The sequence below is a fragment of the Hemiscyllium ocellatum genome, chromosome 20 (assembly GCF_020745735.1).
Source record: "Hemiscyllium ocellatum isolate sHemOce1 chromosome 20, sHemOce1.pat.X.cur, whole genome shotgun sequence".
Lineage (NCBI taxonomy): Eukaryota > Metazoa > Chordata > Chondrichthyes > Orectolobiformes > Hemiscylliidae > Hemiscyllium > Hemiscyllium ocellatum.
In genome coordinates, this window is record NC_083420.1 from 10261095 (window position 1) to 10549452 (window position 288358).

The window sequence follows — 288358 nt, forward strand, 5'->3', positions numbered from 1 at the left end:
ACCGCACAAAGCAATTGAGTGAAATAGACTTGGGTTAGTTTACAATTATATCTTTGAGCTGAGTGAGGTCACCTCTCCAGGCTCCTAATTACCCAATCTCTCTTACTAGGCTATACAACTGCCCATCTTCTCTCCACCCTTGTTCCTTCCACTTCCCCATGTTGGCAACCTTCCTCCCTGTTAGTGCTGACATTCTCATTATTTTGTAGTACATCAAGATATAGTTTAACATTTTGTATCAATACTGCTGGTACATTCCATTCTCTGTACACTTCATCAATTTTGTATAATTTTTGTACAGCTCAGGCATTTTAGTTATCTCAGTTTTTTTGCAAATATATTTTAAAAGAATTAACTTGCTTATATTATATTCCAGAATTAGTATTTAATTAACCATAATTAAAAGTAAAGGTACACTTCCCTAAGTATCTGCAGAGTTAATAGTTTTTCTGCTGGACCCCTTTTCTTCATGCTTTTTTTATATTTGCAAAAACAACACTTCTTTTCATTTCTAACATTATGCATCAATCTTATAAGATTGGTGTGTTGCTATAGCAAGTTATGAGGAAATCTAACAAAATGTTTTGATTCATCATGAGGGAAATTGAATACAAAAGCAGGGAGGTTATGCTTCAGTTATACAGGACACTGGTGAGACATGATTATTTAAGGAAGATGTAAATGCATTGGAGGCAGTTCAGAGGAGACTTACCAGACTAATATCTGGAATAAGTGGCTTGACTCGTGAGGAAAGGTCAGGTAAGTTGGCATTTTATCCAGTGGAGTTTAAAAGAGGGCATTTGATTGAAACATATAAGACCTCGAGGTCTTGACAGAGTAAATTGTGAAGCGGATGTTTCCTCTTATGGGAGAATCTAGAATTAGAATGTAATCATTGTTTAAAAATAAAGGATCACCTTCTTAAAACATAGTCAACATGAGTTTTGTTCTTTGAGTGTTGTGAATCCTTGGAACTCTCTTCCTGAAATAGGGAGGTAAGTTGAGTCCTTGAATATTTTGAAGGCAGAGATAGATATATTCTTGTTAAACAAGAAGATAAAATGTTATCAGGGCAGATAGGAACGTGGATTTGAGGTTACAATCAAATCAGACATGTTTTTGTGTCACAGTGGAGCAGGCCAGAGGGGGTGAATTGCCTTTTCCTGCTCCTAATTCATATGTTCATTTGTTTGAGACTGGGAGAACAGCAGAATTTTGGATGAGTTGACATTTATGCAAGATGGAAGTGAGGAGGAAGACCAGAAGAACATTGCAAGTCAAATGTGGATGCGACAAAGGCATGGATGAGAACTTTAGCAGCAAAGGTGCTGAAGTAAATAGGAGATGGGCAATACTATGTCATTTGATATCTTTAAGAACAGAAAGAACTGATGTTGGGAGTTCAGACTGATACCAAACAGCACTCCAAGGTTGCAAATAATCAGAGAGAGTTAATATGGAGAGGGATGGAATTGGAGGCATTTGGAGTTTGTGACAGTGACCAAAAATAATAGTCCTGCTTTTATTAATGTTTAATCTGACAAGCTTGTGGTTCATCCAGCACATGATGTCAGCTAAGCAAACATAGAGGCAGTGGTAGTATACAAAGAAGCAGTGGAGACTAAACACTGAGGGTCACTGCAGGTTCCGTGTCTTCAGAAGCTGTCAATGAAGGACAGCAAGGAGCAGTATGTAGGTAAGGATGAAGAGAGGGCCAACTAGGATAAAGCCTTGGAGACGTTCAGACCAAGAAATGGACAATTTGCTGTTGAAGATGCTGTGACTATGACTGGATAGGTAGTGATGGTGTATTCCACACCTGAACAACAGAGGAAGAAGTTGCTGAAACCTGAGAAGAGTACAAATTGTCAAAGGAAGGATAATGTATCATGGCTACAATTACAGAAGTCTGCAACATTTTTGACTTCGGTTAGAACTTTTTTCAGTGGTGTGGCAGGGGCAGAAAATTAAGTGATTTAAATGTAAATTGCAGAAAATATTTTTGGTAATTGTAGGTGATAATATGTCACATTGACTGGATTATTCTATGCAATAACTATAATAATAATTTTCCTTTTCTAACTGCATCTTCATCATGAAACAAGATTCTTGTTTGCTGTTTCAGTATGAATTACCCTATTTATCCACATAAAGAACGATCTGCTGTGTTTTTTTAGGAACCTATTTGCTCCAGATATTTCCAAATCCCATTAACCCCTTTTGTAACATACTCCCAGCACATTGTTTCGTATTATTAGCAGATCTGACTAGTCAAATGTTATCATTTGAGAAACAGTCTTAACTATCTCAATGTAAAGTCCAAATTAAGACAACTGGCAAAAAGTGGGAGTTAAAAAAAAAACACACAGCGAGCTGTTATGATTTTAAGGTGAAGATAAAGTCACCATTGTCTGAAAGGATCAAAGTGCTACTCTTTAATTAGAGAGCGATGACTGGTGGTAATTTAATCTAAAGGTCACACTGAGGTTGAGAATCTGGGACCTTCTTGGTAACCTCATGATTTTAAACATACTGACTGAAAGGATGGTATAAGTAGAATGGGAACGATAATCTTCCAAAAGGGAGGATGGCTCAGCAGGTCTAGCAGCATCAAAGGAGAGAAAGAAGATGTCTCCTCTCCACAGATATGACCAGACCTGCTGAGTTTTCCTAGCAATTTTTGTTCTTGTTTCTGATTTCCAGTATCTGCAGTTAATTGTCTTTTTTACCTTTCAAATGGGGTTGGATCAATACGTGGAGTGGGTAGAATCATAGAATCCCTTCAGTATGGAAGCAGGCCATTCAGCCCATCAAGTCCACACCGACAGTCCAAAGAACATCCCTCCCAAACCCAACCACCCACCATATCCCCGAACCTTACATCTACCTTCTTGGTAACCTCATGATTTTAAACATACTGACTGAAAGGATGGTATAAGTAGAATGGGAACGATAATCTTCCAAAAGGGAGGATGGCTCAGCAGGTCTAGCAGCATCAAAGGAGAGAAAGAAGATGTCTCCTCTCCACAGATATGACCAGACCTGCTGAGTTTTCCTAGCAATTTTTGTTCTTGTTTCTGATTTCCAGTATCTGCAGTTAATTGTCTTTTTTACCTTTCAAATGGGGTTGGATCAATACGTGGAGTGGGTAGAATCATAGAATCCCTTCAGTATGGAAGCAGGCCATTCAGCCCATCAAGTCCACACCGACAGTCCAAAGAACATCCCTCCCAAACCCAACCACCCACCATATCCCCGAACCTTACATCTACTATGGCTAGTCCACTTTGCCTACTCACCCCAGAACTCTATGACAATTTCAGCATGGACAGTCCACCTAACTTGGAAATCGGACTGTAGGAGGAAACTGGAGCACCTGGAGGAAACCATGCAGAGTCAAAGAGTGATGCAGCATGGAAACAGATCCTCAGTCCAACAAGTCTACATCGATCAAAATTCCAAATAATCTAGTCCCACCTGCTTGCTCCTGGTCCATATCTCTCCAATCCTTTCCTATTCATATACTTATTCAAATATCTTTTAAACATTGTAGTTGTACCCACATCCACTACTTCCTTTGGAAGTTCATGCCACATCACCCATTGTCTAAAAAAAAGCCTCCTATGTCTTTTAAAAATCTCTTTCCTCTCACCTTAAAAATGTGCCCCCGAGTCTTGAAGTCCCCCATCCTAGGGAAAAGGCAACTACCATGAACTGCGTCTATATCTCTCATTACTCAGCAAACTCTGCACAGACAGTCACCCAGAGGCTGGAATCGAACCCGGCTCCCTGGCACTGTGAGGCAGCAGCGCTGACCAACCATCTGCAGGGTTTGGGATGGGTTGGATGGGAATGGGGGGGCACGATGGGCAGAATGGCCAGCTCTCTCGGTGATAACAGTTCACTGGATTGCTGTGTTTTTCAGTGATGAGGAGGCAGGGCGGGGAATGCTGTGCTGGGGTCGATGTGAATGATAGATGTTGCTGCCCGTGAGTTACGGTGAACGCTGCTCGTGCCCTCCCTCCCTGGGCTGCGCTCGCGCCGGAGCCGTTTAACTGCCGTACAGGCCCCTTGGCAACCGGCCCCCCCTCCGCAAACGGTCTCCCTTGGCAACCGGCCCCCTCCCTTGACAACTGGTTCCCCCTTCGCAAACGGTCTTCCTTGACAACCGGCCATTGCTGTGACAGGAGGCGGAGGAAGTTCCGGCTCCGACACCGGGGATCATGAGGCAGGTGAGCAAGGCCCGGCATCTTTCTTTCTTCCTTCTCCTCGTCGTCGTCGTCACCGCGACCCCGGCTCCTTCCAGATCCCACCCGGCCCTCTCTCCGTGTTTTTATTAATTAACCCCCCCCCCCCTTTCTTAATTGTCTCCAGGCTCTTGTCGACGACACCGAGGACGTGTCCCTGGATTTCGGTACCGAGGAAGAGGAGGAGCTGGCGCTGAGGAAAAACAGGATCAGGTAAACGTGGCGCCGGGGGTAACACTAACCACTCCCCATGGGCTACAGGTGAGCTCTGGGTAACACTGACAGCCCCCAGGGCTACAGGTGAGCTCTGGGTAACATTGACCGTCCCTAGGGCTACAGGTGAGCTCTAGGTAACACTGACCGTCCCTAGGGCTACAGATGTGTCTGGAGTAACGCTGACAGCCCCCTGGGCTACAGGTGCATTCGGAGTAACACTGACTGCCCACTGGGTTATAAGTGAGCTCAGGGTAACACTGATCACCCCTGGGCTCCATGTGTGCCTGGGATAACATTGACCGCCCCCTGGGCTACAGGTGTGCCCAGCATAACACTGACCACTCCCTGGGCTACAGGTAAGTCCGGGGTAACACTGACCGCTCCCCGGGCTACAGGTGTGCCTGAGTAACACTGACCAACCCCTGGGCTACAGGTGTGTCCGCGGTAACACTACCTTCCGGGCTACAGATGTGTCTGGAGTAACACTGACCACTCCCTGGGCTACAGGTGCGTGCGGGCTAACACTGACAGCCCCCTGGACTACAGGTGTGTCTGGAGTAAGACTGACTGCCCACTGGGCTACAGGTGAGCTCAAGGTAACACTGACTGCTCCCTGGGCTACAGGTGTGCTCAGGGTAACACTAACCACCTCCTGGACTCAGGTGTGCCTGGGTTAACACTGATCACCCCCTAGGCTACAGGTGTCACCGGGGTAACACTGACTGCCCCCTGGGCTACAGCTGTACCTGGAGAAACATTGACTGCTCCCTGGGCTACAGGTGTGTGCGGGGTAACACTGACTGCCCCCTGGGCTACAGGTATATCTAGAGTAACACTGACAACTCCCTGGGCTACAGGTGTGCCTGGAGAAACACTGACTGCCCCCTGGGCTACAGGTGTGTCCAGGTAACACTGACTGCCCCCGGTGTGCCCAGTAACATCCTGGTTCTGGAAAGTTAGTCCAGTGATAATTTTCCTAACCCCTTATATTAGAAAAACTGAATGAGAAGTACTGCACTGAATTCATCTTTTACTTGGTATAAGGGCCAAGAGTTTCCAGGCCAAAAGTACCCTGACTGAGTGTTGTCATCCTGGCCAAACCTGGCTCAGGCAGCCAATGTCATGCAGGCATACCCAAGGCTGTTTAATCCAATGGTCAATTTATGTATTTTTTAAACTATGGGTCTTTTATGTTATTGGACTTCTGAATTTTTGTCATTTACATTTAAACAGCGCAGCAATGAAGCATGTCATGTGCGTGTTTCCCAATTTTAAATGTGTCTTGAAGAAATAACTGCAATTAGAAGGTACTATTGTTATATCCTTCGACTTGACTCAGGAACTGTTCTGGATAACTTATAGATCGTATTTTACAGCTGAGAGAGGGACCTTTTAGTGCTTGTGTTGATATTCTGGAAGACGTTTTAAACTAAACCCAGTCTACCTTGATAATATTTTGCTAATGTCAACTCTTTAAGAAGTAATCAAGAGGTCTATATTGTGGGTATATTTTTCAATAGGAAAGGAACAAATGCAGGTAAACAGAGCTGAGTTGCACATCAGGCATGAATTTGAATGGCTTGCTCATATTTGGCTAGTTCCCATGTTGTCCTTTCACTCATGATTAGATTACTTACAGTGTGGAAACAGGCCCTTCGGCCCAACAAGTCCACACCGACCCGCCGAAGCGCAACCCACCCATACCCCTACATTTACCCCTTACCTAACACTACGGGCAATTTAGCATGGCCAATTCACCTGACCCGCACATCTTTGGACTGTGGGAGGAAACCGGAGCACCCGGAGGAAACCCACGCAGACACGGGGAGAACGTGCAAACTCCACACAGTCAGTCGCCTGAGGCGGGAATTGAACCCAGGTCCCTGGCGCTGTGAGGCAGCAGTGCTAACCACTGTACCACCGTGCCGCCCTCATGTATTTGGACTCCTGAGTTGCTCTGCTACTTTCTTTTTGATAGTTAGACATTTAGTCTAGAAGTCAAAATGAGTGAAATTATTGGCTTAGAGATAGATATATTAGTTAACTAAAGGTGGTTGGGAAGGATTTTTAAAAAGTAAATAAAGTGAGAAAAATTTATTGGAGCAGTATTGCCAACAGATTTGCAGTGCAAATTAACTTTCAAATTTGATATGGTGGATAGAGTCACACAGCGCAGAAACAGAAACTGATCCACACTGACCAGACACCCCAATCTGACCTAGTCCTGTTTGTCAGCATTTGGCCCATATCCCTCTAAACCCTTCTTATTCATAAACCTATCAGATGCTTTTTAAATGTTGTAATTGTACTTGCCTACACCATCTCCTCTGGTAAAAAGTGAGGTCTGCAAATGCTGGAGATCAGAGCTGAAAATGTGTTGCTGGTTAAAGCACAGCAGGTTAGGCAGCATCCAAGGAACAGGAAATTCGACGTTTTGGGCCAGAGCCCTTCATCCTGATGAAGGGCTCTGGCCTGAAACGTCGAATTTCCTGTTCCTTGGATGCTGCCTAACCTGCTGTGCTTTAACCAGCAACACATTTTCAGCTCTACACCATCTCCTCTGGCAACATATTCCATAAAGCACCACTCTTTGTGTGAAAATGTTACCCTTCAGATCCTTTTTAAATCTTTCCTCTCTCACCATAAATCTATGCAGTCTAGTTTTGACTTCCCACACTGGGAAAAAGTCCTTAGCTATTCACCCTAAAAATGCCGTCTCATGATTTTATAATGTCACTTCTCAGCCTCCGATGCTCCAAGGCAAGTGACCCCAGTCTATTCAGCCTCTCCCGATAACATAAACTCTCCAGTCCTGGCAGCAGCCTTTTCTGCACTCTTTCAAGTTTAACAATATCCATGTTACTGAATTCAAGGTGTACGATAAAGGGAATGTAACAGAATGGAGAAAAGATTGACTATAGACTAAGAGTAATTGTTAATGAATGTATTAGGCTAGAGGACTGTAAGAATCAAATTTTGAACCATTTCTTTTTTTTAAATAGTTTATGCTTTTAAAACAATACAAAAATAAAAAAAAAATCAAATGATAGAAATATTCAAAAGAGTAAGCATATTGTGGATGGAGAATATTAACTTTTTTAGTGAACATTTCAGGTTTTGTCAGAACAGTGGCTGCATGTGGGCATTGTGGTAATTGTGAATATGTTTTAAAATAATTTTACAAGAGGGTCACAGGGTATAAGGAGTAGACAGGAAATGAAAAGCTACAATCACATTAGCTACAATAAGCTAAATAGGTGATATACCTTATTCGAATGTTTAGACGATTGTCGTCAAACATTTTGTGTAAATATTGATCAAAATCACTTGACATCTTTCAGCTTCCATGCCAAAGTATTATAATTAACTTTAAGGTACATGGATTACGGAAGGGGCTCAATCAGAGTTCTTTGTCTTTCAGGTGATGGCAGAGGGAGTGGGGTGGCAAGGTGGGGAACCTCTGCATGAAGGTGATCATTGGGTCAGAATGTAATCAGATTTGGCTGTATATAATTCTTTCTTCCCACCGTATCCATGAATTAGCCTGATTATTATCATTGTCCACCTCAATACAGCATACTAAAGGCTAACTATTGCTGACAGTTTCACCTTGAATCACTGCCCTAGGAAGAGGAGAAATCTGAGTAATACAGTCATTAATCTCATAGTATCTCTTATGTTTTAAGACGGATAACTAGAATGCCTTCTTGGTGTGATTTTTGATTCTTGAACATTTATGTTAACTAAAATTCTTGTTTGTAATTTTATTTTGTTTTTTGAGTATTTATAATGATGGAAATTCTTGTCTCTTTGGTGTATGCTTGCTCAGCCTCTAATATTCATAAGGGTACTACCAACATTTTCTCTCATATCTGATTTCAAACAGACAGCTGCAGCATAACAACAGCTGCTGAAAATTCTCTATTCTACTAAATCTGTAGGCGATTTAAAAGAAAAGTCAGCGTTTTATCTGATGCTGATTTGAATAAACTAATTGAATTAGGTTGTAAGTCACTTAGCAGAAAATGTAATGTCTGTAAATTGTACTTTATGAATGCATTTCAGCCTCTATTTCCAGCATAACTCTGTGGGGAAGCATACTAAAAATGGAAAAGGCAATATTTGTCTGTCTTGTAAAAGATTAAAATGCATGGAAACTATTGTCTTCTGAAAATATTTGCATTATATTTTCTCAAAAAAAATACTTCCTTATGGTTGAGTGATGGAATAACTATGCACAAGTATCATTTAATTAATAAATTTCTGTGTGGAATGTAAAAGGACACAGCTATTTTTAATGGGCTAGTTATTTTCAATACAAGTGTGATTGTAGAATGACAGAAAAATGAACATCACCCCTCACCATCTGATGTAATTTAGCACCTTGGAATTTCCCACATTTGTTTAAAACTAGCAAAATGTGGATGTATCTTTACCATTTGATCTTTTCCATAATGGTCTCTTAAATGGTTATGGAACATAGAACAGTACTGCACAGTACTGTTGTGCCAATCTTTTATCCGATTCTCAGATCAAACTAAGCTACATACCCTTCATTTTACTATCATCCATATGCCTACTCAAGAGTTGCTTAAAAACCGCTAATGTAGTTGACTCTACTACCACTGTTGGCAGTGCATTCTACGCACCCATCACTCTCTATGTAAACAATCTACCTCTGACATCTCTCTAAACCTTCCTCCAATCACCTTAAAATTATGCCTCTTCATGAGAGCCATTTCTGTCCTAGGTAAAAAAGCGCTGACTATCCATTCTACCTATGCCTCTCATCACCTTGTACACCTCTATCAAGTCACCTCTCATACTTCTTTGCACCACTGAGAAAAATCTGAGCTCCCTCAACCTTTCTTCATAAGACATGCCCTTCAGTCCAGGCAGCGTCCTAGTAAATCTCCTCTGCACCCTGTCGAAAGCTTCCACATCCTTCCTATAATGAGGTGACTGGAACTGAGCACAATATTCCAACCAGGGCTTTATAGAGCTGCTGCATAACCTTGTAGCTCTTAAACTCTATCCCCCTGCTAATGAAAGCAAACACATCATATGCCTTCTTAACAACCCTATCAACTTGGATGGAAACTTTGAGGGGTCTGTGGATGTGGACCCCAAGATCCCTCGGTTGATCCACACTGCCACGGATTCTGCCTTTAACTCTGTAATCTGCATTCAAATTTGACCTTCAAAAATCAATCACTTCACACTTTTCCAGGTTGAACTCCATCTCAGCCCAGCTCTGCATCTTATCAATGTCCCATGGCAACCTACAACAGCCCTCCACACTATCCACAACTCCACCAACCTTTGTGTCACTGACAAACCTACCACCCTACCTTTCACTTCATCATCCAAGTTATTTATAAAAATCGCAAAAAGCAAAGGTCCCAGAACAGATCCCTGTGGAACAGTACTGTCAACAAGTTCCAGTCTGAATACTTTCCATCTACTACCACACTCTTGTCTTCTATCGGCCAGCCAAGTCTGAATCCAAACAGCCAAATTTCCTGTATTCCATGCCTCCTTACTTTCTGAATAAGCCCACCATGGGGAACCTCAACAAACGCTTTGCTAAAATCCATATAACTACATCCACTGCTCTCCCTTCATCAATGTGTTTTGACACATCCTCAAATAATTTAATTAGGCTTGTGAGGCATGACCTGCCCCACACAAAACTATGCTGGATATCTCTAATCAAACTATCCTTTTCCAACTAATAATAAATCCTGTCTCTCAGAATCCTCTCCAGTAATTTGCCCAATATAGTAGAGTGCTTATCAATATAATTAATGTGTTTTAGAGACTTAACATGCAAGGACTTAGGAGTCTGCATCTGTCCCATTATAAAAATAAGTTATTTCATATTTCTATTCCTTGGAAAGACTTGAGACTAACTGGTATGTGAATGTACACCTGGGATGTCACATTTATGGCTGTGCTACCAATGTGTCAAATGAGGAGAACTGTATGAAATATACTCTGTGAAGCTGTAGTGTTTTGAGGGTAAAGGTGTATTTATTATGAACTTGTAAGGCCTAGAGAGGTAACAATATATAGTTCTTGTATTCAATGGATAAGAATTGTTCTCTGGTCATTTCTTTATCTTACTATGTCAAACACTCTTGTGAATGAGTGACCTGCTTCCAGTCCACCATTGATATTACGCATTAGCTAGCTTCTAAAGGGGTTGCACAAAGCTGACTTTCCATTGAAACCTTTGCCAATTTGCTCTCACTCCATTAAGATTGTGAGCAGGAACTCAGCAGAAAGAGGAGTAAACTTTTACATTTTTACCCACTGCTGCTGTACATTGCTTTTGTAAAGAGCTGTAAAACTGCCTTGTGAAAGTGCTCACCTTCCTCTCAATGTAGAATGATTAACAAGAAATGATTGGCATGAGGAAGTTAAATTCATAGATGTTTTATCATACAGCCACGCAGTAATTAGCAATACATTTATATTGTGGCGTTGCAACTCAGGTGTGGCACCTTTGGTTTTAATAATCAACTATGTAAATTGACCTGGGAACTGGTCCAGCAATGTTTTATTTTCAGTGCCAACTTCCGCAATGCCATAGTACAGTGAGTGGCATATGTGGAAATATACCTGAAAACTGCTTAATACAGCTTGGATGACACCTTGGAAGATAATGCTGGGCTGCTCCATTATGTCTGTGATTGCTGCAATGTAATTTGGAGAACTAAATATTAATTTTTAAGAAGGAAAAAGATGTAATAAGTTGTCAATGAAAAACAAGGTAGCTGGCCATCTTGCAATTTGACTCAAGCTGGTTTTAATCTTACTAAATCTCATACAGAAGCATTATATAAAATGCTGAAGTAACATTATTTATGTTGGCTAATGGTTTATGATTCCACTTCTTTAAAAATGCTCAGAATATCCATATGCACTACCTGTTTCTGCATTTTGTGAAATTGTGATAACCATCGTATATCAGTAGAAATTCCCCCTTTTGCTTGCACAGATGGCACAGGAACATAACATTCCGACCAACATTTTTAAGCTGGTGTTTTTGGTCTGCATGAGCCTCTTACAACCTTGCATCCTCTTGCTTTATCACTATTACCTTCTATTTTGTTTCTCTTATGTACTTATCCAGTTTTTCATTAAATGCACCTCTGCTATTAACCGCAAACATGCCATGTTTTATTGTACACCCAGAGTAAAGAAATTTCTCCTCAATTCCTTTATTGAACTTATTAATAACTATATTGTATTTATTGATTTAAATATTAGGTTCCCCTATCAGTGGAAGCATCTCCATGTCCACTCTATTGAACCCATTTATGGATTTAAAGACTTAAATTAGGTCATTTCAGCCTTTCTTTTGTGGAGGAAAGAGCCTCAGCCTGTTTAGTTTATTCTAAGTTGCACTCTGTCAGTTCTTGTGTCAATTTTTTGTATATCATGTTTACACATTCTCCTTTGTTCCCATAACCTTTTGTAATATGGAGACCAGAACTAAATGCGCTAAGTGTGGTCTAACCACAGTTCTACACCTGTTTAATATAATTTTCAAACTCTTATCTTCTAGAAGTGAAATCCCAGAAGAAAAGTTGCATTCTTTCAGTTCTTGTGTCATCTTTTGTACATCTTGTTTATGTCCTCTTCATTGTTTCCTTGATGTTTTGTAATATGGAGACCAGAACTATACTCACTAAGTCTGGCCTAACCACAATTCTACACCTGTTTAACATAACTTTCAAATTCTTATTCTTTAGGAATACAATCTCAGAAGAAAGGTTAATTGTGTAGTGCTGCTTCAGACAGTACTACAGAGAGTAGATGATTTGACAGGTGGAGACAAAGCTCTCAGCCACTAGCTGTGTGACTAACACATGTTTCTTTAATTATATAAATGAAGAAATCCACTAGGGCCCACAGGTAGCATGTATCTCTCAGGAATGGGTGCTTGAAGTGGTACTTTGCAATCAAGATTGTCCTTTGCAGTGCTTTATTTGCACTCTCTCTGACTTTACTAACCTACATTGCTATTTGTAATGATTTCTGAATCTGTACCCTGAATCACTTTGCATCTCTATTGCAATTAAATTCTTATTTTTCATTCAGTGAAGTGCAAGAAAAGTGCTGCTTCACCTAGAAGGTATGTTTGGGCCCTTGGATACTGAAGAAGTAGGTAAATGGGCAGGTGTGTTTACTTCTGATTCCCAAGCCCAAATCATTTATGTCACTAGCAAACAACTGTGATCCAATCACCTCATCCCACCTTCTAACAAAGTAATTTTTGTTACAATTACATTTTTGCTGGTTATTTTATTATTTTGATGTATTCTACTTTTAAATGAATGGAACAATGAATCTTGAAAGTAATATCAAGTAGCTTGCTTTCCTTTCCAGAATTTTTCTTTAAAAAATGAAAAACTTGGGACTGAACCCAGAAATAAAATTAATTTCTGTGAGTAGCTAAATGATTTAGCGCGGAGTAATTATTTGCCAAATAATCAACCATAGAAAGCTGATGGTTTTGTCCAGTTCAGGTGGTAGATTAGCTCAGTGGTAACTCAGGGAAATCAATATTGATGTTTTCAAAACAGTTCACATTACAAAAAAGGAAGTGTCGAAAGTCTTAGAAAACATAAAGGTAGATAAATCTCCTGGGCCTGATCCTAGGACGTTGTGGGAAGTTATGGGGGAAATTGTAGAGACCAGCAGAAATATTTGTATCATTTATAAACATGAGTGAAGCGCCAGGGTACGGAGGATGGCTAATATTGTGCCGTCGTTTAAGGAAGGTTGTAAGGAGAAGCCTGGGGACTAAAGACCTGTGAGTCTGACATCGGTGGTGGGTAAGTTGCTGGAGGTGATTCTGAAAGGTAGTATTTACATGCATTTGGAGAGGTAGGATTGACTAAAAAGAGTCGAGAGGAGCAAAGGACTTCCGGGAAGGTGAGTCTAACGGTTTAAAAACCTTAGTGCAGGCGTCGGGGCCTCCATTTGTCGAGAGGTGAGAGGGAGGAGCGAAGGACTTCTGGGGAGTTTTTAAGTGGGTGAGATCTTGCAGAATGTGGCAGGTGAGAGACATTTCACATGTCTCTGTCAACTACATCTGCAGGAAGTGCACCCAACTCCAGCTCCTCGAAAACTGAGTTAGGGATCTGGAGCTGAAGCTGGATGAACAATGGATCATCCGGGAGGCTGAGGGGGGAATTGAGAGGATGTACAGGAGGATGATCACTCCCCAGACACAGGATAAGAATAGCTGGGTTACTGTCGGGGGAGGAAAGGGGATGTTGGGGGATGGTCAGAGCAGGGATCCCCTGTAGCCGTTCCCCTCAACAATAAGTATATCATTTTGGATACTGCTAGTGGGGACAGCCTACTGGGGAAAGCCATAGTTGTCAGTCTCTGGCACTGAGCCTGGCACTGTGGCTCAGAAGGGAAGGGGGGTGGAATAGAAAAGTGGTAGTGGTAGGGGACATGATAGTTAGATGGATTGACAGGAGATTTTGTGGGACTCCCGGAGGGTATGTTGCCTCCCTGGTGCCAGGGTTCAGTATGTCGCCGATCGGGTTTACAAGATTCGGAAGCGGGAGGGGGAGGGGGAGCAGCCAGAAATCGTGGTACATATTGGCACCAATGATATAGCCAGGAAAGGGATTGAGGATCTGAAAAGTGACTACAGAGAGTTAGGATGGAAGCTGAAGAGCAGAACGAATAGAGTAGTGATCTCGGGTTTGCTACCGGTGCCCTGAGATTGTGAGATGAGGAACAGTCAGTGAATGCAACTTAACACATTGCTGTGAGGCTGATGCAGGAGGGAGGGTTTTGGATACCTTGACCATTGGGATATCTTCTGGAGAAGTTGGGATCTGTAAATGAAGGACGGGTTGCACCTGAACTGGAGGGTATCAAATGTCCTGGGTGGGAGATTTGCTCATGCAATTTGGGAGGGTTTAAACTAGTTTGGCGGGCGGAGGGGGGGTGTGTGGGAATCGGAGGCACATTTCTGAGAGGGGGTCAGTTGCAGACAGAACAGTGACAGGATATATTGAATCTATTAGGAAGGTTTCTCACGTGATGAAACAAAGGGATCAGTTAAAGTGTGTCTTTAATGCAAGGAGTGTCCAGAATAAGAGTGGTGAAATTAGATCTTGGATCAGTACTTGGGGCTACGGTGTTGTGGCCATAATGGAGACGTGGGTTTCACAGGGTCAGGGATGGTTGCTTGATGTTCCAGGGTTTAGAACATTTAAAAAGAACAGGGAGGGTGGAAAACGAGGAGGAGGTGTAGCATTGTTAATCAGAGAGTGCATCACAGCTACAGAAACGAATGTTGTTGAGGAAGGTTTGTCTACTGAGTCAATATGGGTGGAAGTTAGGAACAGAAAGGGAACAGCCACCACATTGGGGGCTTACTACAGACCACCTAATAGCAGTAGAGAGATTGAAGATCTCATAGGCGGGCAGGTTCTGGAAAAATGCAAAAGTAGCAGGGTTGTTGTTATGGGTATTTTCAACTTTCCTAATATCAACTGAACCTCCTAAGTGCAGATGGTTTGGATAGAGCCGTTTTTGTCAGGTGTGTTCAGGAGGATTTCCTTACTCATTATGTAAAAAGACAGATGAGGAGAAGAGGCCATTTCGGATTTGGTGCTCAGCAACGAGCCAGGACAGGTGTCATATCTTGTGGTGGGAGAGCACTTTGGTGAAAGTGATCACAACTGCCTCACATTCAGCATAGCCTTGGAGTGTGAAATGTGCAGTTACCGAGGAAAGATATTTAATTGGGGAAAAGGAAATGATGACGCTATCAGACAGGAGTTGGGAAGTACAGACTGGGATCAATTGTTCCACAGAAAGGGCACAACAGACGTGGAGATTATTTAAGGAGCAGTTGTTGTGAGTGATGCACAAATTTGTTCGTCTGAGACAGGTAAGAAGGGGTAAGATTAAGGAACCTTGGATGATGAGAATAGAGGAGCTTCTCGTCAAAAGGAAGAAGGTAGCTTACGTAAGGTGGAGGAAGCAAGAATCTAGCACAGCTTTAAAGGATTACAGACTTGCTAGAAAGGAGCTCAGAAATGGACTGAGGAGAGCCAGGAGAGGTCACGAAAAAGGTTTGGCAAGAAATATTAGGAAGAATCCAAAGGCCTTTTACTCACACGTGAGGAATAAGAGAATGATCAGGGAGAAGGTAGGGCCGATCAGGGATAGCGGAGGGAACTTGTGCGTGGAGTATGAGAAGATGGGGGAAGCCCTAAATGAGTTGTTTGCTTTGGTTTTCACCAAGGAAAGTGAACTTGTTGTAAATGAAAACTTAGAGGAGCTAGGATACAGTTTTGACCAGATCAAGATTGATGAAGATGATGTGCTAGAAAGTTTGGAAAACATTAAGATTGATAAGTCCCCAGGGCCAGACCAGATTTATCCTAGGCTGCTCTGGGTAGCGAGAAAGGTTGCTAAGCCGCTGATGAGGATCTTTGCCTCCTCACTCCATGGGAGTCGTACCGGAGGATTGGAAGGAGGCGAGTGTTGTTCCACTTTTCAAAAAGGTTAATAGGGAAATCCCTGGCAATTACAGACCAATCAATCTCATGTCTGTGGTCAGCAAAGTTGTGGAAAGAATTCTGAGGGATAGGATTTATGACTATTTGGCAAAGCATAGTGTGATTAAAGGCAGCTGAAAATGTGTTGCTGGTCAAAGCACAGCAGGTCAGGCCTGATGAAGGGCTCTGGCCTGAAACGTCGAATTTCCTGTTCCTCGGATGCTGCCTGACCTGCTGTGCTTTGACCAGCAACACATTTTCAGCTGTGATCTCCAGCATCTGCAGTCCTCACTTTTTACACTGTGATTAAAGGCAGTCAGCATGGCTTTGTGAGGGACAGGTCATGCCTCACAAATCTTATTGAGTTCTTTCAGGAGGTGTCAAGACAGGTTGATGATGGTTGAGCAGTGGATGTGGTGTATATAGATTTCAGCAAGGCATTTGATGGGGTTCCCTATGGTAGACTCATTCATAAAGTCAGGAAGTATGGGATACAGGGAGATGTGGCTATCTGGATTCCGAATTGGCTGTCTGACAGAAGGCAGAGAGTAGTTGTAGATGGAAAGTATTCTGCCTGGAATGCAGTGTTGAGTGGGGTCCCGCAGGGCTCTGTTCTTGGGCCTCTGTTCTTTGTCGTTTTTATAAATGGGGTGGGTTAGTAAATTTGCAGATGACACAAAGGTTGGAGGTGCCATTGATAGTATAGAGGGCTGCTGCAGGCTGCAACGTGACATAGACAGGATGCAGAGCTGAGCTGAGAAACGGCAGATGGAATTAAACCTGGATAAATGTGAAGTGATGCATTTTGGAAGGTCGAACTCGAATGGTGAATATAGAATTAAAGACAGGATTATTGGCAGTGTGGAGGAACAGAGGGATCTGGGTGTGCAAGTACATAGATCCCTCAAAGTTGCCACCCAAGTGGTTAGGGTTGTTAAGAAAGCATATGGTGTTTTGGCTTTCATTGACAGAGGTATCGAGTTTAAGAGCCGCGAGGTTTTGCTGCTGCTCTACAAGTCCCTGGTGAGACCACACTTGGAATATTGTGTCGAGTTCTGGTCGCCCTACTATAGGAAAAATACAGAGGCTTTGGAGAGGATAAGAAGTTTTACCAGGATGCTGCCTGGACTGGAGGGTTTGCCTTATGAAAGGTTGAATAAGCTCAGGCTTTTCTCTCTGGAGAGAAGAAGAAAGAGAGGAGACCTGATCGAGGTATACAAAATAATGAGTGGAATAGATAGAGTCAATAGCCAGAGGCTTTTTTCCCCAGGGCAGGATTGACTGGTACGAGGAGTCATTAGGAGGAAGGTATAAAGAGATATCAGAGGTAGGTTATTTATGCAAAGAGTTGTGAATGCATGGAATGCGTTGCCAGCTGAGGTGGTGGAAGCGAAGTCATTGGGCCAATTAAGCGGCTGCTGGACATGCATATAGATAGCAGTGAGTTGAGGGGTGCGTAGGTTAAGTTACTATATTTTACATTAGGATTAAGTCTCGTCACAACATCGTGGGCCTAAGGGCCTGTTCTGTGCTGTACTTTTCCATGTTCTATGTTCTAAGAGTCAGTATGGTTTTGTGTAAGGAAAATCGTGTCTCACAAACTTGATTGAGTTTTTTAATGAAGTAACCAAAAGATGGATGAAGGCAGAGTGGTAGACGTTGTTTACTTGGACCTTAAGGAACAAAGAACAAAGAAAATTTACAGTCCAGGAACAGACCCTTCGGCCATCCTGATGAAGGGCTTTTGCCTGAAACATCAATTTTACTGCTCCTCGGATGCTGCCTGAACTGCTGTGCTTTTCCAGCACCACTCTAATCTAGACTCTGGTTTCCAGCGTCTGCAGTCATTATTTTTACCCTTCGGCCCTCCAAGTCTGAGCCAATCTAAATTCACTGTCTAAACCTGTTGCCCAGTTCTTAAGCTCCCCACCTACTCATACATCTGTCCAGATGCATCTTAAATGATGCCTGCCTCTACCACCTCTGCTGGCAATGTATTCCAGGCACCTACCACCCTCTGTGTAAAGTAATTGCCACATATGTCCCCCTTAAGCTTTTCACCTCTCACCTTGAAAGTGTGATCTGCTGATATTGAATCCTTCACCCTGGGAAAAGGCTTATCTCTATCTACCTTGTCCCTACCCTTCATGATTTTGTAGACCTCAATCAGGTCCCTCCTCAATCTCCTTTCCTTGAATGAAAACAATCCTAACCTACTCAACCCCTCTTCATAACTGGCATCTTCCATACCAGGCAACATCCTCATAAACCTTCTCTGCAAGCTCTCCAAAGCGTCCACATCCTTTTGGTAATGTGGCGACCAGAACTGGACACAATATTCTAAATATGGCCAAACCAGTGTCTCATACAATTTAACATGACCTAACAGCTCTTATACTCAATACCCTGTCCGATGAAGGCAAGCATACCATATGCTTACCTGACCACTCTGTCCACATGTGCAGCAACCTTTAGGGTACAATGGACCTGAACTCCCAGATCTCTCTGTAAGTAGCTGCAAATGTGTTGCTGGTCAAAGCACAGCAGGCCAGGCAGCATCTCAGGAATAGAGAATTCGATGTTTCGAGCATAAGCCCTTCATCAGGAATAAGAGAGAGAGAGCCAAGCAGGCTAAGATAAAAGGTAGGGAGGAGGGACTAGGGGGAGGGGCGATGGAGGTGGGATAGGTGGAAGGAGGTCAAGGTGAGGGTGATAGGCCGGAGTGGGGTGGGGGCGGAGAGGTCAGGAAGAGGATTGCAGGTTAGGAGGGCGGTGCTGAGTTGAGGGAACCGACTGAGACAAGGTGGGGGGAGGGGAAATGAGGAAACTGGAGAAATCTGAATTCATACCTTGTGGTTGGAGGGTTCCCAGGCGGAAGATGAGGCGCTCCTCCTCCAGCCGTCATGTAGTTGTGTTCTGCCGGTGGAGGAGTCCAAGGACCTGCATGTCCTCGGTGGAGTGGGAGGGAGAGTTAAAGTGTTGAGCCACGGGGTGATTGGGTTGGTTGGTTCGGGCGGCCCGGAGGTGTTCTCTGAAGCGTTCCGCAAGTAAGCGGCCTGTCTCACCAATATAGAGGAGGCCACATCGGGTGCAGCGGATGCAATAGATCTCTGAAGCGTTCCGCAAGTAAGCGGCCTGTCCTCTGAAGTCCCAAGGCTTTTCCATTTACTGTATAATTTACTCTAGAATTAGACTTCCCAGAATGCATCACCTCACATTTGCCTGCATTGAACTCCATCTGCTACTTCTCTGCCCAACTCACAAGTCTATCTATATTCTCCTGTATTCTTTGATAGTCCCCTCTGCTTTCTGTTACTCCACCAATCTTCGTGTCATCTGCAAACTTGCTGATCAGATCAACAGAGCCCTCTTCCTGATCATTTATGTATATCACAAACAACAGTGGCCCTAGCACTAATCCCTGTGGAACACCACTGGTCACCTTTCTCCATTTCGAGAAGCCTCTTCAACTACTACACTCTGTCTCCTGTTGCTCAACTAGTTCTTTATCCACCTAGCTCGAACACCCTGCACACCATGTGACTTCACTATCTCCATTAGTTTACCATAGGGAATCTTATCAAACGCCTTACTAAAGTCCATGCATATGTTTAAGACCATAAGACATAGGAGCAGAAATTAGGCCATCCAGCCCATTGAGTCTGCTCTGTCATTCAATCATGGCTAAGTTTCTCAACTCTATTCTCCTGCATTCCACCCATAGCCTTTGATACCCTTGATACTCAGGAACCTACCTGTCTCCGTCTTAAATGTACTCAATGACCTGGCCTTATAGAGCCTCAGAAATACATCCTCGCGAAATAAATGCCATCATAGCATTTGCCTTCCCAACTTCTGACTCAACCTGAAAATTTGTCTTGAGAGAATTCTGGACTAGAATGTCCAAATCTCTTTGCATTTCAGACTCTGAATTTTCTACCCATTTAAAAAGTAGTCCATGCCTCTATTCTTCCTACTAAAATGCATGATCTCACACTTTCCATTTGACTCCATCTGCACTTCTTTGCCCATTCTCCTAACCTGTCCAAATCCTTCCGCAGCCTCCCCACCTCCTCAATGCTACCTGTCCCACTACCTATAGTTGTACTGTCTGTAAACCAAGCCAGAATACCCTTAGTATCTTCATCTAGATCACTTAGTGAAGCTTTCGACAAGGTTCCACATGGTAAACTAATAGTAAAGTTAGATCACATGGGACTCAGGGTCAACTTGCAAATTGAATACAAAATTGGCTTTAAGGTAGAAGTCAGAAGTTGGTGGTGGAGGGTTGTTTTTCAGGCTGGAGGCCTGTGACCAACGGTGTTCCTCAGGGACTGGTATTGATTGTATTTGTTATTTATATAATGATTTGAATGAGAATAGGGGAGGCATGGTTAGTAAGTTTGGTGATATAGTGGACAGTGAAGAAGGTTATCTAAGATTGCAAAGAGGTCTTGATCAATTAGGTCAATAGGCTGAGGAGTGGCAGATGGAGTTTAATTTGGATAAATGTGAGATATTGCATCTTAATAATACACACAAGGACAAGATTTACACAATTAATGGTAGGGCCCTGGGTAGTCATAGTCATCAAATCATATAATCATACAACACAGAAACAGTAATGATGTTTAAAAGACATTTCAGAAGTTCATAAGATATTAGAGCAGAATTAGGCCATTCGGCCCAGCAGGTCTGCTCCTCTATTCGATCATGGCTGATATGCTCCTCACTCCCATTTTCCTGCATTCCCCCTTAACCCTTCAACCTATTACCAACTAAAAATCTTTCTAACTCCTCCTTATATTTACTCACTGTCCCAGCATCCACGACACTTTGGGGCTGCGAATTCCACAGATTCAGATTCCTTTGGGGGAAGTAGCTTCGCAACTCTTTTAAATTTGCTAGCCCTTATCCTAAGACTATGACTGCTCGTCTACTAATCCCCACAAGCATTCGTTTGATTAGATTAGATTAGATTCCCTACAGTGTGGAAACAGGCCCTTTGGCCCAAACAGTCCACACCGACCTTCCGAAGAGTAACCCACCCAGACCCATTTCCCTCTGACTAATGCACCTAACACTATGGGAAATTTAGCACGGCTAGTTCACCTGTCCTGCACATCTTTGGACTGTGGGAGGAAACTGGAGCACCTGGAGGAAACCCGCGCAGACACAAGGAGAATAGACAAACTCCACACAGTCACCTGAGGTTGGAATCAAACCTGGGACCCTGGTGCTGTGAGTGCTAGCCACTGAACCACCGTGCTGCCCCTTCAACCAACTCCCCTGTCATACAAGTTTAAATCCATCCCCACTAAAGTATTTACTCTCAGCCTTAGGTCTCTTTTATATCGTTCCCCTCACCCAAAACCTCTGCTGTCAAGTTGTGGATTCCCCCCCCCCCCCCCAGGGAAAAGACTTTATTTGTTTATCCTATCCATGGTCATCATGATTTTATAAACCTCTATAAGGTCACTTGTCACCTTCCGACGCTCAAGGGAAAATAGCCCCAGCCTATTCAGCCTCTCCCTATAGCTCAAACCTCCCAAACCTGGCAACATCCTTATGAATCTTTTCTGAACCCTTTCAAGTTTCACAACGTCCTTCCTATAGGAGGGAGACCAGAATTGCACATAATATTTCAGAAGTGGTTTAAGTAATGTCCTGTACAGCCACAAAATGACCTCCCAATTCCTATAATAAATTTAGGGCCTAATTGCCTTCTCGTACGTCCTTACCCCAACCCCCAAACAGCAGACTTTGTCATCAAATAGGCTACTACCACAAATAACCCATTGTCAGCCACTAGTGGTGCCCAGTAGCGGCTATTCATTCTCCCAGGTTGACCTCTGTCCTTTCTTTAGTAAGCACAACTGTTTTTCCCTCTCTCTGGGTTTCATCTCCACCTATTGTCTAATTCTCCCCGCTCCTACCACTGCACCTTTAGCATATATACCATGTTTTCCTAATTAAATTCAATTTTGAAGAAGGAACTCTGCTTTCCTCACCCCCCCCCCCCCCCCCCAACACCCCACAGATACAACCACATCTGCTGAGTTTTTCCATGAATTTTAGGTTTTGTTTCTGATTTTCAGCATCTGAAGTTCTTCAAATTTTTTTTGACCAAATTAAGAGGCTTGTTGTAAACATGTTTGAGACTAAGTCATTGATATTACACAAATGAAACATTGTTCATTGAAACAGAATTCTGCACTTTGTTTTGTGAAATCCAATTTCCTTCTGGGCTGAAGTCCTTACAAGCAGTTAAAAATAATTTCCAAAGCCTCCCTGTATTTCCCTCATTAGTCCAGAAAGCACTGAAGCTGATTGAAGCTTGTTGAGATTAGGTGTCAAGCATGGGTTCTTTCCTTTATGAATCATTTATTGACCAACTGAATCGTCAAGGAAACATAACTTATTGCTTAAGAAGGGAAATGTATTGTCTTCGTATTCCTTGAGACATCAAGGTGATTGGAACATCTAAGCAAGATCCTTTTATGAAACCCTCAGGAGTGCTATGAAATAGTGAATGTCTTAATCTTTTCTCAGCCAGTGCTATTTCGCAATGTGTGTTGTATTGTAGCCAACTATCTTAACCTCCTTCCCTTTCATGGTTAACTAAGTTTTGTCATCTCCAAACTTCTCATGAGAAGTAGAAATTAAAAGTCCCTGGTGTGTTCTTTAGTTCACTGAAATTGAATGTAAAGCAAATTGAGTGGAAATATGAGAGAAAACAATGAATGAAAAGATGTGGAACCAAACTTTCCCAATGGAAATAACCTTGATTTTGGTTCATATTGGGGGTTATGGAGACTGGATTAGCAAGGTGTAAGGTAGACGCAAATAGTTCAACTAAACTGGTAATTCCCTAATGAACTTTCAGCCATTGTCGTAAGAGCAAAAATAGCCAGAATGTTGCAACATTCTTCTGAATTGTTTTTACAAATCCTTATCATTTGGTAGAAGAATAGTTCAATAAGTAAGTAATTGTTGAGAATAGAGAGTTTTGAGAAGATTTGTAGCTCAGGTTGAGGTTCTGGATGTAGGTTTGCTTGCTGAGCTGGAAGGTTCTATGAGAAACTAAGCTCATACACTTCAATAATTTCAGTCCAAGACAAGATCTGAATCAGTAGTGTCATTTATTTTACTCTTGCAAGAGGGTATGATGTCCACTGTCTGTCTACAAGGCAAGGGACTCACACACCGAATTCAACAAATACTCGATATTTATATCATTTGGCTTCTATTTTTTTATTTCATTGCTCCTCCCCTGTTTACATCTTCCACTTCTCTAAGAACGGCACCCATTACTCCTGTTTATCTCTTGCCTTATCCGGCCTGATCTGTGACAAAATGCTTATTTCTGGCCTCACAAGGCCGTTTGACCTCATCCTGCTGTGGATCATTGTTAGGCATATCCTTTCTTTACCATTATCAACTCCCTTCATCGTGCCGCCCCTCTCATACAGATATTTAAGACTCTTTTAATTGGGGTTTGTTCCTGTGTTTCTGTAAAAGTGGGAAACAGATGATTATACCTATTGTTTGTACAGGCGTATCTAACTTAACTGCCTCTCCTCACAGCATCTTATCTATTCGCCTGTAATATCTACCATTGTTTTGCAGTCCTGTTTCTTTCTTGCATACACTTTTATTGTTGTGGTTCTGTTCGCCGAGCTGGAAGTTTTTGCTGCAAACGTTTCGTTCCCTGGCTAGGGAACATTATCAGTGCTATTGGAGCCTCCTGTGAAGCGCTGCTTTGATGTTTCTTCCGGTATTTATAGTGGTTTGTTCTTGCCGCTTCCGGGTGTCAGTTTCAGCTGTAGTAGTTTGTATGTGGGGTCCAGGTTGATGTGTCTGTTGATGGATGTTCTTGCCGCTTCCGGGTGTCAGTTTCAGCTGTAGTGGTTTGTATATTGGGTCCAGGTCCATGTGTCTGTTAATGGAGTTTGTGGATGAATGCCATGCCTCTAGGAATTCCCTGGCTGTTCTCTGTCTGGCTTGTCCTATGATGGTAGTGTTTTCCCAGTCAAATTCATGTTCCTGGTTGCCTGAGTGTATGGCTACTAGGGATAGCTGGTCGTGTCGGATCAGATACGTAGATGACACCTTTTGTAATCATCAAAAACACAGAAATAGAAAAAACACACCGAATCATCAACGCCACACTCACAGGAATACGATTCACGAGAGAAGAGGAAAAGGATAGCCAACTCCCATTCCTAGACGTGTTAGTAGAGAGAACACCCAACGGAGAATTCACCACAAGGGTACACAGGAAACCAACACACACAGACCAAGTCCTAAACTATGAAAGTAACCACCCCAACACACACAAACGAAGCTGCATCAGGACACTATTCAAAAGAGCCACAACACACTGCAGTACACCAGAACTGCGAAAAGAGGAAGAGGAACACCTATACAAGGTATTCGCCAAAAATGGATACCCACGCAACTTTATCACCAGATGTCTAAGAGATAGACCACGGAACGAGGACATGCCACAACCAAAAGGACTAGCCACACTACCATATGTCAGGAGCGTCTCAGAACTGACAGCCAGACTACTGCGACCCTTAGGACTCATAACAGCACACAAGCCAACTTCCACGCTCAGACAACAACTCACTAGAACAAAGGACCCAATAGCCAGCACAAGCCAAACTAATGTAGTTTATAAAATACCATGCAAGGACTGCACAAAACACTATATAGGACAAACAGGAAGACAGCTAACAATCCGCATCCATGAACATCAGCTAGCCACAAAACGACACGACCAGCTATCCCTAGTAGCCATACACTCAGACAACCAGGAACATGAATTTGACTGGGAAAACACTACCATCATAGGACAAGCCAGACAGAGAACAGCCAGGGAATTCCTAGAGGCATGGCATTCATCCACAAACTCCATTAACAGACACATGGACCTGGACCCAATATACAAACCACTACAGCTGAAACTGACACCCGGAAGCGGCAAGAACATCCATCAACAGACACATCAACCTGGACCCCACATACAAACTACTACAGCTGAAACTGACACCCGGAAGCGGCAAGAACAAACCACTATAAATACCGGAAGAAACATCAAAGCAGTGCTTCACAGGAGGCTCCAATAGCACTGATGATGTTCCCTAGCCAGGGAACGAAACGTTTGCAGCAAAAACTTCCAGCTCGGCGAACAGAACCACAACAACGGACACCCGAGCTACAAATCTTCAACCAGACTTTATACACTTTTAGCTAATACAAACAAACAATTATGCGTTTTCATTCTTGTTGACTCAGCTCTTGGCTGAAACAATTACACGCTGATGTGAGTTCATTTACTTTGTATAAGTAATTATAATTTCAGAAGTAACACTACTTTACCTGTATCCCACAGTTCATTTCCAGATGTTTCATAACCCTACTAGGTAACATTTTCAGTGGGCCTCCAGGCGAAGCACTGATGATGTTTCCTGCTTTCTATTTATATGTCTAACTCGATCTACCACCCCCTGAGAAAAAGAACAGGAAATGATATCACAGGAAATGAGATCACCAACCCAAAGAAAGCAGAAATCATCAACAGTTTGTAACACTCTTTTTGTTCTCTCAGAGAGCACTTTGGAACTATTGAATTATCTTTGAAATGTAGTTCACACTTGGTTAGCAAATGCAGAATTGAATTGAATTGAATTGAATTTATTGTGTACTGAGGCACAGTGAAAAGCCTTGTCTTGCGAGCTATACAGGCAGATCACATAGTTAAATAGCATAGATAAGTAAATAATAGGTAAACAGCAGCAAAAACGAAGACACAGGTACAGGTGAATGCTAAGACTTTGTGAGTCTATTCAGTGTTCTAACAATAGTAGGGTAGAAACTGTTTTGAAAACGGCTGATGCGTGTGTTTAGGCTTCTGCACCTTCTCCCCAATGATAGAGGTTGTAGAAAAGCATTGCCAGGGTGAGATGGATCTTTGAGAGTGCTGGCGGCCTTTCCTACCAGCGGGCCTGGTAGATGGATTCGATAGACGGGAGATTGGCCTTTGTGATTGTCCGGATCAAGTTCACCACTCTCTGTAACCGTCTCTGATCTTGAATAGTACAGTTGCCATAAGTTAACGTCTGCATCTAACAGAGGCCACTGATCAACCATCAAGGGATTATTGTTAAGATTTGTCCCAAGCAACTTTGTGACACAGGACTCTGTGCTCTATGGGATTTTCCCAGAACACACACTGTGACAAACAGAGTTCACCTGGTGTACCATCAATTCAGCGAAACACGCTCTTCTGTCTGCCTAAAACTTGTTGGCCTTTCAGTGTAAAGAGTTGACCTCAATCAAATGTGACAGACTGGCACATTCCAAGGTCCAGGGTTACCTGTGGAGGGATGTGCTAAAGCTCGGGGAAAGACTGCTGTCTAGGATCTTTCTACCAAAGTGTAATGGAGGTCTGTTCAGTTGACAACCTCTGTTGGTGCCTCAAGATGATCATAAATAGTTACATACATAAGTAGGAAATGCCTATTTGTTTTCAACTGTAAAGAAACTTTGGAGCAGCACGATTGCGCAGTGGTTAGCACTGTTGCCTCACAACGCCAGGAACCTGTGTTCAATTCGGGTGACTGTCTGTGTGGAGTTTGCACATTCTCCCCGTACCTGTGTGGGTTTCCACGGGGTGCTCTAGTTTCCTTGCACAGTCCAAAGATGCGCAGGTTAGGTGAATTGGCCATGCTAAATTCCCTAGTGTCCAAGGATGTGTAGTTTAGGTGCGTTAGTGTAAATGTAAAATAGTAGGGGAATGGGTCTGGGGGGGTTACTCTTCGGAGCATCGGTGTGGACTTGTTGGGCCAAAGGGCCTGCTTCCACGCTGTAGGGATTCTATTAAAAAAAAACTCTGAGAAATGGGAACATTCCAGTGTTTTTTTTTCTCTCTGCAAAGACTGTCCAGATATAATTTAAAATCTTTGCATGTACGTATAGATATTTTTATGAATAAAGTATACATTTGAAATAAAAGTGTTTTCTGTAGTTTAGCTGATAATTCACACACACTCTTGTTAATGCTCCTACTGCCACCCTGACAGAAATCATGTAAATTAGCACAATCTTGGTCTGCATGGGTTAGTTCAGCACTGACTTAAACATCTGCAAAAGTATGCCTTGTATATAATTCTTATTTAAAGGAGTTTTGAATAGTCCTTTCAATATCTGGAGAATTCCCAACTGAGTTTATGGAACATGAGCAAACTTCTTGAATGTGCTAATTCAATTAATTACCTTGAGGCTTAGTGCTACTTTAATTCAAGCCATCAGCATTCATCATTTTAAACAATTTTGACCATATTCTTAATGAAAATGGCAATTTTAAAATCAGTACACTGTTCCTTGTGATTCTTCATGATTTGAGTCACTTCTGTCTATTACTTCCCCTTATAAGAGGAAGCTAGTATTCTCTGGAATATTTATAGGTAGTTCTAGCAGCTCACTTTGCCTCTCTTCAATTGGAATCCAGCTACCTATTTAGGAATATTTAGGATGAAGGGACTGGGGGCATTCTAGCGAAGTTTGCCGATGATATGAAGTTAGGTTGACAGGCAGGTAGTACTGAGGAAATGGGGAGGCTACAGAAGGATCTAGACAGTTTGGGAGAGTGGTCCAGGAAATGGCTGATGGAATTCAATGTGAGCAAATGCGAGGTCTTGCACTTTGGGAAAAAAAGAATACAAGCATGGACTTCTTTCTGAACGGTGAGAAAATTCATAAAGCCAAAGTACAAAGGGATCTGGGAGTGCTAGTCGAGGATTCTCTAAAGATAAACATGCAGGTTGAGTCTGTGATTAAGGAAGCGAATGCAATGTTGTCATTTATCTCAAAAGGGTTAGAATATAAAAGCACTATTGTGCTACTGAGACTTTATAAAGCTCTGGTTAGGCCCCATTTGGAGTAGTGTGTCCAGTTTTGGTCCCCACACCTCAGGAAGGACATACTGGCACTGGAGCGTGTCCAGCGGAGATTCACATGGATGATACCTGGAATGGTAGGTCTAACATATGAGGAACGGCTGAAGATCTTGGGATTGTATTCATTGGAGTTTAGAAGATTAAGGAGAGATCTAATAAAAACTTACAAGATAATATATGGCTTGGAAAGGATGGACGCTAGGAAATTGTTTCCGTTAGATGAGGAGACTAGGACCCGTGGACACATCCTTAGAATTAGAGGGGGTAAATTCAGAACAGAAATGCGGACAGCCAGAGAGTGGTGGACCTGTGGAATTTATTGCCGCAGAGAGTGCAGTGGAGGCCGAGACGCTAAATGTCTTCAAGGCAGAGATTGATAAATTCTTGATATCACAAGGAATTAAGGGCTATGGGGAGAATGCGGGTAAGTGGAGTTGAAATGTCCCTCAGCCATGATTGAATGGCGGAGTGGACTCGATGGGCCGAATGGCCTTACTTCCACTCCTATATCTTATGGAATATAATTTTCTCTGAATACACCTAACCTGTGAGAGTGTGTGTAACCACAGCAACTTGGCCCCTCAAAGTTATCTGCAGCACTACCATAACAACCGGCTTCTGCAAAATTGTTTGTGCACTATTGTAGAATAATAATCAATTTACTAATAAAATAGCAGACAAAAGTATTTTATATTATTATCATCTCATATAGTACTTGACCAAGCATTAAACTTTTCACTGTCTCATCAACAATAGAGGATCCAATGTTGCTTATGACCTTGCACTTGTGTGCACAAAACATATGCTTGACAAACAAATCACATTTGTTCTTGTAATTAACCAGCTCAGAATAATTTTGGCTGACTCTCCTGTTTCTTCAGTTTTACCATGATAATCAGCATTTATCTGGGACCTTATTAGGCGTAATCATTATATTTGCTCTGCAATGTTATTAAATTCGTCACCATCTAACCATTCAAATGAATGTTTCAGGTGAGCAGTACTTAATTGTTTCAAAAGGGTAATGAAGAGTGTTTACAGAAAAAAATCTGCTACTGCTGAAATATTGTAATAGCAAAATATACCAGGGAGTGTTGCTGTCAGCACTTCATTGATTTTAACTTGGCTCTAGTAGTGTATCAAATTTATAACAGCTATGAAACATCTATTTCCTTGTCTAACTTCACATTTCCTTAACAAAAATGGACACAAACAATCTCGAAGCACTGTGGATACAGAATCTAGCAACTGATGAGACTTAAAAGAAGCAACAAACATGAGAAAACTCAAATTGAAAATAAGAAATGTTGAAATTTTGCAGACACTTGGTTACTAATTCCAAACAGAAAGAATTTTGATAAAAAATTACCTGAAACGTTAATTATTTTCTTTCTCCACAAATGCTGCTGAACCTGTTGCAAAATTTCTGTTTTTATTATAATTATTGGAGTTTTGTGTGACTCTTCCATTATTCTTCAATTTTGATGATAATGTAGACACCAAAATGTAAACAACTAGTCTTTCCTCTCTACAACGCTGGCTGATGAGCTCTATGATACTGGTACTATCTAATTTAGTTCAGTTATTGTGGACATTTTTTACATTCATGTTTATAATACTTAGGTTGGAAAGTGGCAACAAAATTAAAAACCTTGCTCTGCATCATAACATTGTAGATACTCTTCATAAATTTTGTATGTTATAAATTATAACAAGTAGTACATAACATAATTTAGAATAATAGTCCTCACTATTATACTAAATGATTGTGGGAATAGATATCCAAAGATTGAAATATAGAAATACATTTTGAATATATTTCTTTATTCTTTGAATCCCTGCTGTAATATTTTAATATCTTGAACCTTTTTCAGACATCCACTAGCAACATTTTTCCACCTGTTTTTCCGTGTAAGTGCCATCATTACTTATCTCTTCTGTGACTGGTTCAGCAGAAGCTTTGTTGCCTGTTTTGTGATGATACTGCTCCTCTTGTCCTTTGACTTCTGGTCAGTAAAGGTAAGAAATATGGATCTGATGACTACATGCTTATGTACTTATGTTAAATGTGAACTGCAGCTGTGGTGGTCTTTGGTAAGCTGGTTTAAATAAGAATTCCTCTGTTACTAGCCAAAAAGAGAAATGTAAAGTTACATACTCTAACACGGCAGTAAAGTACCTTGCTGAGATTTTTATTTTTCTTAATGGGATATAGGCATCACTAAATTGGTCAGTTTTTGCTTTGAACTGAGTAGCTTGCTAGGTCATCACAGAGGGTAGTTAAGGGTCAACCATGTTGCTCATGTAACATAGATGCCAAAGTAGATGAGGGCAATAGTTTTCTCTTATGAACCAGATAGGCATTAGTAACAGTTGACAATGGTTGTATAGTAACCATTGGACTATCCTTTAATCCAGATTTATGCTGAATTCAACTGCCATGTCCCCAGAATGTTATTCTGAAATTCTGGATCACCAGTTTTGATTACAAGCCCAGTGTTCCCTCCCCTTCCCCACTCTATTTCTTTGTGTGATGGGGCCTCTGTCAGAAATATTTTGAATTAAAGGTATCCAAGATGAGCCCCCAGCATTGCCTTTCCAAAACTCTACCCTTGGGACAATGGGGACACGGACTATAACCATGGGTACTGCTGAACTGGAATATGGTCATCTTGGCTTTGTGATTGAGCATGCTAGGCAAGACGTTCCTTTTATTTTGTAACTTTACCTTAGTTTTGCTGCTAATGACATTCATGAAAATATGCCAGATGATCTTTTCTCATTGTTGCTGCATAATTAGCTCTCACTGTCCATACATGGGTTGAAATATTCGACATCTGCCTTAATTTCTGGTAGGAAGTTCCGTAAGTAATAACACTATTCCAGGGACAACTGTTCCTTGGCAGCCAGAAGCCACACCCAAAACATTATCCATACAGAAGAAAACACTGACCTCTGGTTTCTGGGTTCAAATACTGGCAGTTTGTTTGTGCTGACTTTGTTTTTGCCATGGTGAGGGGCCTGCTATTACTTATCCAGTTAGTAGTTTTTTTTTATTCCTCGATAAGCTGATATTTTTTGATAGGTGCAAAACTGAAAAATTCTCCATTGTACAACAAGCCTACCACCTATTGGCTAAGCAGTAGATGACATGACTCAGTGATGAAAATAGACTGCACCCACAAACAATTTTATCATGTTATTAATTATACAGTAAACGGGCAAATGGATTGTAAAATTCTTGCCTTAATAACAATTTTAAAAAATCCATATTTTCAAATATTTAATTCAAAACTAATAATTCTCTCATAACTTTAGATTAGATTCCCTACATTATGGAAACAACTCCACACCGACCCTCTGAAGAGCAACCCACCCAGACCCATTCCCTAACCCTATATTTATCTCTGACTAGTGCACCTAACACTATGGGCAATTAAGCATGGCAAATTCATCTGACCTGCACATCTTTTGGATTGTGGAAGGAAATGGGAACACCTGGAGGAAACTCATGTAGACACAGGGGGAATGTGCAAACTCCACACAGTGGAGTTCAGTGGAGTCAAATCTGGGTCCCTGGCACTGTGGGGTAGCAGTGCAAACCACTGAGCCACCTGTTCTGCCCATTTGCTCATGGACTATTCATTGGGAGAAAAATGCAGTTTTGTGTTCTTTGAAAAATAACTTTTTATTTATATATTTCCTCTAGACAACATAACGGAATTCAAATATGTTTGTGATAACTTGTGGTAATTATTTCTAATTCACAAAACTTTACCATAATCACATCTTTTAAATCTATCCTGTTGGTGAATCTATGGATTTAAAGTTTCTTATATCTTTGCTATAAGAAATACAAAACTTAGAATGCACTTTGTCAAAATTCTACAAAAATTTTTAAAGTGCTTTGCATACTTCAAATGCTGAGCCTATGTAACACTTGAAAGCTTTTTGTGCACAGTAAGATTCCACAAAGAATAATGAGGACGATTACTAGGTTATCTACTTTGGTTGAATTGGTTGCCTCAACTGCAATCTTTATGCCTTACCCAAATGTGACCCCCACAAAATCTTCCATTTACCTTGACTTGATCCTTCAGTTTTATGCCCACACTCTAATCTCTCTAAGCATATCTCTTCTGTAAACACAACTGGTTGTTCTCTTGATATCCCACTCAAATCTTGACGAAGTAGCCAGTTTTCCTGACCTTCATACTTGCAAAGACTAAATGATTTACTGGTGCTATTCCTATTTCTTTCCAAACCACTGTGATCAATTTGCATCTCAAAAACCTCAATTCAGGTATCCTATATCCTGAATGTGAATAATTTTCTGCAGTCTTTGACGTGCTGGAATTTCCAAATCCCAAAGGAAGCTAAGGGGGGATTTTGATCCAAGCCGACAAGATATTGACAAGACCAGTTAAGATCAACAGTTTCTACTTGTACTGGTTGGCAGCTTATGACTCAAAAACATTGTTTAAAAATTAAATTTCAGACATTACAGCATTGAAATTGGATTCTACTTCTATACATGAGGACAGGTGATTAATTTTAAAATAAATGGCTGAGTCTTTGTAAACATACTATTAAGAGGTGTGTAGCAAAGGTGGAATACCCGAATTTGCATCACAGATCAGCCATGATCTCGCTGAATCATAGAACAGGCTCATAGGAGCAGGAATTAGCCATTTAACTTTTCAAGCTGCTCTGCCATTCTAGATCATGGCTGATCATCTATCTACCTCGACACCATTTTCCCAAGAGTACACTGTGATGTCATTAGTTTCCAGAAATCTATGGATCTTTGTCTTGAATATATTCAATACTGAAACTTCCACAACCCCCTCAGATTTGAGAATGCATCATGCTTTGAAGAATTTCCTGCTCATCTTAGTCTTTAATGGCTACAAGAACAGGTCAGCATCTAGGAATTCTGTGACTAATAACTCACCTCCTGACTCCCCAGACCGTGTACATCGTCCACAGCTCATGTGAGGAGTGTGGTGGAATACTTGTCATTGGCCAGGATGGGCACCTGGCAGCTCTGATAATGCTCAAGCTCAACATTGTGTAGGACAAAGTATCCTGCTTGATTAACATCCCATCCTTGGACATTGGACATTTATTCCACCACCTTAGTCATGCATCATCTTCACCATCAACACACTTTGGCAGGAGTGTGTAACATTTACAAGGTGCACTGCAGAAGCTCCCCAAGGCTCCTTTAATAGCATCATTCAGATCCATGACTTTGACAATCTAGAAGGTTGAGAGCAGCAGATGTATTGGTACACCACTAACTAAATTCCCCTCCAAGTCAGCCACCAGGCTGACACTGCATGGACCACAACTAAGAAGTAGGAGCAGGAGTAAATAGTTCAGTCCCTTGAACCTACTCCGCCATTTTGATACAATCATGGCTGATCTTATCTTGGCCTCAACTTGACTTCCCTGCCCACTTTCAACCCTTTACTAATTAAAAATCTGTCTTATCTAATCTTTGGTGACCGTTCAAGAAAGCAGCTCAGCACCACTTTTTCCAGGGCAATTAGGAATGGGCAATGGCCAGTGACAGTCACATGCGATGAACGAGAAAACGTGCAATGGTTCTCTCGAGCCGAAATAGAAACTGAATTTTAAGAGCCTCCTTGAACTTCAACAGCCGAATGCAATTAATGGAAACGCGCAATAGTGATTCATCTGATCTTACGTTTGACAGAGCTGGCTTTTAGCAAATGTTTTTAAACTAGTGCAAAAGATTGCAGAAGCTCAATTTGTGTGTAACTTGTACCTGTAAATTTGTTGGTATTTGCACTGTTTTTGCACTGATATGGTTAAGTTAATGCTAAAATATACTGAACAAATTATACAACCTAATGGAAACTACTGCTTTAAAATATTTAATATTACTTTGTGTTTTGAAAATAAAATTGTTTCTCTGCTGTTATCAGTGTGTTAATATTTTGATTGTTGTTGTGCAACTTAATAAAGTTAAGCCTGGAACCTCATGGCCAGTATGGAAAACCTGTAGAATTATTCACTAGACTACAAGTTACTTGAATTAAGTTAATGTTTCTCTGCCAACTGCCAGATACAGAGCTACTTGTGGGAGTGAACAAATAATTTCTAAATACATTTACTGTTTATAGATACAAACCCTTTTCCTGCATTACTAACTGAACGAATCCTTCTGGCTGCTCCTCCATGTAAGATTAAGGGATCATAATGAAAAAAGGGATGAGTTTCTGTGAATTTATAATGTGTTGTTTCTGTAGAATATAACTGGAAGGCTCTTGGTTGGTTTACGCTGGTGGAACCAGATTGATGAAGATGGAAAAAGCCACTGGCTTTTTGAAGCCAAAAAGGTATATAGCTTCATCATAATCCTATTGTGTAAGTAAGGATTCAAAGAATTACAGGATAATGTGAAATCCCAGCCCAGTACATTTACAATTGTGCTATTCTCTGGCACGCCAGGTAATTAACTCTAGCCAAATTGAAAATTAGGTTCTATTCAAGGATCTCTTTGTCAGCAATAAAATTGATGCTTTATGAAAAGATGATGGTGCTGTCGTTTTCTTGCATAGAAGAGAATCATTATAAGTAAAAAGGAGCCTTCCACATCCATCAAAGTTTTACCTGCACATCCACTAATATCATTTATTGTATCCGTTGCTCTCGATGCGGTCTCCTCTACATTGGGGAGACTGGACGCCTCCTAGCAGAGCGCTTTAGGGAACATCTCCGAGACACCCGCACCAATCAACCACACCACCCCGTGGCCCAACAGTTCAACTCCCCCTCCCACTCTGCCGAGGACATGGAGGTCCTGGGCCTCCTTCACCACCGCTCCCTCACCACCAGACGCCTGGAGGAAGAACGCCTCATCTTCCGCCTCAGAACACTTCAACCCCAGGGCATCAATGTGGACTTCAACAGTTTCATCGTTTCCCCTTCCCCCACCTCATCCTAGTTTCAAACCTCCAGCTCAGCACTGTCACCATGACTTGTCCGGACTTGTCCGGACTTGTCCGACCTGCCTAGCTCCTTTTCCACCTATCCACTCCACCCTTTCCTCCCTGACCTATCACCTTCATCTCCTCTCCCACTCACCCATTGTACTCTATGCTACTCTCTCCCAACTCCCAACCCCCCCAAGCTTATCTCTCCACGCTTCAGTCTCTCTGCCTTTATTCCTGATGAAGAGCTTTTGCCCGAAATGTCGATTTTGCTGCTCGTTGGATGCTGCCTGAACTGCTGTGCTCTTCCAGCACCACTGATCCAGAATTTGGTTTCCAGCATCTGCAGTCATTGTTTTTACCTTGTAAAAAGAACTATCCCTAGTCTTTTCTCCTTTGAATTATTTTCTGAAGAAACCCAATGGGCTTAGCAAGTATGCATTGTGATCTCTCGTACCACCCACCCATGATCAACCGAGCCCTTTCTCTCCATCTTATTAGAGCTGAAAATGTGTTGCTGGAAAAGCGCAGCAGGTCAGGCAGCATCCAAGGAACAGGAAATTCGACGTTTCGGGCATCTCCATCTTACTACACATTCTTGATATCTCTTTTCATGTCAACCCTCGCCTTGGGATAGTCTGTTAATGTCACTTGACCCCACCCTGCTCTCTCATCCCTCTTGCTTGATCTTTCTTCACTTCCTTGTGCTTGATCTCTCCAAACCCATGCTGTCCATTTCTTCTTCCCTCTCCTTGGCTCTCCTCTCCTCTTTTCCATTTCTGTATATGCTCCTTCTCTGTCTCTTTGCCTCCCTCAGGTATTCATTCTGTCATTTTTAAATTTGGGATGAGAAACAATAGTCAATATACTAAACTCTTCTGTTTCTTCACAGACTACCCCTAAAAATAGAGCATCATCGACTGAAGCAGAAGCTCAGATCTTCTGGCTTGGCCTAATTGTCTGTCCCCTAATATGGACCGTGTTTCTTTTCAGTACTTTGTTCTCCCTGAAGCTGAAGTGGCTGGTAAGACATTCTAAAAGAAATGCTGGAGGAAGATGAACCAAATTATTTGTTATTTTTTTCTTGTTCTTTTAAGAATGCAATTACCTTCTCTAATCTCTACTGGATAGACCCTACCTCTGTGTGGTCTGGCAGACAAATGAATAAGATCACCTCCCATTTTTCTGAACTCCAGTGAGGACATGTCCAATCTTCTCAACCTTTCCTTATTAAATAACATCTTTTAACTCAGGAATCAGCCTGGTAAATCTTCCCTGAATAGCTTCCAAAGCAAGTATTGCCCTCCTTAATGAAAAAGACCAAATCTGTGCAGAGTATTATTTCAGGTGCAATTGCCCCAAAAGCTCTCTATTCTTGAAGTAAGACTTCCCTACTGCAATAAAAAGGCTTCAGTTCCATTTGTCTTCCTCATTACTTGTTATTTCTCTATGCTAACCTTTTGTGATTCATGTTTAAGGACACCTATATCTCTTTGTATTGTAGCATTATGAGGATTATCTCCGTTTAAATAATCTTTTTTTAAAATTTTATTGTTTAAGTGAACAGCGTCATATTTTCCCATATTATTCTCCATCTGCCAATATATCACTCCAAAACTATGAGCTCTTGCCTTGTGCAATAATCGTTGTTGTGGTTCTGTTCGCCGAGCTGGGAGTTTGTGTTGCAAACGTTTCGTCTCCTGTCTAGGTGACATCCTCAGTGCTTGGGAACCTCCTGTGAAGCGTTTCTGTGATGTTTCCTCTGGCATTTATAGTGGCTTGTCTCTGCCGCTTCCGGTTGTCAGTTCTTGCTGTCCGCTGCAGTGGGCGGTATATTGGGTCCAGGTCGATGTGTTTGTTGATAGAATCTGTGGATGAGTGCCATGCCTCTAGGAATTCCCTGGCTGTTCTCTGGTTGGCTTGCCCTATAAATAGTAGTGTTGTCCCAGTTGAATTCATGTTGCTTGTCATCTGCGTGTGTAACCAATGTAGTGTACAAAATCCCGTGCAAGGACTGCACAAAACACTACATAGGACAAACAGGAAGGCAGCTAACGACCCGCATCCATGAAAACCAACTAGCCATGAAACGACACGACCAGCTATCCTTAGTAGCCACACACATAGATGACAAGCAACATGAATTTGACTGGGACAACACTACTATTATAGGGCAAGCCAAACAGAGAACAGCCAGGGAATTCCTGAATTCATCTACAGATTCTATCAACAAACACATCGACCCTGACCCAATATACCGGCCACTGCAGCGGACAGCATGAACTGACAACTGGAAGCGGCAGAGACAAGCCACTATAAATGCCGGAGGAAACATCACAGAAGCGCTTCACAGGAGGCTCCCAAGCACTGAGGATGTCACCTAGACAGGGGACGAAATGTTTGCAACACAAACTCCCAGCTCGGCGAACAGAACCACAACAACGAGCACCCGAGCTACAAATCTTCTCCCAAACTTTGTGCAATAATCTTTTATGTGGCACATTATCAGATTTCAATTTAATTAGAGAGAATATGAAATATAATTGTCTAATAGTGGTAACAATGAAAATACTTGGTATTCATAAAAAAACGAGTTCATTGATGTTCTTTAGGGAAGCAAATCTGCTATCCAGATTTAGTCTGGTTCACATTCTTAGAAAGGAGACAGCTGGACCTGCAGGAGACACCTCTACTTGGGGCGATTGGGCAGCTGGTCTGATTGTGAACCGAAAACCAAGAGTAACATCATAGGAAAAATGTAGGTGTATCATTGCCGAGAAGTTGCTGTTGAGGACAGAGTTAAATTGTTTAAAGCTAGAACAATGTATAATTTAGAAATATGTAGCTGCTACTTGGGATTTCAGTAAGGAGCAGCACCAAAAGGGAAGCAAAGTTAAATCACGTCAAAACAAAATAATAAAGTAGACTGAATGAAAATTGAGCAAATGTAGGTGGAGTTTTTTTTAATTTACCATAAGAGTAGCCAACAGTGTTTTAGAGTTATGGGATGGCAGGTCAGCTGAGCCAAGTTGTGAATATACCTTGTGTCCTAGGCAGACACGTCTGCACAAAATGTCACTGGCTGCACAAGATTGAGCTTCAGGTTTTGAAACTTGAGCAGTGGCTAGAATCTCTGTTGCACATCCATAAGGCAGAGGCCTATGTGGTTTGCAGGTATACAGAGCTGGTCACACTACAAGTCAGACCTATGCACGTAGAGATGAAATGGGTGCCAAGCAGTCTCAGAGAAACAGACAGGTAGTGCAGGCGTCCCCTGAGTCTGTTCTGCTTGCTAACTCGTTATTTCAGTTTGGTTACTGTTCAGGGAATGGATATCTCAACTATATGGAGAAGTTGGGGGAGGAATGTACAAGGAAGAATGGATGGACTGTAGTGCTAAGGGATTCCACTGCCAGGGAATCATTGAAATGCTTTATGTGGCACATGACTCGAGGATAGTGTGTTGCCTTCCCTGGTACCAGGGTCAAGGTTGTCATGGAACAGCTACAGGATATCCTTCTTGGGAGAGGGAAGTCAGCCAGAGGTTGTGACCTTGACACAGGGAGACAGGGGGATAAGGTCCTGAAAACAGATTTTAAGGATTTAGGAAGAAAATTTTAAAAGCAGGACCTGAAGAGCAGTAGTCTCAGGATTTCTTGCAGTGTCATATGTTAATTTGCATACTAGCAGGCGGATTGGTTGATTGAACACATGGCTGGAGACTGTTGTAGAAGAATGGCATCAGATTTCGGGACAGCATCGGGACCATCTTTGGGACAGGTGAGGCTTGTACATTATAACAGGACTGGGATAGATATCATATTCTTGCAAAGAAATTTGTTAGTTTAAACCCATCTCAATAGCACTATCTTGTCAGAGGGATGGGAATCTGAGCAATAACTCTGAGGAAATAAAGTTGGTAACAGGAAATATAAAAGCTGCCATAGAGACTAGAACACAGGAGAAATAAAACTAAGCAGTGAGTATGCTTCGAAAGCAGAATGAAATCAAAAAGACATAGTTGAGGGCATTTGAATGCACACAACATTTATGACAAGGTAAATGATCTAGAGGCTGATATAAAGGTGGATCTGATCTAATTGCTATTACAGAAACATGGCTGCATGGTGACTAGGAACTGAATAATTAAGATATTTAATGTTTATGAAGGAAACAATGTGTCAATCCCGTTTGGGTAGAAATAAGAAACAGCAAGGGCCAAGCAGACACTGCTTGGAGTTATTTGTAGGCCACTAATTAGTAGTGAAGTTGTGGGAATGGTAGTTATCAGAAGATGAGAGATGTATATAGCATAGGCAACACGGTAATCATGGGTAACATCAATCTTCAAATAGAATAGGTAAACCAATTGAACAATAAAGCTATGGAGGATGCGTTAATGGAATGTGTTAGGGATGGTTTTCTAGAGCATGATGTTGAGGGATTGACTAGGGGACAACTATTTTGGATTTACTATTATGTAATGTAAAAGGGCTAATTAACAATTTTGTTGTAGAAGAGTCTGATGTGTACAATGACCTCCTGCTGGGCATTCTTCCCCCTTGAGAACATTTTGCACCCTCTCTGAGACATCCTTGATCCTGGCACCACAGAGGCAACACACCATTCTGATTTTTCACTGCTGGCCACAGAAACGTCTGTCTGTGCCTTGCTGTAGAGAGTCCCCTAACACAATCAATCTCTTGGAACCGATGTACCCCTCATTGCATTAGAGCCAGTCTCAATACCAGAAACTTGGGCGTTTGTGCTTCCCCTCAGAATCCATCATTCCCTGCATTTTCCAAAACAGCATACTTATTGTAGAATATTCCTGTACTACTTGCCTACCTCTCTCAAATTTCTGGAACAACCATTATTCTATTAGTTTTAAAATAGTGATGGAAAAGGATAGACCAGATCTAAAAGTTGAAGTTCTAAATTGGAGGAAGGGTAATTTTGATGGTATTAGGCAAGAGCTTTCAAAAACTGATTGGGGGCAAATATTCGCAGGTAAAGGGACGGCTGGAAAATAGGAAGCCTTCAGAAATGAGATATTGAGAATCCAGAGACCATGTATTCCTGTTAGGGTGAAAGGAAAGGCTGGTAGATGTAGGGAATGCTGGATGACTAGAGAAATTGAGGGTTTGGTTAAGAAAAAGAAGGAAGCGTATGTCAGGGTAGATTGAGTGAATCCTTAGAGTATAAAGGCAGGAGGAGTATACTTAAGAGGGGAATCAGGAGGGCAAAAAGGGGACATAAGATCATTTGGCAAATAGGGTGAAGAAGAATCCAAAGGGTTTTTACATATACATTATGGACAAATGAGTAATTAGGGAGCGAATAGGGCCCTCAAAGATCAGCAAGGCAGTCTTTGTGTGGAGTAGCAGGAAATGGAGAAAAACTAAACAAGTATTTTGCATCAGTTTTTACTGTGGAGAAGGACATGGAAAATATAAAATGTGGAGAAATAGATGGTGACATCTTAAAAAATATCCATGTTACAGAGAAGGAAGTGCTGGATGTTATGAAACGCATAAAAGTGGATAAATCCCCAGGACCTGGTCAGGTGTACCTGAGAACTCTGTGGGAAGCTAGGAAAATGATTGCTGGGCCCCTTGCTGAGATACTTGTATCATCGATAGTACAGGTGAGGTGCTAGAAGACTGGAGGTTGGCTAACGCAGTGCCACTATTTAAGAAAGATGGTAAGGACATGCCAGGGAACTATAGACCGGTGAGCCTGATGTTGGTGGTGGGCAAGTTGTTGGAGGGAATCCGGAGGGACAGGCTGTACATGTATTTGGAAAAGCAAGAACTGATTAGGGATAGTCAACATTGCTTTCTATTTGGGAAATCATGTCTCACAAATTTGGTTGAGCTTTTTGAGGAAATAACAAAGACGATTGATGAGGGCAGATGGGATCTATATGGACTTCTGTAAGGTGTTGGATAAGGTTCCGCACGGGAGACTGGTCAGCAATGTTAGATCTCATGGAATACAGGGAGAACTAGCCATTTGGACACAGAACTGGCTTTAAGGTCGAAGACAGAGAGTAGTGGTGGAAGGTTTTTTTTATCAGACTGGAGGCCTGTGACCAGTGGAGTGCCACAAGAATCGGTGCTGAGTCCACTACTTTTTGTCATTCATATAAATGATTTAGATGTGAGCATAAGAGATATAGTTAGTAAGTTTGCAGATGACACCAAAATTGGAGGTGTAGTGGACAGCAAAGAAGGTTACCTCAGATTACAGTGGGATCTTGACCAGATGGGCCAATGGGCTGAGGAGTTGGAGATGGAGTTTATTCCATTTGTGGAATATTGTGTGCATTTCTGGTCTCCTTCCTATCGGAAAGATGTTGTAAAACTTGAAAGGGTTCAGAAAAGATTTACAAGGATGTTGCCAGAGTTGGAGGATTTGAGCTATAAGGAGAGGTTGAATAGGCTGGGGCTGTTTTCCCTAGAGCGTTGGAGGCTGAGAGGACCTTATAGGGGTTTATAAAATCATGGGTGGGCATGGATAGGATCGTTGTTGTGGTTCTGTTCGCCGAGCTGGAAGTTTTTGTTGCAAACATTTCGTCCCCTGGCTAGGCGACATCATCAGTGCTTTGGAGCCTCCTGCGAAGCGCTTCTTTGATGTGTCTTCCGGTATTTATAGTGGTCTGTCCTTGCCGCTTCCGGATGTCAGTTTCAGCTGTCCGCTGTAGTGGTTGGTATATTGGGTCCAGGTCGATGTGTTTGTTGATGGAGTTTGTGGATGAATGCCATGCCTCTAGGAATTCCCTGGCTGTTCTCTGTCTGGCTTGCCCTATGATAGTAGTGTTTTCCCAGTCGAATTCATGTTGCTTGTTGTCTGCGTGTGTGGCTACTAGGGATAGCTGGTCGTGTCGTTTCGTGGCTAGTTGATGTTCATGTATGCGGATTGTTAGCTGTCTTCCTGTTTGTTCTATATAGTGTTTTGTGCAGTCCTTGCATGGTATTTTGTAAACTACATTAGTTTTGCTCATGTTGGGTATTGGGTCCTTTGTTCTAGTGAGTTGTTGTCTGAGCGTGGCTGTTGGTTTGTGTGCCGTTATGAGTCCTAAGGGTCGCAGTAGTCTGGCTGTCAGTTCTGAAATGCTCCTGATGTATGGTAGTGTGGCTAGTCCTTTTGGTTGTGGCATGTCCTCGTTCCGTGGTCTGTCTCTTAGGCATCTGTTGATAAAGTTGCGCTGGTATCCGTTTTTGGCAAATACCTTGTATAAGTGTTTCTCTTCCTCTTTTTGCAGTTCTGGTGTACTGCAGTGTGTTGTGGCCCTTTTGAATAGTGTCCTGATGCAACTGCGTTTGTGTGTGTTGGGGTGGTTACTTTCATAGTTTAGGACTTGGTCTGTGTGTGTTGTTATACCAATATACCAACCACTACAGCGGACAGCTGAAACTGACACCCGGAAGCGGCAAGGACAGACCACTATAAATACCGGAAGACACATCAAAGAAGCGCTTCGCAGGAGGCTCCAAAGCACTGATGATGTCGCCTAGCCAGGGGACGAAACGTTTGCAACAAAAACTTCCAGCTCGGCGAACAGAACCACAACAACGAGCACCCGAGCTACAAATCTTCGCACAAACCTTGAATGGATAGGATCAATTGACAAAGTCTTTTCCTTGGAATGGGGGACTCCAAAACTAGATGGCATTGGTTTAGGGTGAGAGGGGAAAGACATAAAAGAGACCTAAGGGACAACTTTTTCACGCAGAGGTTGATATGTATATGGAATGAGCTGCCAGCGGAAGTTGAGGCTAGTACATTTGCAACATTTAAAAGGCATCTAGATGGGTATATGAATAGGAAGGGTTTGGAGGGATATGGACTGGGTGCTAGCAATGGGACTAGATTAGGATAGGATATTTCTGATTGGCATGGAAAGTTGGACTGAAGGGTCTATTTCTGTGCTGTACATCTCTATGACTCTGACTCTCAGAAGATTGTAAATCTTTGGAATTCTTTATCACAGAGAGCTGTGGAAGCTCAGTCTTCAAATATGTTTAAAATAGAGATTGATAGATTTTTCATTACCGATGGTATAAAAGGCTATGGGGATAATGTAGGTAAAAGGAGTTGGGTCAGCCATAATTGTATTTAAAGGTGGAGAAGGCTCAATGAGTTGAATGATCAATGTTCTTGTTCCTATGGCCTACGTGTGACTGCAGCAAAATGGTTGATTCTTAACAGTTTTGTGAAGTAGCCTAGCAGGCCACATGGGCAATTAGAAATGAGCAGTAAATACTAGCCTTTTGAGCAATGCCCATACTCCATCAAAGAATTTTAAAAAAGTACAGTAGCTGGTAATTTGCCTTTTTTTTAATCCATTCTCCCATCACCAACCTTCAGTCATTGGCTGGCCATAGATGGTGTAAAATTGTGAAATTGTTGTGTTCACCTTTTAAGCTACATTGTGTCATTTAATGCTTATCACGTTAGTCTGACCTTTTATCTCTTAGTAATCATCATTTGAAGTGTACTTGAGATATACTGTCCTGGGCCTCAAAGTAATTATCTTATTCAGCAAAGTGTAACTATGCCAAATGTTTTGTACTGGCATTCATGGATTTTAAAAAGTTAAAAACATTGAACAGCTTTCCAAATGAGCACAGAAGAACTCAGGTGTTTGACCATCTATTCTTATTGAAACAATTTCTAGAGGCCTCTTTATGAGTACTTGACTGGTCTCTAAAATATTCAGATAGATTTGCTAAGCAAGGATTCTGTTTAATTGTATTGCTGCATGTGATCTTCATATATTCAGAGGAAGACATTACATTGACTTTAATTAATGAAAGGAGGAATGAACTATTGTGTCCATTTGATCTTATTTAACATTTAATATGTTGCTATTTTGTTTGACTTCTATATCTTTCATTAATTAATGTGCTTTTATCTTGTAGGCCTTGGTGATAGCAGGACTTTCCTTACAAGCTGCTAATCTATATGGATATATCCGTTGCAAGCTTGGGGGAAACAAGAACGTTACAAAAGCAGCTTCAATATATCTAGGCCAACAACTCTTCCAAAGGGTAAGGTTAAAATTATTAATTTTAATTAGCATTGATGGATATTTTTAAAGGGTTTTGTGCTCTCAGCAGAATTGCCTATTAAATTAGAAAAAGTGTATCATATTGAAAGACAAAATATTCGAAGCCAGTAAGTTGAGAGTTAGAAATTATCTTAAACTGGTGAACAAAAGCTTAAGCTCCAACTTCCAAGTGAGTTCCATTTTTTGGATATTTTATTATGTCAAGAGCATGACATAAGTTGTTTGTTTTCAAACAGTTACTTTTTGAGTTAAAGTGATTCTTTGAAAACAAAAAGTCAAGTCTTTTTCTCTCTTGAAGTATTTCTCCAGCTGTCTGTGATCTGAATAATGCTAACAGTGAGTGCTGAGACATGCATGGATCAAACTAATCTTTCCTTCCAACTAAATAAGTACTAGCCAAATACAGAGTTTAGTATTCCAGCCTTGCAATTGGGACTAGATCATTTCAGAGTATCTGGTAGTAAGGACAAATTGGACCAAAGAGTCTGTTTCCATGCTGTATGACTCTATGCAGTGTTTAAGGTTCAACTTAGCATAATAACTGCTGGTTAGGTTAATAAGATCATTAAAAACATAGCTAAATATAAAGCTGATTAAATAATTAAGGATTAAAACACATTAGGTTGGCAGGACAGGTGATGTATCTCAATTGCCTCATGTTGGAGTTCTGGCATTCCAATTTGTTTCAGAGCAGAGTATACAATATGTTCACTGTATTTTGTAACAAAATGCACATGACAATGAATAAATCAAATTGAAGAGCATGCAAATCTGCAGCAAGTGATTAAAGTTTGATCAGATTCAGCTCACATCTTGTGAACTTGAGACTGAACTACAGACATTGTGACATGTCGAGGAGGGGAAGGAATTACTTGGATTCTTGAAGCAGAGACAATCACACAATTAAGGAATGGATCCTTCGAGTTGGTCAGTATTCAGGGACAGGAGAGTGTGAGGCAAGTAAAGGGACCCAGAGGGTAGGGGCACAGAAGCCTCAGTCTTTGAAATTGTTCCACAGGTTTAAGGTTCTTTCAGCTTGTCTGGATGACAGTTGGGACTACAATGGGGATGAGCTAACTTTCCATGGGATTGTGGTACAGCAAGCCCCTTGAGGGGGGAGTAAGAAAGAATGCAGTGATAGTGGACAGTATAGTGTGGGGTAGTGACATTGTTCTCTGCAGTAAGGAATGTGAATGAAAAACCAAAAGAAAAAGCAAATGCTGGAATTCGGAAACCAAAGCAAAAACAGAAATTACTGGAAAAACTCAGCAGGTCTGGCAGCATTTGTGAAGAGAAATCAGAGTTAATGTTTCGGTGACCCTTCTTCATAATGGAGTCCAGATGGTTGTTATGCCTGCCCAGTACCAGGGTTTAGGACACATACTTAAGTATGGAGAGGAACTTGCAAGAGAAGGGGTAGGATCCTTTATGATCCATATAAGTACCAATAAAAGAGGTTCTACATAGTCCAGATGAGGAACAAAGCAATAAATTAAGCAGCACAATCTTAAAGTCTTAGTCTCTGTGGTACTCCTTGATCCAAGAGCAAATTAGGATAGGGTAAATCAGATTAGAGAGATGTCTGCATGACTCAAAGTTTGGTGCATGAGAATTGGTTTCTGTTTGGAATCTAAGAGGCAACCACCAGGTAAGTCTAGAATTTACAAAGAGCAAGAGGAAAAACTAGGGGCTCCATATCTGAATGCACATGGCATTTCAAAACAAAACAGCTAAACAGAAGTGAATAAGTGCAATCTGGTAGCCATTATAGAAACATAGCTGCAGGATGAAATGGATTAGAACTTGAATAGAAGGGTGCAGGACATTTAGGAGTGATAGGAAACTATGAACAAGTGGCTCTGTGAATTAATGATGGCATTAGCTCAATGAAGAGAAATGACTAAGTTCAGGAAACCAATGTGTGGGAACAGTTTAAGTAGAAATGTGAATTGATAAGGATAAGAGTCACTTGTAGGAGGTGTACAGGCCTCCTAACAGTAACCACACATTAGGATAGAGCATAAAGAAATAATGAAAGCTTGTCAGAAAGGCATATGAAAATCAAGGGAGAATTTACTCTGAGTAGACTATAAAAGTTAGGTAATGGTAGCCTAGATGAGGAATTCATAGGATTTTTTCAAGATAGTTTCTTAGAATAGCATGTTCTGGAACCACCTAGAGAACAGGCTACTCTAGACCTGTACAGTGAGAAAGCACTAATTAATATTCCATGGTGAAAGTGCCCATAGGTAGCAGTGAGCCTAATTTGATAGCATTTTACATTCAGTTTGAGAGAGAGGTGAGCCTGAGACTTTTTTTTAAAGTTTAAATAAGGGGAATTATGAAGGCATTAAAACAGAGCTAATTAAAGCGAATTGGCAAATTAAGTTAAAGAATAGGTGATTCAAGCTGCAGCAGTGGACATTTAAGGGAATTCAGTATGAAGGAATAGATACATTTCAACAAGTAAGAAAAATTCCAAGGGACTGACTTACTGTCCATGGCTAAATAGGAATGTTAAAGGTAGTATCTAACTAAAAGAAAAAGCTTAAACAGGCGGCAGTACAGAATATAAACACAGAAAAGAATGACCAGAAGATTTAATAAAGAGGGAAAAATTAGTGTTTAAGAGAAAGCTAGATAGAAATATAATTGCTAGCTAGCAGGAAGCAAAGAATAGGCATCAGGTGCTGGGGCTGCATGTGATTTCAATTTACAAATGACTTTGATGAAGGGGTGGGCCCTTTTGTGGCACAGCAGTAGTGTTCCTACCCTGGACCAGGAGCCCAGATTCAAGCTCCAGTTGCTCCAGAAATGTGTAATGACATCTCTGGACAAGTTGATTAGAAGAATAGGTTAAAAAGAACACATTTTAGATGAAGGAATAGAAGGTACGGTTGCTAAATCCCAAAGTGATTGCAAGTGCAGCATGTAATTAAGAAAGCTTATAGAAGGCAATCATTGGGTGACGGTGGCCTGGGTTGGACGCTGCAGCAGGACATAGTGAGCAGGGCAGTGGTGGACGTCCAGTCCGTGGCCACTGCCATTTGATGCCTTAAAATGACAGTGCTTGGACCTGAGGTAGTGCATCAGTTGGCTGATGCTCATGTGTGTGGTGGAATCCCGTTTGCGCACACCCCTGCCCGGACGGAATTTCACATTGGCCCAAAGGTCCCATACTTCCCCCGGAAACCTGTGCCCCACAACCTGAGCCACCTCCGGAATTTTAGTTTTGTCCCTTTTTAAGGGCATAAAATGGCGGGCCATGTACAGACTGCTGTTGCACACAGATCACATCTTTTCCCTGATCCACCGCCCAGACATGCCTTGGCATGCCCATTTACCACTGGCGGTGGGGATCCCCAGTGGAGGGCTCTCTATGTGGGAGTCCTCCCCCTTTCTCTTGGAGATATGGGGTGGAGAGTACTGCATGTGGCAGTCCCCTGCAACCGCAGATTGCAGTGGTTCACAGACTCCCAGTCCAACTGCTTGTTCTGTGGTGTTGTGGAGTCTGTGAACCATGTATATATTGGGAGTGGGCACTTGCAGTCCCTTTTAGATTTTCTTAAAAACCTCCTCTGTTTTTGGTTGCACTTCAGTCCCACGCTCCTGATCTTCGGGCACCCGGTACAGAGGGGGGACGGCAGGTCTGAGGACCTTCTTGTGGGTCTGCTCCTGGGCCTGGTCAAACTGGCCATACACCTCCTCCCTCACCTCCATCCAAGGCCCTAAAGGAGCCTTCCACATCCATCAAAGTTTTACCTGCATATCCACCAATATCATTTATTGTATCCGTTGCTCCCGATGTGGTCTCCTCTACATTGGGGAGACTGGACGTCTCCTAGCAGAGCGCTTTAGGGAACACCTCTGGGATACCCGCACCAATCAACCACATCGCCCTGTGGCCCAACATTACAACTCCCCCTCCCACTCAACCGAGGACATGAAGGTCCTAGGCCTCCTTCACCGCCGTTCCCTCACAACCAGACGCCTGGAGGAAGAACACCTCATCTTCTGTCTCAGAATACTTCAACCCCAGGGGCATCAATGTGGACTTCACCATTTCCTCATTTCTCCTCCCCCCACCTCCAAACTTCCAGCTCAGTAATGTCCCCATGACTTGTCCTACCTGCCTATCTTCCTTTCCACCTATCCACTCCACTCTCCTCTCTGACCTATCATCTTCATCCCACCCCCATCCACCCATTATACTCTTCGCTACCTTCCCCCACCCCCCTCCCTGACCTATCAACTTCATCCCCACCCCCATTCACCTATTGTACTCTATGCTACTTTCTCCCCACCCCCACCCTCCTCTCATTTATCTCTCCACCCTTCAGGCACTCTGTCTGTATTCCTGATGAAGGGCTTTTGCCCGAAATGTCGATTTTCCTGCTCCTTGGATGGTGCCTGAACTGCTGTGCTTTTCCAGCACTACTCTAATCCAGAATCTGGTTTCCAGCATCTGCAGTCATTGTTTTTACCTACCAAACTGGCCATAAACAGGTCCAAAGAGGGGGTCGTTCGGGCTGATTGCCTGCCCCCTCTTCTGCGGTTACATTAGAGTCTGGGTGTCTCTGGAAAAGGAGCATGCGGTGTCCACCAACACCCTTGAGCTGTTCAGGGAGGGGTGGGTGTCGCAGCGCGTGGAGTGTATTATTTCCCCATCCAATTCTATTTTGATTTAATCCCTGCCCTCCCCTTCACTGTTCGATCACACAGCATTGCTCTTTGATGTGGAGGGCACTGCTTGTCACTGGCCACTTGGGTGTTTCTTTTCTTCCTGGTGGTGAAAATTGATTCGTGCACCTTGTGTCTTCCACTGTGTCGTGCACTAGCACATACACAACATGGGTGTGGGGAAAAAATAAGCACGAGCGCAGTTAGGCGGTAATGTGGGGGTAATAGAAACAGAAAGGGAAAAAAAATTAACTTGGGATTTAGAATCTCCTCGTTTCAGAGAAATGACTCTGCGCTGGCTGATCATAGCCAGTACACTGCACAAGTAAATAGAGGATGACTTGGTGGTTGTATGCTGGCTTCTGTTATTTCAGCAGGGGAAATGTACCTGTATAGGTGGCACTTGCATCTGCAGGAGAAAGAGAAAAGCAAAAATAGAAAAAGAAAAAAAATAGAATGCTATCATTTACTACAAGTAAAATTGAATATAAGAGTAGGGATGTTATCTGTCAATTTTACAGAACACTGGTGAGACTGCATCTGGGATATTGTGCATTGTATTGGTTATCTTATTTGAGGAAACATGTAACTGTGTGGAGGCAGTTCAGAGAAGATTTACTTGAGTAATACTTGGCATGAGGAGGCTATTTTATGTGGAAATGTTGGACAGCTTAGGCTTGTATTTGCTGGGCTTTAGAATATTAAGGTGATATGATTGAAGAGTCTTGACAGGGTAAATGTGGAGAGAATGTTTGCTCTTGTGGGAAAATCTAGAACTAGGGATTACTGTTTAAAAATCAGGGGTAGCTCATTTAATGCAGAAATGAAACAAAATGTTTTTCTCTTGGAGGGTTGAGTATCTTTAGAACATGTTTCCTGAAAAGGAAGCTTAGTCCATGAAACATTTTTAAGGCAGAGGTGGATTGGCTACTGTTAAGCAAGGAATCAGAAAGTTATCATGGGTAGGTGGGAATGTGGACTTACAATCAAATCAGCTATGATCAAGGGGCTGTTCGTCCCACTCCTGCTCCGAGTTCGTGTTTTTGTATTTTCTAATATGATGAGAAGCCAAGTTATGCTTGATGTATATCAAAAGCATCTAAGATGGAATACTGTACTTCTAAAACTTCTCATAATTGATTGAACTGATCATTTTCCTGTACTACCTATTCACTTACTCAAATAGCATGCTCTGATTAACATTATAAATACATGTTTGTTGGTGTTAGTGCAAGTTTCAAACGATTCAGGGACATTTGCAGAAAGACTTTGTACTTAGGTAAGTAGCAAATTTGAGCTGAAAATGTGTTGCTGGAAAAGCGCAGCAGGTCAGGCAGCATCCAAGGAACAGGAAATTCGACGTTTCGGGCATAAGCCTTTCATCAAGATCAAGCCCTATGTAGCAAATTTGTCAGGAAGACTAAGTGTTCATACCCATAGTGAGTTTAAAGATCGTTTCAGTTCAATTATTTAGTCATCTACCATGCCTGAATGTGATTTTACAACAGCACCTCAGGATTTCTAACACTCTGCCTACCTGTTTTGAGTATTTGGAAATCACATTATGATTGTACTTATGTATCCTGCGAAGGTTGCTTTATTTGTGGGGATGTTGTTTATTTGTAGCATCTTGATCAACATACAGTAGAGATGTTCAAGAGAGCCCCAGGGTCAGATGCACATATGTCCTGCATTGATCTACCCATACTCCTCCTCGTTTATTCCTTTCTTCTTTACACACTTCGAGCAAGGATGCTTTCAACTTAACTTCAAAAGATGGCACACAAGAACCTGAAAAGAGCAACAGAGTTAATGCAGGTGAAAAGTTGTGCTACCCTTAATATAACTAACACCTGTCTGATTGTGCTTAGGAAGACTACAAGTACTGGTTGCCATTAAAAGAATCATAAAGGGTTGTCACTAAAGAGGCAAATTTGTAGAATAGATTTCCTTGGAGGAGAGTGATTAATGTCTTTGTCAGCTTTGTATTGATGTCTGCATTGTATTCTGAGTATCTTTCATAATATGTAATCCTATGACAAAGGAAAGTTCCAGAAGAGTGTTAACTAAATTCTTGTATCTGAACAGCCCATGTCACTAATTCTGATCATTTTTTTCAGTCGGACATCATATTTGGAGAGCTGTAAACTACAGGTAATGCACCAGTTAGTGTTGACATCGCACTTTTCTCTTAGGTGAAGCAAAGAATCAACTATTTTTAAAATAAAAATTTGGTTCAACTGATTTAAATTCAGTTAACGTGGCATGATTTTGTCAAATGACTGATTACCTTTTAATGGGTAGCATTGTCCAGAACTCAAACGTGTATTTTATATTAAGCAGTGAGGATCATTTTTAGGTTAGTGTTGGTTTACACAATATTGCTTCAGTGAAATCAATCACATTGAACAAGTGAAAGATCTATTTTTCGGGAGAGCTTACTATATTTTCCAGTGTTTATGATAGCTTGAAAGAGCGAAATTTAAAATTTGCATTAATCTATACACCATCTTTCTGTGCTGTTCTCAACTTTGAACATTCCTTGCCTACAGAGAAAAATTACAGAAAACAGAGGGGCTTTTATTTCCTGAATAAGATTCTTAATTCATATCACTTTCTCACAATCTTAATTCAGAGCTTGCTTTTCAATTGTAATTTATAATTAATAAAAGATTGCGTCCAAAATACTTCACAATAAATGACATTCATGGGTTAACAAAAAAAAACAAGGAGAGCTTGCTATTGCTAAACACTTTATTTTTGAGATTCTTCCTTACTGATATGAAAAACACAAAAGACTATTTGACTTATAGGAGCAACAAATGAATGGAAATTAGAAAAACAAGAGAACTCAAAAACTAATCAGAAGGGAAAGGGAGCTGCGGAGACTCACCGGGAAAGTGAAAAACCAGAAAGAACTCAAAGATATGAGTACTAGCCACAGTGCAACAACTACTTGCATTTTCATAGTATCCCAACAGTGTGGAAACAGGTCATTTGGTCTAACAAGTCCACACCGCCCCTCCGAAAAGTAACCCACCCAGATGCATTCTCCTACATAATAAATCTACATTTCCCTGATTAATGCACCTACCTACACATCCCTGAACACTATTGTGGGAGGAAACTGGAGCACCTGGAGTAAACCCACCAGACACAGGGAGAATGTGAAAACTGTACATAGACAGTCGCCTGAGGCTGGAATCAAATTCGGCTCCTTGGTATTGTGAGGCAGCAGTGCTAACCACTGAGCCACCATGCTGCCCATAAACAAAGGCTAGCGCTGTCAGGAAATGCTCTTTTTGCCAAAATCCAGGATTTAACCAGGGACCTTTTACATCTTCAGTCGTCTTGGTGGATTATCCAAAGGTGCTTGATAGGAGAATAATTAGACAGCAACTTAATAAAACCAAAGAAAGAGATATTACAAGTCTATTTTAAAGAACATCTAAAACAAGCAGTGAAAGAGAGGGGTTTACAGATGGAATTTCAAAGCTTTGAGCTCTATTGAGTTTGTTTGGGGGAGAAACAGACCAGTATTAATGCAGAATTGGACAAGGTACCAGTTTGGGTTGGCATTGGTCATGGAGGAATAAATACTTTGAAAAATGTCAAGTTTAAATCAGCAAGTCCAGGTGAGTGAGTGAGCAGTCCTCGGTGAGAATTATTGTACTGGTTGAAGAGTCAGTTGGATTAGTTCCATCTTATAGAGGATGGAATATGTGGTACTGATCAGGGCAGTATTAAGATAGTTGACCATGGACAAGGCTGTCAACAGTAGATGTGTTGAGGCGGGGGTTATATGGAAATAGTAATGAGGAAATAAAACAGAAATTGCTGGAAAAGCTAAGCAGCCTAACAGCATCTGTGGAGAGAAATTAAAGTTGACATTTCAGGTCAAGTAACCCTTCCCCCAAGGGGTCACTTCCTGGTGATAAGGATGTTGGATTCAATTAAATATGATATTGAGTTTAAAAATAACCTACTGTAGATCAACCTGAGATAGTGGCTAGGTCACAGAGTAGCACAGGGTTGAAGATTATAACTTGAGTCTTCCCAGTATTTAATTGGAAGATATTTGAATTTCTATTTAGAATTCTATCACTGGCACAGATGAGTTGAGCAAATGGTCTGTTTCTCTGTTGTAGCTTTTGAGATCAGACAAATCTGAGACAGTGTAGTAGCTGAGAGAGATAGGTGATGAAACAGAACAGGATGTTACTAGCACACATGTAAACTTGGTCTGTTTTCTGATTGAAGGGCAGCATTAGATAAGTAGCAAGGACAGGGTGGGGGGAAGCAAGGATAGATCTTTGGGTGACTTGGAAAAAGTGAGGACTGCAGATGCTAGAAAGTCAGAGTCAATAAAATGTGAAGCTCATAAAAGCACAGCAGGTCAAGCAGTATTAGAGGAGCAGGAGAGTCGACATATTTGGCAGTACAGGAAAAAGTGATACCAAAGGCAATTCTATTCAGCTGGATGTGGGGGATTTTGGTGTGAACAACAGTGTCAAATTCTGCAAAATAATGGCAAGGATTTGGAGGGATAACATACTGTAACTAGTTGCAGAGGATGTCATTTCTGACTTTGGTCAGGGCCACGTCAGTGCAATGGGAGTGGTGGAAAGTAAACTGGAGAGATTTAGGTATGAGATGGCATAGATTTTGAAGCTGACAACACATTTAACACTTTGGAAAGGAATGGGAGGTTGGTGATAAGGGTGATAGTTGGCAAGACTAGAGAAGTCAAGGATGATTTGTAAGAAGGGTGATAATTTAAATTGGAATCTGTACATGAATCATGAACTTTGAATGGTTAAAACTATTTTCATAATTGTCGATAGAAAACAAGAGCCTGAATGATTATTGTGGTTTTACAGAGCTAATGAAGTGTAAGTTCTTAATCACAGAAGTAATGGTATTTTCCAACTATGTACAATAATGTATAAACATTTTTATCGAAAGTATCCCGATTGTAGGATAATTAGGTATAGAACCTAAGACCCATTAGTTATCAAGTGCACCAGTTATTTTTGTTGTCTAATGTATATTTTTCATTTTAACTAATGCTATCAGTGATGTTAAGGTAAGAATTAATGTTTTCAAAAATTATAGTCTAAGTCAAATACATGACTTAAAAATGTGAACCAAACCATTGAGTGCTTACCTTGGAATTCCCAGCAAGCTTAAATATCATATTTATGTTCACTGCAGTCTTTAAGTAATAGATAATGATCTAATCTAATTGATTAATGATACATGATTCATTAAAATTAAATTACTGCATAGCTGGAGATCTGAAATAAAACAAAATGCTGGAGAAACTCAGCAAGATTAGGGTCAGCTATGGCGAGAGAAGCATTTCTGTTCTCAGCTACTGCAGTGTTCCACTGAAGTGTAACACAAGCTGGAAGAATATAGCCTCATTTTCCTTTTAAGCATTTTATATCCTCAGAACTCAACATTTATTTCAGACCATGAACTCTGTGCTCAATTTTGATTACCACCCCCGCTCCCCACCTTAGTGTTTTGATTGTATGGAAACAAAAGCAGAAACTGTTGGAAAAACTCAGCAGGTCTGGCAGCATCTGAGGAGAGAAATCAGAATTAAACTTTTAGGGTTCAGTGACCCTTCCTCAGAAGTGATGGTATCTAGGAAAATGTTGGTTTTATGCATAAGATAGGATGGGGGAGATAGAGCTCCAAGAGAGAGAAGAACAGTTGGACAAAGGAGTGGGTAATGGTCAACCTTGGAGAATGAATAGCTACTAATGAGGACAATTAGTGGCTAACAATGGGTTATGTGTAACAGCAGGCCATGTAATAATAAGGCCTGGTGTGTGGGAAGTAGGGTAAGGACATGGGAGAAGGTGCCTCATGCCCGAATATAGTTGAACTTGATATTGAGTCCAGAAGGCTGTCGAGTTCTCAAGCAGAAAACTGTTCTTCTCTGCTTGAGCTATATCTCCACTTAGTGGTTACTTCTTACCGCTCCCCCCAACCTATCATCTGCATAAAAATTAACTTTTTCTTTGCTACCATCAGTTCTGAAGAAGGATCACTGAATCCAAAACATTAACTCTTAATTTCTTCCCATAGATGCTGCCAAACGTGCTGAGCTTTTCCAGCAACTTGTTTTTGTTTCTGATTTTCAGCACCTGCAGTTCTTTTGGTTTTTTTTTTAAGATTCCCTTAGGGAAGACTCCCTACAGTGTGGAAACAGACCCTTCGGCCCAACAAGTCCACGCTGACCCGTCGAAGTGCAACCCACCTGGACCCAATCCCCTACATTTACCCCTTCACCTAATACTATGGACAATTTAGCGTGGCCAATTTACCTAACCTGCACATATTTGGACTGTGGGAGGAAACTGGAGCACCAGGAGGAAACCCACGCAGACACTGGGAGAATATGCAAACTCCACACAGTCATTTGCCTGAGGTGGGAATTGAACCAGAGTCTCTGGTACTGTGAGGCAGCAGTGCTGAGCACTGTGCCACCGTGATTATATGGGTTTGCACTTGGCAAAACTGAGTCACTTTTAATTATTAACACTGACTCTTCATCCATATATATTTATTACTAATCTCACTCCCTTGGCCTTTTGGTCTGGCATCTCACCACTTGGTCTTCCTGCCAACTATCCAACAGCATAAAAAGAAACTTTCAGCCTCGTCCAGTTCTGAACAAGAAATAGCAGACTAAATTTTCATTGTTTCTCTCTCTACAGATGCATCCAGGTTTGTGGAATATTTCCAGTATTTTCTTTCCAATCATGAAATAGCTGTGAATATCTGTTATGTACTCAGTGACTTCAGCATGTGTGGAAACAGAAATAACAAGAATGAGAGAATCATTTTTTAATGTGTATGGAAACTATTTTATTCTCCATCAAAAGCACCAGTATCAAAGTACAATAATCCATTAGCCTAAATTAACCCTAGCTTCACTATTTATTCTTTTGTAAAATCATAATTCTTTTAAAAAATCTGTTTATTTTGCAGATAGTTTTCAAATAATATAGATTCTGGGATTGCTTTGTGTCACAATAGAAACTTAGTATAAAATTCTGTTCTGTCACTCCAAAGGTATTTGGCAGCTAAGCGTTTTGGTTAATGTTTTCCACATAGTTTTGTATTAGGAATTTTTTATTATGTGACTTGAGATGGTTCTCATACAGTTAAATAACAGAAAAAGACCAGAATGCAAGAGAGTATCATCCATTGATTGATATATTATCCTTGAGAAAACCCCAATAATAAATTATGTGGGGGAAAAAGTGCTGGTGAGAATAGATAAACAAAAGGGACGAAGTTCATGTTTCATTCATTAGTGGAGACCTAGGAAAATCAGCTAAATCAAAAAGATGTAAATCAAATAGAATTGTGTGCATACATCAATGCATTTATATCCCACCTAGACAGAACAATCGCATTATTGTTTTAACACTTTTTTTCTAACAAGTTTGGGGTTTAGTAGTAGCGCATTCAGCATTAAGAAAGTTGTGGCGTCAAGTAACATTCCAGAGACTTGAACGCAGTCTAAGTGGACATACAGCTGACGTTTTAAGGAATTCTGCACTGTCAAGTGTAATGTGCTTCAGATGAGCCATTAAACTGTCTGAAGTTTCATGTAAAAGATCCTAGGAGATTTAAAGAGCAGAGAGATTTTCCTGTATTTCTGGCCATTATTTATCTACACCTCTGAACAGGTTGATGAAAGTATTTTGTTTTCAATCTCATAACCACTGATTAAAACTGATTAACTAGCTGTCATCAGATTTCGGTTTTTGGGACCCCACTATACACAAACAAGCTACTACTTACAACAGTGACTAAGTCAGGTCCTTTAGGCTACTGTAAAATTCTTGGAATCTTCTCTGGCTGAGAAAAATGCTATAACAGTACCTTTGATATTTTCATAAGTTTCCCCATCAAAACCCCTGTGCTTTCTACTTCCTTAAGAATGTGCAAAGAGACCTTTGTTCTTCTATGCTATGCGTGGTGTTACCTTTGGTTTTATTGATGGGTGAAGCGCTTCTCCGGTGACGGAGAAATAATTTTGCATCGAGTATTTAAATATTTTGGTTTGGTCCAAAGCTACAGAGGTTGCCGTGACTTTTGGGACTAAAAGAAGTGGTGAAGGAGATAGTGGATTCATTGGTTACAATATTCCAAAAATTCCTTGAACACTGAAAAGGTTCCAATAGATTGGAAAAATGCTAATGTAATGTCCTTATTCAAAAAGGAAGGCAGGCAAAATGTGGGAAATTACAGACCAGTTTGTTTAACATTTTGATGGGAAGTGTTAAATCAATTATCAAGATAGCAATATCAGGACATTTGGAAAGTCAACGCTATCTTCAGAGTCAGCATGGTTTTATGAAGGACAAATCATACTTGACTAATTTGCTTGAGTTCTTTGAAGATGTTATAAGCAAAGTGGATAATGGGGATCCTGTAGATGTAATATATCTGGTCTTTCAGATGGCATTTGATAAGGTACCACACAAAAGGTTAATTCACAAAGTTGCATCATATGAGATTGGGGTAATTTATTACCTTGGATAGATGACTGGCTGATGGACAGATGACAGAGAGTTGGGATAAATGGATTTTTTTCTGGATGGTAAGATATAACCAGTGGGGTGCTACAGGGTTCAGTCCTTGGACCCAAAGTGAATAGAATGTTTACTTTTATAGCTAAAGGAATAGAATATAAAGGTAAGTATTGTTGCAAGTATACAGGCATTGGTGAGACCACACCTGGAACACTGTGCATAGCTTTGGTCCCCTTATTTGAGGAAAGATGTAGTGGCATTGGAGGCACTTCAGACAAGCTTCACGAGATTGAGCTGAAAAACATGTTGCTGGAAAAGTGCAGCAGGTCAGGAAGCATCCAAGGAGCATGAGAATCGACGTTTCGGGCATAAGCCCTTCTTCCTGAAGAAGGGCTTATGCCCGAAACGTCGATTCTCCTGCTCCTTGGATGCTACCTGAGCTGCTGCGCTTTTCCAGCAATACATTTTTCAGCTCTGATCTCCAGCATCTGCAGTCCTCACTTTCTCCTAGTTCACTAGATTGATCCCAAATATGAGGGGTTTGTCATATGAAGAGAGATTAAACAATTTAGGCTGATACTCTGGAATTTAGAAGAATGAGGGGAGATCAAATTGAAGTATTCAAGATGATAAAAGGCATGGATAAAATAGACATGAAGTGGATGCTTCCTCTTGTGGGACATTATAGAGCAAGAGGTCATAGACTTAGGATAAGGTGGAGCAAATTTGAACCAGAGTTGAAGAGAACCTACTTCTCCCAAAGATTTGGGAATCTATGAATTTTGCTATCCCAAAGTGCGGTGGATGCTGGGCTAGAGAGTAAATTTAAGGAGGAGTTGACAGATTTTTAATTGGTAATGGGTTGAAGGTATTTGGGGAGAAGGCAGGAAAACGGGGGTGAGGAGCATATCAATCATGATCAAATAGCGGAGCTAACTCAACTCAACTAATTCTGCTCCTATATCTTATGACTTTTGGTTTTACCATAGTGTTCACTGCACTTGTGATGCCCACACCTACAAGGTTATGGACGTGTTGAGAAATAGAATTAAAATAATTATGTGGTTGTTGTGGTTCTGTTCGCCAAGATGGGAATTTGTGTTGCAAACGTCTCGTCCTCTGTCTAGGTGACATCCTCAGTGTTTTGTAGTGGTTTGAATCTGCCGCTTCCGATTGTCAGTTCCAGCTGTCCGCTGCAGTGGTTGATATATTGGAAAGATTACAGAAGCGCTTCACAGGAGGTTCCCAAGCACTGAGGATGTCACCTAGACAGGGGACGATACGTTTGCAAACCCAATATACCAACCACTGCAGCGGACAGCTGGAACTGATAACCGGAAGTGGCAGATTCAAACCACTACAAATGCTGGAGGAAAGATCACAGAAGCGCTTCACAGGAGGCTCCCAAGCATTGAAGATGTCACCTAGACAGGGGATGAAATGTTTGCAACACAAATCCCCAGCTCGGCGAACAGAACCACAACAATGAGCACCCAAGCTACAAATCTTCTCCCAAATTTTGAATTATGTGGTTGTTTTTTCCATAGTGAATATGATGGACTGAAGGGCCTTTTTCTGTGCTGTAGACCTCTATAAAGTGCATGCTGAGGATAAGTAAATATTGCATAAAATTACCTTTACTGTAGAATCTGAATTGTTAGTTTGGCATCTGATGGAATATAGGAGAAGCAGTTCTAAGTGATTTGCCTGTAGAAACAATAAACTTCATTTTGAGGTCAACTCCAAATCAGTTTTACCCTCAATTTAAAACTTGTTTTTTTTACAACATTGCTTATATAATCAAAACATTCGTGCAAAAGAATGTTAATCACATTTGGATCAAATCCAGTTCTTCTCTGGTTGCAAAGATATTGCATGGACAATGTGCAATTGATGACTGGTGTCTGATAATAACACTAAAGCACGATAAATTTATTTCTGAATTCATTAATTAATGAAATGTTAACATTCAGAAAAAGAAATGAAGCAAAATAAGTTGAGGAAGAGAAACAATATCCAACCTTAATCTGCATAATTTTCCTTTCTCACCTTTCAAACACCAGAGGATTTATAAACGAGAAAGATTATTGGTAGACTGGAAACATTTTGCATTGGGTACCAACTGCTTGTGTCTTGAAGCACTGGAAAGTTTTAAAGTTTTGTAATTCAAAGTAAGACAAAGTAATGATCGTGAATGCAAAACCCCCACACCAAATATAGCTGTAATTAATTCTATAAATGGAGCAAATACTTCCTATAAAAATACATTTATCGGTTATTCGTTCTCATGAAATATCTGTATAATACTTTAAGAATGACTTAAATATCTAAGAGTTTCCTTCTATAATTGGTCATTAGCTGACTTTCACATTTTCTCATCCTTAGATGTCAGCAGGGAAATTTAAGCTGCTCATGCCTAAAAATTAAATAACAATTAATAGAACATTTGTTATTGAGTTCTAACCTATAGGTAAATTATTAAAACAAAAATTGACCTTCGATGTTTACACAAAGTACTAACTCAGCTTATGCTTCCTGCTGATCGTTAATTGAATTGATTTATAACTTAAAAATTTGTTCAATACAAGTAAATTGTTAATGTCAGTTCAGCATCTCTCTCCTGGATCCCAATACTCAATCCAGCAAACTGGCCTCTGTTTGAGAGCTTCAAGAGTTGTTTTTTTACAGCTAGTCACAGGTAGGAGTTCTGAAGAAATATGCAGAATTAGCATAGATATTTCTAATCAACCTGTTCAGACACGTTATGACACAGATCTGGAGCAGGTAGGACTTGACCCAAGAATACAAAGTTAATGTGCATGTTTAGAAAGCTATTAAGAGGGCAACTAGCATGTAACCTTATTGCAAGGGGATAGGTGGACATTAATAAGGACGTTGTGCCGCAATCGTGTCGAGTTTTAGATTTCTCCACCTGAAGTACCATAATTTTGCTGCTGTTATTTAAGGAAGGTTACACTTACCTTGGAATTGATAAAGCAGAGTCTTCACCAAATTGTTTCATAGGATGAGAGGGTTGTTCTAGGAGGAGAAACTGAACAAATTGGGCTTTTGCTCTGGAGTGTAATAGAATGAAAGGTAATCATCCTCATTAAATTATACAGGATTCTGAAGGGGCTTTTACATGGAGGGTTGTTTCCCCTAGCTGGGATATTTAGAACACTGAGCACAGTCTTAGGATGATGTGTTGATTATTTAGGAGGGAGCAGAGAGATTTCTTTGCTAAATGTTGTGAATCAATGAAATTCCTTGCCTTGGAGACAGGGTTATAGATACCCTATATTCAATACTGAGAATTTTGGGGCCTCAGGAAGTCAAATGTAGGGAAAGTGAGGTGGGACACAGGAAAATGGCATTGAGGCATAAGATCAGCTACAGTCATAATGAATGACTGAGCAGGTTTATGAATTCTTATGTGACCAGGATTGAGTGAGAAGAGGGCAACACACTGCAGGGCTATTTCTGTTGGCAGAAAGGAAGTAATGGCAAAGATAACAATTCACTTGAAGAAATCCATTATTGTTCGTGGAAAATGGTTTATTTAACATTTATTTCTATTAAGCTACCCCAGTTCCTTAAATGATCTAGGTCTTTCCTTCTTGCCCTCCATGATGTCACCTTAAAGTCTATGTATGTGATAACTATGTATCATTGATAAAGATTGATTTCCACTTGCTACCCCTGTTCAGAGCCTGTTTTTGATCATTCATCCAATTTTAAATTCATCTTAGTACATTGCCAGCACTAGCAGCAGCATGGGTTTGCCATACTGATTTTTTGAACAGTCTGTCTTACTAAAATTCAGGCATTGATGTTTGACTAAATGATAATTAACCAGACTGCCCTAATTTTATTTTAGATGAGATAGTGTACTTGCTATTTTCTTAAAACATCTCTGCCACCACTGTACTAGTTTGTCCGAAGCTGCTACCAGTAGGATATATACCCCAATCCCACTAGTGGCGTTATTTACTTAGCTGGATATTTGAACAAGATCCATCAATTCAGTACTAAGGTTGATTTTATTCACTATCTTGAAATAACCGTATGTATTTTTCAATTGTAATCTGGATTAATGTTCTAGACCACCCCATTTAGTAGCCAAGGGAATTTCAATTTAATTAAATAAATAAATCTGGAACAAAAAGCTGTCAGATTGTCATAAACACTTGTCTGGGCCCCGTCAGGGAAGGAAACTGATTCCCCTTACCCAGTATGGCCTATGGGGCCATACAGGACCCTGTGTACAAAGATCTGTAGAGAAATTGATTTAATCTCTTCATGAATTCCACTATATATTGGTTCTTTTCAAATAGTATAGCTGTAGTGTTGAGACCAAATCAGTTCTCCAACCAGTAGAAAAATGTTTCAAGAACTCTTACTCCAGTGGAAGCATTCTGTTGAACATTCTGTATTTTAAAAACTATCTAGTTTGACACAGGTTTTCATTACAACATCAGCACTAATTCCATGGTCTGTTCTGATCAGAACAATGAGTCAATTAAAACTTCATCACAAAGGATCTAATCATTTTTGCTATTTCTTTCCACACCAGACACATTGGAACAGCAATGACAAGAAACAGAAGTCCTTCAAATAAGTTTTGTTTGGTACCATGAAGATTAATCTACTGCATCAACCAGATGGATTTGTTTCTAAATCGTCCGTAGTAGCCACAATGAATATGTTCTGAATGGGACTGCAAGTGATAATTATGCCAATGCCAAGAGTAGATATGTAAGCTAAAGTTATTTTATTTATGTTGTAAATTTTGAAAAACACTTTGTTCTGAAAGTACAGTGCCTTTCTCACTTCTGAGGTTTATTAAAATGTCAACATACAAGTTCAACATATATTACATTAATTTACACGATTACTATTATGATCTTACAACATTTTAACAAACTCAGAATCCAACTTTGTCGTGTATCTTGCAGGATGGAGCACAGATTTTGGGATCCACTTAATCTGTCAGATTGCAGACTGGCTAATCATCTAATCTAAACACAAACAGTACACAAAATCAAAGATTTGGGCTTTAGCCTAATTGACTCAACATTTGGACAAAGTGAAAGTAACTGAAAATAGCGAGGACAGCGATAAAAGTGAAGTTTGTAATCATTATTAACACAATTATTTCCACATGATACTAACACAGATTTATCACGTGGAACTGCTTTGACTTGAGGTATCAAAATTGCATTAATCAAATAAACAGTATTTAACATTGACACCTGAAGAAAACTCCAAATAGTATTAACAATTTTCTAAAAGGATGTTGTCAGTTTGGAAACAAAAAGCCACTACAATAATCCAAATGAGTAATTTGGCTTTTATTGGAGGAGATTGAAGGAGACCAGAGTCTTCCTTTGGGATTCACATTAGTTCTTGAGTTGTTGTTTAAATATATAATTCATAATCAGAGACTCAGCAGCAATATCAAAAATTACTGGTGACGGGGAGGTGAAATGCAGACTTAAATGTGAAGATAATACATTGTAGCTAGAAGGTAGCTATCATGTAACCTTTTTCTCTCAACACATAGTCACAAAACCCAGCAGAAAGCAGAGAAGTAAAATTCTGTGTTGTATTTGAGTATAGAGTTCCTGCTCGCTGAGTCAAAGGCTTGGTATGGTGATTCTATTGCTGTTTCCTGAAAGGGCATTATGTCTTGGCAGCCATGAGTACAATTTGCTTTTTCCTTCACTGGTTCCCCCCACCAAACACTAGGTTATGGCTGAATAAGGGAAATAATTCTATATTTAACTCCCCTTTGCAGCATGATTAGACCACTCAATCAAAAATGTCTTTCTCCACTGGCAGTGCAACAAATATAAAAAGACTCTTTATTAGAAATCCTTATGTCCATCATTCTATTCCATTAAAGTAATTTAAACTGAAATCTAAAATGAGAGCTTCACGGAGTATAGCAGTAGAGCCAAGATAGCAAAGAATTATCTTGAAGTTCAGAGATTACGAATGAAAACTGAAAATATGCAGTCAGAGCAAATTCAGCTTCAGCTGTGGTTTCCTCCACTGACTTAAGTTGGCCAAATTCGCTCAGCAGATTGCAGAAAATCTTTTGATACATTAGGTGGTTGCTTCTACATCAGATTGGTGAGTGGCACAGTGTTCTTGGATTCCTGTTTAGGAAGCAATTTTTTTTATTAATTACAAATTTAAAGCATTTAACATATCTTGTACTTCGCTACAAGTAGAATCATAGAGTCCACATATTGCAGAAAGAGGATATTTAGTCCATCAAATCTGCACCAATCATCCAAGGAGCATCCCATCCATTCCCAGCCTACCCTATGTCTGTAACCCCACATTTCCCATGGCTAATCCACCCAGCTTGCACATCCCTGGACACTACGGGGTAATTTAACATGCAAATTCACCTAAACAGTACTTCTACGGGAGGAAACCGGAGCACCTGCAGGAACCCCATACTGACAGTCACCAGAGAATGGAATTGAACCTTGGTTCCTGGCACTGAGAGGCAGTACTGCTAGCCACCGAGGCACCATGACAGCCCTAAAAAGTAGTTACCTTTTCTATGTGAGCAACATCCAGGACCATTTCAAGGTTTACTGGAGGTCTTGGATTGCCTGTGATTTTCCACCATGTGCTGGAAATTGGTAAGGAACCCCTGATACATATGCAGCTTATCATCCGCCATCATTTCCGCCACCTCCAAACGGACCCCACCACCAGGGATATATTTCCCTCCCCTCCCCTATCAGCGTTCCGAAAAGACCACTCCCTCCGTGACTCCCTCGTGAGGTCCACACCCCCCAACAACCCAACCCCACTCCTGGCACCTTCCCCTGCAACCGCAAGAAATGCAAAACTTGCGTCCACATCTCCTCCCTTACTTCTCTCCAAGGCCCCAAGGGATCCTTCCATATCCGCCACAAATTCACCTGCATCTCCACACACACCATCTGTTGCATCCGCTGCACCCGATGTGGCCTCCTCTATATTGGTGAGACAGGCCGCCTACTTGCGGAACATTTCAGAGAACACCTCTGGGACACCCGGACCAACCAACCCAACCACCCCGTGGCTCAACACTTTAACTCCCCCTCCCACTCCACCAAGGACATGCAGGTCCTTGGACTCCTCCATCGCCAGACCATAACAACACAACGGTTGGAGGAAGAGCGCCTCATCTTCTGCCTAGGAACCCTCCAACCACAAGGGATGAACTCAGATTTCTCCAGTTTCCTCATTTCCCCTCCCCCCCACCTTGTCTCAGTCAAATCCCTCGAACTTAGCACCGCCTTCCTAACCTGCAATCTTCTTCCTGACCTCTCCGCCCTCACCCCACTCCGGCCTATCACCCTCACCTTGACCTCCTTCCACCTATCGCATCTCCATCGCCCCTCCCCCTAGTCCCTCCTCCCTATACCTTTTAGCTTAGCCTGCTGGACACACTTTCCTCATTCCTGAAGAAGGGCTTATGCCTGAAACGTCGAATCGCCTGTTCCTTGGATGATGCCTGACCTGCTGTGCTTTTCCAGCAATACATTTTCACCCCTGATACAAAGTCAGGAAAATCTAGGCTTGAATGCTTTATCATTTGTCACTTCACTTCAGGAAAGGCATTTAGTGAACTGGTGCAGCTGTGGTGGAGTTTGCTGTAAACATATTTCTAACCCGTCTTGATTATTTTTTTAAAATGAACATCCAGAAGGGATTTTCACCCAGTCAAAACTTGCACACAGTTCCATTCCATTCTTGGTCTTTTTGAACAGATTTCTGTATAAAAAGCATTGCCAGACAAATGCTCATCTAGTTCTTAATGTTTATCCTAGTGCATTGGATAAGCTCTAAGAACATTAAACCAAATTTAGCGACAATAATCACCCCTTTTAGAAAAGGCTATGTCAAAAATCAGCTTGGAGATAAAATCTAAATTGAACCTGATCCATTCAAATGACATAGAATTCATCAGCTGCATGAAAGCAAAGACCAAATATATAAAATTTCATTTTCTCAAGCCTTATAAGCCTGTAGAGCTATTCTGAAAGTAGGTATTACTTACGATGAATGATATCCTTGTAGACAAGAGTTGCTGAAGAACCTGGAATTTCTGTCAAAAATGACTTGCCTTCATCACAACTCTTTCCTTTAACAAAAATAAAATAAAAAGGTATTAATTAAATCAAAAATTTCATGAGGCATAAACTTCAGAAGAATTTCACCAATTTCGAGTTTTACTAAATAGTCATTATGAACTGTGACAGTATAACTAACAGATGTTACTTCATTTACGTTGTAATGCTGAACACAAGGAAGTTACTTAACCCTCTTTCCAAACCCCTTGGTTCAGATCGTTTAATCAGTTCCAACACTATTGTGCATCCTTTCAGTGGTTTAGGGTAGGATTTCCAACATTACTGATTAAGACAATGTCATCAATGGTGGAGCAATATAATGGACCTATCCAGTATCTAGCTGTTCAATGTTCAGTTATGCTGAGGATTAAAAACCCTCAAAAGCTTTGTTCCAGTGTATTTTAAAAAGTAATCATTCATGGAATATGAATATGTTGGGCAAGGTGAACAGTTACTGCCTCTCACTAATTGCCCATAGAAAACGATGGTAAACCATATTTAACACACAAATCTGATGATGCTTGATCAGTATCAGTCTCCAGGATGAAAAGCTCACTATTGAAAGATGCTGTATAAGGCTGGTGTCTCATCTATTAAGGGCTACTCACCTCACCACACTCACATCCAAATCGAATTAGAAATGTCAGTTTGTTTGGTGAATAAAGTTCAGAGGACTGACCATAGTTCACGGCTTTGTCTTTGACATAATTTTTAAATACAGGCAACCTCTAGATGGAGGTCTCAGACTGGTGTTTCATGGCAGATGGAGTTTAATTTAGATAAATGCGAGGTGCTGCATTTTGGGAAAGCAAATCTTAGCAGGACTTATACACTTAATGGTAAGGTCCTGGGGAGTGTTGCTGAACAAAGAGACCTTGGAGTGCAGGTTCATAGCTTCTCGAAAGTGGAGTCACAGGTAGATAGGATAGTGAAGAAGTTGTTTGGAATGCTTTCCTTTATTGGTCAGAGTATTAAGTACAGGAGTTGGGGGGTCAATTTGCGGCTGTACAGGACATGGGTTAGGCCACTGTTGGAATATTGCGTGCAATTCTGGTCTCCTTCCTATTGGAAAGATGTTGTGAAATTTGAAAGGGTTCAGAAAAGATTTACAAGGATGTTGCCAGGGTTGGAGGATTTGAGCTATAGGGAGAGGTTGAACAGGCTGGGGCTGTTTTCCCTGGAGCGTCGGAGGCTGAGGGGGTGACCTTATAGAGGTTTACAAAATTATGAGGGGCATGGATAGGATAAATAGACAAAGTCTTTTCCCTGGGATCGGGGAGTCCAGAACTAGAGGGCATAGGTTTAGGGTGAGACGGGAAAGATATGAGAGACCTAAGGGGCAACTTTTTCACGCAGAGGGTGGTAAGTGTATGGAATGAGCTACCAGAGGATGTAGTGGAGGCTGGTACAATTACAACATTTAAGAGGGTGCTGGCAGGTGGGACTAGATTGGGTTGGGATATCTGGTCGGCGTGGACAAGTTGAACCGAAGGGTCTGCTTCCATGCTGTACATCTCTATGACTCTAAGTACATCAGTTAGTAAAGTCAGTATAACAGTATTAACTTCCAAAGGTTCTTATTTAGCTTTGGACATTCGGGCTTGTTCTTTAGCAGTCTGTAGGACATACCTATCCTAGGATCCAAGGGCACTTTACCAAGGAAGGGAATGCTTAAATCTTTACACATCTTCATGGCACCTCCTGTAGTTGGTGGAAAAATCTGAGATTCATGCTGTAAATGTGCAAAATATAGAAGTAATTATATTCTATGCCAATAATTTGAAAACAAGAAAGACTACAGGAATGTAAGACCTATTCAAGACTCAATTTATCCTACACTCTTTGGCAACTCAGTCCAGTGAAAATCAATCTCACACGGTTTCCATCCCAGAGGCCTTTACTGCACTTTCTGAAGTGATATGGTCATATGCATTGATGGCTACACACTAAGCTCCTACATTAACACAAAACTAGTCTAAACACAGCCACATTTTCACTGGAAGTTCTACCTTCTGTCCCTCCCCATTCCTCTGAACATTAACAAACCCACCTATTAATCATATACAATAGAGTTTTCACAGTTCTCCTCACAAATACTGTTGGAATAAATGAGCATATGACAAATTCATTTTGAAACTTATAGGGCTGCATGCACTAGTGAGCTACTACCTTGCTTGGTTTTATCTCAATGTATGGTGACCAACAAAGCACCATTAGGGTTAAAAGCCATTGACAACATGATTTCCTTCAACACGCTGTCATGTGCTTCCATGGGAAATCAAGCAATTCCTCCGTCAGAGGGGAAAGAGTGACAGAACCTGGCCTACGCTAGTTTAGAAAGCATTTATTTTGAGAGGAACATCTGCAATAAGCCTGAGAGCAACTGCTTGGTCCTCTTCAAGATTGTGATTTAATACATCAAGAGCTAGAACAGGGATAAGAGGCTGAAACTGGCTTACAATTTTAAAATAATTTCATTCGAAATGAAACATCTCACCTGGCACTTTGGACACACAAAACCACTCATATTTTCTACAACCCCAATTATAGGCAAATTCACTTTCCGACAGAAGTTAATTTCCTTTCTCACATCCTGTAGCGACACTTCCTATTATAGGATCAAAGTAAAATTTACAGTATGAGTATCAATAGCAGATTAGAAATTAACTTTTAAAGGCATTTAATAACAACACCAAATCAATTCAACATCCCTTCCATCAGATTTCAAAGTACCACATGTGGTACTTTGAAAACAAAGATGTTTTCCCAAAAACCTCTCAGCATTTCTCAAGAACAATTCAGAATTTTAAGAACTCTGCGGAGATTACACAGGCTCAATTCAAGGCAGTGAAAGATCTTTCCACTTCAAGATTGGAAAGTTGCAGAATTTGCACTACTTGAATATTTATAAACCTCAAAATGGTCTACTTACATTATCTCAGGTTCCAATGCACTACCACAAGTATACTTTCTTCATAAATATGTTCAACATGGAGATTATGTAGCCCTAAGTGGAAAGTGCCAGTTTCTGATTTAGTTTCTTTCTAAAATTCCATATTACAAATGTTACGGTGTGGTGTCTGGACAACACGTTTTGGAGCATTTGCTGTGAGTACTTTTCACCAAAAACCCAAGAAAAGGAACTAAATCCGGCTTACTCAGCTTACATTAAACATTTTTAAACCCACTGTCAGATCAGTCTGTGGTGCTGAAAGAAGGTTTCTCCCATATTTGAAAGCCAATTCAAAGGTAAGAATTCTAAGCTCCCTAAGCAATGAGCAATCCACTAATCTTATGGGCTGGCCCACAAACTGGGCTTTCTGATTAACTGGAATAGTGGTGAAGTGAACACAGAGGATGCTGGAGAAGCTCAGTAAGTTTGGCAGCTTTAGTGCCAGAGGTAACTTGTTCAGCAGTTGTATGATATACTTTAAATTGCCAGTTTAAACCTCTGATTATACAGACATCTGGAAGGAGACCAATGGTTTAACCAGCTTTTTCCAACAAAAATCTCAAGATTTTTAATTCATGCTCACCACAGCTTCTAGTAAAAAGTGACGTCTGCAGATGCTGGAGATCAGAGCAGAAAATATGTTGCTGGTTAAAGCACTGCAGGTTAGGCAGCATCCAAGGAACAGGAGATTCGATGTTAATGTCGAATCTCCTGTTCCTTTGATGCTGCCTAACCTGCTGTGCTTTAACCAGCAACACATTTTCTGCTCACCACAGCTTCTACTCTAGCATATATTGCAGAACCATCCAACCATGACCTTAGTATCGTTCTGGGCAAGTTATGACTGCATGAGAAGGGAATGTTCTTGATTTCTTCATTCTCAGTGAAGACTTTTAAAAATTCTTCATTGCTTCTTACAGGAGAGGGCATACTCCATATGGGATGGGGTCTGTAATGTGATAGGAAAAGACCACGTGTATTGTGATGGATGGAGAGTGTACATGATGGCTGGATATATGCATTGTAATGCATGAGGCTTTTCTGTGTCAGGATGCATTTCAACATGAATTTCATGCTTGTTTGAATTGAGCCAAATATGCAGAATTCAGATGCATTTGAATTGGATATGCTTTACAACACACACAGTAATGGGCAGAGTGTCAATCAGACCCAAAGTCTCCTGTAATAAATAAAAATATTGATAAGTAATCTGCAGTTTCCAAAACAAGTAATCAGAATTTGGAAAGCACACATTTCATACAACTGATCAACAATCAAAAAGATGATATAATGTCACTTTTGGTGTGTTGGCATTAGATACATTCTTCTACATCGATTATCAAAGTGAAAGAAGTGAAACCTATTTTAACGTCTGTCTCAGTGAAGACAGATTGGATGATGTTGAAAATACTGCAAAGGGCAAAATGCATTAGCTAGATTAAAAAAAAATTAAAAATTCTTCAGGTCAATTTTTAACATGCATTTATATCAAATATAAATAACTTCAAATCTTCCAATTCATTTAAACATAAATAGAATACAAAATAATGTAATTCTTGGAGTCACTGAGAGCAGACACAGTATCACATGGCTGGGTCACAGTGTGTTACAGTGCTGTCTCTTATTAATGCTGTGGTTCTTAGCAGTTCAGTTTTTGTCTGTGCCATTCCTACATTAACAAATTCATAAATTTTGATTTTTTTCTTTCACCATGGTGCATATAGTTTCTTCTTTTATTAAAAAAGCATAGATAGACCACACAAATGCTTTATATTGAAAAGCATGTATGGACCATATAGTTGCCTTTTATTAATAAGCATAGAGAGGTAATGATGGTGGTGCTAAAGTGGTTTACAGGGATGATGATAGAGCTCTGAGGTTACAATGCAGCTTGTGGGTTAGAGGTAGATGATCAGCTCAAATCTAATTGGATGGCCTACTCTTACTCTCACATTCCTAGGTTTCCTTTGTGAAATGAGCAAAGTTCCTTCGACCTGGTGCAATGAACTTTGGTGCAAAACCCAGGCATTCTGCTCTTATTTCCAGACCCATTCTTGCTTCATAGCTCATAAAAGCAAATGCAGCCGTTTAATATAAAGCAATTGCTTCAAAACAATATAAAACAATATGAATATTAAGTGGTGAAATTCCTGAAGGTTTCATTGCATCACCAACTCTCACTACCAACCACCCTGTCTCCACGACTAAGGAAAAACTTTAATTTTAATCTTTAACTCCTGGAGGCTTGACAACACTGGGAGGTGTTCTATGTTGATAATGCAGCCTACCTGTGGAGTGGTAATGATCACAGCTCCATCGACTTGTGTGGTGCTCAGGTACTGTACAATGGAAAGATGTTCATCAGAGGTACCAGGTGGTGTATCAACAATCAGATAATCTACTTCACCCCAGTCCACATCTCGTAAGAACTGCTTGATTAAACCTAAAAGAAGAAAAACTTTATTAAGACCAACAAAGGAGGATGGCAAACTAAAAATCATCCTGTCAGCTGATTTCCATGCCTCAAAGCATAAAATCTCTTGACTGTAGTTAAGGCCCATAACCCTGATTCCTCGCAGACCTGTGTTTCCAACCTGAAATCACAGGATTGCTAATATGTGTGAGGCAGAGCCCGGGTGCTTTCTTACTGTTAAGGCAGTGAGACATTAGTGAAACAACCACCTTTGAATATCACTCACACACAGCTTCAGTGGGTGTCTCCTGAGGTGCCTGCAAGTAGAGCCCATGCTTTCTCAATTATGGCACAAGGTGAAATAGGGAAAAAAATCTTTTAGAAGAGGAATATTACCAGAATAATAATGCAAACGTTCATGTTTAACACTGCTTGTGCTAAATCAAATGATATTCTATTTTAACAGTGGCAAGAGGGAACAAAAAATTTTATTATTCTATCACCAAAGTTGATCTGGGCTTAAGATCATTTTACCTTTGAAGACAAGAATGTATAATTGCTCTAAATATGAAGAATCTGAGATTACTCTTATTTGAAATTTGATGCCGAAACGTTTTGGATTGGAATGTGCAGATTTAAGATTACCACTGAGAAAACCCAAATGTTTAACATCTGTAATAAAATGCAATGGCTGGAGAGAGACATTCAGATGTACAGTTCACAGAATCACTACAGTTTGGAAGCAGGCCATTCAGCCCATTGAGTCCACACCGACCTTCCTACCCAGATCCACCTCACTACCTTATCACTGTAACCCTGCATTTCCCATGGCTAATCCATCTAACCTGCACATCTTTGGACTGAGGACGACACTGGAGCAAGTGTAAAAAATGCAAGCAGACACATCCCTCCATACAAGGCATCCTGATAAGTCTCCTCTGCACCCTTTTCAATGCTTCCACATAATTCCTACAATGCCATACTCCAAGTGCGGTCACACCAGAATTTTGTACAGCTGCAACATGACCCCATGGCTCTGAAACGGAACTCAATCCCTCTACCAGAAACCGTATGCTTTTTAACAATCCTAGCAACCTGGGTGGCAACTTTCAGGGATCTCTGCACATGGGCACCAAGATCTTTCTGCCTGTTCACACTATCAAGAATCTTACCATTACCCCAGTACTTCGTATTCCTGTTACTCTTCCAAAGTAATTAGCTCACATTTTTCCACATTAAACTCCATTTGCCACCTCTCAGCCCAGCTTTGCAGCTTATCTATGTCTCTCTGTAACCTGCAACATCCTTTGGCACTATCCATAACTCCACCATAGTATCCACTTTAGTATCATCTGAAAATTTATTAACCCATGATTCTATGCCCTCATCCAGGTCATTTATAAAAATGACAAACAGAAGTGGCCCCAAAACACATCTTTGTGGTACACCACTAGTAACTGAACTCCAGATTGAACATCTCCCATCAACCACCACTCTCTGTCTACTTTCAGCTAGCCAATTTCTGATCCAAACCGCTAAATTACCCTTAATCACATTCCTCCGTATTTTGTGCGACAGCCTACTGTGGGGAATTTGATCAAACACTTTAGTGAAATCCATATACACCACATCAACCACTTTATCCTCATCCACCTATTTGGTCATCTTTTCAAAGAACACAGTAAGATTTGTGAGGCACAACCTACCCTTCACAAAACAGTGTTGATTATTCCCTAATCAAATTATTCCTTTCTAGATGATTATAAATCCTATCTCTTATAACCCTTTCCAACACTTTACCCACAACCGAAGTAAGGCTCACTGGTCTATAATTTCCAGGTTTGTCTCTACTCCCCTCCTTGAACAAGGGGACAACATTTGCTATCCTCCAGTCTTCTGGCGTTATTCCTGTAGACAATGACAACATGAAGATTAAAGCCAAAGGTTCTGCAATCTCCTCCCTAGCTTCCCAGAGAATCCTAGGATAAATCCCATCTAGCCCAGGGGACTTATCTATTTTCACACTTTCCAGAATTGCTGACACCTCCTCCTAATGAACCTCAATCCCATCTAGTCTAGTAGCCTGTATCTCACTATTCTCCTCAGTAACAGTGCCTTTTTCCAGTGTGAATATTGACGAAAAATATTCATTTAGTGCCTCTCTTATCTCCTTGGACACCACGCACAACTTCCCATTATTGTCCTTGACTGATTCTAATCTTACTCTAGTCATTCTTTTATTTCTGACATAGAAAGCTTTAGGGTTTTCCTTGATTATACCCGCCAAAGACTTCTCATGTCCCCTCCTTGCTCTTCTTAGCTCTTTCCTTAGGTCCTTCCTGGCTAACTTAGAACTCTCAACTGCTCTAACTGAACCTTCACATCTGATCTTTACATAAATCTCCTCCTTCTGCTTGACAAGAGATTCAACTTCTTTAGTAAATCATGGTTCCCTCGCTCGACCACTTCCTCCCTGCTTGACAGGTACATACTTATCAAGGACACGCAGTAGCTGTTCCTTGAACAAGCTCATTTCAAACATGCCCATTACCTGCAGTTTCGTTCTCCATCCAATTCACACTAAATTACTAATTGCATTGTAATTGCTTTTCCCCCGCTATAACTCTTGCCCTGCAGTATATACCTATCCCTTCCTATCGCTAAAGTAAATGGAACCAAATTGTGGTCACTATCACCAAAGTGCTCCAACTACCTCCAAATCTAACACTTGGCCTGGTTCATTACCCAGTACCAAATCTAATGTGGCTTTGCCTCTTGTTGACCTGTCTACATACTGTGTCAGGAAACCCTCCTGCACACATTGGACAAAAACTGACCCATCTAAAGTACTGAACTCTAGTGATTCCAAACAATATATGGTAAGTTAAGGTCCCCCATAACAACTATCCTGTCATTTTAGATAGATAGGTTTTTTAATATCAAGGGAATTAAGGGTTACAGGAAGAAAGCAGGAGAATGGGGTTGAGAAACTTATCAGCCATGATCGAATGGCACAGCAGACTCAATGGGCTGAATGGCCTAATTTCTGCTCCTCTGTCTTATGGTCCCTCCTGGTCTGTTGTTGTCATGTGACCTCTATCATGAGGCACATCTCACTCAGCAGACATTTTAAGTTCACTTCAATGAAGATCATTATGTTGAACATATGGCCGTGTTGTAGATACAAAGCAAACATTTTGTCCAGTGTCCTGGTCAGAGGACATCTTGAATAAAGTGAGACCATCAAGGGACCTTCAAGAAATCACCATTCCACTCAGTTCAGACTAGAGTCTTCAGGCTGATCGATAGTGTCAATGGGATGGGTTGATGAGAAAAAAAAAGAAAGAAATAAGGGTGGTTCAACCCTGAAAAGAGGAATCTGAGAAGTGGCCTTAAAGGTAAATAATATAATAAATAGTGTAGGAACAGATAAATTTGGAAAATTACTTCAAAATAGTGATTAAGGTAAAAGTAAAGTCAATATATTCCCCTTCATAGGGGCTGCTCTCTCATTCGAGAGGGACGATTCGTGGTGGTTTAACCTGAGGGTAAAGAGCAAGGGGAGAGGTTCAGAAGGAGAATCCTTCATGGTAATCTTAACTAGCGCAGGAACTGAACCTACTTTGTTGGCTTCACTCTGCATTGAAAACCAAGCATCCAGCCAACTGAGCTAACTGATCCCCCAAAATAGTAAGCAGACATAACTAAACACTAATTGAAGATTAATGAAGGACCAGCACATGTATGTTTTTCTTCAGCCAAATTTAAGATTCATTCTCAGAATTCCCTAAATAGTGAAGACAGAAAACTCAGATTCATTTAAGAAATGGACAATACAGATAGGTTGGGGATCCTTCTGAATGGATCAAATAAAATATGCCAACTGGAGAGATAAATATCTTATGATAGCAATAAATGTGAAGCAGCTCAGCAATCTGGATCAAACGAAGACAAACAGTCCCTTCACAAGTTCATTTCAGCAGAGGGTTCATAAAAGAGAGGTATTACAACAATACTGAATTCAGCATAATATAGAACATAGAGCATTGCAGCACAGTACAGGCCCTTCGGCCCTCGATGTTGCGCCGACCTGTCATACCAAACTGTAGGCCATCTAATCTACATCACTCCATGTACGTTCAAATGCTTGTCCAATGACAACTTAAATGTACTTAAAGTTGGCAAATCTACTACCATTACAGGCAAAGCATTCCCTATCTATATCTATCACCCCTCAATTTAAAGCTATGCCCCCTCGTGCTCGCCAGCACCATTCTTAGAATTCTGTCCACCCTATCTAACCCTCTGATTATCTTATATGTCTCCATTAAGTCATCTCTCATATGAAAACAGCCTCAAATCCCTCAGCCTTTCCTCATAAGACCTTCCCTCCATACCAGGCAACATCTAGTAAATCTCCTCTGCACCCTTTCCAAAGCTTCCACATCTTTCTTACAATGCGGTGACCACAACTGTACACAATACTCCAAATGCAGCCGCAGTGGAGTGGAGTTACTTGGAGTAAGTCTCAACACATGGCTGCAATCCTATTCCTTCCAGTAGGAAATTTGGAGTTTAAATGCAATAGTCGGAAGCTGATGCACAGTTTGCAATCAATGACTGATATCAGAAATAAGTGCTTCTGCTTTTGGCACTCTCAATCTGATGTCTAAAATGACATCAGAAACCACAGGTTGGTATCCACATTATTAAACTGTTTCCACAGACATCATTGCTGTTAAAATAAAGTGCAAACAAGCACATGACTTCCAGTTAAATTTCAGTTGCTTTTTTTGAGTTGTGCATGTCAAGTATACAGTAATTGATCTTTGGTCTATACTAAATTGGCTTCTCCTTTGAAACCACCAATCCAACAGCTACATGCATGACTGGCTTGAAAAGAGGAAGAAAATGATTATTTTTCATCTCTGTATCCTAAACCATGCAACATCTGACCATGACCAACATAACTAATGTCCCTCTGAAGATGGATGAGGGAGATCCAGTAGATGTAGTGTACCTGGACTTTCAGAAAGCTTTTGATAAAGTTCCACATAGGAGGTTAGTGAGCAAAATTAGGGCGCATGGTATTGGGGGCAAAGTACTAACTTGGATTGAAAGTCGGTTGGCTGACAGGAAACAAAGAGTAGTGATAAACGGCTCCATTTCGGAATGGCAGGCAGTGACCAGAGGGGTACCGCAGGGATCAGTGCTGGGACCGCAGCTTTTTACAATATATATTAATGATATAGAAGATGGTATTAATAATAACATTAGCAAATTTGCTGATGATATAAGCTGGTTGGCAGGGTAAAATGTGAGGAGGATGTTAGGAGATCACAGGGTGACCTGGACAAGTTAGGTGAGTGGTTAGATGCGTGGCAGATGCAGTTTAATGTGGATAAATGTATGGTTATTCACTTTGGTGGCAAGAACAGGAAGGCAGATTACTACCTAAGTGGAATCAATTTAGGTAAAGGGGCAGTACAGAGAGATCTGGGTGTTCTTGTACACCAGTCAATGAAGGTAAGCATGCAGGTACAGCAGGTAATGAAGAAGGCTAATAGCATGCTGGCCTTCATAACAAGAGGGATTGAATATAGAAGCAAAGAGGTTCTTCTGCAGCTGTACAGGGCCCTGGTGAGACCACACCTGGAGTATTGTGTGCAGTCCTGGTCTTCAAATTTGAGGAAAGACATTCTGGCTATTGAGGGAGTGCAGTGTAGGTTCATGAGGTCAATTCCTGGAATGGCGGGACTACCTTACGCTGAAAGACTGGAGTGACTGGGCTTGTGTACCTTTGAGTTCAGAAGACTGAGAGGGGATCTGTTTGAGACATATAAGATTATTAAAGGATTGGACACTCTGGAGGCAAGAAACATGTTTCCGCTGATGGATGAGTGCCGAACCAAAGGACACAGCTTAAAAATATAGGGTAGACCATTTAGGACAGAGATGAGGAGAAACTTCTCCACCCAGAGAGTGGTGGCTGTGTGGAATGCTCTGCCCCAAAGGGCAGTGGAGGCCCAGTCTCTGGATTCATTTAAGAAAGAGTTGGATAGAGCTCACAAGAATAGTGGAATCAAGGGTTATGGAGATAAGGCAAGAACAGGATACTGATTACAGATGATCAGCCATGATCATAATGAATGGTGGTGCAGGCTCGAAGGGTAGAATGGCTTACTCCTGCACCTATTGTCTATTGTCTAACCGTACAAATTATGTCAATGACCCTCTGAAGCAGATATGGTTCAAAGAAATTCAATCTCTGTTTTCCTCTCTCCTTGTGGACAAACTCCATTTAGTTTCTATTCTCTTCTAATATTCAATTCTTATTTTAAAAGAAATGCCTATTTTATACTGATACATCCATGCAATCAAAATGTCGTAATTTTTCTTCAATGGCACTGTCAACTCTTCCAAAGCTATCAATCTAACGAGCGAAGAGCTGGAAGGGTCCAAAAGCTCCCGGTCTTTGAGATGGAAACTCTTCAATTTCTCACACCAGCTACCCAAGTTATTCTGAGCAGAAGGAATTGAAGGTGCAATGTTTTCTTTGTGCAGGTAAAACCTAACACAGCACACTTGTTGGGAATGTATATATATTTACAGATTACGGGAATTAGAAAATGGACATTTGGAAATTACTGGGTTGCAAAGGATTTATCATCTGATTATTTAGAACTGGATAGCCAAGAATTTGAATGAAACTATGATCAATTTAGTGGCTCCAACAAAATGAGCAAGACGGAATTTTGTTGCTTTAATTGTTGAACAAACTCATACTAATGGATCTATGTTTCCTGATAAAGGGCTTATGCCCGAAACGTCGATTCTCCTGCTCTTCAGATGCTGCCTGACCTGCTGTGCTTTTCCAGCACCACATTCTTGACTCCGATCTCCAGCATCTGCAGTCCTCACTTTCTCCAGCTATCACCTCGCCACAGCCTCTGGATTGAGCTAACTGGGGCTTTTTCAGCATGCACTTAGAAACTCTGGGCAGTTCCTGGGGAAGTTTGCAAGGGTGCAGCACTCACTCTCTTTTTTCAGGCTACGAGGGTCAGAGCTTGAAGCTGAAGGCAGCATTCTCCAGATGTCTCTCAGTGAAGTAGTTTGGAAAACCTTACAAGGTTTCAAATACCTAACAATTTTTCAGCTGACTCTGAAATCTCTTCCGAAGATTTTCCATTATTCTGTCGCTGTCAGCAACTGCATCTCAGTGACAAGAATTCAAAGGAACTGCAAGAAGTCGACCCATTTTTGTTGTCTGATTTTGCCCTTTGACAAACAGGGGCATTGTAGTTTCATTCCCCTTTTGGCCCATTGTTATCCCATGCTTAACAACACTATGTCTTTGCCTGTATGAAGACATTTGGGATTAAAAGGGATATGGTTTCATTCACAGAGCAGCTTAGTTAACAATTAGTTTCCCACTTGTTTGAAGACTACGTTTGCCTGTAATAAACATGTTGAGTCACAGGTAGATAGGATACTAAAAAAGGCATTTGGTATGCTTTACTTTATTGGTCAGAGCGTTGAGTATAAGAATTGGGAGGTAATTTTGTGGCTATACAGGACATTGGTTAGGCCACTTTTAAAATATTGCGTGCAATTCTGGTCTCCTTCCTATCGGATGTTTGTTGTTAGACTTGAAAAGGTTCAGAAAAGATTTACAAGGATGTTGCCAGGGTTGGAGGGTTTGAGCGATTGGGAGAGGCAGGAGAGGCTGAATAGGCTGTGGCTGTTTTCCTTGGAGTGTTGGAGGCTGAGGGGTGACCTTTATAGAGATTTATAAAGTCATGAGGGGCATGGATAGGATAAACAGACAAGATTTTTTCCCTGGGGTGGGAAGTCCAGAATTAGAGGGCATAGGGTGAGGGGGGGAAAATTTAAAAGGGACCTAAGGGGCAGCTTTTTCACACAGAGGGTGATACGTGTATGGAATGAGCTGCCAGAGGAAGTGGGGAAGGCTGGTACAATTATAACATTTAAAAGGCATCTGGATGGGTATATAAGTAGGAAGGGTTTAGAGGGACATGGGTCAATTGCTGGTAAATGGGACTCGATTATGTTGGGATATCTGGTCGGCATGGACGAGTTGGACCGAAAGATCGGATTGCATGTTATACATCTCTATGACTCTATGTTACTTCAGAATTTATTGAGAAGTTTCTTTTATTCTCATTAATAATGAGGAGGAGGAACAAAGTGACTATTTTGTTGATGGAATAAAGCATTTACACTTTCATACAACTCATCAAATAGTGGAGAAAGGTCCGACTGCAGATGCTGGCATAAGCCCTTCATCAGAAATGTCGATGCTCCCGCTCCTGGGATGCTGCCTGACTTGCTGTGCTTTTCCAACAATCTCAACTCATCAAATAGTGGAACTTGATGGCTCCAACCAGAGTCATAATGTTCCAGAATAATATATTCATCCAATCTTTGACTCGTCCTTTGACCACACTGTGCCCACGTGTATTTTCATCTATGATATGGTTCCTGTATCTTCCCATTCAGACTCCATAAAATACATTAGGAATGAGAGAAATTATTGCCTTGAATGCTATACATGTCACAGAGGACACTTGTTAAGCCATAAAGGATAAACTCAACAAAAATAAACTAACCATTTTTCTTTGGGCCCCTCCAAATTACAGCGTCATCAAGGCTGCTGAGTAAAAATCCAATTGACATTACACCCAGATTTTCTTCCACATACTGTAAGGAACAAATCAAAAGGGAGAAACATCAATATGGCTTGTAGCAACGCGGTTAGGGTGAAGTTCAACAAATTTTCACAAATGCGCAGTAAATCAATATTCTAATAAAATTGAGTTGAGAGGCACAATGAATGTAACAAATATAAAATGGAGAACTTGTATAAAATCTCCAATGATGGGAGAATCCTGTGCTTATATTTGAAACCACTATATAACAGAAACAAATCAATAGGGGCCAACAAATTGAACACTGGATGTGAGCATCTCTTAATGGATCTGCATTTATTGCACATCCCCAGCTGAGCAGGGGGCAGTTAAGAGTCAACCACATTGCTGTGGGTCTGGAGTCACATGGAGGCTATACCAGGTGAGGATGGCAGTTTCCTTCCCTAAAGGTCACTAGTGAACCAAATGGGTTTTTCTGACAATTAACAATGGAATTAAGAGTCTAATGATCATAAACCCAGATTTTTCTTTTACTGAATTCAAATTTGGCCATCTACTGTGACAAGATTTGAATCCAGAACATTAGCCAAGTTTCTAGATTAATAGTCCAGCGATAATACTACTAGGCCATTGCTTCCCCTTTTGTGATTGTCTGCAGGGAAATTCTGAAATGTCACATCCACATGGAGTCTGGGAAGCGATAATGAGTCAGATGATTACCATCAGAGATAATGACGAGCTAAACTCTACCCAGCAGGAACCCATCTCTGGCAGACATGTTTGTGTTTTGCTCTACCAGAAATATGCAAAAACAGTAGTTTAAAATCAAGCTTCAACTCAGTCAGCATGCATTAACGGCCTGACGTTCTTCTGAGTGGATCACTGTACTGTGAAGGTCACAGGTATGAGAACTGGAACTAAACATCCCTGCATTGCAGGTAAAGAAAGAGGTTGAGTGTTATCAACCAGTCCCAAAGGAAGGAACAGGACAAAATAATTTCAATTAGCTGCAAAGACAAGAAACCTGAAATCACCTGATGATCCCTGATGAAGGGCTTTTGCCCGAAACGTCGAATTTCCTGTTCCTTGGATGCTGCCTGACCTGCTGCGCTTTAACCAGCAACACGTTTTCATCACCTGATCAACCACCAACCTCAATGCTATCAGTGATAATGACTGCAATGGCTGCAACATTCTACTATCTACTCTTCATGAATGACTCTCAGACACACTGTACATTTTCAAATTTTATTTTGGATTTAATTTTTATTCCAAATGTGTGTTTATGTGTGCTGCATTATCATTTCTTCTCACATTTTATAACTAACAAATTCACTCTTGTTAACTGAACACAGCCAGGTTAAATGGACTCCTTTTCAAACATATCATTCAGAAAGATCTCTGCAAGGTTAAGTGATACTTCTTAAATTAATCTTATTGCAACCAACAGGACGAGTGGGGAGAGGAGAGGGGTCAGTAAAGGAGAGGGATTGGTTCATCCCTCCTCACTCAGGACCTTAATAAATTGGGGTATTCCATATAGAACTATAATAAATTGAGGAACCTTGCCTGAAAACTGGTCTTAACAAAAAGCACTGAAATCGCAGCCGTTATGATATATTGGATAAATTGATTCATTTAGAAGTATTTGTTAATAATATTCAGCATTTTTCAAAAGCCTCGTATGATGGGGTCAGGGCTTGAAATGTTAACTCTGTTCTTCTCTCTTCAGATGTTGTCAAACCTGCTGAGTCTCTCCAGCACTTTCTGATTTTGTTTTAGATCTCCAGTGCTTGCAGTTCTCTGTTTTATATTACTCATCCAACAGGTGTATCGTAGGAGGATGGGACTAAAAACAGTAATAATTTCAATTCTGCAAAGCACTTCCCACAGGCCTGGCTGCCTACATGTCAGAATGTTTAGACCATTCACAAGCCAGTGATTCAACAATGCAATACATACCACTGGAGACCATCCTGACCCACTCTGGTGTACCTGTGAGAACAGAAGGGAAGGAAAAAGTTTAATTAATATAATTTCTTTTAAATCCTTAGCATACACAGATTGCTTACATTAAAGAATGGGAGTATGTATGTGGAAGAGAAGGATTTTTGCTGCTGTAAATTGCATTCATGACCATGTTATTTTGTTGAAAATGTGTTGCTGGAAAAGCGCAGCAGGTCAGGCAGCATCCACGGAGCAGGAGAGTCGGCGTTTCGGGCATGAGCCCTTCTTCAAGAATTTTCCAGCAACACATTTTCAGCTCTGATCTCCAGCATCTGCAGTTCTCACTTTCTCCATGTTATTTTGTTGCTAACTCAAATGAAGCTCTTTTATAATATGACATTGGTTAATTGGTTTTTCTTCCCCCAATTAAATATTTCCCTGATATCTGCGAGCCACAGCACTGTGGGTCTGGAGTCAAACGAAGGCCAGACCAGCTAAGGATGGCAGATTTCCTCCCCTCAAGGATATAGGTGAACTGGATTAGCCTTCATTACAGCAAGTGATGGTAATGTCATGGCTACAATTGTTCTAACTGTGACTAGCCTTAATTCCAAGATTTTTAATTGAATTTAAATGTCACCAGCTGTTGTGATGCGATTTGAACTTGTGCCTCCAAGTGCCAACCTGTGGCTTTTGGTAATGTCCAGTGACATTATCCCTACCCTTTTTTTAAAATAGAATACCTACAATCCAAAGATGTGCAGGTTAGGTGAATTGGCCATGCTAAATTGCCCCATAGTGTTCAGGGATGTGCATGTTAGGTGCATTAGTCAGGGGTAAATCTACTTTCATAAAATCTTTTAAAACAGGCACACATTAGGGGTTGTGTACTGTAAGTTTAGGGACGTTCAGCGATAAAGTCTGGATGTGTTATCAAAAAAGGTGAGTGTAGGCAGTGTACAGGACTAGGCTAAGTTCTGAGGAAAGGTCACTCGACCCAAAACGTGAACTTTGATTTCTCTTCACAGATGCTGCTAGACCTGCTGAGCTTTTCCAGCAACTTCTGTTTTTGTGTCAGCTAAGATCCAGTGCACTGCTATACTGGGGGAATGCAGAGAGACTGAAAGAGAATGAGATGTAACTGGGCACAGAACTTTCTTAAATCAAAGGAATCTTATGTCACAAGGACTGCCTCTAGCAACACAATGTACCAATTTTAATGTGATAATTTCTCCTTTCTCTGCCTTAAAGTACGTAAAGCACTTCTTATCCTGGAGGCTGTGTAGTCAATCAATTTGTAATCTAATCTGCTGAATTAAAGTTTAACCAAGTTAAACATCAACTCCAATGTAAGCATCTAACCAAAAATAAAAAACAGCATTTTCACAGCAAACTACTCTTTGTACTGCAGTGGAACTATTTTAAAAAAAAGTCCTTTTAATTTTATATTCTAGATGGTTCTAAGTAAATAGTCCCCATTTGATAGGGTACAGTAAAAGAACAGAAATGTTAGCAATATTCACAAAAGCTGTTCATAAAATATTTTGGTGGAACTAAGTACAGAATTATGATTGTCTGTGATTTACTGCAGTACAAGCAAGGTGCAGCAGATGGTGCTGCTGAGCAGTCAATTTCTCCCTCAGACTCATACTGCAAACGCTGGGGACCACAGTGGGTCACACTGCATCCATGGGGAGAGAGCAAGCTAATGATTTTAGACTAGATGATTTTTCATCAGAGCTGAAGTGAAGTGTGGAGGGTACAGCATGTGTGCTATAGTTTGGAGGGGGGAGCTGGGGGTAGTGGATGTAGGATGCTGAGGGAGAAAAGGCATTGATAGTTCAGATTAACTGAATGGAATGTGACAATGGCAGAACAATGGTGTGTCTCCAGTCCCCACTGGGATGAGAGGATGGGGAGAGAGGACAATCTAAAAGTAAGGAAATAAATGGGAGCTGGTTCACAATGTGAAGATATTGAACTCAATACCAATATACAAACTCAATATGAAGTCCAGAAGGCTGTAAAGTGCCTAGTCTGAGGATGAATTTGTTGCTCCTCCAGTTTGTGCTGTGATTCACTAGAACACTGCAGCATGCCGAGGACAGACAAATGAGAATGCGAACAGGAGGCTGTGTTAATATGACCGGCTATGGGAAGGTCAGGATCCTGCCTGCACAGACTGGAGATTGCAAAGTGGTCTCTCAGTCTGCGTTTGGTTTCTCCAATGCGGAGTCAGCCACATTGAGTGCAGCGAATACAATACACAAGACTGGAGGCGGTACAGGTGAAATTCTGCTTCACCTGGAAAGACTGCATAGGCTCTTGGATGGTGAGCAGGGAGGAGGGGAAGGGGCACTATCCTCTGAGTGGAAAGGTTGCCCTTAGGTCTCTTTTAAATCTTTCCCCTCTCACCTTATACCTATGCCCTCTACTTTTGGATGCCCCCACCCTGGGGAAAAGACCTTGTCTATTTACCCTAGCCATGCCTCTCGTGATTTTTTTTATTAACCTCAAGAAGATCACCCCTCAGCCTTTGATGCTCCAAGGAAACAGCCCCAGGCTATTCAGCCTCTCTGTCTATGCTCAAACCCTCCAACCCTGGCAACATCCTTGTAAATCTTTTCTGAACACTTCCAAGCTTCACAACATCCTTCTGATAGCATGGTCGAGTATGGGAGCCAATGACCCAGCATTATCACTTGATTATTAATCCAGAGACCCAGGTCATGTTCCTGAAGAAGGGCTTATGCCCGAAACGTCGATTCTCCTGCTCCTTCGATGCTGCCTGACCTGCTGCACTTTTCCAGCAACACATTTTAAGCTCTGATCTCCAGCATCTGCAGTCCTTACTTTCTCCATGTTCTGGGGACCCAGGTTCGAATCCCACTGTGGCAGACTGTGCAATTTGAATTCAATTAAGTGTCTAAACATGAAACCATTGCCAATTTTTGGAAAATCTTACCTGGTTCACTAATGTCCTTTAGAGAAGGAAGTCTGCCATCCTTAGTGTACGTCTAACTCCAGACTCACAGCAATATTAACTAACCTCTGGGCAATTAGGGACTGGCAATAAATACTGGCCTAGCCATCCGTGATTAAAAACAAATTCTTAATAGAGGTCAAAAAGAAACATTTAAACCAAATCTACGAAGAACAATTTCGATTGTTCTTTAGATTGGAAATCAGGATGCTCTAAAACACTTGACAATGAACAAAGTACTTTTTGAAGTACTATAGTTATTGTTATAAAATAGGAAAGTTGGTATCGGATTGGTACATAGAAAGCTCCCAAAAACAGCAAGGTGATAATGACCAGCTATTGTGTTTCAATGATGTTACTGACCAGGAATAACTCTCCTCTTTGAAATAGGGCAAGGGAATCTTTTATTTCAGCTCAGTATTGCACCGAGTTTCAGCCTAGATTTCTGTGTCCAGGTCACTGGAGTGGGGTTTGAACATGTCACCTTCTGGTTTGGAGACAAACATGCTACCCACTGAGCCACCACCGATACACAGGGCTGCTGTAGGTAAGAAGATGACGACATAAAGCCATCACGGTTTCTGAACTAACTAAATATTCATACTGGCCCCTCCAAACTTTCCTTTCCCCTCAATCTGAGAATTCCACCCTGACCATGATGGACAGAGTCAATGATTGCATCCATCCCATTTCCTTCATTACTATTCCCATTCATTTTCCAAGACCACAATAGGGTTTTCCTCGTTCTCGTGTTCCACTCCACCAGCTTCCATTTACAAGTGTCCTCCACTATCACCAAGCACATCCGATTCTCTTTCAGCATTCTAGAAGGGTTTTAGTATAATCTGTTTCACCTGTGTGGGCCTTGTCCACCTTAAAGCCTCTTTCAACACTCCTCCTCATTCTCTTGCATCTTTCCACACAAGGAGGGTAGTAGTGGTGTCATGACCCGGTCTAGCTGACATGTGATGCCACAGCAACATGACTGGCTCTTAACTGCCCTCTGGACAATTAGGGACAGGCAATAAATACTGGCCAGTAATGTCCATGTCTCTGAACAAATTTTACGAAGTGTAGATGTGACAACAGCCCTTTTACCTCTTCAAGATCCAGAACACATTGTCCAGGTGAAACTTTCAACTTAGTGTACATAGTTCGCTGCTCATAATGCTGAACACAGGGGAGACCCAATCTGAATTGGATGACCACTTTTGTACAATCAAGGTCATTTATGCCTGCAATTCCCTGCTTTGCTCTGATTCTGACCTCTCTATCCTCGGCTTGCTGTATGCTCCAATGAAGCTCAACATAACGTCAAGGATATTCCAATGTAAACTGGTTCACTTTCTCAATTAAAACCTTCTAACATTCTGCTCACAGCACTATCCAGTTTATGATCCTGAAATTCAACATGTTTAATCTGTATTACAGAATTCAACAGCAGCTAACTTAAGTCAGTAAAATTCAATTCAAACAACACTACGCTTTTCTATGAGCTACACTGTAATCACTATATTGTACTGAAATATGCTGTGATCATTATACTGTACTGAACTACACTGTGATCGTTATACTGTACTGAACTACGTTGCGATCGTTATACTGTACTGAAATACGCTGCGAGCATTATAATGTACTGAACTACGCTGTGATCACTATAATGTACTGAACTACAGTGCGATCGTTATACTGGATTGAACTACACTGATCACTATACGGTACTAAAGTACATTGTGATCATTATACTGTACTGAACCACTCTGTGATCGTTATACTGTACTGAACTACGCTATGATCACTACACTGTACTGAAATACGCTGTGATTGTTATACTGTATTGAACTACGCTGTGATCACTATACTGTACTGAACTATGCTGTGATCGTTATACTGTATTGAACTATGCTGTGATCACTATACTGTACTGAAATATGCTGTGATCACTGTACTGTATTGAAATACGCTGCGATCAGTGTACTGTACTGAAATACGCTGCAATCATTATACTGTACTGAAGTGCGCTGCGATCGTTATACTGTATTGAACTACGCTGCGATCGTTATACTGTACGGAACCACGCTGCGATCGTTATAGTGCACTGAAATCCACTATGATCATTATACTGTACAGAACTAGGATGTGATCGTTATACTGTACTGAAATACGCTGTGATCGTTGTACACTTCTGAAATACGCTGCGATCACTATACTGTACTGAACCACGCTGTGATTGTTATACTGTACTGAACTACACTGTGATCACTATACTGTACTGAACTATGCTGCGATCACTATACTGTACTGAAATATGCTGTGATCGTTATACTGTATTGAAATATGCTGTGATCTTTATACTATGCTGAAATGTGCTGCAATCGTTATATTGTACTGAAATACGCTGTGATCGCTATACTGCACTGAACTATGCTCCGATTGTTATACTGTACTGAACTACGCTGTGATCATTATACTGTACTGTATTACACTGTGATCGTTATAATGTACTGAAATAAGCTGCAATCACTATACTGTACTGAACTACGCTGCGATTGTTATAATGTACCAATCTACAATGTGATCGATATACTGTACTGAAATATGGTCGAATCATTATATGGACTGAACTATGCTGCAATCGTTATACTGTACTGAGATTTGCTGTGATCACCATACGGTACTGAACTACCCTGCAATCACTATACTGTACTGAAGTGCGTTGCGATCATTATACTGCACTGTATTACACTGTGATCGTTATACTGTACTGAACTACACTGTGATCACTATACTGCACTGAACTATGCTGCGATTGTTATACTGTACTGTATTACACTGTGATCGTTATACTGTACTGAAATACGCTGTGATCGCTATACTGTACTGAAATACGCTGTGATCGTAATACTGTACTGAACTACGCTGTGATCACTATACTGTACTGAACTACGCTGTGATCACTATACTGTACTGAACTACGCTATGATCACTACACTGTACTGAAATATGCTGTGATCACTATACTGTACTGAACTACGCTGTGATCACTATACAGTACTGAACTACGCTGCGATCGTTATACTGTACTGAAATATGCTGCAATCACTATACTGTACTGAACTACGCCGAGATTGTTATAGTGTACTGAACTACGCTGGGAATACTATACTGTACTGAACTACACTGCAATTGTTATATTGTACTAAATTACGCTGTGATCGTTATACTGTACTGAACTACGCTGTGATCACTATTCTGTACTGAACTATGCTGCGATCGTTATAGTGTACTGAACTACGCTGTGATCACTATTCTGTACTGAACTATGCTGCGATTGTTATAGTGTACTGAACTACGCTGTGATCGTTATACTGTACTGAACGACCCTGTAATCACCATAATGTACTGAAATACGCTGTGATCGTTATACTGTACAGAACTACGCTGTGATCACTACACTGTACTGAACTAAGCTGCGATTGTTGTACTATACTGAACTAAGCTGTGATCGTTCTAGTGTACTGAACTACACTGTACTGAAATATGCTGCGATCACTATACTATACTGAACTGCGCTGCAATCGTTATATGGATTGAACTACACTGATTACTATACTGTACAGAAATACACTGTGATCGTTATACTGTACTGAACTATGCTGCGATCGTTATACTGTACTGAACTACACTGTGATCACTACACTGTACTGAAATACGCTGTGATCACTATACTGTACTGAACTACGCTGCGATCGTTATATGGATTGAACTACACTGACCACTATACTGTACAGAAATACACTGTGATCGTTATACTGTACTGAACTACGTTGCGATCGTTATACTGAAATACGAAATGATCGTTATACTATACCGAAATACACTGCAATCACTATACTGCGATTGTTATACTGTACTGAACAATGCTGTGATCACGATAATGTATTGAACCACGCTGTGATCACTATACTGTACTGAACTATGCTGTGATCGTTATATTGTACTAAAATACGCTGCGATCGTTATACTGTACTGAACGACCCTGTAATCACCATAATGTACTGAAATACGCTGTGATCGTTATACTCTACAGAACTACGTTGTGATCACTACACTGTACTGAACTAAGCTGCGATCGTTGTACTGTACTGAACTACGCTGCGATCACTAATCTGTACTGAACTACGCTGTGATCATTATACTGTACTGAACTAAGCTGCAATCTTTATACTGTACTGAACTACGTTGCGATCGTTATACTGTACTGAACAATGCTGCGATTGTTATAGTGTACTGAACTACGCTGTGATCACTATACTGTACTGAAATACGCTGTGATCGTTATACTGTACTGAACCAAGCTGCGATCGTTATACTGTACTGAAATATGCTGAGATGACTATACTGTACTGAACTACACTGTGATTGTTATACTGTACTGAACTATGCTGGGATCACTAGACTGTACTGATCTACGCTGTGATCGTTATAGTGTACTGAAATATGCTGTGATTGTTATACAGTACTGAATTATGCTGGGATCACGATACTGTACTGAACTACCCTGTGATCACTATACTGTACTGAACTAAGGTGCGATCGTTATACTATACTGAACTACGCTGTGATCACTATCCTGTATTGAACTAAGCTGTGATCGTTATACTGTACTGAACTACGCTCTGATCGTTATACTGTACTGAACTACCCTGTGATCACTATACTGTACTGAACTAAGGTGCGATCGTTATACTATACTGAACTAAGCTGTGATCACTATCCTGTATTGAACTAAGCTGTGATCATTATACTGTACTGAACTACGCTCTGATCGTTATACTGGATTGAACTACGTTGCGATAGTTATACTGTACTGAAATACGCTGTGATCACCATACTGTACTGAAATACGCTGTGATCGTTATACTGTACTGAACTACACTGTGATCACCATACTGTACTGAAATACGCTGTGATCGTTATACTGTACTGAACTAAGCTGCAATTGTACTTTACTGAACTACGCTGTGAGCACTATACTGTACTGAACTATGCTATGATCGTTATACTGTACTGAAATAAGCTGTGATCACTATATTGTATTGAAATACCCTGCGATCGTTATACTGTACTGAAATACACTGCGATCATTATACTGTACTGAACTATGCTGCGATAGTTATACTGTACTGAAATACGCTGTGATCACTATACTGTACTGAACTACACTGTGATCTCTATACTGTCCTGATCTACACTGTGATCACTATACAGTATTGAAATACGCTGTGATCCCTTTACAGTATTGAAACACGCTGTGATCTCTATATTGTAGTGTACTGTGCTGTGATCAGTATACTGTACCAAAATACGCTGTGATCAGTATACTGTACCAAGATATACTGTGATCAGTATACTGTACCAAAATACGCTGTGTTCATTATACTGTGCTGAAATACGCTGTGATAACTATACACTGTTGAACTACGCTGTGATCACTATACTGTACTGAACTACGCTGTGATCACTATACTTTACTGAAATATGCTGTGATCATTGTACTGTACTGAAATACACTGATCCCTATACCGTGCTGAAATATGCTGTGATCACTTTACAATACTGAACTATACAGTAATAACTATACCACACTGAACTGGCCTGCAATCTTTATAGTGTATTGAACTGTGTTGTGATTATGCTATACTGAACTATGCTATACACACTATGCTAAACTGAACGATACTATGATTACTCTAACACACTGAACTACGCTTTAATCACTATGTTATACTGAACTATGCTGTAATCGTGTGTTATGGGGTTCATTCTGTCCTGCAGGAAGAATGAAGAACTTTCCCGTGGACAAAATGAGCAGTTTCCTCTGATCCCTGCTTGAATTCTCTCTCTGAAAGCCATGATACTATGAATCTCCAATTCACAGTTATTTTATTAGTACAAGTGTATGCTGCTTACAAAATAACCCAAGAGTATCGATTATAAAAATGACTTGATTTACTAATCACAAGGATTTGAGAACTGGATGAACTCAGTGAGGGATTGTAAACAGATTCAATCTATAATGAAAGAATTGGATTAAGTTTTAATAAGTTGCCTATGGCTCTGCTGAACTTTTGACTTCATCCCCCCTCCAGTAGGAGTTAATGTTGTTAATAATGACTATGGGTTTGGTTAAGACCATAGAATGTCAGGGGACCAATTACTAAGTGGACACAAACAGTGTTCCAATAGATGGGCCACGTTGAGTGACAACATTCTGAATTGGATCTTGGGTTATCATTAATGACTGTCACCAAGCCAGGCTACACAACCAACAATCTGAACAGAAATAAAAAGGCACTGTTGGAGATACCACAGAAAGCCAGATGTTGTACTGTCAAACTACACTCCTGTTGACGTACACAATAAACTTTCACTTTTTTTAAAAAAGTATCTTCCATATGTGATACTGTGCACTGTGTTGCACTGAGTTGTGTGAAGTGATACAAGGAAATGGTTTGGAACTGAGCTAGCAAATCCATCATGGCAACCAAGAAATTTAATTGATTGAACAAATTTGGAAAGCTAGCATCGTTAATGGTGAAACCACTGGGTTGCCATTAAACATAAACAGAAATTGCTGGTAAAGCTCAGCAGGTTTGGCAGCATCTGTGGAGAGAAATCAATTCTGACCTGAAACATTAGCTCTAATTTCTCTCCACAGCAACTGCCAGACCTGCCGAGCTGTTCCAGCAACTTCGCTTTTTGTTTCTGATTCAAGCAGCTGTAGTTCTGTTGGTTTACCCCTAAAACCCATCTGGATACCGATACTAATGTCCTTTAAGGAAGGCAATCTCTTATCCAGTCTGGCATTGTTAGTTAGAGCAGCACCGTTTTGCCCATCCCAAACTGCCATTACTAGCTTATTCCCGGTGCAGTTAAGAACCAATCACATTGCTGTGGATCTGGAGTCTCCTGTCGTCCAAACTGGAAAAGGGTGGCAGATATCTTTCTGAACAGAGAACATAGAAATAGAACAGTACAGCACGGTACAGGCCCTTCGGCCCATGATGTTGTGCTGAGCATTTATCTTAATCTAAGATCAACCTAACCTACACAATTCCCCAAATTAATATAGTGATCACAGCGTGTTTGAGTACAGTATAGCGATCACAGCATATTTCAATACTGTATAGTGATCATAGCGTATTTCAGTACAGTATAATGATCACAGTGTTGTTCAGGACAGTATAACTTGATTGTCTGGAAAGATCACTAGTGAATTGGACAGGGTTTTACAACAATCAACAATAGTTTCTTGGCTGAGCCTAACTTTCAGTTCTAGATTTTATTATTAGAGTTTAATTTCCCCAGGGATTACAAGTCTGGTGATATTACACTATGCCACCATCTCCTGATTGTGTCTCTATAATGCCCCAGGAAGCCACTCAGTTATGTCCACAGTCTTGTTCACATCTGACAGCGGATAAAGTAGTCACGCTAGCCAATTAGAATTTTGAAAAGCTTCCACTTGGTCCAATGTTCACTAAAGAATATTCAATCCCTCAACATTGAGGAACTCCTCTCTTACTTGTTCACCTTCCACTCCCATTATTTTTGGAATGGATGGGCCACACATGTCAGCGTCCAGAAGAGCAACCTGTAATCAGAAAAAATATAAAGAATGAAACCCGTGCTCATGTAAACCAGGGCCTTTTGAATTGCATTGCACAAACACAGAAATAAAACTACAGTATGAGGATACTATTTTTAATAAATCTACTGTTTAGCTTCTTCACTGCAAAATATCTCCCATTTGCTGTTCTCTAGAATAATGTATCCTCATCAAGACAAGCACAGGATATTTTTGAGCATGTCCTCATTTTGTTATAAAAGTTAAACATGAATAAAGCCTGTTGTTTATTAACAAAAAGGTGCAAATACAGGGGTCAACACGGTGGCTTAGTAGTTAGCACTGCTGCCTCACAACGCCAGGAATCTGGTTCAATTCCACCCTTGGGCGACTGACTGTGTGGAGTCTGCACATTCTCCCCGTGTCTGTGTGGGTTTCCTCCGGGTGCTCTGGTTTCCTCCCACAGTCCAAAGATGTGCAGGGCAGGTGGATTTGCTATGCTAAGTTGTCCCATAGTGTTCAGGGCTGAAAAATGTGTTGCTGGAAAAGCGCAGCAGGTCAGGCAGCATCCAAGGAGCAGGAGAATCAATGTTTCGAGCATCAGCCCTTCTTCTTATGCCCGAAACGTCGATTCTCCTGCTCCTTTGATGCTGCCTGACCTGCTGCGCTTTTCCAGCAACACATTTTTCAGCTCTGATCTCCAGCATCTGCAGTCCTCACTTTTTCCCATAGTGTTCATGGATGTGCATGCTAGGTGGATTAGCCGTGGGAAATGCAGAGTTACAGGAATGGGGTTGGGTCTGGGTGGGAAGCTCTTCGGAGGCTCAGTGTGGACTTGATGGGCTGAATGGCTTGTGTCCACACTGTAGGGATTCTATGATTCTAAATAAAATTGTTGGAGATACTGAACGACTCAATCTGTGTTTGTGGAGAGAAACAGCAAAGTTGATTTTTTTTTAAGTGTGATCAGAATTGCCTTTATTTAAATAGGGAATACTGCAGGAAATTGATGCTCTGAGACAGAAGTATTATGGGTTGACTCAAGATGGGTCAGGGTTTCTATTCTTGTGTAAGAGGATAAAACAGTAAAAGTGAAGAATCTATTAATGGTTGATATGCTAGCAGTCACCTCTTTAGGGAGAGCTCCCAGGTACTTTGAAAATGCAAAGAAAAACAAACAACTTTGTACTAAGAATTGTCTAAACGCAATCCTTTTTCTCCAATCTCAACCACAGAGGGAAGCCTGATTGAATGGGATTCAGCAATTTCCCAGTAATGATATTAAAGAATTTTCACACCCAGAGTACTGCTGTGAAATTCCAATGAAAATCTCACCCTCTGCAGCAAGTTTATTAAAGAACAGCAGATGGAGCTGGCTCCTCAGGACAACACTCGGCATTTTACTGAAGGCAACTTGAAGCAAGAAGTCCAGAACCATAAAATGGCTAGGTTCATTTAAAAATTATTTACAAACAGGACACTCTACAAACACACGTCAGCATCAATCACTACTTCAAAAGACCAGATCAGCCTGAGAGAGGACTGCAAACATTTTTTAAAGGCTGTGATTTAACGTTCTGCTCTAAAGCAAAGCTGATCAGGCGTGTGGGTGAGTGTCGTGAAGTTTATGTCCTTTTTACAGATTTCGGTAGAGTCTTTGACAGGGTCCTAGATGTGAGACCTATTAGGAAGTTGGGATCCAGTGTTACAGGGTAATTTGACAAATTGGATGTGAAGGTGGCTTTGTGGTTGGAGACAGAGACTGGTGGTAAAGGAATTTATCCATCCCAGGCAATATTCTGGTGAATCCCTTCTGCTCCCCCTCCAGTACAAACACATCCTTCCTGATATAGTGTAGTGACAAGAACTGTATACACTACTCTGGCAGTGGCCAAACCAAAGTTCTATACAGCATCATCACTTTGTCCCTGCTCTTATAATCTGTACCTCGACTGAAAAAGGCAAGTGTGCCATATGTTTTTTCAACTGCGGTATTAACTTGTGGTGTCAGCTTCTGGGATCTACAAACATGTCCTCCAAGATCTCAGAGCTTCCTTGTGCACTCACTTATCTTGTTACTTCTTGCTATGTGCATCACAGCACGTTACAGAATTCAATTCCACCTGACCAGTCCTCCTGTAACCTAAGACCTTCTTCCTCTCTGTCAACCACACGGCCAATCTTCATGTCATTCGCAAACACACTTACCACCACCACCATCTCCTCCTCCCCACCAGACCAATGCACACATATACACATTTAGTTCTATATTGTTTTATATATCACAAACAGTAGGGGACCCAGCATTGGCTCCTGTCATATGCCACTGGAAACAACCTCCAGTCACATGAACAGCCTACCAACTCTCTCTCTTTCTCATTCCACTAGTTGGGATTTCTTATTGGCAGCACTTTGGGTGGCACAGTGGCTTAGTGGTTAGCACTGCTGCATCACAGCACCAGGGAGCTGGATTCAATTCTAGCCTCGGGCAAATGTCTGTGTGGAGTTTGTACCGTCTTCACATGTCTCTGTGGGTTTCCTCTGGGTGCACTTGGTTTCCTCTCACAGTCCATAGATGTACAGGTTAGGGTGGATTGACCATGAAAAATTGGTCATGGTATTCAGGGATTAGATTAGATTCCCTACAGTGTGGAAGCAGGCCCTTCGGCCCAACAACTCCACACCAACCCTCCGAAGAGTAACCCATTTCCCTCTGCTACGGGCAATTTGGCATAGCCAATTCACCTAACCTGCACATCTTTGGACTGTGGGAGGAAACCGGAGCACCCAGAGGAAACCTACGCAGACACAAGGAGAATGTGCAAACTCCACACAGACAGTTTGCTCGAGGCTGGAATTAAACCTGGGACCCTGGTGCTGTGAGACAGCAGTGCTAACCACTGAGCCACCGTGCCACCCATATGTCTAGGTTAGTTGGATTAGCTAGGAGGATTTCAGAGTTACAGGGATAGGGTATGGTAAGGTCTGGACAGGATACCCTTCGGAGGCTCGATGTAGACTCAATGGGCCGAATGGCCTGGTTCCACACAGTAGGGATTCTACGATTCTATTCTATGATCAGTGGCATCGTTAGGTGGCCCACAGTGAGAGCAGACACAGTGTTCCAGGGCTGCATCACTGCCACAACATGTGCCTGTCACAAAAAAAACATGCTACCCAAATATTCACAGGGCAGCCCTGGTAACATCATTCTCGCATTGAGACAAAAAGCCAAGAATTGGCAGGAGTTTCTGGGAGTAACTCAGGAGACACAGCAGAGACTCATCCCAAGGAAAAAGGAAGCACGGTACAGGGAGGATGAGGCAACAATGGCAGACTAGGGAAGTCAGGGATAGCAGAGAAAGCTTACGATATGGTGAAGGGAAAGCAGAGGATTGGGAAGTTTACAAAGACCAACACAGGGCATCAAAAAAAGAAAAAAGCAGGGAGAAGATTAAATATGAGGGTAAGCTATCCAGTAATAAAAAGTAAGATTGTAAGAATTTCTTTCGATATAGAAAGGGCAAAGGTTAACATTGCACCACTTGAAAATGACGCTGGAGAGATGGTAGTGGGAAACAAGGAAATGTGGGCCCTCTGTTGGCGTTTGTAAGATTCCAAATCCTCTGGTTTGCCACTGTCGCCACATTATATACTTTCTCTTTTCCTCTTATGCTAACCCTGACTTCCCTAGTCAGCCATGGTTGCTTCATCCTCCCGGTACCATGAGGAACTGAATAATTACTTTGTATCAGTCTTCATGGTAAAAGACACAAGTAAGGATTGAGTATGGTGGACATCACAAAGGAGAAGGTGCTCGAAAACTGAAAGGCCTGAAAATGGATAAATAACCCGGACCAGATGGGCTACACCTTGATGTTCTGACAGAAATAGTGGAGGTGATAGTGATGATCTTTCAGGAATCTCTAGAATCAGGGAGGGTCCCAGAGGACTGGAAAATTGCTTGCGTGACATCCCTGTTTAAAAATGGAGTAAGGCAAAACACGGAAAATTACAGACCAATTAGCCTAACCACAGTTGTGGGTTAGGTCCTGAAATCCATTGTGAAGGATGAGATTTCTGAATACTTCCAAGTGCATGGTAAAATAGGGCAAAGTCAGCAGGGTTTCATCAAGGGGAGGTCATGCCTGACAAATCTGCTAGAATTCTTTGAGGAAGTAATGACCAGGTTAGACCAAGGAGAGTCAATGGATGTTATCTATTTGGACTTCAAGAAGGCTTTTGAGAAGGTGCCACACAGGAGGGTACTGAATAAGGTAAGGGCCCCTGGTGTCAGATGCAAGGTGCTAGCATGGATAGAAGCTTGTCTGTCTAGTAGAAAGCAGAGGGTGAGGAGAAAAGAGTCCTTCTCAGGATGGCAGTTGTGTGTTGCGCAAGGCTCAGTGTTGGGACCATAACTTTTCACTTTATGCATTAACGATCGAGAGTCATTGATGCATTAAGTTATAGAGATGTACAGCACGGAAACAGACCCTTCGGTCCAACTCGCCCATGATGACCAGATATCCGAATGTAATCTAATACCATTTGCCAGCACTTGGCCCATATCTCCCTAAACCCTCCCTATTCATATATCCATCCAAATGCTTATTAAGTGCTGTAATTGTACCAGCCTCCATCATTTCCTCTGACAACTCATCCCTTACACACACAACCTGTGTGTGAAAAGTTGTCCCTTAGGTCTCTTTTATATCTTTCCCCTCTCGCCCTAAACCTATGACCTCTAGTTCTGGATCCTGTACCCCTGGAAAAATACGTGTCAATTTATCCTGTCCATGATTTTATAAACCTCTGTAAGGTCACCCCTCAGCCTCCGACGCTCCAGGGAAAACAGTCCCAGCCTATTCAGCCTTTCCCTATAGCTGGCAACATCCTTGCAAATCTTTTCTGAACCCTTTCAAGTTTCACAACATCTTTCCGATAGGAAGGAGACCAGAATTGCACGCAATTGTCCAAAAGTGGCCAAACCAATGTCCTATACAGCCGCAACATGACCATCCAACACCTACACTTAATGCTCTAACCAGTAAAGAAAAGCATACCAAACACCTTCTTCACTATCTTATCTACCTGCGACTCAACTTTCAAGGAACTATGAATCTGTACTCCAAGGTCTCTTTATTCAGCAACACTCCCTAGGACCTTACCATTAAGTGTATAAGTCCCACTCTGATTTGCTTTTCCAAAATGCAGCACCTCGCATTTATCTAAATTAAACTTCATTTGCCATTCCTCAGCCCATTGGCCCATCTGATCAAGATCCCGTTGGACTCTGAAGTAACCTTCTTTGCTGTCCACTGCAACCCCAATTTTGGTGTCATCTGCAAACTTACTAACTCTGCCTCCTATGTTCACATCCAAATAAGTCATATAAATGATGAAAAGTAGTGGACCCAGCACCGATCCTTGTGGCACTCCACTGGTCACAGGCCTCTAGTCTGAAAAACAACCCTCCACCACTACCCTCTGTCTTCGATGTTCAAATGACCAGTTCTCCCTGTATTCCATGTGATCTCATCTGGCTAAATAGTCTCCCATGAGGAACGCCTTTCTTAAGTCCATAAAGATCCTGTCTGTTGCTCCGCCCTCATCAATCCTCTTTGTTATTAGATGAAGCAACTGTGCATTCTGCCTAAGTTTGCTGACAATTGAGGAGGCAGAAAGGCTGCAGAAAGATTTGAACAGCTTTGGAGACTGGATAAAGTGGCAGATAGAGTACAAAGTGGGTAAGTGTGAGGTCATGTATTTTGGTAAGAGGAACAGAGGCATGGAATATTTTCTAAATGGGGAGAAAATTCAGAAGTCTGAAGTGAAAAGAGACTTGGGAGTTCTAGTCCAGGATTTTCTCAAGGTAAACTGGCAGTTTGAGTCAGTAGTTAGGAAGGCAAATGCAATGATGGCATTTATTCTGAGAGGACTTGAATATGAAAGCAGGGATGCACTTCTGAGGCTCTATAAGGCTCTAGTCAGACCACATTTGGGGTATTGTATGCAGTTTTGGACACCATATCTCAGGAAGGATGAACTGGCCCTGGAGCATGTTCAGAGGAGGTTCCTGAGAATGATCCCAGAAATGAACTTAACATATGAGGAACGTTTCAGGGTCCTGGGTCTATAGTCAATGGAGTTTAGAAGGATCTAACTGGAACATACAGAATACTGAATGGCCTGGACAGAGTAGATGTTGGGAAGATGTTTCCATTGGTAGGCGAGACTAGGACCCGAGGGCACAGCCTTAGAGTAAAGGGAAGACTTCTAGAATGGAAATAAGGAAAAACTTCTTCAGCCAGAGAGTGGGGAATCTATGGAATTCATTGCCACAGGAGGCTGTGGAGGCCAGGTCATTGAGTATATTTAAGATGGGCATAGATAGGTTCTTGAGTATCAAAGGGATCAAGGGTTACGGGGAGAAAGGGGATGAAAAACGTATCAATCATGATTGAATGGCAGAACAGACTGGATGGGCTGAATGGCTGCAAGATCTCAGCGAACATGTTTGGTGCTGGGTACACAAAACCCTGCTTTTTCAAAGCTGTGTTATGAATGAAGAATGATCATGTTTATGAAAAGAATGTACTCCAAAGTGTTCTCAAAAATTGCTAACTCCAAAGAAGTCTTTGTAAAATTCATTGGCAGAATGTGAGCATCACCGGCAAAGCCAACATTTAGACTTTTTAAAAAATCAACCTATTCACAGATGTTATTATACTCCTCTGGAGCAGGAGGAACTTGAACCCAGGGCTCCTGGCTCAGAGGTAGGGATATTATCACTGTACCACAGGAGTTTCTAAAACTAGCATTCATTGTATTTTTACATTGTCTCATCAACCTGTTCAGAGATGACATTATACATATCTGCAACAAGTTGGGCTTGAACCTGGACCTGCTAGACCAGAGGTAGCGACACTACGGCTATGCCATAACAATCCTAACACCAGTACTTAATCAACCTGTTCAGATAAATGTGGCTAGTTTAAGTATTTTCTAAACAACTTGTTCAGAGATGTTATTACACACCTCTTGAAGAGCTCGGATTCGACCTGTACCTCTTAGTTCATAGCTAGGGACACTACCATGGTGCCACAAGGGTCAAAGATCGGCATTTGTTGTCCATTGCTCAATTGAATTACTTGCTATGTCATCCAACAGTGTAGTTAAGAGTCAACCATATGATTGAAAGCCTGGAGTCATATGTAGGCCAGACCAAGTAAGGATGACAGATTACCTGCCCTTAAAAAAGGAATATTAGTGAACCAAATGATTTTTTAAAAAAAATCCAATCCAATCATTTTATGGTCATCATTACTGAGACTAGTTTTACATTTATATAATTAATTGAATTTAATTTCCCCAGCTCATGTGATAGGATTTGAACTCATGTCCAGGTCTCTGCATTATTACTCCAGAACCTTAACCACTGGTGTCCCTGTTCATTTATAATGAAGATACATTTCAGGGATGCTCCACTGTGCAGACCACTGATTCCCACCAATCATGGCTGTGGAACTCGGGGAGTGAATAAAAAAGGAGGGATGTGACCGCTGCACACAAGATTCCTAATATGCATATTCCCCAAAAATTAATTTCCCAAAATTAATTTCAAACCGGGGAAGCATGTACTTGACTAAAAACCCTTAGTAACCGATTCCCACATCTCTATAACAGTCGAATGACAGCCCGGGAGTTCTGTCACTTTGAATTCACTGAACAGTACAATCCTAGGTGTGCATGGGACATTGGCTAGGATTGAATAGAGTCATAGACAGCACAGAAACAGACCTTTTGATTCAACCCGTTCCATGCTGACCAGATATCCTAACCTGATCTAGTCCCATCTGCAAGCATTTGGCCTAATCTCTCTAAACCCTTCCTATTCATGTACCTATCCTAATGCCTCCTAAATGGTGTAACTATACCAGCCTCCACTACTGCCTCTGGCAGCTCATTCTATACACGTACCACCCTCTGTGTGAAAAAGTTGCCTCTAGTTTCCTTTTAAATCTTTCCTCTATCATCTTAAACCTATTCTAGTTTTGGACTCCACTTTTCCAGGAAAACCAGCCTTGGCTATTTATCCTATCCATGCCTCTCATGATTTTATAAACCTCTATAAGGTCACCTCTGAGCTCCAGGGAAAACAGCCCCAGCTTATTCAGCCTCTCCCTAAAGCACAAACCCTCCAGCCCTGGCAACATCCTTGTCAATTTTTTCTGTACCCTTTCCAGTAGCAGGGAGACCAGAATTGCAAGTAGTATTCCAAAAGTGGCCTAATCAATGTCCTGTACATTGAATAATTAGATGTAGGGTCACGGAAAATGGATCAGGGGTTAGTGTAATGGTCAGAGCTCCTGGCCTTTTTAGCTAACTAGTGGCCTCTGCTTAAAATCATGTACATGTGCACAAAGGCCATGCAGAAAATCATCAATGACCTGAACAACCCACCAGCACTCATCGTTGAGGATCTGACTCCCAGCTGAACTGAGTGACAAACAGGAAGGCTGACAAATGTTCATGTGATGGGTAGCCATTCAATGTGCCCCAATTTTTTCTTTCTACATGTTTAAAATTCTCTCATGGCATGTGGGCGTTGCTGGCTAGGCCAGCTTTCATTACTTGCCCCTATATGCCTTGCAGAAGATAGTGGTGAGCTGCCTTTTTGAACTGCTGTCCATTCAGTGTGGTTAGACCTACAATGCCGTCAGAGAGAGAGTCCCAGGATTTTGACCACTGACAGGATGTCAATGGTGACAGGAATGTTGATAGGAGTCAGAGTGGTGAGTGGCTTGGGAAAAAAAGCTTGCAGGTGGTGACATTGCCATGTATCTGCTACCCTTGTCCTTCTAGATCTTAGTGGTCATGAGTTTGAAAGATGCTGTCAAAGGATCATTGATGAATTTCTGCAATATGGCTTGTAGATGGTGTACACAACTGCTAATGAACATCAGTGGTAGAAGGAGTGGATGCTTGTGGATGTTGTGCCAATTAAGCGGGTTGTTTTAGCTGGGATGGTGTCAAGCTTAAGTGTTGTTGCAGCTGTACCCATCCAGGCAAGAGGGGAGTCATAGAGATGTACAGAATGGAAGCAGGCCCTTCAGTCCAACCTGTCCATGCTGAACAGATATCCCAACCCAATCTTGTCCCACCTGCCAGCACCCAGCCCATATTTCTCCAAACCCTTCCTATTCATGTACCCACCCAAATGCCTTTTAAATGTTGCAATTGTACCAACCTCCACCACTTCCTCCAGCAGCTCATTCCATACACACACCACCTTCTATGTGAAAAAGTTGCCTTTTAAATCTTTCCCCTCTCACTCTAAACCTATGCCCTCTTGTTCTGGACTCCCCACCCCAGGGAAAAGACTTTGTCTATTTATCCTACCCATGCGCCTCATGATTTTGTAAACCTCTATAAGATCACTCCTCAGCCTCCAACACTCCAGGGAAAACAGCTCTAGCCTATTTAACTTCTGGAGTATTCTATCACACTCCTGACTTGTGCCTTGTAGATGGTGGATAGACTTTGGGGTGTCAGATGGTGAATTACTTGCAGGTTTCCCAGCCTCTGGCCTGCATTTGCAGCGATAGTATTTACATGGCTGACCCAGTTGAGTTTCTGGTTGATGATAATGCCCAGGATATTGTTAGTGGGCTAAGGCTGCTATCCAGAAGCGGTTCATATGGATTAAGCTGAGTTCTCTTTTCTGCAGTTTTTTGATGAAAGTAAAATTGATCCATGAACAAGATGAGTGCAATGCTTCCCAGATGTTTCAGGGCCATCTGCAGTTCATCACCATTTCCGTAAGATTCGGTGATACCAAGAGTCGTAGATTTAGAAAGACAGGTAAAGTGAATCAAGGGGTCTCATAAGCAGTTGGGACAATGACAGATAGTCTACAGCGAAAGAAATCCAAGCCAATTTAGATGGTGAAGGAATCTTTACAGACAAGCACTTTCTAAAGAAAGACTTTCCCTGTCACATTTCAGTGATTCATCACTTCACTGATTCATCACTTTACTAAAATTATAACTATTAGGAAAATCTTCTGGACCAGCTTTACGCACTGTTTGAGGACTGGTCAAGTGACTGTGAGATCATTCAGCTGACACAGCCACTAACGATAACAGTAACTGCTTCCATGAAGAAAAGGGGAAATTCATCATCTGCCATTTTCTGCTCAGTCACAGAAAGTTAGCATGTGAGCCAGTTTAGTCAATACCGAGTCGAAACGAATGTTCTATTTAGTAACACGTTTTAGTCAGAGTTATGCTGCTCGGGAACAGACTCTTTGGACCAACCAGTCTGTGCCGACCGAAGTCCCGAAGTAAACTAGTCCCACCAGCCTGCACTTAGAACATAGAACATTACAGCACAGTACAGGCCCTTCAGCCCTCAATGTTGCGCCTACCTGTGGAATCAATCTGAAGCCTATCTATCCAACACTGTTCCATTTTCATCCATATGTTTATCCAACTTGGTCCGTATCCCACCAAACATTTCTTACTCATGTCCTTCCTTAATTGTCTTTTAAATGTAATTGTACCCACATCCATCACTTTCTCTGGAAGTTCATTCCACACATGGATCACTATGTAAAAGAAAAGCCCCTCGAGTCTTTTGTAAAATCTTTCACTTCTCGCCTTAAAAGTGTACTGCCTTGTCTTGGAACCACCCCCCCACCCCACCCCCCCACCCACCCACCCATCCCCCCAACCCACCCCACCACCCCCCCCCCCACCCCCACACCCACCCCCCCCCCCCCCCCCCCCCACCGCCACACCCCTCAACACCCCCCCCACCCCCACCCACCCACCCACCCCCCCACCCTCCCACCCCCACACCCCCCCCACCCACACTCCCACCCCCACACCCCCCCACCCACACACCCCCACACCCTCCCCCCACCCACACACCCCCACCCACCCCCCCCACCCCCACCCCCCCACCCCCACCCACCCCCCCCACCCTCACCCCCCCACCCCCCCCCCCACAACCCCCCCCCCCCAGGCAGCATCCAAGGAGCAGGAGAATCGACATTTCAGGCATAAGCCCTTCTTATGCCTGAAACCGATCTTGGTATTATCATAAATTTAATAATCATGCTTTCTATATTTTGATCAAAATCATTCATAAAAATGACATGGTAGAGTGGACCCAGCACTGATCCCCGTGGAACACCACTGATCACAGGACTCCAGTCCCAAAAACAACTGCCATTAAGCCAATTTTGTACCCAACTGTCAAGCTCACCCTGAACCCCATGAGGTTTAACTTTACTAATTAGTCTAACATGCAGAACAAGGTTAGATTTCATGGAATACAGGGAGAACTAGCCATTTGGATACAGAACTGACTCAAAGGTAGAAGACAGAGGGTGGTGGTGGAGGGTTGTTTTTCAGACTGGATGCCTGTGACCAGTGGAGTGCCACAAGGATCGGTGATGGGTCCACTTCTTTTCAGCATTTATATAAATGATTTGGATGCGAGCATAAGAGGTACAGCTAGTAAGTTTGCAGATGACACCAAAATTGGAGGTGTAGTGGACAACGAAGGAGGTTACCTCAGATTACAACGGAATCTTGACCAGCTGGGCCAATGGGCTGAGAAGTGGCAGATGGAGTTTAATTCAGATAAATGCGAGGTGCTGCATTTTGGGAAAGCAAATCCTAGCAGGACTTATACATTTAATCGTAAGGTCCTAGGGAGTGTTGCTGAACAAAGTGACCTTGGAGTGCAGGTTCATAGCTCCCTTGAAAGTAGAGTCGCAGGTAGATAGGATAGTGAAGAAGGTGTTTGGTATGCTTTCTTTTATTGGTCAGAGTATTGAGTACAGGAGTTGGGAGGTCATGTTGAGGTTGTACAGGACATTGGTTAGGCCACTGTTGGAATATTACGTGCAATTCTGGTCTTCTTCCTATCGGAAAGATGGTGTGAAACTTGAAAGGGTTCAGAAAAGATTTACAAGGATGTTGCCAGGGTTGGAGGATTTGAGCAAGGGAGAGGCTGGGGCTGTTTTTCCTGGAACGTCGGAGGCTGAGGGGTGACCTTATAGAGGTTTACAAAATTATGAGGGGCATGGATAGATAAATAGACAAAGTCTTTTCCCTGGGGTGGCGGAATGCAGTACGAGAGGGCATATGTTTTGGGTGAGAGGGAAAAGATATAAAAGGGACTTAAGGGGCAACTTTTTCGCACAGAAGGTGGCACGTGTATGGAATGAGCTGCCAGAGAAAGTGGTGGCGGCTAGTACAACTGCAACATTTAAGAGGCATCTGGATGGGTAGATGAATAGGAAGGGTTTGGAAGGATATGGGCTGGTTGCTGACAGGTGGGACTAGATTGGATTGGGATATCTGGTCAGCATGGACGGGTCAAACGAAGGGTATGTTTCCATGCTGTACATCTCTATGACTCTAAAAGCTTTACTAAAGTCCATGTAAACAATGTTTACTGCTCTGCCCTCATCGGTTGTCTTGGTTACATCCTCAAAAAAACTCATTGAAGTTTGAGGGATGCGAGTTTCCTTGCACAAAACCATAATCCTTCCAAATTAATTCATTTATATGGAGTATTAGGTGATTGGGGTGGTTTATTTACTTTGTGGAGAGGCATGCCAATCGAAATCATGATAGTTGGCAGTGGAAAGGAACTTTCAAACTGTCAGGCACCTAACCAGATACCATTAAACAAAACACAAACTCCACACAGAAGATCCAATCATAATTGGATTTAAAGTTTGAGACCTCGCTCAGAAATACCATAAGAGCAATCCAGGTGGAACATATCGAAGTTATTGGTGAGGAGCATATTCATATTGAAGCAAAATTGGATCTATATTTAATGCAAAGGGGGACAGAAGGTTCACACAAACTAAAAACATCCTGAAACCTACTCAGTTAGACTGGAAGTGCTTTATGTTTTATTTAATTTGTTAGTTAATGGGAAGTAGGTAACTCTGGCTAGCCAGCATTTATTGCCCTTCCTTTATTACCCCTGAGGTGGTGAAGGTAGGCTGCCATCTTGAAATGCTGTAGTCCATTAGGGGAAAGATGCATGGCACAATGCTGACAGGGAAAGGATGCCAGAATTCTTATCCTGCAAGTGAAAGAATAGCGAAAACATTCCTAGTCAGGATGCTGAGTGGCTTGGAAAGGAACTTGTAAAGTGGTGAAGTTTGCATTTTCCTGCTGCACTTATGGTAGAAGTCAGAGATTTGGCAGGTGCTATTGAAGGAACCTTGCGTCTTGTAGTTGGGACACACTGATATATGTGAAAGGCAGTGGCACCAAACGTATCCCTACATTGCAGCAGTGAGTAAAACTTCAAAACTGTGCTCCTCGAGACTCCTGTTGTCTATTTTGTAAAGCATTTCGGTTTGCCCATCAATCATTCCTATTAAACCTGTGGAAGCTCCTTCTTTCTCTCCCCTGAGGCATTAATGATCTACAAAATTCCTGCTGCCAATCACAAAACTGTAGGTAGCCATCCAGTACAATTTGGGAGTTTACTGAATGACAGCCCCCACAGAACCATACTGACAGCAAGGTGCCACTGGCACCCATCCCATCTGGCTGACTTCAGGCATGAGATGACTAGTCAGAGGAAAACTCATGTCGTCAAAGCTGACTCATGTGGGCCATGCTGCATTCCTCATAAAACACCCCTAACCCACACATTGAATTTCCTGTGTAAATAAGGGCTTCTAACTAGTGTGCCCTATCTACAAGGCTATAACTCCTCATGAAACAATAAACATTTCTTGGAAGGGAACAGAGCCTGGAGTTTTAAATTCAATCAATATATTCTGGATCAGTGGTGCTGGAAGAGCACAGCAGTTCAGGCAGCATCCAAAGTGCAGAGAAATCGACGTTTCGGGCAAAAGCCCTTCATCAGGAATAAAGGCAGTGAGCCTGAAGCGTGGAGAGATAAGCTAGAGGAGGGTGGAGGTGGGGAGAAAGTAGCATAGAGTACAATAAGTGAGTGGGGGAGGGGATGAAGGTGATAGGTCAGGGAGGAGGGTGGAAAAGAAGATAGGCAGGTCGGACAAGTTCAGACAAGACATGGGGACAGTGCTGAGCTGGAAGTTTGGAACTAGGGTGAGGTGGGGGAAGGGGAAATGAGGAAACTGTTGATGCCCTGGGGTTGAAGTGTTCCGAGGCGGAAGATGAGGCGTTCTTCCTCCAGGCGTCTGGTGGTGAGGGAGCGGCGGTGAAGGAGGCCCAGGACCTCCATGTCCTTGGCAGAGTGGGAAGGGGAGTTGAAATGTTGGGCCACAGGGCGGTGTGGTTGATTGGTGCGGGTGTCCCAGAGACGTTCCCTAAAGCGCTTTGCTAGAAGGCGCCCAGTCTCCCCAAAGTAAAGGAGACCGCATTGGGAGCAACGGATACAATAACTGATATTAGTGGATGTGCAGGTAAAACTTTGATGGATGTGGAAGGCTCCTTCAGGGCCTTGGATAAAGGTGGGGGAGGTGGTGTGGGCACAGGTTTTACAGTTCCTGTGGTGACAAGGCAAAGTGCCAGGATGGGAGGGTGGGTTGTAGGGGGGGTGTAAAAGTAAGCTCGGAGGCGGAGGCGACGGAAGAATTGTGCTGCCTCAGCTGAGGGCCACACTCTCTCAGAATTACAAAGAACCCACTCTGTACTACATCCTCAGGAGAATTCATAAAACGTCGAACAATTCTTCCGTAGCCTCCGCCTCCGAGCTTACTTTCACAATCAGGATTCCCGCCCACCTTCCGAGAACCCCTTCGCCCACCTACAACACACAGCATCCACCTGGACACCCCGCGCTGGCCTATTACTTGCCCTTGACCTCTTCATTTCCAACTGCCGTGGGACATTAACCGCCTCAACCAGTCTACCCCCGCCCCCCCCCCCTCCCCTCCAACTCCAACCTCTCACCTCACAACGTGCAGGCCTCCAATTCCTCTGCTCCAATCCCAACCTCACCATCAAGCCAGCGGATAAAGGGGGTGCAGTGGTAGTCTGGCGCACTGACCTCTACACCGCTGAAGCCAAACACCAACTCGAGGACACCTCTTCCTACCGCCCCCTCGACCATGACCCTACCCCCCATCACCAAACCATCATCTCCCAGACGATACAGAACCTCATCACCTCAGGAGATCTCTCACCCTCAGCTTCCAACTTCATAGTCCGGGAACCCCGCACTGCCCGGTTCTACCTCCTTCCCAAGATCCACAAGCCTGACCACCTACCTGTCTACCTACCTCGACACTGTCCTATCCCCCCTAGTCCAGGAACTCCCCACATACGTTCGAGACACCACCCACACCCTCCACCTCCTCCAAGACCTCCGTTTCCCCAGCTCCCAACGCCTCATCTTCACCATGGATATCCAATCCCTCTACACCTCCATCTGCCATGACCAGGGCCTCCACGCCCTCCGTTTTTTCCTCTCCAGTCATCCCCAACAGTACCCTTCCACCGACACTCTCATTCGTTTGGCCGAACTGGTCCCCCCCTTAACAATTGCTCCTTTGAATCCTCCCACTTCCTCCAGACCAAAGGGGTAGCCATGGGCACATGTATGGGCCCCAGCTATGCCTGTCTCTTTGTTGGCTACATAGAACAGTTGATCTTCCATGATTACACCGGCACCACTCCCCACCTCTTCCTCCGCTACATTGATGACTGCATTGGCACCACCTCGTGCTCCCGCGAGGAGGTTCAGCAATTCATCAACTTCACCAACACATTCCACCCTGACCTTAAATTTACCTGGACCATCTCTGACTCCTCCCCCCCCCCTTCCCGGACCTCTTCATCTCCATTAATGACGACCGACTTGACACTGATATTTTTTACAAACCCATCAACCCCCACAGCTACCTAGATTACACCTCTTCCCATCCTACCTCTTGCAAAAATGCCATCCCATATTCCCAATTCCTCCACCTCCGCCTATCTGCTCCCAGGAGGACCAGTTCCACCACAGAACACACCAGATGGCCTCCTTCTTCAGAGACCGCAATTTCCCTTCCTACGTGTTTAAAGATGCTCCAACGCATCTCATCCACATCCCGCACCTCCGTCCTCAGACCCCACTCCTCCAACCATAACAAGGACAGAACGCCCCTGGTGCTCACCTTCCACCCTACAAACCTTTGCATATACCAAATCATCTGCCGACATTTACGCCACCTCCAAAAAGACCCCACCACCAGGGATATATTTCCCTCACCACCCCTTTCTGCCTTCAGTAAAGACCGTTCCCTCCGTGACTACCTGGTCAGGTCCACGCCCCCCTAAAACCCACCCTCCCATCCTGGCACTTTCCCCTGCCACCACAGGAACTGTAAAACCTGTTCCCACACCTCCTCCCTCACCTCTATCCAAGGCCCTAAAGGAGCCTTCCACATCCATCAAAGGTTTACCTGCACATCCACTAATATCATTTATTGTATCCGTTGCTCCCGATGCAGTCTCCTCTCCACTGGGGAGACTGGGCGCGCTTTAGGGAACATCTCCAGGACACCCGCACCAATCAACCACACCGCCCCGTGGCCCAACATTTCAACTCCCCCTCCCACTCTGTCGAGGACATGGAGGTCCTGGGCCTCCTTCACTGCCGCTCCCTCACCACCAGACGCCTGGAGGAAGAACGCCTCATCTTCCGCCTCGGAACACTTCAACCCCAGGGCATCAATGTGGGCTTCAACAGTTTCCTCATTTCCCCTTCCCCCACCTCACCCTAGTTTCAAACTTCCAGCTCAGCACTGTCCCCATGACTTGCTCGGACTTGTCCTACCTGCCTATCTTCTTTTCCACCTATCCACTCCACCCTCTCCGCCCTGACCTATCACCTTCATCCCCTCCCCCACTCACCCATTGTACTCTATGCTACTTTCTCCCTACCCCCACCCTCCTCTAGCTTATCTCTCCACGCTTCAGGCTCACTGCCTTTATTCCTGATGAAGGGCTTTTGCCTGAAACGTCGATTCCACTGCACTTTGGATGCTGCCTGAATTGCTGTGCTCTTCCAGCACCACTGATCCAGAATCTGGTTTCTAGCATCTGCAGTCATTGTTTTTACCTCAATCAATATATTACCAACACAGTCTCAGAATGGGCGAGTTCCTTTTCCCAGAAACTCCAACACCACCCCCCCGCCCCCCTTTATTTTTCTCCAATCTGTAATAATCACAAGGAGGAGCTGATCAGTAAAGTGAGAGAGATGTTGGGCATGAAATCCAAGTCAGTATTTGCACACATACATGCTTGGACAGGTTCCTTCTGCCGACACAATGCTGCTTTACATTTCAATTGCAGGTTAATTTGACACGTGTGCATATCTAAAACATTTTTAAATTCTATGGGGCTGCCTGCCACTTTGTTTGACTTCTAAATCACTATTTAAATGAAGTCAGCCTTTATGACAAGTGTAAAGAAAGCTTTTCTGCAGTTAGTTGACATGTTCAATATACAGTTAGCATGTTAGTCAATATTCATTACACTGCAAGAGCAACTTTTTAACAATTCAGCCATCACTGCTTCAAACTGTAGGAGAAAGTGGGAATTGCTTGGGAGCTTCCGGCAGAAATCTGTTCACATTTCCTGATACTACGGCAAAACCAGACACAAATTAAAAATTTACTGATTGTCGCTGCAGTGCAATAATCGGAATTTGCCCTCAAAGTTCACCTGCAGTTGACATTCGAGGCAAAAATGAGCACACCGAGCTCCAGTTGCTGGTGTCGTACCCAGGCAAAACCAAGGTCTGATTCTATATCCCATTTTTGGTGCTTGAACATGACTTCTTGATTTTTACCTATCCAGCATGCAAATGAGTTTTATTTTTAAAAAATTTAACCTTTTCAACATTGATCTTCCTATGCTTGTAAAGAACAAAATAAGGACTAATCTTTTCTTAAGTGCTAAATTGGGTGTACAACTTGCATAAGGACTTAAATTAGTAAAGAACATTCATTGGTTACACTCAACAATAGATGTATTATGACTAAATACAAACTGATAACGCGACTGTCCATGACGATGAGTGTACAGTCAATACGCTACAACAGTGTTGCACATAGATCAGTCATACCACAGACAGTTCAGTCCAAATGGTATGTGCCAGTGTTATGTTGTGTGGGAGGCTCCTCCCATCCTTCCTCTTCCAAGATAACCACTAATTTCCTCACGTCTTTATCCAGATTCCCCTTAAATGCATCTGTACTATCAGCCTCAACCATTCGCCATGATAGGGCACATTCTAAGAATTAGGGCCAGGCCATGCAGGAGAGATGTTAGAAAGCACTTCTAGATGCAAACACTAGTAGAGATTTGGAATACTGTTCCTCAAATGACAGTCTATGCCAACTAAATCGTTAAATTTAAATCTGAGATATACAAATTTTTATTCAGCAAGGGTATCAAAGGTTATGGGCCCAAGGCAAGCAAACAGAGTTTTCCAAAGTCAGACGACACCAGATTATAGTCCAACAGGTTTATTTGAAATCATAAGCTTTTGGAGCACTAATCCTTCATTCGGTGAAGGAACGGTGTTCTGAAAGCTTGCGATTTCAAATAAACCTTTTGGACTATAATCTGGTGTTGTGTGACTTCTGACCTTGTCTCCCGCAGTCCCACATTATTACTGAATGGCCAAGCAGGCTTGAGGAGCTGAATGGCCCTACTCCTCTACCTTTGGCAGGTTCCACATTCTCACCACTCTCTCGATAAAGAGGTTTCGTCTGAATTCCCTACTGGATTTCTTGTTTGCTATCTTCTGTTGTTAGCCTGTGGCTTTTCCCTCTCCCGCAAGTGGAAGCCTTCTCTGTATGTTCACTCCATCAAAAATTTTCATCATTTTAAACAATTTCACGGTGGCAGTGGGCGGCACAGTGGTTAGCACTGCTGCCTCACAGCACCAGAGACCCGGGTTCAATTCCCACCTCAGGCGACTCTCTGTGTGGAGTTTGCACATTCTCCCCATGTCTGCATGGGTTTCCTCCAGGTGCTCCAGTTTCCTCCCACAATCCAAAAACGTGCAGGTTAGGTGGATTGGCCATGCTAAATTGCCCATAGTGTTAGGTGAAGGGGTAAATGTAGGGGTATGGGTGGGTTGCACTTCGGTGAGTCGGTGTGGACTTGTTGGACCGAAGGGCCTGTTTCCACACTGTAAGTAATCTAAGTAATCTAATCTAATCTAATCATCCCTCGGCCTTCTCTCTTTGTGAAGACAGCCAACCAACTTGCACACCTCTGCCTCGTAAGAATAACCACACAGTTCTGTTAGCGATCAAAAAGGCAAAACAAAATAACTTTGCAATGCATGGATTTCTGCCAATGGTTAAGGTCACACATATAGTGCATACCTCCATTGGTAGCTGGAGCAAGCAAAGCTGCAAAACCTGCAGGTCCCCACACACACCTACAGAACACCACCAATGGACTCCAATGCATTATCCAAAGCAATGGGAAATTCACTCAATTTCAGTTATAAAGAGGGGACAGTCCATTACTGAGGATGAAATATGCTTGTGTTTTATTGCATGATTTATCATCCTTCAGGTGCGGGGATGTGATGAAAGAACCTTACTAAATAGCAATTGTAAATAGGTCAGAACATAAACAGTTTAAACCATCATCATTCCGCACAAACGCCAATGTCGTAACATAAGGGGCGGCACGGTGGCTCAGTGGTAAGCACTGTTGCCTCACAGTGCCAGGGACCCGGGTTCAATTCCTGCCTCGGGCAACTATCTGTGTGGAGTTTGCACATTCTCCCCATGTCTGCATGGGTTTCCTCTGGGTGCTCCAGTTTCCTCCCACAGTCCAAAAATGTGCAGGTTAGGTGAATTGGCCATGCTAAATTGCCCATAGTGTTAGGTGAAGGGATAAATGTAGGGGAATGAGTCCGTGTGGGTTGCTCTTCGGAGGGTTGGTGTGGACTTGTTGGGCTGAAGGGCCTGTTTCCACACTGTAAGTAATCTAATCTAATCTAATCATAAGACCTCAAGATCTAGGAGGAAATGTAGGCCATTCATGACGTCTGCTCCACTATTCAATGAGATCATTGATGACCTGATGATTCTCAACTCCACTCTGCTGCCTTTTCTCCACAACCCTCCAGTCCCTAACGAATTAAAAAAATCTTTATATTCCTCAACGATCCAGCCTCCAACAACTTCCTGCTATAAATCTGTGGAATTCCTGACTCTCCTGACATTGCATAGCACAGCACAAAGTCAAGCCTTATTCAAGGGTAACCTATCAAAACTGAGACTTTCTCCTTAGAAAATATCAAAACTTGTTTTGAATGTACTGACTGCTCAAGCACACATACCAGAGTCTGATAAAATAACTTGCTTTGTTCAATGTTGTGCACACTAATGAACTGATATGAAACAGCTACATTATTGCTGCTTTTTCCTATTATTACAATGGTCCCTTACAAAACTGTGGATAAATCTTTGTTCAAACTTGCATTGAGATAAATACACAACATGCAACATGACTTCTATCCATGAATGAGCCTGCCTAATAACTGCAATGTTGGATATTGGTCTCTCATACCACCTTATCTGAATTCTCTTCCAATCCTAAAATCGCCAACATTTTTAAAATTTCCCCAATTCCGGTTTCTTGTACATCCCTTATTTTTGATTCATTTCACCACCGGTGGACAGGCTTTTAGCTACTGAGACATTGAACATTGAATTCACTCTCTAAACCTCTCAGCATCCCTCGACTGCAGATTCTGCTTAAGCAACAAAGCAAATCATCATTAAAGTTCAATGTAAAACAGGAGCCATATTAAAGAAGATTCCGTAACATTTCAGTGATGCTACTGGTTTTCCTCCATCACACTCGCTTCATGTCGTAAATTTTGAGACATTGACTCCAGGAAATAAAGGAAAAGGATTCGTCAGGATGGTATTTACACCTGCTGAAAATGCATAAATGTCAAAAGTGAACCATTGCTCAGCTGACATTATTTCATTGCTTTGCTTCCAACTCATGTAGTCTACCCTCCTAGCTATTAAAGACTGGTGGGAAAGGGTCAAGTAATGGCCATTTTTAACCATCCTCTATCAGCTTATGATCAAGGACTTCAAGCATCTGGATTTATTCCTGAATTACTTAAGTGAGCCCTTCAACAACAAATAAACCCTAGTGTGTTTGAGGATTACATGAATGCTTCTGACTAAGATTCAAAAGCACCTTTGCAATGGTCTTTCAATGTAAACAAATATATCCGGTTCCTTTCAAAATGGAGGGGTGGGGGGGGAGAGGTGGGTTACTGCATCTGAGTAATGTTACATGGATAGTGTTGTGATTGCCGGATTTCTGCAGGAAGTCTACAGATACCAGTGGAAGCAGTATACAATATGCTGACTCAGTTAACACATACTGTCCCAACAACCTAATGAAAGGTATTTTTCTAACTCTGTTTTCTGGCTGCGTCACTGACACACTAAGAAAGTAATTCTCCCTGATTGCTTTATTTATCACATTACAATGTACGTTGAAGTAAAATTTCAAGAGAAATAATGTGGTTAGAGTACCTCATCTTCACACCCAGGCCTGTGTTTCAAATAAGAGATTTTCAATGAGATATGGGTTTGGCAAAGTGGGTGTCTCCGACAGAATGTTCTATCCAAGTATCTGGTTAGGCAGCATCCAAGGAACAGGAAATTCGACGTTTCGGGCCAGAGCCCTTCATCAGGAATGAGGAGAGGGTGCCAGGCAGGCTAAGATAAAAGGTAGGGAGGAGGGACTTGGGGGAGGGGCGATGGAGATGTGATAGGTGGAAGGAGGTCAAGGTGAGGGTGATAGGCCGGAGTGGGGTGGGGGCGGAGAGGTCAGGAAGAGGATTGCAGGTTAGGAGGGCGGTGCCGAGCTCAAGGGAATCGACTGAGACAAGGTGGGGGGAGGGGAAATGAGGAAACTGGAGAAATCCGAGTTCATCCCTTGTGGCTGGAGGGTTCCCAGGCGGAAGATGAGGCGCTCTTCCTCCAACCGTCGTGTTGTTATGTTCTGGCAATGGAGGAGTCCAAGGACCTGCATGTCCTCGGTGGAGTGGGAGGGAGCGTTAAAGTGATGAGCCACGGGGTGGTTGGGTTGGTTGGTTCGGGCATCCCAGAGGTGTTGCCTGAAGCGTTCTGCAAGTAGGCGGCCTGTCTCCCCAATATAGAGGAGGCCACATCGGGTGCAGCGGATGCAATAGATGATGTGTGTGGAGTTGCAGGTGAATTTGTGGCGGATATGGAAGGATCCCTTGGGGCCTTGGAAAGAAGTAAGGGAGGAGGTGTGGGCGCAAGTTTTGCATTTCCTGCGGTTGCTGGGGAAGGTGCCGGGAGTGGAGGTTGGGTTGGTGGGGGGTGTGGACCTGACGAGGGAGTCACGAAGGGAGTGGTCTTTGCAGAATGCTGATAGGGGAGGGGAGGGAAATATATCCCTGGTGGTGGGGTCCGTTTGGAGTTGGCGGAAATGACGGCGGATGATACGCTGTATATGGAGATTGGTGGGGTGGTAGGTGAGAACCAGTGGGGTTCTGTCTTGGTGGCGGTTGGAGGGGCGAGGCTCAAGGGCGGAGGAGCGGGAAGTGGAGGAGATGCGGTGGAGGGCATCGTCGATCACGTCTGGGGGGAATCTGCGGTCCTTGAAGAAGGAGGCCATCTGGGCTGTACGGTATTGGAACTGGTCCTCCTGAGAGCAGATGCGGCGGAGACGAAGGAATTGGGAATATGGGATGGAGTTTTTACAGGGGGCAGGGTGGGAGGAGGTGTAGTCCAGGTAGCTGTGGGAGTCAGTCGTTTTATAGTAGATGTCTGTGTTGAGTCGGTCGCCCGAGATAGAAATGGAAAGGTCTAGGAAGGGGAGGTAGGAGTCTGAGACAGTCCAGGTGAATTTGAGGTCAGGATGGAAGGTGTTGGTAAAGTTGATGAACTGTTCAACCTCCTCGTGGGAGCACGAGGCAGTGCCGATACAGTCATCGATGTAGCGGAGGAAAAGGAGGGGGGTGGTGCCAGTGTAGTTGCGGAAGATGGACTGTTCCACATATCCTACAAAGAGACAGGCATAGCTGGGGCCCATGCGGGTGCCCATGGCAACTCCTTTAGTTTGGAGGAAGTGGGAGGATTGGAAAGAGAAGTTATTCAGGGTGAGGACCAGTTCAGTCAGTCGAAGGAGGGTGTCAGTGGAAGGGTACTGGTTGGTGCGGCGGGAAAGGAAGAAGCGGAGGGCTTTGAGTCCTTCGTGATGGGGGATGGAGGTGTACAGGGACTGGATGTCCATCGTGAAGAGAAGGCGTTGGGGACCGGGGAAGCGAAAATCATGGAGGAGATGGAGAGCGTGGGTGGTGTCCCGAACGTAGGTGGGGAGTTCTTGGACTAAAGGGGACAGAACCGTGTCGAGGTACGCGAAGATGAGTTCGGTGAGGCAGGAGCAGGCTGAGACAATGGGTCGGCCGGGGCAGTCAGGTTTGTGGATTTCTGCACGTTCTGAGGGTGAGAGGTTGGAGTGGGTGAGAGAGGCGAAGGCGGCGGAAGAATTGTTCAATATCTCGCCGCGTGTTGAACTCATTAATCCGAGGGCGTAGGGGAATGAAGGTGAGGCCTCTGCTGAGGACTGTTCTTTCATCCTCAGAGAGGGGGAGGTCTGGAGGAATGGTGAAGATGGCGAGATATTGAACAATTCCGCCGCCTTCGCCTCCGTGCCTACCTTTACAACCAAGACTCCCGCCCACCCTCTGACGACCCCTTCTCCCACCTCCAGTACACCCCATCTACCTGGACACCCCGTGCTGGCCTCTTACCCGCCCTCGATCTATTTATAGCCAACTGCCGCGGCGACATTAACTGACTCAACCTGTCCACCCCTCTCACCCACTCCAACCTCTCACCCTCAGAACGTGCAGCCCTCCACTCCCTCCGCTCCAACCCCAACACCAAACCTGCAGACAAGGGAGGCGCGGTAGTAGTTTGGCGCACCGACCTTTATACCGCTGAGGCCAAACGCCAGCTCGCGGACGCCTCCTCCTATTGCCCCCTTGACCATGACCCCACCTCCCACCACCAAACCATCATCTCCCAGACCATCCATAACCTCATCACCTCAGGGGATCTCCCATCTACCACCTCCAACCTCATAGTCCCACAACCCCACACGGCTCGTTTCTACCTCCTGCCCAAAATCCACAAACCTGACTGCCCCGACCCGACCCAACCACCCCGTGGCTCATCACTTTAACTCTCCCTCCCACTCCACCGAAGACATGCAGGTCCTTGGACTCCTCCATCGCCAGAACATAACAACACGACTGTTGGAGGAAGAGCGCCTCATCTTCCGCCTGGGAACCCTCCAGCCACAAGGGATGAACTTGGATTTCTCCAGTTTCCTCATTTCCCCTCCCCCCACCTTGTCTCAGTCGATTCCCTTGAACTCAGCACCGCCCTCCTAACCTGCAATCCTCTTCCTGACCTCTCCGCCCCCACCCCACTCCGGCCTATCACCCTCACCTTGACCTCCTTCCACCTATCACATCTCCATCGCCCCTCCCCCAAGTCCCTCCTCCCTACCTGGCACCCTCTCCTCATTCCTGATGAAGGGCTCTGGCCCGAAACGTCGAATTTCCTGTTCCTTGGATGCTGCCTAACCTGCTGTGCTTTAACCAGCAACACATTTTCAGCTCTGATCGCCAGCATCTGCAGACCTCACTTTTTACATTACTATATCCAAATATCTGGTCAAATAAGAGTGTTCCATGTTTCTGTCCACATTACAGTTTAACAATGGTATTTTCTTCTTCTCAGGTTCTCTGCCTGAAACAGGTCTGACCCACAGAACTGCAATCCTCACCACAGGAGGGGCAAAGAGACAGATCCTGAATCAACCCCCAAGCTGGAACGGGGATCCAACAATCTGTTGTTGGCACCAATCTGATCCACACTGGCTATCCTGCCGAGTCTGTCAATCATATTAACTGCTTTTCCCCCCCATTACCACAAACTCATTGGAGGAGCCAGAGTTCCCATGACAACACAGCCTGAAGTTATGGATAGAGATTACTGAGGCTTCAAATTCTGTGCATCACGTGATTGGCCAGGAATCTCTCCCGCTCTTACCACCCGCTATTGAATGCATTGGAAAGATTTATGAATTAATTGTCAACCTGCTTGGCTGGGCTGTAAACACACCTTCTTGGGCCAAGACGTCTTGCAGATGGGACTTGAACCTGCGCCTTCTGGCTCAAAGACAGAGCTTTGCAAACCCATCACCAACTTCACCACAAGATCTGCTCATACGTCATTTACTTGAAAATGTTTCAAAGACAAAAAGGAGACTATTTCTCGACTTATGCATACTGTGAATTTGATAAAGGAAACACACAATATTCTTCCTCGGGAATTCGAAAGAGTCCGTCGAGTGACTAGCAGCCATTTCAGTTCAGAAAAGGCTTTGAAGCGTATGTACAAAGCAAGTCAGAGCCACATTATTGGAAACTTGCATGGACTAGACAAAATGTTGAAACATGCTGATCATTACAAAGGGTCAGCCACACCATCACAGAGACACAAGAAAGGCCAGTTTGTCTTGGCAGGTAGGCAGAAGTGAATACTGCAGATGCTGGAGATTAGAGTGGTGCTGGAAGAGTACAGCAGGCCAGGCAGCATCCGAGGAGCTGGAAAATCACGTTTCGGGCAAAAGCCCTTCATCATACATAGAACATAGAACAATACAGCACAGAACAGGCCCTTCGGCCCACGATGTTGTGCCGAACATCTATCCTAGATTATGCACCCATCCATGTACCTATCCAATTGCCGCTTAAAGGTCGCCAATGATTCTGACTCTACCACTCCCACGGGCAGCGCATTCCACTCCCACGGGCAGCGCATTCATCATCCTGGGATATTAGATAACAGAGAATTTTAAAGCGGTACAAGAACTCTGAACAAATCTCTGGACTTTCAGAGATGGTTTGAGATAACTCATCAGAAAAAGAAGCTAAATGAGGAAATCTATGACATACCTGAACCAAAAAATGATGAACATTTAACAATTTCAGATTTCAGCATTAAAATGCTTCCTCCAATATCTGCATAAATTGAATTTTCTTCTGTATGTTTGATCTCATGAGTAATCCATATCGGCTTATTCTAACATAATCCCTGCAAAATGCCCAAAAATAATTCATTCAGGAACTTAGTTTAAGCAAAAGTATAAATCACTGAAGTAAACGCCATTCCTTATTTCCAGGTAAGTAGCTTTATCTCTTCAATGCACGAGGTGACATTTGATATTGTTGTGACTGTAGTGTAATGAACATGTACTTGATTCAATTAGGCTTGAAAATTAAGCACTGAAATGAGATCAAGCGAAGTATTCCTATTCAGATCCGCTATAACAAACAATTTAGCCACAAATTACCAAACTAACAAAATAGCTCCATACTACCTGTAATGTTAATCCACTCCAAATTTTACCCAGGAGCAGCCAAATGTTCTAGATGGCTAACTACATTTGCATCAATTATTCATTTTCAATTAGCTTTTTTGCTTTACCAGCCTTAACGAATTTGACTAATGATTTTCAAAATTAACTTCTCAGGATAGAGAAATGCAAACTTCCCGATTTAAATACCTCAGCAAACTAATGATCGGTCATCAGGAGTCAGTAGTGCTCAGAATGTCCCATCAGGAAAGTTTACCATGCACCTAGACTGGGGGTCAGATCAGTAATTGATCAAAGCAATGGTATAAAAGGCTTTACCAACTGCAAACAACTATTTAATTTATTACATACTGTAGTCACCTCTGTTAAATACCATCATCTTATTAAAATCTAGTGTACATGCATCAATAGGAGCAAAAGTAGACCATTCAGCCCATCGAGTCTACTCTGTCATTTAATGAGATCATGACTGATCTGAAATCCTCAACTGCACTTTCCTGCCTTTCCCATAATTCTTGAACCAACCCCTTATTGATTAAAAGTTTGTCCATCTCAGCCTTGAACATACTTAAAGACCCAGACATTCTGTGGCTGTCTCCAATAAAGAATTCCACAGGTTTACTACCCCGAGAGAGAAGAGATTGCTCCTCATCCCTGTCCTAATGATACAACCCTTTACTCTGCTGTTACGCCCTCTTGTCCTAGGTTCTTCCTTTCGGCATCTACCTTGTCAAATCCCCTGAGAATCTTGTACGTTTCAATAATTCTAATGAGTGAATGACCAACCAAGTCAAGCTCTCCTTAAAAGAGGATGCCTCCATGTCCAGCACCAACCTAGTGAAACTTCCATGGATTGCTTCACATGCCAGTGTATCTGTCCACAGAGAAGAGGACCAAACTGTTCGCAGTACTGTAGGTGTGGTCTGACAAGTACCTTGTATAGTTTTGTATTATCTTTGCCCATAACACCACCTGATATAGAAATATTTATCGACTGTAGCTTAATGAACTCCCGCTTGTTTCAAATTGGATTCAAAATTAAGCACTGATACAAGAATATTTCTTCATCAAGAGAGTCGAGTTCCTCGCACCAGAAAGCGATTGAGACCAAAATATTAAATGTTTTCAAGGAGTTAGATAGAGTTTTTAGGATTCAAGGGATCAAAGGGTGTGGGGAGAACATGGGAACAGGGGACTGATCAGCCATGGTCATATTTAACAGTGTAGCAGCCCCAAAGGGCTGAATGGCCTATTCCTGCTCCAACTTCCTATGTTTCTATGAAATACAATCAAGCAAAGTTTTCCCATTCACTTCTGTTATAATATTGTAGACAATTTAAGTCACAAATAACCAATCTAAATAACAATGTTTACCTCAGCAGGCAGATACTAAGCCAAAAAGCAGTAATGAAAAGATTAAGAAAGATAACAGTATTGATAAAAAAGGAAGCAAATCTGTATTATAAACTTACAACCTCAAGGATCGTAGTTGGGATCTGGAATGTATAGTGGAGACCAGTTTATTGAGGTATTCAAAAGTCAAATTGAATCGGTGACATTGAGTAACTTGTTCCTCTGGAACCCCAATGCAGAGACAATGGGCCAAATGGTCTCTTACTGTGTTGGAACAATTCCGTATTTCTGTGTTAGTCATTAATTTGCAGCCAAACTAATCTGGGCTTGGAAAAGTATACATTCAGAACTGCCAAAATATACAATGGGATAAGATGTGTGTTATTATTTGATTGCTTTGACCAGGTTTGTGATGGTTTGTAGCTCAGGTTGAGGTTTAGGGTGTAGGTTTGCTCACTGAGCTGTAGGTTTGATATCCAGACGTTTCATTACCTGGCTAGGTAACATCATCGGTGGCAACCTCCAAGTGAAGCGAAGCTGTTGTCTCCTGCTTTCTATTTATATGTTTGTCCTGGATGGGGTTCTTGGGGTTTGTGGTGATGTCATTTCCTGTTCGTTTTCTGAGGGGTTGATAGATGGCATCTAGATCTATGTGTTTGTTTATGGCGTTGTGGTTGGAGTGCTAGGCCTCTAGGAATTCTCTGGCATGTCTTTGCTTAGCCTGTCCCAGGATAGGTGTGTTGTCCCAGTCAAACTGGTGGTTTTTTTCATCCGTATGTAGGGCTACGAGGGAGAGAGGGTGGTGTCTTTTTGTGGCTAGCTGGTATTCTTTTATCCTGGTGCCTAACTTTCTTCCTGTTTGTCCTACGTAGTGTTTGCGGCAGTCCTTGCATGGAATTTTGTAGATGACGTTGGTTTTGTCCATGGGTTGTACTGGGTCTTATAAGTTTGTTAGTTTTTGTTTGAGAGTGTTGGTGGGTTTGTGTGCTACTAGGATTCTGAGGGGGCTTAGTAGTCTGGCTGTCATTTCTGAAACTTCTCTGATGTATGGTAAGGTGGTTAGGGTTTCTGGCTGTGTTTGGTCTGCTTGTTGTGGTTTGTTCTTGAGGAATCTGCGGACTGTATTTTTTGAGTATCCATTCTTCTTGAATATGTTGTATAGATGGTTCCCCTCTGTATTCCGAAGTTCGTCTGACCTGCAGTGTGTGTGGTGGCTCATTGGAATAGTGTCCTGATACAGCTTCAGTTGTGTGTGTTGGGATGGTTGCTGGTGTAGTTAAGTATTTGGTCAGTGTTTGTCGGCCAGAGAATTCCTAGAGGCCTGGCACTCCAACCACAACGCCATAAACAAACACATAGATCCAGATGCCATCTATCAACTCCTCAGAAAACAAACATCACCATAAACCCCAAGAACTCCATCCAGGAGAAAGATATAAATAGGAAGCAGGAGACAACAGCTTCGCTTCACTTGGAGGTCGCCACTGATGATGTTACCTAACCAGATAATGAAACATCTGGATATCAAACCTACAGCTCAGTGAGCAAACCTACACTCCCATGGTTTCTACCATCATGGACTCTTCTGCAGAGCTACCAAAATGTTCAAATATTGACAATTTTAATTTGTCATTGTTCTTAATGCACACTGCAGTGAGAGGTGTATGACAACATTTAATTCACACAATTTTCCAACTTTTACTTGTATTTGCCTCAGAAGGTAATCATATTTTAAGAATATCTTCCACACCACTTGTTGACAGGTACTCAACATCGAGATGAGAATCGTAAATCCCAGCAGTTCATAAATCTGAGTTGTTCCATGCCCCAACTTGATCTTTCCCCATAGAACTTCCAAACTTCCTCTCTACAAGCATTCGTCCAATTCCCCTTTGAATGTTGCTTCTGAATCTGCTTCCAGCATCATTTCAAGTGCACTTTGTCACATACTGTCTCACAATTAAAATAAACAGATATTCTGAACCAGTGTCAGAGGAGCTTCCCTACCAGTCCAGACAAGTTAAACTGAGTCAGAAAACATACAGGTTTAGAACATAGGGCTGCTTCTTGTACTAACACAGATATATATCAGAAACTAGTTTCTTCACAACAAATATGAAGAGAAATCCTTTTAGTTTAAAAACTTTTGTGGGAGCACGTGTTACACCAGAATCACCTTACAGAAAGGAACTGAAATAGCTTTCATGATTCCCTGTGATCTTTCTGTCAATCGTGGTTAACAGCAGACATCCACCAGAGAGATAATTAGGTCACTTTGATATTGTTCTTGAGTTGCAAGCTGTAATGACCTGAATGTATTTCACCACCTCAAAGTAAAATGAATGCCTTTTGTTAGACTGACAGTCAGGAAAACCCACATTTCACTTTCACATGTCACAGTGAGAGGCCAATGTACTTCAGGCCACCAAAATGCTGTACTAGCAGTGAAGTGATGTTGAAGTATTTCCAGAACAATTCCTGTGGTTATCCTACAGTTGTAGGAGGCCATTCTGTCTAGGTCAACTCTGTGAAAGAGCTATCCAATTTGTGACACACCCCTGCTATTTCACCATCGACCTATATATCTTTCCCAAGTATGTATCCAATTATCTTTCGAAAGTAATCTGAATCCAGTTCCGCTGCCCTGTTAGTCAATGCTTTCCACATCAACTTAATCTTCTGCACTAAAACAAAATACCTCAATTCTGGGTCTTTAGGCTACAGCTTTTGAGACAATATTTGATATGGGGCAGGATAGTAAGGAATATTTGTGAGTTCTTTATAATGTTTGTGGAATAACTAGTTGGCTTTAACAATGTTCGAAATGGGATTTTAAGAGTTTAAATTAATTGTAAGGTGATTGACTGTAATTCCCTTTAATAAGAAATTTTGAATATACAACCTGCGATCCTTAACCTGGAAGCAATACCAACATAAGGGAAGTTAAGATAAGGAGGCCATGCGGGCAGCCTCAAAAAAGAGCTACAGATGAGAGTCTGAAACCTGAATATAGGCTGAATTAGAACATAATACAGGCTGAGTTAGAAAATGGAGACTCATGACCTATGCCTATGCGACTATTGCAGCTAGAGACAAAATGGGTCCCTGCGCCTACATGACTAACTGCATTGTCACATAGGCCTAGGTCATGAGTTTTCATGTTCTAACTCAGCCTATACTGAGGTTTCAGACTCTCACAAACACAAAAGAAGAGCTGAAGACAGTATGAGTTCAGCACATAATTGCAGATAGGGACCAGAAAAGGAAGTCAGAACTCTTGTGAGTATTTGCAATCTCTCAGGAAAAAGACAGAAAAGGAGACAAAACTTCTTCAAGGCACTGTGCATACTGGCTCCTAGGGTGCAATGCCCTGAAGTTCATAGATATTAAAGAACTGGCTGTTATACCAGAAGTGACCAAATCACAAAGTGGGGTGTTATTGTTTGGTGTGTTGAAAGAACCTCCAGAAAGTTGAACTACAGGGATTGTCGAGACCCAAGGGAAAGAGGATGTGTAGAAGCATGCCGTGCTATTGATAATGGAGTTCGGAGTTGAAAGCTGCTGTTAGATTCACAACAATCCTGTTGAACTGAGTAGCTATATCATACCACATTCGGCAAGGAGGGCAGTGGCTGGAAACATATCTTTATTGTACCAACTATTCAGAGAGAAATCTACCTTTTTATTTGAGGTATAGCTTGCCGGTCAATTTAATTTACGTTGCTGCTGATTCATGTTGAAGTTATGAAAAATGTAATTTTGTTGGTAATTCCTTCATTTATGATTCATTCAGTAATTATTTAAAAGTTCGATTTAAATGGTTTTCCCACTAGTATTGTGACACCTTCAAACTGCGTTCACTAGTTATTGAACCTTCTGCCACTAGAAACAAATTCTCTTCATTCACTTTACCAAAACCCCTAATTGATTTTGTACACCTTGATTAAATCAATTCTTACTGTCCTCCGTCCAGGACTTCAACCTCTTTGCATAACTGCAATATGTTATTCCCGGTGTCATTTCAGTCAATCTCCTCTGACCAAGGCCTTGATGTATTTGGCAACATTCCCCTGGCACCACTAACATCATATAGTTATACCACAAGTCATTCTATTATACCAGACAATTACCTTGTAAATGCAGCAGCCAATTTATTGTGGTCGCTTTCAAGCCATATCATACTCTCCTTGCATATTGCTGCTGATTCAGAGGAAGAGAACTGGATGCAGTTCCAATGTTGAAGATTGTTCAATTAAGTGTATTCTCCCAATACATTGCTTGTAAAATACCTGCTTTATAAGTGCAAACAACTTAACATTATGTCGCAGGCTCTGGTCTCCACTTGGAGGCATAGCCCTGTCATGTCGAATATTTATAAACTCAAGACTCACTTTCAGTCTGGTCAAAATCAGCATATGCAAAATAGTGAAAATGCTAGAAATGTGATTTGAAAAGAGATGGGGGAAATACTCAGGACAGATGGCACTTGTTGAGCAAGAGAGAATATCTCAGGGCAATGACTCTTTTTCTCAGAACAGGACAATGTTGGGGGTATGATATGATGAAATTGTTGTATCCAGAATGTTGTAAAATGTCAAGGTGATAATGACATCTGTTGAACTTTGTTAGAACAGTGCGAGTGATCAGCGAGTGAACAATTAAAATAGCAAGTGACCAGAAGCTCAGGGTCTTGCTTATGGACTGAATTGAACCTCTCCACAAACCTCTCACTGATTTGCACTTGGTCTCCACAACGTCACCCATAAGTAACGTTTAAGGTGTAATAATTGGAGTACATCCAAATTATTATTGCTGCAGGAAGGAATAATTGGTGTGAAGGGTACAAGTGAAAGATACACAGGATGTATCTCTGCTGTGCTTACAGTAGGAAAGCTGCAATGGGAAGAGGAGAGTTTGCTGAGAGGGGTGTGGCAGGGGTGGTGACCAGAATGTCACAAAGGGAATGTTGCCTTCAGAGTACTGAGAGGCAAGGGAAGAGGAATATGCATTTAATTGCAGCACCTTGGTGGAGCTGACAGGCATTTTGAAGAATGACCCTTTGAATGTGAGGGCTGGTGGGGTGGAAGGTGTGGATAAGTGAAATTTATAATAGTTCTGGTCATGATTCTGGAAGGGTTGGGTAAGGAAAGCTCTGGACAATGTGGAGGGGTCTGTCAACCATGAAGGAGAGTTGTTGTGGTTCTTTTCGCCGAGCTGGAAATTTGTGTTGCAGACGTTTCGTCCCCTGTCTAGGTGACATCCTCAGTGCTTGGGAGCCTCCTGTGAAGCGCTTCTGTGATCTTTCCTCTGGCATTTGTAGTGGTTTGAATCTGCCGCTTCCGGTTGTCAGTTCCAGCTGTCCGTTGCAGTGGCTGGTATATTGGGTCTAGGTCGAAGAACTTATTGATTGAATTTGTGAATGAGTGCCATGCCTCTAGGAACTCCCTGGCTGTTCTCTGTTTGGCTTGCCCTATAATAGTAGTGTTGTCCTAGTCGAATTCATGTTGCTTGTCATCTGCGTGTGTGGTTACTAGGGATAGTTGGTCGTGTCGTTTCATGGCTAGTTGGTGTTCATGGATGCGGATCACTAGCTGTCTTCCTGTTTGTCCTATGTAATGTTTTGTGCAGTCCTTGCATGGGATTTTATACACTACATTGGTTTTGCTCATGCTGGGTATCGGGTCCTTCGTTCTGGTGAGTTGTTGTCGGAGAGTGGCTGTTGGTTTGTGCGCTGTTATGAGTCCTAGTACCATACATCAAGAGCATTTTCCTAACTGACAGCCAGACTACTGCGACCACTAGGACTCATAACAGCACACAAACCAACAGCCACTCTCAGACAACAACTCACCAGAACGAAGGACCCGATACCCAGCATGAGCAAAACCAATGTAGTGTATAAAATCCCATGCAGGGACAGCACAAAACACTACATAGGACAAACAGGAAGACAGCTAACGATCCGCATCCATGAACACCAACTAGCCACGAAACGACACGACCAACTATCCTTAGTAGCCACACACTCAGATGACAAGCAACATGAATTCGACTGGGACAACACTACTATTATAACCAAACAGAGAACAGAGAAATTCCTAGAGGCATGGCACTCATCCACAGATTCAATCAATAAGCACATCGACCTAGACCCAATATACCGACCACTGCAGCGGACAGCTGGAACTGACAACCGGAAGCGGCAGATTCAAACCACTATAAATGCCGGAGGAAACATCACAGAAGCGCTTCACAGGAGGTTCCCAAGCACTGAGGATGTCACCTAGACAGGGGACGAAATGTCTGCAACACAACTTCCCAGCTCGGCGAACAGAACCACAACGACGAGCACCTGAGCTACAAATCTTCTCCCAAACTTTGATGAAGGAGAGTCTTTTGTTGAAGAAAAAAGATGACAGCTGAAGCAATGGTATAGAAAATGACATTGTCAAAATGGATGCAATGGACATGAAGAAAGTGAAAGAATTGAATAAAGTACTTGAAAAAAATGGGAGGGAGGAAATGTAATCCTGTGGCCAAATCTCTCTATTTTGGTGTCTTAAAGACAAAGAGAGGGACTGTGTGTCCAAATAGGCTTTTGACTCTGGAGTGTGGTCTCAAACCCACTTTAAAGAAGAAGTTAAGGGTCTCCTCTTGCTGCAATGGTCTTATATATATGAACGTTCAGACAAATTCATGCAATTCCATTCTACACTATAAAATTGACAACAATTTAATACAAATCTCAAAAGCCACCAGGGTTAGTTCAGGAAGCTGGAAGTTGGAAGTTTATTCAGCACTTGCTACTAGAAAAGCAAGAAACTCCCCAATTTATAACAGGGAATTTCAAATAGAAATGTGGGGTGAATGGTACATAGAAGTAACTGGACATTTGTCAACTCAGAGATCTCTGAACAAAACTAAAGCAGAATTCCAAATTAGCTATTACTTTGTCTTGCAAAATACTGTTGCTGTGATTGGCAAATGTTTCGTGGTTTGTGGTTTGAAATCTATAGGAACAGTCAAATTGTCTCTGACCGTGGATATTTTTAATGCAAATCAGCCTCTTTGACCTGGTTGCTAAGTAAGTCACAACAGAAAATGAGTCATCATGGCAACAGATTTCAAACACTTTTTATCAGGCTGGATGGAAAGTACCCTAAGCATATGGTGGAACCCAACATGCTTTGATAACACATACAATTCAGTTCAATTTCAGCTGAAACAAAATAAGGTGCAACTTTGATATAACTCCATGAAAAATGTTTTAATGTGTTACTGAAATTCTGCTGCCATTAAAAACAACATTTTTCTCAATAAAGACAAGAGCATGCACTCAGTACACTTCTAACACTGTTGGCTCCACCTGATCAGATCAAACAACAGATAACTCACATCTGCGTCTGCCAACTCTACTACATAAACAGGTATCAGCAGGTTTGTAATTGCAATGATTTGAAGCCTCCCCTTATACTGTTAGTTTATAGCAGCAGAATCCCAGTAACCATGGTTCGAAGATTACATATGAAAATTAATTAGTTCCATTCCTGAAGTCAAATAATTTTTCTGATAATTAAATATTTGAAGCTATAAAACATACTTTGAGTTTAATTATGGTTTAATTATGTTAATGAAACAATATTTCGATTAAACTCTCTCATTTAAGAATCATATCATAGTTTGACAAAAAAAGGGCCATGAATTGAATTAATTTTAATTAAACAATTAATTCCATTAATAACTGCAATTTAATTACAATTGCAACATTTAAAAGGCATTTGGATGGGTATATGAATAGGAAGGCTTTGGAGGGATATGGGCCAGGTGCTGACACGTGGGACTAGATTGAATTGGGATATCTGGTCATCATGGATGAGTTGGACCGAAGGGTCTGTTTCCGTGCTGTACATCTCTATGACTCTAAATACCAAATTCCACAGTTAAGGCAAACTTTGTCGTTGTCTTAATACAAAGCTTTAAACATCAGAAGGTGCCAGGGTCCCTTGGATGGTTATTCACCAAAATCATCATAAACCCATTAACACTGTTTCTTCGTGGAACCCGATTGCTACTGTCATGAGCAACATCAAGATCCATTGGTGAGAGGCAGCAACCATTTCCCAATGTTGTGACCGGAGGACCCTGGCGAATGTTAACTTCAGTGTGGAAATTTCTCCAATTTAATAATATCCTTCCTACAGTAGGGCGACGAGAACTCCCTCCCCCATCATACTTGCTCAAAACCCTCAACTCAAACCTTGCTCCCCATTTAATTTAATTTATTACTATCAGATGTGCCGAGATATAGGAGTTGGGACATCATGTTGTGGTTGTACAGAATGTTGATGAGGCCACTTTGGTGTACTATGTACATTTCTGGTCATCCTGCAATAGGAAGGATATTATTAAATTAAAGTGGGTACAAAAAAGATTTACAAGGATGTTACCAAGACCGGAGGATTTGAGTGACAATGAGAGACTGGTCAGGTTGGGATTTTTTTCACTGAAGCATGGGAGGTTGATAAAATCATGAGGGGCATAGATAAGTGATAGCAAACGCCTTTTCCCCGAGGGTAGGGGCATTCAAAACCAGAGACCATAAGTTTAAGATGAGAGGAGAAAGATTTAAAAGGGATCCGAGGAGTAACTGCTTCACACAGAGGTGGGTCATACGTGGAATGAACTGCCAGAGGAAATGGCAGATGCAAATACAGTTCCAACATTTGAAAGACAATTGGACGGGTACATAAATAGGAAAGGTTTAGAAGGATGTAGGTGAAATGCAGATAAATGGGACGAGTTTAGTTTGGGATATCTGGTTGGCATGAACGAGTTGGACTGAAGGATCTGTTTCCGTGCTGTATGACTCTATGACTGTATACTGCTGCTTAACCCAGAGAGAGATTTTAAAACAATTAACCATTTCGCAAATCTGGAGGCAGAAAAATTGATTCCTTTAATAAGGAACTCTGCCTCACTGGAGTTACACAGCCAACAGCCCGTGTTCCATTTGAATTTCTTATCAACGGAATGATTTTTAAAAACTTGGATATAAGAATAAGTTTATAGTTTCAAAGAATTGCGAAGAGATAAGGCACGGTGGCACAGTGGTTAGCACTGCTGCCTCACAGCGCCTGAGACCTGGGTTCAATTCCCGACTCAGGCGACTGACTGTGTGGAGTTTGCACGTTCTCCCCGTGTCAGCGTGGGTTTCCTCCGGGTGCTCCGGTTTCCTCCCACAGTCCAAAGATGTGCGATTCAGGTGAATTGGCCATGCTAAATTGCCCGTAGTGTTAGGTAAGGGGTAAATGTAGGGGTATGGGTGGGTTGCGCTTTGGCGGGTCGGTGTGGACTTGTTGGGCCGAAGGGCCTGTTTCCACACTGTAAGTCTAATCTAATCTAGAAAGCTTACAGAAGCATTTTTACAATTTAGAATCTGTGTTTTGCAACATTACATAAAGACCCATTTCACAATGAGGACATACTGCCAAAGTACAAAATGAGATAGAATCAGTTTCCTCCTGAGGTCCCCATCCTCTCAAAGTTTAGATCTCAATAAACATGATTCATGTCATGTGACATCAAGAAATGGCTAGATATAAAGACTCACCTAGGCTATGAGAGCCAACAATATCATTACTGCAATGCAGCTGACTTGTGCTCCAGGGCTAGTATTACCTCCAGCCAAGCTGTGTGAATATAGTGACAACACTGGCACCTAAGTGACAATGGAAAATTGCCCAGAAAGCAGATGAAGGGCTTGTGCCCGAAACGTCGAATTTCCTGTTCCTTGGATGCTGCCTGACCTGCTGTGCTTTAACCAGCAACACATTTTCAGCTCAGAAAGCAAATGGGACTAGATTAGGTTGAGAGATCTGGTCGGCATGGACAAGTTGGACAGAGTGGTCTGTTTCCATGCTGTACATTTCTATGAATCTCTGACTATGATTCTATATGTTCTGTTCACACGTCCAATTCATCAGGTTACTGCCCTAGCAATCTCCTTATTATTATTAAAGAAATGGAAAATATCATCATCAGTGTTATTAAATGACACTTACTCATTCAAATCAGCTTCTGCCAGAATTACCCAGTTGCAAAAATGAACACAAAACTAAATTCCTGCAGAGGTGAGAATGACTGTCTTTGACATCGAGACCGAATTTGAGTGACTGATGAAGTATCTTGAGTAAGCATGAAGTGAATGGGAATCTGGGCCTAAATTCTTCAATGTCTGGAATCGTTGGAGGCCAGTTATTTTAGCCCCAGGGCAATGCAAGAGTTTTTCAGGATAATGTCCCTGATCCAACCATCTTCATTTGCTTCAAGAAATAATCATCTGTCTAGCATGAAGTTCAAAGTAAGGACCCTTAATGTTAAGACACCAATTTTCAGTTCCACTAGCAACTTCTGAGTCACGAAGCAGTCTATGCTTGCATTCAAGACCTGGATGGCATGCAAGCTGAGGCTAATAGCTGGGAAGTAACATTTGAGCCACGTGAGTGCTTCACAATGAGCATCTCCAACAAGGGAAAGTCTAATTGCATCTCTTTGACATTCAATGGCATTCCCAGTACTGCATCCCCCCAAACTATCAACTTCATGAGGTTCAGAGGATGAGAATTATACAGCAGATAACTCTTTTTCTGACCCAGAGTCATACAGCACATAAACAAATCCTCTGGCCCAACTCATCCAACCGAACGAGACCCATTTGCCTGAGTTTCACCCAAAACCCTTGAAACCTTTTCTATTCATGTACCATCCAAATGTCTTTTAAATGTTGTAACTGTAATCATTGCTGCCACATCCTCTGGCATCTCATTCAATACATGCACCATCTTCTGTATGAAGAGGTTGCCCCTCAGGCCCCTTTTAAATCTTTCCCCTCTCACCATAAACTGTTGCCCCCTAGTTTTACACTCCCATATTTTGGGGAAAAGACCTTGGCCGCTCACCGTGTCTATGGCCCTCATGATCTTATAAACCTCTATAAGGTCAACTCTCAGTCTCCTTTGCTCCAGGGAAAAAAGTCCGAGCCTATCCAGCCTCCCTTTATTGCTCAAACCCTGCACTGTTGGTAATATCCTTGGAAATCATCTTTTTTGCAGTTTTAATAACATCCTTCCTGTAGCAGGGCAACCAGAATTGTATGTAGTTATTCCAAATGTGGCCTTTCCAATGTCTTGTGCAGCTGCATCATGATGTTCCAACTTCTATATTCAATACTCTGGCCAATAAAGACAAACGTGCCAAATGTCTACCAACCTGTCTACTGTGATGACACTTTCAAGGAACCATGTATCTGCACCCCTAGGTCTCTCTGTTAACAACACTACCCAGGGCCCTACCGTTAACTGTGTAAGTCCTGCCCTGATTTATTTCACTAAAATGCAACATTTCACATTTGTCTAAATTAACCTCCATCTGCCATTCCTCAGCCCAGTGGCCCAGTTGATCACCATCCCATTCTCTGCTCAGATAATCTTCTCCACGGTCTACAATAGCACAACTTTTGGTGTCATCCGCAAACTTATGAACCATACCTCCTATATTTTCATACAAATTGTTCATATAAATGATGAACAACAATGGAAATCCTTGCAGCACACTGCTGGTCACAGCCCTCCAGCCTGAATATCAACCCTACACCACCACCCCGTCTCCTACCATCAAGCCAATTTTGAATCCAGTTGGCTAGCTCCCCCTGGATCCCATGTGATCTAACCTTACTAACTAGACTACCATGTGGAAGGCCTCGCTAAAGTCTATGTAGACAATGTCCACCTTCATTTATCTTCTTGGTCACCTCTTCAAAAAAACCTCAGTCAAGTTTGTGAGACACAACTTCTCAAGCACAAAGTCATGCTGACTATCTCTTATCAGTTCTTGCCTTTCCAAATGCATGCATATCCTGTGTCTCAGAATTCCCTCCAATAGGCTGGATGGCACAGTGGCTCAGTGGTTAGCATTGCTGCCCCACAGCAGCACGGATCAGGGTTGATTCCAGTCTCAGCGACTGTCTGTGGGGAGTTTGCACTTTCTCACCGTGTCTGCATGGGCTTCTTTCAGGTGCTCTGGTTTCCTCTCTCAGCCCAAGGATTTGCAGATTAGATGAATTGGCCATGTTAAATTGCCCAGTGTCCTGGCTAGATGGATTAGCCATGGAAAATGCAGGGTTACAGGTATAGAATAGGGGGCTGGGGATGGGTCTGTATGGGATGCATTTCAGAGAGTCAGTGAGGACTCATGGGCCAAATGGCCTACTTCCACACTCTAAGGACTCTACCATTCTATGAATTTAACCACCACTGATGTCCGGTTCACTGGTCTTTAGCTCCCTGGCTTTTCCTTGAAGCTTTTCTTAAGTAGTGGCACAACATTAGCCACTCTCCAGTCTTTGGCCCCTCACCCGTGGCTGTTGTTGACACAAATATCTCTGCTAGGGGTTCACCAATTTCTTCACTAGCTTCCCACATGGTATACGCTTGATCATATGCCAGGGATTTATTCTAAGAAATTTGAAATTAACTCTCCAAGGCTTTTTCATCATCTAAAAATCAGAGGTCGTGGGTGAGTGATGGAATCCTCTGCAGTTGTTGGATGAGTGTGACTTTAGTAATTTAATAATACCACACCTGACAAAGCAGCCTGCTTGATTAGCACTACACTGACCATCTTAAATATTTACTCCATCCACCGCCACCTCACTGTGGCTGTATCAAAGCTTCCTCAACATTATTTCCCAAATCTGCAATCTCTACCAGCTGGGAGGACAAGACTGGCAGGTAGATGGGAACACTACCATCTCCCAGTAACATATCATCCTGACTTGAAACTAAATTGCTAATTCTTCACTGTCATTTAGGTTAAAATCATAACTAACTTCACAGTGTGTGAACTTTCACTACACAAAGTGCTGTCATTTAAGAAGCCCATTCTCCACCGCTACTTCAGAGGCAATTAAAGGTGGACAATAAATCAATGAATAATGACACTACCATCTGTGGTTGTACCTACTCCCAGTGGACTGCAGAGGTTCAAGAAAGCAGCTCACCATCACCTTCACAAGGATATCTCGGGATGGGCAGTAAACGCTGGTGATGCCTATATGCCCTGAATGAGTTTTTAAAAATACATGATACTTGGGCAAGAAATATTAAAATGGGATCTGGTAGGGTAAAGCAAGGACACTACAAAGATCTATACGGCCAAATGGCCTTTTCAGTCCTGTAAATTTCAATGTAATTCTACGGGAATATTTTTCCAAACTTTGTTACTTTCGTGAGCAATATAACAGCCTCTGAATGGACAAAACCCAGAACACTTTCTAATTTTATACTTCTATACTCCATAATAACCACACAAAGATAAAAACTGGAGAAAATCTTCTATCATGCGAAGCAATTTTTGATGCAAATTTTCTCCACTTCGCAACAAAGTGTACATTATAGTTTAATAACAACCGACCGTGACTATTCCTCCCCTATCCTCCTTCACTAATACCACAGAAGGTTTTGGAACAAGTCTGCGCCATTGTGTCTTCCCCATTACTCCTCCGGCACAAATTGCTGAAATACTTTGCTGTATTTTCTTCCTTGGCAACACTTTGTTGTCAAGTGTGGTTAAGTCGTGGAAACAGGGTGGAGAATGCAAGGAGCCCATTACACACCAAGGGTCACATGTGTGGTCAGTTTGTCAGCACTTGCAGTATTTTTGGAAAGATGGGTAAAACCCTGTAATTTGGAGTGATTGTGGGGAGAGATTTTACTTTGAACAGAAATTCTTTCACACGCAATCAAACTGGTGAATCACTCAAATTTATTCCATTATTTACTTTGCAATTTGGGAACAGTTCAGACAGCGCAGTCATGATGTGGGAGTGGAGGCAAATGCTTCTTTCTGCAATGACAGATCGACTTACAGTCACTTCGGGGAGAGGAATGCATTTTTCCCACGTGTTTCAGAACAAAACTCCTTTGCAATCCTAAGTGTGTACTTCCTTAGGTGCCAACTTACTCCGTACACTCTCCCCGCCTAGAATGGTATTCTAACAGCTTGAGGAAGTAGGCCCAGTAACCGGAAAAAGAGTCACCCAGATGCAAGATATATAGGCATTCTCAGTTCTCATTAAAACAATCACAATCATGGAAAAGCCCCTGAATACACATCTTCACAATTCTACCAGTAAGGAAGATTTACAGCATTTTGTTTAAAGAATTATTAGTCACTATGGGGAAGCATGCCGATCTCTACATTCAGTTTCTTTACTGGGAGTTGAAAACAAATCCACCTGATCTCAGCACAGAACAGAAGGAAGCCATTCAGCCCTTCTAACCTTTTCTACCATTCAATGAGATCATGGCTGAACTTTATTCCAACTCCATCAATCACTTTCCTTGTTCTATTCCTTGAGCTAACAAAAAACTATTCATCTCAGATTTCAAGTTTTAACTGAGCTACAACAACTTGAATTTATACATTGGCATGTAGGAAGGCTGGGTCCTGGTCAAGGAGAGGAAAGGGAGGTTGGAAGTAGACTTGTGGTTTACAAGTGCTGAAGGGTCAAGGCTATGTTTTTTTGAACAGATTTGAAGGCGAGAGTGACATGATCTGAATAGAGACCAAAAACAACAATAGCAGCTAATATTCAAATCAAGAGATGTTTTGTGGTTGGGAGTAGTGGAAATAAGGCCAAGGGAGTGGATGGCATGGACAAAATCTTTCTAAGAGGAGAAATTAGAGGAAGGGAAACCTTAGGAGCAGTTCAGAAAGAAAGCCTCAGAGACAATTGGTAGAATCCTTAGCGATATGTTCACGAGCACTTCGGACTTCTTGCAGACTAGCACAGACAGGTGGAGAGAGGAATTCAAGAAAATGGTTTGCAGTGAGAATAGAAGTCAGGAGCTATCGTTGGATTTCAAGATGATTCTGGAGTCACGGGCAGTTTGACAGAAAACAGCAAGACCTGATAGTGTCTTATCTGGGTTAGAGTGGTGCTGGAAAAGCACAGCTGGTCAGGCAGCATCCGAGGAGCAGGAAAATCAACGTTTTGGGCAAAAACCCTTCGTCAGGTTCCTGATGAAGGGCTTTTGCCTGAAACATTGATTTTCCTGCTCCTTGGATGCTGCCAGACCAGCTGTGCTTTTTAGATTAGATTAGATTACTTACAGTGTGGAAACAGGCCCTTCGGCCCAACAAGTCCACACCGACCTGCCGAAGCGCAACCCATCCATACCCCTACATTTACCCCTTACCTAACACTACGGGCAATTTAGCACGGCCAATTCACCTGACCCGCACATCTTTGGACTGTGGGAGGAAACCAGAGCACCCGGAGGAAACCCACGCAGACACGGGGAGAACGTGCAAACTCCACACAGTCAGTCGCCTGAGGCGGGCATTGTACCCGGATCTCTGGCGCTGTGAGGCAGCAGTGCTAACCACTGTGCCACCGTGCCGCCCAATCCAGCACCACTCTAATCTAAACTCTGGTTTCCAGGATCCAGCACTTTTGCCTCATGTCTTATCTGGTCTACCCCGACCTGGTAATCAATGGAGAAACCATTTGACTGCAATATATGTTCGAGTCTGTGTGATATGCGCTGAAGGGAGTAGGCTTGGGGGCCATGCCGGTAGAATGACCAGGCCGAGATAGAAAGAGGGTAATGTTTTTAACACAGATGAGGGAATCAAAGGTGAGGTTATGATGAAGCAGATCAGCAGCTGTAGAAGTATTATGGTGATTAGAGAGACAAAAATAACTTGGCTGGAGATTTGAAAGGACAATTAAATGTGACTTTGCAGAGAAGGGACGTTTTCCATGTGCTTACAGAAGGAAGTATGGTTGGGAGGTGGAAGGGGAGGTGGGTGTATGAAAGTGTTCGGAGAAGGCTTTCTCTGCGTTTGACACAACTGAAGTAGCAGGGTTAAGCAAGATAGTGAGGTTGAGCAAGTGGTCAGGAATATGGGTAGAGAGGTTTTTAACGGAAGGAGAGATTAAGGAAGGATAGCAGAACAGTAAATTCAGAGTTCAGGGAGCATAATGAGTTGAGATTGACCTTGAAATCATCTCAGATGAAAAGTCACTCAGTACAGAGTCCAGGAGGGGGAGAGTAGAAGCAAAGTTTTCTCGATGGAAATCTAGACATGGCACCTGGGTAGGTAGCAGAGAATGTGAATTTTATAATGAGAAGGGAAAGGTGTGAGATAAGGTTAGACACTCAAAAGGAGAACGTCTATCTGAGTAGAGAATAAATTAATTGCAGTCTGGTGATTTGAGCAGAGTGATGAAGAAATGTATAATTAGGAGGTGCTTCTTCAAGGGAGATGTCATTACCATCAGCCATGCTGCTGTCCAGACCATGGGAGGCAAAAGTGAGGACTGCAGATGCTGGAAACCAGAGTTTAGATCAGAGTAGTGCTGGAAAAGCACAGCAGGTCAGGCAGCATCCGAGGAGCAGGAAAATTGACGTTTCAGGCAAAAGCCCTTCATCAGGAATAGGACTGATGAAGGGCTTTTGCCCGAAACGTCGATTTTCCTGCTCCAGAGCATGGTGCCAATGCACTTGTCCACAGTGACTGATGGAGAAGAGGGACTCTGTGTACAAGTAAATGGTCATTCTGAAGGGAATTGAGAGAGCAGTGGGGAAAGCTGACCTACTCTCAATGTCCGTAGGGTCATAATTTGGGATTGGTGAGTGGGGCAGGAAGGAGGTCGGAAAGGTGACATGCCAGAGGGAATGCTGGGCTGGAGGGCCAGTGAGAGAGCAGGACAGGGCACTAGGGGTTGCTGCTGAAATGATGACACCAATGGAGTGCCTTAATAGGCCCTTCAGAGGATGCCAAGAGAGGCACAGAGGGAATCTAGAGGCAACATGAGTGTAGGAAAGTCAAGGAACACTGAAGGCTGGTGCAGGATTTGTGTGGGGAGATTACCTGCAATAGGACAAAATGAAAGGAGATGCAACAACAGGAGAGGAGGGCCTTGGAGGGGTAAAGAATAAAGAATGAAACGAGAGAAAAACGGGACATAGCAGCAAGGACGGTAGGCTGATGCAGCAGACAAAACAAGGGGAGGAGGAGGAGCAAGCTGGTATCATAAGGTTTTAAAATTCTTCAGGAAATAACACTCCTCTTATGCTGGAAGTTGCGAAATCAAGAAACAGACATAACAAAACGTTGATTCTCTACCTGCTTACTGTCGTCACTTGCTATTCCGTGGGCTAAGTGCGCACTGAAAGTGCTCTTGCCAACACCTCCTTTTCCAGATAAAACCAAGATTTTATGCTTTACAGATGCCATCTTATCCTTAATCTCCTGAATTGCTGCAAGGGAAAACAAACAAAAGAAAGTAAGTTCACATTCGGGAAAGCATCCACATTAGTTAGTTTAAGGTGAGCAAAGTTTCTCTTTAAAACGTACCTGGATCTGTAGCTTTGGATGCACCTGAGGCACAGAAAGCTTGATTGGGACAGCCCTGGCAGGCTGAAGCTTTACCAGCATTATCACTGCCTGTTCCTGGACAATCTGGAACATATTAGAAGAAACTATATAAAGCCACTGATCAACTATGTGTAACAGGTAACATTGATTAGTATCTTACTGTGAGTGCCAGAGTATTAAACACGTGGAATAAACTGACATAAAAGGATAGGGATTATCCACTGGCCACTAGTTATTTCGGGGTGGATGGACAGGGACCCTGTAGAATCCCCACCATTAAAGACTCTGAAGGAACTGCACTCGAGATTGAAGATTTCACTGAGCAATTCCCCCATGTCTAGGACCTTCTGAAAGTACCCAGTTAAATCAGAGAATTTAGAGATTGCGATAAAATGAAGTAAAACAGCTAGTCGAGATTATGAAATTCATAATCTAACTCCTGAATGGTTGACTGACCCACACCTACCTCAACACCCCCAAGCAACATGCACCCCTCCCCCCAACATAACCATTCCTCGTACCCCCTCTCCTTTCCCCACTCTGGATCAACATCTCCCATTCCCTATTGCCAGACCTGACACCCTCCCCCTGTTCAAGATCCACACCACACCCCCATTCCCAGTGAAGTCTGAAAAAGACAGGGAATGTGAAGGTCCAGATCAAACCTGCAGATGAATGGTGGTATTCTAAATGTCCTGTACATGGTTGGTCTTTCCACTGAACAGGAGAGCAATTTGTGAGCAGAAAATATGCAACACTATATTTGAAAAGTCGAGGTCACCCTATTCCATCCGTGGGGTGTGTTTGAGGTAAAAGAACAGGCATTGCATTTCTGGCACTTTCACAAGAAATGCAGTGGGAAGAAAAGGTAGTGATGGGGGTGATTCTGGAGTTGGCAGGGGCATCGCAGAGGGAGTGGCCCCTTCAGAATGCTGAACATCTTGGCTAACAACACAGTCAAAGGCAATTGCGTTGGTAAGAAAATGGATTTATACCCAAGACCTTGTGACTGGCGGAGCAGGCTGGAGGGGCTGAATGGCCTATAATTTCTCCTCTATTTGTAAGAAAGGTGAAAAGGAAAGATGTGGCATCATGCATGAGGTGATGGAACTGGAGGAGGATAATTTATTAATTGCAGAGGCTGGTGGGAGAGGAAGCTGAGGGTAAGGTGAACTGTAGCATGGTCTATGGGGAAAGATAGGATAAGAATTGAAATGTAGAAAATGGATTGGACATTGCTGAGGATTCTGTCAACTAGTGTATCGTGGAATTCTTGGTTAACGTGAAAGGATGATACACTGGATGCAGTGCTATACAACAAATGCAACAGAGACAAAGAAATTGAAAGAGTGGAAGCGAATCTTCAAAGGAAGCAGGACCAGGCAGATGTATTTTCACTGTAGCTTTGGAAGTCAGTGGGGTTATGGTGAGTATAGGTTGATAAGCTGCTCTGAGAAATGGAGATGGACAAGTTGAAGAGAAGAATTAGAAATGGATTGTTTGAAGAAAGGGTGAAAATCGGAAACCAAATTGATTCAATTCTCTTATTCTGGATGAAGGGAAACAAAGGGTGGCTGGTGAGAACTGATGGGGCCTCTGTCCAAACCAGAAGTAGAGGTCTCTCAGGCCATCTTCCTGTGCATCAAGGAGATTTACTAGTCAATCTCCCATTACACTCCACGTCATAGTCAGAATGTGTTTAGCTTTAAGATGAAGCAATATTTGAAATCAGAGTAATCAAGCATAGCTCAATCTCCACCTTAATTCCAAAATGTTGGCATTTATCTTACTTTTCCAATGAAAAATTACTATGACCACATTTACGTTGCAGACTGTCAAGATAAATTCGTTAAGTTACAATTGCAGCATTCCATCAGTATGTGTGACTGAAGCACCTCCAAAGAGTCCAGTGAGAAGGGCAAGAATGTAAAGATAATATACATCGACAGTTTTCAGTCGAAATGTGGATCCAGGAATTTATAATAAAAAATTAACAAGAGGTAGACACAGGTTTAATGTATGATTTTATCTCTTTTGCTAACCACCCCTCAGCACATCCCGCCTCTCTTAACACCTACTATCTCTATCAACTCCCACTTCCTGGCTCAGAAACACCACCACAAAGGCAAATAGGGATGGGCAATAAATTCTGGCCAGCCAGCAATATCCACGTCGTATGAATTTAAAAAATAAAATGCACAGTGTACTTTCAATGGTGCGTAATCTCTCCATCTCACCTTTATAACCTAGCTGCCTGCCTTCATTCCCTTCCTTAATCATCCACGACTTAACATGTCTCTTTCCTGGCAATCACTCTCAAAAGCTCCCTCGTTCAATACTGTTTGTCAGTCACTCTTTGCTCCAGCTCTCATTCTTTTCATTCCTTTTTTCTCTCTCAATGACATGTCCTCTGCATCATTTACTGAAGGGTCCTTTTTCCAATGTGTCTGCCTCCTCACAACATTGCTTTTAAAACTCAATAACTTCAAAACAAAAATCAAAGTAAAATCAGCAAAGAAACCAAACACCTTTCCACGTAAGACTTTGTACCTGCGACAGGGACTTATACAAATTAGAATCTCAGTCTCAGAATAATCTCTGAGCAATACCATTTTTTTGTTGTGAAATTACAGGTGGGGATAATGATTTGGCATTAAATTTAAGTTGCTCTTATTACTGATAGTGGACAACAGCATGAGAAAGGATCACTTCTCATTTTCTCAGCTTAATACAATTTGAAATTTTCACGACAAAAACAAAAGTTGTAGGTATGTCAGTAGCATACTCCATACTCTTCAGTAACATAGATTGGTTCTCTTTTACAAAAGTCTCCAGATAAATTTGACTTCAATTACTTATATGAAATATGCCCTACTCATCTTCAAATTATTGCAAAGTGGTAGTAACTGAAGATGATGTCAGATCTGCAGAGCACCTTGGAATATACAGGCCCTACAATGCTCAGAGAGCACAATCCAAGTTCATTCACAGGATCAGACAGCTTGCAAAAATAAGCTGCAGGTTCACACTGTTGTAACAGACTGAAACATTCAAGCTAGAAATGAAACAGCGGCATCGAAAGACAACTTAATGCATACATTTAATCACTTTAAGTTGACAAAAACACAAGTCTCATCTTGATTAAACTCTCCTTCAGCATTATGACAGCAGTTGACAGAAATACTGGACGGGTGAAATCACAGACTGAAACCTGACTGGATAGACCTTCTGCAATTTGGTCACCACGGTGGTCAGTAATTTAACATATGCACATGAGCCTGACAATGTACTTTTCACAAAAGCACAAGTTTATTACACAAAATATTTTTTCAAATATAATTTGGAAAGATCTTTCAAGCAGCAAAAAGATTCAACCTTTCTCCCCCAAAAATATGCTTTCCTCTCAGCCCAATGAAATATCGTTCCTATCTTTATTCTTTAATTTCTTAATCAACTGATGAGGTCACAAGTGTTTCCTTTCAGTACCTTTCTAATGTGTGATTCTCTTCCTCTCTTCCTGAGGCACACAATCACAGGCTAAACACACTTGATTTTCTCACCAATCTCAATGAGATAAACATTTAGTTCTTTTTCCATGTATTTTGATGCTGCTAAACAGCACATTTGTATTTGGATCTTTACTTCAGAACAGAAACTGCTTCAAGCCTCTGATCTTTTTTTTTCTCTGGATCCTAAAAGATCAACTAAGTCAACACTCCAGCAATTATCTCAGCAGGTAACTTGCCTATTCATTTCACTGGTCACACGATTACCAGAAATGCCATTTTGACACACTGCTATTAAAAGATTTCTGCCTTGTTGCAACAAAACAAGCCATCTTCACAGAGCCGAAAGCCAAACACCCATTTCCGTCTATTCTGAAACTCAAGTTTCCAAATAATAATGATACGTTCTAAACCTTCATCACATCAAACATTAGAAACTTCAGGTGCTGAAAAATGTGGTGATTAAAAAGTATTTTTTGAACAATTTGTAGAAACCTGTTGGCCAAGTGGGAAAAAACATGACTATTTTCAGGCAAAATCCACGTAGAGTCATAGAGATGTACAGCACGGAAACAGACCCTTCGATCCAACTTGTCCGTGCCGACCAGATATCCCAACCCAATCTAGTCCCACCTGCCAGCACCTGGCCCATATCCCTCCAAACCCTTCCTATTCATATACCCATCCAAATGCCTTTTAAATGTTGCAATTGTACCAGCCTCTACCACTTCCTCTGGCAGCTCATTCCATACACGTACCACCCTCTGTGCGAAAAAGCTGCCCCTTAGATCTCTTTTATATCTTTCCCCTCTCACCCTTAACCTATGTCCTCTAGTTCTACATTCCTGCATTCCAGCGAAATGACTTTGTCTTTTATTCCTATCCATGCCCCTCTGATTTTGTAAACCTCTGTAAGGTCACACCTCTGCTTCCGACACTCCAGGGAAAACAGTCCTAGACTATTCAACCTCTCCCTACAGCTCAAATCCTCCAACTCTGGCAACATCCTTGTAAAGCTTTTCTAAACCTTTCAAGTTTCACAACATCTTTCTGATAGGAAAGAGACCAGAATTGTACGCAATATTCCAACAATGGCCTAACCAATGTCCTACCTCTACCAATGTTCTACAATTTTCATTGTTGAAATGGGAATTGATAGTTGGCACATTATATGATTCAACCAAGTGTACAGATATAGTGATATTGAGTTTGAGGATATGTCTTACACCGTGTGCAATATATTTTTTGGAAACAATTGTGATACAAAGATAGATAATATTTTTATGCACAGCCTTGTGCCTGCTTCATTTGAATTAATTAATTATATACACATATGGAAAGTGCAATTTGGCTGCATATATATTGCTGTAAATTTAAGCATGTAGTTAATATTATCTCAACATTTTTTTAAATGTCTATGGTTCGAAGGTTTTCAGAAATCTTAGAATCACTACAGTATGGAAACAGGTCCTTCAGCCCAAATCCACACCAACCCTCTGAAGAGTAACCCAGCCAAACCCATTACCCTACTCTTTATTTACCCTTGACCAATGCACCTAACCTATGCATTCCTGAACATTATGAGCAATTTTAGCATGCCTAATTCACCTAACCCGCACATCTTTGGAATACGGGTGGAATCCAGAGCACCCGGAGATAACCCACGCAGACGTGGGGAGAATGTGCAAACTCCGCACAGACAGTTGCCCGAGGCTGGGATGAAACCTGGGTCCCTAGTGCTGTGAGGCAGCAGTGTGAACCACTGAGACACCGTGACGCTGACGAAGATCAGTTCGAGAAAGGAATTACATCACATTCAGAGGGATGGAAACAGCCAGTTCAACCTCATCAGTCTGTGTTAATGTCAATCTTCAAAATGAATCGTACTCCAAACACAATACTTTTATTTCACTTAAAAGTTTAAGATGTTAGAATTTTCCATCGTAGAGAAAAAACGTCAGATAATGAGTTTATAACTCTCCCCTCCTTCAACCTATTTGTAAATGCCAAAATGATCTCTGTTTTAATTTCTGGTAGTATTTTCCATGGTCTCAAAACCCTTGATGTAAAAATACTTCTGCCAGTTATATTTAATGAGAAATTCATATTTAATCTTAAATGTACCTTTCCTGGTCCATGACTCCCCCAAAACTCTAAAAACTCCATGTCATCCTTTTAATCTTTAAAGTATCCCCTAAAGTCCCTAGCACTAATAAAAACAGCGGTAAATTTTCATACTTGTATTCACGTTTGCATTTTGTCACAGCAGACAATGGGTTAGATTGGCTTTGCTAATGAATAAGAAGAATTGTTCTTTTCAGTTCGAAAATGCCTTTGAAATGAACCAAAGAACCCCTTAAGTATATTGAACAGTTTCCTTGTACTTATATATGTTTTTAATCAAACTATTTGAGCTTATGATGAAAATTGAGGATGCGAGGGAGCCAGAAACAAAGGAATACTGGTCTTATAAGAGTTGTAGGCTTGGCCAAGATTACAGAGATTATGATGGTGTGGGCATGGAAGGAGATGAATTGGAAAACCGACAGGTTGCCAGAGGAGGTTGAATATATACCAAGTATCTGACGACAAGTAAATGGGAGTTGGTGGAAGCTTGGAGAGAGTCAGAAGTGTTCGGAAAATCTTACACTTATTGAAGATGAACAATTGGAGTCAAGCAATTGAATAATCAAAATGAGTAACTGGCTCCAATCAGTAACCAGTCACCATTCAGTGACAATGCCACGGTAAGTGGCTGGTATTCATTCTGCTCAGTGTTCAGGGTCAGTGACTGACCCTCACTCTCTGACCATTCCCAGGGTCAGTGACTTACCCTCACTCTCTAACCGTTCCCAGGGTCACACACTGACCCTCACTCTCTGACCATTTCCAGGGTCACTCACTGACCCTCAGTGACTGATCCTCACTCTGACCATTCCCAGGATCAGAGGCATACCCTCACTCTCTGACCACTCCAGGGTCACACACTGACCCTCACTCTCTGACCATTCCCAGGGTCAGTGACTAACCCTCACTCTCTGACCGTTCCCAGGGTCAGTGACTAACCCTCGCCCTCTGATCGTTCCCAGGGTCACACACTGACAATCACTCTCTGACTGCTCCCAGGGTCTCACACTGATCTTCACTCTCTCACCATTTCCAGGGTCACTCACTGACCCTCAGTGACTGAACCTTACTCTAACCATTCCCAGGATCAAAGACACACCCCTCACTCTCTGACCACTCCCAGGGTCACACACTGACCCTCACCTTCTGACCATTCGCAGGGTCAAACACTGACCCTCACTCTCTGGCCATTCACAGGGTCAAATACTGACCCTCACTCTCTGACTGTTCCCAGGGTCAGTGACCGACCCTCACTCTCTGACCATTCACAGGGTCAGTGACAAACCCTCACTCTCTGACCACTCCCAAGGTTACACACCAACCCTCACTCTCTGACCCTTCCCAGGGTCAGTGACCGACCCTCACTCTCTGACCACTCCTAGGGTCAGTGACTGACCCTCACTCTCTGACCACTCCCAGGGTCAGGGACTGACCCTCACTGTCTCCATACGGCCGCGGGGAAGGTGATTACTGTTGGCCCCGTTTCCGGTCCTCTCTTCCCAATCTCGGGGTCTCCCTGGAAACTTCAATATTCTATTTCCCGGGAATCTGGCTCCACTCCTGACCCCACACTCACGTGATGGCGCGTTGCTTGGTACGTCCGCCATGATCGCGTTGTCCTGGAACCGCACTTCCGGTGGTTCCAGCACAACAGAGAAGTGTTCCGGCCTCCGCCGGTGCTCCCCACAAACGTTCCTCCTGAGACTAGCATCACTCCTCACTGTGAAAGCTGAAAATTATTGCCATCCAAAATCTGCAACAGTGTTTTTCCATCTTATCCATAGATTTGAATCAAGTTAGGACGTTCTGAATGATTATTTCCATTGAATGCAATCACACTGCTGGTTTTGCATGCAGCTGACATCAGGGATTTTACTTTTTGTGTCTGTAGAAGTATCATTAGGCAGATGAATTTAACTAACCACCTGTTTCATTTGTTCCTTTCTCTCCCGGCCCCTGGTTCAGGGAAAACCAAGCTGTTCGTAACCTGTCCTTCATAAAACTTAAAGTCGAGTTTCTAACTGCATAAAGCAAAAGCGTTTTTGCAAGCTGGTGATCTCAAATGAAAGCACAAATTGCAGGAAAAGCTCAGCTGGTATGGTAGCATCTCTAGAGTATAAACATAGGTAATTTGACCCTTCGAGCTTGATCTGCCTTTCAATATGATCATCCAACTCAGAACTGCATTCCTACTTTCTTCCCATACCCTTTGATCCCTTTAGCCCTAAGAGCTATCTAACTTTTTTTTGAAGGTATTGATTTCAAGCATCTTATGTTGCAGGGAATTCCACATGCTCCCCTGTCAGGGTGGAGGAAGTTTTCTCATGTCGGTCCTAAATGGCATACTCTATTCTTTGACTGTCGCCTGTGTTTCTCAACTCCCTCAGCATCAGGATCAACCTTTCTGCATTTACCCTGTCTAGTCTCGTTTGAATTTTATCGGTTTCTTCGAGATCTCATCCTTTTTTTAAAACTCCAGTGAATAAAGTCCAAACTTATCCAGTCTCTCTGATACTTCAGTCCAACCATTCCAGGAAACAGTATGATTGTACTCCCTCCACAGCCAGAACATCCTTCCTCAAATGAGGAGAACAAAACTGCACACCATACTCTTGGTGTGGTCTCACCAAGACCCAGTACAATTGCAGCAAGACATCCCTGCTCCTGTACTCCAATCCTCTTGCTATGTGGGTCAATGTACCATCTGCCTTCTTCACCACCTGCTGCACTTGCATGCTTATTTTCAGCAACTAGTATACAAGGACACTCAGTTCCCATTGCACTATAATTTCCCAATCTATCGCCATTCAGATCATAACCTGCCTTTTTGTTTTTGCTACCAAAGTGGTTAATCTCACCTGTATCCACATTGTACTTCATCCACCAAAATGAGAGAAAGAAGCAATGAAATGGTATTGGATTTAAAATACTAACTGTTTCTCTCTCTCATAGATGCTGCCAGACTGGCTGATTGGATTATTCAGCACTTCTGTTTTTACTCCACGCAGGGCCTCCATTGCAAAGGCTATTAGCTTTCCCCTCCGTAATCTCTCACCAAAACCTCAGCCATGCATTTTCCGCACTAAACTGAACTGTCCAACGTCCCCAAGCTACTTCAATATTATCACTGTACATGCTGATCGACAATATCTGATTCCTAAACTACTAAGACTGCTTCAATCGTGTATGAATCCCAGGACTTTATCTCTGGAATCGCCTCACTTCTTGCAATGCCTTCATTCCTTTATCTAGGTATCCTCAGTTATTTATAGCTCATGAATCATTCAGCCTCACGAGTCCATAATTGCTCTCCATGGTGAAATCTAATCAGTCCAACTTCCCTGCTCGATATCCTTTTTGCCATGCACATTTAATTCCTTCAAGTGCCCTCTCAATTTTTGTTTAATGGGTGGCATTGCAGCTTAGTGGTTAGCACTGCTGCCCCATAGCACCAGAGATCCAGGTTCAATTCCAGCTTTGGGTGGCTGCCCATGTGGAGTTTGCACATTCTCTCTTTGTCTGTGCAGGTTCCGTCTGAGTGTTCTGGCTTCCTCCCACAGTCAAAAGATGTGCAGGCCGATTGGCCACACTAAATTGCCCATCGTATCTAGAAATGTGTAGATTGGGTGAATTAGCTATGGGAGATGCGGGGTTATCAGGTAAGGGTTGGGTGGGATGCTCTCAGAGGGTCGTTGTGGAGACAACAGGCTGAATGACTTGTTCCCACACTATAGGATTTGATGATTAAATCAATGATGGCTCCAGTTCATTGCTACTCATTGCATAGTAAAGTTCCTTCTCACATTCTCTCTATGGCTATTCTTACAATCTTCAATCTATGCCCCATAGTCTAACTAGCAGCTATTAGGGACAGTTTTATTCTTTGTCAACTTGCCATAATCTTTTACACTTTTAGCAAATCTCCACTCAAGTTCTGTCTTCGCTCCAAGGAGAACACATGCACTCTTCTAAACTAAACCTTGTAACTAAAATCCTCTAACTCTGGAACAACTATGTCTATGACCTTGAAGTACGATGACTGGATCTAAATGTAATATTCCAGTTTTGAGGCCTTAGCGGAGATTTGTAAAGGTTCATTATGACTCCTTTGGTTTTGTAATCACTTACTCATTTTAGGAAGCCCATGATTTTACATGTTTTGCTAGTTACTCTCTCAATAGCTCCCGCCAAATTCAAAGTTCAAGACATTTTAACACATCCGCATCCCCCCAATCAGATCCCAGTCCTGTTGTGTGAAGTAATGGTTCTGAAGGGGTTAATGTTTATATTATACTGGATCCATCCTTTCAACTATTGCCACACGGAGTCTGTGGATGGAGGCAAGGAGGTCAACTCTAGCTTTAGGGATGAGCAGATGTATCTTTACCAGCTACCAAAGGCTGACTAATGATGCCTGAAGTTGGACTTACTGTTATCACGCGATAAATCTTTCTATTATCTAAGAACACAGACTTTTCTGCAGACATTCTGCAGTCATGTATCCTTGACTGCTAATTGCTAGATAATTCCTGAAAAAGGGCTTATGCCCGAAACGTCGATTCTCCTGTTCCTTGGATGCTGCCTGACCTGCTGTGCTTTTCCAGCAACACATTTTTCAGCTCTGATCTCCAGCATCTGCAGTCCTCACTTTCTCCTAATTGCTAGATAGGCCCAAGGCATAGGAAAATGGGTAACAGTGAAGTATATCAAGCAACCTATACAAACTACAACCTGGTAAAGGTGACAAATATGATAAGCTATCAAGAGGGCAGTACGGTGGCTCAGTGGTTAGCACTGCTTCATCACGGCGCCAGGGACCTGGGTTTGATTCCAGCCTTGGGCGATTGTGCGGAGTTTGCAGGTTTTCCCTGTGTCTGCGAGGGCTTGTGCTGGTTTCCTCCCACAGTCCAAAGATATCCAGGTGAGGTGGATTGGCCATGCCAGAGTATCCTGTAGTTTCCAGGGATATGCAGGCTAGGTGGATTAGCCATGGGAAATCTGGGGTTACGGGGAGAGGATGGGGGTTGGGCCTGGCTGGAATGCTTGGAGAGTCGGTGCAGACTTGATGGGCTGATCACAGATCATAGAATTCCTATAGTGTGGAAACAAGCCATTTGGCCCAACAAGTCCACACCAACCCTCCAAACAGTAACCCACCCAGATCCATTCCCCTACCCTATTAAACTCCATTTCCCCTGACTAACCAATCTCTCCTTGAACACTATGGGCAATTTAGCACAACCAATTCACCTAACCTTCACATCTTTGGAAAGTGGGAGGAAACCAGAGGGCCTGGAGGAAACCCAACACAGACATGGGGAGAGTGTACAAACTCCACACAGACAGTTGTCTGAGGCTGGAATCGAACCTGGGTCCCTGGCGCTGTGAGACAGCAGTGCTAAGCACTGAGCCACCGGGTCAAATGGCCTTTTTCCCAATTGTAGGGATTTTATGAGAGATCCTCATTGTTATGATGCTGGATCATAACCCTGATTACTCATGGACAAATGTACTTTTTAAAAAAAAAGAAGTAAAATGACATGTTGATGATAGACGTGAATTAAATGGCCAGGTAGAGAGAGAGAGAGAAAAAAAATTCTTGAATGTCACACCCGACAAGATGCCAAAGAAACTTCAAAATGAGACAATGCATGACACACTGACCTTGTAATCTCCTGAGAATATCTCAGATTGTAAACATGATACTCATGAGAAAAAGACAGCTGAGAAACACGGTTGTTTTACCCTTTGAAGGAATATATAAGTCCTGGTTTGTGCACATTTATGACCTGACGTTCTTGTGTGTGGATTAGGTTGCTGTGAGGGTCACAGCTCTCAGGACATGCTGTGACAGTGCTGCTCCTTTAACAAGGTTGTGTTGTCCTTGATTTTTTTCAAAAGTGTTGGACAAGGCACAGTAGCCAAAATGTCTGGGTTGATCTACATGAAGAAGCTTTTAAGATTTAAGAAAAATGCTTGTACAATGAAAGGGGAGTGGTCAGTTCTCCAAGCTCAGATTTTATCTGGTTTGGTTTAGTTGGTTTTAGCAATCTGGCTGTTCAGAGCAAGCAGTCAGTCAATTTTGAGGCTACTGATCAAAGAAACAGCTACATGGAAGAAGGTGTTCCATGCTGAATCACTCTGCCATCTCTCTTGCTCTCCTGTAAGACCCCGTGTTTAATTTCACCTTTTTTGCCTAGGGGTGTTGAATGGGGATTGTTACAGGAATTTGGAAGAGCATTATTAAGTTGGGATAATCTGTTGGGTTTGTGGATAGGTTAAGTCATTCTGTATTCTGTTCTATTTTGTTTGTGTTTCATTTGGTAATCTTGAAAATAAATTCTGTTTTGTTTGAGACTAAGTGGTTGGCCCAGCTGTATCACTCCTGGAATATCCACCTAACACCTGTTTTAAAAACAACTAGCAAAGTTAGTGTCCAGGCTACCTTCTTGAAATGTTTTTGAAGAGATCTGGCCTGATCCAAGACAAGCTATTTACACCTGGAACTGCAGGCAAAGCAGTGAGAAAAAGCTCTCTCTCACTCTGAATTCTGAGAGTCAGCCACTGCCAAAAGGAATCAGGAAGGAAAGAGCTTCAATCAACCTACAAATCCAAGAATCTTGAAATCTACTGTTCAGCTACCAAGGAGGAGAAAGTGAGGACTGCAGATGCTGGAGATCAGAGTCAAGATTGTGGTGCTGGAAAAGCACAGCTGGTCAGGCGGCACCCGAGAAACAGGAGAATTGACATTTTGGGCATAAGCCCTTTATCAGGCTTATGCCCAAAACATCGATTTCCTACTCCTCAGATGCTGCTTGAACTGCTGTGCTTTTTCAGCACCACGCTATTCAAATACCAACATCATTACAACTGATAATGGCATCAGTATGATGGCCATATTGTTCAGCTATCTGCTGTTCAAGAACAATTCAGAGACTGATCCATTTTTAAAAAAAGTTTCATGACTCTTCTTTCTGGTGCATGAATATGTGTGTAATATCACTATTTCATATTGTGTTTCGTAATGAATAAACTCACTGTTTTTGTTCATTCTGCTGCCACTTGTCATTATCTGATTGATCCAGAGTGATCCTCTCTTATTCAAGAGATAAAGCTGGTGGTGGTTTAACCTGGAAGTCATTACGGCTCAGGCAAGGGGAGAGATTGAGAAGGAGAGTCCTTCATGGTCCTTCAATGTAGGAATTGACCTCATGCTGCTGGCATTACACTGATTTACAAGCCAGACTTCCAGAAAACTGAGCTAACAACTCCACATTTAAAGTGTCTATATTCTTGCCAGACCATAGGGCTGGTCGCTCATTAGAAAGAGATAACTGGTGGTGATTTAACCCAAAGGTCATCACCAAAGGTGAGGGGAGAGTTTGAGAAGGCAATTCCTTCATGATGTATTTGGGTTTATATCTCCCTCGCTGTTTGCCACTCCTCCGTGTTTGGTCTCATCAATAACTTTTGAAATTCTCTCTATCTTCCAAAATTGAGGAAGCAATACTGACGATGCAGGATTATGATGTGTCTGCTATCCTCCTGTCTGTAAAATAACCATTTACCACTGTTTGCTATCTTTAAAACAGTTGTTTCAGCCAGTTGGTCACTGACCCTCTGACTCCATGTGAGCTCTGATGAAGAGTTGAACCATTAGCTTGCTGTCTCTCTCCAGAGTTGCTGCCTGAGTTACTGAGATTTCCAGCATTTTTGTTTCAGTCCAGATTCCAGCATCTACAGTAATTTGTTCCTCCATGTGGGATTTGGTTAGCTCAGTTGGCTGGTGTGTGCTGTAGAGTGCAACACACAGCATGGGGTCAATCCTTGCACAGGCTGACATTACAGTGAAATTCTCACCCTGCGTTTGCTTGAGGAGTGGTGACCCAAGGTTAAACTCAGCCCCAGACACCTGTCTCCAATGAAAGAACAGGATGATGCCAACTTTACCTTTACCTACGATTCCACTGGCTTCAGTTTTGTTAATTGACATTAGGAGTATTATTTTGTCATTTTTTTAAATCCACATCTACCACCTTCATTTCACGTTTCTGAGGGACAGCAATCAGAAATTAGGGAGAAGGTAGTGCGCAAAGACTGATCCTTGCAGGACCCCAGTGTTTCAAAGTTATAGTGATTTGAAGCAGGTGGATCTTATTGACAATGAGATCCTTGATTGGGGGTGCTAACCTGGGACAGTCAGGGAGCCTTGGCTGACAGATATAAATAGGGGATTCAGAGAATCTCCTGACTTCAGGGACTGACTCTGAGCTGGTTGACCACAGCCAGTATACTGTGCACATGTAAATAAAGGGTGACTTATTTGTCACCCCAGCCTCTTTGCAGTAATATCAAAAAACAACATTACAAGTGATGCTGTTGTTGCAAATCGATTGATAAGGGTGGAACACGATCAGAATGGTCCTACTCAACTGGATACCAATGAAGAGGCATTGAACTCTCATGTTCAAAAGCTGCAGACTGTTCAAGAGGATGTTTACCTTCATCATGGCCATGTGGACTGTCACTTTGAGCAGTTTTGTTACTGTGGTAAACTGATTGGAGGGATTCAAACACGGAATTCTATGGAGAACAGGGACAGATTCAGGAGGAGCCATCACATTAAAGGATTGTGGTTGGAAATAGACTCATGAGGCAGACATGCAGGTGTTGGACAGGGGTGGACAAAGTTAAGAATCACACAACAGGTCAAACAGGTTTATTTAAAAGTATGAACTTTTGGAGCGCTGCTCCTTCACCAGGTTGGGTCTGTATTTTGAAAGAGACAGTGGAGTCAATGGTTCATTTTTCAAAAGGAAGGGTGACTATTGGGAGACTTAATACAAGGCCTGAACAGAGAGGGTGTGATGATACCATGGCTTTAGAAGATGTACTTTATCCTGAGTTTTTCTCTTTGAAGAGAGACTTTAAGGCTGAGCTGATGATCAGACTACTTGACACTCTCGAGTAAATAGTTTGCGAGACCTTGGGGATTATTGTTTTTAAATGAGAACAATAGAAGCAGCCTGAATGGGTGTCTTGAAGCATTCACATAACCAGCATTTTTACTTTCAGATTTTAGCAGATGCTGTTGGAGTCTTAAAGAAGTGGAAACTATGTTTTCCTTCTCTCAGTTACAGCTAAAAACTGGGGACTGTCTTCTTGCTACTGGAGTTTTGTTTAGATTTTTATTGTCACGTATACTCTAGTATAGAACTACAGGAGTATAGTGAAAAGTGCATAATGTCATAACACAAGGCGTCATCTTAGGCACAAATACCAAGGTACAGAATCTTAAGAACAAAGAAGAAAGAAAGAACAAAGTTAGACAGACTGCGCCTGAGTTGGAAGGGGCTAGTATATTAGCAAATTTTGAAAGGATTTGTAGCTCAGGTTGAGGTTCTGGATGTAGGTTTGCTTGTTGAACTGGAAGGTTTATTTCCAGACATTTCGTCACCCAACTAGGTAACATCACCAGTGGGCCTGCAGGCGAAGCATTGCTGATAATTCCTGCTTTCTATTTATATGTTTGGATTTCTTTGGGTTGGTGGTGTCATCTCCTGTGGTGATGTCATTTCCTGTGGTGATGTCACTTTCAGTTCTTTTTCTCAGGGGGTGCTAGATGGAGTCTGACTCGATGTGTTTTTTGATAAAGTTCCGGTTGGAATGCCATGCATCTAGGAATTCTCGTGCGTGGCTCTGCTTGGCTTGTTCTAGGATGGATGTGTTGTCCCAGTCGAAGTGGTGTCCCTCCTTATCTGTATGTAAGGATACTAGTGAGAGAGGATCATGTTGTTTTGTGGCTAGTTGGTGTTCATGTATCCTGGTGGCTAGTTTTCTGCCTGTTTGTCCAATGTAGTGCTTGTTACAGTTCTTGCACGGTATTTTGTAGATGACATTAGTTTTGCTTGTTGCCTATATAGGGTCTTTCAAGTTCATTAGCTGCTGTTTTAGTATGTTGGTGGGTTTGTGGACTATTGAACTTGAAAGTATCATCAACAGTGCTTCACCTGGAGGCCCACTGAAGATGTTATCGAGTAAGGTGACGAAACATCTGGAAATGAATCTTCCAGCTCACCGAGCAATCCTACATCTAGGGCTAGTATATTGGCGGGGAGGTTGTTAAACTAGAAAGGTGGGGGCAGGGGGATGGCGTGAGTGGGACCCAGGGAGATAGTGAGGAAAGAGATCAGTCCAAAATTGTACAATTGGGAAAAGGAGCAAGTCAAACAGTGAGGGTAGACAGGAACAAAGCAGAGAATGAGATAGGACTGATAAATTAAACTTTTATCAGTTTATTTCAATGCGAGAGGCCTAACAGGTAAGGCAGATGAACCAAGAGCATGATCAGGAACATGGAATTGGGATATCATAGCAAGTACAGAGACATGGCTCAGGGATTCACAAGACTGGCAGCTTAGTGTTCCATGATACAAATGCTATAGGAAGGATAGAAGGGGGTGGGGAGGCGTGGTACAAGAGAGGAGAGGGTGTGGCACTTTTGATTCAGGATAATATTAGGCTGTATTTCGGGAAGATGTTCCTGGGAATACATTCGGGTAAGTTATTTGAGTGGAACTGAGGAATAAGAAATAGATGATCACCTTATTAGGATTGTACTATAGACTCCCCCACTGGTCAGTGGAAAATTGAGAAACTTATTTGGAAGAAGGTCTTAGTCATCTGTAAGAATAACAGGGTGGTTATAACACTGCCATAGTATTAAGTGCTTCAATGGAGAGGAATTTGTTAAGAGTGTACAAGAAAACTTTTTGATTCACTGTGTAGATTACTTATCAGAGATAGTGCAAAACTTGACCTACTCTTAAGAAATACAGAAGGGCAGGTGACTGAGGTGTCAGTAGGGGAGCACTTTGGGGCCAGCAACCATATTTCTATTAGTTTTTAAATAGTGATGGAAAGGGATAGGCTAGACCTAACAGGAAAGCAAGAACTTATTAGAAAAGAATTTTCAAAAGCTGATTGGGGCAGATGTTTACAGGTGAAGGAATGGCTGGAAAATGGGAAGCCTTCAAAAATGAGATAACGAGAGTCTAGAGACAGTGTTGTCCTGTTAGGGTGAAAGGCAAGGCTGGTAAATGTTGGATGATTAGATAAATTGAGGGTTTGGTTAAGAAAAAGAAGGAAGCATATGTTATGTGTAAATAACAGAGATTGAGTGAATCCTTAGAGTATAAAAGCAGTAGGTGTATACTTAAGAAGGAATTCAGGAGGGCAAAAACGCAACATGAGGTGGCTTTGACAAATAGGTTTAAGGAGAATTCAAAGGGATTTTATAAATAAGGCTGAGGGATGACCTTATAGAGGGTTACAAAATCATGAGGGGTATGGTTCGGGTGAAAAGACCTCAGGTCTTTTTCCTGAGGTGGGGGAGTCCAGAACTAGAGGGCATAGGCTTAAGGTGAGAGGAGAAAGATTTAAAAGGGACCTAAGGGGCAACTTTTTCACACAGAGGGTGGCGCATGTATGGAATGAGCTGACAGAGGAAGTTGTGGAGGCTGGTATAATTGCAACATTTAAAAGGCATCTGGATGGGTTCATGAATAGGAAGGGTTTAGAGGGATTTGGGCTAAGTGCTGTCAAATGGGATTAAATTAATTTAGGATATTTGGTCAGTATAAATGAGTTGAACTGAAGGGTCTATTTCCATACTGTACATCTCTATGGCTGTAAATATTCAGGGGAGATGGTGATGTAACGGTAATGCCATTGGAACAGTGAGCTAGCGAACAAAAGTGATGTTTTACTGCCATGAGTTCAAATCCCACAGCTGGTGGAATTTCAATTCAATTAATTAATCTGAAATGTAAAACATGTCCCACTATTGGACAGACATGGGAATTACCATGGGGAAATCTCATCTAGTTCATCAATATCTTAAAGTTAAACATTGCAGTAATTATAGTACAATGTAAAACATAGGAAATAAGGTTAGAAGCTACACATTGTCGACCTTTTTGTTTTTGAGTAAAAAATAAGCCATAAGTATTAAGTAAGCCGTAAGAGGCAACCTCAGTTATCTGAATGATACGGGCGGGGAGTATCTTGATCAGATAATTAAATGTTCGGATAATTGAATACTCAAATACAGTTTACCCAAGCATCGGGAACTTGAGATCTCGTTTGGATAATCCAAAATTCAGATAATCAATGTTCAGATAATTGAGGTTGTATTAAGTTAGTCTGGAGCAGTGTTTTGTGGAGGAATAAGATGGTACTATTTTCTGAGTCTATAGATTGGAAGATGCAAAAATGGCCCTTAGTAGAGTGATATGCTCTTCTTGTCAGATGTGGGAGTTTAGGGAGAGTTTATGTGTTACTGAGGATTATGTCTGCAATAAATGCCATTGGTTGCGAATCCTATCAGATTGAATGGATCAGTTGGAACGACAGTTAGAAACAATGAGGAATTTATAGGAGCAAGGGGATGTGATGGATGGCAGTTATAGGAAGGGAGAAAAGTTGCAGATAAAGTCACATAGATGGGTTAACTCCAGGAAAGGTAAGAGAGGTAGGCAGCTAGTGCAGGAGTCTTCTGTGACTATCCCCATTTCAAACAAGAATGCTGTTTTGGAAAATGTAGGGAGTAAAGGATTAAACGGGGAGTGTAGCACGAACAGCCAAGTTTTTGGTATTAAGACTGGCTCTAAGGGGGTAATGAGGGGTACGTCGGGTTCCAAAAGATAAATTTTATTTGGGGATTCTCTAGTCCAAGACACAGACAGACGTTTCTGTGGCCAGCAATGAAAAATCAGAATGGTGTGTTGCCTCCCTGATGCCAGGATCAAGGATGTCTCAGAGAGGGTGCAGAATGTTCTCACGGGAGAGAGGGCCCAGCAGGAGGACATTGTCCACATTTGGAACCAATGACATAGGAAGAGAAAAGGGTGAGATTCTGAAGAGAGAATGCAGGGAGTTAGGCAGGAATTTAAAAAGGAGGTCCTCGAGAGTAGTAACATCTGGATTACACCCAGTGCTAAGAGCTAGTGAGGGTAGGAATACGAGGATAGAGTAGATGAATGCATGGCTGAGGAGCTGGTGTATGGGAAAAGGAGTTACATTTTTAGATCATTGGAATCTCTTCTGCAGTAGAAGTAACGTTGTGGGCGGCACGGTGGTACAGTGGTTAGCACGGCTGCCTCACAGCGCCAGGGACCTGGGTTCAATTCCCGCCTCAGGCGACTGACTGTGTGGAGTTTGCATGTTCTCCCCGTGTCTGCGTGGGTTTCCTCCGGGTGCTCCGGTTTCCTCCCACAGTCCAAAGATGTGCGGGTCAGGTGAGTTGGCCATGCTAAATTCCCCGTAGTGTTAGGTAAGGGGTATATGTAGGGGTATGGGTGGGTTGCGCTTCGGCGGGTCGGTGTGGACTTGTTGGGCCGAAGGGCCTGTTTCCACACTGTAAGTAATCTAAAACGAGATCTAAATCTAATCTGCACAAAAAGTACGGACTGCACATAAATTGGAAGGGGACTAATATACTGGCAGGGATCCTTGCTAGAGCTGCTTGGGAGGATTTAAACTAGTGAGTGGGGTGGGGGGTGGGGGAGATCCCAGGGAGATGGTGAGGAAAGAGGTCAATCTGAGACTGGTACAGTTGTGTAAAGAAGCAACTCAAACAGTCAAGGTAGGCAGGGACAAAGCATAGAACAAGGTAGCACTGATAAATTAAACTGCATTTATTTCAATGTAAGAGGCCTAACAGAGAAGACAGATGAACTCAGGGCTTGGTTGGGAACATGGGACTGGGATATCATAGCAATCAGAGAAATGTAGCTCAGGGATGGACAGGACTGGCAGCTTAATTTTCCAGGATTCAAATGCTACAGGAAGGATAGAAAAGGAGGCAAGGGGGAGGGGGGGGGGGGGAGTGCAAGGGGTGCAGGAAGGATGGCATTTTTGATAAGGGATAGCATTACAGCTGTACTGAGGGAGGATATTCCTGGAAATACATCCAGGGAAGTTATTTGGATGGAACTGAGAAATAAAAAAGGGATCGGTGCTGGGTCCTCGACTTTTTATCATTTATGTAAATGATTTGGATGTGAGCATAAGAGGTACAGTCAGTAAGTTTGCAGATGATACCAAAATTGGAGGTATAGCGGACAGTGAAGAGGGTTATCTCAGATTACAACAGGATCTGGACCAGATGAGCCAATAGGCTGAGAAGTAGCAGATGGAGCTTAATTCAGATAAATGCAAGGTGCTGCATTTTGGGAAAGCAAATCTTAGCAGGACTTATACACTTAATGGTAAGGTCCTAGGGATTGTTGCTGAAAAAGAGACCTTGGAATGCAGAACAGGCTGAGGCTGTTTTCCCTGGAGCATTGGAGGCTGAGAGGTGACCTTATAGAGGTTTACAAAATTATGAGGGGCCTGGATAAGATAAATAGACAAAATCTTTTCCCTGGGGTTGGGGAGTTCAGAACTAGAGAGCATATGTTTAGGGTGAGAGGGGAAAGATATAAAAGAGATCTAAGGGGCAACTTTTTAACGCAGAGGGTGATATGTGTATGGATTGAGCTGCCAAAGGAAGTGGTGGAGGTTGGTACAATTGCAACATTTAAGAGGCGTTAGATTGGTTTTATGAATAGGAAGGTTTTGGTGGGATATGGGCCGGGTGCTGGCAGGTGGGACTAGATTGGGTTAGGATATCTGCTCGGCATGGACAGGATGGACCGAAGGGTTTGTTTCCATGCTGTACATCTCTATGACTCTATGACTTGATTGGAATTGTATTATAGAAATTGAGAAACAAATTTTTAAGGAGATTTCAGTTATCTGTGAGAATAATAGAGTAGTTATGGTAGGGGATTTTTAACTTTCCAAACATAGACTGGGACTGCCATAGTGTTAAGGGTTTAGATGGAGAGGAATTTGTTAAGTGTGTACAAGAAAATTTTCTGATTCGGTATGTGGAAGTACCTACTAGAGAAGGTGCAAAACTTGAACTACTGTTGGGAAATAAGGCAGGGCAGGTGACTGAGGTGTCAGCAGGGGAGCACTTTGGGACCAGTGATCATAATTTTACTAGTTTTAAAATCGTGATTGAAAGGGATGGACCAGATCGTAAGAACTTGCAAAAGCTGATTGGTGGCAGATGTTCACAGGTAAAGGGACGGATAGAAAATGGGAAGCCTTCAGAAATGAGATAAGAGTCCAGAGAAAGTATATTCCTGTTGAGGTGAAAGGAAAGGCTGGAAGGGAAATGGATGACTAGAAAAATTGAGGGTTTGGTTAAGAAAAAGAAGGAAGCATATGTTAAGTATAGACAGGAGAGATCGAGTGAATCCTTAGAAGAGTATAAAGAAGTAAAAGTATACTTAAGAGAGAAATCAGGAGGGCAAAAAGTGGACATGAGATGGCTTTGACAAAAAGGAATTAAGAACATAAGGGTAACTAGGGAGTGAATAGGGCCCCTCAAAGATCAGCATTGCTGCCTTTGTCTGGAGCCGCAGGAGATGGGGGAGATACTAAATGAGTACTAAAGGGTGTTTACTGTGGAGAAAGACATGGAAGATATAGAATGTAGGGACATTGATGGTGACATCTTGAAAAATGTCCATATTATAGAGGAGGAAGTTTGGATGTCTTGAAACATATAAAAGTGGATAAATCCCTAGGACCAGATCAGGTGTACCCTAGAACTCTGTGGGAAGCTAGGGAAGTGATTGCTGGGCCCCTTGCTGAGATATTTGTATCATTGATAGTCACAGGTGAGGTGGCAGAAGACTGGAGATTGGCTAACATGGTGACAATGTTTAAGAAAGGTGATAAGGACAAACCAGGGAACTATAGACCGGTAAGCCTGACATCAGTGGTGGGCAAGTTGTTGGAGGGAATCCTGAGAGGCAGGATGTACATGTATTTGGAAAGGCAAGGACTGACATCTTCCAAGAATGCCTACCTTGAAGAAGTTCTTCTCCTCTCTCTACAAAGATCTCAGTGAGTCTCTCTCTTACTGCAACACCCAGGTCATCTCCTCTGCCTTGAAGTTCTTCAGCCACATCCTGAAACGGTCTCGGTACCACAGCCACAGCTCATTCCTCAGTACCTGCCTATGGAATCAATTGATCCAATCTCCCAGCTCAGCACTGCCCTCATGACCAGTCACACTTCTCCATCTTCCTTCCCACCTATCTGCTCCACCCTCCCCTCCGACCTATCACCTTTACCCCCACCTGCATTCACCTATTGCACTCCCAGCTACCTTCTTCCAAGCCCCACACCCCCTCCCATTTATCTCTCCACCTCCAGGGCTCCCAACCTCATTCCTGATGAATGTCTTTTGCCCGAAACGTCGATTTACCTGCTCCTCAGATGCTGCCAGAGCTGCTGTGCTTTTCCAGCACCACACTCTCAACTCTAATTAGGGATAGTCAACATGGCTTTGTGCGTGGGAAGTCATGTCTCACGAACTTGGTTGAGTTTTTTGACGAAGTAACAAAGAGGATTGATGAGGGCAGAGCGGTAGATGTGATCTATATGGACTTCAGTAAGGCGTTTGACAAGGTTCCCCAAGGGAGACTGGTTAGCAAGGTTAGATCTCACAGAATACAGGGAGAACTAGCCATTTGATACAGAACTGGCTCAAAGGTAGAAGACAGAGGGTGGTTGGTGGAGAGTTGTTTTTCAGACTGGAGGCCTGTGACCAGTGGTAGATCCACTGATTTTTGCCATTTATATAAATGATTTGGGTGTGAGTATAAGAGGTATAGTTAGTAAGTTTGCAGCTGGCACCAAAATTAAAGGTGTAGTGGACAATGAAGATTACCTCAGATTACAATGAAATCTTGATCAAATGGACTGAGGAGTGGCAGATGGAGTTTAATTTAGATAAATGCGAGGTGCTGCATTTTGGGAATGTAAATCTTAGCAGGACTTATACACTTAATGGTAAGGTCCTACAGAGTGTTGCTGAACATAGAGACCTTGGAGTACACGTTCATAGCTCCTTGAAAATAGTGTTGCAGGCAGATAGAATAGTGAAGAATGTGGTTGGTATGCTTTCCTTTATTGGTCAGGAGCTGAGAGGTCATGTTGTGACTGTACAGGACATTGGTTAGGCCACTTTTGGAATATTACATTCAATTCTGGTCTCTTTCCTACCAGAAGGATGTTGTGAAAGATTTATAATAGGTTTATAGAGGTTTATAAAATTATGAGGGGCATATATAGGATAAATAACCAAGGTCTTTTCCCTGGGGTGGGTGAGTCCAGAACTAGATCGCATAGGTTTAAGGTGAGAGGGAAAAGATACGAAGTTAGGTGGACAGGCAGGTAGTACTGAGGAAGTGGGGAGGCTACAGAAGGATCTAGACAGGTTGGGAGAGTGGTCCAGGAAATGGCTGATGGAATTTAATGTGAGCAAGTGCGAGGTCTTGCACTTTGGCAAAAAGAATAAAAGCATAGACTACTTTCTAAATGGTGAGAAAATTAGTAAAGCCAAAGCACAAAGGGATCTGGGAGTGCTAGTCGAGGATTCTCTAAAGGTAAACATGCAAGTTGAGTCCGTGATTAAGAAAGCAAATGCAATGTTGTCTCTTATCTCAAGAGGGTTGGAATATAAAAGCAGAGATGTGCTAGTGAGACTCTATAAAACTCTGGTTAGGCCCCATTTGGAGTACTGTGTCCAGTTTTGGTCCGCACACCTCAGGAAGGACATACTGGCACTGGAACGTGTCCAGCGGAGATTCACGCGGATGATCCCTGGAATGGCAGGTCTAACATTTGAGTAACGGCTGAGGATACTGGGATTGTATTCGTTGGAGTTTAGAAGATTGAGGGAAGACTTAATAGAGACGTACAAGATAATACATGGCTTGGAAAAGGTGGACGCTAGGAAATTGTTTCTGTTAGGTGAGGAGACTAGGACCCGTGGACACAGCCTTAGAATTAGAGGGGGTCAATTCAGAACAGAAATGCGGAGACATTTCTTCAGCCAGAGGGTGGTGGGCCTGTGGAATTCATTGCCACGGAGTGCAGTGGAGGCCAGGACGCTAAATGTCTTCAAGGCCGAGATTGATAGATTCTTGTTGTCTCGAGGAATTAAGGGCTACGGGGAGAATGCTGGTAAGTGGAGTTGAAATGCCAATCAGCCATGATTGAATGGCGGAGTGGTCTCGATGGGCCGAACGGCCTTACTTCCACTCCTATGTCTTATGGTCTTATGGTCTTATATAAAAGTGACTTAAGGGACAACGTCTTCATACAGAGTGTGGTACCTGTCTGGAATGACCTGCCAGAGGAAGTGATGGAGGCTCGTACAAATGTAACTTTTAAAAGACATCTGGATGGGTATATGAATAGAAAGCATTTGGAAGGATATGGGCCAGGTGTGGGCAAGTGGGATTAGATTGGGTTGGGATATCTGGTCAGCATGGACAAGTTGGATCAAAGGGTCTGCTTCCATGCTGTCCATCTCTATGACTCTATGAGTTGCACGTGAGACCATCTGTGTCTGAATTTGCCTTTTTCCAAGGATTTGTTTATGGGATGTTACTATACTGGAATATTTAATTAGTAATAGTTACTGTGTCTATTGTCCTATTAAGTTTTCCAATACAATTAAGTTATTCCAATTACTTCTTTCTTTTATTGTATTTTAACTATAGTGGATGACTAAAGTGTGCTTTTCTTTAAACCCAGTAGTTTGACTACTCGAATTACATCTGCACCACAACATCTTACATTTACTTTTCAAATAAGAACGAGTTAAGATCTCGATTATCTTCTGAATATTTTGAGAGGATTTGATCTGATCGATAGCATGGTTCATCAATAATATTGGCTCAGACAGGGACAGGGGGTTTTGAGTGGTTAGGTTTGGGACTAAGGCCACTGGAGTAGGACAGGATGAAGTGAGAGAGGGCATGATGGGTGATAGGAGAGAAGTTGGTGAAACATATGAGTTCAAGACTGATGCAGGGTATAGATTTAGAGGAATGTTGGTTTGTGGGCAGCTGATCAGATATCAACCTCAACTGTATTCATCCTCTCAATAAGCACAGGGTGGATCAGTGGTGAGCAGTTGCCTCACAGCGCCAGGGACCCGTGGTTGATTCCAGCCCCGGGCTACTATCTATGTGGAGTTTGCATATTCTCCCCGTGTCTGCATGGGTTTCCTCTGGGTACCTCAATTTCCTCCCATAGTCCAATGATACGCAGGTTAGGTGAATTGGCCATGCTAAATTGCCTATAGTGTTCAGGAATGTGTAGGCTAGTTGCATTAGTCAGGGGAAATGTAGAGCAATAGTGCAGGAGAATGGGTCTGAGTGGGATACGCTTTGGAGAGTCAGTGCAGACTTGTTGGGCCAAATGGCCTGTTTCCATACTGTAGGGGTTGTATGAATTATTAGAATTAAGAAGCCCCAACAAACACTGCTGCCTCATTTATGGCACATGAATTTAGTCATGACAACCAGAGGATTTCAGACTTAATTGAAACTGTTGTTTACATCCAGTTTTCTGAAGTTTCTAGTTAAGGCAGGTGTAAATTACACACTAAAGGTGAGAGTGAAATTGCATACAAAATGAATTTAATGGGCTGCAGGGAATTAATGACGTCTATCACAATCAGAGCACAGCAATTCTGCAGGCAGTTGGAGAGTTGTAAAGGGCTCTGGAGAACATGAGTAACTTTTGTTAGGTTTGAAGGTAAGAGAATAAAAGCCAGGAACAAATGAAAGGAAAGGAAACAAAATGTATTCTAGAACCTGCAGAGAATTGATACATCTCACCTCTGTTTAATTGTTGTTGAACCTAGGGGGTGGGTGTATGCCACTATTCCAATGCAAAGTTGTGATATAACTGCAAAGAACGTTTTTTTTTAAACTTTGTTCTTCCACGGGTTGTGGATGTCACTGGCAAGACCAATTGTGTTGTCCATCTCTACTTGTCCTTCAACTGAATGGTCTGCTCGGCTTTCAAAGGACAATTAATAAGCAGCGACAACATTTGGAGTCATATGTTTGTCGGGCCAGTTACTAACTACAGACTTTTAAGTCATAAGGATAACACAAAAGAGTCTAACAGAGCAGATAAGACTGGTTTAGTGAGTAGGTACAATCTTGCCAGATGGAATATAATGTGGGAAAGAGTGAAGTTATGCAATTTAGCACGAAGAATAGAGAGCTTGGTATTACTTACCAGAATATGCTGAGAATGGACAGTAATGTTATAAGGGGTGGCTGGACAGTCTGCACCTTTTTTAATTACAGCATTGAAGGTTGAGAGGTGACCTTCTAGAGGTTTATAAAATCATGAGGGGTAAAGATAAGGTGAATGGTCACTTTCGGAATAGTGCATTGAATGGAATTGAATTCCATAAAAAAAAAATTGGAATTAAGAGTCTAACAATGAACATGAATCCAATTTTGATTGTTGGAAAAACTCATCTAGTTTGGTAATGCCCTTTCGGGAAGGAACCTGGTTTGGCCCACATGTGACTCCAGTCCTACAGCAATGTTGATTCTTTAACTGCCCTCTGGGCAAGTGGGGATGGGCAATAAATGCTGGCTAGATAATGCACCTCATCTTGTGAACGAATAAAAAAAACTATGTAAACAATGTTTAGATCAAATGGTGAGCAGCAAAGTCCTCTATCTGTGACATGGAGAGTCATAGAGATGTACAACACAGAAACAGATCCTTTGGTCCAACTCATCTATGCCAATACCCTCACACTGAGATAACCTATTTCTTAACTTTTCTGAACTAACTGCTTTCGCTAGGAGAAACTGTTTCATACACCCAACTGCAGCAAGGATGCCTGTGAACTGAAAACCAAAAACTTTCCAAACTGTGGGCTTTTCTCCTAAGCAAAACAAAAACTTCTAGACTGAAAGCACATTACTGGTCTTCAATCTTTACTCCATCCACCCATGAAACTCTTCCAATGTAAACACATTTCCATTGTTACCCAAGGGACTCCCGTTCTCATAATGTTTAACAAAAAAAAACATTTTCAGATATACTTTCAAGTTACTCATTGAACCCCTTCATACATGCAGACCAAAAGAACATACTACAAGTTCAAAATCAAACCTCTACAATAAATTATATTAAAAGTATACATATATTTTATGTAGAAATCACAAACGTTACATTACAGAAAGGAGATTACACAGAATGCTCCAAGTCTCACCTCTCACCAAGGCTCTGTACCACTGCAATAAGCATTCTCAGCTCCTGTGCTCAAACTCTCTTACAATGAAAGCCAATATACCACTTATTTTCCGAGCTACTCCCCGGGCATCTTCATTGTTTGCTTTCAAAAACCATTGTACAAGTTTACCCTATCTCACTTGTACATCAACATTTCCCAATTTATTATCATTTCAATGAAACCTGACAAATTTAATTTCTTCACACTTGTCCACATTATACAGCACCTGCCAAACATTTGTCCAATCTATTAAGTTGATAACATCACCTTCAAGGCTGTTTGCATCCTTCTCATCACTCACAATCCCCCCTAGTTTTGTGTCTTCATCAAACTTGGAAATATTACATTTGATTCTCCCATCCAAATCTTTGCTGTATTTGTGAATACCTGATCCCTGTTGTACCTCTCTTGTCTCTGCCTTCCAAACTGGAAAAGATACATTTGTTCCTATTCTCATTTTTCTGTGCGCTAACCAACCCTCAATCCACCTTCAGTATGTTACCTCCAATCTCATGAGCTTTGATTTTTGCACACTCATTTAATATGTGTGACTATAAAAAGCTTTTGAAAAATCCAAATGCACTACATCCCCTGATCATCCTTCATCTATTCTACAGAGTTACCTCCGAAAGGCTCCAATGTATAACTGTTGAAATGTATGCAGTCATTCCTTATATATTAACGAGCTATTCACTGTCATTGTTTCCAATGAGTTTCCCAGCACAACTATCAAAAGGGATTTTTGATAACTGCACAATGTTCAGCACAATTTGCGATTCTTCAGATACTGATGTAGTCCCATGTCCAAATACAGCAAGACCTGGACGATATCCAGGTCTGGACTAATGAGTGCTGAAAATGTGTTGCTGGAAAAGTGCAGCAGGTCAGGCAGCATCCAAGGAACAGGAGATTCGACGTTTCGGGCATAAGCCCTTCTTCAGAAAAGATTCCTGAAGAAGGGCTTATGCCCGAAACGTCGAGTCTCCTGTTCCTTGGATGCTGCCTGAACTGCTGCGCTTTTCCAGCAGCACATTTTCAGCTCTGATCTCCAGCATCTGCAGACCTCACTTTCTCCTGGACTAATGAGTAGTGAGTAAGAGTCATGCAAAGACCACCCCCAACAAGCAAGAATCTAACCATTCAATAGTATGACAATCTCCCTATTATCAATATCCTGTGGGCCACCATTGATCAGAAACTGAGCAGGACCAGTCATAGAATCCCAAAAAACTGCAGATGCTGGAAATCTGAAATTAAAATAGAAGAAGCTCAGTTCTGAAGAAGGTCACTGGAACTGCAACATTAATTCTGATTTCTCTTCACAGATGCTGCCAGATCTGCTGAAATTTTCCAACAATTTCTGCTTTCATTTCAGCCAAAGAGTACAATAGGCTACAGGAGCAAATCAGAGAACTGGGGAGCTTTTCTGCCATCTATAAGTCAGGAGTCCGATGGGACATTCTTGTATTTGCCTGGATGAATGCAGCCCAACAACACTCAAGAAGATTGACACAATACTGGACAAAACAGCTGCTTGATTGTCATCAAATCCACAAGAATCCACTCCCTGTGCCACCAATGCTCAGTAGCAGCAGTGTGTACTATCTACAAGATGCATTGCAGGAAATTCGCCAAGTTTTCTCAGATAGCACCTTCCAACCCCATTTCCATTCGGGGGTCAAGGGCAACAGATACATGAGAACAACAAACTTTGGCAAGTGCCACTCCAAGTCACTCACTATCTTGACTTAGAAATAAAATACTGTTCCTTCAAAGTAACTGAGTTGAAATCCTAGAATTTCCTTCCTGACAGTTTTGTGGAGGCATTTACACCAAATAGACTTCAGTAGGTCAAGAAGGCAGTTTATCACCACCTTCTCAAGGTGGCTATGATTGCCTGTCTGGCCAGTGATGCCCATTTCCCATGAACGAATGAAAAAAAACTTTCCCCTTATACATTTGTTTACATTTGGGACCCTAGTATTAAATTGGACTATTCCACTCTTCATCCCAATGAAGATTTATATGGTCAATTCTTCCTAAAAGATCTCTCAGAATAAGATTAGTAATTCAATCCTTCACATTGGTCAAAACTAAATCTAAGTAGCATGTTCCCTAGTTGGTTCTGTGATGTACTGATCTAAAAAAACCTTGTACACAGTCCAGGAGTTCACCAGCCAGTATATTATTGCTAATAGGATTTGCCCAGTCTCTATGTAGATTAAAGTCATGCAGATTACTGTGGCACCCTTGTAACTTGTATCTGTAACTTTCCATTTAATGCCATTCTCTGCATTACCACTACTGTTTGGAGCTCTATAGACAATGCCCACAAATATTTTCCACCACTTGTTGTTCCTTAGTTCCTGCTAGATTGTGCCCAAGCCTAGATTTTCTGCACCTATATTCTTTCTCATAATTGCACTGGTTTAATCTTTTATTGTCAATGACACCCAAAGTCCTTTTGCTTTCATCCTATACTTCCTGAACGCTAAACTCCTTAGATGTTCAGTTCCCAGCCTTGGTCAGTCAGCAACCATGTATCACTAATTACAAACATATTATATGAGTTTACAACTTTTTGTTCTCTTCATTCACTTACCTCATCATAAATGCTCATTACATTCAAACATAATATCTTGAGGTTTGAGTTTCAACAAAGCATTATTACATTTGGCATACTTCTGAATGCTTCTACAATCTCTTCTGTTGTGCTGATCCTGCTGGTTATATGTATTAAAGATGATGGGGAAAAAAGAGAAGGGACATGGCATAATGAGACAAGGTGGCGAGGTTGTTAGCACTGCTGCCTCACAGCGCCAGAAGCCCTGGTTTGATTCCAACCTCAGGTAATTGTCTGTGTAGAGTTTGCGCATTCTCCCCATGTCTGTGTGGGTTTCCTCTGGGTGCTCCAGTTTCCTGCCTCAGTCCAAAGGTGTGCAGTTGAGGGTGGAGTGGACATGCTAAATTGCCTATAGTGTCCAGGGATGTATAGTCCATGTGGATTAGCCATGGAAAATGCAGGGTTACTGGGTTAGAGGTGGAATGTTTTTCAGAGGGTCAGTTGGACTGAATGGGCCAAATGGCCTTTCTCTACACTGTAAGAATTCTATGATTCTATTCTGTGTTCAGGAGTAATAACAATCAGGAGTTTGTACTCTTGGCTCCACTGGCACAAAAATTGGGTATACTATTATGAATTTTTATTTTTGTCCAACAAAAATACCAGTAAACAAAGGATTGCAATGGGGTAAACTATGAATCTGAACAGTCCAACCAATTCAAGGCAATTAATTAAACCTTTAATGTGCATCATTTACATTTGCTAGAAGCCATATACACAAGGATTCGTCCACTGCAAACAAGAGAAATATATTCAAGCATTACAACATTTTTGATTTACAAGGAATGAGAGGCTTGAATTATGAAAAAAGGTGGGACAGATTAGATTGAAATTTGCTGCAGATTGGAATATGAGGAGCCTTGATTGAAGTATATAGATCCTGACTGGTCGTGGCAGGTTGAATGTGGAAAGCATGTTTACTCTTTTGGGAGAATCTAGAAGTTGAGCTCACTGCTTAAAAATCAGATGCCATCATTTAAAAGAGAGGTTAGGCAAATTGTTTCTTCACAGAGGGTCATGGGTCTTACAAAGTCTTTGCAGAAAAGTGGTTAATACAGAGCACTTGAATATTTTTAAGGTTAAGTTAGATAGTCTTAAGGTCATAGATTCATACAGCACTGAAACAGACCCTTTGGTCCAACTTGCCTGCACCGACCAGACATCCCAATCTGACCTAATCGCATTAGCCAGCATTTGGCCCATATCTCTCTAACCCCTGCCTATTCATATACCCATCCAGATGCCTTTTAAATATTGTAATTGTACCAGCCTCCACCACTTCCTCTGGCAACTCATTCCATACACGCATCACCCTCTGTGTGAAAAAGTTGCTTCTTAGGCCCCTTTTATATCTTTCCCCTCTCACCTTGAATGTATGTCCTCTAGTTTTGGACTCCCCCACCCTAGGAGAAAGATCTTGTCTATTTACCCTATCCATGCCCTTCATGATTTTATAAAGCTCTATAAGGTCAACCCTCAGCTTCCGACACACTGGGGAACAAAGCTCCAGCCTATTCAGCCTCTCCAAATGATTTAGATCCAAGTGGAGTTGCAGGTAGTCAGGGTGGTGAAGAAAGTGTTTGGCACGCTTGCCTTCATCAGTCAGGTCACTGAGAACATGAGTGGGACATTATGCTGCAGCTGTACAGCACACCAGTGAGGCCACTCCTAGAAAACTGCACACAATTCTGAGTAATGTTCCCGAATGCATACAATTAAGAAAGAAGCCAAAGCAACTATCAAATCTTGTTAAGCAATTGTTTGAATGGTTATCAAGGATAGCCAGGAATGAGGATTCAAGGTTAAAGTCAGTTCAATATGATTTTGCTCAATGGCCGGTTAGTCTGAATGGCTTTTTCCTGTCCCTTGTTTGTTTGCTTAAATGTATCTGGAAGGATGGGAGGCATATACAAGTATTTCTTCTATAACACAGTGGTTGGATTCTTGTGCAACACCACATTATAGAAAAATCGTCCTTTAGAAACAGTGCTTAAAGTGTTGGTGATGTAATCATGTTACATCTGAGACATGTTTCAAAAGTTCATGCTTTAGAAACAGCATGGTGTTTGTCAATGGTGTTATGGCAAATTCGCCTTAATGAAAAACTCATTAAAGCAGAACGACCTGTAGTTCCCCATGGCATTCTACATGGTGACACCTTGACCAATCAGAGCTGACTTGTTGAATGATCATCAGCCTTTCTTACTTTGTTGGTATAAACTGTTTTGATTGTTTGAAATTTGGAAATCTTGCATTTGTCTTGACCAGTGCAGATTTATAAAACCATGAGAGGCAATGACAGAGTAAATTGACAAGGTGTTTTCCCTGGTATGGGGGAGTCCATGGGGGAGTCATGGGTGAGAGGGGAATGATTTAAAAGAGACCTAAAGGGGCAACCTTTTCATGCTGAGGGTGGTGTGTGTACGGAATGAAAGGAAGTGGTGAAGGATGGTACAATTATTACATTTAAAAGGCATCTGGATGGATATTTAATAGGAAGGGTTTGGAGGGATATGGGCTGGGTGCTGGCAAATGGGACAAGATTACAAAGTTAAAAATCACACAACACCAGGTTATAGTCCAACAGGTTTATTTGGAAGCACTAGCTTTCGGAGTGCTGCCCATTCACCAGGTGGTTGTGGCTATCGGTACTAGATTAGTTTAGGATGAATGGTTGGTATAGACAAGTTGAACCGAAGAGTCTGCTTCCATGCTGTGCATCTCTATGACTTTATGCCTAGATGCTTCAACATCCTGACTTCCAGCCATATTGACATGTGAGTGTGCGCTTTAAAGAGGTGAGGAGTATTTGGCAAGAACCACCCATCCACCTAGAAATTAGCCCAAATATTTATTCAGGCAATCAAGGCTGACCACCAACTCTCAACATTATTACTACGTTACACCACTGCATACATATTTTAAACACATTTAATTTTACTTTTATAATTATTTTACTATTCTATATGACTGTTGCAATTTGCTCTTAACCACTTCTGTGCACTGGCCTTTAGCCTCCCCGTGGGCATATAAACAAGTGGCTTTCAAAGCTAGTCTCAATAGGGGCTCCTGTGCATCTAAGTGAATAGAGCAGTTTCACAGTCCAAGGGAGTCTGGGATGGGGTCAGCATTCTGCTGAACTCTGAGTGGCTCTGTGAGAATAGCAGCCAGTGCCAACAGCTGATTGAGATGGAGAGGGGGAGAGAGAAGGAGGGCAGCCAGGTGGGGTGGAGGATGGAAACAAGTGACAACCGAAAACAGCACCTCATGCTTTTCATTTGTGCTTTCCTCTCAAGAGAGAAGGTCAAAATTCACTCGGAGCGGGAGGCTTAGGGGGGAGAGTGAGAACCGGGGGGCAGTTGCTTCAGCAGTGACTGCAGATCTGACACACAAAATATGCACGAGATGTGAAAAGCTTCAGGCTGAAGGTGGGGGAGTGGATGCCTGGCAAATGGGCAGCGGATACCATTTACTTTAACCCCTCTCTCACATCAATCATTGGGATTGAAATCATTTTCTCAGTGACTGCTAGAGGCGTCAACATGGAGGAGAGAGATGGAGCCCCTGACTCGAGTAGGGAATTTGCTGCAAGCCGTCTCATTCCGGGCTTCGTGATTTTTGTTTTCTACTCCCCCCTCCACGTTGGCTTTCTCCAGTCCTCCCCCTCTGCCAACCTTTTGCGCTCCGTGCAACTGGCTGCAGTTGCTAAGGTCGGGGATGTTGCAGCGTCCATAGCAACCGGAGCACATCTGCACTGAGCAGATGTAGCAGTATCGGATCAGCTCTCTCTCTCTCCCTCCCTCTCTCTCACACACACAGCGATATCAGACAGAAAGATGCAGCAGCGCTCCCGTTTACTTCTACGTGTGAGCTCATGGGGTTATAATAAGCCCGTTAACTCGGAAGTGGTTCGCTATGAGGCATGGACGCCCCTCTACATGTTTGTGATGTGATTAATGATTTTTCTTAATGCCCGTGTGTTAGAACATCTGCACTAGGTGCAGTCCACATCTGCAGACCAGACCTGGCGCCGTTTTAAACACTGGATCTGGACTGATTGCGAGAATGTCAGTATGGCTGGTGGTGGGGGAGGAGGATTTCGAGAGTTTCATAATGAGCTGCTATTTTACTAGCCAGCTTTATGATGTTGCGTATGTCATAATGCATCGCAAGAAAGTTTTATGATAACCACATTATGTCATGACTATAATTGGATGAGGCTTGACCAGTTATTGCTTAGCGTTTCCCAGTTTGACGTTCTCTCTGTCTGTCTGTCTCTCTTTTTTAATTTCAAGCCTTGGTAGCCTCAGTTTATCTTAGGACTGCAGAGGTAGTGATTTGTCACAGTTCCAAAACTAATAGGATAACCGTTTGTTTTCTAGGAACTGTGGTCACCATGTATGGCAGATGTTGTACAGCAGATCTGGAGACAAGGTGCAGTAGTGTCAACTTGCCATGGAGACCCAGCACCTATTACAAGGTGGCAGGTGTCAACACTACCCTTGGACCCTATACTAGAAATTTGTGTGGGAGGCAGTATCCCGTGATGACATCGTATCCACCAATAACCTCCTGCCCATCAGTGACCGGGGGTCCTATCATCAACTGCCCCGTGCCTTCTTACCCTGTCATGCATTCATGCCCTGCAATAACACCCCGGCCACCAGTAAACTGCCCTGTCGTTAATCCTTGCTCTGTGATAGATCCATGCCCATCGATGGATCCCTGTGCCCCGGGTACCTCTAACCGTATTGCCCTGTTCAGCAGATACACCCAAGGTGAATGGGTGGAGTCCAACCACAACAACTACAAGCAATCCGAATGTTCCAGGCACAATGCTGAGAAGCTCAGGGAGGACACGACCAGACTCATCCAGGACAAGGCTCAGCTGACAAGGAAGATCCAGAATGATACCAGCAACAACATTGGAGAGAGGGTGCAAGACATCAGCTTCTGGAAATCTGAGCTTGATCATGAACTTGACCAAATTATCATGGAGACGCATGCTCTCAGTCAAGTGAAGAAAAAAGTGGAGAAAGCATTGGAAGAGACAGATGCGCACCTCCAGGTCAGAGTGATAACCCTTATCAGCTGTAGATTGTTTCTTGATAGGTTTTGGTAATGACATCACAATCATTGGTCCTTCAGTATGAGATCAAATACATACCAATGGCACCTAACACTGAAATTCACTTTTGTCAGAAAGCTAAACCAAAGTCTCTTAACTTTTAAAACAAAATAACTTTAATTTTATAGGGCAGCTTTCAGTCTGGGATTTTTAAAAATGTCGCTGTAGGTGATTTCAGGTGTTAATCGAAACAACTTTAGTTTGGTTTTTGAGTTGATGATATAACTTAAGCCCTTTTGAATTATCACTCTCTTGATTTCTTGATTATTCATTACTTTGGTGTTAATGTGATTATTTTACATATTAAATTAATCTGAACAGGCAGAATGATTTTTGGTACATAGTTTGATGGAGAAGATTGTGTTTAACTTGTGTGGGCATACAAGTTTAAAAATTATTTAAATTGGTAAAAGTCACATTCTTCTAAAGGATCATTAACTATTAAAATTAAAAGTTTAGTGAATGGAAATAATACCATAGTGATATCCAATATCCAATGCACTTTATGGCTTTTGCGTTTTGTATGGAATACACAGGACTTTTCCTTCTTGATCACTTAACATGGATTTTAATTAGCCGTTAAATGAATTTGCTCATACTGTGCAAATCCTGTAACAAACTAAAATATCTGGGGCATGATGTCAAACAAGTGGCAGAGTGCTTGAGGAAGAGTGTTTACAAAATCATCAGATTTGGAGAAGTTATGCCAAGGGATCAGAAGCGTTAAAACAATGAAGGCATTCAACCAGAAATCAACAAATATCGATGAAGCTGAAAAGTGGTCTGACCCAGGTGAATTGGAAACAAAGATTGGCAGGTAAAATAAAAACTGGGCAAGGGTAAGCTATCATGAATGAGATATTTCAGGTACAGATTAAATATGTTTCTGTTTGGATGGGAGAGGAAAGGAAAAGCCACCCAAGTTGGAGTTTGCGGGATGACTAAGGAAGCAGTTATAAATCAACCAGTAAAGATGGATAGATGCCAGGCTCATAACACAGGAGAACATTGATAAAGGAAATAAGAGAATCAAAAGCTATTTATGAAAAAAATAGGTTTGCGTAAAATGTAAATTATGACATTAATGTCAGGTATAGACAGGATAGATCGAGTGAATCCTTAGAAGAGGATAAAGGCAGTAGGAGTATACTTAAGAGGGAAATCAGGGGACATGAGATAGCTTTGGCAAATAGAATTAAGGAAAATCCAAAGGGTTTTTACAAATATATTAAGGACAAAAGGGTAACTATGGAGAGAATAGGGCCCCTCAAAGATCAGCAAGGTGGCCTTTGTGTGGAGCCACACAAAATGGGAGCGATACTAAATGAATATTTTGCATCAGTATTTACTGTGGAAAAGGACATGGAAGATATAGACTGTAGGGAAATAGATGGTGACATCTTGCAAACTGTCCAGATTACAGAGGAGGAAGTGCTGGATAAAGGTGGATAAATCCCCAGGACCTGATCAGGTGTACCTAAGAACTCTGTGGGAAGCTAGAGAAGTGATTGCTGGGTCTCTTGCTGAGATATTTGTATCATCGATAGTCACAGGTGAGGTGCCAGAAGACTGGAGGTTGGCAAACATGGTGCCACTGTTCAAGAAGGGTGGTAAAGACAAGTCTGGGAACTATAGACTGGTGAGCCTGACCTTGGTGGTGGGCAAGTTGTTGGAGGGAATACTGAGGAACAGGATGTACATGTATTTGGAAAGACAAGGACTGATTCGGGATAGTCAACATGGCTTTGTGTGTGGGAAATCATGTCTCAGAAACTTGATTGAGTATTTTGAAGAAGTAACAAAGAAGATTGATGAGGGCAGAGCAGTAGACATGATCTATATGGACTTCAGTAAGGCATTCAACAAGGTTCCCCATGGGAGACTGATTAGCAAGGTTAGGTTTCAAGGAATACAGGGAGAACTAGCCATTAGGATACAGAACTGGTTCAAAGGTACAAGACAGAGAGTGATGGTGGAGGGTTGTTTTTCAGACTGGAGGCCTGTGACTAGTGGAGTACCACAAGGATCAGTGCTGGGCTCTCGACTTTTTGTCATTTACATAAATGATTTGGATGCAAGCATAAGAGGTGCAGTTAGTAAGTTTGCAGATGTCACCAAAATTGGAGGTGTAGTGGACAGTGAAGAGGGTTACCTCAGATTACAACAGGATCTGGGCCAGATGGGCCAATGGGCTGAGAAGTGGCAGATGGAGTTTAATTCAGATAAATGCGATGTGCTGCAGTCTGGGAAAGCAAATCTTAGCAGGACTTATACACTTAATGGTAAGGTCCTAGGGAGTGTTGCTGAACAAAGAGACCTTGGAGTGCTGGTTCATAGATCCTTGAAAGCGAGGTTACAGGTAGATAGGGTAGTGAAGAAGGCATTTGGTATGCTTTCCTTTATTGGTCAGAGTATTGAGTACAGGAGTTGGGAGGTCATGTTACAGCTGTACTGGACATTGGTTAGCCACTGTTGGAATATTGTGTGCAATTCTGGGCTCCTTCATATGGGAAAGATGTTGTGAAACTTGAAAGGGTTCAGAAAAGATTTACAAGGATGTTGCCAGGGTTGGAGGATCTGAGCTACAGGGAGAGGCTGAACAGACTGGGGCTGTTTTTCCTGGAGCGTTGGAGGCTTAGGGGTGACCTTATAGAGGTTTACAAAATTATGAGGGGCATGGATAGGATAAATAGACAAAGTCTTTTCCCTGGGGTTGGGGAGTCCAGAACTAGAGGGTATAGGTTTAGGGTGAGAGGGGAAAGATATAAAAGAGACCTAAGGGGCAACTTTTTCATGCACAGGTGTTACGTGTATGGAATGAGCTGCCAAAGGAAGTGGTGGAGGTTGGTACAATTGTAACATTTTAAGAGGCACTTGAATGGGTATATGAATAGGAAGGGTTTGGAGGGATATGGGCCGGGTGCTGGCAGGTGGGACTAGATTGGGTTGGGATATCTGGTTGGCATGGATGGATTGGACCGAAGGATCTGTTTCCATGCTGTACATCTCCATGACTCTATGACTCTATTTTATTAACAGAGAAAAAAAAGCTAAGTAAAGGCAGGGGGAGTAGCTAATGAGACACCAAAATCATCTTGTGGAAGCAGAGAATCAGGTTGAGATACTGAGTATTTTGTAATCTACCTTCACAATAGTAGTGAATGTTGTCAATTTTGCAATAGAGAAGTGGGAGCAAAAATGACAAGATGAGGCTTATTACATAATTGGCAGCACTTGAATGTAGTAAAGTTGCTCCATTCATATGGGATGGACTTGCAAGACCTTGGAGCAGGAAGAGACAGTTTTAAGGCCTTGAGTCTGTAGCGTACTTCAGTAAGACCACTTGATCTTTGACCACAATTCCACTTCAACGCTCTAGTCCCATAACTCTTGGTGCTCCTTGACTTTAGCCTTGACGTTGTTCAAACACTATGCAACAACAGCAGCCCTTGAATTCCAATCATTCTCAATACTCTCAGTGAAGAACCTCCCCCTTGTTTTGGTATGAAATGATTGACTGCTCATCCTTGGACTGTGCCATCTAGCTCTTTACTCTCCCATCAGAGGAAACATCCTCTCAGCATTTACCCTTTCAAATCCCTGAGAGGCTTTCAAGTTTCATTTTCTTAAACTCCTGAGGGTATAATGCCAATCTGCTTATCTACTCATCATAGGACAATATTCCCATCCCTGGAAACAAGTTAGTAAACCTGTGTGGCAGCTCCTCCAATCCTTCCTGAGGTAAGCAGATCCTAACTGTACAGTTCTCAAGTGTAGTCTCACCAAAGTCCAACACAACCTTATTGAGACCTCCTCAATCTTGTACTACTGTTGCCAATAACATGACATTCACCATCCTAATTGATTGCTGCACCTGGATTCTAACTCTTGCACTCAGACATCAAATCTCATTGAATGTCAACCTTAAAAGTTTCTCACCGTTCAACATATATTAATTTTTCTATTCTTCCTATGGGGAGGTCGTTGTGGGGCAATGGGTTGAGTCCTTGCCTCTGAACTGGGTTCTAGTCCCATTCCAGGACTTGATGCCCATGGAAGGTGTGTCATAATGCGGTCAAGCAGGTTGATTATTAACATAAAACAGAGGATGCAGATGCTGGAGATCTGAAACAAAACCAGAAATTGCTGGCAAGACTCATCTGTGGGGTGTGTGTGTGTGTCCTCCTCCTCAGCTCCTTCTGTAGCCTCTTCTCCTCCCTCCTTCTTCTCAGTTGGTTTCTCATACGCCTTCTCCAAGGGCATGACTATCACTCCATCCCAAGTGGACATATCCACAGCTAGACTGCTGGTGTCTCCTTCTAACCCGAGGATTTTCCTGTACCCTCCGTGAGACAGGATGCGGACCAGGGTCTGTGCCGTGAAACACACAGTGTCCTGCTTTTCCAGTGTCACCACTGTATGCACTCAGAAGTTTCCATTTTTACAAGGGTCTGCAATTCCAACTGATCCTGGCAGGAACAATCCTGCTGCAAGGAGCTGTAGGCAGTGCCTGTAGTCAACATTGAGTGCCAACTGGATGGGTTGTTCGTTACAACGGAATGGTCCAGAAGGTCAATGATCCAATATGTCAAAGGCTCAAATCCAGGAAACCAACATCTCAAATCCTTCATCAGCTGTATCAGCACTTTTACTGTGGACTGAGACGAGTTCTCTTCAAACCAATGGGCGTGTCAGATTGCTGCCAGAGCACTCTACAAGACTTTGATGTCCAGATGGAGCTCTGGGTCAAGGTTACGTAGATTGGGTGGAACAGTGGTGATGAGGATTTTGACAGTGGCATCAGGAGAGCTGATCTCAAACTGAGTCTCATTGGTGAACTCAGAGGGTTCCTGTGCCTGGAGAGTTTCTGCCACTTTGTTACCCAGAGCAACAACAGCTTCCAAAGTTGGCAAGATCTTTAGATGACAGCAAGATCAGCAACATTATGACCTGTCATCATTGTTCCTTTCTTGTAGGAGCCAACTTGACACACTTCTTTAATATGCACTTCAAAGTTGCCTGGAGCCACAATCAGATTATCAATCACATTGTTAATCTTGGTAACTAAAGCTAGTATGGAGGCCTGTTCAGATGGAGTGGGGACAGATCCTGGTTCTGTTTCAGTAAGGCTTCACTCAAAGTTGTTTCATTGGGGCAGGCTTCACTCGGGGAAAGGTCGTTTCACACACATAAAAGTCGAATGGGATGTGAGGGACAAATGGTCTGAACCTCATTTTTCTTTCAGCAACTCCAAAACTTCCAGAACAAGATTTGTCTCATTTTAATCTCTTTACAACTCCAATACTTCTCAATTGGCATTAATTACTTTGGGTTCCCTACTGTCATTGGTCTCTCAGCTCCTCACTCTTTTTGATATGCATCCGAGGTTGCTGAAGGAAGTAAGGATGGAAATATTGGTGGTTTAGGCCACAATCTTTCGATCCTTATTGGATATGAGAGTGATGCCAAAAGGCTGGAGGGGGACAAACATTCTAAAAAGGGAAGAGAGCTAATATTGGTAACTACAGGCTGATCAGCTAATGATAGGGCTAACACTGGAGCAGTGCTTTGCAAACCTTTGCCCACAGCGATTCTATTTCGAGGCTCGGAAATTATTGTGACCCCTCAGTGTGAACGGTGAGAGTGCGAGCCTGTTAAACTGGGAGCGCGGCTGGTGTAACCTTGGTCTCAGTCTCATTACAGCCTCCAAACTTGCAAACCCCAAATTCTAGCTCAGGGCCTCCCCATTTTGGGAAGCCCTGCCCTAGGAATTATATTCTGGGAAAATTAATTGTCTTTTGGAAAGCTACACATGAAAAAATGACAGCCAATATGAGTTTGTCGCAGGTAAATCATGTCCTCCAAATGTGAGGGAGCTACTTGAAGGGAAGGTTGATAAAGGTAATACATTTTTATGTTGTGGATTTGGACTTTCAAAAGATGTCTTATAAAGTTAATAGGTTTATTAGCAAAACTGAAGCTCATTAGAGATACAAGGCAACATGAAGACACGTTTACAAGAGATAGAAAGCAGAGATTAATGGTGAATGGTGGGAGAGAGGGTGGGGTGTTTTGGTCACAGCTGGTGAAGTTAGAAATCTAAAATACCTGCCTAAATTATGCTGTAAAGTCTCAATGATACTGCAGAGTGAAGCTGGAATTGTGTGGATCCTGTATCAGACATTTAGGTAAAGATTAAGTTCATCATCAGCATTAATTTAGCACTGAGTTTACAGCGTTTGGGTGGAAATTATTAGTACCAAACACTTGATTATAAATCACTACAGGCAGTTCGAACTTGTCGGAAATATCAGCTGGACACTACTCTGGAGTTCTTTCTCCAGCTCTTTTATTACACATTTAATATACTGATATACAGTTAATATACAGTTAAACAGTTAATCTATTGCACAGAATCATAGCCTTAAGATATTAGCTAACAGCATTGTGTCACTTAAGAGTTGGGTAGTATCGATAGATGGACAAAGCACTTGTGATTTTATGGTACATTATCCACTATGTACAAGGAATTATTCTTTCATTAGAATTCAACTTGCTTAACCAGTCAACCGTTATTGTTCACACTTGACTTCCAAGAAATCTTTTAATCTGGAGCAGGGGAGGCAGGCAAAACACAGCCTTTTATACCTTTATTTTGCCAAGTAAGTTTTAAAATATTCATTGCTCATTGAATCTAAGTGTCACTGGCTATGCCATCATTTATTGCCAACCCCTAATTGCCCTTGAGAAGGTAATGGTGAGCCGCCTTGCAGTGTACAAACACATGCAATACTGTCTGGGATGGAGTTCCAAATCTTGACCCAACAAAAGTGAAGGAAATGTGATATATTCCCATGTCAGATCGTACATGACTTGAGGGGAACTTGCAGGTGATGGTGTTCCCATGTACCCGCTGCCCTTGTTCTTCTGAGTTCATGGGTTTGGAAGGTGCTGTTGGAGGAGCCTTGGTGAGTTACTGCTGTGTATGTTGTTAATGGTACACACTGCTACCACTAAGCGACACTAATGAAGGAAGTGAATGGGGTCGGCAATGGATAGAATGCCAACCAAGTGGACTGGATTGGGCTAAACATTTTGAGTATTATTGGAGCTGCACTTATCCAGGCAATTATTCCACCACACTCCTGATGTGTGCCAACATAAGCCTGACTTGTGCCTTGATGGGGAATGGGTTTTCGGTAGTCAGGAGATGGGTAACTTGCTGCAAAATTCCCAGCCTCTGACCTGCTCTTGTAGCCACAGAATTTATATGGCTGGTCCAGTTTAGTTTCTGGTCAATGATATCCCTGAGGATATTGATAGCAAAGGATTCAGTGATGGTAATGACATTGATCATTAAGAGGGAAATGGTTAGATTTTCTCTTGTTTAAGATGGTTTCTCTGTGATCCAAATGTTACTGGCCATCACGAGTTTGAAATTTAAATTATGAAGGGCAAGACAGGGTAGACTGGAAAAATGCCCTTCTTTTAGTGGGGGGATCAATGACAGGGGGTAGGTTAATAGGAAGAAGCAGGAGGTTTGCAGGGAATATTATGAATTTATTTTTTACCCAGAGGATGGTGGGAATTTGGAATTCATTGAATTGTATAGCTGGTCAAGTTAGAAACCCTCATTACATTGAAAGAGGATTCAGATACTGTGGGCCAGATGTTGGAAATGGGATTAGAAATTTAGGTGGCTAGTTTTCAATGGTGCAAACTAGATGGACTGAAGGGCCACTTTCTGTGCTGTAGACCTCTATCGCTGTAGTTGTCTAGGTCTTGCTGCATAGCAACACAGACTACTTTGGTATCTAAGAAAGTACTGAGCATTATATAATTATTGTGTGCTGGAGGGAAGGTCATTGATGAAGCAAGTGAAAACTAGGACACCATCCTGGGAAACTGCTATAATAATGTTCTGAGCTGAGGTGATTGACCTCCAACAACTACAGCCATCTTTCTTTGTGTCAGGTCTGACTCCAACAAACGGACCATTTTCCTCCTGATTCTCATCGACTCCAGTTTTGCTCGGGCTTCTTGATACCACAGTTGGTTTAGATGCCACCTTAGTATCATTATTCCTTCAGCTCTGGAGCTCAGCTCTTTTGTCCATGTCTGAACCAAAGTTGTAATGAGGTTAAAAGCTGAGAGCCCTTGCAGAACCCAAACTGTGCATCAGTGAGTGGTTCGTTACTTTTCAAATACTGCTTATAGCACTGTTGATAACCTTTTGTATCACTTTACTAATGAATGACACAGATTGATAGAGAGTACAGTAATTGGCCAAGGTGCTTTTGCTCTGCTTTTTGTACATAGGATACAGCTGGGCAATTTTCCACAAGGTTGAGTAGATGCTAATGTTGTAGCAGTACTGGAACAGCTTGGCTAGGAGTATGGTGAATTCTGGAGCACAAGTTGTCAGTACTATTGTCAGAATGGTATTGCAGAGTTCAGTACCTTCAGACATTCTGGATATCACATAGAATGGACTTAATCTTTTGAAGACTGGAATCTGTGATGCTGGGGACTTCAGGAGGAAGTAATGGTAGATCATCCACTCATCAATTTTGACTGAAAGTTAGAGTCATAGAGTCATACAGTATAGAAACAAATCCTTTTGTCCAACCCATCCATGCTAAACATAATCCCAAACTATGTTTTTGGATTAGTGGTGCTGGAAGAGCACAGCAATTCAGGCAGCATCTAAGGAGCAGCAAAATCGATGTTTCAGGCTTCCTGATGAAGGGCTTTTGCCCGAAAAGTCAATTTTGCTGCTCCTCAGATGCTGCCTGAACTGCTGTGCTCTTCCAGCACCACTAATCCAAAATCTGGTTTCCAGCATCTGCATAATCCCAACCTAAACCAGTCCCACTTGCTTGCTCCTGGACCCTATCCCTCCAAACCATTTCTATTCACACTAGGCTGCCACAGCATTGAGGATGAGGATTTATGTGGAACGTCCAACTGTCCTGTTAGTTGTTTAATTGTCCACCACCATCCAAGAGTGGGTGTGGCAGGACTGCAGGGCTCAGATTTGATTCATTCATTATGGAATGGCTTAGCTCTATCTGTTGTGTGTAGTTTCCTCTGTTCGAATGCAAGTAATCCTGCATTGTAGCTGATCTGGGTTGATGCCTAATTTTTAATTATGCCTGTTGCTGCTTCTGGCTTGCCTTCCTGCACTCTTTATTGAACCAATGTTGATCTTCTTGACTCATTGGTAGAATGGGGGGTTATGTTGGTCTTGAGGTTACGAATTGTATTTGAAAACAATTCTTCTGCTGTTGATGGCCCACAGCGCCTCATGGATGCCATGATTTGAGTTTCTAGATATCGATATGAAGTCTGTCCATTTGACAGGGGTTGGTAGTACCAATGTAACATATTCACAGTATCAAAGTAGGCCATTGTCTCCACAATGACTGTACAGCGTTCACTTTGACCAATACTGTCAATACTGTCATCTGTGTCACGTAGATGGATGAGGATGAGGTGAAGTAGGTGTTTCCCTCTGTTTGGTTCTCTCACCACTTACGGCAGACCCAGTCTAGAAGCTATGCCCTTTACCTTTGACCATCTTAGTCAGTGGTGTTGCTACTGAACCACAATTGGTGATGGACATTGAAGTCATCCACACTTCATGCATTCAATATCCGACGTAGTGTTCAAAATGGAGGAGAAATGATTCATCAGTTGGGGCAGGAGGAGGACATGAGGGCAATGCATGGGAATCATCAGGAGATTTCTTTGCTTATGCTTGACTTGATGCTACGTGACCTCATGGGGCCTGGAGTCAATACTGAGAAACCCAAAAGCACCCCTTCCAGGTAACATTTTGCCGCCAACTCTAAAGGGTCTGTCCTGCTGGTGGATGATTGTGATGTCTGACACAGACTCACTGGTTACTATTTGAGAGACAATGTCAGACTGTTGCTTGAAGAAAGCTCTCTCAATTTTGATGCAAGCCCTTGGTGTTTGTAAGGAAGATCTGAAAGGGCTGTGATTGCCTTTGTTATTCCCAGTACATTGGTCAATGTCAGGTGGTCCAATTAGTTTCATTCTTCTGTGTCGCGTTCATACGGGTTTAAGACCCTAAAGCATAGGAACAGAAATAGGCCATTCCGCCTATCCAAATTCTAGATTAGAAAAGCACAGCAGTTCAGGCAGCATCCGAGGAGCAGGAAGATCAACGTTTTGGGCAAAAGCCCTGCATCAGGAATAGAGAATGCTGTGCTTTTCCAGCACCACTCTACTCTAGAATCTGGTTTCCAGCATCTGCAGTTCTCGTTTTTACCATTCGGCCTATCCAGTCTTCTCTACCATTTGATGAGATTATGAATAATCTGAAAAATGACAATTCCATTTTCCTGCCTTTTTTCTGTAGCCCTTGATACTGATGATACATCTGAGTGATGTCCCAAGTTAAGGGCCATAAAATCCCATCACCCCAACTGATGGATCAGTTATCCTCCATTTTGAACACTACTTCGGATATTGAATGCATGCTGTGTGGGTGACCTCAATGTCCATCACCAGTTGTGGCTCAGCAACATAACCATTGACTAAGATGGTCAAATTTAAAGGACATAGCTTCTAGACTGGGTCTGTGGCAAATGATGGGGAACAAAGAACAAAGAACAAACAAAATTTACAGCCCAGGAACAGGCCCTTTGGCCCTCCAAGCCTGTGCTGATCCAAGTGGGCGGCACAGTGGTTAGCACTGTTGCCTCAGAGCGCCAGAGACCCAGGTTCAATTCCCGCCTCAGGCGATTCTCTGTGTGGAGTTTGCACATTCTCCCCGTGCATGGGTTTCCTCCGGGTGCTCCGGTTTCCTCCCACAATCCAAAAATGTACAGGTTAGGTGAATTGGTCATGCTAAATTGCCCGTAGTGTTAGGTGAAGGTGTAAATGTAGGGGAATGGGTCTGGGTGGGTTGTGCTTCGGCAGGTCATTGTGGACTTGTTGGGCCGAAGGGCTTGTTTCCACACTGTAAGTAATCTAAGTAAGGTGCACTGTCTAAACCTATCGCCCAACTCCTAAGAATCTGTATCCCTCTGCTCCCCACCTACTCATGCATCTGTCCAGACACACCTACCTCTGCTAGCAATGCATTCCAGGCACCTACCACCCTCTGTGTAAAGTACTTTCTGCGTGTATCCCCCTTGAACTTTTTACCTCTCACCTTGAACGAGTGACCTCTTGTTATTGAATCCCTCACCCTGGGAAAAAGCTTATTTCTATTCACCCTGTCCATACCCCTCATGATTTTGTAGACCTCAAACAGGTCCCCCCTCAATCTCCTTATATTGAATGGGGAACCTTATCAAACACCTTACTAAAGTCCATGTATATGACATCTGCAGCCCTTCCTTCATCTGTCAATTTGGTCACTTCCTTAAAGAGCTCCATTAAGTTGGTATGGCATGATCTCTCTCACACAAAACCATGTTGCCTATCACTGAGATGCCCATTCTTTTCCAAATATAAATAGATTTTATCCCTCAGTACCTTTCTCACCACTGACATCAGGCTCACTGGTCTGGGAAAGGGGAAAGGCCCTTCGGCACAGCAAGTCCACACCAACTCTTCGGATCGTATTCCATCCCATCCCATTCCTCATTACTCTACATTTACCTCTGACTAATGCACCTAACCTACACATCCCTGAACATGATGGGCAATTTAGCATTGCCAATTCACCTAACCTACACATCTTTGGATTGGAGCACCCGGGGGAAACCTGCTCAGAGATGGGAGAGCGTGCAAACTCCATACGACAGTCATTCAAGGCTGGAATTGAACCTGGATCCCTGGTGCTGTAAGGCAGCAGTGCTAAACACTGAGCCACTGTGGCACCACATATAGGCCAGACTAGGCAAAGCCGGCAGATATCCTTCCCCAAAGATTGTTGTGAACCAGATGGATTTTTGTAATCAGTGGTTGCATGGTCAGTATTAAGCTAGGGATTTTAATTAAGCTTTTTTAAAATTGAATTCAAATTTCACCGTCTGCCTTGATGGGGTTCGAGCCCTTATCCTCAACACATTAGTCTGTAGCTCTGGATTACAAGTCAAGTATCAACATCATTATGTCTCTGCCTCCCCAATTTCACTTAAAAGGCAGGGCCATTAGTAACTGATCCGAGATGACAAACATAGTCAAATAGCCTCCTGACAGGTGATATCCAAATAGTCTGATAGCCGTCTGAAACGATAATCAGCAGGTATAAATGATTTTAATGAAAGGCAAGGTGTTTGTTATGTGCTGCACTCTGTTCCTTTATTGCTGAAAGCTGTGTTATAATAACAGTGCCTTTGATATAAATTGCCTCACAAAATGTGCTTGTACTGTGAATCACGTTGCCGTATTGATGAGACAGAATGGCAGCAACAGGAAGGAAGGAAAAGGAAGCAAATCTTTTACTCTGGGTCAAATCTTGCACATCCTGCCCCATGGGCCCAAAGACCTGTGGGTGAAGAATTGGTCTGTCCAGTCTCATGAAGACCCAAAGCAGAAACTCATCACTCTGTGTAGGCATCACCCTTGAATCCAGGGACAGACAGTGGCTTATTTACATCATCCAAATCACTGTGATTCAGAAACAGAAATTGTAGGAAAAGCTCAGCAGGTCTGGCAGCATCTGTGGACAGAAATCAGAGTTCGCGTTCTAAACAGTTCTGAGGAAGGATCCCTGATTTCTCTCCACAGATGCTGCCAGACCTGCTGAGCTTTTCCAGCAATTTCTGCTTTTGTTTCTGATTTACAGCATCCGCAGTTCTTTCATTTTTTATTTAGCATTGTGAATTAATCTATTGTCTGCAATTGAATAGATTTTAGCTCATGCTAGTTTATTAACAGGGGGCAGGGTGGTAAAAACGCCATCCCATATTCCCAATTCCTTCGTCTCCGCCGCATCTGCTCCCAGGAGGACCAGTTCCAATACCGAACAACCCAAATGGCCTCCTTCTTCAAGGACTGCAATTTCCCCCCAGACGTGATCGACGATGCTCTCCACCGCATCTCCTCCACTTCCCGCTCCTCCACCCTTGAGCCCCGCCCCTCCAATCGCCAGCAGGACAGAACCTCACTGGTCCTCACCTACCACCCCACCAACCTCCATATACATCACATCATCCGTCGTCATTTCCGCCACCTCCAAACGGACCCCACCAACAGAGATATATTTCCCTCCCCTCCCCTATCAGCGTTCCGAAAAGACCACTTCCTCCGTGACTCCCTCGTCAGGTCCACACCCCCCACTAACCCAATGTCCATTCCAGGCACCTTCCCATGCAACGGCAAGAAATGCAAAACTTGCGCCCACCCTCCCCCCTTACTTACCTCCAAGGCCCCAAAGGATCCTTCCATATCCACCACAAATTCACCTGCACCTCCACACATAACATTTACTGCATCCACCGCACCTGATGTGGCCTCCTTCATATTGGGGAGACAGGCCGCCTACTTGCGAAATGTTTCAGAGGACACCCGGACCAACCAACCCAACCACCCCATGGCTCAACACTTCAGCTCCCCCTCCCACTCCACCAAGGACATGCAGGTCCTTGGACTCCTCCATCGCCAGACCATAGCAACACGATGGATGGAGGAAGAGCGCCTCATCTTCCGCCTAGGAACCATCCAACACATGGGATGAACTCAGATTTCTCCAGTTTCCTCGTTTCCCCTCCCCCCCACCTTGTCTCAGTCCCAACCCTTGAACTCAGCACCACCTTCCTAACCTGCAATTTTCTTCCTGACCTCTCCACCCCCACCCCCTTCCCGGCCTATCACCCTCACCTTCACCTCCTTCCACCTATCACATTTCCAACACCCCTCCCCTAAGTCCCTCCTCCCTACCTTTTATCTTAGCCTGCCTGGCACACTCTCCTCATTCCTGAAGAAGGGCTCCTGCCCGAAACGTCGATTCTCCTGCTCCTTGGATACTGCCTGACTTGCTGCGCTTTTCCAGCAACACATTTTCAGCTCTGATCTCCAGCATCTGCAGTCCTCACTTTCTCCTATTAGTGTGTTATAACCTAGCAGTTTCTGTAAATAGCGTGTGTTCCACCTCCAATGGACATCGACCAATTGGCCTGAGATTTGCTAGCCTTTAACTGAGTTATCTTTATCTCATGAAATTCAAAATCCTCCAGGATGCTTCATGTGCCCAAAAGCATTGTATATTGGGTATTATTATTGATAAATACAGAGCAAACACCTCAAAGTGAAAAAAAGGACAAGAATTAATGAACGAGTATATCAATTAAGAGAAAAGTAGTGTTAAACAAAGTAGAACTTCTAAAATGTTTTCAAACAACATCTTAATATTGCACATGGGTATGCAGTCTCTTAAAATGGAAAATGAGCATGTACTATCATAATTGGATTATTGGTGTCAGCACACATATGGGAATATTTTCACCCTTGACTCACATGGTGTATTTGTTATTGATTTGATCATTGTATTTGATCATTGTATGCAGACTTCCTGAATTTCCTGGGGGCAGGCAGTGACTGGACCACCATGTGGTTTGTGCCATGCCCATCAGTAAGATCAATAGAGAAGGTGAGGTGAGCTGCTCAGGTAGTGACCACTGCATTGCTTAGTCTGTGGAAATCAATATAAGGTTCATGCGATCAAGTGTCTCCTCTCATTGTTTATTCCAATGGGATCACTTTGCACTCTTCTGAACTCCAGACAACATCAGCCTATTCTACTTTATGGAGGGAAAACAGGTTTTCTTGTGTACTGTCTCAGTCAAGGTGTTGCATTGTATCCCACAGCCAGTATGTCAGTATAACTTTCGATCTTCACTGTATGACAGCGTGTGATCTGAGGATATAAACATCTCGTGCTTTATCCTCCTGAGGATCACTTGAAGCATGACATTCCACTGGAATCTTGCTGCTGTATTGTAACCTGAGAGTCTAATATCCTCCCTCCTCCCTTTGTGATCTTATAGCATTCATCTCTCTTCCAACTCCCCCAACCCTTTGCAACTTCCGTGTCACCTCCTTGTGGTCTTCCTGTCTTCTCCCAACCATGTTCTGATCTCCTTGTAGTCCTCCCATCCACACATGCACACAGACAGACACACAGACAGACAGACACACACACACACACAGACACATGGACACACACTCTCACAGACACACAACAAGCGCATATACACACAGACACATGGACACACACTCTCTCTCTCTCTCTCTCTCACACACACACACACACACACACACACACACGTTCTCACACACATATAGACACGCACTCACACACACATGGACACACACACACTCTCACACACATATACATTCAAGCATGTGCAAACACACAATCAAATACACATATACACACACACACACACACGCACATACACACACACACACACACACACACACACACCACATGCATAGGCACACACAAACACACCTACACCCACACACGGACACAGTCACATGCATGCACATACATACACACAACGCACACAGTCAAACACACACATCACACACACACGCACACCCATGCAGAGACACACACACACATCCACACGTGCTCAAACACATACCACACACTTATCCACGCATACAGACACACACACAAACACACACCCACACACAAACACACACAGACACACATACAGATGCATGCATACACACACCACATGTACACCAGCACATACAGATGCACATACCCATACATATACAGACACACACAAGATACATGCATAACACACATACGCACCAGATACACATGCACACACACATATGCGCACACACACACACATGTACATCTCCACCTCTCCCATACACACATATGCACGGGCATACACAGATAAACACACCAGATATACGCACACACTCAGAAGGCAGAAGCAAGTGAGTGGTCCCATCACAATATCACTCAACCATATTGTCCTATATGATGTCCGACTTCCAAATTTGGATCACATGATGCAAATGGATGGATTCCCTATCACCAAAGAACAAGGTGTTTAGCTGCAAAAAAGGACCAATGCTTCAATGAATAGACACCTGGTGTGCATACAACGTACAACAAAGATGGTGAGGATCAGAAACCAAAACAGAAATTGCTGGAGAAGATCTGGCAGAAGTCCTATGGAGAGAAAGCACAGTTAATGTTTTGAGACCAATGACTCTTCATCTGAAGAACAGTCACTGGATTGAAACATTAACTTTGCTTTCTTTCCACAGATGATGCCAGATCTGCTGAGTTTCTTCATTAGTTCCTGTCTTGGTGCAGATATTGTCATTTTGTGTGGCTTCCACAATTTTGAAGTCTTGACTCTGTTTTTAGGACTCGGGGGAATCTTGCATCTGTCTAGGAATATTAATGTGGTCTCATAAGAGACTTGGCGACATGTGAAAACAAGGGCTGTAGTGGTATCTCTGGGCCAGTGAGGTGATGGGCAGATGGAGCAGAGAGTTTGGAAGGGGCAAATCTGCATATTACCACCTTGTCCTACAAAGAGAGAGGGAAGGACACTCATGATTGTGTTGTGCTATGTTTGGGTGATGGTCACAACTGGATTGCTAGCGGCATACGGATTTGGTGGAATCTGGATGTGAGGCTGGCATCATCAGAATGTATGTGAAAGTGGACAAATTATCTGGATATTGTGGTGTGAATCAAGAGCACTGGACTTACTGATGAATGAGTGATGGTGGTGAGAGACATTGGGAAACATGAGACATTGCTGTTGGTGTGGGCCAGATCTCCCATATAAAGCATGCATAAATTGATCTTGATCATCAACATTTTATGAGTTTGCTGCAAAGTCTTAGGAATTGATCTCTCTGGCTACTGTCTTTCACCTGTACTCCACGAAGACCTCCAGACACCTCATGTAAACATGACATCTCTATTCTAGCCCACCTTTTCACTCTGGCTTCCAAGGCCGTATTCAGGATCCTTTCTGGTCTTCAAATGTTCTTGCACGCAATTGCAGCAACAGTATTCAGCAGCTTCCTCCTGTAATGTAGTGTCACTTAGGGTCAGACTGCTTTTAGGAACAGCTGCAGCACATGTTATTAGTGTATGTTACTTGCCCCCCACCACTGAGGTCGCCAGTGGCAAAGGAACTGCTTTCTTCAATAATACTTTCAGGGATAAATGAGGAGACAGCACCAGATCTTCGCAGCTACCCATCTCTGCAACCTTCCTAAGCCCAGGGAATGATGCACGACAATATTTAACCCTATGGACTTGCACCATGTCCTCATTTCCATAGATTTTCCAGAAAGACAGAGATTGTAATTATAAATCAGTTAACTCTTCGAACAAGTGCTCCACAACTAATAAAGTAGTTCCACGTATTGTCAGCTGAAATCCAGGTACAGTTCTCCGATCCTGTGATTGTATCAACTTCCAAATGGACACTTCCAAACAGGGCTAGCAGTGAAAATACTGACATCATTCTTACTGTCCCATATCAGTTCTACTAAGAAAGCCCTCTTGAAATCTTTAGCATATTTATACAATGCTGCCTATTCTAAAAGTATTCCAAAAGCATGACATGGATTTGAGGATTTTATTCTTGTAATTGCTTTGTTTTTTTGCTCATTTCAGATGGTTCAAGAATGTTTATATCACCGTGAAAAAAGAATAGGTATCGATTTGGTCCATGATGAAGTGGAGACCCAATTACTTGAGGTGAGTTACTCACAGAGATACAGATGCCTCTATGGACTTGAGCAAACTCACATCTGGACAGGTTGTAGGAGCTCATTAGTACTTGCAATAGAATCCAAGTTTTACCAGCAGCTACCTCCAGTGTCCATTCAGTACCAATGAACAATACCAACTTCTTGCATTGTTTGTTACTGTAAAGCTTCATTGACAGTTCAATGATTGACTTTAAACTCCGATATTTCATTGCCACTATCTGTATTAGAATGTAGTCCCAAGAGTTGGTAAAACTGCAGTGCAGTCTATTTGCTGAATCAAATGAAAGTATTTTGAGAAATGAATGCGCACTGGAGCCTTCATGCAGTTTTATATGTCAGACAGTTATATAGTGGGAGATAATAATGAATGATTTGGAGTGACATATACTGCAAGAGCACAATCAAGGGGTCTGAGTGATATCATAAATAAGCCAGGGATCAATGGAGCCCTGAGATTAATGCCTTTCACTGCTCATTAATTATCTGATTATTGCAACTTGTATTTCAATGATATAAACTGCCTGAACAGTCATAAACCCATTAGCTGGTACATGCATCTTGTAGCTCAGCCCTGTTCATTGACCAGTGTGAATTTATCAGAAAATTATTCTTTTTTTTTGGCCTGCATTGCCTACAGATAGGCTGGCATCAGCGGGTTGAGTGTTACTGAAATTGAGAGTGAATCTCTTTGCACACTTGTGAGATGAATAACTGGATCATCTCTTGATTCGTGACTTAGAGATTTGGTCTAGACAAACCTTTCTGCTTTGGTTTTTCGCTCTGGTGATTAAGGTTGAACATTAGCTGTGGAAAGCCTCAAACTGAGGTGACCTGAATGCTTTACTGGGAGCTCATGTTTTAAGCCAGGTCACAGTTGATGCCATTAGCTTGACCAGTATCCATGCAATGATGAGTAATGTCAGCAGTCTGACTGTTTAGTGACATGTTGGAAAACTGTTGTGGAAGTTCCCATGTGGTACACAATGAAGATTCACATGAAACTGATTATTCTCAGATTTAATTTCCAATTGCCAACCGGTCCACCCTATTCAGACGAAAGCACATCGTATTGGATGGTCATCTGTCAGGAATGCGATTGTTTGAAAACAACGGGATTTACAGCAGAAACAGTTTACCTTTTGTCTACAAAGTGCAATTTCAATTTACTGAAATCCGTGTGAAATAGATATTGCCTCTAACAACATCTTGCATTGATGTAGCACCTTAAAATGTCTCATTGCACTTCACAGCAGAGCAATCAAGCAAAATGTAACTTTGTAAAAATCATGGGATGTGGACATCGCTGGCTGGGCCAGCACTTATTGCCTGTCCCTAGTTGCTCCTTGAACAGGTGGGGGTGAGCTGCCTTCTTGAACCGCTGCCATCCAATTGTTGGTTGATCCACAATGCCCTGAGGGAGGAATTTCCAGGATTTTGAGCCAGCGACAGTGAAGGAATGAGGATATAGTTCCAAGTCAGGATGGTGAGAGGCATGAACAGGAACTTGCACGTGGTGGTGTTCCCATGTATCTGCTGCCTGTGTGCTCTTAGATGGAAGTGGTTGTGGGTTTCGATGGTGCTGTCTGAGGATCTGTGGTGAATTTGTGCAATGTACATTGAAGATAATACAGACTGCTACTACTGAGCGCTGGTGATAGAGTGACCAAATATTAAGGATGCGGTGCCAATCAAACAGGTTTAAAGATCTGTTGGGACAGGAGATCGACATTTGGGCGAAAGACAATTTTTTTTTCCTCAGGACTTAAGGGAGAAGAGAGAGATAAAAACCTTAAGAGCTCGGGGAAGAAAATTCCAAACTTTAGGACCAAAGCAGAGGTGCCAGCAACGGATTGATGAAAACGGGAGATAAGCAGAAAGTTAGAATTATAGAAGAGTGGAGATTTTAAAAAGACCTTGAGGAAGGTCTGACAGGGGCAGATGAAGCCAAGGGAAGATTTGAAAAGGGCAAAGGTTATAGAATTGATGTGAAGTTGAATTAATGGACAATGTGGTTCACTGAGTACCAGAGGCGATGGATGCTCAACCCTTGGTGTGGGTTAAGATTTGAGTGGTAGAGTTTTGGACAAGGTCAGGTTTACAATCCTTCCTCAGTATTGAACTGTAATATGTTATGAATGAGAATTCCTCATTGTGGAAATTTCTGTCTGCAGCCAAGTTCCAGAGAAGCATCAACCACAGCGTTAGAGTTGATCGCATGTACAGAGCCTTCACTGCCAATTTTCATGATCTGAATATTGATTCCTGATGCCAAGCACAGATGGCACGTATGAAATCTGAAATGCATGAAAAATCCGGAATGCCGACCTATATCTCATTTGATGGCACAGTACCTGCACTATGTGTTATTTTATAAAGAGGCAATGTCTAGGAAAGGTAGCAATTCACACTTTGGAGCTTAAGGTTTTAAGTTTCACAAATGTTTGATGTCTGTCACAGTAGTGGGAAGGTTAGGATGTTCGTGGAGCAGAGTACTGCCCTTGATGCGGCTTGTTTTGCACTGCTACCAGGGAATGCACCCTGTGAGGGTCCAATACTTTGGCAGTGCTGTCCATTACCACTGACTTGCCCCATTCCCCTTCAACCATCGTGTGTTGGCCCTGAAACTTCACCTGCCCCCCAACCACCACCACCACCACCATCACTCCAAAGTATTGTCTGGGGTGAGGGTTCGTTATTTGAGCTTAGTGGATCCTTGGTGAAAGTTTGTCCTGCATAAGACGCTCCTGCCAATGTAGGCCCAAGGCTACTGCAATGGGGTTATGGCTCCACCACCAAAGGCACACTACGGGACCTTTTGTAGAGTCTAGTGCACCTCAAATGTTCGGAATTAAGTCAAGGCTTCGGCAATGAGTGATGTCTTCAGCAGTACAATGGTGAATTCCATTTGAAGAAAGGGAAGTTTTTTTTTAATTTCCAAGAGGATGTGAGTGCGGTTCAGGTCTCCTTTTGTTACCCACCTCTAATTGCCTTAAACTAAGTGGCCTGCTATGGTCATTTCAGAGGGAACTTAAGAGTGAACCACAATCCTGTGGGTCTGGAGATAAATGTAGGCCAGACCAGATGAGGATAACAGATTTCCTTCTTTAAAAGACATTAGTCCTCCAGATAGGTTTTCTTTAAAAATGATATAATTTCATAGTGATCCTTACTGAGACCAGCTTCATATTTCCAGAGTTATTCATTGCATTTTAAATTCCATGAGCTGTCTTTGCGGGATTTGAATCCACATTCCCAGGGCTTTCTTCTGACTAGAGTGACATTATCAATGCACCATCACTTTCCTGTCCACCACCCAATGCCCTCTCTTTCCACTGGGGAAGCATAAGGCTTTACTTCTGTTCTCCACAGTCACTGTCTCCTATGGCATTCTTGGGAAGCAGGGGAGATGGGAAGGAAATCAGGATATCCTATTTGCAGATGCCGAGTCGAATCCTCTGCATAGTGGGAAGCAGTAAATCCTGGTTGAGGTAGTGGAGTGGCACAGGCTCTGGTGCTTGCTGTATGTATGGAATGTCTTTCTTCTCACCCTCAGAGAAGCACATTTTCTGTAATGAACCAGTAATTAATTTTTAGAAAAAAATTATAAAATGCTTCTCTAATCCTCAAGAACCCAATTTGCTTTGCTGGGTCTGGACTTGCTCATTGAGTTGGAAACAGATTATTCTCATTTCATGAAATGGCAAACTTCCATCACACACCCAGATACCTGATCGTCTAAGTCTTTTTGCTCTGTAAACTTTCCATTACTGATCGTATAAGTTGGGGGCAGAGAATTGTAGCTCCTTTTCAGATTGAGCAGACTTTCCCAGGATTGACCAATGGGTGTGGGAGAGCCCTTAAGTCTAACCACCTTGCTATTACTCCATTTGTGTCAGGTGTGTACCACAATTTGCATCCCAAGTATTTTGTTAACATGCAACTTGAACAAAAAATGCACTAAGTTTTCTGTTTTAATCTCAAAGGAAATGAGAATAGTCAAATGTGTTCAAGAAAGATTGAAGAGAGGCATCGAGAGAGCTACTGCTCAACTTTCGTAAGTAAAGCTTTATGTTTTAATCCTGTTACTACATTTAGAAAATTTAGCTTGTGGATGCTTTGAGGATATATTTTCTGATACCTTGGACAAAGACGCCTGGAGGAAGAACGCCTCATCTTCCGCCTCAGAACACTTCAACCCCAGGGCATCAATGTGGACTTCAACAGTTTCCTCATTTCCCCTTCCCCCACCTCACCCTAGTTCCAAACTTCCAGCTCAGCACTGTCCCCATGACTTGTCCGGACTTGTCCTACCTGCCCATCTCCTTTTCCACCTATCGACTCCACCCTCTCCTTCCTGACCTATCACCTGCATCCCCTCTGCCACTCACCTATTGTACTCTATACTACTTTCTCCCCACTCCCACCCTCCTCTAGCTTATCTCTCCACGTCTCAGGCTCTTCTGCCTTTATTCCTGATGAAGGGCTTTTGCCCGAAACATCGATTTTGCTGCATTTTGGATGCTGCCTGAACCGCTGTGCTCTTCCAGCACCACTTTTGGTTTGTTGAGTCAGCTCACTATTCAGTATGGTTCCACTTTTCTGTCTGTATTCCTATGACCCTTCACTCCCTTGTCCATCAAAAAACTAACAAACTCACCCTTGAATCAATTTAATGACCCAGCCTCCACTACCTTCTGGGAAAGAGAATTCCACATTCTAATGACTGAGAGAGACAAAAAACCTCATCCCTGCCTTTATAGGGAGGAGCTGAAAATGTGTTGCTGGTCAAAGCACTGCAGGCCAGGCAGCATCTCAGGAATAGAGAATTCGACGTTTCGAGCATAAGCCCTTCATCAGGAATGAGAGAGAGTAGCCAAGCAGGCTAAGATAAAAGGTAGGGAGGAGGGACTTGGGGGAGGGGCGATGGAGGTGGGATAGGTGGAAGGAGGTCAAGGTGAGGGTGATAGGCCGGAGTGGGGTGGGGGCGGAGAGGTCAGGAAGAAGATTGCAGGTTAGGACTCCTCCACCGGCAGAACATAACAACACATGCAGGTCCTTGGACTCCTCCACCGGCAGAACATAACAACACGACGGCTGGAGGGGGAGCGCCTCATCTTCCGCCTGGGAACCCTCCAACCACAAGGTATGAATTCAGATTTCTCCAGTTTCCTCATTTCCCCTCCCCCCACCTTGTCTCAGTCGGTTCCCTCAACTCAGCACCGCCCTCCTAACCTGCAATCTTCTTCCTGACCTCTCCGCCCCCACCCCACTCCGGCCTATCACCCTCACCTTGACCTCCTTCCACCTATCCCACCTCCATCGCCCCTCCCCCAAGTCCCTCCTCCCTACCTTTTATCTTAGCCTGCTTGGCTACTCTCTCTCATTCCTGATGAAGGGCTTATGCTCGAAACGTCGAATTCTCTATTCCTGAGATGCTGCCTGGCCTGCTGTGCTTTGACCAGCAACACATTTTCAGCTGTGATCTCCAGCATCTGCAGACCTCATTTTTTACTCGAAGATTTATAGGGAGGACCCTTATTCTGAAATGATCTTCCCTAGTTTTAGCCTCCCTCACAAAAAGAAGTATCCTCCCAGTATCAGTATCTTTCCTCTTAAGATAACCCCTTCATCACATAAATGAGTTGAGTGAGCTTTTTCTGAACTACCTCTGAAGTTTTTTTAATACAGAGACCCAAAAGCATCTGTAGTACTTCAGATGTGATCTAATCAACACTTCTTTAACTGGCCTCTTTCCCTTTGCAAACTCTCTACCTTCTCTTGATTACTTGTTTTCCTACTAACATGGTGGCATTGGCAAATTTCACCGCCTTAAATTTGGATCCCCTCAATCAAGTCATTGGTATAGGTTGTGAATAGTTCAGGCTACAGCACTGATCATGTGGCACACCAAATGTCTCAGCTAGCTAACCTTATCCAGACCCTTGCTTGCTGTTAGTGAAAAAAAAATCCCTCACCCATGCTATTATATGATCTGTATACCATATACTCTTGAGGTTGATTGGATGTGTCTCTATTTTCCCAAGACGTTTCCACCTATCACATCTCTATCGCCCCTCTCCCAAGTCCCTCCTCCCTACCTTTTATCTTAGCCTGCTTGGCACACTCTCCTCATTCCTGATGAAGGGCTTATGCTCGAAATGTCGAATTTCCTGTTCCTTGGATGCTGCCTAACCTGCTGTACTTTAACCAGCAACACATTTTCAGCTGTGTCTCTATTTTCCCAAGACGTGCAAGGTTCATTCACTGTGTTGAGCCTCAATTATACAACAGCAGATTTTGCCCAATTTCTGATCTCAGCTGTAGCTTTAGAGGGAGGAGTCAAATAGTGACCAGTTGTTTATTTTCACTACATTTGTTAGGCCTTGATTATCACTTGTATCTCCTAATAGTTGGCCCACACTTGACAAAAGCAGACGCTCAAGTGTTCTGTTTGTGTTTTGAATTCCACATTTGGAATCCCTGCACCATCAGTAACTTTCGATTTGATAAGATCTGGAGAGATTCCTGATCAGGATGTGATGGAAATAAATTGGAGCCTCCAATATCGTTATTCATAGTTTCAAGCTACACTACACATGTAAAAGCAATTTGAACAGTGCACAGCAACAAACGCGCAGATAAAGTAATAAATGTGCCATTACAGTGTTAAATAAATCTACATTATTCTGCTCAGGATCAGACTTGGAGAATATGAGAATTAATACATGTTGTAGCTCCCTAATTTGTGCTCTGGAGGCTAGCTCTCACAGTGCTCTGGTTTTTCAAAGCACTCGGAGAGCTTCCAGTTTCCAGATACAAAATATGATAGAAAATCATCAAAGACCAAATGCAAGAGACAAATCAAGCTGTAAGATTGTTTTAGGAAGACAAATAAGGACATACTCACAGTGGCTCAGTGGTCAGCACTGCTGCCTCACACCACCAGGGACCCACGTTTGATTCCAGCCTCAGGCGACTGTCTGTGTGGAGCTTGCACATTCTCCCTGTGTCTGCATAGGTTCCCTCTGGGTGCTCCAGTTTCCTCCCACAGTCCAAAGATGTGCAAGTTAAGTGAATTGGCCGTGCTAAATTGCCCATAGTGTTCAGGGATGTGTAGGTTAGGTGTATTATTCAGGGGTAAACATAAGTTAGGGGAATGGGTCTGGGTGGGATACTCTTCGGAGCATTGGTGTGGAATTGTTGGGCAGAAGGGCCTGTTTCCACACTGTAGGGATTCTATGAGAATGGTCACCCGTTCTCTGCAAATGCCTTTTCCTGTGTGATAATGCCCTGGTCAATTAACCCATTGAGGGTTAGTATCAGAAGGTTAAGTGACTTCATGTAAGTCAATATTTTCAGGAGAGTAGAAGATAGGGCAGGTGTAGACAAAGGGACGGTTTGAAAACTTCTGTGCTGACCTCTGGCATATGACCTTATGTGATCCAGCAAATTCTCTGGTCTGGGAAAGACCTGGACCTGAGGCAGTCCATATCAGGAGATACAATCTGTCCTGATGATGATTGACTATCGGCTGCTTGGAATATTGGAGGTCTACAATTGGAAACATTCAACCGATGCATTAAGGGAGAGATATGAAATCAAGGAGAAATATTGCAGGAAGTCATTTCAATATAAGATCCTGGAGGTTGCTTCTTGCATCTTTGCATAGAGGGGAGCAGGGAAAATCCTCTAAAGCCAATTCTTCAGGTGGCTTGGGATCCTGTTGGCTGGCTTTTAAAATGTAAATTTCTAGATGCCATTATTTAACGATGCTCCATCCCGTGCAGTAGAGTAAATAATACACATAATGCAATTCCTGTTAGGCATTCAGCATATGTGTGCTAATTAATTCCATTGGAACTGGGAGTGAATGAATGAGCACATGAATCAATTTAATTGACGGAAAATGCTACAAATTTGATGACGAGGACTTTGGAGAGATTAATTAGTTGACATGATTGGCTGAATTTTCTTTTCAGTGAGGATTGGTGGGTGTGGGGAGGGTTATGTATCTAGGATTGCTTAAGCTTGGCTCTGGTGCTGTTGCTGTAATCACTGGAGTTGGTAGTGTTAGTCAGTAATATTAGTGGTACAGAAATGTGGAGAATGTCAGCAAGGAAATTGTCTTACATGGTCCATGAGAAATGCCAAGCTTCCTCTTGCTTTGTCATCTACTTGCATTTAAGGTGGACAAGGTACAGTCCAATAACTCCACACCACACGGAACTTGCCTGGACACCTGTGTGAAGCTGCTGTATTGACAAGACCCATGTATTTATCTAGACATCTCTATCTAGAGGTACATGAGATATCTTATGTGCAAACTCAGGTATGCCTTTGGGCTATCTTGCAAAAAACCACCCTACTCCAAACTAAGAAAAAGTCAAAGACAGAGGCAGAGAGAAAACAGGGCAATAATTAAAGCGCCATCACTTTACGATACATAACTCTCTCATTCCCACCAGAGGCCTAAGGTAAAGTCTGGCTTTGGCTTTTGAACCTTTATTAGATTTTGACGAAACATTTTGCCAACACTGGTATGAGGCCCTGATAACTGATCATTGAGACAGAGTGAGTAAGGTGCAGAATGCAATGGTTATTCAGTCTTGTTGACATTGCACCTAATGGGATTCACCATAAGACCATAAGACATAAGGGCAGAAGTATTCAGCCTATTGAGTCTGCTCTGCCATTCAATGAGATGACAGCTGATCTAATAATCCTCAATTCCACTTTCCAGCTTTTCCCCTTAACCCTTACTGATTAAAAATCTGTCTATCCCTGCCTTGATATGACCACTGACGATATGACCATGGTTAGGTGCATTTGCCATCATTAATTGCTCACAGTGTCCCGCGATGTGTAAGTTAAGCAGATGGCCCATGGAAAATGCAGGGTTACGGGGACAGGATAGGGTGTGGGCCTGGGTAGGATGATCTTTGGCAGGTGACTGCGGACCTGATGGGCCAAATGGCTTGCTTCCAAATTATGGGCTCTCTGTTTCTGGATTCTATAACACAAAGGAGTAGAAGTAGGCCATTCAGTCCAGCAGATCTGCTTCACCATTTACCACATGAGTGTTCAGCTTTGCCCCATGACAGAGCAATGCACCCAATGGAACATAAATCTCTTGTTCATTATTGACCGGAAATCTTTATTTTATAGCTCTTTCCTTTTGATGAGCAAGGAAGTTGCACTGTACTGTGAATGAGCAAACTTTTATGAGCAAGTTGGAACATATGGTTTTTGCAACTGTTGACAGCAAGCATGACAAATACCAGTCAGCATTAATCAAATCCAAACTTCCCCTTCAGTCCGCAATAATGAGGCCTCAGATCAGTATTTTCCTTATGATTTTGAGTATTTTGTTTTGAGGGGGTGGGTGCATTAGGTTTATATTTTTCAATGCTATAGATTCTTCCACTAGGCAAGGCCTTGAGCACCCTCTATCTTGTGACATTTACAAAACTTAACGTGGAAAGGAAATATTTATCAGTTTTGTCTGGCCATTCCTCACCATCTTGATTAGACGAGCAAAGCAATGTGTGAAATCAAGTTTCACCGCAAATGCTTCTAAGCACACAGTCCATTCCTATATTCGCTTACAGGGAAAGATTGAGTTTTGTACATTCCTTTGTCAATTAAGCTTGTTAAGTGTGAACATGCTTTTCTTATTAAAACAGAAACAACAGAGCAGCTCAGCATGAACTGGAGCGGGATCTGTGTGACAAATGTGCAGCTTACTGGATTGATGATAAAGTGCACCAGTTGAAGAACACATCAGATGGTATCAGCTATTACTGTGGAATTGAACAAGTGAATGCCACGTAAGTGCCAACTTTAACCTAACATAGTTATCATCTCAGTAAATATTTAAATCTAAGGTTCAAACTTTCAAAGTTAATCATCAAAATAGCACGCCATCACAAAGGGACTAGTTGTAACTCATTGTGCAGGAATAGCTGGGAGGAGAATTGCAGTTATAATATTAAAGCAGTGGGAAAGCAACTCTGATGCTGAGGTAGAATAGAACACCACATTCAAGAAACTGCCTTTGGTGGGATTGATGGAGATAGAGTAGCTCATGATTTCACAGAGCAGTATAAGCCAGATAATAGTGAGTCTGGTTTCCATCTCCCTCCACTTTTGTTCCCAATGAATTTGAGGAAATGACAATCTGAAGTCCAACCAAGATATAAATGGAGATAATTGCAAAACAGATTGCTGACTTGCTAAAAAACCACATTTGGGCAGAGTCAAGATGTAACCCCCCAACCTCCCCCATTGCTGGGAATAATACCTATTTCTTTAGAAATATCGTGTTGAGACATTAGCATGTTGTAGGATTTTGATGGTATAGGTTTGGGAGAGCTTTACTCACCATCTGATTTGTACTGTACCAGGTCTACAAGTGCTTGATTTTGGTAGTGAAGCCTGTTTTTTTCCTGATAATGGGAAAATCGGAATAGAATAGCTCTGTGCCACAATGCCAGAGAGTACTCAGTACTCAGAGACTAGGCTGTGCCATAGCTTCCAAGGGTGTCAGCTTCCCAACATGTGAATAGCACGTCTACTTTAGATGTGTTGACGGAAAACAGTGTAGTGTGGCAAGAGTCTCTGCTGTCCTGGAATGTTCTCGAGTAGAATTCTCCTCTCCTTTGGAAAGAGCCTTCCTATTCCTTTATGGTGTGCTAGCCATTTTCCAGATGGTAAAACTTAATGGAGGAATATCTGATGAAGCAGAGACATTGGGGCCATATTTCCCCTGGTGTTCCCAGAAAGGTGACGGCAAATCGAGGCATTGCCCAAAAACCAGCTGTTGTACTTTTCCTCGCTTACATTCATCGATTTGCAATGAACTCCTCTTCCTCAACCACATCACACAGCTCATTTCTCAACCTCCAGAGGGATAGCAATGGTCCAATCTGCAGCTTAGGGGGATAAGCATCAGGCTGCGTATTTCTTGCTGAGGAATCTCAATTGATGTGACTGCATAGTGGAAAATCATGGGAATTAGGTACGACTTCTGGTGCTTTCTAACTGCGGGCAAGGGTCTCTTACAAGGGAATGTAGGTGGAAGGATGAAGTTAAACAGCTAGACAACATGGAACAATGAGATGAAGTTTATGTAAACAATTCAAAATTGAACTAAAACATAAAATTACATGGAGCTACAAATATGAAAACAAAAAAGATTTATATTGGCTCATGTCCTTCTAAGAACCCATTAGTGCAGTTCAGGTCCCAGGATTCTTAGCAAAGTGATTGTACACAGGCTAAGTGTTAGGAATATTTGGCATCTGACCACATTTAAGCACTTAATCCATTACCTGTCCTCCTAAATCATGCCTTAGAATATTGGAGTATTTTCATTATGAATAGAAAATTGTCTTGCCTTTCAGTAAGGAGATCCTTCACCTGATAAATTACTCTCCAAACGTATACTCTGAGATGAGAATATTCCAGAAAGCCTGACTGTTTCAACTAATCACTTTTTTAAAAAGTACTTCTGTGTAGCTGGTGCCAAGCTTTATTTACCTGGGAGGTGACTCACCTGGGAAAATGCTATAGTTTTGTGTGCACGATCATTAACCCATTTCTAACATTTCCTCTGGAATGTTCTCTGTTCCTTTTTTTTTAAATTTCCTTTGTATCATTTAACCTCCTGTCCACGTATGAACAAATTGTGACCATCTGGAATCACTGAAATGGCAAACAGTCCCCAGTCCCTCAAAAGGCCACTTTGAAATGCCTGACCTCATCATGAAAGAAGGCAGACAGGTGTGACATATTCTGGTCATGAGTGCATGACAAAATGTGGACAAAATAAAGTTGGGGGAGTAATCTCCTCTTAGAATGGATACAGCATCAGAGGAGAGCTTATTCAGCTCATCATCTTTGTGACCGAATTCTGCAAGAACCACTTAACCATTCCCACTCCCCTATCCTTTTCCTCTCTTTAGTTTATCATCTAATTCATTTTTAAAGGCTTCAATTAAATCTGCCATCACATTCTCAGATAATCTATTCCAGATCGTAATTTCTCACAACGTAAAAATGTACTTCCTCATGTCAACTTTAGTTCTTTTGCCATTCGCTTCAGAATGGTGTCCTTACACCAATGGGAATGGGTCATCTGAATCTATTCTTTTCCGGAAACTCACAGCTTTGAATGTCTCGACCCAATTTCTTTCTCATCTTCTTTCAGGAGAAAATACGCAGCTTTTCTCTTCTGTTATCATAACTGAAGTCCCACATCCTTCAAATCATGCTTGAAAATTTTGGCTGCAAGTTTTTGTTGCAAACGTTTCGTCCCCTGGCTAGGTGACATCATCAGTGCTCTGGAGCCTCCTGCAAAGCGCTTCTTTGATGTTTCTTCCAGTATTTATAGTGGTGTGTCCTTGCCGCTTCCGGGTGTCAGTTTCAGCTGTCCGCTGTAGTGGTTGGTATATTGGGTCCAGGTCGATGTGTTTGTTGATGGAGTTTGTGGATGAATGCCATGCCTCTAGGAATTCCCTGGCTGTTCTCTGTCTGGCTTGCCCTATGATAGTAATGTTTTCCCAGTCGAATTCATGTTGCTTGTTGTCTGCGTGTGTGGCTACTAGGGATAGCTGGTCGTGTCGTTTCGTGGCTAGTTGATGTTCATGTATGCGGATTGTTAGCTGTCTTCCTGTTTGTCCTACATAGTGTTTTGTGCAGTCCTTGCATGGTATTTTGTAAACTACATTAGTTTTGCTCATGTTGGGTATCGGGTCCTTTGTTCTAGTGAGTTGTTGTCTGAGCGTGGCTGTTGGTTTATGTGCCGTTATGAGTCCTAAGGGTCGCAGTAGTCTGGCTGTCAGTTCTGAGACGCTCCTGATGTATGGTAGTGTGGCTAGTCCTTTTGGTTCTGGCATGCCCTCGTTCCGTGGTCTGTCTCTTAGGCATCTGTTGATAAAGTTGCGTGGGTATCCGTTTTTGGTGAATACCTTGTATAGGTGTTCCTCTTCCTCTTTTTGCAGTTCTGGTGTACTGCAGTGTGTTGTGGCTCTTTTGAATAGTGTCCTGATGCAGCTTCGTTTGTGTGTGTTGGGGTGGTTACTTTCATAGTTTAGGACTTGGTCTGTGTGTGTTGTTTTCCTGTGTACCCTTGTGGTGAATTCTCCGTTCGGTGTTCTCTGTACTATCATGTCTAGGAATGGGAGTTGGCTATCCTTTTCTTCTTCTCTCGTGAACCGGATTCCTGTGAGTGTGGCGTTGATGATCCGGTGTGTTTTTTCTATTTCCGTGTTTTTGATGATTACAAACGTGTCATCGACATATCTGACCCAGAGTTTGGGTTGAATTTGTGGTAGGGTTGTTTGTTCTAACCTTTGCATAACTGCCTCTGCTATGAGTCCCGAGATTGGTGATCCCATGGGTGTTCTGTTGATTTGTTCGTATATCTGGTTGTTGAATGTAAAGTGTGTAGTGAGGCACAAGTCCAGTGGTTTAAGTATGCCGTCTTTGTTGATAGGTTCCGCCTCCTGTTTTCTGTTCTGAACAGAACAGAAAACAGGAGGCGGAACCTATCAACAAAGACGGCATACTTAAACTACTGGACTTGTGCCTCACTACACACTTTACATTCAACAACCAGATATACGAACAAATCAACGGAACACCCATGGGATCACCAATCTCGGGACTCATAGCAGAGGCAGTTATGCAAAGGTTAGAACAAACAACCCTACCACAAATTCAACCCAAACTCTGGGTCAGATATGTCGATGACACGTTTGTAATCATCAAAAACACGGAAATAGAAAAAACACACCGGATCATCAACGCCACACTCACAGGAATCCGGTTCACGAGAGAAGAAGAAAAGGATAGCCAACTCCCATTCCTAGACATGATAGTACAGAGAACACCGAACGGAGAATTCACCACAAGGGTACACAGGAAAACAACACACACAGACCAAGTCCTAAACTATGAAAGTAACCACCCCAACACACACAAACGAAGCTGCATCAGGACACTATTCAAAAGAGCCACAACACACTGCAGTACACCAGAACTGCAAAAAGAGGAAGAGGAACACCTATACAAGGTATTCGCCAAAAACGGATACCCACGTAACTTTATCAACAGATGCCTAAGAGACAGACCACGGAACGAGGACATGCCACAACCAAAAGGACTAGCCACACTACCATATATCAGGAGCGTCTCAGAACTGACAGCCAGACTACTGCGACCCTTAGGACTCATAACGGCACACAAACCAACAGCCACGCTCAGACAACAACTTACTAGAACAAAGGACCCGATACCCAACATGAGCAAAACTAATGTAGTTTACAAAATACCATGCAAGGACTGCACAAAACACTATGTAGGACAAACAGGAAGACAGCTAACAATCCGCATACATGAACATCAACTAGCCACGAAACGACACGGCCAGCTATCCCTAGTAGCCACACACGCAGACAACAAGCAACATGAATTCGACTGGGAAAACACTACTATCATAGGGCAAGCCAGTCAGAGAACAGCCGGGGAATTCCTAGAGGCATGGCATTCATCCACAAACTCCATCAACAAACACATCGACCTGGACCCAATATACCAATCACTACAGCGGACAGCTGAAACTGACACCCGGAAGCGGCAAGGACAGACCACTATAAATACCGGAAGAAATATCAAAGAAGTGCTTTGCAGGAGGCTCCAGAGCACTGATGATGTCGCCTAGCCAGGGGATGAAACGTTTGCACAAAAACTTCCAGCTCGGCGAACAGAACCACAACAACGAGCACCCGAGCTACAAATCTTCGCACAAACCTTGAATTTTGGCTGCAGCTCACAAATGCCTTCACATCCTGACTAGAGTATGGTATCCAGTATTCAACATAATATTCCAGCTAATGCCAAACCAGTGTTTTATAAAGATTCATCAGAACTTCCAAGATTTTCTTCTCTATTTTTCTACTGATAATCTCCAGGGCCCCAGGTGATTTATTAATATCTTTCCTATCTGATCCTCTCACCTCCAATGATTTATGCATTTTTATGTCCAGATCCCTCTACTCCTGATCTTCTGTGGAATGGCATCCTTTAAAATATATTGCCTTTTCTCTTTCAATCTTCAAAATATATCACTTTACATTTTGCTATGTTCAATATCAGCTGCCGTGCGCTCAACTATTCCACCAACTTGTTTATGACCTCTTATCGTCTATTAGTAGCCTCTTCTCAGTGTACGATACTTTAAAGTAAGTTTTATATCATACTCAGATTTTGAAATTGTGCCCTAGACATTCAAGTCTTGATCATTCATATGGATCAAGAAAAAAGTGATTCAAATACAAAGACCTGGGGAATCCCATTATACACTTGCCTCCAGTCTGAAAACAAGTGTTCACCACTACTCTCTGTTTCCTTTCATTCCTCCAACTTCATATCCAAGCTGCTATTTCCTTTTTTATTTCATAAACATTAACTTTTCAGAGAATCCTGGTTTGTCGCATTTTATCAAATGCCTTTTAGAAGTCCATGTACACCTGACATTACTCTCATCAAGTCTGAAACTTCACCAAAAAGCTCAAGCAAATTAGTTAAATGTAATTTGCACTTCACAAATGCTTGCTGGCCTCCCTAAATTATTCCACATCTGTTCAAGTGACTGTTACATTTTGTTCCAGACTATCATTTCTAAAATATTTTACACCATCAAAGTTAAACTCATTGGTCTTTGGTTGCTGAGTTTATTCTTCCACCCTTCTTATATAAGGAGCTGTAATGATTTGCTGGAGACTTTAGGGGGTGAGGTGAAGGGAGGGGGCATGAGTTGAGTTCCTTCAGGGAATGAGTGAAAGATTAGAATTAGCCATTTAAAACTGAATAAACCAAGTTGTTGCATTTTTCCAAATTCTGTGTAGATTCTATTGCAATTTTAAAGCAGTATAGAATCCATCCATTGTTGGTTAACTAGTTCCATGTGACTGACTGTTGCACTAACTTGCTGGTTCCTGTATGAGTGGAGATGGTAAAGGGTTTCCAAAGGGAGTACAGACAGATGTTTTCCAGGAATTTGCCCTGGTGCTACACATTTTCTGTCTGAGTGAGGAAGAGGCTGGGAGTAAATTGAGCAATATTGTTTGTCTGTGTGAGGAATCACAGCTGGATATGTCTTTCCGTTGACAATGGCTTCCAGTAAAACGTACGAGATCATTTGTTGAGAGAAGGAACCATTTACAAACATACACGGTTTTATTTATACAATGCACTAAATGTATAAGTCTCTAGTGATGCAAATGGATATAATGATTGTTTCTCTGTCACAAGCTCATCTTTCATTGCTGATTGTCAGTGTGACTACTTAATCATGTGGGCATGGGTTTCATTAGTTCTGCCAAAGGATGGCTTTGTTGAATGACTTCTGTTAGCAGAAAGTTCCATCATGCAGTTGATATAAACTGATTGTAGCTGTCTTGGTAAGTTGCTTGTTTACTGCTTGTCAAATGAGCCCGGCATTGGTATTGGCCATGGAATATCTGTGGCCTTTGACTTCCCAGATGAAAGAACCAGCAAGCATGTGGTGTCATGTTTTTGAAGAAGAAAACCGCAGAGGGAATGCAATAACGTTGTACATGTTTCCTGCCCTGAACATCATTTTCCAATCAAGAGCAGCTGGCCCTCTCTCCAAATACTTGGCAGTGAGATCTCACATCACTATGTTGGTTAACTCGCTAGCCATTCCCCTCTCCTACTGACAAAGTAGTAGAGTGCATATTTTACCACAAAAAACTCTCAACATTGTTGTGCTTCCAGTCTTTTCTGGTATATCTGTGCAAGAAAAAAATCAATCTGCTGCCTTTCTCCATCCTTGCAAAATCTGTAAATAAGATCTGGAGATGATCAGGACATAAAAAGTAAAGTCTTTCTTCTATTCATATACTTTGGCTTGGTGCATAAACAAATCCTAAGCAGTGAAATCAAAAGCACAAGCAATGTCTTTCTGTGTTACACTGGAAGAGGTAAAGATGCTATTTGGACAAACATGCTTGCCTTGATCCTTTTGAATATTCTGAACTGTTGGCTGTGGCTGTTTGGAGGGAGACATTTTGTAAACATATATTTCCTTACCACAAAGCAAACAAATTTTCTGTCTCCCGCAGTGCCTGCTGACTCAAATGTTCCTAAGCAGAAACAGTTTTTAAGTGGTCCACTTTATTCAGGGCGTTCTGATCATTTGTAAAATACCAATTCCACTCTGTCATTTTCACTCAAATGCAAGTGAAAAAAAATTAGCAAAACTTGATGTAACAGCTCATAATTCTGAACAGAATTTAGTAATGTCTGTTTTTCAAGAAGGCTTTAAACGATCAACTCTGTATGAAAGGACTGTTTCCTTCTGTTGATCTGTTCATGTATATTGAATTTTATTTTGTTAGCATCTCCACCCCTGATTCCTGGTTAAAGTATACAGAAGACAACATATTGCGTTCGCAGTGTGAGCGGGCAGCTTCAGCAAGACTGCGAGATGAGCTTGAGAAACTCCTCGCTGCTACTTCAGAGGAATTGTGGAAACAGTTTAACAACGTCAACCTTGCATTTACACATCGCATCTTTGAAATTGGAGATGCTAAGAAAAAGTTACAAATGCACCTGTCAAAGGTAAGGGGTTATACCTGTGCATGTATAGTGTTGGAGATACAAGCAACATTCAGAAGGATGCATTTGCTCACTCTCCCTAGAGCAGACAGTGTTCTTCCTGAGTTGTTGTAGAACTCATCGCAATGATGCTGCCATGGTGGTGTTAGGGAATTCCAGGGTTTTGACTAAGAGATTCCTAAAGGATGGCAATCTATGTCCAAGCCAGGATACAACTTGAATGGGAATGAGGGGGTAATAGTATTTTCAATACAGTGCTGCTTTTGTCCTTCTTGATCACAAAGACCATGGGCTTGGGAAGGTACTGTTGTGTTAAACTTCTTGGGCTGCTACAGTCCATACTGTAGATGGTAGTTGTTGTAGTTATCATGCACACGTGATGGGAGAATAGAAGGAAGTGGCGTTTTCAGGCAGAAAGACCAATCAACCAAATTCCTCTCTTTGAGATGATGCTGGGCTTCTACAGTGATGTTGAGGTAACACCTATTCTGTCCAATGATGAGTTTTCTATTATACTACAAACTTGAGAGCTTTGATGTTTACAATTGGGCTTATCCGAACCCAATATATAAGCTAATCTCTCTCACTTGGGCTACAAATCTCCACTATAGTGAGAAATGGCACACTGGATTGGACCACTTTTCCTATCCCTTCTGGGACCTTGGGAATCACTTCTAGATCGAGGATGGATTGGGCATATTTGTTGTTGAAATGTAATGACATCTACAACACCAATAATTACAGACATATGCATTTACAAAGCATTTACCGTGGTGATGGTGGACATCCATAATGTCTGAAGTGAAACAGTGCTGCCCACTGTCCTGGTATGGTCATCTTAAAATAGACATCCTTACGTTTGGTAAATATGTTGTTGCATAACTTCTGCTTGATGCCATTGTTACCAAGTGAAATTGTCCTGAGTATATTAAGTTAAAAATCACACAACACCAGGTTATAGTCCAACAGGTTTAATTGGAAGCACTAGCTTTTGGAATGCTATTCTTTCATCAGGTGGTTGTGGAGTACCTGATGAAGGAGCAGTGCTCAGAAAGTTAGTGATTCCAAATAAACCTGTTGGACTATAACCTAGTGCTGTGTGATTTTTAACTTTGTCCACACCAGTCCAACACCGGTATCTCCAAATCCTGAGCATATAAGCTGACATTGGTTGGCTACATTCAGGTAAATGACATCTGATCAGAAGTCCTTACAAGGAACTGCTAAGGGCTGCTCTCTAAAGGATTTTTAAAAAAATGCTGAATGTTGATCTGAGGGAGGCATGTGTGTCCTTCCTGGCTCTAATTTCAAAAACATAGGCTGCTGAACATCACTGCCCTTCCCCTCTAATCACTCCATCCACCATCCTTCCAGTCACCCACTCCACCTCCCTTCCCTGCCTGATTACTTCCTCCACTCAAAGGCCTTGTCTTTGGAAAGGAAACATCACCTATGCTATAATACAAGCTGTGGGTTCACAGTGACCCCATTTGTTACAAATAGTGAAGTCAAATTTTATCCTGTTTGTATTTATAAAACCCATGGTATCCAAAGGGCTACACTGTATTTTACTTCAAGTCACGATATTTCCTATATTCAAACAGGACTCACCTTACTGGAATTTATTTGTGATTTTCACCCGTTAATTAATTGTCAACTGATTTGACTAACCTGCTAGATTTAACAACGCCCTTTATTTGAATGCTGTTTGGTGGTTGTGAGAGAGGATGCTGTTCCTTTGACAGTGCTGATGCATTGTCATCTCATTTGGCAAAGCAGCTCAAACTAACAGCAACTCAGATCTGTAATAAAAGACAAATTCATTGCAGAGACAAATTCATCTGCATCACCCCATTCATCTCAGCAAACCTGATTCCCAAATGGGAACAATTTCAGTTTTCTTTTTGGATAAGGATTGACTAGGTTGATTCATGCTGGGGAGAAAGTGAGGTCTGCAGATGCTGGAGATCGGAGCTGCAAATGTGTTGCTGGAAAAGCGCAGCAGGTCAGGCAGCATCCAAGGAGCAGGAAACCCGATGTTTCGGGCTTGTGCCTGACCTGCTGCGCTTTTCCAGCAACACATTTGCAGCTCTGATTCATGCTGGGAACTTGAACAGTTGTAAGCATTTGTTTTTGGTGTACGTAAACTTGCTGCATTCAGCTGTAGTCAAACTACGTGAAGACAGACAGGAAAATGTGAAGGGCCGGCATTTACATCGAGCTTGTCACAACCACCCGACGTTGCAAAACCCTTCACTGCGAATGAAGTATTTATGTAATCTCAGGGAAAACACACGTAGTTCTCACAGAATGAAACATCGTAGTAACCTGGCTTTAACATTGATTGACTGCAAGTTTATGATGAAAGCTGCTTTACTTTAAATTAATAACTTGTTCTGTCCACTCGAGTAAGCGGTTAGTGCCTCCGTTTTAACATCTCTTCTGAAAGATGTTGCTGCACTGTCTCAGTGCTACACTGGAGTATCAGCCAAGATTCTTGTACTGGACGTGATAATAATGCGCGATAACTGATGATGATCTGCACCTTTCATGTTGTGACACTGGTGTTAGCTCCTAAACATAAATGAAGAATATGGGAGACACAGTAATGAGGAATTGAATTAACTTTTATCAGAGCGCCCGGTTTTTACTACAGTCACAGACTGTAGTATAACAGAAAACAGCCAGTTTTTACTGGAGAAACTCAGCAGGTCTGGCAGCATCTGTGGGGACACAAAGAGTTAATGTCTGGAGTCTTGCGTAATTCTTCTCACTCTGAAGAAGAGTCACCCTTGGAAATGAAATATTTCTCTCCCCACAGCCCTGCTGAGTTTCTGTTTTTGTTTCAGATTTCCAGCATCTACAGAATTTTGCTTTCGGGCACATCCATCTTTGGGCTTTCCCAAGGAATACTGGCATCTCAGGTGCCCCAGCCAAGAATGCTGGTCAGGCATTGACAGTCTGCAGTTGTCCTTTAACATCAATGTCACAGCACAGCAGTCACAAAGCAGTGGCCCTCAAGGCATATAAGTGGCATAGGGGGTCACCTTCTTGCACATGTTCCTACACTGTGGCTGTGTCAGCATCAGCACCACGCAAATCACTGGTCCTCAGCTGCATCGTGACCTACAGGCTTCTCTGAATCACGGCTGCACTTTTCAGAGTGCCCAATGTAAATTAGCATCTTATCAGTGACAAATACAGATCCATTACATACAGGAAAGTACAGCATGCTGTACACTTCCAATGATTAACTTTTACTTACAATCACCAAAAGTGAAAAGAAGATTTAAGAAAAAAGTGCACTTTCCTCTCAGAACACCAACAGACTGTTCACATGTCGAGCATTTTACAGTCAATGAATGATCACTGCTCCCAGCTACTGGAACTTGGTATCAATTTACTCCTGTCTGGTTTGTAGTGCCCAACATAGCTGCACTATTATGCAGAAGGTAATGTTCCTTCTGCTCAATGTCCTAATCTTCCTCATCAGAAGATTGCTCTCACTCATCTAGCTTCCATCACATCTCCTCCTTGCCTGTTCCATGGAGTCATAGAGATGTACAGCATGGAAACAGACCCTTCAGTCCAACACATCCATGCCAACCAGATATCCTAAATTAATCTGCTCCCATTTGCCAGCATGTGGTCAATATCCCTCTAAACCCTTCCTATTCATGTACTCTCCAGATGCCTTTTAAATGTTGTAATTGTACCAGCCTCCCCCATTTCCTCTGGCAGCACATTTCATACACACACCACCTTCTGTGTGAAAAAGTTGCCCCTTAGGTCCTTTTTAAGTCTTTCCCCTCTCATCTTAAACCTATGCCCTCTGGTTCTGGAGCACAGCATGCTAGATTATGCAGCTCGCTGTCCAGATTATACCGCAACATTTCACCGACCTGACCCAAGCAGCAGAACCTTCCACTATTGTCTGCTCTATCAAAGCCCTGGTCAAAGAATGGACTGCACTGTATCCTCACGCTTGTGTAACTGATTCCTCAACCATGGTCACAGAGAGCAGCCCTAGTCTCCCAGTAACCATCCTGTCTCTCAAACACAGAAGGAACCTGAGAGTTCTCAAGAATGTAGGGCTTACAGCAGCTCCCCGGGTCCTGGGTGCATAATATGTCTGAGATGTGGTACCGATGATCACTTTTTGATGGACTTGAACCCTGTTCTATCAAAGAACTCAGCTGTCTTATGATATGGTCTGCTTAGCACCTCGTGTGTCAATTTAATGTCCACCGCACCAGCAGAGTGCCAGCTATGTTGCTGGTTCCTACTGCCTGGGCTGCAGCATTGATCTTGTCATGTGGAAACAAGGTGAAGTGGTGTGATCTGGGACAAGTTACATTGATCACAGCCTTGGTGGATCCATGGGTGGGTGACCGAGAGATCCCATACTGTAGCTGTTGGCATGAGCCAGTTGCATAACAGTTCAAACGCTGATGACACCTTGCAATGGGATGGCTACTCACTCCTTTATAGAATCATAGAATCCTTACACTTTGGAAGCAGACCATTCAGCCCATCAAGTCCATATTGACCCTCCGAAGAGCAGCCCACCTAGACCCACACCCACACCCCTAACCTATCCCTGCAAGCTTGCATTTCCTATGGCTAATCCACCTAGCTTGCACATTCCTGAACACTGCGGGCATGTTAGCATGGCCAATCCACCTAGCCTGCACATCATTAGACGGGGCACCCAGAGGAAACCCACACAGACATGAGGAGAATGTGCAAACTCTAGGCAGACAGTCGCCTGAGGCTGGAATCAAACCCAGGTCCCTAGCATTGTTAGGCAGCAATGCTAAGTACTGTGCTACCTTAGTCACAGGATCCACTCCAGTGGTTAGCACAGTTCAGTCGTCATGTCCTGGGACATCCTCAGCCTGTACTGGCAGTATGTCTTGCTCATGAAGAGGAAACAGCTTGAAGAATGAAAGTGTCTGGCCCTCCTGTGCCTCCCTGAAGAACCCTTCCCCTGCTTCTGCCCTTGTATGTGGACGCTGTCTGGATTCTTCTGGAGCTTGCTGACACATCTGTGACAATGACCATGATGTCTCTGTATTTTGCAAGGACCAGTGACATGGTCAGCATTGCAAGTCACCAGCGTTTACAACTCGCACAGTTGTGCATTGCATGCATTTCACAATGATACAATTGCAAATGATGCAAATGCCCCTCATATGGTTTCCCACAATACAGATTGAAGCCCATATTTTTTAGTGACTAATCGGATATTGACTGTCCCACTCTGGCTGTTATCACCACCATTCTCCTTGTGCAGGTAACATTGAGCAATCGGCAGATCATTGATTTATTTATCCTTCTTAAAGCACTCTTTTGCTTGCAACATACGTGTTTGTGTATGTCGTTACTTTATCCTAGTCCAATGCAAGTACTGCCAATACCATCAGTTATCCACCATGCATTTCACAATGATACAATTGCAAATGATGCAAATCTCCCTGCTCTATTTTTCTATCACCTCAAAGCTCTATTTTTCTATCACCCAAAGCTTACTAAGATACATTGGCTCCCAGTGAAACCCCTTTTATAAAGTTCAAATCTTGATTTCAAATCCGTCTATGGCTTCACTCCTCCCTATCTCTGTAATCTCCTCCAACACCAGGATCCTCTGTGGTACCTGCTGTTCTCCAATGCTCACCTGAATTCCACCAGCTTTTGGAATTCCCTGCCTAATGCTCACCGTCTCTCATAGAATCCCTACAGTGTGGGTGTTCAGCCCATAACCAAGCCTCCAAAGAGCATCCCATCTAGACCCACTCCCCTACCCTATAACCCCATATTTCAGATAGCTAATCCACCAAGAAGGCATATCCAAAGACACTATGTGCTACTTAGCATTGCCAATCCATCTAACCTGCACAGCTTTGGACCATGGGAGTAAATCAGAGCACCAGTACAGACACAGGGAGAATGTGCAAACTCTGCATAGACAGTCACCTAAGGCTGGAATTGAACCCAGGTCCACAGCGCTATAAGGCAGCAGTGCTAACCACAGTGCTACATTGCATTCCACATCAAGCTCTTTTAAACCTACCTCACTGACCAAGCTATTGGCCAACAGGCCTAGATTTGTTTTTACATGGATTGATATCAAATGTTGTTTTAAAACATGCCTGTGAAATGCTGAAGGGGTTTTTATTACTGTTAAGATGCTTTCATAAGTCTCGTGTGAATCAAAGCCTGTGCCATAAATTGTGGTGTAAATGGAATAGCATTAAATAGGATTGCCAATTACATTTAGCTGTGGTTTCAAGCAACGGAAGATGGATTGGAATGTAAGTTCAAATAGTAATTGGCAAAATTCCTGAGAAGATAGCATGACAGCCAGTTTTAGTTACTCAAATCATTCCTTTGGGGTCTCCATTCTTAAAAAAAGTCTTCCATCGGATGTGGGTATCATTGGCAAGGCCTGAGTTGCCCTTATCTGACTGGCTTATGAGGGGCATTTTCAGAGGGTAGTAAAAAGTCAACTACATTGTTCTGAATCTGGAGTCACATGTAGGGAACACCATACCCTGTAGGTTCCCCTCAAAGCCACTCACCATCCTGACTTTGAACTACATTGCCTTCCCTTCACTGTGGCTGGGTTAAAATCCTGGAATTCCCTCCCTAATGGTATTGTGGGTCAACCTACAGCACATGGACTGCAGTGGTTCAAGAAGGCAACTCACCACCACCTTCTCAAGGGTAAATAGGAGTGGGCAATAAATGCTGACCCAGCCAGCAGTGCCCTCATCATATGAATATATAAAAAACAAAAGGCCAGACCAAGTAAGGATGGCAGATTTCCTTCCCTAACGGATATTAGTGAACAAATGGGTTTTTCTTTGCAAAGATCAATGTCTGTCTTCACTGAGCTTAGCTTTATATTATAATTGTATGAATTCATTTCAAATCCTACCAGTAACTGTGGTGGGATTTGAATCCCAAAACTCCAAATCATTAGCCTGAACCTATGGACTACTAGTCCATCAGCATTACCCTATGCCACCACCTCCTTGTTTAATCACTAAAGATTTACCCATTGAAATACCAGAGGTAAGTCTCTAGTCAGCAAGTGATTTGATTGCTGGTTTATGAAATGGAAACTTTGAAGTTAGAATGAGACCAACACAAAGGAACCTAGTTTCATGTTTGGCCCAGACCATGACCCAGTCTTTGTCAGTCTATTGCCTGTTCAGGTGCTGCCTGATTTTCAGTCCCTGGGGAAAGGGAAAGTACGTGGTACACATTGCAATTAGCCAATTGAAACAGCTAAAGTTATCAACCATGCCAAAAGTGGAGTAAACGGCTCCCCACAGGAGATCAGCTCACACACTTTGTGTAAGGGAGTGCAATGGTCTGTATCTGTGTAGCAAGGTGAGAACACCATCCAGACGTGCGGCTGATAGGAACGTTGGCACCATACAAATTCAAAACTATGACCACCTCCAATAGGACAGAAGCTGGAACCATCTCCCCTTGACATTCAAAGGCATTAACATTGCTGAATTACCCACTGTGTACATCCCAGGGGTTTCCGCTGACCTGAAACTGAACTATTTCAGCCATGTAAATATTATAGCTCCTCTGCCAGAGATTAAAACTTCCGCAGCAAGTAAGTCACCTCCTGACTCCTCAAAACCATTCACAATCCAAAAGACACAAGTCAGGAGTGTGATGGGATAATCTGGGCTTACCTGGATGCATGCAGGTTAATCAACACCAAAGAATCTCATCTTTAGCTAGTGCAAAGCAGCCTGCTGGATTGGCACCATAGCCACCACGTTCAAAATTCACTTGTTTGATCACTGATGCAGTGTACCAGAAGTGTACCATCTACAAGGTGCACTGCAGTAACACACCCAGATTACTTCAACAGCACCTTTTAAACCCGGTACCTAGAAGGGCTAGAATAGCAGACATGTGGGAACACCATCACTCCCCAACCCTCCGAAAGCACTGTGTATCGCATCCCAAAGACTTCAGAAGACAGCTCATCACTACTTTTTCCAGGCTAGTCAGGGAGTGGCAACAGGTTGTTTGCCTAGCTAGTAACAGCCACATCGTGAAGTTAAAAAAACAATTACGTCATTTTTAAATGAGAGAGAATTCAAATGATGATAAACTGTGAGATTCCTGGCAGTTGTACCTGGCAATCAGCCACTGGAAGAGACGGGAATGAAATCGCCCTGTTATTTCACACTGCACCTTAAAGGTGGTCTGACTGAGACTGAAAACTGACAGCATGAGTGTGTCCTTGCGGGAGTGGACGGGTGACCTTGGGGAAGGTGGTGATCTATCCTTGAGGCATGGGCATGTGTGCCCTGGGGGGACTACATTTGGTGAGTGGGACTCTCACAAGTTTAAATCCTTGTGATCCCGGTGGCCCCCCTACAAAACAACATGATGATGATGATGATGATGACTGTCATGATCATAGATCATTCATCTCCTAAAATGATGATGTTACGAGATATCAGAACCACAATGTAAAGGGAGCCTGAAGGAAAACTGAAAAAACATATGTCTGTTGGATAGTAGCAAGTAGACAAACAGGAGGCAGCAAGCCTCCTGATACTGCCTGGCTGGCTGTGTTCTTCCAGCCTACTTAGGATTCTAGCATCTGCAGGTTTTTTAAAAATCTCTAGTAGCAAGTTGACTAATCAGGATATAATTTTGGATTTGTGGTGCTGGAAGAGCCCAGCAGTTCAGGCAGCATCCGAGGAGCAGCAAAATCGACGTTTCGGGCAAAAGCCCTTCATTAGGAATGCAGGCAGAGAGCCTGAAGCGTGGGGAGATAAGCTCGAGGAGGGTGGGGGTGGGGAGAAAATAGCATAGAGTACAATAAGTGAGTGGGGGAGGGGATGAAGGTGATAGGTCAGGGAGGAGAGGGTGGAGTGGATAGGTGGAAAAGAAGATAGGCAGATAGGACAAGTCATGGGGACAGTGCTGAGCTGGAAGTTTGGAACTAGGGTGAGGTGGGGGAAGGGGAAATGAGGAAACTGTTGAAGTCCACATTGATGCCCTAGGGTTGAAGTGTTCCGAGGCGGAAGATGAGGCGTTCTTCCTCCAGGCGTCTGGTGATGAGGGAGCGGCGGTGAAGGAGGCCCAGGACTTCCATGTCCTAGGCAGAGTGGGAGGGGGAGTTGAAATGTTGGGCCGAGGGGCAGTGTGGTTGATTGGTGCGGGTGTCCTGGAGATGTTCCCTAAAGCGCTCTGCTAGGAGGCGCCCAGTCTCCCCAATGTAGAGGAGACAGCATCGGGAGCAACAGATGCAATAAATGATATTAGTGGATCTCCAGGTAAAACTTTGATGGATGTGGAAGGCTCCTTTAGGTCCTTGGATAGAGGTGATGGAGGAGGTGTGGGCGCAGGTTTTGCAGTTCCTGCGGTGGCAGGGGAAGGTGCCAGGATGGGAGGGTGGGTTGTAGGGGGGGCGTGGACCTGACCAGGTAGTCACGGAGGGAATGGTCTTTACGGAAGGTGGAAAGGGGTGGGGAGGGAAATATATCCCTAGTGGTGGGGTCTTTTTGGAGGTGGCGGAAATGTCGGTGGATGATTTGGTTTATGCGAAGGTTGATAGGGTGGAAGGTGAGCACGAGGGGCGTTCTGTCCTTGTTACGGTTGGAGAGGTGGGGTCTGAGAGCGGAGGTGAGGGATGTGGACGAGATGCATTAGAGGGCATCTTTAACCATGTGGGAAGGGAAATTGCGGTCTCTAAAGAAGGAGGCCATCTGGTGTGTTCTGTGGTGGAACTGGTCCTCCTGGGAGCAGATACGGCGGAAGCGGAGGAATTGGGAATACGGGATGGTATTTTTGCAAGAGGTAGGGTGGGAAGAGGTATAATCCAGGTAGCTATGGGAGTCGGTGGGTTAGTAAAAAATGTCTGTGTCAAGTTGGTCGTCATTATTGGAGATGGAGATGTCCAGGAAGGGGAGGGAGGTGTCAGAGATGGTCCAGGTAAATTTACGTTCAGGGTGGAATGTGTTGGTGAAGTTGATGAATTGCTCAACCTTCTCGCGGGAGCACGAGGTGGCGCCAATGCAGTCATCAATGTAGCGGAGGAAGAGGTGGGGAGTGGTGCCGGTGTAATTACGGAAGATCAACTGTTCTACGTAGCCAACAAAGAGACAGGCATAGCTGGGGCCCATACAGGTGCCCATGGCTACACCTTTGGTCTGGAGGAAGTGGGAGGATTCGAAGGAGAAAATGTTAAGGGTGAGGACCAGTTCGGCCAAACGAACGAGAATGATGTGGTTCTGTATGGTCTGGGAGATGATGGTTTGGTGATGTGGGGTGGGGTGATGGTCGAGGGGGCGGTAGGAAGAGGTGTCCTTTCGTTGGCGTTTGGCTTCAGCGGTGTAGAGGTCAGTGCGCCAGACTACCACCGCACCCCCTTTATCTGCTGGTTTGATGGTGAGGTTGGGATTGGAGCAGAGGGATTGGAGGGCTGCGCGTTGTGAGGGTGAGAGGTTGGAGTGGGGGTGGGGTAGACAGGTTGAGGCGGTTAATGTACGGCAGCAGTTGGAAATGAAGAGGTCGAGGGCGGGTGTTAGGCCAGCGCGGGGTGTCCAGGTGGATGCAGTGTGTTGGAGATGGGCGAAGGGGTTCTTGGAAAGTGGGCGGGAGTCCTGATTGTGAAAGTAAGCTCGGAGGCGGATATAACATCAAGCCTATTGCTTCTTCTTATTGAAATATGCAAATCAGAAAGGTGTGCCGAGCGAAACATTCATAACTTTTCAAAGGGTGTGGCAACTTACTCGAACATTTTGAGCTCTTAAATGCTCAAAAACCTGATTAGCAACTTCTGGCATCCCTGCAAGTTTATTCTTGTCAAGTCTAAGGGTGCTAAAGGTATGCTAACAGCTTCTAGAATAATAATCTTCCTCCCCTTCAACAACAGCTTTGACTTATTTACTTTTAGATTACATACAATGTGTGTTTGATGGTGAGAATCATGCCTACGTCAGCATTCCACCCCACAATTTCAGAACAAACTTCAAAGAAATTATAAGCCAAAAAAAGATAACACTACCTATTATGCATTCAGACTCAATGGTGCTGTATTTGATAATCTTACCAGTTTCTAATCTTACTGTTATTTTAAGACCTACTGCGTCTTCTTTAGCTGTTCATGTCCAAATGCCCTCTAAATTCACCAAATTCAACAAAGGTCTTTTGACAGCATCTTCAAACCCATGGCCACTTCCGTCTAGAAGGGCAAGGGCAGCAGGTACATGGGGACACCATCACCTGCAAGTTCCCTTCCAAACCACTTACCGTCCTGACCTGGAGATATATCACCAGTCTGTTGCTGTCGCTGGGTCAGAATCCTGGAATTCCCTCATCAAGAACAGGATGAGGGAATTAGAGCACATGGACTGCAGTGGTTCAAAAAGGCAGTGGTTCTCAAGGCTAACTAGGGATAGGCAATAAATGCTGGGCCCAACCAGTGGTGCACATGTCCCATGAGTGAATAAAACAAACCCGTTTAACTCCACCCGCACTGTGCTATTTACACCAGTGAGATAAAGCTTCATAACATCCTAGCAAAGTTAATAGAAATCATAGAAACAGAAAACAAATAGGACCAGGGGTAGGCCAATTGGCCCTTTGAAGCCTGTTCCAGCATTCAGTATATCCAACTCAAATATCCTGTTCCCATTCCCCACCCACCATACTCTGATCCCTTTAGCCCTAAGAGCTATATCTAACTCCTTGAACACATGTACTGGTTTGGCCCTAATTACTTTTTGTGATAGAGAATTCGACAGGCTCACCATTCTCAGGGTGAATACATTCCTCCTCATCTCAGTCAGGGTGCTTCAGCATCTTGAAGCCCTCATAACAGCAGTAACAAGGGACTAATTCGCTACTGCACATTTTGCATCCTCCCAAGGTTCAATCTTTGAGAAGATTTGTAGCTCAGGTTGATGATAAGTCTGTACGTTTGCTCGCTGAGCTGGAAGATTTGTTTTCAGATGTTTCGTCACCGTGACTAGGTCATATCATCAGTGAGACTCACCGGTGAATCAATGGTGTTTTGTTCCTGCTTCTCTATTTATACGTCTTGGTTTCTTAAGGTGGGTGATATAATTTCCATTTTTTTTTCAAGAAAAGGTAGATAGGATGTAAATCGATGTGTTTATTGATGGAGTTCTGGTTAGAATGCCATGCCTCTAAGAATTCTCATGCGTGTCTTTGTCTGGTGTGTATGTTGTCCCAAAGCGGTGTCCTTTTTTGTCTGTATGTATGGAATCTAGTGATAGTGGGTCGTGTCTTTTGGTGGCCAGTTGATGTTCATGGATCTCTCAATGACGGAAGAGGTTTGATGTTACTTTGCCCCTGTTTTTGAAAAAAAAACCTACGGAAGCAGGATAAATCTCAGGTTGTAAATCACCCCCAAAACTGTGCTATATTTCTAATTGCGGGCCTCAATTTCCAGGGTGTGTTGGTCACCTGTCTGAAACTGATAGTCCAAAAGTGTGGCACTGGAAAAGCATAGTGGGTCAGGCAGCATCTGAGGAGCAGGAGAGTCGATGTTGTAGGCAGAAGCCCTCCATTAGGAATGTTGCCCATCAGATATGGGCTTATGCCCGAAACGTCGATTCTCCTGCTCCTCAATGGTGCCTGACCTGCTGAGCTTTTCCAGCACTACACTCTCAACTCTGATCTCCAGCATCTGCAGTCCTCACTTCCTCCTGTCTGAAACCGATAGTATAATAGGAATAGAAACCTTGCCAAATTTAATAGTGGTCTGAACACATGTCCAGATTGTGAATTTCATTGTTACATTTTTCCTTCCTGTGCCTACTGATGGCTATAAAGCAGGAGGGACAGTGGGAAATTCAGGGGGCTCATCCCTGACAGTCCCTGATGGTTCACTTGAGCACAGATAGCATTGCTGTTCCCTCATTTCGCCAATGATTAAGCTTGGTGGTGGTGGAGGGATGTGGGAATGGGGAGAAACTCATGATCTACCCCTTACTCTCCTCTTAATGCAAGGACTGATTCTGTCAAGTAGGTTCTGGTAGCAGCTTTGGAGCGAGAAATAGAGTTTGTGTTTCAGCTCTATGGCTTTTCATCAGAATTGGGAAAAAGATTGAGATGCAATAAGTGTTCAGCAAGGGGTGGGTGAGCCATAGAGTCATAGAGCTCTGTACAGCATGGAAATAGACCCTTTGGTCTGACTTGTCCATGCTGACCAGATATCCTAAATTAATCTAGGTAATTGCTCATATCCCTCCAAGTCCTTCCTATTTGTGTACCCATCCAGATGCCTTTTAAATGTTGTGGTAATCTAAGATGGAGGATGGGAAAAAATTGTGCCTCCTTTTTGTTGAGGTGTTTTCAGTGTTGGAGCTGATTTCCTTGAATGTTTGGAGCAGTAATTACTGAACTTGGACAGCATTTGAAGTGAACATGCAGTTTATGAACAGAGGAACAGCCTGTCCCTGTCCAGCAGCCAGCAATGGTAGAACTAACTTCGTTGTTGCTCATAATGATGTCAATTTAACGATCGTAAACCAAAGTCTAAGAAAGACACTTTTACTGGGCACACCACTATAGCCATGAGCTGACTTGTCAATGGAAATGCCTTTGAAGCACAATTGGGGAGATACCAGTCTGGCGGGATCTTCACCTCTTTCTCATTGATGCTGCAGACCACAAAACAGATTTTTGTGAAGGACACTATGGAGGAAAATTAACCTTGAGTTTTCTTCTAATTCAGCAATGGCCAACTTGCCTAAGGATAGTCTGCTTAGACCTGTATGAAAGCAAGAAAAACTACTCATATTTAAGCAGTGCTTTTAATGCAATGAAATGTCCTAAGACACTTCGCCGCAGCATTGCATAATAGAGTCATTGTGCATGGAAAAGTCCATGCTGACTAAGTTTCTCAAAATAAACTAGTTCCACTTGTCTGTGTTTGGACCATGTCCCTCTAAACCTTTCCTATTCATGTACCTGCCCAAATGACTTTCAAATATTGCAACTGTACCTGCATCTGTCACTTCCACTGGAAGTTCATTCCATGAATGAACCACCCTCTGTTTGAAAACGTTTCCCCTCAGATCCCTTTTAAATCTTTCACCAATTTTGATGTTGTCCACAAACTTAATAACCACGCCTTCTACATTTTCATTCAAATTGTTTATATAAATGACAAACAACAGTGGACCAACCCAGCACCGATCACTATGGAACACTGCTAGTCATAAGCCTTCCGTTACCCTCTATCTACCGTCAAGCCAATTTTGTATTCAAATGGCAAGCTGTCCCTGAATCCCATGTGATCTAACTTTACTAATCAGTCTACCATGCAGATCCTTGTTAAAGGCTTTATTAAAGTCCATGTAGACAAGGTCTACCACTCACCTATCTATCATTTTGGTCACATACTCAAGTTTGAGAGACATGATTTCCCACGCACAAAGCCATTCTGACTATCTCTCATTAGTCCTTGCCCCTCCAAATGCATGTAAATCTTATCTCTCAGAATCCCCTCCGATGACCTACGCATCACTGATGTCAGACTCACTGGTCTATAGTTTCCAGGCATCTCCATACACCCCTTCTTAAATAAAGGCACAACATTAGCCGCATGTTGGCTCAGTTGTTAGTACTGCTGCCTCACAGACTCAGGAGACTGTCTGTGTGGAGTTTGTACATTCTCCCTATGTCTGCATAGGTTTCCTCCGGGTGCTCTGGTTTCCTCCAACAATCCAAAGATGTGCAGGTTAGTTGTATTGATCATGGGAAATTGCCCATGGTGTCCAGGGATGTGCAGGCTAGGTGGGTTAGATATGGGAAATGCAGGGTTATAGGGCTAGGATGTGGGTCTGCGTGTGATGCTCTCCAGAGGGTTGATGTGGACCTGATGGGCTGAATGGCCTGCTTCTATGCTGTAGGGATTCTATGATTTTATGATTAACCACTGTGTAGTCTTCTTGGGCTATAAATGATACAGCTATCTCTGCTAGAGGTCCTGTCGTATCTTCCTTAGTTTCTCACAACTTCGTGGGATGCAAAGTCACGTGAGAATCATTACCTAAACAAAGGACTATTGGGTGCTGAAAATTAGACACAAAACTGGTAATTGGTGGAGGAACTCAGCATGTCTGGCAATTTTGTGGAGAGAAATCAAAGCTAATGGTGCATGTGTGGCCCCTTGATATCCTTGCTTGATAAAATTTGTCGATCTCAGATCTAAATTTAACAAGTGAATTAACATCAGCTACCAGTTGAAGAAGAAAGTTCTGAATCTCCATTCTTTCAAACATACCTTCTGAAAGGCCTGGCCCTAATTCTTCCACCATGGCCCTGGTTCTGGAATAGTCAACCTTTGGAAATTATTTATCTTTATCTTCCCTATCTCTCCCAGTTAATATCTTGAAGGCCTTGATTAGATCACCCTTAAACATCTAAATTCGAGAGAATAAAGATTAGGTTAGATTAGATTCTCTACAATATGGAAACAAGCCCTCGGCACAACCAGTCCATACCAACCCTCTGAAGAGTAATCCACCCAGACCCATTCCCCATATTTATCCCTGACAAATGCACCAAATGCTACAGGCAATTTAGCATGGCCAATTCACCTAACCTGCACATCTTGGGACTGTGGGAGGAAACCAGAGCACCCAGAGGAAAACCACGCAGACACAGGGAGAATATGCAAACTCCACACAGACAGTCACCCAGGGTGGGAATTGAACCCAGATCCCTGGCACTGTGACACCACTGAGGCACCATGCTGCCCAAGGCCTAACTTGTCCAATCTCTCCCCATAACTTAACCTCTAAAGTCCAGGTGTCTTCCTTGTAAACCTGTGTTGACTCCCCCTAAGGCCAAACATTCTTCCTAAGGTGTGGTGCCCAGATATGCTTACAGTACTCTAAGTGGGATCTAACGAGGGTTTTGTTTAACTGCAGCATTTTGGTTGTATCCCTATATTCCAGGCTTTTAGATATGAAGCTGAAAATGTGTTGCTGGAAAAGCGCAGCAGGTCAGGCAGCATCCAAGGAACAGGAAATTCGACGTTTTGGGCATAAGCCCTTCATCAGGAAATGATTTCAAATGAGATGCAGAATGTAAAATATCCCACTGCACTATTTCAATAGATTTCTTCTCCACCAACATGTATCTTCGACCCAACATCAAGGAAAAGCAGATGATCTGGTCAGTAAAGGCAAAATACTATGGGATGCTGGAAATCTGAAGAAAAACAGAAAATGCCAGAGAAACTCAGCAGATCTCCAGCATCTGCAGACCTCACTTTCTCCTTTTAGATATGAAGGCCAACATTCCATTAGACTTCTCAACTACTTTCGGCACCTGTACCCGGTATTCTTTTAGAGCTATGCACTAGGACCCCTAAATCTGGTTGGCAGTCAGCTGCATTTAACTTTGTGCCTTTTAAAAAATACTCTGATCTACATTTCACCTGATGAAGGAGCAGTGCCCTGAACACTAATGATTTCAAATAAACCTGTTGGTCTATAACCTGGTGTCATGTGACTTTCGACTTTCTCCACCCCAGTCGAACACCGGCACCTCCACTTCCCGATCTATCCTGTTCATTCCAGAATGCATAACCTCACAGTTGTTTATATTAAAATCCATCTAATCTATCAATATCAATAATGCTGTATTGAATGATGTTTATATTGCTGACCAATTTTGTGTCTTCAGTAAATTTGGATGCTTGACTCTTCATGCCATTATCCCATTGTCTTTGCTTCTCAAATCTTGGCCTCTGATTCATTTACAATCTGAATCATTGTATCATAAACAACATCAGACTTCAAACATTGCCTCTGTTTCTCTCTCCACAGATGCTGGAGATCTGCTGAGTTTCTCTGGCATTTTCTGTTTTTCTTCAGATTTCCAGCATCCCATAGTATTTTGCCTTTACTGACCAGATCATCTGCTTTTCCTTGATGTTAGGTCGGAGATACATGTTGGTGGGGAAGAAATCTATTGAAATAGTGCAGTGGGATATTTTACATTCTGCATCTCATTTGAAAGATAGTTTTCCCTGATAGTGTGCAATCTACTCTCTATTGCACTGGAGTGCCAGTTTAGAATTTGTCACTGGATTGGGATTTGAACCCAAGGTTGAATGACTCAGGGCTAAGCAGACTGCCCATGGAGCCAAGGTTAAAATCTTCATTTCCCCACTCAATTAAAACAAGAGAAAACAGATGTTGAAATGGAATCAGAGGCAGCTTCTCTAATTTTCTTATGATTCATCTTAGACACTGGATATGCCAATAATTTGTTCTTGGCTGAGGTGTTTTAGGGAGCAGCTTGATGGAATTATGCATAACATCCGTTTTGTTCTAAAGGTCCTGCAGGAAATCTTCCAAACGGAATGCACCATTGAGGAGTTGAAGATGGCCATTAGGCAGAAGGAAGCTCCCATGAAGGTTGCGCAGACCCGTCTGGAGGAGAGGATCAAGAGGCCTAACATGGAGCTGGTGTGTGACCAGCCACAACACAGGTGAGTACCATGGCAACGCTGGCTCAGCTGTCGTAGGGAGAGAATATGCTGTTGAAGTCTCCTTAGATTTGTCATTGGCCCAGCGTGGATGGGTGCAGTCAGCAAACATGATCACGCTGAGTCAAGATTAGAGTGGTGCTGGAAAAGTACAGCAGGAAAGGCAGCACCTGAGTATGCGGCCTGACTCAGATGCTGCCTGAGCTGATGTCTTTTTCCAGTACCACTCTAATCTTGACTCTGATCTCCAGCATTTACAGTCCTCACTTTCATCTACATGATCACGCTGAGTAGGTGCCTATAAGAAAACACCATTGTATGACTGTCCTTTCAGCTGTTGTGGTTCTATTCGCCGAGCTGGGAGTTTTTGTTGCAAACATTTCGTCCCCTTTCTAGGTGACATCCTCAGTGCTTGGGAGCCTCCTGTGACACACTTCCCAAGAGGCTCCCAAGCACTGAGGATGTTGCCTAGAAAGGGGACGAAACATTTGCAACAAAAACTCCCAGCTCAGCGAACAGAACCACAACAACGAGCACCCGAGCTACAAATCTTCTCACAGACTTTGTCCTTTCAGCTCTTTGATTTGCCTTGTCCTCCTCAATCTTTCCATTGAGGACCTCAGACAATCCCTACTTTGACATTCCACTTGCAATTTTTTTTTGCCAGCATGTACTTTATCGTAAAAACTGAAAGAACTGCAGATGTTGCAAATCTGAGACACCAAAGCTCATTGGGGAGGCCTCAAAGATTCTGAGGAAGAGTTACCGGGCCGAAACGTTAACTCTGGTTTCTCTTCACAGATGCTGCCAGGCCTGCAGAAAGAAACTTACTTAAGGTTGAGGAAGCAAGGATCAGAGAACGCTCTAGAGGGTTACACGGTAGCCAGGAAGGAACTGAAGAATGGACTTGGGAGAGCTAGAATAGGCCATGGAAAAGCCTTGGTGGGTAGGGTTAAGGAAACCCCAAGTGTTCTACACTTAAGTGATGAATAAGAGGATGGCCAGAGGGTAGGGCCAATCAGGAATAGTGGAGAGAACTTGTGCCTGGAATTAGAGGAGGTAAGGGAGGTCCTAAATGAATACTTTGCTTAAGTATTCACTAATGAGAGGGGATCTTGTCGTTTATGATGACAGCATGAAACGGGCTGAAATGCATAAACAGGTTGATGTTAAGAAGGAGGGTGTGCTGGAAATGTTGAAAAACATGAGAACAGATAAGTCCCCTGGGCCAGACAGGATATACCCAAGGATACTACATGAAGCGAGGGAAGAGATTGCTGTGCCTTTGGTGATGACTTTTGCATCTTTATTGTCCTTTGGAGTAGTAACAGATGTTTGGAGGGTGGCAAATGTTATTCCCTTGTTTAAGAGAGGGAATAGGAATAACCACAGGAATTACAGACCAGTCAGTCTTACATCTATGGAGGGCAAATTATTGGAGAGGATTCTGGGAGACAGGATTTATCATTATTTGGAAAAGCACAGTTTGATTAGAGCTAGTCAGCATGGCTTTGTGAGGGGCAGGACATGCCTCACAAGCCTTATTGAATTATTTGAAGAAGGTAGAGCAGTAGATGTGGTATATGGAATTTAGCAAGGCATTTGATAAGGCCCCCCATGGTAGGCTTATTCAGAAAGTAAGGAGGCATGGATGCATGGAAATTTGGCTGTCTGGATACAGAATTGACTGGCACATTCAAGACTGGATACAGAATTGACTGACACATGGTAGTGGATGGAAAGTATTCAGCCTGGAGCTCGGTGACCAGTGGGATCTGATCTGGGACCTCTGCTCTTTGTGATTTTTATAAATTACTTGGATGAGGAAGTGGAAGGGTGGGTGAGTAAATTTGCTGATGACACAAAAAGTTGGTGGAGTTGTGGACAGTGTGGAGGGCTGTTGTAGGTTGCAACAGGACATTGACAGGTTGCAGAGCTGGGCTAAGGAGTGGCAGATGGAGTTCAGCCTGGAACGGTGTGAAGTGATTCATTTTGGAAGGTGGAATTTGAATGCAGAATTCAGGGTTAAAGGCAGGATTCCTGGCAGTGTTGAGGAACAGAGAGATCTTGGAGTCCCCGTTCATAGATCCCTCAAAGTTGCCACCCATGTTGATAGGGTTGTTAAGAAGGGTAATGGTGTGTTGGCTTTCATTAGCAAGGGGATTGAGTTTAAGAGCTGTGAGGTAATGCTGCAGCTCTATAGAACCCTGGTTAGACCCCACAGAGCGAATATTGTGTTTAGTTCTGGTCACCTCATTATAGGAAGGTTGTGGAACCTTTAGACTGGGTGCAGAGGACATTTGCAAGGATGTTGTCTGGACTGGAGGGCATGCCTTGTGAAGAAAGGTTGATGGAGCTAAGGTTTTTCTCATTGGAGTCAAGAAGGATGAGAGGTGACTTAGAGGTATACAAGCTGATGAGAGTAAATAGAGTGGATAGCCACAGATTTTTTCCCAGGGTGGAAGTGTCTATCATGAGGGGCCATAATTTTAAGGTGATTGGAGGAAGGTTTGGGGAGATGTCAGAGATAGGTTCTTTCCACAGAGAATGGTGGGTATGTGGAATGCACTGCCAGTGGTGGTAGTTGAGTCAGATACGTTCAGGACATTTAGGTGATGCTTGGATGGGCACATGGATGATAGTAAAATGGAGTATATGTAGGTTTGTCTGATCTTAGAGTAAGCAAGAAGTCGAGGGCCGAAGGGACTGAACTGTGCTGTACTGTTCTATGTTCGTTGTTTTCCAGCAATTTCTATTTTTGTACTTTACCATCCTCGAAAGACTTCCATTTTAATTAACAGTGTATATTTTTGGGTGGCATGGTAGCACAGTGGCTAATGCTGTTGCCTGACAGCACACAGGTTCAATTCCACCCTCAGGTGACTGTCTGCATGGAGTTTATACATTCTGCCCGTGTCTATGTGGATTTCTGGGCGCTCTGGTTTCTCCCCACAATCCAAAGGTGTGCAGGTCAGGTGGATTAGTCATGCTAACAATTGCCCTGTAGTGTCCAGGGATGTGCAGGTTAGGTGTGTTAGCCATCATAAACAAAACTGTGGGTGGAGTCGGTCTGGGTGGGATGCTCTTCAAAGGACTGGTGCAGACTTGAAGGGCTAAATGGCCTCTTTCCACATTGTGGGGATTCCATATTACGTTGTACTCAGCTTTTCATGGCCTGTTACTACATGTGGAGCCTCCGTCTTGTCTCATTATAACCACAGCACTTTTTCAGGCAGCACTCAAACCCTCCTGCACGTTTAAAGAAAACTTGCATTTGTATGGCAACTTCTGCAAAGATGCCTTAAAGTGCTTTACAGCCCTTGAAGGTGCTTTTGAACTGTCGCTGAGCAGGAAATGCAGTTGTCAGTTTGTACTTATTAAACTCCCCCAGTGTAATCATGGTGAGATGACCTGTTTTGCTGATGTTGGCTGAGGGATAAATTTGATCAGGGGGATTCAGAGATGCTTCAAAATAGCATCAGGGGACCTGGGATCCAAACAGGACCTTGGTTTCACATTTCATTCGATAGGCAGCACTTTTGACAGGACCATGCTTCCTTGGCCCTGCAGCAGAGGCTGAGACTGGAGGTTTATACTCAAACCTTGGGGTCTGTCTTAAACCCTTCGGAATGAAAGGCACAACCCACTGAGCTGTGGCCGACTCGCCAGGGTTAGGCTGTCACTCTGGTAATAAAATGTTGACAGAGTATATTCCCTTTCCCAGCTTCGCTATTTTACTCCTCTAGACTATGAGAAAGTGAGGACTGCAGATGCTGGAGATCAGAGCTGAAAATGTGTTGCTGGAAAAGCGCAGCAGGTCAGGCAGCATCCAAGGAGCAGGAGAGTCGACGTTTCGGGCATGAGCTCTTCCTCCTGAGGAAGGGCTCGTGCCCGAAACGTCGACTCTCCTGCTCCTTGGATGCTGCCTGACCTGCTGCGCTTTTCTAGCAACACATTTTCAGCTCCTCTAGACTATGGGCTAGATTTGGACAAAGCAGCGGCTAAAAGCTCAGAGGGGAGACCCCACAGTAGAACAACAGCAAATGCAGGCCTAACGTGCCCAGTGGGAGCACAGGCCAGTGGCAGCATTACACTAGGGACTGTCACTGACTTCCTTGTGGGAAGTAAATGTGGGTAGGAGAGGTTAGTGGAGAGAGGTCTGACTGGCTGGTGGGGGTATGGAGATGGAGTAACACTTTGGGGAGGTTTTCCAATGGAAAGAATCCTCCTCCCACTCCCAGTATCAGCCCAGTTAAAACATCTCACACTGGAGTGGACTGACTGGCACCACCCTCCCGCATCCCATCCACTAATTATAGTGGGGGAGGAATATGTATGCAAGTCACAGCTGGCTGCCTGTGGAGGTGTTAAATCCAGTCATAAAGTTTATTGAAAATACATTCAGTTATTGGGCAGAGCTTAGAGGTGTAAAGGCCACAGTCTAAACTTCTGGGACAGTGAGAAATCTGAAAGAAAATCAAACAAATTGTCACATCCACGTGGAAACAGTTAACAGGCTCCGAGGTTTAGCATGCTTATTGATAGGGCAACATCGATGATGATCAAAGATTATTACTGCTTTTTAGCTGCAGTGGGTGGTCAGGGGTGTGGACTGATGGTTGGCTGTCTGGAGAGAAGGCCTATTGGAGTAAATCTGGGAGACAGCCCAGGGATGGTCAGGAGAGTAAGGCTAATAAGTGTGGGTCTGGGGAGTAGGCTGATGGGCGTGGGTCTGTGTAAAGGCTGATTGGTGTGGGTCTTTGTAAAGGGTGATGGGTGTGGATCCAGGGAGTAGGCTCTGCGGAATACAGGGTTAACGGTAGAGTTCTTAGTCAGGTGGAGGAACAGAGGGATCTTGGGGTCTATGTACATAGATCTTTGAAAGTTGCCACTCAGGTGGATAGAGCTTGTAAGAAGGCCTATGGTGTATTAGCGTTCATTAGCAGAGGGATTGAATTCAAGAGTCGTGAAGTGATGTTGCAGCTGTACAGGACTTTGGTTAGGCCACATTTGGAGTACTGTGTGCAGTTCTGGTCGCCTCACTTTAGGAAAGATGTGGAAGCTTTGGAGAGGGTGCAGAGAAGATTTACCAGGATGTTGCCTGGAATGGAGAATAGGTCGTACGAGGACAGGTTGAGAGTTCTCGGCCTTTTCTCGTTGGAACGGCGAAGGATGAGGGGTGACTTGATAGAGGTTTATAAGATGATCAGAGGAATAGATAGAGTAGACAGTCAGAAACTTTTCCCCCGGGTACAACAGAGTATTACAAGGGGACATAAATTTAAGGTGAAGGGTGGAAGGTATAGGGGAGATGTCAGGGGTGGGTTCTTTATCCAGAGAGTGGTGGGGGCATGGAATGCGCTGCCTGTGGCAGTGGTAGAGTCAGAATCATTGATGACCTTTAAGCGGCAATTGGATAGGTACATGGATGGGTGCTTAATCTAGGATAGATGTTCGGCACAACATCGTGGGCCGAAGGGCCTGTTCTGTGCTGTATTGTTCTATGTTCTATGTTCTATGTTCTAGGCCGATAAGTGTAGGTCTATGTAAAGGGCGATGAGTGTGGGTCTGGGTAAAGGCCAATGGGTGTAGGTCTGGGGAGTAGGCTGATGGGTGTAGGTCTAGTGAGTAGGCCGATAGGTGTGGATCTGTGTAAAGGCTGATGAGTATGGGTCTGTGTAAAGGTTGATGAGTGTGGGTCTGGGGAGTAAGCCGATAGGTATAGGTCTATGTAAAGGCTGATGGGTGTGTGGCTGGGGAGTAGGATGATGGATTTGGGTCTGGGTAAAGGGCGATGGGTGTGGGTCTGTGTAAATGACGATGGGTGTCGGTCTGGGGAGTAGGCTGATGGGTGTGGGTCTAGGTAAAGGCCAGTGGGTGTGGGTCTGTGTAAAGGGTGATGGCTGTGGGTCTGAGTAAATTCTCCATTTACGAGGGTTGAGCTGTGGGTTTCCAATGGAATGGTCCACACATATGGGCAAAGTCCTGCAGTGATTTGCCATTGGCATTGCCCACTGACCTGCTTTCACTCCTGCAACTAAGGGCTAGTCAGGAAACACTCCAATTTTTACCGCCTGTCCATCAGGCATATTGGGAGGACTTTCAAGCTTTAATCATGGCCACGTTAACAAATGGTTGACCATTGCTGGTATGGCACTCAAAACCCAGAGCTTCTGGTCCAGAGGTAAGAATGCTATAACTATGCCTCGGGTTTACCTAAAGTGAATAAAAGGAATACAGAAAACCTTAAAGCCATTCAAAATAGATCGGCTTGGAACAGGCGCAGGTAGTCTTCAAATTCATCGAGAAGATGTCCAATATGTGTTCTGATTGACTAAACAATTCAGCAGATGTTCAAATTCAAAACCTTTTAAAGCTGTTGAGAGCTCTCTCATAAATGGAGGCCCCTCTCACCCTGACCTGGAAGGGTGGGCTGCAACACCTTGCATACTGATGATCCTGCTTCTGGCTGTCCGGCATCAGTAACCTACCTCTCACCCTTACTTGGACACCGAGCTCACCCTCCTGTCACTAATTGGCCAATTCAGAGAAAACCACTGTTGAGTGACTGTTTCTTGTCCAGTGTAGAGTCCACACACACCCATTTGACACAGACGTCAGGACGTTGACCCCAAATACCAAATTGTGCTTCAGGTCACAGAACCCCATACAGTGTGGAAACAGGCTATTGAGCCTCCACTGACCCTCCAAAGAGCTGCCAACCCAGACCCATAATCCTGCATTTACCATGGCTAACACACCTAAACTGCACATCTTTGGACTGTGGGAGGAAACTGGAGAACCCAGAGGTCGAGGAGAACACTGAGGTACAGGCTACTAGACTAGATGGGATTGAGGTGCATAAAGAGGATGTGTTAGCAATTCTGGAAAGTGTGAAAATAGATAAGTCCCCTGAGCCAGATAGAGTTTATCCAAGGATTCTCTGGGAAGCCGGGGAGGAGATTGTTGAGCCTTTGGCTTTGATCTTTATGTCGTCATAGTCTACAGAAATAGTGCCAGAAGACTGGAGGATAGCAAATGTTGTCCTCTTCTTCAAGAAGGAAAGTAGAGACAATCCTGGAAATTATAGACATGTAAACTTTACTTCAGTGTGGGTAAAGTGTTGGAAAGGGTTATAAGAGGTAGAATTTATAATCATCTAGAAAGGAATAAGTTGATTACGGATAGTCAACATGGTTTTGTGAAGAGTAGGTTGTGCCTCACAAATCTTATTGAGTTCTTTGAGGTGACCTTACAGATGGATGAGGGTAAAGCAGCTGATGTGGTGTATATTTGATATTTGATAAGGTTCTCCATTGTAGGCTATTGCACATAATACAGAAGATTGTAATTGAGGGCGATTTAGCAGTTTGGATCAGAAATTATCTAGGTGAAAGAATTCAGAGAGCAGTGGTTGATGGGGAATATTCATCCTGGAATTCAGTTACGATTGGAGTACCACAAGGATCTATTTTGTGTCCACTGTTTGTTATTTTTATAAATGACCTGGATGAGGACATAGAAGGATAGGTTAGTAAATTTGCAGATGATACTAAGGTTGGTAGAGTTGTGGATATTGATGAAGGATGTTGTAGGTTACGGAGAGACATAGATAAGCTGCAGAGCTGGGCTGAGAGGTGGCAAATGGAGTTAAATGCAGAAAAGTGTGAGGTGATTCACTTTGGAAGGAGTAACAGGAATGCAGAGTACTGGACTAATGGTAAGATTCTTGGTCGTGTAGATGAGCAGAGAGATCTTAGTGCCTAGGTACATAGATCCCTGAAAGTTGTCACCGAGGTTAATAGAATTGTTAAAAGGCACATGGTGTGTTAGCTTTTATTGGTAGAGGGATTGAGTTTCGGAACAATGAGATCATGCTGCAGCTGTACAAAACTCTGGTGCGGCCACATTTGGAGTATTGCGTATAGTTCTGCTGACTGCATTATAGGAAGAATATGGAAGCTTTGGAAAGGGTTCAGACGAGATTTACTAGGATGTTACCTGGTATGGAGGGAAGGTCTTACGAGGAAAGGCTGAAAGACTTTAGGCTGTTTTCATTAGAGAGAAGGTTGAGACATGACTTAATTGAGACATAGGAGATAATCAGAGGGTTAGATAGGTTGGACAATGCGATAAATATAGGACAGATGTAAGAGGTAGTTTCTTTACTCAGAGAGTAGTAGAATGGAGCGCACTGCCCATAACAGTAGTAGACTCAACTTCAAGGGCATTTAAATGGTCATTGGATAAGCATACGGATGAGAATGGAATAGTATAGGTTAGATGGGCTTCAGATTGGTTCCACAGGTCGGCGCAACATCAAGGGCCGAAGAGCCTGTATTGCTTTATGTTCTATGAAACCCATACAGACACGGGGAGAATGTGCAAACTCCATGCTGACTCCATGATAGGCAAGGTAGAGCTTCATACTGTCCCAAGCAGCATCCATGAAAACAGTGAGTTTGTTACTGTTCAATCACATTTACAAGATAAAAAGAGGAAGTACAGGAGAAACTCCACAAGTCTGGCAGCATCTCTGGAGAGAGAATGAGAGTTAATGTTTGGATAATGACATGACCCTTCTTTGGAACAGAAGTTCCAGAACTCCAGTTCTGATGAAGAGTCATGCTGGACTTGAAAGGTTAACACTGTTTCTCTCTCCACAGATGCTGCCAGACTTGCTGAGTTTCTCCTGCACTTCCTGTTCTTATTTCAGATTTCCAGTGTTCATGGTATTTTTTCTTTGATTTGAACGTTACAAGATAACTTGTCCAGACATCCTTGTCCCATTTGTAGGGGTCAATTTTTGACTTCTCATCATGAACTCAGTGCAGGATCTAACCCCCTGTGTAAGAACTGCTCAATTCTCAATCCTCCTCGAAAATGATAGAAATTAGTTTCTAACCAGTTTGTCTTGCGATTTTCTTTCTTCTGCTAAAGCTGCATTCAACAATCTACTTTCATCAAGTGCTGTTTAAATGCAGCAACATTTTTATGTTCTAGAAAGGCCATTGTGCTGTTTGGCTTCTGATAAATTGTGTTTTGAGGTGGAATGCATATCAATTTACCTGCTTTATTGTGAAGAATCTTCACTTTCTGCTGAACTCTTGGGAGGGGCTTTTATTTTATGGTTGCCTTATTTTTGACAATGATTTAGATGTTCATCTGTGAACAAGAGCATTTTCTTAAAGTCAAATTCAAACGGAACCCAAATGACTCCACAATTCATTGAAGAAGCATTAATCTAAAATAACAATTTTGTGCAGTCCCAATTGGCAGATCCAGCGCCAATTTGTCCTTGCACTCAAACATCGGAGATTTTGAACTTGGGAAATAGGAGCAGGATTAGGCCATTCAGCCCTTCAATCCTGCTCTGCCATTCAATATGATCATGGCTGATGATCCAACTCATTACTCAGTTCCTTCCTTGTCCCCATATCCTTTGATTCCTTCAGCCCTAAGACTGACGGTGGGTCTTGTTAGCAAACACTTGACATTAATGCCAGTACATCTGGAATTAAAAACAAGCTCACAATCCAAAAGAAAATGCTGGCATCATTCAAAGGACAAAGGAGGAGAGCAGGTCCTGAATCCCCAAATTCTATCGATGGAACCAATAACGAAGGCTGGATGATATGTACTTAGTAGAAAATCTGTTGTCTGCAAAATTTCTCAAATATTTCATATTAGCTACAAAGGAATGTCACTGGCAATGACAGGGGTCCAGGGCTTCTGTTTCTTGGCTGAGGATGATAGCTGGTCTTTTATTAAAGGGAAAGGAGGAAAACACATGAATACTGGGCTATTTCAACCCAGTCCTTAGTGAAAGAGTTTTCACAATTATGACCATTAAATGATCAGTGTCAGTACACAAGGTGAGCCACGACTGGGAAATGAAAAATGTCATGTTTCTGATGCCAGAACTCTTTAAAAAAAAGTTTTACTGGATAAAATTCTACTCTTTCAACTTGTGCCAGTAAATGTATCTCAGGATTCAGATCAAGAAAAGCCTTTCAGCCAATTTGAAACAGCATTAGAAAGTCCAAACTTTGTTCAGATCTTGGCACAGAATCCAAATGTCAATAGTGGAAATGCTAATGAGAGGACAAGATGATGCAAGATGTTTTTAAAATCATTTTTACAGTTTTCCATGTTGCAACGCTTTCACTTTCTGGAGAACAACTGTGGAGTTTCTGTTGACAACGTGAGAGATACCGGATGAGGCTACAATGGTGGACACCCGTTGGGTAATGTTAGTTCCTTGTCCTTGCCTCACCAGGTACACCGATACATTTGACAACATGGCTCACAGAGCAGTGAGGAAGAGAAGGAATCTAGGTTAATTTTTCTCTCCTTAGGTGAGGAGGCAAAAAGAAGGCAATATTAGTGCCCTCTACAGCCAATACAGTAAAGATCAGGAATCAATGCTAGCTCTGTATGACTCAGGTCCTCCAGGGAAAATGTCTACTGATGTAACAATTGCAGAAGAGTGACTTTGATGTCTGTCAAGTATAGCTTTCATTAAAACAAATGTCCTTCAAAAGGGAAAATATTATTTCACAATATAAATACCTTATATACTTCTGTAAAAGTTGAATGTTTGAGACTTTTTTTTAAGTTATAAGTCATGGGATTTATCGATGATGAAAAATGGCTGTTGCTGGATTGGCCACCATGAATTGACATTCTTTTTACTCTTCTTGAGCTTCCTTCTTCAACCACTGCAGTCATCGGGCTGCTGCAGGTATGTCAAAAGTGATGTTAGGGAGTGAGTTACAGGATTTGACCCAGCGATAGTGGCGATATTGGCCCAAATCAGGATGGTGTGTGGCTTGGAGGGGAACTTGCAGGTGGTGGCGCTCTCATGTATTTGCTGCACTTGTCCTTCTAGGTGCTAGAGGTCATGTTTTGGAAGGTGCTGTTGAAGGAGAATTGGTGAGTTGCTGCAGTGCATCTTGTAGATGGTACAAACAGCCTCCACTGTGCCTAATGGTAAGGGGAGTTAATGTGGAAGCTGGGTGGTGGGCACCAATCAGGCATGCCGCTTTCTCCTGGAGAGTGCTGAGTTTCCTGAGTACTTTTGGAACTGCACCTATCCACCCAGGGAGGTGGGGGGTATTCCATTACAATCCTGACTGGTGCCTTGTAGATGGTGGACAGCAAGTGGGGAAAGCAGACGTGAGTGACTCACCATAGATTTCTCAGCCTCTGACATGCTCTTGTAGCCACTGTATCTATATGGTTAATTCAATTTATTTTCTGGTCAGTGCAGCCCCAAAATATTGATAGCAATAGCAATGTGATTGATTGCCAGGGAATGATGGTTAGATTCTCGGAGATGGTCACAGCCTGACAAATATGTCTTGCAAATGTTACTTGCCACTTATAATGATAGGCATGGATGGTGTCCAAGGCTCCTTGCATGTTTATACAGACCGTTTCACTATCTGAGGTATCTCAAATAATGCTGAACATTGTGGATTCATCAGCAAATGTCCTCACTTCTGACCTTATAATGGTCATTGACGGAAGGTCATTGATGAAGATGGTTGTGCCTCAGACACTATACTGAGGAGCTCCTGCAGGATTGTCCTGGAACTGACATGATTGACCTCTGCCAACTGCAGCCATCTTTCTTTGTGCCAGGAACGACTCCAATGAGCAGAAGGTTTTCTCTAAGATTCTCATTGACTTCAGTTTTGCCAAGCTTCGTTGATGCCGCACTGGCTGGCCTTGATGTCAGGAGCAGTCACTCTCACCTCACCTCTGGAGTTCAGCTGTTTTCTCCATGTTTGGTAACACTATAATGAGGTCAGGATAAGAGTGGACTGGCAGAACCCAGTGAGCAAGAGTGAGCAGATTATTGCTGAAAATGTGTTGCTGGAAAAGCGCAGCAGGTCAGGCAGCATCCAAGGAACAGGGGAATCGCCGTTTCGGGCACAAGCCCTTCTTCAGGAATGAGGGAAGTGTGTCCAGCAGGCTAAGATAAAAGGTAGGGAGGAGGGACTTGGGGGAGGGGCAATGGAGATGCGATAGGTGGAAGGAGGTCAAGGTGAGGGTGATAGGCCGGAGTGGGGTGGGGGCGGAGAGGTCAGGAAGAAGATTGCAGGTTAGGAAGGCGGTGCTGAGTTCGAGGGATTCGACTGAGACAAGGTGGGGGGAGGGGAAATGAGGAAACTGGAGAAATCTGAGTTCATCCCTTGTGGTTGGTGGGTTCCCAGGCGGAAGATGAGGCGCTTTTCCTCCAACCGTCGTGTTGTTATGGTCTGGCGATGGAGGAGTCCAAGGACCTGCATATCCTCGGTGGACTGGGAGGGAGAGTTAAAGTGTTGAGCCACGGGGTGGTTGGGTTGGTTGGTGCGGGTGTCCCAGGGGTGTTCTCTGAAACGTTCCGCAAGTAGGCGGCCTGTCTCCCCAATATAGAGGAGGCCACACTGGGTGCAGCGGATGCAATAGATGATGTGTGTGGAGGTGCAGGTGAATTTGTGGCGGATATGGAAGGATCCCTTGGGGCCTTGGAGAGAAGTAAGGGAGGAGATGTGGGCGCAAGTTTTGCATTTCTTGCGGTTGCAGGGGAACGTGCCGGGAGTGGAGGTTGGGTTGGTGGGGGGTGTGGACCTGACGAGGGAATCACGGAGAGAGTGATTTTTGGAACGCTGGTAGGGGAGATGAGAGAAATATATCCCTGGTGGTGGGGTCCGTCTGGAGGTGGCAGAAATGACGGCGGATGATACGCTGTATATGGAGGTTGGTGGGGTGGTAGGTGAGACCCAGTGGGGTTCTGTCCTGGTGGCGGTTGGAGGGGCGAGGCTGATTATTGCCAAGTCAATGCAGAGGCTTGATAGTATTGTTGATGATACCTTCTGTCACTTCACTGAAATTCATGAGTAGACTGACGGGGCTGTAATTGGTCAGGTTGTTATTTTATGTACAGGGCATACCTGAGCAATTTTTCACATGGCTGAGTAGTTGCTGTTATTGTAGTTATACTGGAACAGTTTTAGTTGGGGCACAACAGATCCTGTAGAACAAGCCTTCGGTACTATTGCCGGAATGTCTTCAGGACCCATAGCAGTTTCCTGTGCCTCAGCCATATCTTGATAGAACGTGGAGTGAATCAAATTGGTTGAGAAGTGGCATCCATAAAGCTAGATACCTCAGAAGGAGGACAAGATGGAACAGCTAGTCAACATCTCTGCACTGAAATCACCAAAATTGGAAAGCTCTGTCACAATCAACGATTGGAAAGCAATCTAGAATTTATCTATGACTTTGTCAGCATTGGCCACAGTCAGGGCAGACACACTAAGGGGAGTTTGCTTATTACCATGCAGGAGGGGCTTAATCTCTACTTGTCAATCATTAGCAACATTGGGAAGGCACGTCCGTTTGCTGACTAGCTGGCTCACGACAGCAAAGCCCACACCAAATTCCCAGCCATCTTCTTATTTTCATTTTCTTTTTTTTTTCTCGGAGTCTTTCATTGTTCATTTTCTCCGAACATGCAGTACTTGTCATAGCGCATTTGCAAAAAAGAAAGCAGCGAGTGCTGGAGAAACTCAACAGGTCTGGCAGCATCTGGGGAGAGAGAAAGCAGAGTTAACATTTCAGGTCACGTGACCCTTCTTCAGAAGTTACCTTCAGCATTGTCAGTAGGGAGGGAATGAGGTGGGAAATATGAAGGAGAAAGTTAATCCAGAAGGTCAGCCAGTGTCTTCCAGTAACTTTCTCCTTGCGGCAAGAAGATACCATACTTTAGTAAAGCCATTGTGGCTTACTAACTGCTATGGAAGCATGGAAACCAAACTCTTGTCAACCAGTGGTAGTGTCTTTAATTCTGAGTCAGGACTTGAGCTTGCACTCCAGTCTCATCTGCTCCAGAGGTGTGTTTTAATACATTGATAGGTTATAGAGTCACAGACATGTACAACATGGAAACAGACCCCTTCAGTCCAACACATCCATGCCGACCAGATATCCCAACCCAATCTAGTCCCACCTACCAGCACCCGGCCCATATCCCTCCAAACCCTTCCTATTCATATACCCATCCAAATGCCTTTTAAATGTTGCAATAATACCAGCCTCCACCACTTCCTCTGGCAGCTCATTCCATACACGTACCACCCTCTGCATGAAAACATTGCCCCTTAGATCTCTTTTATATCTTTCCCCTCTCACCCTAAACCTATGTCCTCTAGTTCTGCACTCCCCGACCCCAGGGAAAAGATTTTGTCTATTTATCTTATCGATGCCCCTCATAATTTTGTGAACCTCTATAAGGTCACCTCTCAGCATTCGACGCTCCAGGGAAAACAGCCCCAGCCTGTTCAGCCTCTTCTTATAGCTCAAATCCTCCAATCTTGCCAACATCCTTGTAAATAGTTTCAGAACCCTTTCAAATTTTACAACATCTTTCCAAGAGGAAGGAGATCAGAATTGCATGCAATAATCCAACAGTGGCCTAAGCAATGACAGCCGCAACATGACCTCCCAACTCCTGTACGCAATACTCTGACCAATAAAGGAAAGCATATCAAACACCTTCTTCACTATCCTATCTACCTGCGACTCCACTTTCAAGGAGCTATGAACCTGCACTCCAAGGTCTCTTTGTTCAGCAACACTCCCTAGGACCTTACCATTAAGTGTATAAGTCCTGCTAAAATTTTCTTTCTCAAAATGCAGCACCTCGCATTTATCTGAATTAAACTTCATCTGCCACTTCTCAGCCCATTGGCCCAACTGGTCAAGATCCTGTTGTCATCTGAGGTAACCTTCTTTGCTGTCCACCACATCTCCAATTTTGGAGTCATCTGCAAACTTACTAACCATACTTCTTATGCTTGCATCCAAATCATTTATGTGAATGACAAAAAGTAGAGGACCCAGCACCGATCCTTGTGGCACTCCACTGGTCACAGGCCTCCAGTCTGAAAAACAATCCTCCACCACCACCCTCTGTCTTCTACCTTTGAGCCAGTTCTGTATCCAAATGGCTAGTTCTCCCTGTATTCCATGAGATCTAACCTTGCCAACCAGTCTCCCATGGGAAACCTTGTTGAATGCCTGACTGAAGTCCATCTGGATCACGTCTACTGCTCTGCCCTCATCAATCCTCTTTGTTACTTTTTCAAAAAATTCAATCAAGTTTGTGAGACATGGTTTCCCACCCACAAAGCCATGTTGACTATCCCTAATCAGTCCTTGCCTTTCCAAATACATGTACATCCTGTCCATCAGTATTCCCTCCAACAACTTGCCCACCACCAACGTCAGGCTCACTGGTCTATAGTTCCCTGGCTTGTCCTTACCCTTCTTAAACAGTGGCACCACGTTAGCCAACTTCCAGTCTTCTGGCACCTCACCTGTTACTATTGATGATACAGATATCTCAGCAAGAGGCCCAGCAATGACTTCTCGAGCTTCCCACAGAGTTCAAGGATATGCCTGATCAGGTCTTGGGGATTTATCCATCTTTATGCATTTCAAGACATCCAGCACTTTCTCCTCTGTAATATTGACATTTTTCAAGGTGTCACCATCTATTTCCCTACATTCTATATCTTCCATATCCTTTTCCACAGTAAATACTGATGCAAAATACTTATAGAACAAAGAAGAACAAAGAAAATTTGCAGCCCAGGAACAGGCCCTTCGGCCGTCCAAGCCTGAGCTGATCCAAACCTACTGTATAAACCTGTCGCCCAATTCCTAAGCATCTGTATCCCCCTGCTTCCCACCTACTCATGCATCTGTCCAAATGCATCTTAAATGAATCTACCGTGCCTGCCTCTACCTCCACTGCTGGCAACGCATTGCAGATGCCCACCACCCTCTGTGTGAAGTAATTGCCGCATGTATCCCCCTTAAACTTCCCACCTCTCACCTTGAAAGAGTGACATCTCGTTATTGAATCCTTCCCCCTGGGAAAAAGCTTGTCTCTATCCACCCTGTCTATACCCTTCATGATTTTGTAAACCTCAATCAGGTCTCCCCTCAATCTCCTTGTTTCGAATGAAAACAAACCTAACCTACTCTACCTCTCTTCACAGCTAGCACCTTCCATACCAGGCAGCATCCTCGTAAACCTTCTCTGTACCCTCTCCAAAGCGTCCACATCCTTTTGGTAATGTGGCGACCAGAACTGTACACAGTATTCTAAATGCGGCCGAACCAATTTCTTTTACAATTTTAACATGACTTGCCAGCTCTTATACTCAATACTCCATCCAATGAAGGCTAGCATACAATATGCCTTCTTGACCACTCTATCCACCTGTGTAGCAACCTTCAGGGTGCAATGGACATGCACTCCCAGATCTCTCTGCACATGAACTTTTCCCAAGGCTCTTCTGTTCATTATGTAATTCGCTCGAGAATTAGATTTGCCTAAATTCACCTCACATTTGTCTGGAATGAAATCCATCTGCCACTTTTCCGCCCAACTCTCCAGTCTATCTATATCCTCCTGTATTCTCTGACAGTCCCTTATGCTTTCTGCTACTCCACCAATCTTCATGTCTTCTGCAAACTTGCTGATCATACCAACAGTGCCCTCTTCCAGATCATTTATGTATATTACAAACAACAATGGCCCCAACACTGATTCCTGTGGAACACCACTGGTCACCTTTCTCCATTTCTAGAAACTCCCTTCAACTACTACTCTCTGTCTCCTGTTGCTCAACCAGTTCTTTATCCACCTAGCTAGAATACCCTGCAGACCATGTGACTTCACTTTCTCCATTAGTCTACCATGGAGAACCTTATCAAACGCCTTACTAAAGTCCAAATATATGACATCAACAGCCCTTCCTATCAACTTGGTCACTTCCTCGAAGAACTCTATTAATTGGTAAGGCACGATCTCTCCCACACAAAACCATGTTGCCTATCACTGATAAGCCTGTTCTTTTCTAAATATAAATAGATCCTATACCTCAGTACACTCTCCAGCAACTTTCCCACCATTGACATCAGGCTCACTGGTCTGTAGTTACCTGGAATATCCCTACATCAGGCTCACCGGTCTGTAGTTACCTGGAATATCCCTACTACCCTTCTTGTACTGGAAGACAACATGAGCAACCTTCCAGTCCTCCAGCATCTCACCTGTGTTAAAGGATGCCACAAAAATATCTGTCAGGGATCCAGCTATTTTCTCTCTCACCTCCCTAAGCAACCTGGGATAGATCCCATCCGGTCCTGGGGATTTGTCCACCTTAATAACCTCTAGCCTACCCAGCACATCTTCCCTACTTATGTCAACTCATTTAGTATCTCCACCAATTTCTGTGGCTCCACAAAGGCCGCTTGCTGATCTTTGAGGGACCCTATTCTCTCCTTAGTTACCCTTTTGTCCTTAATGTATTTATAAAAGCCCTTTGGATTCTCCTTAATTCTATTTGCCAAAGCTATCTCATGTCCCTTTTTGCCCTCCTGATTTCCCTCTTAAGTATACTCCTACTTCCTTCATACTCTTCTAAGGATTCACTCGATCTATTCTGTCTATACCCTACATATGCTTTCTTCTTTTTCTTTACCAAACCCTCAATTTATTTAGTCATCCAGTATTCCCTATACCTACCAGCCTTTCCTTTCACCCTGACAGGAATATATTTTCTCTGGATTCTCATCTCATTTCTGAAGGTTTTTGAAGGTTGATTAAAATTAGCTATAAAATGCCATTTTAATCCCAAATAGGCTTTAAAAACCTACTGATCCTGGAGGTAAATATTTTCTTCATTTTAATGTTTACACAAAAGCATAGAAAAAAAACCCTGTCCTTTTATGTCTTGGTCACAGCTGTTGTACAATTATACCCTTCACGTTTTGATCTCTATGGGAAAGCTACAGCTAGCTACCAATTACCAGTTATGCACATCCTCCTCATAGCTCTGGTGCCCAATTCCAGATAAGAATGTAGCTCCCCCGAAAGCAACAAAAAGTTGCCTTAAATGATGCATTTTTTCCATTTCTGAGTGAAGTGTTCTATTTCAAAATCAAATTGTGAAAGGTTCAGTTTACAGGAGCCTTTAATTGGACAGACAGTTCTGTTGGAATCATTGTCATCAATATTACCTGTCACCTAAATGTATGTGGCAATTAACACAAGTCCATCGAGACAGATGTGATTCATCTGCCTCTTTGAAGTGACATTAACATGTGTGACAAACTAACAAGTACTTACCCTATCTTTTTCTTTATTCTTTACCATGTCGATGTGGCTATCACTGGCAAGGCCAGCATTTGTCCATCCCTAATTGCCATTGAATTATTTGACTTGCTGGGCCATACGAGGAAGGGCTGAGGATCCTGGGATTGTATTCATTGGAGTTTAGAAGATTAAGGGGAGACTTAATAGAAACTTACAAGATAATATATGGCTTGGAAAGGGTGGACGCTAGGAAATTTTTTCCATTAGGCGAGGAGACTAGGACCCATGGACACAGCCTTAAAATTAGAGAGGATCAATTCAGAACAGAAGTGCGGAGACATTTCTTCAGCCAGAGGGTGGTGGGCCTGTGGAATTCATTGCCGCAGAGTGCAGTGGAGGCCGGGACGTTAAATGTCTTCAAGGCAGAGATTGATAGATTCTTGATGTCTCGAGGAATTAAGGACTACAGGGAGAATGAGAGTAAGTGGAGTTGAAATGCCCATCAGCCATGATTAAATGGCAGAGTGGACTCGATGGGCCGAATGGCCTTACTTCCACTCCTATGTCTTATGGTCTTAAGGTCTTATTTCAGAGGGTAGTTAAGAGTTTGGCTGTTTGTTTGGAGTCACATGTAGATAGATTGGGTAAGGACAGCAAATTTCCTCCACTGTACAACATTGAATGGCGCTTTTGCAGTCACTTTCACTGAGTTTAGCTTCAATTGACAGATTTATTAATTGAATTCAAATTGCACCAGTGGGATCTGAACCCATGCCTTCGGGGAATTAGCCTGGACTTCTTGGCTTATTAATCCAGTGACACTATCATCATCCCTCCTAATCTAGGCCCAGGAAAAAGTGAGGACTTCAGATACTGAGAGTGTGGCACTGGAAAAGCATAGCAGGTCAGGCAGCATCTGAGGAGCAGGAGAACTGACATTTCAGGCATAAGCCCTTTATCAGGGATTCCTGAAATGCTTATGCCCGAAATGTCGATTTTCCTGCTCCTCGAATGCTGCTTGACCTAATCTAGTCCCAGCCAGCAATGAAAAGCCAGAAGACTACCAATATTCAGTACAGACATTTTTTTTAGGAAGGAAACTTGAATATATTATCATTGTCCAGTCATTTTACATGTGTTTGGAAATGAAGAAGTTTATTCTGTAATTCCCTGCACTGTTTCTATTGGGACCTCACCTAACTAGATAGAGTCAGGTTCATGAGCATTTGAAATGGTTCAACCACCATAAGGCTAGACCAGAATTATCTGTAAAACCTGAGGGCTGGACTAGATGTTAGATTTGATAGGTGATCATGAGAATTGCATGATTGATCGGACGTAGAATAGATTGTGGGAGACTCGATAGAACTTGCTGTTACATCATTACACTAAATGATTCGACAGCATGGCTAGACTAGATTTGGCTGTACCACAACAGTCTGGATTAGAATGAGCTGCAAGAAAAAGCTGATTAAAATTGGGAGTGACAGAGAAGGGTAATATAGAAATGGTTATGACACATGGATTACACATTCCATAGGGATGACATTGCAATGAGCAATCAGTTTTGAATGCTGTATGTTTCAAGACCCTGGATTGTAATTTTGGCAAGGACTCAACAACTCACAATCTTTATCTTTGCGAACATGAACTGTCAACAATAGACCAAAGTGGGAGGAGGGAGTCTTTTGAGGTGTCTCAGGCAACACTGTGTGATGATAATCCTTCCGTTTTAACCATCTTTCAAACTGAAACTCCCAACATTTGATACTTGCTTTACTGACACTGCTGCAACAAGGGGAATCAGTGAGTCACAAATACACAAAAATTTGTCTCCAGGGAGATAAAGTATTGAGTGAATTGTGGAACTAAACCACAAATGCCCTGAATGGAAAACATCAATCCCCATAGTGTTTTTGGATTAGAATCCCAACATTGTGGAAACAGACCGCTCAGTCCAATGAGTCCACACCAACCCTCTGATGAGTAAAACACCCAGACCTTTTCCCCTACCATATATTTACCCTAATCTAATGCATCTAACCTACACATCCCTGAACATTATGGGCCATTTAGCATGGCCAGTTCACCCAACCTGCACATCTTTGGACTGTGACAGGAAACCAGAGCACCTAGACGCAAAGATGGGGAGAATGTGCAAACTCCAAACGGACAGTTGCCTGAGGTTGGAATCGAATATGGGTCCCTGGCACTGTCAGCCACCATGCCACCCGACACTTCATATTAACAGGAGTAGGCCATTCAGCCCATTGAACTGCTGTGTTCAGATGCAGTAAACTTGATTTTAGAGAAGTGACCTTCATGATGACTCCTTGAGTCCAGGCATGTCTTCCTCAGGGACTGATTGATCAGCTAATGGGGTTGACCTACATGAGATATCAAAGAAAACGTTGTGCTTAGGGCCTCAATGCCCTAGCTAACCTAAGGTGGACCTTGAAGATTTTGTCTGGCTCTGAAAGATTAGAAAGGGATGTCAGCAAATCTCCCATTTTTCAGATACGTGGATGAAGATAAGAAATAGGAGCAAGAGTAAACAATTGAGCCTGCTCCATAAATCAATCCTACCGTGGCTGATTTATGGATTCAACTCCATTGCTTACCCAGTCCCTTTGATTCCTCAAGCCCAAATATATTTCATGTTGCAGTGTCCACAACTTCCTGAGAATTATAACCATTTAAGTGAAGGAATTTCTCCTCATTTTAAAAAATTCATTCACGGGATGTGAGAATCACTGGTTAGGCCACCATTTATTGGCCGTCCCTCACTGGATAGTTCAGACTCAATCACATTTCTGTTGGTCTGGAGTCACACGTACGCCAGACCAGGTATGCATAGCAGTTTCCTTCTCTAAAGGACATTAGTGAACCAAATGGGTTTTCTCCACAATTGACAGTGGATTCATGGTCATCATTAGGCTCTTAGTTCCAGATTTTTTTATTTAATTGAATACAAATTCCACCATGACAGGATTTCAACCCAGATCCACAGGATATTACCTGGGTCTCTGGATTAAGAGTCGAAGAGCGTGGTGCTGGAGAAGCACTGCCGGTCAGGCAGCATCCGAGGAGCAGGGAAGCGATGTTTCAGGAATAAGCCCTTCATCAGGATTCCTGATGCTGCCTGACCAGCTGTGCTTTTCCAGCGTCACACTCTTTGACTCTGATCTCCAGCATCTGGAGTCCTCACTTTCTCCTTTCTGGATTAAGAGTCCAGCGATAATACCACTAGTCTATCGCCTCCCCTACTGATCACCTAGTGATCACCCCTTATTCTAAGATAGTGCCCCATTGTTCCAGACTCTCTCATCAAGGGAAACAATCCCTTCAGAATCTTATATCTTTCCATGGGATCACTTCTCAGTGTTCTGAACACCAGAGAATGTGGAGCCAATTTATGCAGCTTCCCATCATTGGACAACACTTCCCTCCCCCACTTCATCCCCAGGGACCTTTGCTGTCATTCCTCCAAAGTTTTTTTTCTTTCTTGAACTAACAAAGAGGATCAGAAAGGTTAGAGAATGTTGGCCTGTGGCAACTACACAGTTGATTGTAGCTATTCAACAAAATTGTGACTTTCTCAAATGGTTGAAAGCCCCAAATCTTGATGTAAAAACAAAGTGCCAGACTGTAAGTTCATCGGAGCACAAATTTGCATGACTTAAACACCAGATGTGCTCAACCTTTTCAATGCCAGTGGAGAATACCCAAGGGTGAGCAAGGAGGCAATTTGCAACACCACTGAATTCAGAAGTTGTTGAAGTGCAGAGTCCAGGAACATATGCATGTTCCTGAATTGTGAACTTTCCACCATTTAAGCCTGAAATTGTTGAGACCAATGGGGGAGGATGTTGGGATGAGTGTGTAGTTGGGACACTTCTTTAGTGATGGAATCTTAGGGCTAAGGAGAAGGTCGTTGGTATTCAAGATTCAACAGAAATGACTCCAGCGATGGGTTTAATTGATTGAATTGATGAAACTGGATAAAGGAAGAAATGCAGGACTTTAAAACAATTTGTCTTGCACTCATGTTACCAAAGATGGTATTGACTCTCACATTCAAATAACCCCTCTTCTGATTTCAGGGTTGGGATGAAGGTGATGGGCAAAAGGTCAGCAGAAGATCTGCAGTTGCCCAGACTCACCCCTCCCATCCATACCATGGATTTTATGGCCTTTAGTGAGATCCTACAGACTAAAGTCATTCTGAATGCAAATAATATTTTTGAACATGGAACAAAAATGGCCACAGAGATTTCTTCAGTATTGTCCTGGAGGATTAAATCCTTTCAGTGAAAATACTTCACGTGGATTATAGACTCATTGATGTTTAAAGCAGATCAGGCGCTTTGGCCCATCATATCAATACGGTTCTGATTGTAGTCATCCATTTTATAATCTTGGCCCATGAGCGAGGGATTTTAGCAACACAAGAGAATCAGTAAATATTTCTTATATGTTACAAAGGTCTCTTGACACAGTCACACTTTCAGGCAGTGACTTCCAGACACTCACCACCCTGTGGGTGAATCATCCTACTGGCTTTCTACCAAACCTATGCCCCTTGATTGAGAAAAAAAAAGTTGCTCATGGTAATCTCAGGAATTGAGCCTATGCTGTTAGCATTTCTGTGCCTCATAAACCAGCTGTCTAGCCAACTGAGCTAATCAACTCCCACAAAAGGGAACATGCCATGGGCCTACCGGACTGTAGGCTGCTCTCTCATTAGAAAGAGAGAGACAACTGGTGGTGATTTAACCTGATGTCACTGCACCTCTGGTGAGGGGGAGAAGGACAATCTGCCACAATACCAGCTGGTGCAGGGATTGAACCCACACTGTTGGTATCACTCTGCACCCCAAACCAGTCGTCCACCAACTGCCCAACCAGCAAACCCCCTTCATCTTTTCCAACTCTTCTTGGTTTGTAGCTCTTCAGGTTAAGGCAATTCAAGGATCTATCCAAGTATTTTCTAAAGTCAGTGAGGATTTCTATCACTATCCTCATTTTAGACTTTGAGATCTAGACCCTTGCCAGAAACTGGGTGATAATGAAAAACATTATCTGCTGTAATCCTCCTATCAGTTAATTTAAACGTATACACCCTTGTTATTGACATTTCTGCTGCAGGAAGCAAGTCCTTTCAATCATCTTATCTAGACCTCTCAAAATCTTATGCACTTCAATTAAGTCTTGCCTCAGTGTCCTCTATTCCAAAGAAAACAAGACCAGGACATGAGAAACAGGATATTAACAACGTCAAAATATTTCCAGTGAAGAACTTTTAATTCCAAGCAGCTTCAGAAGGAAGAACAGAAAGTCTTCAGCATCAAATAAAACTTTGAGACTGAATATTGATGAAGAGTTACAGCCAAGTACAAAGTTATTTTGTTCTTTATTAAGATCTTTAACAACCTGCTGGATATTTCAATCTTTATTTTAAAGTGATATTTTAAGCCTAGAACCAAAGATGAACAGTAATAGTGAACATAAGATACTAGTATATAAAACTGATCTGCACTGACTTAATACAGATTGTAATCCATTGATTTTAATCAGCAGTAGAGCAGAAAAGGAACCTGCCATAGCAACAGTGGGGAGCAATTAATCTTTGGTTGATTAGTTCTGCCCTGCTTGGTACAAATTAAGTCACAGAGAGCAACAGATTTTCTTAGAAAATACTAACAACTAGTCGCATGGACTGTGACACCAATGTCTGCCATGAGTAAATATTCCCAACGGAGTATTTTCCAATCTGAAGTGACTGTGGTGTTATTTTATTACCTGTGTTCACTTGGGATCATCCACGGCTGCTTGGTTTGAAAGTTTTCCAATATGTCTAAAATTTGATTGGGCTGTTTTCCTGGTTGCTTCACCAGAAACAGTGAAAATGACTGACAAAGATTCATTGTCATTAGGTCAAAATGCTGAAATTCCATCCCCCAGGGCATTGTGGGTCCATATTAAGCACATGGACAACAATGATACAAGAAGGCAGCTCACCACCGCCTTCTCAAAGGGAACTATCAAACCGGCAGACAAGGGAGGCGCGGTGGTAGTTTGGCGCACCGATCTTTACATTGCTGAGGATAAATGCCAGCTCGTGGACACCTCCTCCTACTGCCCCCTTGACCATGACCCCACCTCTCACCACCAAACCATTATCTCCCAGACCATCCATAACCTCTTCACTCATGGGGTCTCCCATTCACCGCCTCCAACCTCATAGTCCCACAACCCCACACCGCCCGTTTCTACCTCCTGCCCAAAATCCACAAACCTGACTGCCCCGGCCAACCCATTGTCTCAGCCTGCCCCTGCTCCACTGAACTCATCTCTGCATACCTCGACACGGTCCTGTCCCCCTTTGTCCAAGAACTCCCCACCTGTGTTCGGGACACCACCCACGCCCTCCACCTCCTCCATGATATTCGCTTCCCTGGCCCCCAACGCCTTATCTTCACCATGGACATCCAGTCCCTATACACCTCCGTCCCCCATCACAAAAGCCTCAATGCCTTCCACTTCTTCCTTTCCCGCCGACCCAACCAGTACCCTTCCACTGACACCCTCCTTTGACTGACTGAACTGGTGCTCACTCTGAACAACTTCTCTTTCCAATCCTCCCACTTCCTCCAAACCAAAGGAGTAGCCATGGGCATCCACATGGGCCCCAGCTATGCCTGCCTCTTCATCAGATATGTGGAACAGCCCATCTTCCGCAGCTACACTGGCACCACCCCCCACCTTTTCCTCTGCTACATTGATGACTGTATCGGTGCTACCTTGTGCTCCCACGATGAGTTTGAACAGTTCATCCACTTTACTAACACCTTCCACGCTGACCTCAAATTTACCTGGACCATCTCAGACTCCTCCCTCCCCTTCCTAGACATCTCTATTTCTATCTCGGGCGACCGACTCAACACGGACATTTACTATAAATCAATCGACTCCCATAGCTACCTAGATTACACCTCCTCCCACCCTGCCCCCTGTAAAAATGCCGTCCCATATTCCCAAATCCTTCGCCTCTGCCGCATCTGCTCCCAGGAGGACCAGTTCCAATACCGAACAACCCAGATGGCCTCCTTCTTCAACGACCACAATTTCCCCTCAGATGTGGTTGACGATGCTCTCCACCACATCTCCTCCACTTCCCGCTCCTCTGCCCTTGAACCCCACCCCTCCAATTGCCACCAGGACAGAGCCCCACTGGTCCTCACCTACCACCCCACCAACCTCCAGATACATCGCATCATCCTTCGTCATTTCCGCCACCTCCAGACAGACCCCACCACCAGGGATATATTTCCCTTCCCTATCAGCATTCCGGAAAGACCACTCCCTCCGCGGCTACCTCGTCAGGTCCACACTTCCCACCAACCCAACCTCCACTCCTGGCACCTTCCCCTGCAACCGCAAGAAATACAAAACTTGTGCCCACACCTCTTCCCTCACTTCCCTCCAAGGCCCCAAGGGATCCTTCCATATCCACCACAAATTCACCTCCACACACATCATTTACTGCATCCGATACTTCTGATGTGGCCTCCTCTACATTGGAGAGACAGGCCGCCTACTTGCGGAGCCTTTCAGAGAACACCTCTGTGACACCTGCACCAACCAACCCAACCCCTTGTGGCGGACCACTTTAACTCCCCCTTCCACTCCGCCAAGGACATGCAGGTCTTTGGCCTCCTCCATCGCCAGACCATGGCAACACGACGCCTGGAAGAAGAGCGCCTCATCTTCCGCCTAGGAACCCTCCAACCACAAGGGATGAATGCAGATTTCTCCAGCTTCCTCATTTCCCGTCCTCCCACCTTGTCTCAGTCCTAACCCTCTGACTCAGCACCGCCTTCTTGACCTGCAATCTTCTTCCCGACCTCTCCGCCCCCACCCCCTCTCCGGCCTATCACCCTCACCTTAATCTCTTTCTACCTATCACATTCCCAATGCCCCTCCCCCAAGTCCCTCCTCCCTACCTTTTATCTTGGCCTGCTTGGCACACCTTCCTCATTCCTGAAGAAGGGCTTATGCCCGAAACGTTGATTCTCCTGCTCCTTGGATGCTGCCTGACCTGCTGCGCTTTTCCAGCAACACATTTTTCAGCTCTGATCTCCAGCATCTGCAGTCCTCACTTCCTCCTAACAAAATGCTGGCCCAGCCAGCGATGCCCACATCTCAGAAATGAATTAAAATCATACACTTCCTCTTGGAGATTTGTCAGTCTCCTAATGACATTGAAGCAGTAGACTAGGAGTCTCCCCAGCAGAACAAGAATGTTAGAACATAAGAACTAGGAGCAGGAGTAGGCCATCTGATCCCTCCAGCCTGCTCTAACATTCAATAAGGTCATGGCTGATCTTTATCATGGACTCAGCTCCTCTTACTCATCTGCTCACCATAACCGCTTAATTTCTTTATTGTTCAAAAATCTATCTATCTTTACCTTAAAACCACTCAATGAGGTGGTCTCAACTGCTTCACTGAGCAAGGAATTCCACAGATTCACAACTCTTTGGGTGAAGACGTTCCTCCTCAACTCAGACCTAAATCTGCTCACTCTTGTTTTGAGGCTGTGCCCCCTACTTCTAGTTTCACCTGCCAGTGGAAACAAACCCTCTGCTTCTATCTTATCTATTCCCTTCATAATTTTATATTTTTCGATAAGATGTCCACTCATTCTTCTAAATTTAAATGAGTATAATCCTAGTCTACTCAATCTCTCCACATAAGCCAACTCCCTCAACTCCAGAATCAACCTAGCGAACCTCCTCTGCACCCCCTCCAGTGCCAGTACATCCTTTCTCAAGTAAAAGGACCAAAACTGCACACAGTACTCCAGGTGTGGCCTCACTAGCACCCTACACAGTTGTAGCATAACCTTCCTGGTTTTAAATTCCATCCATCTAGCAATGAAGGACAATATTCCATTTGTCTTCTGAATTACCTGCTGCATCTGCAGACCAACTTTTTGTGATTCATGCACCGAGGGACTTTGGGAAGCAGTCATGTCTATTGCCAATCTCAAAAAATCTCCAGTTCTCATGCTTTCTTTGGTACAGAAACCAAATGCTTCTAAAAGCATTTATAGTTATAGAGTCATAGAGATGTACAACATGGAAACAGACCCTTCGATCCAACCCATCCATGCCGACCAGATATCCTAACCCAATCTAGTTCCACCTGCCAGCACCCGGCCCATATCCCTCCAAACCCTTCCTATTCGTATACCCATCCAAATGCCTCTTAAATGTTGCAATTGTACCAGTCTCCACCACATCTTCTGGCAGCTCATTCCATACAAGTACCACCCTCTGTGTGAAAAAGTTGCCCCTCTCACCCTAAACCCCCTAGTTCTGGACTCCCCAACCCCAGGGAAAATACTTTGTCTATTTATCCTATCCATGTCCCTCTATAAGGTCATCCCACAGCCTCTGATGCTCCAGGGAAAACAGCCCCAGCCTGTTCAGCCTCTCCCTGTAGCTCAAATCCTCCAACCCTGGCAACATCTTTGTAAATCTTTTCTGAACCCTTTCAAGTTTCACAACATCTTCCCGATGGGAAGGAGACCAGAATTGCACACAATATTCCAACAGTGGCCTACGAGGAAAGATAATTTATTTATTTTCCCCATAGCAAATCAACTCAAACTCTAGAAACACACTCTTGTCTAAACTTTAGAACCTCACCGTCTCACATTTCAGACTCAAGGTGTTCGATAGCCACAATCAGTCAGCTGTGAATATTCAGTTTGGAATTAGTTTATTCACTGTTCGGAACATTCGCACAGTAGGAGGGATGCAATGAAAAATGTTTCAATGTGCTGAGGTTTGATTTTTGACATCATTTGTTGTTTGGAAACAACATCAATGTTGCTCATTATGTTGTCACCCTGCAAATTATGTTATTTATATTGAGAGTATGTTAACACAGGAAAGCTTTGCTAAATACTCCCTTCTGATGTCAGAGTCTAATGACCAAATTACTGATGCATTAGAAACAAAGGTGCAGTTACACTGACATCTAAGATATGTATTTGTATGATACACACACACACAGGCGATATATTATACATGCTGACACTTAACTGGATTTTGACAATGATAGCGAACGCTGAATAAGATAAATTCAGTGCTGTTGTGCACCCAGTAGGGAGCTGCAATCAAATGACCACATGAGTAAGAGAATACAGGCCCTGCCTCTGACAGAAGGTTCTTTTTAATAAAAGTGGAACCACTAAAGCCCTGAGTCAGAATATTGTGGGTTCAAGCCCCACACCAGCAACTTGTACATAGAATCTTGGCTGGTACTTGGGTCTAACCCTGATGGATGTATGTTTTAGAGATGCCATATTTCAGAGGAGATGGTGAACCAATGCTTCATAAGCCCTAAGAGTGGCTGTAAAAGCTCCCACAGAGCAACTTTAAATAAGAAAAGAGGTGTTTCCCCAGTGTCTGAGCCAATATTTACCCCCCTCCCATGAACAGATGAGCTAATATCACATTTGGTGTTTGCATGGTCTTTCAGGCAGGTTTCCTACAGCAATGAATAAACTTCAAAAGGATCTTGATTGGCTGCCCTGGGATGTCCTAGGGTTGGGAAAGGTGCTATATTAATGCACATCCTTTATTCCTCAGGAAGAGGATGAGCACTAAATTTATCATTTCTTCCAATACAAGATTGAAGTTAGATCTTTACCTCCCTCCCCTGCGAAAAAAAGAGTGAGGCTGTCTCTGTGCGTGCGCATTTTGAAAAGTGATCCTTTTCTCTGTGCAGGTTGGTCTGTGAAGTGTACACCATCGATGCGACCATACAGACATTGAAACAGCGTCTGCAAGAGGCACAGAATGCTCTGCAACTCCTGGTCCAAACCAAGTCCGTGCTGGAATATGACATCAGTGTGAAAGCCAACTCCCTCTTCATTGATCAGGAGAAATGCATGGGGATGCGTAGAACCCTTCCCAACACCCCACGCTTGATCGGTTGCACTCAGCTGAACATGGGCACTTACTGTGCTCCCCCAGCCCCTGAGAAGAAGCCTTGCAATTGTGGCTGCAAAAATAAGAAAAAACTAACATAAATGAATGAAAAACAATGGAGCCCCAGGCTTCAGATAAATGCATGCTTTGTTCTGTTTTGGAAAACAATGCTCAAATATTGTGGAAACATAAAATAAAGAAAATTGGTGGTTTAACAGTAATGTTCTCGTTCCTCTGTGTGTTTGCCACATTTATGAGTCCACCTTTCTTTGACTTGTCGCTGTGTGAACTTCATTCGATATTTTCCTCTTATTGTAAATTTATAATGCTTCATGAATGCACACCTCAACACTTAGCCAACAAAGAAACTTAATATTAATAAAAGCAAAATGCACAGGGTGCTGGAAATTAAATGGCAGATACTGCGAAGAGAGAAACAGAGTTACGGCCCAATATGACTCTTCTTCAGAACTGAAAGGAGCTGGAAAATGACATTTTTTAAATGTTGTAGACAGAGGGGAAGGAGAGGAAAGTGATATAGATTGTGAGAGAGCCCATAGCAAAGGAGAAAGGTGGTCATAATGCAGATGAAGGAGTGATGGGTGTAATAGGTGCAAATGTTAGCTGTTAAAAGGGGGAAATGAGTCTGCTGTGCTAAGATTAAAGCTAACAAGACACTGTCAGAGAAGTGTGGGTTAGGTGGGGGGTGGTGGGGTGTAAGAAAATGTAGAGAAACGCAGAGATCATATTCTGACGTGGTGGAAATCCATATTGAATCCCAGAGGCTGTGAAATGGCTAAGTAGAGAACGGATGTTCCTCCAGCTTACATTGAGCTAAATTGGGACATTATAGAAGGCCGAGGATGGAAATGTTAGCATGAGAACAAGCTGGGAGAAAGTGAAGACTGCAGATGCTGGAGATCCGAGTCAAAGAGCGTGGTGCTGGAAAAGCACAGCCGGTCAGGCAGTATCTGAGGAGCAGGAGAATTGACTTTTTGAGCTCTTCCCGATGAAACATCATTTCTCCTTGGATGCTTTCCTTTCCCTCCGCTACATCGATGACTGTATTGGCGCTACGTCGTGCTCCCACGAGGAGGTTGAACAGTTCATCTAATTTACTAACACCTTCCACCCCGATCTCAAATTTACCTGGACCATCTCAGACTCCTCCCTCCCCTTCCTAGACCTCTCCATTTCTATCTCGGGTGACTGAATCAACATGGAAATGTACTATAAACCGACCGACTCCCACAACCCCCTAGACTACACTTCCTCCCACCCTGCCCCTGTAAAAATGCCATCCCATATTCCCAATTCCTTCGTCTCCGCCACATCTGCTCCCAGGAGGACCAATTCCAATACCGTACAACCCAGATGGCCTCCTTCTTCAAAGACCACAATTTCCCCCCAGACGTGATCGGCGATGCTCTCCACCGCATCTCCTCCATTTCCTGCTCCTCTGCCCTTGAGCCCTGGCCCTCCAATCGCCACCAGGACAGAACCCCACTGGTCCTCACCTACCACCCCACCAACCTCCAGATACATCGTATCATCCGTCGTCATTTCCGCCACCTCCAAACGGACCCCACCACCAGGGATATATTTCCCTCCCCTCCCCTATCTGTGTTCCAAAAAGACCACTTCCTCCGTGACTCCCTCGTCAGGTCCACACCCCCCACCAAACCAACCTCCACTCCCGGCACCTTCCCCTGCAACCACAAGAAATGCAAAACCTGCGCCCACACCTCCCCCCTTACTTCCCTCCAAGGCTCCAAGGGATCCTTCCATATCCGCCACAAATTTACCTGCACCTCCACACACATCATTTACTGCATCTGCTGCACCCGATGTGGCCTCCTCTATATTGGGAGACGTGCTGCCTACTTGCGGAACGTTTCAGAGAACACTTCTGGGACACCCGGACCAACCAACCCAACCATCCCATGGCTCAACACTTCAACTCCCCCTCCCATTTCACCAAGGACATGCAGGTCCTTGGACTCTTCCGTCGCCAGACCATAGCAACACGACGGCTGGAGGAAGAGCGCCTCATCTTCCACCTAGGAACCCTCCAACCACAAGGGATGAACTCAGACTTCTCCAGTTTCCTCATTTCCCCTCTCCCCACTTTGTCTCAGCACCGCCTTCCTAACCTGCAATCTTCTTCCTGACCTCTCCGTCCCCACCCCCACGCCGGCCTATTACCCTCACCTTAACCTCCTTCCACCTATCACATTTCCAACACCCCTCCCCCAAGTCCCTCCTCCCTACCTTTTATCTTAGCCCATTTGGCACACTTTCCCCATTCCTGAAGAAGGGCTCATGCCAGAAACGTCAATTCTCCCGATCCTTGGATGCTGACTGACCTGCTGCGCTTTTCCAGCAACACATTTTCTATCTAGACGAATAGTCTCACGAAAATACATCAAGCCATTAACCCTCACCCACCCAACTTGTGTTCACATAGTCTGTGTAAAGATGTGCTGCTGCCATTCTTGAACTGATTTCCTGCACTTCAATAAGCACTGTCCAGGCTGACTGAGTTGCCTTCATTCCTTATGAACGACTTTTGCCCGAAACGTCAATTTTCCTGCTCCTCAGATGTTGCCTGATCTGCTGTGCTTTTCCAGCACCACTCTAATCTAAATTCTGGTTTCCAGCATCTGCAGTCCTCACTTTTGCCTGAGTTGCCTTACGTTCAAAGTAAAATGTAAATGAGTCTAATGTACCATCTCTCCATCATCACTGAGTCAAAGTCCCAGTCTTCTGAATCTTACACAATATCACCACAAAATTTACGAGTCGAGAAAGCCCACTGCAAGGCATCTCCTCAAGGCAAAGGTAGCCTGGTTCCTGAACAATTTAGCATTCAACTTGGATTGTTTTCACTTTAGTGTCAGAGACCGAGAAATGACCTGATAGAAGTGTATAACATTATGAGAACTATTAATAGGGTGGCAAGTGGGAGTCTTGTTCCCAGGGTAGAAATGTCAAATACTAGGGACATGGGTTTAAGAGGGGAAAGTTTAAAAGAGACACTTTTTTTTTGCAAAAAGGTATCTGCAACTTGCTGCCGGGGGAGATGGTAGAAGTGAAACATTGCCAAAATTTAAGAGACAAGCAACGAGGCTGGGAATAAAAGGAAGCAGCCCAGGTGCAGGCAATTGGGATTAGTTTAGAATGGCATCATGCTCAGCACAGACATGGTGGGCTGAATGGCCTGTTTCTGTGCTATACTGTTCTATGTTCTATGTATGACAGTTTTTTGGATAAACCAATGAGGTTAAGTAAACTGGCACTTCTCATTTTTAATTCCTGTGAAGCGTATTAAAAATACATTGTCGTTATCTCAAATCATGCTGTCCTGTTGTGACTGGAACCTGTATAGTAAAAGGCAATCAATCAACAACAGGAAGCAACATTTTTGTGAACACACATATGAAAGCTGGGTGGCAACAAAATCTCCAGGTTTTGAAATACTTCATCTTGCAGAAGCTTTGAAACTTCCTCCAAGCGAACCGTTAATTATACTGTTTATAAAAAATAATACTGAACCTGTAATCTCCTTACAATTTCTTACATTGCCAAATTACTGGAATTGTCATTCTCCAAACATAGAACAGATTTGAGGTAATGACCATTTTGCTGTGCTCTGAAAGGATCTGCACTCAATTGTAAAATGTCTTTTTTTGTGCATTCTTCTTCTTAGTTGGATTGTCAAGTTTAGTGTTTGAGATAATTTGCGCTATGATGAATCTTTGAGGAAGATTGATAATGAAGCCTCTGAGGAATCAATTTACTAAGCTGCATTGCCCATGGTTATCTTCAGATTCTTTCATTCAGGGAGTACGTTTTGAGCATGGTAACATGTAAAGACTTTAATTAATGGAAGCCTGTTCTGAGACTGGTGTTCCACACACTGTACCAGGAAATCTGGCTAGAAATCTGGGAATTATTTGCACAAATAGAGAAAGCAATAGCCTTCAGATTTGCTTTGTGATTCAGAGCTGGGAGCACATCTTTGAACATTGCAAGTATTTCAAATAATTCTGGGATATTTTAGATCAGAAAGAAGAGTTCATCAAGCTCATGACCTAAGCTCTATTGTGTTCAGTTTCTTCCTCAATGTCCAGTATAAGGTCAGTAGCTTTGTGGGGGCTGTTGGTTGACGTTTGGACTGGAGTTGAACATTGCAATCATTCAGATAATGAAACAGTTCACACACACTTGGAGCAAGAACCTGGACAATTGCATGGCTTGGCATGTAGTAGGTAACATTGTACAGCACAGTTACCATAAACAACTATCTCTACTGAGAAATATAACTTTGTCAACAAATATTCTGGGAGAAAATGCACAGCTACTTGTGCATGAGGAGAGATTGTGTCAAGAGCAAATGATTCATGTTTGCCTATGCAATCTTAGAAGGTCTTTAAACTAGCGTGCTAGAGAACTTGTGGGTTGGGAAGATAACACCTCATAGGATAGGATAGATCCTGAAGCAATGGCTCAGTAATTGTAGATTTTTACAGTAGAGAAGGGAGCCATTTGGCCTATTGCACTGGCTCCTGAAAGAACGAACTAATGAGTCCTATTCTCCATCCCTATCTCTGTAGCTCTCTAAAGTCATTACTTAGAATTATTTATCCAGCTCCATTTTTAAACGTCCTATGGAATCTGCCTCAACCACTCTGCCAGGCAGCTCATTCTAAATTCTAACAACACTCTGAGTAAAGAAGTTTCTCCTCAGCTCAAGCCGAGCTCTCTTGGTGACAATCTTGAAACTGTGACCTCTAGTTACTGACATAGCAACCAGTAGAAACAGAAAATTGTCAACGTTGTCCATAATTCTAAACACCTCAATAAGGTCACCTCTTTTTTCTGCTCCGTGAAGAATAGGGTCAGTTTCTCCCATCTTTCCTTGTATATAAAATCATTCCTTGCATCATTCTCATAAATCTCTTTTGAACTCTCTCCAAGCCTGAACATCCTTCCTTAAATAATGTGCCCAGAACTGAACCCAATATTCCAAAAGTAGCCTGGCCAATGATTTGTAGAGGTGTGACATCACCTCCTTGCTTTTATACTTTAAACCTCTGTTTACAAACCCAAGAATCCCACAAGCCTCCTTAACAACTGTCTGGCCATCTTCAGAAAATTATGCACTTGAACCCTCAAAGTTGTACTGGTAATCATTTGGAGGACAGATCGCTGGATTGTCGATGGAGTCTGTAAGCCCCTTTGCCCAAAGTAATCCACACTGATGATAGCAGCAGAACAATCTTGCATGACTATAGTTTGAGCTGCCACAGCAAACCTTGTGACAAACCCCTTGTGAATCCAAAGAAGCTGAGGTGCTGGTTGTCACATACTGTCTCTTGGCTGGGTTCACAGGTGGGCAAACAGATTTGAATACCACCCCTGCACTGGAAATAATGGGTTCCAAGTTTCCTGCAAAGGGCAGCACAGTGGCTCAGTGGTTAGCACTGCTGCCTCACAGCACCAGATTCGATCCAGCCTCAGGCAACTGTCTGTATGTAGTTTGCATATTCTCCCTGTGTCTGTGCAGGTTTCCACCGGGTGCTCTGGTTTCCTCCCACAGTAAAATGTGAGGTCTGCAGATGCTGGAGATCAGAGCTGAAAATGTGTTGCTGGTTAAAGCACAGCAGGTTAGGCAGCATCCAAGGAACAGGAAATTCGACGTTTCGGGCCAGAGCCCTTCATCAGGAATGAGGAGAGGGTGCCAGGCAGGCTAAGATAAAGGGTAAGGAGGAGGGACTTGGGGGAGGGGCGATGGAGATGTGATAGGTGGAAGGAGGTCAAGGTGAGGGTGATAGGCTGGAGTGGGGTGGAGGCGGAGAGGTCAGGAAGAGGATTGCAGGTTAGGAGGGCGGTGCTGAGTTCAAGGGAATCGACTGAGACAAGGTGGGGGGAGGGGAAATGAGGAAACTGGAGAAATCCGAGTTCATCCCTTGTGGTTGGAGGGTTCCCAGGCGGAAGATGAGGCGCTCTTCCTCCAACCGTCGTGTTGTTATGTTCTGGCGATGGAGGAGTCATAAGATCATAACTGGATTTCTCCAGTTTCCTCATTTCCCCTCCCCCCACCTTGTCTCAGTCGATTCCCTTGAACTCAGCACCGCCCTCCTAACCTGCAATCCTCTTCCTGACCTCTCCGCCCCCACCCCACTCAGGCCTATCACCCTCACCTTGACCTCCTTCCACCTATCACATCTCCATCGCCCCTCCCTCAAGTCCCTCCTCCCTACCTTTTATCTTAGCCTGCCTGGCACCCTCTCCTCATTCCTGATGAAGGGCTCTGGCCCGAAACGTCGAATTTCCTGTTCCTTGGATGCTGACTTTCCTCCCACAGTCCAAAGATATGCAGATCAGGTGAATTGGCCATGCTAAATTGCCCATAGTGTGCAGGGATATGTCAGCTAGGTGCATTCGTCAGGGGTAAATGTTGAGTAGTGGGAAATGGATCTGGGTGGGATACTCCTCGGAGAGTCAGTGTGGACTTGTTGGGCTGAATGGCCTATTTCCACACTGTAGGGATTCTATGAAATTCTGTGCAAAAGTCTGTACGTGTTGGATTCTTCCACACAGGGACAATATTAATCATAAGTTTTCTAGCAAGTCTGCCCATCCATTAAACATTTCATTGGACCCATCAGTGCTCTTCAGTAGGATTCCCCATCTAAACTTATGTACAGTGTTCATCCTTACTTAAGGAAGGAGATAATGGTGACAGCTTAGAGAAGATTCACTAGGTCAATTCCTTGGACAGAAGCGTTGTCTTATGAAGAGAGGTTGGCCCCAAACTCATTAGGAGTTAGAAGAATGAGAGGTGATCTTATTGAAGTATACGAGTTTCTGAGGAGTTTTGATGGACTGGATATTGAGGAGATAATTCCATTTGTGGGGAAATATAGAACCAGGGAGTCAGAGTTCAAAAAGAAGGAGTCTCACATTTAGAATGCAGGTCAGAAGCAATTTCTTCTCTTGGGGTTTGTTAATTTTTGGAAATTAATGGAGGTTAGGATACTGAATAGTTTTGTTGCTAAGTTATATCGATATTTGATTGGCAAGATGTCAAGTGCTATGATTCCAAACAATGTCAACAAATCAGTGAAATCTGGCTTATTCAATCCTAATTTTGTTCTTTTTTTGTATGTATGAAGGTCAGTTACGGAACACACTCACAAGAGGCTGTCAGTCTGCTTCTAACACAAAGAATAAAATGCATATTATAAAGAGAAAAAAGAAGCATGTGCAATATTATACTGGACAAGATGAAAGGGTGGAAAGACTTCATTGCAGACATCAGAAGAGATTTACTTTCACACTATCCTGAGACAGCCGAAACAATTGCAAACTATGTTCATTACTATTTTTAATTTCAAAGCAAACATGAGCTTTATAAACTCAGCTGTCCAGATGCCTTATCTGTACTTCCAAACTATGGCCGAGACTAACTCTCCATTCATGGCTTCCTGTCACTGGGTAACAACAACATTTTTTCTGTCTACATTTATTTGCACACTTCACTGTTCACTTCAATTAAAATGCATGCAAACAAATTGACAGGCTTCCTGGTACCAATCCAAGTGAAATTAAATCTTACCTGTCCTCCCTGTAAAATATTGACAATTAATTCAGTTTCTACTGTCAAACACTATTTGAATATAAGTGTTATGGAGTTAAGCAGTAATGAGGAATTAAGGTCACAATCATATCAGGCAGGATCTTATCGAATGATAGAATAGGTTTGATGAGATGAATGGCCTACTCCTATTTCTTATGATCTTATGAACTAAATTATGATTGGTGTCTTCTGTATCATAAAATCACAGTTATACAGCATGGAGGAATCAGACCCGCTGGTACAACTTGTCAGCACCACTAGATATCCTGAATTAATCTAGTTCCATTTCCAACATTTGGCTCATATCCCTCCAAACATTTCCGACTCACGTACCCATCTAACTGCCTTTTAAATGTACTCACCTCCACCACCTCCTGTGGCAGCTCATTCTATACATACACCACCCTCTGTATGAAAAAGTTACTCTTTCGGTCTCTGTCTTTCCTCTCTCACTTTAACCCAATTCCTTCTAGTTTTGGACTCCCTATCCTGGGAAAAAGACTTTGTCTATTTATCCTATCCATGCCCCTTATGATTTTATAAACCTCTATCAGGTCACCCCTCAGCCTCCAACGCTCCAGAGAAAACAGCCCCAGCCTATTCAGCCTCTCGCTGTAGCTCAAACATTCAAATCTTGGCAACATCCTTGTAAATCTTTTCTGAACCCTTTCAAGTTAACAATATATTTCTACAGCAGGGAGACCAGAACAGAAAGCAGTATTCTAAAAGTGGGCTAACCAATGTCCAATACTGCTGCAACATGACAATCCAACACCTATACTTGATGCATTGATCAATAAAGACAAACATACCAAATGCCTTCTTCACTATCCTATCTACCTGTCATGATTTGGAGATGCCAGTGTTGGACTGGAGTGTACAAAGTTAAAAATCACACAACACCAGGTTATCGTCCAACAGGTTTAATTGTGTTTCCAATTAAACCTGTTGGACTATAACCTGTGATTTTTAACTATCTACCTGTGACTTCACTTGTGAGGAACAGTGAACCTTGTACTCGAAGTCCCTTTGTTCGGCAACACTCCCCAAAACCTTACCATTAAGTGCATACAGATGAAAATGTGTTGCTGGAAAAGCGCAGCAGGTCAGGCAGCATCCAAGGAACAGGAGAATCTACATTTTGGGCGTAAGCCCTTCTTCAAGGATGCCTTCCTTGAAGAAACTCTCTTCCTCCCTCTACAAGGATTTCAGTGAGTCCCTCTCTCACTGCACCCCCCAGGTCATCTCTTCTGCACAGAAGCTCTTCAGCCACGTTCTCAAACAGAAGCAGTCCTCACTTTCTCCATTAAGTGTATACATCCTACCCTGGTTTGTTTTACCAAAATGCAACATCTCACATTTATCTAAATTAAACTCCCTCACCCATTGGCCCATCTGATCAAGGTCCCATTGTACTCTGAGATAACCTTCTTCACTGTCCATTGCATTAACAATGTCATCTACAAACTTACTAACCTCCTATATTCACATCCAAGTCATTGGTATAAATGATAAAAAGCAATGGACTCATGTGAGACGTGGGTTTCTGGAGCCCTGGCTCATGTGTGATCTTTACTCCTGTTTAAACTGCAGTGGCCACGGTGGCCACTAAGTATGCAGGGAATGCCAGACACCAGAATACCAGTGTAGCAGACAGATATCATCAATGTTGGACTGTGCGTGGAGGTGATGCTTCCACAAGCTGAAGCACAATGGCTCAACTTTAGCACTGCTGCCTCACAGTGCCATGGACCTGGGCTCAATTCCAGCCTTGGGGAGCTCTCGGTGCCGAGTTTGCATGTTCTCCCTGTGTCTGTGTGAATTTCTAGCGGGTGCTCTGTTGTCCTTCCACAGCCCAAAAATGAGCAGTTTAGGTGGATTGGCCATGGGAAATAGCCCTGTAGTGTCCAGTAATGTATACGCTAGATGGGTTAGCCTATAGGGCCACGGGGGGTGGGGGGGTAGGGGGTGTGGCTCTGGGTGGGATGCTCTTCTGAGCAATCAGTGCAGATTGGCCAAATGGTCTGATATGTCACTTCTTAAGAATTCTGTTCAAGAGCCATTTTGGACTCTAAATGTTAAGTCAGTCTTTCTCTATCTCTTGCAGAAATTTTGCAGCAGTTTCTGTTTTTGTTAGCTTGAGAATAGTAGAGCAGGCTTGAGGGGCTGAATGGCCTATTACTACTCACATGTTTCTATGTCTCACAACATAATTACCCACTTTGTGCCACTTACTTGGGCCAGTGTGTTTATATATTCAGAGTCTATTCACCTGTACAGAGTTAATATTGGACCCTTCTATACACACATGGGAGACTTAAGCTATTGCAACAGATGTCTGGCAGTGTGTTTGCTTGCACACAAAGAAAGGTGGTATGAATTTCTTACTCTAAGTACTGCAAGCCTTTTAGCCCTCGGAAAAGATGACTCATTTCCTGGCAGTGTAATCTCCTAGACTTGGCAATGCCTGTACCTGTGGAACCTCAGTCCAGATGCTGTTAACAAAACCCTGAAGAGCACAAACTAGAGAGCATCTGTGTCTGTTTAATTAGCATGATTACTTGATGAGAATCATTGATTTTCATACAAGCGGTTCAAGGTGAATTAGTGCTAATGCTGTGTTGTTCTGAGACACAGCGACGTTCAGTTGGATCTCAATTGGATTGTTTCAAAACTGAATACATTCTGTTCCAAACACCTCGGCATTTGCAAATTAAAATTCCTCTCAAGCATCCAACTAAAGTAGGACACAGACAAGGATGGAAACTCCTGCCAGTGAAAGGACTTGGTTGCCTGCAGTCTCTCTTGTACAGAAAGTGAGAAAGAGTCATTATGAAGGGAAATTCAATATACGCAGGGGCATAATGAGGAAATCTTGAGTAGCCTGCTCTACTGGCCCAATCATAACCAATAAGGACAATAGCAACTTACATTTATGAAGCGCCTACAACATAGTAAGACTTCTAGCGGTGTTTCACAGGAATGTTAATAGTCAAAATGGGATAGTGAGCCACATTAAGAGGTATCAGGACTGGTGAGGGACCAAATTATTGCAGATACTGGAATCTGTACTGAAAACAACATGACTTAGGAGAATAATAAACATGGAGGACACATTGTGGCACAGAGTATAAGACCAGGGAGGATCATGTTGGAGTTGTACAGAGCGTTGGTTCAGTCACAGCTGGAGTACTGTGTGCAGTTCTAGTCACTTCACTACAGGAAAGATGTGATAGCACCAATGGAGGTACACAGGAGATTCACCAGGATGTTGTCTGGGATGGAGATATTGAGTTTTGGGAGAGACTGGACGGGCTTGGATTGTTTTGTTTCGAACAGAGAAGGCTGAAGGAGGACATGATTGAGGTGACTAAGATAATGAGAGGATGGACAGGATGGATAGAGAGCAGCTGTTCCCATTGGTTGAGGGGTCAGTCACGACAGTAGAAGATTCAAAGGGGGTGTAGGAAAATGCTTCTTCACTCAGCAGGTTAAATCTGGAATGCACAACCTGGGAAGGTAGTGGAAACCTTACATCCTAAAAAAGATATTTGGATTAGCACTTCAAATATCATAACATTCAAGGATATGGGACAGGTGCAAGCAATTGGGATTAACGCACCTTTAGGGATAGACTTGATGGGCCAAAAAGCATTCTTCATGCTGTATGAATCTATGACTGTGTAGAACTTCAAAAGGATTGTGATTCTGAGTGGGAGGATAGATGATTGATCAAGTTCAATGTGGAGAAGTGAGAGGTGATGTATTTTAATACAAAGAACATGGAGAGGAAGTTGAAAGTAAAAATACATAAAACATAGAAGAAAGGAGCAGGAGTAGGCCACTCAGCCCCTCAAGTGTGTTCTGTCATTCAATATAATCATGCTTAATTAACAAGTTCAATCCCCTAATTCTACCCTCCCCTTCCCACATCCTTATCTGCCACCTTCATGAAAACACATAATGCTTCGTCAGTACACAGAGGCAGAAAGACCTGGATGTATATGTGCATAAATTATTAAAAGCTGTAGGATAGGTAGATAAAGCTGTTAATAAAATATTCTATATTTTATATAGAGGGGCACAGTACAACGGAAAGGAGGTTATGACGAACTTATGCAAGACACTGGTTAGATCTCAGCTGGAGTATGTGCACAATTTTGGGTACCATACAATAGCTGTGTGTGTGTTTTTACTTACTGATGGGATGTGGGTGTTACTGGCTGGGCTAGTATTTATTACCTGTAGATGTAGGTTTGCTCACTGAGCTGGAAGGTTCACTTTCAGACATTTCGTCACCATACTAGGTAACATCTTCAGTGAGCCTCCAGGTGAAGCACTAGTGGTGTAGCCCACTTTCTATTCATGTGTTTGGATTTCCTTGGGTTGGTGATGTCCCTTCCTCTGGTGATGTTACCTGAAGATATTACCTAATATGGTGACGAAATGTCTGAAACCGAACCTTCCAGGTCAGTGAGCAAACCTACATCCAGAGCCTCAACCTGAGCTACAAATCTTTTCAAAATTTATTACCTGTCCCTAATTTCCCTTGAGAAGGTGGTGGTGAGCTGCCTTATTGAACCACTGCAGTCCATGTACTGTAGGTTGACCCACAATATGCTTAGGGAGGGAATTCCAGGATTCTGACCCAGTGACAGTGAAGGAACGACAGGATGGGGAATGGCTTTGAGGTGGAACCTGCAGGTGGTGGTTAATAAAATATTCAAAGCTTCATAAACATGGCCAGAGTACAAGAGAAGGGAAGTTAAAACGAACTTATGCAAATTTCTGGTTAGAGTGCTGTGCACAGTTACTGGGCACCATACCATAGGAAGGATGTGAAGCTTTGGAGAAAGTGTAGATAAGGTTTACAAGAATGATTTTAAGAATGTGGTGTGTCAGTTGTGAAGACAAAGTGTGGGTGGGAAGGCTGAAAGGAAATTTGATAAATGTTTTTAAAATCATGATGGGGCTGGACGCACTGTTGTATTCATAAATGGATCGAAAACTAGAGGGCACAGTCTTAAAATGTTTTGCAAAAGAAACAAAAACAAAGTAAGAAAGATCTTTTCCCACGGTGAGGAGTTACGGTATGGAATGTACTGCCTGGGAATGTGATTGAAACTCTTTTTATTTCTAACCTAACTTGCCTTTTCATGCTGAGACAAAGCCAGGCAGTTTGTCATGGCTGTCACTAGTAATCAGTCAATGAGGTTGACATGTGGTTGTACAGCACTGTGCTACGTAAATGTTTCACTTGCACCATGTGCCAGCAGCGTATGCTCCAAACACTCTGAATGTGCTTCTAGCAAACATCCTTGCCTCAAAGTCTAAGGGGAGTAATCTCCTGTCAAGTCCAGGGAGATACCCTTCAGTCAGCGGGTCCTGGCACAGTAATTCAATCACAGGCTCCAATGGCAGTGCATGGGTTTGGACTCTGTCAGTCAGCAGCTCGGGTTGGTCAGGGTCACGGATTACATGTTTCCGCAATCCAGTCCAAAGAGTCATAGAGTCATACAGCACAAAAATAGACCCTTCGGTCCAACCAGTCCATGCTGACCCATAATCCCAAAATCAACTAATCCCACTTGACTGCTTTTGGCTCATATCCCTCCAAACCTTTCCTATTCATGTACTCATCCAAATATTGTAACTGTACCCACATCCACCACTTCCTCTGGAGGTTCATTCCTCATGCGAACTACCCTCTGTAAAAAATATGCCCCTCATGTCTTTTTTAAATCTTTCTCCTCTCACCTTAAAAATGTGCCCTCTAGTCTTGAAATCCCCTATCCTAGGGAAAAGACAACTACCATTAACTCTATCTGTGCCCCTCATTAGTTTATAAATTTCTAACAGGTCACCTCTCAACCTGCTAGGCTCCAGTCTTTGCAGCTTTCATTATAAGTCAAACATTTCATACCCGGCAATGTCTTTGTAAATCTCTTCTGAACCCTCTCCAAGTCACATGAAGGCAGTTAGGGGACTGTGACAAGTGACAGGGATCTGGCTATTCATCATTTGGATATAATATGTGAATGTGAGGCCTTTCAAAAGGTAACTACTTTACACAGACACCCATATACACAGGGGAGGTGAATGCTTAATAATATTAATACTGGATTCTTAATTCAGAGACCCAGGTAATGTTCTGAGGACCCAGGTAATATTCAAACCCTGCCACGGCAGATGGTTGAATTTGAATGCAATAAAAATCTGGAATTAAGAATCCAATGATGATCAGGAATGCATTGTTGGAAAAACCCATCTGGTTCATTAATGTCCTTTCGGGAAGGAATCTGCCATCCTTGACTCCAGGCCCACAGAAACATGGGTTAACTTTTAACTGCCCCCTGGGTAATTATGGATGGATAGTGATACCCTCAGTCTGTGAAAAACTAAACCATTGGTGTGGGCACTACATAGAGTAAATGAACCTTAGCCGTCAAACAACCAGAGATACCGTGAGTGTGAGGTAGTGGAGCAAAGAAGGTGACACTTACTCTGGTGGAGTGGAGAAGGTCAATGTCTGTCTTCCCATCCTCCAGATGGCTGACACTGCACTGATCCCAATTGCCACCTCAGACTAGTCTGGCAAGGTCAGGGGTTATGTCCTTCTCTGTTGGACCATTCTGCACCACCCTGTCCACCAGGACCTCCAGGTTCTTGCCTGCATAGTGGGCACATCGTCCCCTGATCAATCATGTCTGGGGTAACTGTCTCAAGTCATGCTGGGCAGCTCCAGATTGCCAGCATTACACTTGGGCAGACTTTTAAAAACAGCTCTACTGTCCAGAGACCTGAGACATCCCAGCAAAGGCAAACTGTTCTTCCTGTTGCAGGATTAGATCCAGGCTAGTGAGAGAGAACTGGGCCAGCATAGGATGAGCCAAGTGCTACAGGGACCTTGCTTAATGAGGCGAGTGGGAGCTGGGGAAAAGCAGCTAGGCCCATGGAACGAAACCCTCCATGAAATGTAATGAAACTGACACTTAACTGATTTCCGTTAAGATTCTGCCCAATGTGTCGGGTTACAGGGAGAAGGCAAGAGATTGGGAGTTAAAATGCTCAGAGTCAGTGCATACAAGAAGGACTGAATGGCCTCTTTCTGCACCAGAACCCTTCCGTGATTCTGTCAGCGAGGAGGACATTCAAAATCCAAATGTAATTACTTATGTTCTCACTTTCTCCTTGTGCTCTCTACACAGTATTTCCCTTAGTGCTGACTTATCAGGGAGGGCTTGTCACACTTGACCCCCACATTTCCAGGCAGCGCAGTGGCATTTACAGGGCCAGCTGTTTGTAGAGGATCGATTGCAGTTGTGGTCAACAATAATCTGTCCAACTGAAGCTAAAGTCAACCTGTGTGAACATAGAGGATAGTTGTCACAGCACCGAAGTCTCAGGACCTCTGCATGCAGCTTACCAGGGGTTAGGTTGGTATGATAGCAATGAGATTTACTTCTTGGCTTTATAGCGACATCTTGCCAGCTTTATGGAGACTGGGTGAACTTGGAGCTCACCACCCGAAGATGGAATGTCCCTTAAAGGACTTTTCACTGTCAGCTGCCTCAAAATACAATATATCTGCTCTAAGATCTAGTTTTTAACCAGCCTTACTTTGGCAACTTTACTATTATCCCTAAACTCAGATTGCCACCTAAATTATAAATTCTTTAATCCAGCAGCCACCATGCTATCTATTGTTACAATCATGGTTTCACAGCTGCAAACCTATATAATGCAAATCAATAGCGTGCAAGACATGAATGCATTTGTATGATTATAATCTCCAGGACTAATTGAGTTCAGCTAAGAATTGTCCCTGGGTCCTAGAGATGTATAGGAGTAGGGACCTGGGACTGAAAGAAATCCTTACAGAATAAAATGAAAACGGATGAGTGGAAGGGTGGAAGTGGTAGAGGAGTGGCACAAATATGCAGCATCACTTGGTTATAGTCAGGTGTTATGAAGCAGAATATTATTTAATGTCAGTAATCATGAATGCTAGAGATCCTAATAAGTTGAAGCTATTACAACCACAATGTTCAGGTGCAATGTTCTGTATCGAGTCTCTGGTTACATTGATGAACCATTAGCGTCAGACAACAACAGCAACAGAATACTGAAAAAGCACTTCCCACTCGTCCAAATCTAATCACAACTCTACAGAAAACTTCTGTGCTAAGGTGAGCAAAGAAAGTGCCAACGTTTTAGCAGCACCACAATTAAAACATGAGAACTTGGTTTTGTGATGGACAGAATATTGGTTAGGGAGGAGAGAAGGTCAGGTGGACAATCACCTGATGAAGAGCAGCACTCCAAAAGGTGGTGCGTCCAAATAAACCTGTTGGACTATAACCTGGTGCTGTGTGATTTTGACTTCTTTTTTCATCAACTTCTTCAGGTGTACCATGACATACCTCCAGAACAGGGTAGGGTTTGAATGCAAGTATTCCAACCCAGAGGTAGGACAGTACCATACCACCACAGGGCCATGAGGTTAGTGCCTGTGACTGATACAATTGGTGCAATTAATTTCAGATTAAATTCCTTAGTCAGCAGACTAGCATTGGAATGTCAGTTTATTGAATCTGGATTAGTGGTGCTGGAAGAGCACAGCAGTTCAGGCAGCATCCAACGAGCAGCGAAATCGACATTTCGGGCAAAAGCCTTCATCATAGGATGCTGCCTGAACTGCTGTGCTCTTCCAGTACCACTAATCCAGAATCTGGTTTCCAGCATCTGCAGTCACTGTTTTTACCTAGTTTATTGAATCTGTTGAAATCATACTGCTGTTGGTCGGTGATGTTTTCAGATCTTTGATAACTTTTTCTGGCAAGCACATGATTGAGCTGATCTTCCTGCCTTAGGTTGTTAGCATTAGCTACTGGAACATTGTGCTGATGAATGTGATTGTTAGCAGCTACCTCCTGCACTCTGTTCTGGCTGAATAACCCTTACACATGAGTAACTAACCCAGCTTTTAACTGTCACCTCCTTGGTGTCACACAACTTGTGCAATTAAGGAACACATTCACATCCCCCTGTAGCTGGCTGATACAGACGTGCAATCTGACTTGCGTCTCTCACTCCTGGTTTGGGATGTAGCTTGGCGTTGCAAATATTACCCGTCTATATCTGTTATAAAGGCTGCCGCAGAAAAGTATTGGAATCAATGTCCAACAAAGACAGAAAGAGTTTTCGACAAAATAAATGAAAAGAGTCCGAAAATCATTTCAATAAAAAGCCCATCAGAAGCTGTGACAACTATCTTCTTAAATACTGTAAATTCAAATGAATACTTTCTTGCATCCAGTGAGCCACATAGGCTCGAAGAATTATTTCCCTTGGTCACCTCAGTCAGCCATGCAAATAAGTTGGAAGGTCTTGATTTAATGAACCATACATGCTGAGGCATTGGGCTTTTGTGGTGCAGTGGTAAGGTCCCTACCTCTGGGCCAGAAGGGTTGGTTTCAAGTCTTTCCTGCTCCAAAGGTGTGTCCAATCACAAGTTGTTTACAAATATCTATACTTTCCTAGGAATGCCAGACATCTACATATACCTTTTCTTTAATGTGCAGAGCTCCTCATTGAACAGGATCACACAAGCCACAACATACTCACATCTCAGTAATGATTATCCCTGAGCACAGTCAATAATTCTGAACTTCTTAATGCAAAGAATGTCCTGTTATACAAGCCTTCTTGGATATTGTAATTAGTATCAATTTCCCAGACACTTGCCAGCATTCAGTTTAGCTGCTGTCTCCATTTCTTCTGACACCTTTTCACCAAAACTTTGTGTTGAGAACACATCTCTTGGGCATTTTCCCTGCAGGAGAAAGTGAGGTCTGCAGATGCTGGAGATCAGAGCTGAAAATGTGTTGCTGGAAAAGCGCAGCAGGTCAGGCAGCATCCAAGGAGCAGGAGAATCGACGTTTCGGGCATAAGCCCTTCCTGAAGAAGGGCTTATGCCCGAAATGTCGAATCTCCTGTTCCTTGGATGCTGCCTGACCTGCTGCGCTTTTCCAGCAACACATTTTCGCCCCCATTTTCCCTGCAGGCAGGCAGTATAGGAGCAATGTAATAGGGGAGAGAATGCCAAAGGAGGGGAGGAGGAGAATGCATTGCAGAACAAGGTGGCAGAATGCTTGGCAATGGGAAAGTAATGGGCTGATTTCCTAATAACAAGAAAACAGGGAACCTCTTGCATGGACAGAGAAGGGGACAAAATGTGTGAGGAGAGAACAGACCCTGAAGTGAATGGTAACAAAGAGGAACAAAAGAATGAAAGAGAGAGAACAAAGTGGGAGGGGAGGGATAAATTGATTAAAGGAATGTTAATCACAGGAAAGGGACACCTGGGAGCTTTAATTTTTGCAGGAATAAAAAGCGCCACCATTAATTGGGAAAGTTGGTTTTGGTGTCACTGGGGAATGAGGAATGTTAGGAGGTTGGATGTGAAAGAGGAACAAGTTAACTTTCAGAGCGTGGGTGGTCTGATTTGTCTGTTGAAAACCTAAATATCCATGTTTCTCTGTTTTCTAATTGACATGAAAATGGATCAGAATTAAAAGTACTTAAAGGCATTTTCCATTCTTAATTCCAAAATGCATTATTTTTAAAAAGGAGGACTGTGACAGAAAAAGCTGGAGATTTTAATTCAGTGACTGTCTGGAAAAGTTCTGTGTCAAGCCCAATGTTGTTCGTCAACATTGTCTGGGAAATGTCAAATAGGCCGGACTACCATCTTTTGTGATTTCAAAGAGAATGACAGGCTGATGAGTACTTGCTCAGCAGCAAGCCAAACCCTCCTCCAACCCCCACCGCCAACCGCACACCCACATCCACCCGAGATTATGTCCCACACTGAAGACATATTTGGTGTCTTTGAGGAATATACCAGGCTAGGAGTGGAAACGTCAGTTTCAAGTCTATAGGGGAGTGCTAGTGGAACTGAACACTCTAGCATGCATCAGACTGCATTTGAGCATTAGTGTGTGTGGAGGCTAAGCTTTATCACAGTTCTCTGTGCGACAGGTGAACACCTTCCCTCACCCCCAGTGTTATGAGATAAATGAATTCACTCAGCCTATAAAACCAAGAATCTCACCTGCCAACGTCAACACTAGCAGTGCAACCCATTAATGGCTACAACATTATCTTATCTCCTGTCATTCAACAAATCAGAAACAGATCTGTACAACCCATCTTTTACTTTTCACTTTTAACTGTCTGGATTCACTTCCTATTTCTAGTTTGTGTGAATGTGCGTTGCATTAGTAATTTTTTTCTTTGATGTAGCAATTTACTGAACTCACTTCCATTGTTAATAAAAAAAAGCCTAAACCATAAATCCATTTGGCTCTGGGAGAAACAAATCCGCAAGAAAAGGTATCCTTTTTAAGTTAAAGATGTTGGAGTCAATCAAAGTGGTGGGTAAACAAAGACGGGGACCAGTCCATCCATCTGCAATAAGATATTACAGCACAGAAACTTGCTCTTTGGTTCATAGTGTCCACACTGGTCATAGTGCTATCTACTCCAACCCCATTTCCTAATGGTTGGCCCCTGGCCTCGGATGCTGTGGTGCTTTATGTGATCATCTGATTGTTTCTTAACTGTGGTGAGGTTTTCTATCTCTACCACCCTTTCAGGCTGTGGGTTCCGGATACCCACCACTCTCTGGGTGAAAACACTTTTCCTTAAATCCCCTCTAAACCTTCTGCTCTTTACCTTCAACCTGCGACCTCTGGTTACTGACCCCTCTCTGAAAGGGGAACATTTCTTCCTATCTCAGCTGCCTATGTCTCTCATAATTTTGTACACCTCAATGAGATTCCCCCTCTACTCTAAGGAAAGCAGCTACAGCGTATCTACTCTCTTCATAGCTGAATCGCTCCGTGCTTTCATTTTTTGGTGAATCTCCTTTGTACCCTCTCTAGTGCCAGCACATCCTCCTGACAGGTTGGTCCAGCACTGCAGACAGTCCCCAGCTGTGGCCAGTAAAAAATGAGGTCTGCAGATGCTGGAGATCACAGCTGCAAATGTGTTGCTGGTCAAAGCACAGCAGGTTAGGCAGCATCTCAGGAATAGAGAATTCGACGTTTCGAGCATAAGCCCTTCATCAGGAATAAGAGAGAGAGAGCCAAGCCGGCTGAGATAAAAGGTAGGGAGGAGGGACTAGGGGGAGGGGCGATGGAGGTGGGATAGGTGGAAGGAGGTCAAGGTGAGGGTGATAGGCCGGAGTGGGGTGGGGGCGGAGAGGTCAGGAAGAGGATTGCTGGTTAGGAGGGCGGTGCTGAGTTGAGGGAACCGACTGAGACAAGGTGGGGGGAGGGGAAATGAGGAAGCTGGAGAAATCTGAATTCATACCTTGTGGTTGGAGGGTTCCCAGGCGGAAGATGAGGCGCTCCTCCTCCAGCCGTCGTGTAGTTGTGTTCTGCCGGTGGAGGAGTCCAAGGACCTGCATGTCCTCGGTGGAGTGGGAGGGGGAGTTAAAGTGTTGAGCCACGGGGTGATTGGGTTGGTTGGTTCGGGCGGCCCAGAGGTGTTCTCTGAAGCGTTCCGCAAGTAAGCGGCCTGTCTCACCAATATAGAGGAGGCCACATCGGGTGCAGCGGATGCAATAGATGATGTGTGTGGAGGTACAGGTGAACTTGTGGCGGATATGGAAGGATCCCTTGGGGCCTTGGAGGGAAGTGAGTGTGGAGGTGTGGGCGCAAGTTTTACATTTCCTGCGGTTGCAGGGGAAGGTGCCGGGGGTGGAGGTTGGGTTGGTGGGGGGTGTGGATCTGACAAGGGAGTCACGAAGGGAGTGGTCCTTGCGGAACGCTGATAGGGGAGGGGAGGGAAATATATCCTTGGTGGTGGGGTCCGTTTGGAGGTGGCGGAAATGGCGGCGGATAATACGTTGTATGCGCAGGTTGGTGGGGTGGTAGGTGAGAACCAGTGGGGTTCTGTCTTGGTGGCGGTTGGAGGAGCGGGGCTCAAGGGCGGAGGAGCGGGAAGTGGAGGAGATGCGGTGGAGGGCATCGTCGATCACGTCTGGGGGGAATCTGCGGTCCTTGAAGAAGGAGGCCATCTGGGTTGTGCGGTGTTGGAATTGGTCCTCCTGGGAGCAGATGCGGCGGAGACGAAGGAATTGGGAATATGGGATGGTGTTTTTACAGGGGGCAGGGTGGGAGGAGGTGTAGTCCAGGTAGCTGTGGGAGTCAGTCGGTTTATAATAGATGTCTGTGTTGAGTCGGTCGCCCGAGATAGAAATGGAAAGGTCTAGGAAGGGGAGGGAGGAGTCTGAGACAGTCCAGGTGAATTTCAGGTCGGGATGGAAGGTGTTAGTAAAGTTGATGAACTGTTCAACCTCCTCGTGGGAGCACGAGGCAGCGCCGATACAGTCATCGATGTAGCGGAGGAAAAGGTGGGGGGTGGTGCCAGTGTAGTTGCGGAAGATAGACTGTTCCACATATCCTACGAAGAGGCAGGCATAGCTGGGGCCCATGCGGGTGCCCATGGCAACTCCTTTAGTTTGGAGGAAGTGGGAGGATTGAAAAGAGAAGTTATTCAGGGTGAGGACCAGTTCAGTCAGTCGAAGGAGGGTGTCAGTGGAAGGGTACTGGTTAGTGCGGCGGGAAAGGAAGAAGCGGAGGGCTTTGAGTCCTTCGTGATGGGGGATGGAGGTGTACAGGGACTGGATGTCCATAGTGAAAATAAGGCGTTGGGGACCGGGGAAGCGAAAATCCTGGAGGAGGTGGAGGGCGTGGGTGGTGTCCCGAACGTAGGTGGGGAGTTCTTGGACTAAAGGGGACAGGACCGTGTCGAGGTATTGGGAGATGAGTTCGGTGGGGCAGGAGCAGGCTGAGACAATGGGTCGGCCGGGGCAGGCAGGTTTGTGGATTTTGGGCAGGAGGTAGAAACGGGCGGTGCGGGGTTGTGGGACTATGAGGTTGGAGGCGGTGGATGGGAGATCCCCTGAGGTGATGAGGTCCTGGATGGTCTGGGAGATGATGGTTTGGTGGTGGGAGGTGGGGTCGTGGTCAAGGGGGCGATAAGAGGAGGCGTCCGCGAGCTGGCGTTTGGCTTCAGCGGTGTACAGGTCAGTGCGCCAACTACACTGCATAATTTCCCTGCTCTTGTATTCAATGCCTTGACTAATAAATGTAACCATCTTATCAATCAGCCCTGATGCCTTCAACGATCTATGGACATGCACACCAAGGTCCCTTTGACCCTCTGTACTTCCCAGGTCCTGCTATTCATTGTGTATGCTTTTGCCTTGTTTATCCTCTCAAATAGAATCAGCTCACACCTATTAGGATTAAACTCCACCCGTTAGTGTTCCACCCATCTAGCCAATCCTGCAGTCTGAGATTTTTTTTAGATTACTTACAACGTGGAAACAGGCCCTTCGGCCCAACAAGTCCACACCGACCCGCCGAAGCGCAACCACCCATACCCCTACATTTGCCCCTTTTACCTAACACTACGGGCAATTTAGCATGGCCAATTCACTTGACCTGCACATCTTTGGACTGTGGGAGGAAACCAGAGCACCCGGAGGAAACCCTCGCAGACACGGGGAGAATGTGCAAACTCCACACAGTCAGTCGCCTGAGTCGGGAATTGAACCCGGGTCTCTGGCGCTGTGAGGCAGCAGTACTAACCACTGTGCCTTTCCTCCTTATTTTCCTCCTCCTTATTTTAACATATCACCAATTCTTGTGTTATCTGCGAACGTACTGATCATTCCTCCTATATTCATGTGTAACTTGTTAATGTACACTACTAACACTTGAAGACCCAGCACCAAACTCTGTGGTACACCTCTGGACACAGGCTTCCAGGCACCCTTCCACCCACACCCTCTGCTTTCGGCCACTAAGTCATTGTTGGATCTAATTTGTATAAATTGCCCTGGCTCTCATGGAGTCTTACCTTCTTGACCAGGTAAGTCTGTGCAGACTCCATCAACTGCACTACCCTCATCTTCCTACCCAGTCACCTCCTTAAAAAATGGAATCAAACTTGTTAGGCATGACCTCCTCCTGACAAAGCCACACTGAGTGGGCAGCACTGTGGCTCAGTGTTTAGCACTGCTCCCTCACAGCACCGGGGTCCTGGGCCCAATTCCACCTTCATGTGACTGGCTGCGTAGAGTTGCATGTTCTCCTCGTATCTGCGTGGGTTTCCTCCGGGTGCTCTGGTTTCCTTCCACAGTCCAGAGATGTGCAGGTTAGATGGGTTGGCATGCTAAATTTCCCAAATATCCAGAGATGTGTAGTTTATGTGGATTAGCCATGGGAAGTGCAGGGTTACAGGGATAGGGTAGATGGAGTAAGTCTGGGTGGGATGCTGTTTGGAAGGCCGATGTGGACACAATGGGCTGAATGGCCTGCTTCCACACCATAGGGATTCTATGACTATCCTTGATAAATCCTTGTTTCTTAAAGTGGACAATAATTCTATGCCCTCAGGAGTTTTCCAAAAGTTTTTACCTACTGCTGGAATCATTGAGAAACAATTGTAAAGCTTAAAAACGGATGGTCTGTGCATTCTAAAATTCTCAGCCCGGGTTTATTGCTAGTTGTGAGTATTAGAATACAAAGATTAACTTCACTGTGACTGCATACTTTCAAACATGCACAGGCTTGGCACTAGGCCCGAGCACTTCTCCAGCCAGAAAATAGGCTAACAATGAGCACATTTGTCACCATCATTTCAGAACTACACTCCTACAGGAGAACATATGAAAACAGATAATAAGAGAGGCCTGCCAACTCATACATCTCTATCGCTCAAAAACCCAGAGGAGAGGAAGACATCATACAATCTTGCTTAAACACATCAGGAGGAAGTCAGTTAGAATTACCACGCATACAGATTACAAGCTTTTCATTTTCGGCTTAGAGTTGAAACACTTTCAGATACTATTTCTGGTCAAGGTTTAGAAGTGGTCTTGATTAAATAATATGAATGGAAGCTATGTGAGAAGATGCACACAGTGCCCATAGATGATGATGGGGAGGAGAAAGTTGGTTGCGCTCCATGAGCTGGGTAGATGTTAGCCATGACGTCGAGGTTCCAGTCTTGGAATCGGGTGGACAAAGTCAGAAACCACACGACACTAGGTTTTGGCCCAACAGGTTTATTTAAAATCACAAGCTTTTTGAGCGCTGCTCCTTCATCAGGTGAATTGTGGACTCACCTGACAAAGGAGCAGCGCTCTGAAAGCCTGTGATTTTAAATAAACCTGGTGGACTTTAACTTGGTGTCGTGTGATTTCTGACTGGGCTGGTGTAGCAATCAAAAAAAGGTCATGGGCATCAGACCAGCATCAAGAATGTTTGCGGCAGGCAATAGGTTGCCCATGTCCAGGTAGCTGCTCCTTTTGCTCATTCTGTATGGAGTCATACAGCATGGAAACAGACCCTTTGGCTCAACTCATTGATGCTGACTAATAAATGCAAATATGTCGACTAAATATTAAAAACAAACTTATCTATTTTGTTTTCTTGTTAACTGCAAACTGCTGGTCAACTATCTTTGCAACAAATTAATCATGATCTAAAATTATTTTTAACCTGATGCAACACTCAGATAATTAATCAAACGGATTGAGCCTTAGTCACTGCTTTAATTCAAAGGATTGGCTCACGCCCACTCTTGCCTGGCTTTCACAAGCAAGCTACAGGAAGCCCAGGAAACACACGATTTAGATATTAAAGTCAAGATTGGGTGCAAATATCACTGGAATTGAGTGATTAGTAAACATTAATCACTTCTCCTGAGGGTGTCACTTGCACACAGTCTGATGCGTTCCAGTAAAATAAGGAAGTCCACATGTTGAAGTTGGATTCCTGATGATGCCAATTTTGTGGGTTTACACCTTCAACTGCATCCAAGCCCATACAATCCTGCAAGTAAACTTCAGCCCTGTGACTCAGATCAGATAGGTTGGGATGTTGCCAGGCCTGAAAGATAGAGAATAGACAATAGACAATAGACAATAGGTGCAGGAGTAGGCCATTCAGCCCTTCGAGCCTGCACCGCCATTCAATATGGTCATGGCTGATCACTCCTAATCAGTATCCGCTTCCTGCCTTATCTCCAAGATCCCAAGGAGATAATGGCAGGTTTTTTTTTCTGTTTGAAGTACAAGTCCAGTAATTTCCAAATCTGCTGCAAAACAATGTGACATCAGTGGGAGATTAGTCAGATCCAAATCTGAGTTTCAAATCTTATCCGACATGCTTGGCATTTTATGACAACTTCAGCAGTGCCAAGTGGCTCTTAATTGGCGCTAACAACCTGTTTTTGGATACCTGATATACTTTCCCTGGTAACATTACGCAATACTCAAAAGCCACACAAACCCTATGAAAATAACCCCAATTTTCAGTGCACATTTTGGTGAGTTACTAGTGAAACTGCTCTCACATGAAAAGCTGTGATTATAAGCTTGTTCCCAAATTTCAGTGCATGCACACAACATGATTTTACATGGCATGTTTTAAATGCATAATAGCCAATAAAAGTTTCTGATTTCTAAAGTGTTTTTTGTGCTTGAGGACAATTATGTGGTTGAGAAGCAAGATGCTTTAAAATAATAAAAAAAACTTACACTTACATCATCCAAAAATGCTTCCCACGATGAAATTCTTCCCCCACCCAGCAAGCACTGTGATCGCCTCCCACGTACACATGATTTGGCAGAGGGACATGTTATATGTATGCCTTCTCTTTAAGACAGTTCACCTTTAAGAAGTCTATGTGCTGAGTGTATACAATGTTGAGACTCTGCCTGTTGTGGGCTTGAAGCTGCTTTGCTGTAATGTCTGTTGCATAATTTGTAATGCGTATTACTGTCCCAAGTTAACTAACCCAGAATCATAAGAAAGTAAGAACAGAAGAACTAGGAACAGGAGTAGGCCATCTGGCCCTCCTCCTGGGTGGTACGGTGGCTCAGTGGTTTGCATTGCTGCTCTCTGTGTGGAGTTTGTACATTCTCCCTGTGTCTGCGTGGGTTTCCTCTGGGTGCTCTGGTTTCCTCCCACAATCCAAAGATGTATAGTTAGGTGAACTGGCCATGCTAAATTGCCCATAGTGCTAGGTACAATAGTCAGGGGTAAATATAGGGTAGGGGAATGGGTCTGGCTGGGTTACTCTCCAGAGGTGAAAGTGAGGACTGCAGATGCTGGAGATCAGAGCTGAAAATGTGCTGCTGGAAAAGCGCAGCAGGTCAGGCAGCATCCAAGGAGCAGGAGAATCGACGTTCTGAAGAAGGGCTCATGCTCGAAACATCGATTCTCCTGCTCCTTGGATGCTGCCTGACCTGCTGCGCTTTTCCAGCAACACATTTTCAGCTCTTACTCTCCAGAGGGTCAGTGTGGACTTGTTGGGCAGAAGGGCCTGTTTCCACACTGTAGGGGATCTAATCTGATGCCTGCTCCACCATTCAATAAGATCATGGCTGATCTTTTGGTGACCTCAGCTCCACTTACCCACCCTCTCACCCTGTCCCTTCATTGTTCAAAATAAAATCTATCTTAGCTTTAAAAACATTGAATGAACTAGTGTCAACCACTTCACTGGGCAGGGAATTCCATAGATTCACAACCTTCTGAATCCATGAAGACATTCCTTCTCAATTCAGTCCTAAATCTACTCCTCCTAATCTTGAGGCTAAGTCCTTTTGTCCGAGTTTTACCTGCCAGTGGAAACATCCTCTCTCTGTTTATCTTATATATTCCCTTCAGTATTTTATATGTTGCTGTAAGATGTCCCCTCATTCTTCTAAATTTCAAAGAATATAATCCCAGTCTACTCAGTCTCTCCTCATAAGCCAACCCCCTCAACTCTGGAATCAACCTAGTGAACCTCCTCTCCAGCTCCTTCAGTGTCGGTACATCCTGATGGACCATTATCCTGACATGACAGGACCTTGGCTCCAGATCTCTGTCCCTTCCTTGCTCACTCCTGCTTCAATTACCCTTCCTCTTTTCCAGGACTGTCAAATAAATGAGAGGCAGAGGGGAAGGGTGGAGTCACTGCACAATTACAAAAGTGTTATGGTGTAGAAGAAGACTATTTGGCTTATCATGTCTGCTCCAAGTTTTCAAATAAGCATTATTACCAAGTGCCAATCTCCTGCCATACATTTGCAGACTCTTTCTATCCAAATAGTCATGCAATGCCCTCTTGTATACTTCAGCTGAATCTGCCTCTACCACTCTTCTAGGCAGTGTATTTCATACCAGGAGATGCTGGACTGCAGATGCTGGAGAAATCAGAGTCGATTTAATCAGAGACTAGCTAGCGAGAAGGTATTCCTGTTTCTGAAAGGAGAAAGAACAAGAGAGCATAGATTTAAAGCCACATGCAAAAGAACCAAAGATGATGTGAGAGAAAAAAACATTTTCATTCAGTGGGTAGTTGGGGAATGAAATATACTGTCCATAAAGTGTGGCGCTGGAAAAAGCACAGCAGGTCAGGCAGCATCTGAGGAACAAGAGAGTCGATGCTTTGGACATAACCCTTCATCAGGACTGGTGAAGTCTGTCCGGCCCCGATGAAGAGTTAAGCCTGAAATGTTAAAGCTCCTGCTCCTCAGATGCTGCCTGACCTGCTGTGCTTTTTCCAGCGCCACACTTTATGGACATTTTATTTCATTCCCCAACTACCCACTGAATGAAATTTTTTTTTTCACATCAACCTTGGTTTTGTTTGCATGTCACTTTAAATTTATGCTGTCTTGTTATTTTTCATTTCAGAAACAGGAATACCTTCTCCCACGCTAGTCTATCCAACCCACTCATAATTTTGACCTTTACCAAATCTCCTTGAAGCCTTCTCCTCTCCAAGGAGAACATCTGCAATCAATCCTCATCTCTGAAGTTCCCCACACCCTTCTTGTAAAATGCTTCTGCATCTCCCCAATGTGTTCACATCCTTCCTATAATGTGGTGTCCACACCTGTACATAATACTTCAGCTAAAGGCCAAGCAATGGGCTTGCATGGAGTGAATGGAAGGAGCGAGATCAGAAAAGGTTCCTATACCCTCACATTGTTCATTGTGGAAGGCTTTGTTTGTGGTCCTACTGCTGTAGAGTGCTACTGTCTTTAGGAAGTAGAATAAAGGAGAACCCGAAAGCTTTCCATAGGGATATGAGGAATAAAAGGATGACTAGGGTAGGAATAGGGCCAGTCAAAGACAGAAGTCGGAAGTTGTGTGTGGACCCTGTAGAGATCGGAGAGGTGCTAAATGAATATTTCTCATCTGTATTCACTTAGGAAAAGGAGAATATTACAGTGGAGAAGACTGAGCTACGGGCTATTAGACTAGAAAGGATTGAAGTTAATAAAGAGGTGTTATCAGCTCTAGAAGGTGTGAAAATAGTCCCTGGGCCAGATGGGATTTACCCAAGGATTTTCTGGGAAGCTGGTGAGGAGATGTTGGAGCCTTTGGCCTTGATCTTTGTCTACAGGTTTAGTACCAGAATTTAGATAAATGTGAGGTGCTGCATTTTTGGATAACAAATCTCAGCTTGTACACTTAATGGTAAGATCCTTAGGAGTGTTGGTGAACAAAGAGACCTTGGAGTACAGGTTCATAGCTCCTTGAAAGTGGAGCTGCAGGTAGATAGGTCGGAAAGAAGGCATTTGGTATGGTTTCCTTGGTCAGAGTATTGAGTACAAGAGTTAGGAGGTCATGTTGCAGCGTACAGGACATTGGTGAGGCCACTTTTGGATATTGTGTTCAATTCTGGTCTCCTTACTATCAGAAAGATGTTGTGAAACCTGAAAGGATTCAGAAAAGATTTACCAGGATGTTGCCAGGGTTGGAGGATTTGAACTATCGGGAGAGGTTGAATAGGCTGGGGCTGTTTCCCCTGGAGCATCGGAGGCTCAGGGTGACCTTATAGAGGTTTATAAAATCATGAGGGGCATGGATAGGATAAATAGACAAAGTCTCTTCCCTGGGGTGAGGGAGTCAAGAACTAGAGGATATAGGTTTAAGGTGAGAGAGGAAAGATATAAAAGAGACCTAAGGGGCAACTTTTTCATGCAGAGGGTGGTACGTGTATGGATTGAGCTGCCAGGGGAAGTGGTGGAGGCTGGTACAATTGCAACATTTAAAAGGCGTCTGGATGGGTATATGAATAGGAAGGGTTTGGGGGGATATGGGCCGGGTGCTGGCAGGTGGGACTAGATTGAATTGGGATATCTGGTCAGCATGGACAAGTTGGACCAAGGGTCTGTTTCTGTGCTGCACATCTCTATGACTCTATGACACTCGAGGGCATAGGTTTAGGGTGAGAGGGGAAAGATATAAAAGAGACCTAAGGGGAAACTTGTTCACACAGAGGGTGGTACATGTATGGAATGAGCTGCCAGAGGAAGTGGTGGAGGCTGGTACAATTGCAACATTTAAAAGGCATCTGGATAGGTATATGAATAGGAAGGGTTTGAAGGGATATGGGCTGGGTGCTGGCAGGTGGGACTAGTTTGAGTTGGGATAGCTGGTCGGCATGGACGGGTTGGACCGCAGGGACTGTTTCTGTGCTGTACATCTCTATGATTCTATGACTGGAAGATTGCAAATGTTGTGCCATTGTTCAATGGCAGATAACCCAGGTAATTACAGACCAGTGAGCCTTACATCTGTTGTTGGAAAAGTCTTAGAAAGGATTATAAGAGACAGGATTTATAAACATCTAGCAAGCAACAAATTGATTGGAGATAGTCAACATGGTTTCGTCAAAGACAGGTCATGTCTCACAAACCCCACTGAGTTTTTTGAGAAGGTGACCAAGCATGTGGATGAGGCTAGGGCAGTTGACATGGTGTACAAGGACTTCAATAAAGCCTTTGATAAGGTTCTACATGGTAGGTTTTTGGAGAAAATGAGGAGGCATGAGATTGAGGGTGATTCTGCAGTTTGGATGAGAAACTGGCTTTCTGTAAGAAGACAGCGAGTGGTGGTTGATGGAAAAATTCAGACTTGGATCTGTTCTCAGTGGGAGAAGAAGGCTAAGAAGGGATTTAATAGAGACATACAGGATGATCAGAAGATTAGATAGGGTGGACACTGACAGTCTTTTTCCTAGAATGATGACCTTGGCTTGTACAGGGTAAGGTTGCATAGTTGCAAATAATGGGCTGATAGATTTAAATTAGATGACAGAGGCAGGTTATTTACTCAAAGAGTGATAACGGCGTGGAATGCCCTGCCTGCCAATGTAGTTAACTTAGCCACATTAGAGGCATTGAAACAGTCCTTGGATAAGCACATGGATGATAATGGGATAGTGTTGGGGGATGGGATTAGTTCAGGTCAGTGCAACATTGAGGGCTGAAGGGCTTGTTCTGCTCTGGATTGTTCTATGTTCTATGTTCTATGACTTTCCCAGTGGGGTCCCGCCTCCCTATGGGAACATTCTAACTGCCCAGTAATGCCAACCACACCACCTCTCCTGTGCACCACACCACCTCCCACCCCTCCCCCAACCAAGATGGAAACTGGGTACTGGTGGGTCAAAGTGGGGATCAATTTTCTTCGGGAGAAGATCAGGACGTCCAGCTCCCAGTCATCACAAGTCACACGGTCATTGAACATCTTTGTAGAGCGAGCAGGATGAAGAGTCAGGTTCTCTCCGGTCAGCAGAGCGGTTTGTCTAATGCACTGTATCCTGCTCCAGTTGAGAGGGTGGAGTTGTCTGCATTTCTTGCAGTGATTCTGTTCTGAGTGAAGGGGGTTACCAGAATGAGCCATCTTCCTGTAAATCCATTCCAGGCAAGCTGTCAGAGCTGCTTCTGCTCAGTACAACTCCAAAGGAAGAAACTGTCAATTTCTCCAGCCCTCAAACCCCAAGCAGCCACTTGATGAATCACAGAGTGAAAATCACTCCCTGAAGTGTAGTGGCTCCTACAGTGAATGTAGAAAGGTCTCGATTCTTGATAGTATGTGTGACTCAGTTTGTGACTGCTGACACCAAATAAATTAGAGAATTACTCTAGTGTGTATGTGTTTTTATTAACGGAAGCTTTTAAAAATGCAATTAATCATCTGCAATTCTGAGAAACCCCTTTAAAACGCTGTTTTTTTTTAATGGTATTTTTACTGGATGGTGTAAGGGAGAGTGATTCATCAATGACTCAAAAGTCAAGCCCTTCCAACCGCTTAATCCATTGAACCATCTCACCACTGTTGTAGCTTGATTGAAGGTTATACAGTCTTATATGGCTTTGAAAAATTACTGACATTTTCTGGCAGTCAGTAACTCCAATTGATTTACACTGAAGATTGTAGTTTGATTTTGCACTGAAGTCACTCTTCGGAGCTGAAACCGGTGAGCGAGTGGGGAGATGGGTTCCACTCATATTTATAAACAGCTTCTTGCTATCTTAGGGATCCTCTGTTCAGGGAGAAAGTACATTTATGTTATGAGTAAACGGCATAGGAGGACAGGGAGGAGAAAGTGAGGATTGCAGATGCTGGAGACTAGAGTTGAAAAATGTGGTGCTGGTAAAACCCAGCAGGCCAGGCAGCATCCGAGGAGCAGGAGAATCGACGTTTCGGGCATAGCCCTTCTTCAGGCATAGGAGGACAGCTAATATGTGCAGATATGATCCCCATTGAACAATGTGAATTATACCACAATACGGTCACCTCATTGCTCCTTAAGGTTTCTGATACATCGCAACAGACATGCCTTAACTGAGAAGGCTGCAGGCAGTGTTGTGAAGAAATTGTTTTCAAGTCTCTTAAAAATACAGCACACACCCAACAAACGGGGTGTGGATAACAAGAGATTTTTTTTAAAAAAGATCATGCCATAACCTTTTCTGATGTTCGATGCCAATGTTGATTTAAAATTTGGAAGGTATTTGAAATGCTGCAAAACAGAAGAAGCCTTGCAGCCTTCGTCCAAGCTAAATCATACATGCTATCTCACTGCTACACTGACTGTAAATCATATGCGTTTGGCTTCATTAAGCAATGAGAAATAACCCCCTTTAAAATTGCACTGTGCCACACCTTCAACACCATAAATGAACACAGGCCAATAGCTGAATGCCAAGGCTTCTTGGTTTGTAGTAAGGTTCTGGTGCTGGTTTAAGCTACTGGGAGTCTTTTTCAAAGATCCAATTCTTATACTATTCCAATTGTTTGGCTTTACCGGCACTGTTCTTCATACAGGGAGTCAGTGAGAACCATCTCAGATGATTATCCTTACATATTGCTCTCCTCATGAAACTCAGAGGGTTTATAAACTCAGGAGCTAACATTTGGGGAGTTGTTATCTGTGATGCTAAGGCTGAGGACTGGGCATAATGCCGATAGGTGGGAGATTTCTGCTAACCATTCCACAGGCAGTACCTACCCAATGACTCAATGGGTTCTCAACTGTCCTTGTGAGTTTGCCAAAAGCAGGAGAAGAGAAGTAGCAAAAATTTCTCACCATGTACGTTTTATAAACGTTTTAAAAAGCCAGACAGCACTGAGCCAGTATGTTTGTCTGTTCTGCCATTTCCACCAATGGCATGATGTTGTGAAATTACACAAATGTAGATGTTTGACTTGATCCTACCCTTCCAGATGAAAGGTCCTGCTGTAGCTTAACAATCTTGCTTCAAATTATTTCCTTCACCTAACGACACTAGATGCAGTCACGTACAAGGTGAATCATAGAAGCATAGAAAATAGGTGAAGGAATCGGCCATTCGGCCCTTCAAACCTGTACCCCCATTCAATATGATCATGACTGATCATGCAATTTCAATATCGCATTCCCATTTTCTCTCCATACCCCCATACCCCCATACCCCCATACCTCCATACCTCCATACCTCCATACTCCCATACCCCCATACCTCCATACCCCCATACCCCCATACCCCCATACCCCCATACCTCCATACCCCCATACCCCCATACCCCCATACACCCATATCCCCATACCTCCATACCCCCATACCCCCATACCCCATACCTCCATACCCCCATACCCCCATACCCCCATACTCCCATACCTCCATACCTCCATACCCCCATACCCCCATACCTCCATACCTCCATACCCCCATACTCCCATACCTCCATACCCCCATACCCCCATACCTCCATACCCCCATACCCCCATACCCCCATACCTCCATACCTCCATACCCCCATACCCCCATACCTCCATGCCTCCATACCCCCATACCCCCATACCTCCATACCCCCATACCCCCATACCTCCATACCCCCATACCCCCATACCCCCATACCTCCATACCTCCATACCCCCATACCCCCATACCTCCATACCTCAATACCCCCATACCCCCATACCTCCATACCCCCATACCCCCATACCTCCATACCCCCATACCCCCATACCTCCATACCCCCATACCCCCATACCCCCATACCTCCATACCTCCATACCCCCATACCCCCATACCTCCATACCTCCATACCCCCATACCCCCATACCCCCATACCTCCATACCCCCATACCCCCATACCTCCATACCTCAATACCCCCATACCCCCATACCTCCATACCCCCATACCCCCATACCCCCATACCTCCATACCCCCATACCCCCATACCCCCATACCTCCATACCTTCATACCCCCATACCTCCATACCCCCATATCTCTAGCCACAATGGCCATGTCCAGTTCTCTCCTGAATTTCTCTCATGAACTGGCCCCAATAGCTAACTGTGGGAGAGAATTCCACAGGTTCACAACTCTCTGGGTGAAGAAATTCTTCCTCATCTCAGTCCTGAATGGCTTACCCCCTATTATTAGACTGTCCTATGTTGCAGGGCTAATTGTACTGTCATGTGGCACATGACACTACTCTGCTTTCATTGCTTTCTGTAAGTGTAGGGTAGGTCTTTATGAAACATTGCCCCATTTAATATAATCACATTTCTTTGTTGGGTGGATAATGACTGCTGTAATCTCATTGAACTAATATCCTTTAGGGAAGGAATATTGCTGTTCTAACCTAGTTTGGGGTCTACAGACCATAGCAGCGTGGCTGACTCTTCCTTAACTGCCCTCTGGGCACCACCCACACTTTGTGAATGCTTTTTTTGCATATTGCATGATTCACTTCAGCATTATTTCCAGTCTGACACACAAAAGGCTTAGCCAAACACAATAAGATTCAGCCTGTGGTCTTTAATTGTGTTTTTAGTATGGTAGTTGAGACAAGTTGCCTAAAGTTACGTATTGAAACCAAAGAATAAAAAAATCCAGCCAAAACCTGCAGTGAGCTTTCATTTAATGTTTCCCCATTTAACATTACTCCACTTTAATGTCTTGTTGCTTGTTGGACCTGAAATTTTGTTTAACATTGCAAAATTAATTTTAATATTGTTTCTAGTCTGACGTGTTTTTTTTGCACATCAGTCACAAAGCAGTTCCTTTATCATTGCTACCAAAAATAATCCCCTTGTACTAAATGGTTCCTCCAACATCTCTGAGTAAGCTTGATCACGTGCTCTAGGCTTAAAGCAACTTCCCCAGTACAATGCTGGAGATCCAACATCAGCAATTGCTTGAGAAATGAATGACGCCAGTGAGGTGCAGGAAAATCTGTGAGTGTTTTTAAAACACTGTGCTGCTGGTATTTACTCATGAGCAGGAGTATTGTCTAATAGATGGAAGTGGGTACTGCAGATGCCAGAGATTAGAGTCAAGAGTAGAGCGGTGCTGGAAAAGCACAGCAGGTCAGGCAGTATCCGAGGAGCAGGAGAAACCATGTTTCAGGCATAAGCCCTTCATCAGGAATCCTGATGAAGGGCTTATTCCCGAAACATAGATTTTTCTGCTCCTTGGATGCTGCCTGACCTGCTGTGCTTTTCCAGCACCGCTCTG

General features: G+C 43.0%; 3 protein-coding genes across 10 annotated transcripts; 2 read left to right on the plus strand and 1 right to left on the minus strand.

The window, feature by feature from the left end:
• The first annotated feature begins 3829 nt into the window (after window positions 1-3829).
• Window positions 3830-62121, plus strand: LOC132825342 (Golgi apparatus membrane protein TVP23 homolog A-like). Of its 6 annotated transcripts, none has more exons than XM_060840493.1 (8): window positions 3830-4232; window positions 4375-4460; window positions 29850-29994; window positions 34254-34343; window positions 35830-35961; window positions 38625-38717; window positions 43865-43993; window positions 61828-62121. In XM_060840493.1, the coding sequence occupies exons 1-8, from the start codon at window positions 4224-4226 to the stop codon at window positions 61870-61872; spliced, it is 729 nt and encodes a 242-aa protein (XP_060696476.1). In that variant the 5' UTR covers window positions 3830-4223; the 3' UTR covers window positions 61873-62121. The 6 variants fall into 6 exon arrangements, with proteins under 6 accessions (XP_060696476.1, XP_060696480.1, XP_060696477.1 ...); XM_060840497.1 differs by having other exon boundaries at window positions 29850-29886; XM_060840494.1 differs by lacking the exon at window positions 61828-62121 and adding an exon at window positions 50814-50850.
• Window positions 62009-144506, minus strand: nubp1 (nucleotide binding protein 1 (MinD homolog, E. coli)). The gene is made up of 11 exons (XM_060840492.1): window positions 144445-144506; window positions 137215-137319; window positions 136984-137117; window positions 91949-92017; window positions 81393-81425; window positions 79392-79482; window positions 70637-70791; window positions 67893-68003; window positions 67025-67127; window positions 65323-65406; window positions 62009-63415 (listed from the first exon to the last, which is right to left on the minus strand). Exons 1-11 carry the CDS (start codon window positions 144473-144475, stop codon window positions 63363-63365), a joined length of 969 nt encoding a protein of 322 aa, XP_060696475.1. The 5' UTR covers window positions 144476-144506; the 3' UTR covers window positions 62009-63362.
• Window positions 144507-170507: 26001 nt separating this feature from the next.
• LOC132825137 (tektin-3-like) lies at window positions 170508-253966 on the plus strand. Of its 3 annotated transcripts, none has more exons than XM_060840146.1 (8): window positions 170508-170742; window positions 171058-171743; window positions 189397-189480; window positions 193478-193548; window positions 199178-199321; window positions 206918-207140; window positions 224510-224664; window positions 253625-253966. In XM_060840146.1, the coding sequence occupies exons 2-8, from the start codon at window positions 171072-171074 to the stop codon at window positions 253926-253928; spliced, it is 1653 nt and encodes a 550-aa protein (XP_060696129.1). In that variant the 5' UTR covers window positions 170508-170742; window positions 171058-171071; the 3' UTR covers window positions 253929-253966. The 3 variants fall into 3 exon arrangements, with proteins under 3 accessions (XP_060696129.1, XP_060696131.1, XP_060696130.1); XM_060840148.1 differs by having other exon boundaries at window positions 170508-170624; XM_060840147.1 differs by having other exon boundaries at window positions 170508-170615.
• Window positions 253967-288358: the final 34392 nt, after the last annotated feature.

Bases quoted from the DNA above. Each gene is read 5' to 3' on its own strand.
- LOC132825342 (XM_060840493.1), top strand. The intron at 35,962-38,624 runs GTAAGACATTCT...TTTGCATACTAG, and splicing joins CCCTGAAGCTGAAGTGGCTG to CAGGCGGATTGGTTGATTGA. The intron at 38,718-43,864 runs GTGAGGCTTGTA...TTTATCTTGTAG, and splicing joins CGGGACCATCTTTGGGACAG to GCCTTGGTGATAGCAGGACT.
- nubp1 (XM_060840492.1), bottom strand. From the start codon at position 144,475: ATGGCGGACGTACCAAGCAACGCGCCATCAC. The intron at 68,004-70,636 runs GTAGGCTGCATT...ATCCTATAATAG, and splicing joins TGATCATTACCACTCCACAG to GAAGTGTCGCTACAGGATGT. The intron at 65,407-67,024 runs GTATGTCCTACA...TTTTTGTTAAAG, and splicing joins GCCCTTGGATCCTAGGATAG to GAAAGAGTTGTGATGAAGGC.
- LOC132825137 (XM_060840146.1), top strand. From the start codon at position 171,072: ATGTATGGCAGATGTTGTACAGCAGATCTGGAGACAAGGTGCAGTAGT. The intron at 189,481-193,477 runs GTGAGTTACTCA...TTAATCTCAAAG, and splicing joins TGGAGACCCAATTACTTGAG to GAAATGAGAATAGTCAAATG. The intron at 193,549-199,177 runs GTAAGTAAAGCT...TTATTAAAACAG, and splicing joins AGAGCTACTGCTCAACTTTC to AAACAACAGAGCAGCTCAGC.